The sequence below is a fragment of the Scophthalmus maximus genome, chromosome 6, assembly GCF_022379125.1.
Source record: "Scophthalmus maximus strain ysfricsl-2021 chromosome 6, ASM2237912v1, whole genome shotgun sequence".
Lineage (NCBI taxonomy): Eukaryota > Metazoa > Chordata > Actinopteri > Pleuronectiformes > Scophthalmidae > Scophthalmus > Scophthalmus maximus.
This window is the reverse complement of record NC_061520.1, coordinates 18,875,082-19,163,439: the sequence shown is the minus strand read 5'-3', so window position 1 is coordinate 19,163,439 and position 288,358 is coordinate 18,875,082. Positions and strand designations below refer to the sequence as shown.

Genomic DNA, 288,358 nt, shown 5'->3' with positions numbered 1-288,358 from the left:
ACACATACACTGCTTACCTCTCTATAGCCTTTCAGGTATTGTTTGTGTTAGGTCAACTTTACATTTCTGTTAAGTCCACCCACTTCTACCCTCAGGCCAAGACGTTCGTCCGCCTGTCTGCTTTGTCTTTTTGTGTGTGAATCCGTTGGATCAACCTTTTCAGTGGTACTAACTCTGGGACCAGCGAACACAAAGTTGGATTTTATTTTTTTTACCACGTAGCCCTTCGCTACTGTTACTCTGCATAATGTTTTTCCCGCCTCTGAGAATTCACCGAGGAGGAAACACAATTTGGACTGCTTAAATCAAGATGAGGGAAGATACATGCGGTCAAATATCCATTGTGCTGCTGCAGCTCACCTCTGTGGAGCCATTTTCAAAGTTTGAACAGTGACATTCAAGAATATTGGGACTCGCTGGATTCACTTGGCCCTGTCTCTTTTGGTAGCGTCAGAGTCTAGACATGTCCTCTTTTTTTCCTCTGAACCTTTGTGGGTGTTTTGGATTGCACAGAAAGAGAAGAAAAACTGTTACAATTATGGACGAGGTAATTGAGCCCGCGTCACTGACATCTTTTGACGTCAAGAATACGCTGCAAGAAGAAGCCTTGCTTTTGAAAACTGCCATGCCGCCCGACCAAACTGAATCAAATGAAGACGTCAAACATGCCTGCTCCTCAGCTCCCAGACAGGACCCCAAAGTTGTCCAAGGAGTCAAGCCCCACATTGTCCTTGTGGAGGGAATTAAATGTAGGTCACAGCTGAAATGCGGGGCCAGGCCTGGGGGATATGTGGGCCCAGGGTGCTCTATTGCTCTGGGGGGGGGGGGAGCATAGGAAATAAACAGATTTTTCACACACAAGTTATTTTTAGAAGCTGGGTTTTGCCTGTATGCGTGCCTGTGCAGCCTCCGTGTTACATTTTTCATCTGTGTTTGAAGCCATCGAGTTAAAAAAAGATGGCTAATTTTAATGCCATGTCTCTCCGTTTGTCATTAAACCCAATTGTTTCTATCCTGAGCTGCTTCTCTCTCCACTGCGAGCATTCCCATCCTGTCCTCATGCAGGACATAGCGTGGTTGAAGTGATCGTAACTCGCCTCTCAGTCTTCCATCGTGCTGTGGAGGATGTTTCAGTGCATAATTGATGGATTAATAAGTTTTTGGTCTTTCCTATACAGTCATTGTACTCTGAGAGCTAACCCTAGTGTCATCCGCCTTTCAAAAATGTCCGCAACCTTAGTCTGAGTCTACAGTGCCACTGGAAGGGCAGATGCTCCCTTAGAATAGTCTGCCATCAATTAAATATAGATGAGGTGCTTGGATTTGTCTGACAGTGTTATTTGTGCTTCAAGAGGGAAGCGGTGGAGATCTTCCATATATCAAGCACATTGAAGCTTTAAATTTTGTTCTGCAGTTATTTCAATCAAGGTCTATTTCAGGTTTTGCAGTTGAGTGGTTTGTTCAGTATGAGATATGCAAATACTTTTATGTCTAATTTATTCTCATAAAAGTAGAGTAAGAAGCTCTCCATTGTTCAGCACTTGCTTAAGAGGTGACTCATCAATGCGATATACAGTCAAAGACGGAAACATGTATCTGTTCTTTTATATAAAGTCTGCGACAGATGCTTTGTATAAGAGCTTGTTACAGACTTACAAAATGAGTCGTCATCTTGTTGAGTAACTGTCTGAACACAATTGAAAACCGCCACATCGGTATCTTCATTGTTGTTCTTGGACGCGGATGTGAACCAGGAACGTGACCGTTCAGTCCGTTCAGTCGAGATGATGAAAAGACTTTCAGAAACGAGACAATTTGAAATTGATCCTCTGTTAGCGACGTGACGGTTTAGACAAAGTGGGAAGGCCAAGGTCACAGCGAGGGTTGTCGTGTATTGATTGTTGTTTGGAAAGACACCATGGTGAAACTGGATGCTCTTTAAGCCAAATCCGGAAAAAAAACTGTGGAAAAAGAAACATTTTGACTGTCAGTGCCAAGGGGAAAGGTGACTCGCTATTAGCCCTACAAACTGTCACAAAAGAAAGCTTTTGCAACAAGCAAGATTTATATAAAATAATTGGTTTAACATTTAAATTAGGTTTGTTCTTAGCATTCATAATATTAGTCTAAGCCTAAATTCTAACCCTGCTTACCAAGCGTGTATGGCGAAAGTGTTTGATCGTTAGTTGCAGCCCTTTGCAATTTCATTATCAAATCATCTACCAATTAATTTATTGATCTATAAAATGTCAGAAAATTTTGAAAGGTAACGTTATAATTCACAACAGGGCAAGGGGACATATACAGATGTCTTGTTTTGCTTAAATTAGTTCAACACACACACATATATATATATATATTTATCTATATATATTTATTAAATGAACAGAAGGTTTGACACGTGAGAAGCTATAACCAGCAACTCTCAGATTTTTGGGCTTGAAAATATACTCAATTGAATGAACATTGATCATCAAAATAGTTTATTAATTTTCTGTTAATCAGCTAATTGATAAATCAACTGTTTGTTGCAGCTCCAGTTTTCTATATATAACCCCTAAAGACAAAACAGTGATAGCATCCCGTTGGAATCTCTTTCTGGGCAAACCCATCCTAAAATCTTGGCTCTGGTTTAGTCCACCTACTCTTGCAAAAAGAAAAAAGAAAATATCCGGCTCGGTTCAGCTCTGAGGATATTTGACTCTCTTCAGTAGTGGCTGGTTTACTCTGGCTCCCTGCTGTGTCATGCTGGACAGGCTGTGTGCACAGTAAGTGAGGGCTACCAGGCTAAACACTGACCCAATAAAAATGGTTCATGGTGTCATCTGGACCATTAGTACTAGCAGCTCTGATATTGATAATATCACTGAATGGAGCTTTGGATTTTTACAAATATAAATGGCTGGCAGTCATTAAAGTAAATAAGATGCTTTGGAATTATTCTTAGCTGAATACGGGTCAAAATGGCCAGTAGATCTTTTCATATGGGCTAGTAACCAATGCTTGAAATGTAATTGAAGTGAAAGAAAGTTAAACAAAGCTTTACTACGATCAGTGTTTACCTTTGCTGTTCAGCTACCTGCTACACCCAGATGTCAGTAAATGATGGAGAGATTCAACTCAACAGGACTGATGGCAACAATTTAGCCTTTCAAGTAAAGAATATTAGTTGGTTTTTTTTTTAGATGGAGAGATTATGTCATGGGAAACGGGTTGTTTCATTTGCTAAGCTGAGAGAGTTAGGGGAATTGAGTTTTATTTTATGCTTCTCCCACCAAATTATAATATCTATTTGTTTGTTTATTTAAGGTTTGTGTACTGTGATACCATTGAATGCATGTTGCCGTTAGCAAAACACATTTCCATATGCCCTCACTTAGCAGGTCATTTTCACACAAAAGATACACAATTGTAATGCACAAATTAATGAAACATACTGTGCACTACAGTACACGTGGCTTTTTTTGGTTTTTGGAAATGGATCCAAAATAGTCGGAACAGAAACTGTGAAATTGAATATATCTTTTTGACATCTCTGTCTTTATTTGGTCAGGCGAGTATTTCAGGCCCATTGATACTGGCTGGAAGAGATTAGATCGTGTAAGAAAAACTAGGATGCATCAGTGTGGAACCAAAGAAGACTCATGCAAATGATCTGCAGGAAGCCTTGTAGAAGCAGCAGAACCTGAATGGACAGCAAAGAGGTCGGACTAATGTTTTCTGTTGTCCTCGCCGAAGTGACTTGAGGTCTGAACTGTAGCAGGCTGGTTACTAGATACTGAGGTCAGTAGATTTTGAATGTAGAGGGTCAACAGGATTTTGATTGGGATTCTTGAAGGAGGATGGTTTCAGTGCATCTCAAGGTGCAAAAATTGATATTCATTAAGGCCACTTCATAGTTTTGTATTTAATAAATGCAGTAGGTAGGGTGTTACCCTACAATCTAGCCTCTTTGGAAATGTATCTACATGTCATGTCGATGGAAGACACAACACCAACAACACTTTGCTTGGTAGCATGGTCTCGTCCATGTCTCCCAGTGGGAGGACATGCACAGAAAACTCCCCCTCCCTCTGCGTCAATCTGTTCAACATTTTTTTTCAGATCCAACTCCAACATGATTCTCTCAGTTTCAGTTGCCATTAATCTGAGGGCCATACACCATGGCATAGGATTGAAACCCTGCATCCAAATATAATGTTTTATATGGTGTAATTGCAGAGCGAGAGTGTGAAATCTCACAACAGCATTGGAACGCTCGTGTAGGCTACAGTGTTGGTTCGGGGCGGGGCTGCCATCAAGTAGGGTGTGGCCAGGACGGACCTTGTTGAAGTCCATTGTCATCATTTTTTTGTTTTAATAACCTTAACAGTCAAGTCTTTGACCTGTCCACTCACTGTCCCTGCTCCGCTGCTGGTAAGACCAGTCACAGCATTAATAGTGATGAGCAATAGCAACACACCCCTGTGAGAGTTTCTAGAGAAATGTAGCTGCTGCTGCAGACCCTGACCAGACTGTGGACTTGCCATGCTGGCTAAATTTAAAAGTCTAGTTTTCTAAAATGGATTGTGGAGACCTGTCTGGGAAAGATTCCAGGAAAATGACAGTATCAAAAGCTCAGCTCGAGAATTCATTTATCAAAACTTGATTTTTGGATAAAGTGACAGCCCTGATGATAATGTTTCAAAGTTGTGCCCCTCTGGCAAGAAAAGGAGAATAACTAAACGGGCCATCATGTCTTGCTGTTTGATAGCCCTTCAATACTGAACCTGGATGAAAGATAATTAAATAACATTTTTCATTTCTGCTAGCACCCACAATGATGCCGTGCCCTTGAGTTGTTTTGCCGTAAAGGTATAGAGAGTTTGAAAACTCTGTCTCTATGTTGGTAGTTCCCACCTGCTGAGTATCAGATTTGGTCACATTAATGCTTGAATATTTCCACATCAGACCGAAGAACAAGGAACATTGAGTGGACAAAGGAAAGGCTGTATTAGCTGCTCTCCGACGAAGCGATGCAACAAGGAACATCGCGACAACGGCACTCACAATCTAGATAATTGGGAGAAACAGTTGATAAAGATAGTGGTTGTAACATGGGCTGCATAATCTTTTTTGTGCCATGGGCCTCATGTGGTTATTGTTATCGCAGCGATAACTACCTCAAGACCACTCAGTGCTTAGCAGCTGCAGATGCAGAGCAGAGGTGTTGGACTCTGAGTCGCTCTTTAATCTGGTCACCGTAGGTGGTTCACAGAAGAGACATGGTAGTGACCCCGCTGTGGCTGTTATGCTAATGAAACTGCGTGCATTAGTATTATGTGTGACAGGGGAGATGGGCGAATAAAGCCCCATTAGGTGATTACCCTCAACCTACAGCTCCTCTTTAGCCCCACAAGGTGGCGGCGGCCGTGCACCTCCTCCACATTGTCAGTTAACAAGTGTGTGCACGGTTGTGCACGTGTGTGTGTGTGTGTGTTGGCTGATAGGGTGGTGTGGCGCATCTGCTGATTGTAACAGAAGGTGTTTCCTTCCCGACCCTGTTTGTGCCATTACAAGCCCTTTACAAGTGCATGTGCATGCCAAACATGCACATACGCTGGAGTCATAGCACTCGCTGCGTGACTGTTGGCATCTGAGTCAACCCCGTGCTCGGCTGCCCGAGGGAAAATGTGGCGTCGCACTGTGCCTTGTGTCTGTGTGTGGGGACAGACGAGAGGATAGATGGAGGGAGAGAGAGAGAGAACTAAAGGCAGAGTTCTCGATGCACTGAACTTTAGACTGCTGATTCACCGCGGTTCAAATCTCGAGCATTCAAATGTACCATATTAGTCTGTTGCAAACAGTTTTTACAAAATGTTTTCTTTGGTTCAGCAGCGGAGGGATGCACTTTGGCTCCCAACTGACTGTTGTCCCTCTATAGAGACTCAAATAATATCAGGCTAATTGCCATGCTGCTGAACATGAGCAACATAAGTGATAGTAAACATACGATTCAAGGCCTTCCAAAAAGTACTGACTTTGTTATGACGTTCAGTTCTTGTTGAAGTTTTCCTGCTTTTAGTCAAATTTAAGATGATAAAACCTTTTGAAGCCTCGAGTTTATCATCTTGACCAGCACCATCTTGTTTTTTTGGAAGCAGACATAGGAGCGAGTGGAGGGTCTGACTGAGAGCCTGCTGTGTGCCCACCCGCACCATGCACCGACGGGACGGTACTAGCTGTCAATCATGCTGTATCCACGTTCCAATACCTACGCTGCTTTGTCGTCTATTTGACCTTAAATGAGACCACAATTTACAAAAAATGAACATCATGCTGTATTGAAGAAGCTGTATCTGAAGAAACTAGAGATTGAGACCATAAACTCATCGGTAAAATGTTTACTGACGTTATGAATCGAGTAAGGAGTGGAGTCATTTTCTCATAGACCTCCATAGAAATGGACTTCTTTTTTAAACCAGTGGCGTCGCCCTGTGCTGGTGAAACCAGACAATACAGGCTTCAGCCTCTTCCGAATTGGCAACTCTAGTTGCTCACAAGGCCTCGATCTCAAGATGACCAAGTTTTCAAAAAACAGCATGTTTATATGTATGTTTTCATTTGGTGAGATTTTGTGACATGAATTACATTTTGAGTAGTCAACCTGCTTGGCAGCACATACCTTATATTGGTTGTCAAGATTTTTGCAAAAGAAAAACATGGCTGACGCGTGAAAAAAACCCGTCTTGAAGCATCGTGTTTTGTAGAATCTGCACAGTTAGGCATAAGAATATTAATCTGTGTCAGCATGAAATAAAAATGTGATGTGACGTCAAAAAACGAGAGGGAAACTCTGGCAATGTGACGCAAATGGAAGCAAGTTAGTCATCAGCCTGTGATCTGTCATACAGGAGAATAAGCAGTAGTTTTCTGAGGATGACTATTATCCAAAAATGTTTGTTCCTGATGGTTTCCAAGCCACCCCACTGCAAACACCATTCAGTCAGTCTGACAATAAGACTAGCTTATTGATAACAAGTCTATGTCAGGGTCATTGCACTCCCTGTAAATTTCTTCATGTAGCTTCCCCATATCCTTCTCTATTTCCGATCCTTCCTGGGTTGTCCCTAGCAACAGCTGAAATCCTCCTGCATGATGCATGAAAACTGTCTTTCATTTCTTTCGATGTTTTTTTGAAGAACATGCATTGCTGGGGCATTCAATGTGGATTTTTGCACAGTTACAACCTACATACATGCAATGTTTTTGTGGGCATGCTTGCGTGTGTTTTGATGCAGCAGTAGCGACCCAAGTGCTCCCTGCGCTACAGTACGCCTGCCAGTATCTCGACACTTGCTTCCTTGATCATCTTCTTGAAATGCTAATGATGACATTTTTTCACAACGCCCACCCACCCATCTCAGCTGGTGAAGATGTTGAAGCTGTTAAGCCACGAGTCAGCCAGCGCCAGACGAACCCCCTCACAGCAAACCGTCTAAGGCTTCACACTGTATATGTGCCAGTAGCTGGATTATACTAAGTCTTGGTAGTCTCACTCCTTCCTTAGCTCTCGCTATCTCTGTCTTTGTCTGCATTTTAGAGGACAAAATCCGGAAGAGTTGTCGTTCAGCAGATCCAATCCCAACTCTCAGCCAGAGTCTCTGTGCCCATCTCTTCACTTGTCTTTCGTCCTCACTCTATTTCACAGCCTGGTCAATGGCGCTTTTGTGGGGAGGGGGTATTGAATTAATGAAGCCTATGGCAATGACCGTGTCTTTCCCCTGGGTCTGTGCCAGGCCTCTGCATTAGTGTCCCTGTTGAAACACCGGTCCCGATTCCACTTCCTATTTGGTTTTCTAAGAGCAGCAGTGTCTAAATGGAGTCGACTCAATGGGCCCTTCTGTGTGGGGAGTGAACTGACAGTCGGCCGAACGCTCGGCTGAGGACTCTCCAAATTTGACATTCTGTAAAAGACCTGGTGCCTGGGAACGAGTGGACTGATGCAATTTATTTGATAGACCTCAGCAGGGTTTTGACCTTAATAAATTTCCGCTTGATGCGTAAGTGTTTGGAAGTTTGCGGGCGCCAGATAATGAATTTTAGCAACCGCAGGAAGATTTACCATCTCTGCGTGCCCCAACATTTTGATGCCGTGATGACATAAAAGATACACTGTGACTGTGATAGCTCTGTGATCAAACTGATACCTGTCAAGAATATTCTCTGTGAAAGATCCAGTGTCCCCAGAAGTTGGCAACGTGCTTGCCCCCTGTATGTATTGTATGCTTGCGTGAGTATAAAGTATGCTCTCTTGAGTGAGGGTCCTCACGTGTGATTTATTACCAGTGTCACTGAATGTGGCTGCAGTGGGAGCCTCTCTCCACATCCCCACACATCTATTGTTACAAGCTTATTGCTTACCAAGCCAGTGGAGATAAGACAGGTAGATCAAGAGATGGATGGATGCCAAGAAGATCAGAAAGACCTGTGTTGTCGCTGACCAGATGTCTATCGGAGCAGGCGAGATGAGAAAGATCTTTTCCAGTGGTGCCGTAGAGTAGTTTTTCTTTTTGAAGTAGGATACAATAAAAGCAGTAGAGATTGGGACGCCGAGCAAGAGAATCATTGTCAGACAACATCGGAAAATTGTGACAAATGTCAGTAAGCTCAGCGAGACAAAAACGAAATTGCTGAAGAGCAAAGAAGGATGAACGAAGAATTATAAAGACTTTGTACCATCAGTTTGCAGTGTTCTCGCCTTGGTCCCTGCAGTCAAGCTGCTTACCAACTGTCAGAAGCCAGTAACGACAAATGCTGGAATCTCACCGGCCACATGCCAAACGACACAAATACACGTTCACACCCCAGACATATGGCAGGATCCCACTGAAGTGCTACTACGCTACCTCACACTCTACCCCAGTGTGAGGGAAGATCATAACACGCGGCAAACAAAGGATCTCGAACCATCTCCCTGTTAGAGTCTGCTATCAGTGGAGAAGTGTTCAACAATCTGAGATGCTAATGCACGATGTTTTTATCTGCCAATATTATGTGTTATTCAGAATTGTAAATACTATCTCCCAGACACCATACATCTCCTGTCTAGTTTACTGTTTACTGTTTTTGAAATAATGCTTATGATGTAAGGAAGAAAAACGGCTGTTTTAAGATTTATTACCACTGCCATCTTGGTTTTTTTTGCAACCAGACATTTGGAGCGAGTAGCGGCTACATCTATTTTTATATACAGTCTATGGTAACATATTGACAATGATTTCATGAAGGAATTCCTGGGAAATGCAGTGTTGTAGTTGAAAAAAGAAGTAGACCAAGTTCAGTTTGATCAGACTTTTATTCATAATGCACTCTTTTCAAAAAACAGAGATACAGCATGTTAATATGTATTTTTTTCGTTTCCGTGATATGTTTCATTCTTGAAAAAACTGACTTATCAGTGTAAAAAGGAGTGGAATGAGTCGGCTAATTTCTACTCTCTCCTTGGTTTGCAGGTACAACCCGCGCCCCACGGGAAGGAGAAGTTAGTGGCGTGGACTACAACTTCCTCTCAGTGGAGGACTTTCTGGAATTGGAGAAGAGTGGCACCTTGTTGGAAATCGGAACGTATGACGGTAAATTAGAAAATCACCCTTCATCTTGGGTTTTATTGCAATAAAATAAATTAGGAATCATTTGTGGTTGCACCAGCACTATTAATCTGCCTAGATTGCCTTTACTATGCAGGATTTCTAAAGATATGTTTGTTAAGATACTTTAAGGCAGTAACCTGCACCTCATCACTTTAAGCAGTGTGCCCTCCCTTGCATTACAGGGCCCATTTTGTAGCATGGTTGTCCATTTTTTTATTTTCATCCGAATTGATGTTGACATATTTCCAGTGAAGGAACTATGAGAGTAAACCATAAGGTTTCAGATGTCTCGACAATCAAATTTAACATCAGTGGCTTTTTGGGTTCGCTGGCGCAGAGTGGGACACATTAAATACGTCCACATGGTTGGTTCATGTATTACTCACAAAATAGGCTTTTAGAGATGATCTAATCCTTTACTTACATGTCAATCAAAGAGAACACGATCCCTCGATATCACAATATACTGGATGCTGTCAGCGGCTGTGCAGTGGACTTGTCAGGCACTAATTTCACCGTTGTTTCTCTCAATTTGCTTAAATTGACACACTGAAACGATGAATCAGTCACCTGCATTAGCTTCTCGATTGGTTCTTATCAGTCAGGTTGTATGTGAAAACGAAAATGCACACACACGTTGCTCCGGAAACTCTCCGTTCCTGTTCCTGCCAGCCCCCTAGTCAAATTTCTCAAACAATGTGAGCCCATGTGAGAAAACGGAGGAAGAATCTCCAGAAAGATTCACTGCGAGCCAGTGGGCGCTCTACCCAGGCACCATCCTTCGCAAACTCTGGAAAAATGTCTGAACCCAATTTTCCGGACATTTTCCAGAGTTCATGAAGCTCATGAAATCGCTTTAATAAAGGTCAGTAGCCGACCCACCCATGGCACATTGTCAGCCAGCAGGCACTTTGTGTCCGTCGGCCTCCTTCTGTACAGGTGCGTCTGCAGGAGGGAACCATACACCCGCTCTGCCTCCAGCCAGTGCTCAAAACATGCCCCCTACAGAGCACATGCTCAGTGATGGTACATACATCAGACGTGTACTTCTGGAAAAAACAGAAGCAGTTCTCTTGCTCTGTGGTATGTCTCCTGCTTTTTGCCCTCACCATAGATGTAGGTCAGATAGCCCAGAGCGACATGTTTACCTTTCTCAGGGGGTTGCTGAAAGCGGCTCTCACACATGTGGGAACACACTCGTTGGAAGTAGACGAGAAAAGTCGAAGAACAGCATGAAACCAGTTTGCTTGAAAGGTGAACAAGTTGCTTTGCAAACCTTTTCTTTCGTGCAAACATCACAAAGGTAAATTCACAAAACAAAATGGCGTGGTGGATGTTGGATATATTGAGCGACTGAGGAATCCCTCTCGATATGTTTTATAAGGGTCAGACTGACACAGGCACATACACACAGATATACGCACATGCAAGCACACGCAAACTTTTTCAAATCATGATGGTTTGGGCGTCACAGCTGATGGGCCTGCTTGTTCGTCTTCTTGCTGACCATCGGAGCAATTACAATTGCTGCTGTTTGATATTTATATCTGTTTTCCAACATGAACTTTGGGAAATAGGGTCCAGATATTTTCCTGAGTTTACCTTTCACATATGACGAATGAGCAGGAGATGTCCAAGGAAGACGCGTTCACATCAACAATTTGCAGAACACACTGCGGTGTCTGGGTAGAAGATGCACGAGGCAGGACATGATGATAAGTCACTGTCTTTGTGTACAGTCATCAACACGCCCACTCGCTCGCTGTGAGTCGTCCAGATATGGTCCCGCTGTATTCTCACATAGGCTCACGTTCCAGAAATTTTTACAAGGGGGCTGGTAGGAAAGGTTTGAGAAAATTTCCAGAGCAACATCTGTGTTCTCACTAAACGGCCACAAATTTCAGGAAAGCAGCTTTGGACAACGACAACAACAACAACAACAACAACGACACAACACTTCTACTTTGCTGATAAACGGAACTAAAGGACTGTACACAACAACACTGCCATGCACTGTAGCACCTCCATTCAGTCCGATAATGTCTAATTAAGTGTCGGCTTTGTCCGCTCAACTGGTTCAGTGTTCCATAACAATGGATTCCCCTCCGACAGCAAGGCAGGAGACGCAAACAAAGCCAATGGACTTCTAGCTCACTCCCCGATGATGCTTGTGCAGGGAAATCACAAGCAAAAGCTAAAGGCGTCTGCGGGCTTTACACCAGCTCGTCGTGCTAGACTTTGTCCGACACAATCATGCTGTCAAGTTCCTGGCCAGCTGAACTCGAATCCGGGGCCAGAAGCCGGTGTCACTGAGAGGGGTGGGGTGATCCAAGAGATCAGGAGGGCCAATGGACCACGCAGAGATTCTGTTGTCTGCCAACCACCACCAATAACGAGGAAGCTGAAACCCCCCAGTCATATTTGCCAGTTAATTAAATCAGTGGAGTATGCTCGACTCACAAAGAAAAAAATATATTTTGTTCAGTATCCAAAGGCAGCGTTGGCTCACAATCGTGTTTAGTCACTTAAAAAAGCAGAAATTATGGGAACAAAGAGGGTTTGACGTACTGGCCCAGAGGTTGATATTTCAGTTTTTTAATCAGTCTTAATTCAGTCTGTGGTCTGAGATGACTCCATGTTTGTTGGTGTGGACATGAGTCTGTGATTTAATGACTGAAATCATCTGAATCAGCTTTGTGTGTATGTGTGTGTGAAATAAACCCTAGTGGTATATAAGTATATACGCTGCAGACGAACAAAGGCATCGTCACATATATTATGTGACGATGCCATATATATTTCCATCATCACGTGTGACTGTTGGTTTTATGCTCTGATCTCTCCAAATTAAATTGCAAACTAAAACTTATCTGTGGAGACCACTACCAGCCTGTCTTCAACAGTAACATGTTTGGTCCAGAAATATATTATTTTGGCCTCTAAATTTTGGCACTTCAGGCCCAAGCTAAACATTTTTGACTGGTTTTGACTTAAGATGAATATTTTGAAAACTGCTCAATTAAAATCTAAATCCTGAAGTCCTTTGCCAGTAAATATTTTAATTGTAGTTTTGCCACCTGAAGTAAAACGTTCTTTTCTCCTGCCTTTGTATTTTGGATGCTCATATTCCATCTCATTAAGATGTTGGCTTGATGTTCCGCCTCTCTCATGTTACCGTCTCTTCAGGTTTGCCTGATCTTACTTTGGATGAAAATAACTTGGTTTATGGAAAAGAAAAAAAGTAAAAAGAAACTCTGCATGTTTGGTTCTCCCGCCTTTGAAATTTGAAGCGTGGAAAACAGTTTGGCTGTAAACTGCTTCACTAAACGTCTTCAGACACTTTAGACTGCTTCTCTCGCTGTGCATATGAATACAAACCATTCTTTGGAAGTCTATGACACCAGTGCGTCAACTCAGAACTTAATTGAGTTACAACCCTGGAAAACGAAAATTGAATAGAAGTAAGAATGATAGTTCGCTTTTGTCAAAGTTAAAGCAGATTCACATTCGCCCACAGACAAATCCAGCCTCTCATTTGCATACAAAGGCTATGGCTTACCCCCCCCCCCCCCCCCCCCCCCCCCCCCCCAACACACACACACACACACTCAGACCTTTGACCCCTCCTCTCTTGTCCTCCTACCAAAATTCCCCTTCTTTTATCCGTCTTTTTTTAATCCCCTCCTCCCTGCCTTCTTCTTCTCCGTTGTCTAGGTAACTATTATGGGACGCCCAAGCCGCCGGAGCAGCCCCCCGGTGGGAAAGTGATTAGCCGTAGCGGTAGCGGCGGTGATGCCCCACTGCCAGACGGGCTCAGTGGTAGCCTGCCAGGCTCGCAGCACTCCACTCCGCGACGCAGCAAGTCCTACAATGACATGCAAAATGCTGGAATAGGGCCCGGCGCGCAGCAGCAGGAGGACGACGAGGACCTCCCTGACATGAACAGTAGCTTTACAGGTACGTGCAGGGGTCGGGACGTCAAGGAGGGGCCAGAGGAAATAGTAGACTTGATACTCGAGTCACAAGCTGCTGCGAAAATGCGCAGCCGAGAGATGGTGACGGTTATGATGGTTCTCCAGATGTGGAAGTGGTTTAACATGATGCAAAGTGTTTTTAGGTCTTGAGCCAAACAAGACACTAAAGCCCGGATCTGATTCTCTCAAAGTCCCCAAACTATACGCAGATGCAACACTAAATAGCTGGGATATGAATAGCCTTAGGTTATTAATATGGCAGAATAAATTACTTGAATATATCACATAGGACGGTTCTCTCTTGAGACGGGAATCTTTTTCTGTCTCTGACAAGAACTAAACAATGAATCAATGTGAAACATGTTTGATAGATCAATCGATCATCACTTGCGATAAGAGACCATCCGTCCGAACACACTCAAGTATATTATGAAGTGCTCCCTCATGCTGTGCAACTGTGTAATGCAATGTGAATGCTGCACCGCCCAACCTGGCTCGGTTGATTTGAATGCGGACAACAATTGTCTGTGGTCTTTGCACCGGGGCACCGAGCGCTCGGCACATTCTTCATCTCCACACGTTTATCTGAGCACAGATGTGTTTGTGAAGCAGTCTCACGCGGCGGGTGTGGAGGCCCAAATTCACTCGAGAACTCGAGACAAAATTCAGTCTCAGATGTATTTAGACACAATTTTTTTCATCTGTTTGGACACAAAATGCGTACCAGGCCGGCACGGGCCCCGAAAAGCTGGCAGCAGGCTCCAGACTAAATAAAATTTGGCATCCTCTCGCACACGACAGCCAAACTGAGGCGCCACATTTGGCATTGATAAACAGTCAGTACAGGCGAGCGAGCTTCACTACGTTTCCGGTTTTTCCACCTTCTCCCAATTTAGCCTGCAACTGATCAACAGCAGTCATGCGAGCGGCCGTCTTTTTCTCATTTTAGCTGTCGTTGTTCGTTAACTCCGTAGACGCGAGGGCGTGACACCATGACTCACATGCTTCCTCAGCTGCTGTGGACACCTTTAAAGCAAACAGACCTGCAGTCAGCGAGCACACAGGCGGCCGCTTGCGGAGCTAGTCTTTGTCAGCAACATGCTGTGTTTATTTAGCTTGGAGTATAACACTAGAATGCGATCCTCGCTTCTGCAGCTCTGTTTGGTGGGAAAGAGGGGACGGGAGAACGTGAGTGGCGATGGATGAGGTGGGAGGGGATGGAAGTGGAGACAAGGTAGCAGGAAATTAAAGAGGAAGGGGGAGTGCCTGGGAGAGGGTGAAGTGGGCAAGTCTGAAAGGGATTGGACAGAAAGAGAGAGTGAGAGAAAGAAAGAGGCAAGGGAGGTCCGTGCTCTGTGAAGGAGGAGACGCTCAGAAAATGAAAAAGTGGAAGGAGCTCAAAGACTGTGGAAAAGAGGGCACTTCGTGCTGGTGAGGGGCTGCCGAATACAAGAGCATCTTTGATTGGTGAGTAAGTGCCTTCTGGGTTTGACTACATCTCCCTGTATCCATGTGTCCAGAAATGTAAAACAGTGCCATCTGGCTGCGAACAGTAGAGACTGACTGAGCCTCCTCCATGTTTCAAATGATTTCTAGTGATATTAGTAGTAGTGGGGAGGTTTTCTTTCTTTGTAAATTAAAGGGAGATTTTTGTTTGATGGATTTAAAGTATGGCCGGGGATCTGTTGGTGACTTCTTTTTTTCCAGATTTCCTCTCGTGTGTTCGTTGGTCAGTGGGCATTGCAGGGAGGTTGCCTCGGCCCTAAAGCTGTTTCTGCCCGGTGTTTTCATTGGGTGGGACCAAAAGTTGTTTATTTGCCGTCTGTGATTGTGCGAGCTATGAGGCCGCCCGTCAAGTGTGGGTGTGAAAATGAGATAAGAGGAAGCCAGGTGATAGCACTTCAGTGGCCCCTGGGGTTCAAGGTGTGAACGGCCTCAACTGGAGTAAACGTCTCCGCAGCTGTGACAAGGGGTTTCGGATAAACGGAAACGCAAGTCCTTTGACCTGTGCAGTTGTTTCTTGTGGTAAGATGAAGCTTTTCTAAAAACTCTTGAACTACTCTATGGAAGTATTTGGACAGGCGAAAGAGATTTCACATCGATGTGAACCTTAAAGAATCCAATTTTTCCTTCTGAACGTTTTTCTTCAGCTGTCATGTTTGTAGGATATGTCCCATACACTGAAAACTAGACTCAAATTAGCCAGCAATCTATTCTAGGAGCGGAAGCAAATGTTTCTGTGAAAGCTGTTATTTTCGGTTGATCGTGTATCGAGGCACATCTTGTGGCACCGAACTGTCGCCACAGCTCCATTTTGTTCCCGAAATGTTTGCCAGCCTGTAAAATGTTTCTTCACACCAAGCCACGTTTGTTCCCCCCCCCCACCCCGCCAGGAGACTCAAGTGAATTTGACGAGATTCATCACACGGTGCGCCCCTTCGCCCCCCACCAGAGCGCCCCGTCCTACGCTGGGACAACCCCCTCACCACCGGCCACCACGGAGAGCACACAGCAGTCACACTCTCACCCGAGCCATCCTCCCCCTGAGGACCCGCTGGGACCTCTGCCTGACAACTGGGAGATGGCCTACACCGAGAACGGAGAGGTCTACTTTATAGAGTGAGTAGCTCATGATACTGTATATACATACAAGACAGAAACAAGGCCAGGGCCATGCACAAACACAGACATGCTGTAGCTGGAGAAAGTCAGTGTAAACCTAACTTCAGTGTCATGAAAGTTCAAAATAGGCGAAATCTTAGATCATTTATTGCATGCATATGTACGTATACATCTGTATGAAGTTTTTACTGAAGTTTTTTTAAGCTTTAAGACTGAAAGTCCGGACTTTTTCACGTTTAGGTTTGTAATCGCAGGTTCGTGCGTCTACTCGATTTGACATACAGTGTGTCGTTGGTCAGAGTAATCACAAGCTTTTACAAGAGATGCATGGATAGATAAGACTCCAACATCTCTTCAGAAAAAAAGTTACTAACATCATTTATAGTCGTCATGTTCACTGATTCATGACCAACCAGAAAATTTTAATAGACACAATTCTACTGCAATAGTTAGCCTCTGTCAGCATCTTTTAAATCTTTATTGCCAGATGTTAGGAGTTTTTTTTTTCCTTCAGTATTCCTGTAGGTCATTTTTCTCTTGTGTGCTCTTTTTAGCCACAATACAAAAACCACCTCCTGGATAGACCCTCGGTGCCTGGACAAGCCTCAGAAACCCCTGGAAGAGTGTGAAGACGATGGTACGTCCATGTGACAGCTCGATTACCACGAGTTTATATTTCTAAATGCAAATCCTCTCTTTACACCTCTTGCGGATATGATGCTTATGATATGATGTTTTGTCTTGTGGTTGCTGAGGTTGTTTTTTCTCGTCAAATCATCTTAAGTCCGAGCTGTAGTTTCATTTTGAAAAGACAATTTGAGACAAATGCCTCTCAGATTGAAAATATATCAGGAGCTAATCAATTGTCATCATCTTTCTGGGTTTAGGGCCTTAGTTGCATTAGATAAGTAGTGACCCGTCTGTGTTGCCTTTAGTTTTACCCTGGTTGAATTTTGTGAAAAGCAAAAAATGCAAAAAAGCAGTGATTCCGATGGCGGCCCTTAGATGTCGGTGTTGGGCCACAGACAACAAATGTTGAGCAGTCGTTGGGTGGCACTGCTCCTTCTTTCAGCTGTTTGTCAGAGCAAAGATGTCCCACTGCTCTGAGGAATGATGACTCCATCAGTGGCATCGTCTAGCACCAACACGTAGACCTTCTCTGAGGTGGAGCCTCAACCTTAAATGCTTGCAGAGAAACACACAAAGACATACAATATTTCATGAGGTGATGAGCCACGTGATTTGTGCAAAAATATTTAAATTCCTCCAGTAGGATATCCAGACGCATGGATAATTCAAACTGATAAATATAAACATTGCTGCTGATTCAGACTGCATCATGTTGCTTCAAACCACACACACTGACAACCAGTCTTCTGGTAGAATCACATGCCTTGGGATTTTTGTAAACATTGATTTGTCTCTTGAGCGCTGAGGCTCTGGCTTGATTAACTCCTGCCACCCAGTGGCCACATGTTGTCATTGCATTGAACTGACCTTTCCTTCTCTGCCCCCCCCCCCCCCCCCCCCCCCCCCTGTTTCCATGTTAACAACGATCCTGTGGTGCTGTGGCGTCCACCCCTCCCTGAGCAGAAGGGGTACACACAGAGGAGCTCGACAATGACCTTGGTAGGAACCTTTTCTTTTACTCCGCCCTAATTGATATACACCCAACATTCACCATGTCTGCCCACCAGTGTCACCTTGGTTAGCACACATTTGAAACACTCTGGAAAGCCAAGTAGTTGAGGCTGAAATGGTTTAGTGAACATAATGGAGTGACCACAACTAATGACTCTGGTCAACTGTCGGAGTCACTAACAGCTGGTGAGAGGTGACTACGACATTGACTCTAGTCTAGAAATGAGACATCCGAGATCTGACCTTTATCTAGCACACCCTCAGTATGTGGCTTTGACAAACACACACTGTATGTGATCAGAAAAATGACTGCACACACTGACTGTCAACTTACCCACATGCAAACAAACAGCTAGACACACACACACACACACACACAGAGACACATCATCAGACCGTCATTTCATACATAAAAGATGACGGCTGGTCCACAGAAGATTGTTATAATGATGATTTCCTAATGGGTGTCTGTCTGAGCGTGATAGCAACAGGCCGCCCCCCTTTTTTTTTTCTCCTCGCGGTCCATCAGGAAACAAACTAGTCAATCAGACACAGTAGCGTGGCCGCTTGTGCAGGATGAATGGTGTCTGGAGACTGTGCCCTGCGCTGATACGTCCTGCTAATCAATGACGTCATTCCATCTGGGGAGATAACTGATTAGTCATTGTACCAGCCCATCATGATAAACGTGTGCAGACATGAACGGAAAGTATCTTGAAATGCAGGGATGAGAGGAATAAATACACTCATTTCATAATTTCCACGTGTCCTTTTTAAAGAATTTGGACAACACCAAAAGCATTTTGCTGTTGTCATGGGGATGAATGTCTCCTCTCTGAGAATCCGCATGTGTTGGAATGTAAAAAACTCCAGTTTTATAAAATGGGATTTTAAAGGTTTAGGCCACAGGCTTAGGGTATTTTCTCACCATATGGTACCCTGGTTATGTATCATAACTGAGTATATTTTTTCATTACTTGCCAAACCTGAATTAATCTATGATTTCTATATCAACATTGAGGCACATGGCTAAATGTGATGTGAGAGGTGTCACCCACAGAGGAATATAACTCCACTTCTCTATGCCTCTTATTAACAGCAGCAGGCAGATGCTTGGAAGAAAGGAAGAACGCCAGACACCCCCCCCCCCCCCAAAAAAAAAGAGTTAACCCAGCATCTATCAGGCTTCCATTGTTAAGCATTTAAACAGCTGCCGTGTTGTAATCATCAGATCAGACGAGTCCCCTGTCCACAAGTCGGCCCTCGACTGGATGAGCATGTTCAATAATTATCGATCAGCAGAATCCAATCGAGGTGGGCAAAGAAACGCAATTAACTTCAGAGCTCCGAGGATGAGCCGACTCAGGCATTTTATGAATGCCAGCACGCGCGCGCACACACACACACACACACACACGTACGTCTCCCTCTGTAGCACTTGCTTGCTCAAGAGAAATCAATCACAGCACTGTATCAAGAGAACGAGATGAAAACAGTTGAACATGTAATTCATCATGCTTGACTTCCCCTTGAATTCACAATATGTTGTGGAAGGTGGGGTGAGGAGAAGTCAGATTGCTTCCTCTTTGTCTCTCTCATTTCCACACACTGAAATGTAAACCACACTTGTCAAGATGGTTGCAGCACCAAACATCCTCTCGGTGCTCTCTCTCTCTCTCTCTGTCTCTCTCACTCACACACACACACACACACACACACACACACACACACACACCACACATGCAGGTGCTCCTAAAGGAGCGGGAACTAGTGCAGTGTGAAATCAAGTGGCTGATTACATTTTTTTTTTGCCTGAGGGCGGGACGGGACCCCTTTGCATTCAGCGTTCCAGCTCAAAACATGCAACAATGAAAAAATTCACCGCGCTTGCTCCGGGGCTCTGTCGCCATGTGTTACAACACCAGTGCTGTAGCCTTGCAATCGCTTTCTTCGTCTGCGTGTGCTGTTTGTATCGGCTGTGTTTAGAAGGTGAATGACAAATGAAATAATAGCGGCTTGATTTCTCCTACAAGCATCACGTTGACAGCTGCCATTGCAGATTCATCCTCGGTTGCTCCGAATCACTTCATCAATTCGTATGCATGTCTGACAGTACTGCATCTACGCTATACGTCGTATGTGTGTCATGTAGAGACAATGTAAACCTTCCAATTCTGCATTTTCACTGCTTCTGCTACTGAATCCACTCCAACCAAAGGCCCACCTCATTAGGAAGCAAAGGGAGGCTCTCCAAGTTGGATGATTGTAATTACCATCTACGCGTGCACAGGGTGAGGCCTAATTGGTGGAGGGTAATAATATGTAAAATTTATACATCACGGGAGAGGATTATCGGACAATCCGTGTTTGTTGCCAATTAGAAGCCCCTGACATTATCTTTGCGGAGGCCAGCCAGCAATCAATTCTGCTGTAATCGGCCTACAGAAGTGAATCAGATGGCCCTTTTGGAGATAATGGCATTAGTCTCTCTGTACGGACATTGGGCAATTGCACACTGCTGAAGTGGCCCCAGTCATATTTACATCTTTCCCTAATCAACGTTCATCAGGCTGAATGTCACGTTTACTTTCTGCCTGCACATGCGTGCTCCCATCGCCGTGAGTAAGCAGCACCTCCTCCAATGTCACGGAGCAAACTGGAGGAGGCACAGTTGAAGTCGTGCCTGTAGCAAAGTCTCACAAATCAAGCGTTTCGTGTAAAAAATAACCAAAAGGATATTATAGCCATAGTACATGTGTTTATTTGTTTAGTCAAAGATTTATGTTCTTTTCAGTAATTTAGCCATTGAATGAATCAGAAATGTGTAATCCTTGTGGACTGGGTCTCATTAGTATGAATTTATGATCATGCAAAAAAATCAATACTAGTGTGTGTGTGTGTGTGTGTGTGCGTATGCGTATGCGTGTGTGTTTATACAGTTGCTTAAATTGTTCATCCCTCCCTTTCCTTTCCTTCTTATCTTCACCTGTTCCTCCCTCCTTGCTTTTTTTCTCCGCCCTCTCTGTCCTCCCTGCCTTCCTTCCCTCTTACCGCCTCACCCCTCTTTTCTCCCCCGCCCTCTTCATCCCCCGCCATCCCTTCATTCATCCGTACATCTCTGCCCAAGGGTGGGGGGGCAGCAAGGGTTCTTATCTGATGTGGGGAAATGTCAGCAGTGTGAGGGGATGGGGGGGGGGGGACGACAGCCAGACAGCCTGTGAAGCTGTTGAGTCACTCTGGCCTGGGAGACTGACTGACAGGAACGCACACCGGGGGAGGCAAAAGGTCCCAACTGGCCTTGGCAGTAATGGCTCAATAGAAGGCCTCAAGCAAAATCACCACCTTGAGTTTCCCTCATGTCCACTGTCTCACTCTGCCTTTGTTTCTGTTTTGATTTCAGAACTTCCACCAGGATGGGAGAAAATAGACGATCCAGTGTACGGGGTCTACTATGTTGAGTAAGTGACGTTCGCCGTATACCACGAGGAAGCTCACATACAATTTGCACACGCTGATGTAGTGCACAGGCGTTCATAAATGTATTTTTGCCCATACATACGTTGCTTTCCACATGTTTTCAGTCTAACAAAAGAAACTCTTGACCTCACTGGAAACAGGAGGGTGTGTGTACAGCTGCTGCTGTGAGACGCCGCAGCCAGATTTTGCCTCAGCTATTCAGCTTTTTTTGTAGACTGGAAAATGTAGTCTGTTTTTTTCTTGTGTGTGAGTGCATCATTACCATTTGGGAGAACATGCAGCGTTTGTTGTGCATGTGTGCGCATCTCATCTAGTGTGAAGAACCCAGGACTCATCATTAATATGAATATAGTTCATGCATTTAAGATGTTGTGCAAAGCAGCACTTGCAGGCTCAAAGCTTTGGCATTTCTCCCCCCTTTGTCGCTGCGATATGTTATATCCATTATTCACCCTTTTCTTCATTTGACGTATAATGTGGTGCTTTCAGGTGTTGTTTTTTTGGGGTGTCAGCAGGTTAGTAGGAATCCTCCCAGGGTCGGTGTGTGACGTGGAAGGCGTTTGTAGTTTCTATGAATTGAGCCATCATCGCAATGGGATTTATTTGATGTGATTTGTGGGTGTGATTGTGTAGTGCATGTCTCAGACAGGAGTGACGTGTCGCTGGATGCATGTGTATTGTGCCACTATTGATCAAAGCTTATCGCCATGTCTCCCCTCCCTTTCCCCACCCTCCCTCTCTCTCTCTCTCTTCTATTATGCCCTCTTCTCCTCCGTGTCTGTCTTCCCTCCCCGTGGCGATCCACTTTCCTGCTGATATTTACTTCTTGTCCTACATCCTCTTTTCTATCCTTATTTCCTTTCTTATTATTCAATTCCCTCCTGTCATTCATTTCTTTCCTCCATCTACTCATCCCTGCTTTCACCGTCCCACAGTCATATCAACAGGAAGACCCAGTATGAGAATCCGGTGCTGGAGGCTAAGAGGCGCAGGCAGCTGGAACAGCAGCAGCCTCAGCCCCAAAGCCAGCAGCCACCTGAAGGTGAGCGCTACATCCGAGGTTCGTTCACGAGCCCCCACCAAGGGCGTCATTTCCTTTCTTTCTATTCATGTGTGTGACTGAGCTGTCTGCATATGTGTCTGTACGTGCGCGAGAGATTGTGTTTGTCTTTATTCCAATTACTGCTACAGTTCTACTCGATGTTGCCTGCTTCTGCCTTATGATTTGCTAGGTGCCCTTCCATAAAGGCATAACTATTATTTGCGGCTGTACCAAGCAGCCCTTTTTCGAAGTTAATTTCTGTTTTCTATGTTGCCTTAAGGTACTTGTTTGTGGTAATAACTTGAAAGCATTTTTTCCCCAAAGGAGAAAAACAGGTACGTTTAGCTTTAACTGAGAAAGATGTGCCCGTTACAGTCCCTTTTCTAATTTATGTCACTTAGAAAAAGCTGTTGAAAAAATGTTGCCAATTATAAAACTAATAATGTAGTATTCTTTAAGAAGACCTGCTGAAAATAGTTGTACAATGAAAGATTTTAATTCCCTTTATATATATATATATATATATATATATATATATATATATATATATATATATATATATATATATATACCCCTCAATTTACTGGCATTTCTTGTTTACACTGAACCAAACAAAGCAAAGACACAAGACAAAAAGCCAGACTCCCTTTTCACAATCGTCAATCTGGCTCTGTGACTAGCCACTGCTGGCATAAAGATGGAACAATGACGCTGAACTCATTCTGTGTTAGTACTTTTCATTAAGGACAGCAAGTTGGAACAAAGGCGCAACATTCCCGCTTTATAAACCGTATAAAAGGGGGCTTATAAGTTTCTCCTGCCTTTTTGTCTCCAACTGAATGCATCCACAGGACGTCCCGCAGAGAGCTTAATTGTAAATGCAGACCAGCACACATGGGGATTCTCCTATCACGCTCCACCTTCTGTTCATTCAGCAGAAACCATTCGATTCCACTCTATTACCTGCTGACTTTACTCCCGTCTGAAAGCTCGATCTCGCTTGAAAAAAAAGTTTAAAAAAATCCTAATACCTTCAAGCAGGGTTTTTACCAATTCTTTCACCTCCGCATTGATTCCTCATTGTTAAGAATATTAATGAAGGCTGCCGTCTGATCGGTGCCATGATGCTGTAACACGGTGATTAATCAAAGGAGGCGGCCATTATGAATGAATGGATTGCTCTGTTTTCACACACCTGGCTTTTATTTTCAGGCGATGTGAGAGAGACCGGGTTTACTTTTGATCCCATTGTTCCTCAATGCGACAGACAGGAAATGTTTCATTTTCGCAGAGAATTTCTAGCCCTACTTGCATCACCATCTCCTCTTAACTTCAAACGACGCAAACTGGCTTTGTCCCAAACACACAGCACAGTAGGCCGAGGTGTCCCAGAGCCCTCATCGCCGCTTTCTTCCACAAGTAGGGCAGCCGTGCACCTGTCTCGACCCGAACTAGAGAATATGTGCCTTTTGCTATTGCAGAATGGATTGAGGACTCTACGTTGGCCGGGGCACCTCTGGCCAGCTACGCTGCCAACCACCAGGAGACCTACAGGGACCCTCAGACAGGACCACCAATGCCCAACGCGATGGGACAAAAACGTAGGTCTTCATCTATGTAAATACCTTGAGAATGCAGTATTCTTCAATACTTTCCTGTTTCCATGCAGCCTTACCCAGAGGGACTTATTATGCGTTCAACTAAAATTCAGCTCTTACAGTGTTGTGTGTTTTCCTGAGCTGTTGCCTCGGGCCATGTTTGAGTTTTCATGATGGAGGACCACTTATGAATTGACACTATAAAGCCGCTCACTGTATAAGTTTCATCATATATTCATACCAAGTAAAATAAAAATTCAACTCATTCGTTATGTGCAGTAGACTTCATTTTTCCAAGAGAGCACTCAAGGCAATGTTTGTATTTTTTGTGCAGACACACTGCATTACAGTTTTATTTCATTCTGTGCTCCCCGTGCGTTTGCTGCGGCCGCATGTTGATTCTCATGGAACCTCTGCTAGGTTGTTTCCAATTTCTGGATTAAATAATGGCCTGATTTCGCCCGTCATATACCAGTACACCTACAGACACAGTGTCTAGCCGTTACTGTGTTTCTTCTTCTCTTGGTTGCCAGCTCCTTTCATACCAGCCTCCCACTAGCAGCTTGTCTAATTAGCGCAGCCATGGCAGAGAATTAACTGCCTCACCCTGTCTCCCCCTCTTTCTCTCCCTGCTCTGTCAGCCGCCTTTTCCTTTTTTTCCCCTCATCGATCTCTTCATTTTACAGCTCATGTTGGCCGTCTTGCGGTCTTTTTTTCTTGTCTCCCGCCGCTCGCCGCTTTGATTCCATTGCTGTCCATTCCATCTTTCATTCTTCCCATCTTTGTCACTCTGTCTCTCCCCATCACATCCCACCCTCTCTGAATTAAATGTTCTGTGCTGCCCTAGGCCTTGACATTCCTCCAGAGAAAGTCATCATTTGAAATCTCTTCATCTCGCTCCTTTGCTTTCATGTTTTTTCTTGCTTCCTGGTCTGCTTCTTACATCTCTGGATCCGCTGTGGGTAAAGCCGCCATTTCAGCGCGAGCTTTTGTCACATCTCGCCGGTTCTACGATTCTGAGGCATTGTACGCGATAACACGCAGACACAATGCACAACACCGCAAAAACCCAAGGACACCAACTGGGTCAATCTGTAATGCGTGTTTTATTGAACGCGTAAGCTGTAGCTCTGCTGTAACCGAATGGCAGGTCTCTAAACACACATTCCTCTGTGGTTGCTTCTTCTCAACACTTAACCTCGTACACTTCCTCCATCCTCTTATCCTTGTTCATTTTCATTTTTCCCTTCACCTAAACCAACATCTCCACATTCATTTCTCTTAGGTATCAACTAATTTATTTGAACTAATTTTCTGTAGTGTGTGGCTCCTCTTCCCTTCTATTCACTCCTCTCATGCTCAACTGTGAATACCTCACTTTTTATTCCTATGTAGACTGATGCCATCTCATGTCTCTCTTCATTTTATTCTTAATGCTACATAATGAGGTAGAGAAAGCAAGAAGAAAGGACGGGGGGCTGGGCAGAATTGGGTTTAGATTGCACTGTCTGAGTAGTTCTCATTGATTTCAACCTTTTGTGAAATGTGTTGCATTGAGAGCTCTGTGTTAATTAACCCTTCACAGCCAGTGTTGAATGAAATCAGTAGCCATTTTTCAAGACACAACCCTCTTGTGTTTTAGGGATGTCACTGGTATTTGATGTCATAACTTAAAAATGTGGTGCTGCTCCATGTTACATCTTTCAATTCCACAGCACCATTATAAGCAAAAAATAAAATAAAAAAAGACCCTACGATGGTGAGAGCTTGCAGCTTGTTAATTTAAAAAGTACTTATTTCATTGTCTGAACTACTTTGACTCTGTGCCCCCTTTGGAGTATTGATGCCTCGACAGCCCACTGTGCAGCCTTTTTAGGATGGTGCTTTCGACTCCATGCACTTTTCATTAATCCATATTGCCTTCGTCAGTACAGTATCTGTCTAAGATCATTAACAAGCATCGTATACAGTCATTTGTTTCCAGCCAGTATTAACTTTGAGTTTAAATGTAGTTGCCAAATACAACCATGACCAAATACTAGTACACTCAGAATGGATGAGATGACGTTAAGAGTGTGGGATTGGGTTGGGATTGATTGGATTGTTTTTACTATGGGGATTACTCCCATTTTCTACTCCTGTGTCAGATTACCGTCTAACCTAATTAATCCATTTATTGTGACCAGTCCGTTTTGATTCATGTCACCTGGGCAACCGATAAACAAAGGCCAGTCACCAATGCCCTTAGATGCACCGGTCAGAGCCTCACAGAGAATACAACGTAGTTGTGCGTTTTAATTAGTGATAGTGTTGAACAAACAGAAGTCAGAGTTTCTTAATTCGGTCTATCTTTTTTACATCGGTGTGTCAGAATAGTCTCAAATTGAATCAACTGTGGTCGTGTTTCCAGGAGGAAAGCCTTTCTTTACCCGGAACCGGTCCGAGCTGAAGGGGACTTTCATCAACACCAAGCTGAAAAAGAGTCGCCGGGGGTTCGGCTTCACTGTTGTTGGAGGCGACGAGCCGGACGAGTTCCTGCAGATAAAGAGCCTGGTCCTAGATGGACCTGCAGCCCTCGATGGCAAAATGGAGACAGGTTGGTGGGCTGAATTAAAAGTTTGCAAAGAAAGAAAACTGCTTTGGTTTGATCTTCTGAATGCTGATTGAAGCATTGTGTATAAACAAGGTGTAACTTATGTCCACTTAATGAAACTTTGGCTTAGGTAGACATTTGCTTTACTTACTGCCTTTGACTTAACTTCTCCTTCTTCTCCGTCTCTAAGGTGACGTGATCGTGAGCGTCAACGACACATGTGTGCTAGGCTACACCCATGCCCAAGTTGTAAAGATCTTCCAGTCCATCCCTATTGGCTCCATGGTCAATTTGGAGCTTTGCCGTGGCTACCCACTGCCCTTTGACCCCGATGACCCCAACACCAGCCTGGTTACCTCAGTGGCTATTCTTGAAAACAAAGAGCCCATCATCGTCAACGGCCAGGAGGCTCCCAACAGCTATGACTCGCCGTCCAGCCACGGCAGTCAGAACAACAACAACATCTCGACCAATGGCGGGGCACCCCTCAATGGCCTCCCCCGACCACACAGCCCCTCCGCTGAGGTGGCTTCTGATACCTCTTCCCAGCACGGTTACCCCAACGATGTGGTCACCCTGGCCTCATCCATCGCCACGCAACCAGAGCTCATCACTGTACACATGGAGAAGGGCGACAAGGGCTTTGGCTTCACCATCGCAGACAGTCCCGGAGGTGGAGGGCAGAGAGTAAAGCAGATCGTGGACTACCCTCGCTGCCGCGGCCTCAAGGAGGGAGACATAATCGTGGAGGTGAACAAGAGAAATGTGCAGAGCATGTCCCACAACCAGGTGGTGGACATGCTCAGCAAGTGTCCCAAAGGCAGCGGGGTCACCATGCTGGTGCAGCGAGGTGAGTGCAGGCCGATCTCTCTTCAAGCATCCTTGTCGGTGTCAATACATTTGTCATTTGTACTGTAAATAATGAGAGCAGATGGAGATGAGGAAGGTGGAGGAAAGAGGTGCCGTGTTATATTGCAGATTCTGATTTATGTGCCCATATGTTGAAGTCCTGCAAAAAAAAAAAGAAACTGCTTGATGCTGTTGACAAGAAATAATAGGCCTCTGCCTTACAGGCTGTTCCAGCTCACAGAGAGCTCTTTTATTGATGCACATATTTATTTATTCATGTAAATAGTGGTTGGAAGCAAGAAGGTAATTGCAAAGAAGGCTAGAGAGAGGCATGATTATGGTAGGGAAAGAAAGAAAGTAGAAATAACACTTGAGAACGTGGCTTAAAGTGAAGTGGGAGGAGAGAGAGGTGTTTCACTGAATGCCATCGACAGTCAGGACACTATAGCTTTCTTGAGATGGAAAGGATGCAAAGGAAGGAAAGTTAAACGGGAAGATGGAGGTACTATGAAGAGAAGGGTAAACACAGGAGAGAAACTCGGGTTTAGTTGGCGTTTCTCTTTTTCTTCCGCAGTCTGTCTCACACTCGGCTCTCACACACTCTGTTTCAGTCTGCTGTGTTTGTTTGTTGAGAACATGTCTACTCTATTTCGGTCTTTCAGCGGACGCCCATGCTAGAGTCACTTAAAAGATGCCTGCAACTGGGCTGGCATGCTTTCATCCGCCCACTTGTTTTCCTGAGTTGGTGTGAGCTGAAGACATTTTGCCGTTGACACATATTTTCAGTGGTCAGTGTCAGTGCTGCAAAAAACAATGAAACGGCGTGGGAATGCTGCTATTTAACGGCTCCACCTGGCCTTTGTCCTGGCTCCTGATTGGAAGCCACTGTCTACCAGAAGCACTAAGTGGAAACAAAGCAACTGTGAATTGAGATAAAAGTGAAATGATTACATTTGGCTATTTTCTCTCCCATCCCCCCTCAGACTCGCAGACCTTCAGAGCTCTAAACGCACCGCGTGATACAAGTAATTGGACCATTTTCTCTGTCAGACTGTCCATAGCTTGCTTTGGGGCTTATTAATTCAAATAACTAAAAGGTTTTTGTGTATGTGTGTGTGCACATGCACAGTTATAACCTGAGTGGGGGAAAGTGCTTAGCGCTCTTAAAGGGATATTGGATATTGGTACAACATCCATCGTTCACTCCACATGTGACTTCACGGCTTCACCTCACTTTGCTTCTCTGCCTCTTTCTACACTTTTCTTGATACACACACACACACACACACACACACACACACACACACACACACACACACACACACACACACACACACAAAACGGTTCCACTACCCCCCTCTCTTGTGCTTGTGTACACAAGGCCATAAAGAGTTAGAGCATCATCATGGGCAGGGGCTAAATGGGCTGTCAATAAAACAGAAGGTTTAGCTGTGCTTGTGTGAGCCCAACGACTGGCTTCGATAGACTGTGATAGGAGGAACGGCACTCAGCTTAAACGCAAATGTAAAGAAGATAATCATCTATATGGAACAATTCCACTGCACCAGCACCACTACTGCAAATATCTTTAATGATTGGCTTGATGTTAATTACAGTGGAGTATAAATGGTGCCAGTAGGCTGAGAAACGTACACACAAATGAAATATGAAAGCTGATTTAATTTGTTGTTGCAGCACCTTCCTGTCCGGTGCTACATGCAGATACATATTATAGGACAAAGTCCGCACACTGCACATCCCCTGTTTGCACATTCAAGCACCAAAGTGCTGTGGTTAATTAAGAGCCCGAGGACTCTAACATCACAACACAGTCGGTAATTAGAGAGCAAAGTACAAATTTGTGTACTGCAGTGTGTTAATGTAATTTTTTTTCTCCTGGGTGGGTATCAAATCATATATATATATATATTTTGGGGGGTGACAACTGAACCATTTGTCACATGACAAAACATCTGTCTGGCTTTTTATGTTAACAGCAAACCAAAGCTGAACCATATTGATTACTACTATTAAGAAAAATGTAAAACTGAATGAACAACTGGAGATTGACTAAGCATTAAGCATTAATCAATTTTCTGATCATTTTATCGGCCAATTGATTTAGTGTTTTGTCAATAACATGTCAGTCACACTTTCCTGGAGTCAAAGATGACTTCCTCAGATTTCTAAAACCCAAAGATTTTCCGTTTACAGTAAAGTCAATTAATCAAAGTTGTGATAGTTAGCTTTCTGACTTTGGGACTAATCGATTCATTGACAGAAGGCATGACTCTAATTTTGTATATATCGAATTATCAATAGTGTATACACAGTATGGAGTAAGAAAATATTTAGGTAGCCCATTTTTGTCATTATAAGTATTATTAATAGAATATAAAATTCACTTCAGATACCATGGCTCAGTTGAAGCGCGCGTACTATTTCTCCCCCCACTGAATTCCCACACATTTCAGAATGGTGTAATTGTTTGCCTCTGACACTTTGCTGCACTTCAGTGCCCTGGTAATCATTCACACGCCACATGTGTCGTCAAACACATACACGCAGTCAGACTCCCGGGAACACAGACCGAGGTTCTACATGCGGTACCTTTATTACTCTCTCGCTCTCCCTCCCTCCCTCCCTGCGCTGCTCTCTCGCTCCGGCTCGCTCCACCAGTAGAAACGAGGCACACTGGCCTCTAATTGGGGTCTTGATGTCAGCTCTGCTTATCATACACATACATCTTTCTCTCTCTTGTGCTCTCTTTTACTCTCACTCGCGTTCCATCCATCAAGAATGTCTTCCTCCCCGAACAAACACCGGTTGCAAACACACACGCGCGCGCGCGCACCCCGTTGGCTGCAAACAGGAACGGTCATGCATCCAATTTATAGATTTGAAGCAAAGAAGACCTTGGTACAGTCTTAATTGGTGGAGATCCACCCCTTTATCCTCCCCCCCCCCTCCCCGCCAGTAAGTAGATTCACACTCGCTCGCCCACATGAACACAGGAGCCAATCCCTGAGGGCCGACGCACAGAGATACACACTTGTTAAGGAGGCTGTGCACAGCAGTGTGCACCCCTCACCCCTCTCCCACTGAGAGCATGAGTGCAAGTCGGCATTGTGCATTTTCGTTCCACACCAGCAACGGCGTGCTGAACGTCGGGCTGCCATTCGTGTGAAACCGTGGCCAAGTGAATCTCATTTAAGGTCATTAGCTCTCTTCACCGTTTGCTATGAAGGATCTTTCTTTGACCCTTTGCAGCCAAATGAATAGTTACAGACGAAGAACCATCCGCGGGTCGGCGTTTCATAGGTCAAACACACAATGCAACTGTTGATTTTCTACGTTTTGCACTCTGGGATGTACTGCCTATACACATGATTTATTGCTTGAATCAAGTCTGTACTTCATGATACATCGTTCCTTCATTTGTCTAATTACGCCGCTTTAATGTGCTCATTTTCCCCTGCCTGTCTTCGCCTGCCCCCACTGATGCAATGACATATTTCATTTTGGCCCCCCGATGGCTTGCAGTAGCACAGAAGCTCATTTCCTCTCCCATGCTCCCTTTAAATAAGAGTAAATCCTAAGAGTGTCCATAGGGAAGCATGTACCTGCTGTACAGCCTTTTATCAGTGAATAAGTGTTTGGGTGTAGAATTTCTGTAACAGCCTCTCAATAGACCCGCAGCTCATGTCATTAGTCAGCGACGGAAAAAAATGACCCCATTTGCAGTCTTCATTATTATATTTCATTTTTTAACCTGTTTTTTAAGGCCAGGCAAGTGCTGCAATGATAGCAGGGCAAGATGCGCTTGTCTGCAGCAGGTGCGTGTAGCCATGTGAAGGAAATGGATTGGACGAGTGAAAAGGGTGGACGAGTGAATGTCAGACGATCAGAGAGATGATGAAACTGCAGCGCAGCAACCCCCCCCCCGTGATGAACCGCTATCTCTTTTTCCTATCACTCCCCCAACCTCATGACTCAATCAATCAGCGGTGACACATTAGTCCCTGCTAGGCGTTCAGGCCCTGCACTGCTCGTCGCCCGGAATGAGAGATGGACCTTTTCTGTCCGCCCACGTAGCCAGTGGACGGACAAATGGCAGGTTAAGGGCCTAAAAATTTCACGAGTGTCAGTGTGTTCCATGAAGCCCTCCGCTGAACTTTTACTTCCTTTAATCTGCCCTTGAATAAACAGGAAGCTAAAAGTCCAAAGATGTGTCCGGGCCCTCAGATTATCTGCATGGCTCCTTGGGAAACTCTAAAGAGCCTTCATCTACCAAGCTCCCATCGTGTTAAAGCACAAGAGGGTGTATTTCCTCTTGTTTATGCTTGTTTGCGTTTCGCCTCATTGCCTTTAAGTGCAGTTTGAAGGACATTCATTGTAGCCTTGAAGACAGACAGGAAGCTGAAATGTGTGTTTTCCTGATTTTCTTTTTTTCCTGGGCATGCACCTTTAAAGGGGGGTGAAAACACCAAGTGGATCAATGCCACACTAGATAGCTCTCATTGGCATAATGGTCGGCAAGAGCACAGAGAGCGTGTAAATGCCTCCTGTCAAAAAGCACTCCATGGATCGGTGTTCTTTGAGGACACGCACACACAATTACCTGAACTTGCATAACCCACATAAACAAACCCACAGTTACTGGCATGCTCATTCATAAGGCCCATATAATGTGGCCTGTCTTGTATACACCCATTAGGAAGAGATAAACGTTGATGATGGGTCCGCGCGCTGAAAAAGAGGAGAGAGGAAAATCAATTCACCATATGGGCAGGAAGCGTTATAGTTTTGCCCACTTTGCATTAAAAATTCTGCTGACTTAACATTCCAATGGCACCATAATGAACAGCATTGCAGTCCTGAGACGCAATGATTTGGGGGGGGGGGGCTGTCCGCCCGCTAGGTGCCCGTGACTCACCTCCGCTCGTTTTTGGTTTGCTGGAGGCTCGAGCCAGTGAATCACCGCTTGTTGCACGGGTACAAGGTGAGCCTCTCTCTGCCCCTCAACCCCCCACAATCTCTCACATGTTTTCACACCTCCATGGCCACTGGGAGCGAGTCGTAAATCTCACCACCATTGCACCATCTTTTGTTTCCATGACAATGCTCTGCAGATAATCTGCGCCGGGGTCTCCTCTGGGTGAATGTGTGCATTTGTGGGACGGGGGGGATTTCACCCCTGCTTTCTATAAAAGCCTGGGAAGGCACGACACAGAGGGGAAACTACTGCACTGTTCAGATTTTCTTTAGATAATAAAACACTTTGACATTCATTGCCAGAAAACTGTTACATTCCGTCACATTTCTTTCACAACGTATTGCACGCACACGCTGTCTGGCCGTCCTTGCTGTCTATTTAGTCGCACCGTTGTGCTCCTCTGTCACATTTGATTCCGCTGTTTACACACAGAGGAAGCTAAATAAAGCCGTACTCCGCCGGGCTGTCGCATCACAGCTGATGCGAGCCTTTCACTCCTTCGCCGTACACCGAGAGCAGCTCACCACAACAACCGTTGCTCGGAGACCGTCTGTCAGTTCCCCCATGGTCACCAGGCACTGTCGCCACGGTGACAGATGGACCTCCCCGTTGGAAGCCGTCACTCCCAGCTGAGATCTAGCAACACAAACACATACGCATACGCGCGTGCTGTGGACAGACAATGTAATCTGCTTAGTAATGGCTACCGTTTAGTGACTGCTGTGCTGCCAGGTTGGTGCAACAGTTCCTGTCTGAGGAAGGGAAACTGTTGCCCGCAGCCGAGGGCGTGGTGCCTCTTGTCAACCGTTGCCTAGTTAAGCAGAATACAATTAATCCAAACCAGAGGATATTCATGGCAGCAGTTTTTGCTGGATTCAGCTTCACAGCTTTCAAATGTATAGTCACATTTATTCAAGTTGCTCATATTCATGTTTTTTTTCCTCAGACAGTGGAACGAGACGACTGTAAGCATCAATTAAAACTTGCTGCAATCCTTTGAAATATTCCTTATTTGGTTTAATTGGAATTTATAATAATCTATTGACGTATCCTTCAACATAAAAAAAAATGTTTTATGCAAATGTATTGCACTGTAGGTGAAACACAGACTTTAAGATTTAGTAAGCAGAATAAAATGGGCCCATCAATTTTTTTGCGAGCCGGAGGTGCAGAGGATTTAGTCCGCGCACAGTCACTCAGGCTGTCAGTGTACAGGCCGGGCCGGATCGTCCACCTGTCCAAAACCGCTCTTTCCTCCCTGTGAAGGTCGGCCCAAACATCCACAATACCTTTTTGATCTGGGAGCTTCGAGCACACACTCACACACACATTGTAGACCTTTGCACAGCTTTATTCATTTGTTTTAATGCTCCTGCAACTGACTATTGTTTTATTTATCCATTATCTGTCAGTTATTTGTTTTAATCATTAGAATTTAATGTTGGGTCGACTTAACATCACAAAATTATAAAATATGCCGTCACATGCTCACAGAACCCAAACGTTACATCTCCATGTTCTCTGTCAACAAATCAAAAACCAATCGATATCCACTTCACCATCACATGACACAAAGACAACCCGTGCATTTTAAATCTGAACCTGAAACCTGTGTTTCTTCCAGGTCATTCATTAACATTGCTTTTAGAAAAATGTACTGTACAGTACAAAGATCTGAATCAAGCTCTGTTCGAGAGTGTTCATTGTTTGCTCGGGTGTGTCCATTTTGTGTATCAGTGTGTCTAGTAAGAAAAGCCAGGAAAGAGAGAGAGAGAGAGAGAGAGAGCGGGCTGAGAAAGACAGACGGCAGCGGCAGATCAGTTGCAGTGGATAGATGAATAATAATCAAACGGCAGCCTGACGCTTTGACTGACAGCATGCTTACCCCGAGACATGCAAACGCGTCTGATTTAGGGAAGCGCTACGCGCTGCTGAATGAATGATTCTTATTGATTTGAAAAAAAAAGGTGAAAAGGGGAGAGGGCTGATGAGGGGAAGGAGGAGGAGAAGGGGAGCAGAGGAAGGAGAGAAGAAAATAGCTACAGACGCACTACAGTTGGAGCCGTCACTTGTGAATGAACCCAGATGTCTGAGAGATAAAGCAGGCAAGAGCGTGCGTGCGTGCGTGCGTGCGTGCGTGCGTGTGTGTGTGTGTGTGTGTGTGTGTGTGTGTGTGTGTGTGTGTGTGTGTGTGTGTGTGTGTGTGTGTGTGTGAGTGTGAGTGTGTGTGTGTGTGATCTTATCATCTCAGTTTCCCTAAAGGATTGACACACAATAGTGACCCATTTTCTTAGATCACACACTGCCGAGTCTCACTCATGCTGTACATGTGTTACACACATGTTTTGTGTGTCAGAGGTGTGTGTGTGGTTTATACTCATTCTTGATTTTTAAAACATTTTTAGAGGTACAGTGTACACACACAACCAGCCTTGCCTTTTCTCATTGTCTCATGCAGCCCTTCTCCCATTCTCATTTCCATAACTTCATATGACGGTTTATTTCACGCCATGCCGCCTGTCATACCTTGAGCGAACTTCGATTTGTGTCAGGAGCGCCGCCTGCGTGGAGCTGTCTGCCGCCTGTGTGTGTGTGCGTGTGTGCAGCTACATGGATGTTTACCAGCATGTGGGGGTGGGAAGGAGACCGAGATGGAGGGGAGACGGGAGGGAGGGAGGGAGGGAGGGCGGGAGAGTGATGATGCTGAGGGTAGAAAAGGGAGGGAGGGCAGTGTGCAGTGAGGTGAGATAGCGAGAGAGAGAGAGAGAGAGAGAGAGAGCGAGATAGAACAGGAAAAAAAGGAAAAGACAGCAGGAAAGGGAGAGTCGGGGAGGACGCGCCAACTGCCTATAGATGCTGGAGCCTTCGACAGCGGAGCGCAGCGCTCAGCGGACACAGGAAGATGGTCTCAGTAAGAGGGGAACTGACGGTTGCCTATAATTTGATTTTCAGTATCTTGGACTCCTTCTCCATGGGTAATGCTACGGCCAGGAACTCCACAGCTCGCTCTTCTCCTCTCTGCTCCTCTCTCTCTCTCGCTCCTTTATTCTCTAGATTTTGCCCGCTCTCCAGGATTCCGTCCTTTCTTCTCAACCTCTCACTTTCCTCCCCCGAGCACACACTCACTGGCATGCGCGCGCGCCGCCGTCTGGTAGCCGGGGTCCAGCGAGCGCTGGGTTGGCCCTCGGGGCTGGCCCCACTCTTCCGCTGCGCCAGTCAAGCCGAGCTCTGGCCGCGGCAGTGATGCAGATAGATCGCGCTGCCTGCCCCCTCCACCTCCACCCCACCGACCGCCCACCCCCCATCCCCCCCGCTTCCTCCTCAAACGCCAGCCGTGGATGGACGAGTACAGGGACCACAGCAGGGAAAGAGGAGAGGAGGGAGAAGGAGACGAGGGATAGATGAGCTGGGCTAGTTGCTGACATTGTTTGGATTCTGCGTTATCTGTCTTCTTTTCGTTTTTTTTCCATTCTTCCTTTTTTAACGTGGAATATACACTGCAACTCAATGGTAACCTTCTCCTTTTTCTTTTTCTTCTTCTTCACAGGGGTGGCGCCTGCAAAGAAGAGCCCAAAACTGGTAAGTAGTTGTTTTCTGTATATGTTTTTCCCTTTACCTGCCATTCATCACTACCTTATTCTTCTCTCCCCGCCTCTCCCGCTCCTGCTCCATCCTTTACTCCCCTCTGTAATGTGTAACTTGTGCTGATGTTGTGGGTCTGTTTGGAGACATGGGCTGCTGTGCTGTGTGGGGGTGGATCCCTCTAGCTTCACATCAGCCCCCCCCTCCCTCCTCTCTGGCAGGGGCTGGGACAAGGGGCTTTGATGCGCCGCGTGAGCTGGGTTGCTAACACGCTGATGATCGCATCGCACTGGGCGCTGGAGTTTTGCTGTGTGAGAGTCGAATGCATGATCACCGCCGAGGGACGGCCTCGTCCTGTGATATCTGCTGCACCAGTGCAATAACGCAGATGACTGTCTCTGACTGAACCGTGTGCTTTGTCAATTTTGTTTTGCAGGATGATTTTGAGCTGGCCCCTCCATACAGAGATTACACTAGGAGGGTATGTGATGTCGCGTAGACGGGGTGAAAGTTTTTGGGGGATTGGTGTCATCTGTGCTTTGTAGATAATGATGGTGGTGGTGGTATGAAATTCTTTTGTAAGATGATAAAGGTGAAGGATAAGTTTAGAATGATAATGATGTTAATGCAGGATGTTTTAGCATAATGATTGGTTGTTTGTGTGCAACGAAGGGAACTAAAGATAACTGCTCATGCTGTGATGTACTGAGGTGGTGAAGTCTGGCCTGCTGGCAGCAAAGCAGGACAGAGCTGGGTCTTGAAGAAGCAGCAAATTAGTTTTCATTGCCCCTGCCCCTCCCCCTCCTCTCCTCCCTCCCCCATGTCCTCTGTCTCCTTAATAAGTTATTGGAGCAGGAGAAACCAATGTATTAGGCCCGTCCTGGAGCACAGTGGGAGAACACGGTGACTGCAGAAGGTCAAAGCTAATAGATCCGTCAAGAACAAGAGATTTGTATTTGTTTGAAAGGGGAGTAGGATTTGGACTTTGTGTGCATCAAACAGGAAAGGCTGAGACATGAGGCTGCCTCATTGACTAATGGAGGCGCCATTTTGTTTGATGGAATGAAAGTGGCCTAAAAATCACTTTGCGGTCAGTGGGAAGCATCGGACTTGAGGTCTGACTTTAGCACCAAACAAGGCCAGCATTTGTGACGAATTGTACGCGTCCATTGATTTGTATTTCACCACACTACACAGTGAGGTTACACTCATAACAGTGATGGAGTAAGCATTCCAGCCGGAGCCACAGCGCCGACTTGAATCTGCTAAAGAGTCAAGCTTCTTATCTTTTATGTCTAACAAGGATGATGAATATAAACATGAATTGCAGAGGTGTAGGAGGCAGATTCGGGGAGTAATGAGTCTGAATTTATTGAAGACATGGCTGCACTTTGAAAGCCAAACACTTTGATATCAGAGAACAGACGAGCCACTTGCCTCAGCCCCCAATGGCGCAGTTTTGTCCAGCACATCCAGATATCGTGACAAGGGTCATGGGAAGGATTTTGACTTCAGCTCGCTGCGTACTTGTACTTGAGGTCAGGATCGTATGTGCTTTTGCCCTGCTGAAGCACCGCTCTCCTCAAATCCTTGAGCGGGCACTTAAGTGCCCATGTTATTGAGGGGCCGGTGGCAATTTATGAGGAGTTTTACATTTCTGGCTTCAACAGTAAAGTCCTCCCTCCATTTCAAACCCCTCAAGTGCTTTGCTCAGTGTGAATATCTTTACACGTGCAGCAGGGAATGCGGTGTCTTGTTTATGCTCTGTGAAACAAAGGAATAGGCGATGTACCCTCATGAATCGTTCTTTATTTCTGACTGTTTTTGCTGAAAGAATTCTCCAAACCAATAATCAACAGCCTGATTATTCTTTGTGTTGATCGAAGCTGCAATACAACAGTGTTTGACATTATGCACTCATAGAATCTTTTTTTACTTTTACCCAAAGGAGCAGAAATCTTACATACTTTACATCTAACAAATTCCTGTGTATTCATGTCTTCATTGTCCGTTTCTCTCCTCTGAAGACCACAACCCTTGTCCCTCTTGACTTTCCCGCTGCTGAGCATGCAGTGTATCTACCTGTCTGTCAGCTGTGAATTCCGCCTCCATGCTCCTCCACAGCTCACTTTCAACGGTCAAATGATATCAATATGCTTCTCCAACAGCAACTATCACGGAAGGACAGTCAGAACAGCTCCCAGCATAGTGTTTCCAGTCACCGGAGCACCCACACAGACTCACCTCTACACCCATCTCTTGCACCCCCTCTCAACGAGAACGCTGCTCCCCCGCCCCCCACTCAGCCCCTGCCAGGCCTGCCGCCCCAGGACTCCCCGGCAGACGGGACCATCCAGAGAAAACCGGACCCTTTTAAGATCTGGGCCCAGTCGAGGAGCATGTATGAAAGTAGGCGTAAGTATAATACTTTTTGGTGGCGGTTGGATGAGGGCTGCATGGGACTGTTGGCTCGGTGGTGTTTAAAAGTGACCACTCATTTTGGAGAAAGATAATGGGATGAGGGACGCTGTAAGTCGTTTGCATGTAAGTAACTGGTTTATATTCTTAAGCAAAAGCAACAATGACCTGCCCTGTTCTTCTGCTCTTGTTCGGTGTCTGGAGAGGGATGTGGTTCTCAGTTTAGCTGGCCTAATCTTTTCCGGAGTATATATTTACAACAAGGCACAATTTGTTGATTAGTAAAATCTAACTTTCAGGCTGGTGGACAAATGTGTTGTATTTGGCCAGGCTAGCTCTTTCACTTCCCTCTACTAAACTACTCAGGCTCTAGCTTTTTATTGATCATACAAATATCATCTAAATTGTAGCTAGGAAGTCAATACGCCCATTTCCCAAATGAATTAATTTATAGCAGCTATTCAACACTACAGCATTAGCTCTGATTGTATCGTAATTTGCGATCAGTGTAAGCAGCAGAAGGCTCCCACGTGTTCATGGTACTAGATGCCACTTTGGTCCAGCTGTTGACATTGGCACCATTCACACACTTTTATACTCGACTTCTTTTCAGAGACACATGGCGGTTTAATTAGCAGCAATAGTGTTGTGGATGTCAGCAAATTACGTATACCCCTCCCTCTGGTCCAGCCTTGCCAAAGATCGCTCCAATTACAAAGAATAACCCTCAGATCCACTGTCAAGTTAGAAAAAAAACAGAAGAGGAAGAGAAAAAACAGGCGTCTGCACGGTTTGAGAAGACTAATCACTTTCCCAGGCGCCACTTGTCAAGGATTTTTCATTATTTACATGCCTACGATGGAGAATGTGAATAGAAGGGCTCAGCGTGGGCTTGAAGCGTAGACGCCTGTTTGCAAGCTGCCGTTAAGTGCTGAGAGGACAATGGTTGTTTGATTTGGAAAGGAAATGAAGAGTAGAAATATGTGAGTGGAAGAAACTCAGACCAAGGAGTAGATAGCTATCCTAAGGTGATGGGAGCCATAACAGGGTTTTTTCGAAATTGCCAGAGCCAGTTTGCTCAGTGCGAATAGGGAGCCACGCAAGATAATGAAATGCATGTGACTTAGAAAAACTAAAAAAATGGGGACATGAAAGAGAAAAGCTGGAAGAGAAAGGTCAAGGAACACACGGAAAATGACTGGGAGGACAGGTGACTGTAACAGCAGGTGCAAATCCTCCTCTTACTCACGCTGCACTGAGCTCTCTCCCCACTATCCTGCAGTATAGACCCCATAGGGCCCGAGCCTTGGCTACAGTTGTGTAATGAAAAATCTTCTGCAAAGATCAAGCCCTTTCAAATTCACCATGTGGCAAACTATTTCCTTTTGCAAAAGAAGAAAATCCCCTTAAAACTCACTGAGCGTTACACTGTTCTCAAACCGAAGCCAGAGAGGTTAGGGAACTCGCTTGTGCTTTATTGGCCCTTATTTTGACCACGGTCTGGTTTTTCAACATGTCCCCACTTAAATTCCCTCACTGTTCGAACTATCCACGCTTTTTATTTGCAGTCGACACTCATATCTCAGTGCCCAGGTCCGTCCGTCTCTGTAATACATTGATCCATTCACGCCCAGTTGCCTCACTGTGGAGATCACTTATGGCTCCATTAATCACCAAGAGCAGGGTGTAACTGTGCGGTTGACCCCTCCTGTGTGCAGGTGCAGTTTGCAACAGTTAGCCCTTGACTCCCAGTTCCTCCGCAGCTACATTGTGATGGATTGGAAGGATTGGGATTTTTTTAACTGTTGACTGAAGGAACAGATTGGAAGCGGCTGCTTGCGCCTTCTGCCACCCTGCTGACTCTTGGTGGCTGTTGTGGTCTCGGCAGCAGCAGCCGCCTGTGCTGATGCACAAGGAAATCCCCCCAGGGGTTTGCGCCGGGGCGCATGTTTGTCAGCCAATAGAACACAGCTGCGGCCGTACGAGCGCATGCACATACTTGCATAATGTGAATAAATATACACACACTTAAAGCAGAGACACTCGTGTGTACCCCAGGATGAGGCCACACTCATGCACAGTCACTCGTTCTCTCCCCTGGCTCCCAGTGAGCCCCCCTGAGGCTCCCCTGCCTCATGAACCATGAGCTGTCAGTCGCTGCTGTGCGATGCCTCTTTTATAGCACAGTACCTTTCACACACACATGCACACACACACATTCACTTATTTCTCTTGTGGATGGGAGTGGACTGTGAACTAGACATACCCAGACCCTATGCTCAATAATATATAGCCCATTCTTTCAGTATGTATTAGCACCTCTGTCGGGTGGGAAGTGCTATTGAATGTAGGCAAGAGTAGAAATAGAGTTGCATGTCACACATCACCTGATAAAAGAAACAGTGTGGACCATTTGAATACTAACGTCACTGAATATGATTTTAAAAAGCCAAGAGAAAAGAAAACTGCTATTTCAGGCATCAGTTGGGGGTTTAAGTCTGACTGTTTCTAATTATGGCACCGATGAATGAGGGTGATATGATTATTCTTATTTATTTATTTTTTTGTCAACCTGCCTGTCTTTTGATAGTTTATTTAAGCTCTATACCTACGCTCTTTACCCAAAATAGATCATTTTAAGATAAAAATCTTTTGATGGATCAGTTGTTTGTTCTTGTCCCAGAGCCACCAGACAGATACGATCAAGGTGACAAAAGCATAGAACAGTTGGGAGGATGATTATTTGCATGTTGACACAAGCAGGGGGATGGTTTGATTCCCTGAATGCATCCATTATGGCCACACCGCTGCCTGTTGCCCTCTTAATGACAATGCCAGAGCATGAAGGGGTTAAACTAAATGTATAAATGCATGGTAGTACTGAATTCTTGGAACTCCCATGAGCTTTGCTGTTGTTATTGATACAGAGATGTGAATGATGATTTGTTGCTTTCACAGTTCCAGACTTCCAGGAGCAGGACATTTTCCTGTGGAGGAAGGACACAGGGTTCGGCTTCAGGATCCTCGGAGGCAACGAGCCAGGAGAGCCCGTGAGTCCCTCTCAGACTTGTTCTGTCTTTCATTGCAGAATCCCCCTGTTTGCATTCCAGTCTACTCAATGTCCAATCTAAAAGTGTGTGGAATTTATTAACTATGAACTGGCAAGATTCAGTAACCGAAATGATGAAAAGGCAGCTATATTTCCAGCACTAGTCAGAGCAGAAGGATCTTATCACTGCATCGGTTTTCTATTTCTCCCCCTGTGTAGTTCTGCGCTTTTGCGCTGGATTCAAATTCAGATCAGTGATTTTTCTGCAACACAGTTACTCTTTGATCCGGCCAACGTAGCTTCAATCTGTCAAAAAGAAAAAAAGCCCACACCTCTTTTTTTCTTTCCTTTTTTAAAGAAGCAAAGTTGTTGGATCTTGTTCACTGGTCTGCACTGCCGTTTTTGAGAGAAAAAAATTTGATTTACTTTGGAGTTTGGCCCTGGTGACAAATGTAGCAGGCAGTAAAGAAGAGTAAGGATGTAATAGTGAAGCTTAAATTGTCCCGGACACGTCAACTTTATAGCTGCTGTGAAAAATAGGATGCCTTTAAATTCTTCTCATGATTATTTATGTGTGTGTGTGTACTGTTCTTTTATTCTAGAAAATGGGATCGCTGAACTGTTTCCACTTTTATCACCTAAAAAAACCCCCGGCTATTGGCAGTCTTTACTCATTCATGATCGCAGACTCACAAGTGTCATCCCTTATGCTTTGGCTGTGTAACAGATCTACATCGGCCACATAGTGAAGTACGGTGCTGCAGACGAGGACGGACGCCTGCGGTCTGGCGATGAGCTGATATGTGTGGACGGCACGGCGGTGGTGGGCAAGTCGCACCAACTGGTGGTGCAGCTCATGCAGCAGGCGGCGAAGCAGGGCCACGTCAACCTCACCGTGCGACGCAAAACCGGCTTCGCTGGTAAGAGGCAGGAGGGATCTAGATGAGGGAGCAGCATGGCTTGTGAAAGAGCTGCTGACAGATAACTAAGATGTCAATGTTCAGCCTCCATTGAATCTATTCTGTTGGCTTTAGTATAAAAAGGTGGGAAATATAAGGGATATGTATTTGATACCTGACGTGTGGCTAGAAAAAAACCCAGGCCAGAGAAGACTTTAGTCCTAGATGATTTTATGACACCCGTGGTTACTGTGGCAACAATAAGTCTGATTCAGTACTACCTTGTTAAATATACTAATTGTTGACAGTGCAGCCAAGCAGCCTCACATTGTTCAGGAAACGGAGCCAGTCGATATCGTGCCTTTTTTTTCCAGTTATATGCTGTGAAAAATGATTTGATACAAATCTTGAGGATTATGACTCTAAAGTCTTAAACATGAACCTGAAATTGTTCTTTCGTTAAGTACACTTACCCTGACAGTGTCTGCTGGCTTAGTTGCTGTTAACAAGCACGTCAGTAATTGTGTTTGATATATATCAGCAGTGTGTTGTATCATAAAATCAATTCATTTTCGCAAACAACATCAGATATGTTCCTTTGCATCAGATTCCAATATGTCATTGCCGCTACAGTACAACAGTGTTCATTCACTCTGTACTTTACAGCTCCTAGGGCCCCATTTCTTTCCATTGCATTTCCAATCAGGAGGCCGGGGGCCAGCTCACTGTGTGCAGGGGTTTCCCCTTCTCCCTCCTCTGTAATAGTCTGGGCGTGTAACAGTAGGACGCAGTCGGCTGCAAACGCCCCCGCCCCCTCACTAACTCCGCTCCGCTCCGCAGCAGCCGATAAAGAAAGGCCCATAAATATGATGGAGAGGGTGGTCAACCTTCAGCTCGATGACAGTGGCCAGACATTAGTGCATTGCTGCTCCCCGTCTGCCTTAGAGCGCCGGGAAGATGAGGCGCCGTCCTCGAGCAGCTGTGCAGGAAATGAAATGTGGACTGAAATGTCCAGATACAACAGGCGAGACGCATCTTTAGTTCATCTTCAAAACAAATCAGAGAGGAGATTGCTGGAGAGGCGCGTGCTCCCTTAGCTGACTCACCAGCGCGTCTCTCATCATATCAACATAAAGTAGCTGTGTAAGGAGAGAAAAATGCCTGTGTTTATTTGAAATCTTTTTTGTCATATTTTTTGACAGTTAAATGTTTGCTTGCCCTATTATGTGTCAGGTTTTCACTCAGCCTTTTCCAACTCCATTTTCTGCTGAACCTGCGCGCTGGCTGGTTTCATTTGAATGTCTTCATTTTTCCGCCTCCTCTTGATCTTCTTGTGTCATATGCTGCTTGTGTTCTGTCTCGCCTACCCTGCCTACAATTTGTTCCTTTTTTATTCCTTCCATAAATCCTCCTTGTTTGTCCTTTTCCACACTATTACCTCTCCAACGCCATGCAGTATATTTGCAGCTCTCTCACCCTATCCTCCTCTGCCATCTCCAGTTAAAGCAGAGGGAGACGTGCCTCCATCGCCGGCATCCTCCCACCACAGCAGCACCCAGGCGCCCAGCCTGACGGAGGAGATGGGGAAACGCACCCCCCAGGGCAGCCAGAACTCCCTCAACACCGTCAGCTCCGGCAGCGGCTCCACCTCCGGCATCGGCAGCGGGGGAGGAGGTGGAGGAGTAGGGGGCAGCGGTAACACCGTTGTCACTGCTGTGGCTGCTGCCACTTCTTCCCAGCCCCTCAACGCCAACTCCATTGCCCCCTCCTCCACCCTGCAGCCCTATGATGTAGAGATCCGCCGCGGCGAGAACGAAGGATTCGGTTTTGTCATAGTTTCGTCTGTGTCGCGGCCTGAAGCCGGCACCACCTTTGGTAAGAGTCGCCACGCCTTTCTGTTTGCCGTGTTCCGCAAATTACAGAACAACTTCAGGCACGTTGCTTTTGTGATTGTTCTCGCAAATGTTTTACAAAATTCAGTGCCGCACATATCACATCATGAAGCACACTCTCTGGCTTTTCCTAATCACCGGAGCCTCGTATTTTCTTATCTTGTGCTGCTTCTGTATCATTCATAAAACAGCTGAACACTATATAGCCTGAGAACCAGTGAAGACTCTAGCTATTAACAGTTCAAGCAGATCAATACTACCACTCTTCAAAGAAGCGTCTCTTCTTTCTCGTTTCCGTCCGCGCTTGTCAAACCAAGACATGGAAAACCTTCTCTTCGCCCGCAGATGCTGCTACTCTCACACAAGGCCTTCATAATTGATCACAAGGGGAGTGGGTCTTACATAAGGCCCTTGTATTATTCAGTTTAATGGCTTCTGCTGAGCAGGTTAGCGCTAAAAGCCTAATGACAGCTTGATGAGAACGAGCGCCGCAAGAAGGATGAATAGGGGAATGACATTTATTTATTTTACAACGTCAGGTAGATGAACCTTCTCCAGATCACTTTGTGTGAAGGTTACATTAACATTACTTCGTTTTTTTTACAATGCTTACAATGTTTCTGCTCTTTGATCTCGCCTACCCTTGCAAATAACTCCGTTCAAATTGAATCGACTTTACCTTTTACGAACTAGTAGTGTCTTTTCTATGCACTGCCCTCTCGCCCCGCTGCCGTGGCTTCCTGCCCACACCACTGTGGCATTTCAATGTTCTCTGTGCTCTCATCTCAGTGTCAGTGTGGGTGGACTGAAAAGACCTGAGAGTGTCCAACTTTTTTTGTTTTAAATTATTATTAAATAGCCAAAGCACCTTTCAACAGGTCCAGAGTAGAAAACACGGGGAAGCAGACGTGCTCTATTTGTTTGACCCGACATTTGAAAACCTAATGGAAAGCCAACGGCTACATGTAAGGAAGAGGTCAGGGCTAGTTTGTAGTTTTGTGAAAGAGTGACAACACCTCTGGAAGGGATGAATGAAAGATAATGAACAGTAAGAAGGGGAACGAGAGGAGTGTTTGCACACTCCTTCCCTCTGCAGGGAATGTCAGGGGGGGTTGTTGCACAGTCACCTCAGGGTAATTAGAGATGTCAGCTCTGATGTATGTTTGTCGTCTCCAACTTTATGCAGGTGCAAGTATTTGAGATGCAGACACCACAACACAGTTTCTTTTTTTCCACTATAATCTTTTTTGCCAAAAGACTTATATGCAAATATTACAATGATGCCTGTTTTAGAAATGTGAAACCGGAGCAGCTTTAAGTAAAAGAGGGGAATGAGACGGAAAGGGTGGAGGAGAACAGACACTTTTAGATGTGGAGCTCAGTTTCCACAGTGCTTAATTTGAAAAACCACTTTACAAGAAATGTACTGAGAATGACAGTATGAGCTATTCTCTTATTTCTTTGAGGAGCACATTGAAATATGCCCCTCTCTTTTGCCAGTGCTTGCATTTTGCTCTGCCGTAATGCTGATCAGCTTCTCTCAGTAACGTTCGCTTGGCTTGCTGTTGAATTAACCCTGAACCTTCTGGTCCTCTTTCTCTGCTCCTTTGCCCCTTTTCCCTTCCTTTTCCCTCTCTCTCCGCACACAACCCAACAACACCCCGCAACAAAACACACACACACGCGCCGAATCACACGTCACGTGTCAATGGTGACCATAGCTGGCAATGCATGTGTCGCCATGCCCCACAAAATAGGCCGCATCATTGAGGGGAGCCCAGCAGACCGCTGCGGGAAGCTGAAGGTCGGCGACCGCATCCTGGCCGTGAACGCATGCTCCATCACCAACAAGTCCCATTCTGACATTGTCAACCTCATCAAGGAGGCGGGGAACACTGTCACACTACGCATCATTCCTGGAGACGGTGAGTGGAGAAAAGACTCCGGCTTCCAAGCCGTCTTCTGTCAATTTGTGTCATTTTAATTGTCTTTTGATTTATTTTCACTTCAAAAATTCACTGCAAAAATTGGGGAAAACCTCAAGGGTCCTCAAAGGTTCCTTAAAGGGGCCTTCCAATAAGAGGAAACTCTCTAACCGGCACATTCTGACAATGTCCCCTTCAGCCGAAAGCCTTCAGCTTTAAATTCATATATATTCAAACTATTCAACAAGAGCAAGTAGGAGGGCAGATTTTCGCATGCGGCTTGGCCCTTTGTCACGACCGATGTCAAACAGTAGAATCATCAGCTATTATTAGTATTGTTACAAGGTCTGAATATATGTGAGGAGCAGGACTTGCGTCGTTACTTCCCTGAGTGGTGCTTGTGTTTGCACGTAGTGTTACGTAACGCCTGGGGATATTTGGGAACTTTCCCAGCCTTTGCATTTCGACATGCAAGAGTAATGTAGATGATTTGTTTTTGGTGTGTGTGTGTGTGTGTGTGTGTGTGTGTGTGTGTGTGTGTGTGTGTGTGTGTGTGTGTGTGTGTGTGTGTGTGTGTGTGTGTGTGTGTGTGTGTGTGTGTGTGTGTGTGTGTGTGTGTGTGTGTGTGTCAGTGTGTGTGTGTCAGTGTGTGTGTGTCTATGTGTGTTTGCGAGATAGAGATGGATGCAGAGCTTCCTCTGAGTATGTAGCCCAAAAAAGGAAGAAGTTTGTGCAAGATGTATTTTTGTGCTGTGCAGCTGAGAGCTCTCGCTAGTTTGTGCTGACAGATCACCGAGGCATGCTTCACAAATACTGTTTAATTAAGTGTGTGTGTGTGTGTGCGCGTGCGTGCGCACGGTACACCCTGTCAACCTACGCACTGCCAGAGATTGTAGCTATTTGTCCTCCTTGCTCGTTGCTTTCCGGCTCCCTTTTTTTTTTTTTTTGCTTTTCCTTTGGAGCGGTTGATGAGAACAGTGAGCCAAAATTGCTCTGCCAAGAAGAGACCGAGGGAGAAATAACTGGATATGCCTTATCGGTAAAAGTTCTGCTTCATGTCTATTGTGCATGTGTCAGACTAACAGACGCTGCCCGACACGGAAGCCGAGGGATTGACAGCAGATGATTGTGCCTCGTGTTGCCTCTGAGTGACTGTTCTCTCTGCCTCTGTTTACACATGGTTGAGCAGGTCTATTTCTGTGTGGATCAACGCTGTCTAAACTTTTTGACGTGAATAAATACCAAGATGAAGCCCTCACCTATCCATTGAAATCTTTCTCCCCCCCCCCCCCCCCCCCCCCCCCCCCCCCCCCGTGTTGGAACACGGATGGAGTTTTGCTCTGACTGATGCACTGCTGCGACGACGAGGAGAACAGGCACTGCGCTCACTCTGCTGGTGCACAGTAACGCGTGCACAACCAGCTAATGCCTTCATTAAAGCTTATGTCTCTGCTGCATAGACCCGAGCAAACCTCATTGCTTCTTTTTGTGCGAGAAAGGGGAGATGGACGGGCCGGTCGGTGATTTGAGGTGTCATTTTTAGCACAACCTGGGGTATATTATGTATTACAGCCATCCCACGTCTCTTATCTCCTCTCCCTTTCTTTTCCCTCCCTTTCTCTCTCCTGAGTTTCTCATTTCGATTGTACCTGTTCTCGTTCCTACCTCTGTCCATTCATGGCAAAGGACACGCTGCTGTGGCCGGGGTTACAGACGCTTCTCCTGCGTGTTGTAAATGTTTTTATGCCAGACATGAGAAAAGAGGCAGTGGGTTGCGAGTGGAGCGGAACAAAAGTACAGAGAGAAACAAAGGCGCGTTCGATTAATTTCCAGACAGAAAACGGTTTTGGGAGAGCTAAATGGGGAAAGGAAGCAGGATGGAAGGAGTGGGTTATGCAAATGGGCAGATGCAAAGGGGGTTTAGAGGGACCTGCGAACGTGAGAAATGAGCTCCAGAACATACTTGAGACTGTAACACAGATGCAGAGACCTCCTGCTGGGGCCTGAGCTGCAGCATCACACACTTGCACAAACCTCAATCTACAAGGTTTTCCAATGAAGCTCACCCCATCCACTCTGCAGCTCGATTGGTTGACTTTGTACCTCTTGGGGAAACGGGCAATCAAAGAGTTAAGCCAACAGGCTGCAAAGGGACTAGTGGAATTGGATGAGATGAATAGATGAGAGAGGAACTGACCGTGAGATGAATAGGGAGTAACGGACAGTGGAGAGTTGTAATCAAATAAAGGATACCTGCAGATAGCCAAGAAAGATTTGGCTGGTAAGGAGAAGAAAGGATTCTTTATGCGGCGAGAATAGAGTAATGAGGTCTTATTCTGTCGTTAAGGCCCAGCACAGGTCACTGATAACTCTGAATGATTGAATCCAAGATAAAAGACAAAAAGAACCAGGAGCTATACGTGCTGTACCTCATGTACTGCAAGTGCATATGTTTCCCTTTTGACTATTTGCTTTCAGAGAGGTCCAAAAGGAGATGTGGCAAAGAAACGCAACTTGACAAAATAACTGACAGCACAAATATAAACCGCCGTGTTCCTCTGGAGTCCCGCATCTGTGCTAAATGGTGGAGGAGGCATGTGGTGGTCCCCATAGGTCAGCTGATGACTGTAGATGACAGCTGCTGAATCTACACCAGTGTTCACACGGAAAAAATCTGGATTTAATTCCATCGTCGGTCTTTCGCGACGCCAGAGACACTTCTAATGGAGCGCTGTCATGCAAATTGTAATGTGTTGAATAAGATGCTGTGAGGAAAAAGCAAATGTCACAGTGTAGCAGGAGAGTTGTGATGTTTGCCGGAGGCAAAAAGGTCGTTGTACAGTGTGGAAAATGTGTTGGACTTGGCTCCCGTGGAAAGCATTAATTTGCCTAATCAATTCTTGAAATGGTTTTCACTTTTTCACTTTTTCTTTTTTTAATTCTGTTTTATAAAGCCAATTGAAACCCACCAGATTGTAAAGTGACAGTTTGAAGATTGGCCTAAGATTTGTCGATGGAAATGTCCTGACTGCCTCTTTTTTTCCCCTCTGTTCTCCTCAGAGTCATCAAATGCGTCTTTGTTGACCAACGCAGAGAAGATTGCCACCATAACCACCACTCACACACCTCAGCAACAGGCTGCACCTGAAGCCAGGTGAGCGGCGTGCTGGGAAACTGAGTGCTCGCAACATTTAGAGGGGACCTATTTATTTTATAATATGTAATGTTGATAATGAGTTCTCCCAAAACTGTCTTCCTGAGTAGCATTTAATGTACTCCAGCATACAAACAACCAACATTAACTGTACAGTAGTTTGGCTACTGCAGGAACCTATTTTACTAGCAATGTTAGCTCCCACTTCAATCTGCATTTGCACAACATACAACTGTTAACAGGGTGTATATCTATAATAAGGTGTGCACCATTATGATACAGAAGAAGCAGCTAATGGGTATAATATCAACGCGACAGAGACGTCCTGCTGTAATCTTTGTTGCTGCAGACGTTCGTGCATCTCTTGCACCAGTTGCCATTTCCAGTCCAATTATGTTCTGTTACTTAGTTTTAGTTGATAGTAGTTTTAATAGTTAGTTTTAGACTTTCGCTTTCAGAACCTTCAAAGCAGTAAGAGCATGAGGCGGAGCTCAAAATGGCTTTGTGTCCTACTCCTCGGCAGAACGGGGGGTTTTAAGAAGGCCTCACCTGAGGTGCGGAATAACAGTTTTGCGAAAAAATAATGGCATGTTCTGCATTGTTAATCATGCAAAGCTACTCTAGTGGAGTCCCTGGATATTAAAACAAAAATAGAGCTGGAAATAAGCATAATAAGTCCCCCTTATGAGAAAGTTTTCAAAATATGCATATTAAATGAATCCTTCATTACTTGTGCCATCTGTCTGTCTCAGGAACAACACCAAACCAAAACAAGAGTCGTTTGAATATAAACCCCCACAAGGACCTCCTCCCCAGCCCCCTACGCAAGTCTCCGCTCAGGTAAGGAGGACATTACAGCTATCAATCCACCTGTCACTTCATTCACACGTTCACCCATTCCATGTCTCCATCAAACATCTGAGCCATCTACACGCACAGCAATCTACCCACATCCACACCCGTCTTTATAAACATCCATCCGGCTGCGCCCCCCCCCCCCCCCCGACAGAACTTTTTATCCTCTATCCCTCCACGAATCAACCAATCCACCCACCCACATTCCCAAGGACAGACAAGGTGCCTTTGTTATCTTTTTTATTTTTTTTATCTTTATACTTGCCGGCGTTATCGGAGTCTGTGCATTAAGGGAAGCCTGTTCGCTTTCAAAGCGACCCCTCAGTCCGCTGTGTTCGCCGCTGAATAAATCCTCCGGCGTGGAGATGCTTCTCACAGATAGCATTGATCTATCTGCAGAGGAGATTAGGAGGCCGCGAAGACGGGAGCTGCTGTGGCTGTCTGCATGTCCTTGTGGTGCCCGGCCCCCTTTTGCCTTCTCCGTCCCTCTCTCTCTCGCTCTCTCTGCCTGTGCCCGCTCTCTTTGTTCACCTTCAGCCCAAGGCATCATTTATTCAGCATCCTTGCACCTGAGCATATGCACACACACACACACACACACACACACACACACACACACACACACACACACACACACACACACACACACACTCCAGGAATAGGAGCCCACTTCAAAGGACACACACACAACCTGAAATAGCAAAAGTGACCTTGTCTGTCTTCCTCCCTCCCTGTCTGTCTGTCTGTCCCTCTGTCTGGTGTCTGTCTCCCTCCCTCCCTCCCGCCCTGTCTGTCTGTCTGTCTGTCTGTCTGTCTGTCTGTCTGTCTGTCTGTCTGTCTGTCTGTCTGTCTGTCTGTTTGTCTGTCTATCTCCATCAGGACGGTGAGTTCTACTCAGTGGACCTGGACCGAGACAACAAAGGCTTCGGCTTCAGCCTGCGGGGAGGCAGAGAATACAACATGGACCTGTATGTGCTGAGGCTCGCTGAGGACGGAGCGGCCGTGCGCAATGGAAAGATGAGGGTACGGACACACAACACCGCCAGCACTCACACACCAAAAATATCAAAACATTTAGACACACAGAAGATGCCCAAGAGATACACTACGAACACATAAAGTTTGACATGTGGCTGCTTTGATTTCTCTTTTTCAATGTCTCTTGTAAGTCTTCCAACCACTTGGAAGTCTAATGCTAAATTGCTGGAATAGATAAAGATAAAGAGATTTGACATTTACATGTAATTCTTGTGAAAATGAGCTCTTCATCTTAACGTGAATGACTTATAATAGCAACAGCTGAATGACTGGAATTAGTCAAAAATGTATAATATTAACCATATTAAGATTAATTCTTCGGATCCCCCCCAAACCACTTAATATATAATAATGGACAGATCCAGATCTGTGTTTGTCTTTTGGGGCGCTTGTGTCATGAGTAACTTTATATCCTGTCATGTTACGTTACGTTTCTTTGTGTCATCATGCATAAAGAACAAACTGTGGGAATTTCTTGATAAGGGCTGCACACGCTAGTTATTAGTAATGTTGACAAACTGTAAGAAGAGGACAGTGAGTGTGAGAGAAGACTGATGTATGGTAATCTTCAACTATTCATGAGCTGAGATGATCATCCTTCTTTTCATCTTTGTGACACTGCACAATAAATCCAGTAGGTTTTCAAACGGTTTAATAAAGAAGTACAGCTTTTGTTTTTCTTAGTGTACGAGGAAGCACTTGATATTTCAGATAAATCCACATTATTGGGAGATACGTGGTGTTGACACCCCGTTGACTGTCCTGATTAACAGAGGGGTTGAAGACCCCGCCTCATGGACTTTTTACAGCCATCAGAATAATATTATCTAACAATATAATTACGTGTACCTCCCAATTACTGCGAGCTATGCTTCGCCGAACAGAACCAAGCTTTGCCACGCACACAACACAAGGCAGACACGGAGCACGGCCGCTACCAGAATGTGCCCATTTAAATGATTTAATGCTCTTCTCTGAGCTTGTAAATTGAAGGTTCACACGTCTCAGAATTTGTAAGGCAAACTGTAATATTTGACCTTTATTTTTCGCTTAATTGCATAAACCAGGAGCTGTTCCCCGGGCTGCTTGATTGAACACAGAGTGCAGCGTTAAATTAATTCTCCCCTGTGTGTTTGCATGGGAGACATATGCAGAAAGCTCCAGTATATACTGTACTGTACATGTGAGCTATAAGGTGGTTTTAGGCATTCAGTATATTAATGTGCCACAGTTAGTACGTGTGTGGGTGTGCATGTATTAGCACATTTTATACATATATATATATATATATATATATGTGTGTGTGTGTGTATATGAATACATTTGTGTTTGCGCACCTTATTCGCAGCGATATAAATAGTAGCTGCTCCGTGAGGCAGAGAGTGTCAGGGAGAGATCCATCGAGAGGAATTCCCTCGGTGCGGACGCCACTGACGGATAACTTGAGGCATTGAGGCAAAAAAAATCAGGAGGCAAAAGGTGTTTTATCATTCTGGCTCCTGATTTTTTTTTCTCCCCCATCTCCCTCATTTTCCTCTCTCAGCGTCACATTTGCTGCTTTCCGATGCAATGTGCCCTCTCTGGAAATGTTTCATTTAGGGGGAGGAAAAAAAAGAAGTTGCTGTTGTGTTAAATCTTTGAGAAGATTTGATTTTTAACCTCGACTCAATCTGTCCTCTCTCCCTCCCTCCCTCATCGTGTCCCTTTGAACCTCTGTGCCGCTCATCTTGCGGTCTACTCTCTTCCCCACTGTCACCTGTCTCCCACATTCGGTCTCGCTCCACGGCCTCTCCCTTTTCCCTCCCTTCCATTTTCACCTGTCACTCCGACTCTCTTGCTTCTCTGCCTCGCGCCTTTTCTTCCCCCCCCTTCCCCCCCACCCCGCTTCTTAGGTCGGCGATGAAATCCTGGAGATCAATGGCGAGAGCACGAAGGGCATGAAACACGCGCGAGCCATCGAGCTCATCAAGAGTGGAGGCCGACGCGTCCATCTGGTGCTCAAGAGGGGTGACGGCTCGGTGCCTGAATATGGTGGGTCAATCTACGAAAACATTCCCTTCTCCCCCATCTTCACGCCCTGAGCGAGGGGACGCCCAGTGGACGGTGGTGGGGTTGAAGGGGAAACAGGGGCAAGAACTAAATTGCCCTCCTAGGACCCTTCACTCATCCCTGGGACAAACCCACCAGGGAGGGTAGACGGGTTTAGATGCTCTTGGGTCTCTTTCTGGTGGAGGTCACTCCTGGGCTCTGGGATTTTTTTTTGTGTGTGTGTGGGGGGCAGGGGTGGAGGTTGTTGCTGTGGGTGCACTTGCCCTGCCCTGCCTTCACCTGCTCTCAGTTTCCGTGTCTTCCCGCTGTCACTCCTCACCTTCTGGCCGACGAGCAAAAGCACACCGCTGGGACTTTACAGAAAGGTGGTGGGTCTGATTTCAGCGCTACATGAAAGTAGAAACTGTTTACAGAGTTTGAATGACCAGAATGAAAGATCAATGTTGCTCATGGGTAAGAAGTAATATTGATGGGCTCCAACTCCTCTTTAAACACTAGTTTGAACGCTGAGAGGAAGAGAACATTTCCTCTGTTGCAACCCATGATGAAATGGCATATCTTACAGCTTTGGTTAGGAAATATTTATAATATTTATTGAAGGTGAATGTAAGCTACTGAACTCATTTAGGGTTTTATGTGAGACCGTATTGAGAAGAAAAGGCAGTTTGTTGCTTTTTTTTGTTTTTGTTTGCCATTTCAAAGGTAAAATCTCACTTTACTGTGCTTGACATTACTCACTGATCCATGGATTTTATTTGCACCCACTGTTAATGTCATTGAAAAGCTGTGACGATTAGAACTCCACCCATCCCCATTCAAAAAGAAAAAGAGCCACTCCCATTATACAGACATTTTGTACAGTGATGAAAAGAATAGAGGCATTTTTACAAGTATTTTTGTTCCGTGTACAGAGCCATGAATCAAAGCCACATATTAATGGATAAAAGTCTATTACTGCATGAACTTGTCAAAAGTGTAAATTGTATTTTTTTTTCTCCTTCTATTGTCTATTTTCCATAATATTTATGGAATGTTTTTTGTTTTTTTATCGTACTGACCAGTTTCGATTGATAGTCACAAGTCATCATAAATGTTGTTTTTTCTTTCTCTTATTTTTTTTTTTTTTACTTGTTTTGAGTGGAGATACATTTTGTTGTCTTGAAAAGTTCATCAGTGTTTTTTTTCTTTGGGCTAAGAATGTGCCGTCTTGTACCTGCACCGACACTAGGGCTGTCCCGAATACCGCTGTAGGGCTTCGGAGATTCTTGGGGGCCAAGAGGCTCCTTACTCTTTTCAGTTGATTTGCCAAACTCGTTGGAGATTCACCAGTTTCATATCTGACACGCTCGACTTGCTCGCGTTCAAAAACCTATCACATGGTGTCACTGTCCCAGTGCTGGTAACACCAAACTATTACTAAGATCAAAAATGCCCATGTCCAAGAATAACTCATGTTAATTACTGTTATTTGGCATCTTTGTAGTAACGCACATGTATAAACACACAGCATTTGGATACTGATTTACGGCCGAGGCTTCAAGGAATACGGGTCAGCCCTAACCGATACGACATCATGTAAAGTTGTATATTTGGGATCATTGTTTGTACTTTTTAGTTGCAACAACCGTTGACAGTCTTGCCAGTATTTCCTTTTTTTCTTTTCTTTCGGCAAATGTAAAACTGCTTCCATATACTGTTGTTGTGAATGTGCAAGTCTCACTGTCTTTACTTTCGGTTTTTGGGTTGCTGCTGCTTCTGTGTCCACATGCTTAGGTGTGTGTGTGTGTGTGTGTGTGTGTGCGTGTGCGTGTGTGTAGGACCTTTCTCTGTAACTGGTGTTTTCCACTGAAGGGTTTGGGTAATTTCCTGGACTGTCTCTCTATTCTCAATGACTCAATGATCAAATAAACACTCTTTTTTTTCCATTGAAAAATCAACACAATAATTCTCCTTTTCTTCCTTCGAGTTGGTTCCAGGCGATCTAAACTACTGTGCTCTTCTCTTTTCTTCTGTTTTTGTGTATCTCCTCTCTTCCCATATTGCACTGGGCTCTTGTCTTCCTTCAGGGATGGTCGCTCCCCATCTCACTGCATGTATGAGAAATGACAAGATGGGGGAGGCCTCTGTCCTCCAAAATCAGACCACGGTTTGTAACTGTCCCTCCCTGTCGTCTGGCTCTTCCTCCCTCTTCCTCTGGTTCTCTCTCTCCTTCTTTCTCCATCCTGATGTGTGTGGTGTGGCCTCAGATCACCTGTGCCCGTGCTCTACTCCATGCATTCAAATCCATTCACCCACACTGCACTGCCAGTGTCGCCGCAGCCGTTATAATGGATTCTTCATGCACATTGTATGTCTTGGATTTCACCTCTGGACAACGGAGTCCAGAGGTGAAATGCAGTGCTCGTTTGTTCGTATTAATTTGTTCAGATACAGTTTTTATGATACTTTAGAGCACGAGAGAACTTCCATTTGCTATAACTGAGTTTTCTATTGAAGTTGTTGCTCTGCAGTTTCTAGACTTACCTTCAAATGTAGACGGGGTACGGTTTGATTGTAAGAATGAGATATTAAAAAGCCACTGCGGTGGCTGCTTAAGTAGTTGCTCCTAAAACATTTGAGTTTTTGAGCAGAGTAAAATGTCACCTAAACCGTACAGTGCTCCTGCTATATAAGGCAACAGCTCTTGATCCCATCGTGAGCCGGGTTTTTTTGTTTTTATCTCTGTAAACATTTACGAAGAGTCTAAGCCACCATGACAGTGCATGAAAGAGCATGGCTAGTCGGTACGATCAAGCAACATCACCAACATGCAGCACGTTGACTGTAAGCGGCCTCCAGTCCAGCCGCCCGAACGGCCATGTCCCGCTCCGCTCCAGGGAGGTGACCCCAGGTAGACCGGGGAACAGGTTTGTTGAGTCTCTTCGAGCCATGGCTGCTTCACAAATGTCCCGCTGCCGTTTTTTTCTCATGTGTCAGCTACATTAATGTTTAATCATTGGCTGTTGCTGTGCCATCTAACAACTAGCCATCTTTGCTGGCATTAACATCAGAATGGCTTCTCGGCTTCATACCGGAGCGTTTCAGCATGGTTCATGTGAAAGCAGAAAGGAGCTTTCTGAGTTGACCCGTTCGTTCGATCCCCCTGACCTCGTTTGTGTGTCACATTGTGTTGCAGACGGCAGCCCTAACGACAGCAGCACCGCCTACCCAGCCTCAGGGTTACAAAACGCTGCGGAAGTGAGCACCATGCCCTCGACCAATGCGCCATCGGAGTTAAGCTACCCACCAGGACCCCAACAACCATCCCGGAGCAAGAAGGAGCCGAACCACAACTCTAACCGCGCCGGCAGGCACCACCATTCCAAACATCGCCACAGCTCCCCTCACAAGAAAACCAGCACTGGAAGGCGCAAGGAGAAAAAATCCACGACGAAGGGCGCATTGAAGCTGTTCAAAAAGAAGGATGGCAAGGGAAGTGACGGCCACCACCCCCAGTCCAGCGGACACCACCGTAGTCGCCACCGTTCACCAGACAGGAAGCATGGAAGGTCTCGCAGTGCAGAGAACACTCTGGATAGCCGTCACAGGGGACACCGCCACGGACGCTCCCCTGAAAGACACCAAGGACACCGCCACCGCTCTCCCTACCGCTCTCCCTACCGCTCGCCTCACCGCTCGCCTCACCGCTCGCCCCGCCGCCACAGGTCCCCCCACCGCTCTCGGCAACACTCCCCCACCAGACGCCACACCAACTCCCTAGACCCCTACCGCCGGTACGCCTCGCCAGAGAGACAGGGCCGCAGCAATGAGATGCCAAACAGGGACGCGGCCGTATTGAAGGAGCCGAGACCCAAGACCCCTGAACTCAGCTTCCCTTTCGAGGACAGCATCCTCCGTGAGCCCCCGGCCCTGGGCCGCCTGAACAGTGAGGCCACGTTTCCGCCGCTGCGCAGGGAGGAGCGCCTGTACGGGGAGGACAGCCTGATGAAGAGAGCCTCCTCCATGGATAGAGCGTACAGGGGGGACAGCCTGCTGGGGAACAGCCTGCTGAGGGACGTGGCATCCAGGGGCCAGAGGGACACCTATGGAGACACCACCCTGCCCAGAGTGCGCACCCCCGAGTCAGATTCAGGCTACAAGAGGTACAGCTCGCTGCTGAGGGGGCGCTCGCCGGAGAGGGCGGAGAGGAACGGGCGCTACGCCAGCCAAGGCAGTACCCCCGAGCCGCAGTACAGATCCAGCAGCCTGGGACGAGACGTGTCCCCCGTCAGGACCTCCAGAAGAGACGACTCGGAGGATGAAGAGGATGATGACATTTTCGTAGCGGCTAAGGTGAGAGAGTACTACAGCACGCTCAAGACCAACACCAGTAGCTCGTCCAAGCCCACGCTCCCCGAGCCCAAGAAGACCTACAAGGACAACCCCAGAGACCTGAGCATCTGATTGGACGGCTGTCAGCCAATCACAGCAACGACCCACAATACACCTCAAGTACTTGCTCGCATTACCACTTGGTTCTACAGAAATGCACCCAGCTATGTACACACACACACACACACACACACACGCACACACACATTATGTAACAATGTTGAGTTACAAACAAAACAGTGATTCCAAAATGATTTTTGAAAGCTGTTTTTTTTTTCCTTTTACTTTAATTGTATGTTTTATTTTCCTTTATTATTTTCTCCCTTGTTTTTGGTTGAGCATTCTACATTTACAGTAACTCTGACTTTTACAGAAAATGTAAAACCATAAAAAACAATGATGTGCCTAAGAGTTCCATTAACGAGCGACATTTTGTTTTTGATTTGATATGTGGCAGGCGCTTTGTGACGCACTGTCAGATGATGAAATGTACTTTTCCACGAGGATCCCATGGAAGTACGGCGCACCTGGATCACTGTAACCGGTGCTCACAATGATGCTGTGCATGTCTTTACCGGTTTCAATGTCTCTCTCTCTCTCTCTCTCTCTCTCTCTCTCTCTCTCTCTCTCTCTCTCTCTCTCTCTCTCTCTCTCTCCCCCCAGTGCCACTGTTTTTTAGACATTTGACCAGAATATAGCACAAGCCTGCATTTGTTTGTATATTTTTGACAGTTTGCAGTATGTGTACATTCAGAGGTGATCATTTTAAATGAATGAAGGGGAAAATAAAAGTTGAACTATGAGGATGATGTTAAAATAAAATAATATATTCAACAAATGAACAAACGTGCGTGCGGCTCAGTCTCTTTGCTTGCGGCATCCTTGGGTGTAAAATGTAAATCATTCGAGGCTCAGAACACTTTGAGCATCACGACAAGGGAGCGAGCGTGTCCTGTGAGTCTGCCGAGTGCCGAGCTCTCATCTCTTGGACAAACAAAAGACGGAAGAAAAGTGAGGAGGCTGACATTATCAGCCGCCTCCCCGATGTATGTGGGTTCATCGCATCCTTTGAAGAAAAGTAAAGCAAAGAGTGTCCATCCTCTCCACAACATCAAAGCCTGGAAAGGACAGTCTTTCTGCTGTTCTCTACATGCCTCACCCTCCCAGTTCCAATCCTCTCTCCTCCTCAAGGAGCCTTGCTGCTCTCCTCGTTGCACTGACACATCTTTCAATTTGACTGAGAACAGGCGGCAGTGAAATGGTCTCCTTATTTCACCACGGTTACAGCGGTAGGTTGGAGGATGATGATGCCGGGGGGGGTCACTCCTGGGGGGTCACTCCTGGAGGGTCACTCCTGGAGGCCAGCAGGGATTTACTGCTGCGGAAAAAATGCTCTGGCATTTGCTTGATGGTGATGATTTACAAAGAGAAGAGTCAGAGCCTGAGGTACTGTAAAATGCGCTCCGGGATAGACTGCGTTCTCATGATTTCAACGCCCCACTATTTTCATAACATTTACTGACATTCAGTTTTAAGATACTGAAACTTGAATATCCAAGATGGCATACAAGTCTACGCTCGCTAAGGCTGTTTAGCTTTACATAACTGCAGCGGCCTTCCCGCGGGGCCGCACGGTGGTGTAGTGGCAAGAAGGTTCTGGGTTCGAGTCCCGGTTCAAACCAACCAGGGCCTTTCTGTGTGGAGTTTGCATGTTCTCCCCGTGTATGCGTGGGTTCTCTCCGGGTTCTCCGGCTTCCTCCCACAGTCCAATGACATGCAGAATGGGGTTAGGTTAATGGGAGACTCTAAACTGACCGTAGGTGTGAAGGTGAGATTGAATGGTTGTCCGTCTCTGTATGTGGCCCTGCGATAGGCTGGCGACCTGTCCAGGGTGAACCTCTCGTCCAATGTTAGCTGGGATTGGCCTTCCTGCGCCTTTTTACATTGAACACATACATGTCCACGTGCCCAACATACAGAGGACAGCGGAGCTTTTTCGGAGCTTGCATCATGTGAAGTCTTTTTTCCCAGTCTGTGCTACGGCACACGCCGAGGTACTTAATACCCTATGTTCAAACGTGTGCATGCAAGATTACCCTGGGGACGCAATCTGTGCAGCTCATAGGAGGAAATACGAAGCGTCGCGCATCAAACAGTAACATATCAGAGCCCACATTTTTGGCCCACTTTCTCCACCATTCAAAGGGGCCTCGATGCATTGCACTGCGTTTGATGCAATGATCTGAAAGTGCTTTCACATGAACCGGGCCTCCTGTTGATACGAGGAACACACACTGTTCAGTTGCACAGAAAGAGTTTTTATTGTAAATCTAAATCTTAACAACCCATACAGTGTATGTATCCCAGATTATATGGCATTTGTATGTAATTTTGAATGTGGAATGTTTTTTCTTGCTATATTTAGGCTGTATGTTACCTATATAAGAAGAGCCGTATCCACTTGCAGTCTGCACAGGGACTTAGAGGAGATGTTTACATCCTGCAAACCCTTCTCCTTTCTCTCACCCCGCGCTCACGGAGAAGGGAAGCAGCACCTAAATAATGGATGCAATCCACTTTTCCAGCAGCGAAACACTCTCCTCGCCTCCCGCGGAACCTCTCTCCCGCTCTTTATCGGGACATATCCTCCACTCCCTCCCATCATCAAATGCAGGAAAGGAGCTCCATGTTTTATTGCTTGTGCGACCCCCAGAAATGATTAACAGCCCCGTGCCTGGTGACAATTTATCACGTCAGTGTCAGGCAGCCGGGTGAGGCGGTAATGAAATCTCCAATAACAACAAGACCACAAGCGCCCACCGCGTCAACCTTCCATTCACCATCAGCTCGGCACCCGGTTCTCCCGTTGCGACCTTGGAGACCTTCTGCTCCCCCGTTGCCATGGAAACACCAACGCAACGGGGCTCTTTCCTCGAGCCGGCTGGAGCCGACACTAGTTGTAGATGCATAAACAAGGCTGCTGGAGAGAAAAGAAAATGAAAAGAAAACAAGAGTCCGCAGCTATTTTTGGCAGTGTGCTCAAAATTTCAAGATGCTTCCGCTCAAGAGAGCAATGAAAAAAGAACATTTAAGTCACTTTTCTCACAGGAGGCTCATCTTCCTCTAAAGTTACATGCCTGTCGTGGTTTTCCTGCTGCTGTCATGTGGCGGCTCCTGGTCCTAATACTGTATCTGTCTCATGCCCAACTGTGCATGGAAATGGGCCTTCCCAGGAAGGGCGGTGTGGTGGAGGAATATATTGTTCAACAAGGGCATTTCAATAGCACAATAGCAGTGATCAATAGGAAATGATGTGTACATGTATCACCAGGGGCTATTTTGGTGGAGGGTTTGTGGAAGCCATAAAAAATGGCTTCGGCCTCTGGATGTCGTCACGCGAATCAATCGGCAGCTTTTCTTTCCTTTTCTGGAGCATCCAGATTTTTCGTTAAATTCCTGAAATGAATTTATGATGTCACCTCCTAAAAAAGCTCCAGCGGGACTTGTTTCGTTAGCCCGAACAGCCGGTAGTTTTGAACTCGACTGAAGTTTCCTTTCATTAAAACAGCCCCTGACATCTCACCTTTACTCTTGTTCGCACTTACAAAAATCAGCCACGACATTAAACCACATACTGTAGGCTGACTGGTTTTAATGCTGTGGCTGATTTGTGTATCTTGGACTTTGATAAGCCATACATTAGAAAAAAATGGGCCGAAATCAGAGTACAAAATTAGTTTTAAATCACACTACTGATGGTTCGGAATGAGCATATTCATTTGCATGTGATGTACAGACCGTAGGCATGATTAAATGATGGCTAAATTCCATTTTTGCTGCTTTAGTTTCAGACTTCGGAGTATTGTGTTCCTTTGGCCTCCGACGGAGAAAGTTGAGGCTGTTCAGCTGCTGAAATGCTCCACTCACAAGCTGGTGGCAAACTTTGCCCGTCTGCCATTTGTTGCCAGCCAGGTACAGTTGGTTTGTCAGATTTCTTTATCACCCAGAGTGATTGGAAATGTCATTGATGGTAAGTGGTACACACTGAGCAAAAACAAAGAGCAGAAAGACGTTAAACCGCTTCGCAGAACTGAGGGGACCTGGAAAGTTAGGGCATTTCGCTTGTTCTCCTCAATGTCTTTGAGCTAAACGACCAAAATTGACATGGCCAGCGATGCTACCACTGATGTCGACGTGTCCAGGTATGATCACTGTGGCCTCCATTTGTTCAGCGCGGCGGCGTACTGACATGCGCTGACCTGCAGCGGGGCTGTTCCACTGTGACACGTCAAAGTGGCCGGTGTGAGCAGAGGGACGTGACCAGGCCCACGTGTTGCTGCAGCCGACCCCTGAGCTCCCTGTAGACCACGCTTCGTTCACCGGCGGGCCAGACGCAGCGGCGACAGAGCTCGGTAAATTTTGCGGGGAGCAAAACCTACAGCTGATGCAGAAGTTTCACAGGTGACTCCATTGGAGAAGGGTTTATGTCTCCACAGTGGACGACGCCCCTTTAGAGAGGTCACCCCCGCTGACCTTTTGCCTGTCCCAGTGCTGTCGCCCCCCCCCGGCCTTGCTGAAGAGTGCGCCTGCAACCTCCCCATTGTGGTGGGTGTGGCGTGCAGATTCGAGTGTTCCTCTTCCGACCAACCTCGAACCTAAACCCTGCACCCTGCGCACGGTGCACTTGGGCAGATGCCAATTGGTACACCTCAGAATAATCGTCCACTGGCCTCCTGAATGCTGTGTCGGACCGAGCCGATGAAATAGTCATGCTGTCGCGAGGAATGCATGCGGGGACGTCCGCTTTGCGCTGTTGAATGATTCATTTCCAAAGTTTGTGCGAGGCGCCGCTCGGCCACGGTTATTCTGAGAAGAAGAAGAAGATACTATCCAGGCCCCTTCGGATGATTTGTTTGATTCAAGTCTTTCGTTGTAATATGTTACAGATTGCAGCCATAAAAAACACAAAAAAACCCAAATGGGATGTAAATCTGTCCATCAGGCGACTGTCCTGTCCCATTGTTTCCTTTAGTTATCAAGGGCGTAGTGGGTGATGGCCATGAGTGTGTTGTCGTCAAACTCAACAGAGGAAATCAGTCATGTGTTGAGCATTGGTCTGCGGATAGACACGCTTCAAAGCTCAGCCTTCCTTACATCATCTTTTCTTTTTCTTTTCTTTTTTTTAGATTTGACAATATCAGGTTAAATATTGATGCTCTGAAGTTGCTTCAAAGGAGTCGAGGTGGGGGGGAGGAGAGAGTTTCTTTGGCAACGTACAAAAGGAGCGCCGAGATGTTCCTAACTGGGTGAGTAATTTGGAAAAGAGAGGAGAGACATCAGATGATGTACAGTGTGCAGCCAATCATCCCCGTCCTGCATCGAGCCCTGCGGAGTAATACGCTCACAAACATTGGCCAAAAAAGTTTAAGCCAAGTTATACTTTTTTCCTGAATTTGATTTATTGGTTCAGAGGGTTATAGAAATTCATAGACACAGTAGAGTTGTGGTCCTTGGGGGGAAAAAAAGGCACTCAAATCATGTGGACTGAATTTACAAGTGCAACAGAGGAAGCTCCTTTTGCATGAGGCTACTTCTCAAGGCTAAATGAGCCGCAAACACACACACACACACACACACACACACTCAAACATATTTTTCAAACGCACCACCTGCATCACACACTTTCATATTCGACAAAGGAGATGAAATTTACACAAATGTTAATGTTTCCACTGTCAAACTTGCAAGAGAAAGAGTGTTCACAAATTAGACCACTCGCTCGACACACATTCATATTTCACAGATGTGCGTCATGGTATCATGCAGGACTCGTTGATTGTTGGGATGGACGCTATAGAGCAGATAAGTACTGCAAGAATGCACTGTGTGTGCAACAGACTTCGATTGCTCGTTAAACTGGAAAGGAGGGGGATGCTGATTGGTTAATATATTTCCTTCACAACACTCCTCCAAGATATTACAAATTGTGCCGACATTCTGCTGTTCTAACTTTTAACTTGCTGAATGTCACTTTGTCAGCCTTTTGATTCAAAATTTGAGTTCGAGGAATGGATGGTGGCTGTAAGCAGGAGACATTCACTGCTACTGCTGCTGCTGCTGGAGGAGGAGGAGGAGGAGGAGGAGGGCTGCTCAGAGATGTAACAAAGTATCTGGTCCACTGGTTCTGAGAGACGCTGTCCCCGTCGGCCACGTGGCCACTGGGCGTCTTGGCGATGGGATGTTGGCGTGTACAGAAGCCGTCTCCCTGATTCACTGCCCTCTCAGTTAAAAAGAGCTCTTGCCGTGGACCGATGCCTCCGTAATTGGGCCCCCACGACCGCAAGAGCGACTCTGATTGGCCAAAGCAGCGAAGAGAGTTTGACCAGGCCGATGCAGACGACTCGGCTGAAGAGGGTTCATCGCTGTCACCCTGAGCGGGGTGAGTGCTGGTTCTCTTTTTCACTGAGCGAAGGGGCCGAGGAGGGGAGGTTTCGTCCTGAACTCCCAGAATACTCCTGCTGCACCTCCAGCAGGAGAATAACAACGACAACATAAAGAATGTCATGCTACACCGCAGAGTGTCGGATACAGGAATTACTGGAAATTCATATGAAGGAGCAGCTTCGATATTTGACAGAGAGTAAAATACATGTCATCAATATCGTCTTAAACACTGATGACTTAGTACAAGTTACGACAAGGAGCCTCTTCACTCTGCCAAGCAGAATTTGACAGATGGACGTGGATCAAATTACAATACTGAATATGAATTGAATTCATCATTTTCCCTCTTTTCCTCATTATAGACTCCGTCTCTGTGAGTGATATGTTATTTTTCGATAATGTGAGCGCCGCGTGTCACCGTCGTTTACTCCCCGTGGCCTGAGAAATGTTGCCAGTGTTTCCATCATATAGCTGAGAGAGCTGTTGAGAGCAACAGCAGTGACATCATTCACACCTCCCAATTAGCTCCTCTCAATCTTCTTTTGTTGCATCGTTCAAGGAGCGTGTGTTTATCACACACTATGGACAAATTCATTTGGTTGAAAATATGAAAATCATTGTTCTGGTGTTGTTTTTATTCACGTGATGAAAGGGGCCTTGGACATTGATTCTACGTTTGCCATGTTTTTTTGGAACTTGGCCTGAACAAGGGTGCCCAGCATGATTCAGTATTGACCATGGAGGTGTACTGTCAGTACCTGTTTGACTCTAAGCTCCAGGTTCTTTCGGAAATATAAAGCCAAAACAGAAAATTCCATAATTGGCGTGTGAGATTGGATACTGCGGTTGTTCTAAAAGAAAGAATGGAAACTTTATATACCGTAAAAAAAGAGCCATCACTTATTACATTGTGTGTCAGCAGCCACGAGTTAATGGAAAAAATATCAGCCTATGTGTGTCCCCCAGCGTCATCTCGTGGCTAGTTACAGACGCCACGCGCTCCCCTGGCACCGTGCATCATTCACCGTGGACAGAGGTCGACTGCCTCGAAGCTGTGAGAGCAGACGGGTCACACGCTCAACAGACCACTTCCTGTGGCCGACACACTCTCGCCTGCCGAGGCCATAACTCACGAGCTCCAGTGTGGCTGATGCTCAGGAATCAGGGCAACCTGCGTTTCCGTCATAACGCGGCGAGTTTCCTGCCTGGCCGTCACTCGTTCACCCACCGGGGCCGAGGACTAGGTCACAGGGAGACGGATCGATGTCGCCGAGGGAATCTGTGTGTGTGCGTGTGTGTGTGTCATATTCAGGGTCAGAGGGAGACGACGGTCTGAAGTTTCTTTGTTCATCGTATTGATTCAGTCTCGCGGGGCCTGAGCTGATGTCACGCAGCAACACGCTGGCTCGGGGTCGCCTGCGTTGTGGTGAACGCGCTCTGCTGCCGCTCGGATGAAGCGGTGTAAGCGCTTTCACACAAAGACGTGTATACTTGTCACTGTGAGAATGAATTCAACGTACTTATCCAAATGTGAAAAATGCTTCTTTCCAAGCTGGAGACTTTTTTTAATCTCACGCTCCAACTTGAAACACTGCGTCAGCACTGGACTTTTGAGGGATTGACTCGAGACGAGCGGGCTTCCCATATCAGCCGAGTTGAGCACACTTGGTTTCCGTTTTCTTTTGCTGTTGAAGGGAACCCTGTGCACTTCCAAACACACATACACCTCATGCCAAAGGTCTTGTGAGGCCTGTGAGACTGACACGTGATTTAGTGTGTTGGGAGAAGATGGGAGGCCCTGCGTGGGCTGATTCAGTGTTTACATCATGGAAAAGCATGACTCACAAACGCCTCCCGATATACACTGTACGCCTGTCCGACAAACACGCTCGCACACAAACACGCGGTTGGCTTTCGAGTTGAGATGTTGTCCGACCACTGCGCGGTGCATTTTCCATAGCTCCTTTTGCGTCACTACATCCAAGCACCAGTTGATCTACGGCACGGGGGAGTTGAAAAGAGAACCTGCATGGGGCGGAGAAAACACGCTGAGCCCCTGTGCGGGTTAAGTGTTTTCCTATGGCACTTTGAAATGAGCAGACAGCACAAACTATAATTAAGGACAAAAGATTTGTGTGGAGACACTTCGGTTAGAGAGCGTACATCCAAATGGCGCTTGCGCTGCGATGTGCACAACAGAGTACGGAGTCAGGGAAACACAAGGCCGAGTGGCTTCGGCACACACAGGCGGGGCCCCGACATCGTCTAGTGTACCCGGCGTGAATTGCGTTGGCAGAGCGGGCCGCACACACACAGAGTCGACCTCCACCTCCAGACAGCCAAGAAAAACACAATTCAGATACAGTGTACACCTGCATGTTGACCCTGCCGCTGGCCTGTAGCAGAAATCAATGAACAGGGAATAAACATTTCTGCAAACAATAGATTTTTGGGGTATTTTTTGTGTGTGCGGCCTGATTATTGTCAGCAAGCCTGGGCTGTTGTTTTCAGCATGAGTCTCGTAGTGGAACCAAACAGTCCCGAGGCTGACACTCGCCGTGCTCTCCGCTTTCAGGCGTCTTCCTACATTTTAACAGACACCGACACCGCTCGACCTCTCCGAACAAAGACGGACGCACTTTGGGTCGACTGCGGCAGCTGGGGACTTCCTGCTGGGTGCACCTGGTGCGGAGCGGCTCCTTTGGAGTGGGCATGCGAAGGCAGTCATTCCTGAAAACCCGGGCTTCATCCTGACCTCTGTGAGTAGACTGGCTGCACCTGGAGCACTTCATTTATGCATACTTGATTTCATAAAAAATAAGAAGGATGGAGTCCTCTAAATGTCACATATGATATTGTGTGTGTCGTATTTATCTCTTTAAATCTGTCTGAGCTGCGTTATCGTCCACTTGAGGGCAGCAAAACATTAGCATTTAACAGACGCAGAAGAAAAACATTGGCATTCATTGAATTCACATTTGTTTCCGCCTGATGAATTTATGTGTAATGTCCACTCTCCCTTTAGCTCTGTTTGGGCCTCTAGTCAAACATCTGGCTGTTTAGCTGCAACGTGCACCACTATTTTCTGGCCTTTTCAATCTGAGCAGCAATGTTCACATTATATGCAGTTTAATATGAAAATATAGATTTGTGCAGCTTTAACTCTCTGAATAGAAACAATTATTATCCGGGATCAGATCTTAATCAGTTAGGATACATTTGGAAATTGGATCTGATTTTTCAAAAAGCTGACTGGAAAACTGGAATTCGCTAACAAGTGTGACTAAACCATCCCACATTGCACTACACGTCTTGAGATGTTGATGCAGGCCTGTGGTGGTCCGCCACCTTCACTTGAGCTCAGCTATACTTTTAATTTGCAAACAGGTTCGGTAACTGTATTTTTAACATTCAAAGATGAACGAATCAATATTTCAATATGTGAATTAATCCCCCTGCAGTTCACCTCAGCTCCGAGCTCACTGTTATGGCTTGTCAGTACCCAGCAGCTGTTTCCGGAAAACGAGCGCTGACGGAGCGGCCGTGTGCCTCCGACCCCGGCAACCACATGGCGGACAGACCAAGTTAGCAACTGGCTGCTGAGCACAGCAGCTTTTGGCAGCTCGAAATGAGTGGGTTTATTTCCCCAGGAGCCGATGAAGAAGCAGAAAGCTGGAGGAACAGTGAATAATGGACAATATCAGCTTCTTGACGGCCATAACATGTCAAGCGTATATGTCCTGTTTGGCTTGTTGGGAAGTTGGAGGCCACAAATGATCCCAGCAGTCGGAAATACATGTATGGTTTGGAATGGGTGGCGGGGATGAACAAAATGAATCAATTCAGCTTCAATTCCAAAGACAAAAAGGTTTTTATTGTGGATGAAGTCAGTAAGGTTTAGAGGTAAGACATTGCAGAGACCTGACATTCCTCATTAATCTCCCCTTCCTTTCCTGTCTCTGCAGCCACTGACAGTATCCTCAATCACTGGGATTTGTGAGCCCAGTTGTTCCTCAGAACACAATCGGTTGGAGTGTCCTTGAATTAGTAACGTGTGGTATTTCATACTATGCGTCTGATAGCTATGAGCGAAGGAGGGAAAAAAGTCAGTCAATAGCCATTTGACCTCTCAGGTTTCTCCAGCTCTCTTGGAGTTGAATTTCACGCAGAACCATCATCATCTATACTTAGCCCACCGGAGGAGCCCTCGGGCCACATGCATGAGCGACCCGTGTATAAGTCCAAATTCACTGACACGTTTATCGTTATTGGGAGCCCGTTTTATTACCGTAGTCTCCTGCAGAATTCTCTCTGTGGTCTACTCACTACTAACCTTACATGGTGTGTCCTTGTGGTGTTGTTGTCGAGGCACAGTAATGAAGCACGCAGCGATGAAGTTGGAGAAAGAATACATTTCATATTCGAGGCCTCTTAGGGCGCTAAAATATGACTCATCAGTAAAACCATGTTACTGTATAGTGTATGTGAAGATAAGCCCGGATCTGTTCCTGTGCCAGTGTGTTAATGTCTCCACAGGAAGAATGACGAGTGTTAAAGGAGCAGAGGATAACTGGAAAAGGAGTGGGGGGGGGGGGGGGGGGGGGCAGCTTTGACCATAAATCCTGACTGATCTCTTTCAGTTGGGAAATATTAAAAAGTACACGTAAAGAGACAGGAAGAACAAACAGCAGCGTCCCCTGCTTCTGTTTACTAGTTGGAATCCAGAGCCAAAAAACTTTGAATGATGATGACGTCTTGAGCGATACAACTTTACAAGTGATGACATAGTCAGGGCTGAGGCATACTGTAAGCATTGGACAAGAGTCAGTGTGTGTCAAGTGTTGAACCAGGTGTGTGTGTGTGTGTGTGTGTGTGTGTGTGTGTGCGTGCGTGCCAGCGAAAATCTGTGTTCCTTCCATGAATTCTGTTTTGCATCCTCTGCGGGTAAGTATGAGTAAGCGCGTGTGTGCGTGCAGGATGTGACGTCTAAGCACTGAAGGGATGAATGGAGACTGTGAAAGTGTGTGTGTGTGTGTGTGTGTGTGTGTGTGTGCGTGCGTGCGTGCGTGCGTGTGTGAGCCGCCCCAGGAGGGAAAGGTGACACCCCTTCCCCTCCACCCCACCACCACCTGCACCCCACCCCGTGCTGGACAATGCAGGGGTAGTGGCTGCGTGATTCACGGGACAGGACGGGGCTGTGGCTGGACAGAACACGGTCCGCCTCGTACCTGGAGCGACCGGATGGGTTGTGTTGAATGAATGTGGACTTCCCCATGAAGTCAGACACGGACATACATCCTGGAAGGACCCATGGAGCCACGAAACCCAGAAAATTGAACAGAGTGTAATTTATAGCTCCTGACACCAAAGAGAATCTTTCATGAATTCCCTCTTTTGACCTTATTCTTAAGGTCAACCGAGGTCAAATATGTGTCATAAAAGAGCTGAGCTGGGGCCTCGGCTGAGACGAAGGGGCAAGGCTGACCGGCTGTGTAGAGTATCTCAAGGAAGTGACGCCTCCGTGGGCAGCGTCACACAGTACGTAGCAAGAGTTGGTCGCACAGCCGGACCAAGGGCGCAAATCACAGTTCTGTGGGAAAATGGCACTGGGCATGCTCCATGACCCCTGCTGACCCGCCTCTCCGCAGTCTGACTGGAATCTCTCCTGGGAGAGATGTTCCACTGCTTTGCATGCTGTGCAGGGGGAAAAAATAAGAAATCACACGGACAATCAGCTTCTCATTTGCTTTTCTCTGTCTTTTTCTCACAGAGTATTCTCGTGTGGAAGGTGAAATGCTTCAAATACTCTCTAGGATATTCAACTCACAGTTTATGATTTTGTACACGTAAAAGCGTGGCACTCAGATGCTTATTGCATTGTTTTGTTGTATTCACACCTGTGTGTGTGTGTGTGTGTGTGTGTGTGTGTGTGTGTGTGTGTGTGTGTGTATGTGTATGTGTGTGTGTGTGTGTGTGTGTGTGTGTGTGTGTGTGTGTATGTGTGTGTGCCTGCATGTACACAAAGCATTCAGTTCTGTACAAATAATCTCCGTGACCCTTCCCGGTATTGCATGTCTCACAGAGTGAGTCCTCATGCGTGCAGGCCACGGGTGCGTCTGCCCAAAGGTTTCCCGCTCATACTTCAGCCTGCTGACGTACCAGGCCTGTGAACGCTCTCAGGAGCACAAGTGCTGTGACGTTTGCTGGATCGTGGAGTTTACTACTCTGCTCTGGTTTTTGTGCCTCTGGTACAAGTCCAGCATCAGTGTGACGTCACTGCATTTATGGAAGTTGGTTTATGTTTTTGTCAGAGCCACTGTTGTACTTGTGGGACATTTCATTATGTTTTATTTGTGGTTTGACTCAGACCATCAGTTAGAGGTAATTCCTTCTATTGTCTTACTTCTTTTAAAATGTAAATGGTTGATTTTTTTTGTATCTAAAGGTGATAAAGTTATGAATTTGTATTCAGGGTTTTAATGTAATTGTAGAAATTTCCATTTAATCTCTCACGCAAAAGACGAATGATGAAACCTGCTAAATAAAATTTGGGTAACACTTTCTATGAAGCCCATATCTTTAGTGCATTATGACAGCATTCGTAGGGTTATTATTATAATGTATTCAGAATGTTTTATAATTGTCCTCATAAAGTGAAGTGCCTCTGCATACATTCAAAAAAAAGCTAAGCTGCATCATAAGTGATTCTTTTACAAGATGGCAAAATACAGAGAATTACAAGTATAATGTCTCGGAATGAAACCTCAAGATGTAAAACCTACATGATATGTTAATTTGTACAAAATAAGGCATGTGTAACACACTGAATGAAGACACTTTCCATCCAGGTGCCAGATGACTTTTGTAAACAGGGGAAATGCACCTGATTTCGCCATCAGTATTTGTGGGGCGATCCCCAGTAGATGGCGGTAGCTGCTTTATCATGTGAGTGACCGGTGTGGTGCCAAAAAGTGATCGTCCTCCAGAAACTGATTTCTGACCTTTTTGGCAGGTGATATACTGTGTTTTATGGGTTGTATGGCTCATTCAAAGGTATTTCAACAGGTAAAAAACTGCATGTGTTATAATATAGGACAGAGCAGGTAAAATAATGTAGTCATAAGGATAATTTCATAACGATAAAAAGCAATCATTTCTTTATTTTATACATAACCCACATATAATGTTCATTATTTACATATTCGAAATCAACATTTCATCAATCAATCAATCACAGTGTAGTGATACTAGACATATAAACGCATGCAACCCTTAAAAACAATTGGATCATATTTACTGGTTGTATTTTCAGCATATTAATCTGGCACCTGGATGGAAAGTGTCTTCAATCAGTGTGTTACACATGCCTTATTTTGTACAAATAAACCTAACGTATGGCCATTCTATCGTAGTTTTTACATCTTGACGTTCCATTCCTAAAGTGGATACATTTTACCTGTAATTCTCTGCATTTTGCCATCTTGTAAAATTATCACTTATGAGGCAGCATAGCTTTTTTTTGGAATGTATGCAAAAACACCTCACTTAACTTTGCACCAACAGTGAAACTTTACAATGGAGCATGAGTCATTCTAGATGCATGAATATGTACTTCACTTTATTTAACGCATACAATGAGGACCTATGACGCACACACACAGACACACACACACACACACACACACACACACACACACACACACACCCCCCCCCCCCCGACCTCTGTCTGACAGTGATGATGTCAGACATGGAGGTCACCGGGGATTATCATCATCAGCCATCAGAGCAGTTTTGGGGCCTTGAGTGTTTGAACGCTTCCATCATACCGACAGTGGTCAAATAAGCCGCTCCACGCTGACTCAGCTTCCTCCTCACACACACACACACACACACACACACAAAACGCACACGAGTTTGAAATGCATATAAAAGTGTCGCGTAGAATAATAATTCTGTTGAGATTTTTAAAAAATAATAAAAAAAACAAAGTAATATTTATGTGCTTTACACTTTCTAGTTGCAGCTCATTCAAATGTGAACAGTAGTCTTCACAAAAGACTTTTCCACAGCTGCTCCTGGTCCGTCTCATGGCGGCTGATCCCACAGTTTACCAGCACCATTCTTTCAGTTCCTCTTCCTCATCTCCTCTTCCTCCACAAACCCTGGTGGTAGAGCTGCGAGGAGGGAAAGAGGGGGAATCAGAGACCACCTCCCCGCTTTCCTTTTAATTAGAAGAGAGAGTGTTTTGAAGAAGGCACATTCCCTGGATGTTCACGCTATCAGCTTGGTACAATGGGGCCAGGAGCACAAGTCGTATGGGGTTGCGTGGGAGGTTGTGTGTGTGTGTGTGTGTGTGTGTGTGTGTGTGCAGGCAGGGGGATCTGAGGCCCTGTGAGATTGAAGACAGGGACACAGAGGGGGGAAGGAGGTAGGGGAGGTAGAGACGTGATCAGGGTGAGACCTGGGTGAATTTGCAGGGAAGATGTGGCAGGATTCCTTTTTTCATCTCTCGCTCTTTCTCTCTTTTCTTCGTCTCCTCCTCGTCCTTCTCTGCCTTCCCCTAATGTTTCCGCTGTGATATCTCCAGGATCAAAATTGATACTGCTCGTCAGTTTGAGCAAAAGGGAAGCCTCTCCAGTGATGTGTGAGGTTGCGGTGAAGTTACAGTGTTCACAATCCATACTGCTTCGTCAAACTGACCGATCTCTCTCTGTCTCTCTCTCTGCAGCTCCATCGTACCCCAACTTATATCCCCCTCCTCTGGTTCTGTCCCTCTCCTTCCCTCTCCCTAGGTGGCCTTGTCACTCGAGTCAACCACAGCCAGGAGCACGCAGGCAGACCCAGTAAATCGCCATTTCAGTTCCCCATTACAGGTCAGGTTTCTGGTTTCTCATCATCCAGTCTGCCCGGCTTCCTTATCAGCCTACAGAGCTTTTCATCTGCCCCTCCAGTCCTCTGCCACGCCACCAGGCTCTCGTTTAGCCTCCCACCCTGGCAGTGAAGCTGTTTAGAGGAACTATCTTTCATCTTTGTGGGTGGACGCTTGGATCTGTGTGGAAACAATGTCTGAGAGTGGAGGATAGATGCACTAGTGAGCCGCTATTAGCTCCTATGAGTGTAAATTTGAATGTTTGGGCTCAACGGCTTGAATTTTTTTGGTCTGTTTTCATGATTATTGCTCCTAATTCCTGTTTGCAACCCCGCTTCCTCTGTCGGTCCATTTATGTGAGTTGCAGATTTCAAATAACCCGACCAAACTTCCCACGTCGTCGTGGTCGTACCCAGTGTTATTGGCGAAGGCTTGAGGTCGGCTTAGCTGTTATGGCTCCCACTCCACACTGGGGTTCGGAGGGAAGTGTTTTGTGATGAGATCCAGATTTTACAAATGGCTAATCTGAGGATTTAAACCCAGGCTTTGTGAGGGTACAAATCTGTTGTGCCGCAGGACTCTTGTGCTGGCCCAACACTCCGGACGATGCTTGGAACTTGGTTGCTGGCCTCGGTGTTTGGATGGTGATTTGGGACCTGCTGGCGGGGACAAAGGGCCTCTGCATTGGCCCCTCGTCTGTCCCCAACAGAGAGACTCTGCGGGCATTAATTCTCCTCTGTCAAGCCCTGCTCATTACACCACTTACTGGTAAAACCTCTGGTGTATACCTCGGCACAAAAATGGGACAATACCTTTGAGGAATGTGAAATAGCAACAACCTACTGTGGGAATATAACACTGGGGCCGAGGGAAAAGGAGGACTGTCGTGCTCCCTGCCGGTGTTGAAAACCTGTGGCGATTTTTTTTTTTTTACTTTCAGGTTTTGTAATGAAAAGCTGTCATGGCGATGGATCGGGTCCACAGAGCCACTTTTCAAACTCATATATATATATTATTTACAAAGCAGTACATGATATGTGCGTACAATATGTGTCACAGTGTCATGTGTTGTTTCTGTCATGTTCCTGCTCTTGATAAGACATCCTGTTCACACCCCGGCCAGGGTCTGCTCTGTTACGGGGCTGACACGGGGCAGCTCCACGGCCCGGCCCCCTGTGCCCCGCGAGCCACCGATGAAAATGGTCGCGCTCGGACCCGAGCTGCCGGCCGGCGCCTGTCATCTGGTTCTGTCCTGTTCAATTTTTGAAAAGCAGGGACTGCTTCCAAATAGAGACGCACCCATGTTCCTCGGCTCTCTTCGCCTCTTAACCCCAGAGAGCTCTTTTCACAGACGGGCTCCAGCTTGTTTCTGTCAGTGACCCCAAGCTGCGTCTGCATGTTCAACATGTTTGCGTCTGCTCCCGCGTGCGTGTGTGTGTGTGTGTGTGTGTGTGTTAGTTTGGCGGCCATGTTCGTGGCTCTACCTCCCTGCTGTGTTTGCAGGACTTTGAAGCTGAGTCTGGGGAATGAGAAATGATCTCTGATCTGACTCCTCTCTTTCTCCCTCCTCCCTTTTACTCCTGTTCCAATGCTCCCTACGAGATGCAGCTGGTCTGTGAGGTCATCCCTCCTCCAACAGAGCCGTAAATAAAGCTGCTCTTACTACTTGCGCTTCCCATCTCCATCTGTGTGTGTGTGTGTTTTCCCTTTGTAATTATCGGTCCAGCTTTTCCTCAAGGAACACGTCTTTCTCCCCTTGTTGCTGATTATTTCGGACAAGTTGTCAGCAGGCCGGCAGGATGAGGTTTTGCACACTTCAGACGTAGATATCCCTGACATGAACTGAGGTAATGGTGCGAAGTGGCCTTCAGATTATTAAAACAATAACAACCTACAGCTCCTGCACGTTTCTGGTGCTACTACACAGCAAATGTAATTGGCAGTGGTGAACCGTTGAAAACTGCAGTATTGCCCAATTTGAAAAAAGAAATCCTCACCACTCTGTGTAACTGAACCTGTGAAGATGTGGTTGAGTGTCTCTGCTCTTTGCCAACAATCACAGTCCAGTGACAAACATCTTCTATATACTCTACTGTTGCGTCGTGTTGCAGTTAATTTGAGGATTGGTTTTTCCTTTTCTCTGGATTTCTGTGGTCACATCCACGCTGTTGGGTGTTTTGACAGCAAGCCATGGCAGTTTCACTGTACGTTCATTCAGGTTTCCTCTACAGTTATCGAATGTGATGCAGTTATTATCCATTGGTATGACAAAATGTGGTGTGTGGTCACCATGGTCAAAGATGTCGAATCCTTATCTTCTCTCTGTGGCCTTGTGAAGGAAACATGACATTTCTGGGAATTGACAAGCGCACACAGAGTGCCCACTTATCTCACTTGTATGCCCGAGAGTGCATTGGAACCAGGAGGGTTGCCTGTGGCTGGTATGACGGTCAAGCTTTTTTCCCCCTTGCAATGGGGCCAGTGCCAACATGGCTGACCTTAGCCTTCTGTTAGGCATGTGTCACATACCTCCACCTACGGTAGTAAAAGCTGCTGATGAAAACTGCTCCGACACAATGCCGCAGCCCCGAGTAAAGCCAGGAAGGAAGAATTAGCAATACATCCTCCACACGAGGGCCCCGCTCCAGGTCGTCATATCGTTACCCATTGCACATCCGTTTATTCAATTGCTCAACGACCGGCTCACTCCGGTTCAGGCATGTTCGTTCGCACGGCTCACCGAGGCAAGTGAAGTTTTTTTGGGGGGAAAAAAAGGTGCCATGACTATGATTACTGCACAATGGCAAAAGGAAAGGTTCGTCGCGGATGCACTCGCAGAGTGTTGCAGACAGATAAAATGCGTCAGCGGTTTGTGGTTTTGCCAACCGCAGTTCTTCTGGCACTGTTTAAATCCCTTGTCTCCTCTGCGCTCTCACAGAGCGGGGCTCCGCCGCGGCCATGCTTCCACCCGACATGAAAGTATGAGCCAAATTAAAACATCCTAATTACAAAAAAATAGATGCAGCTGTCCCAAAGTGGGCGGAAAAAAACCCCCAACGGAGTTCAGCACAAACTCATTCACCCATCCCGTGTGGGCGGTTGCACCAATGGCTCTCCTCACAAGATAAAAGGGTGAAATCCTGTTTGCTTGCTTTAAAAAGGTTTTATATGTCTTTGTTAATCAGTCAACAAGCCCATGACAAACAGATTTAGAAAAGAATGTTGAGAATCTCCATTTGAGCCCTTTTAGCGGTTTGGGAAATACTTACAAACAACAGCGCACTGCACACAGGCTAAACTGTCCCATGTTCACAAATGTATTGAAGTTTTTGAGATGGAAGTTGGAATTTATGTTTAAAAAAAGAAGGATAATGACAGAACAGCAGCCCATGCTCATTTTGAGGCTGTAAACGCATAAAGTTCTGTGGAAGGTCTTGCATATCTCAAACAAACCATCTTGGGTTTGGAGAAATGGAACAAGTCTATAACATGGACTGGTTGATTGATACCAGGCGATAACTAACAAGGTCGCCGTGGTTCCACTGTACCGCCCCTAGAACGCTTGTCTTTCATCTTCCTTTCAAAGTGATCAGTGGATTTCAACTGGGCTCATTCCAAGTTTTGTGATTTCTGATTCTTTTGATCCTGCCTGTTGTTCCACGTCAGCATGTATCATGGCCAGAATGTATCATCGAATATCAGTCTGTGTGCGGGAGTTGCAGGAAAGCAGATGCAGATATGAACATTGGGAGGTGGTCCGATCGTCCACCTGGCCATGAGACCGGTGACTAGACACATCAAATGGAGGCGAAAACAGGAAAAGGAGAACGAGTGTATATCAAACAGGGCTAGACTATTTAGTCTATTTCATAACTTCCCAAGGACCTATTGATAACAATGCAGAAACCACAGCATTATTGGCAAAGGGGCTGGAAGCTAATGTCCACAATGTGTGTGTCTGTGTGTGAGTGTTCATGAGCAGTGCATGCAAGCCTGTTTTCGTGCATCCTCCAAACAAAGTTGGCCCTCGAGCCTTGATCATCAATTTTAAGGATTTGGCCTGTGAATGCCACATTCCACTTGGCACTAAAGGCCAACAGTTGTGATGGAATTGAAAGTCTCTAACCTAAAACAACAACATGCCGGAACAGCAGAATAAGTTGTCTGACGTAAGACGATATGAATATTCACTCATTCATACGCCAGCTTTATTCTTACAGTTTGGTTAGATAAATACACATACCTGATGAAGGTTAAGGACATTGTAGTCATGGTCAAGAGAAACCAGCTGTGGACACGTTAAAGTCCGACACTTTGTATGTCCCACTGCCCACCTCGACATCTGCCCTACATTATTGTGTGTCGCCATAGCAACATCATGCTTCTCGTTAATGTCGGGATCTGACTACACAGTATCAGTCAAATAATAACCCAACCTGACAGACGGGGCATCAAAACTGAGCATCGGGTGTGCTGCAAACAACTGCTTGTTTGTTTTAACATGTCGTGTGTCATGATGGCGGACAAGCAACTCAGGATGTCCCAACAGCATGACAACATTTTACTGACATTTTCAAAGAATTGAGGCTGCTTTTTTAAAGCCAAGAGAGGCTTTTCATCCGATGAATTTTTTAAAATTGAAGTAAGTAATTTTTCAAAATATCACCTGGTACAAATGTCCCACACAGTCCTGTTTCCTCAGTTGTTGGTGTAGAGAAATGGATGACATTTGAGAATCCCCTATTGGAGCCACCATATCCCACATATCCAGTATTATTTCCGAAGGCCAGTGGGACGAGATTATTTTCTTTTCTTTTCCCTCGTCTCCCTCCCACTTCCTTTAATTGCCTCCTGCTCCCCGTCCTTCCTTTTTCCTACCTCGTTGTCAACTGATCTTATTTATTGTATTTACATATGTACACTCACCCTAACTTTAGGGCTCAGTATGCACTCAAAGATTGAAACGCAGTGGAAGACAAGAAGGCAGTTGCATATAAACAGTTTCAGATAAACAAGCACCGTGCCACCATCTATGTTCATGCTCAAAATACATCTCAAAGTCCACAGTAAATAAGTTCTGTAACTGCTCAGTAAATCTTTGTGTTGTATATTAGTTGGAAGAGGTTTGCACAAACTTTTTTTTAACAAAATATGATGGGTCCTATGTTAGTGTTAGACTTTGAAAAGTTACAAGTTAAGACAATTGACAACTTTGATTTGAAAAACCTTGTTTCATCTGTGTGACATCAATTTAAGTAATTCTTTTTTTTAGGTTGGTGATCAATTTTCTTTTCCCAGTGTTAGTCTGACATTGTGGCCTCACTGTAAGTTTTCTTAGGACACTTTCTTGCTCGGCTCAATAAATGACTTTTTATGTTTGTTTATAGATAGAATATAGCGGCTATTGCACAGTTGTGAATTCAGAAATGACTTTAGCAGAAGGGCCCTTTGAGAATGGTCCTGCCGTCTCTGCCTGCACGGGTCTAGCGCCGCACCAGAGAGATACTTCTTACATCACTTGATGTTTTTCTTTGACACAGAGTGGTCCTTTGAAAGTCAGTTGACCGAAGTTATGCCCTCATGCTTTGTACAACTGTGATATTTAGCCAAGATCAGATCATTCATTTAATCTGCAGATCAGGAAAAGGTCATCCATGCTTTTTCGTCATTCACGCTTCTCCTTCAGACTGGCCTACTGCAACACAGCTCACACAGAAACACTGCTGCCAGGCTTTTATTACATTTTAAGAAAAGTGACCACATCACACCGATCTCTCCGGCCCCTTTAAAAATTGATTTTAAAAGTGCCTGTTTGTTACAGCTTTAAAGGTTCAGGCTGCTGCCGATACCTGTGATCCGCCAAATCCCTGTGAGCCTGAACGAGATCATCTGTCACACTAATGGTTCCAAAACCTCGGCTTATCACTAAAGGTGACCGGGCCTTTACTGTCTGAGGCCACCAGGTATGGAACTCACCGCCTGAGGATCGAAGACAGGTGAACCCTTTTTTTAATACTACTTTTTAAACACTTTGTTACTGCATTTTGAAATGTAAAAATAGTAAATGTTCCACCCTGCATTGACATTAATTGACATAAATGAATTCATGCATAACTGAGTTTGCGAGCGTTTGTAATTGCCAAAATAATTAGTAAATATAATAATCATTTTTTTATTCTGCTATTTTATCGAACACAATTTATGTATTTCTTTACCAAACAATAAGGTCACATCCTGCCTCAGTGGAAAGAGAGAACATTTATCAGAGGGTTGTTCTAATGCTTTTTTGTTATTGACCTTTAAAGATGGAAACCACTCGCTGCTTCACTCTGCAGAAGAATTCGCAGGTCCCCTGAAATGGATTCTTTCTCTGGACTCGATCAGCGTCAACAGATGTGATGGCCGCCATCTTCACAGCGCTTAAGTTGACCCCCCTCTCTCTATCGCAGTGTTGGTTGGACAGCACTAGAATCAAGAAGAAATATTCACATCATGTTATTTATATATGAAGCTTTACTGTTACAACTGCCAGATTATCTTACATCACCCATTTCTGTTAAAACCAGTAACAACAGAACAAGATCCGCCAACTATTTCACTTTGGACATTCCCAGCATTCACACTAATCTTGGAAAAACTGGTTTCAACTATTATGCAGCTTTTAAATGGAATGAATTACAAACCCACTTCAAACCGAATAGTCTCATTTCACTTGGAGAATTCAAACAGTTATTATTAGAACACTTTACTGAATCTTGCAACTGCCTTTAGTTTTCCATTCTTGTATTTTTGTCTGTTGTGTACGCTTGCTGTCTGTAATTTGTTTTATCTTTTGTTGCTGTAAGTGAAAAACTGTTCTCAGGCCTCTCTTGAAAAAGAGATTTTTAATCGCTATGAGTTTGCCTTAAGATGAGAATAATATAGTCCATTACTCAATAGCAGGTGCGTATGCTGAAGAGAATATCCTGCTTCTCTATCTGAAAAGGTGCATGAATTATTTTTCTTGATCATTTTGCAGGTAAAAGTTTCCAAATTTGTATATATATATATATATATATATATATATATATATATATATATATATATATATTTATATATATATATATGCTGTACTGTATTAAGATAAACCGTAATACAGTATGCAAGTGCATTAAAAGCATACATTCAACCCAGTCACCCACATCGCTGAAATGATATACACGACAAAGCCTGTAAGGATAATAATGTTTACATGTCATACCCAATCATTCAATCTTACAGTTCCAGTTACCATGCATTCACACACAGTATATACACACGCCATACATACTAATTAACTAACTCCTCAAATAATAGTCCCTTCTGCAGTGTTTATGCGCATACATCTGTTATATAAGGGGTGTGCAAACATGGACATTCACATTCCTCTGCAGTGGCACAGTCTGTTGTTTTCCTCTGGGAACTCTCAGTTCTCAACTGGCTGTTCCCATGATGTCTTGTTTTAAAGTGACGCACCATATGGCTCAGCTCTTCTCCACTTATGAGCTCATGCCAGGTCCTCTCAGCGCTTTCTTAGAAACACTGCCATTGGAACACTGATATCTTCTCACACACGCACATACACACGCGCACACGCACAGCAAATCATATTTTTAGTGATGGTAGGTGAGGTATTTTGTGCAACAGTATTTTTTAAAAGATCATCGGCATTTTGGATGGAGACACTGTGGCACAGGAGGTTGAGTCGGTTGTCCACCAACCCGAAGGTCGGAGGTTCGATCTCAGCTTCCACCAGTGCTTGGGCGAGACACTTAACCATAAATTGCCTCTGGTGGCACTCCTGGCAGTGTATGAATGTGAAAAAAAACGTGGCAAATGGCAGCGCCGTTTGAATGAGACGTGTTCTGTAAAGCTAAGTGCTTCATAAACACAGTCCATTTACCATTTATCTCAGAAAACCTCTCGCTAACTGAAATTCTCTGACATAACAGTGTGCAACCTGCTGGTAAGATTGAAGTGACACATGTTAGTTCAGTTTTCCAAGTTGTACCGTACATCTTGCTCCGTGTGCACTTTTCTGTCTAAGGTTTGCACACCCTTTCTCTGCTCGCAGAGAATAAGACATTGCATCGACAAGCAACGATGCTCACGAATATACGAGACGCCGCTTGCGTGTGTTTTTTCTTTTCTTTTTTTTAGCTCGAGCACATCTGGACTTCCCTCAGATTAAAAATCCCAAATGTGACCTGAGCTGGAAACGATTTGTCCACCAGCAGTGCCGTCACTCCTGCAAGGGGGCGGGGATCATGGGGGGTGGGGGGATGGATGATTCCTGTGAAAGGATATGGTGAGTATACAGAGTGTCTTTGGCTTTAAGATTTGAGTACGTAGTAGTATGATACTTGGCTGTTTGAAGATGTAATCTCCCATTTGATTTCCATTCAGCAGGCAGGATGGGAGGGTGCCTGTCCCTGCTCCCCTGGGCTGCCACATCCAGCCCATATCAGGGTCAGGCAGACCTTCTTATAAACACTGGAAGTAGCTGCCCACCAAAGCTCTCATGCTGACAAGATCCAGCAGGATGGAGTGACATGATGAAGGACATGCGCAAAGTGAAATTGACTTTGTAAATCTCTTTACAGCTACAACATGAAACGGTCTTAATGTTCCATTATTGTTACAGTGAAATGAAATGGTGATTTGTCTTTACCTCTGCCAACTCTTCTGTTTGGTAAATCTGTCATGAAAACTCACCGAGACTGATATGTGTCATATACTGTATTGTTAATGTCATTAAAGCCGGCAGAGCATTACCGAGCTTATCTCAGCATCTAAAACAGATGCCACAGGTTCAGAGGGCACTGCTGACTTAATCTCTGCAGCTTTATTACAACCAGACAGTGAAAGAAAAGGAGACTGATGTCAGTGTCTGCAGCCTCACACAGCGCCTGCATGGAAAATACTTATGCTTCACTTCATGGCATTTAAGGACACACAATAACACAAGCATCAAATGTGTGGTTTCATCTGCAAATGCTCATTTTCTCATATTTCCCTGCGTCAACATAACGATTGACTTTCATACTTGTTAGATCTCTGAAAAAAAAGGCACAGGCAAGAAAACATTTGTGCATTTAATGGTCAAAGAAAGAAAAAAAAATGTAAAAGCATTAATGGGATATTGTTGAATTATTTTGTTAGTACTTCCACAATGACGACCACAGTGAAATGCTTCCAAGGGGGACCCTTTTAAAAACATTTGGCTATTCAATGGAAATCCAAGAGCCATTCAATCAGCAATGTCAAGACAAATCTGTAAAAGGAGCACTTAAATGAACATTTGAAATCTGTAATTAGACCAAAATCTGTGGCAACACCAGCGTCACGACACAGGTGTTGCTCTGTCCTTCCCTCGGAGGACAATAGCCAGTTTTTCTCAGCAAACTGAGAGACAACAACATGACACGAAGAAAAACAAAAGAATAAATCCATCACATCTGACTGAACTGACTCTTGTTGAATAATCTTAGCGTGAGGGTGTTGGGTTGGTTCATAACTGCCCTTTACCCTGCAGGGCACTCAACGGCTGCCTTATCAGGACTCATTAAGGTTAAAAGCTTTAAACGAATGAGATGGACAGGATGTAATTGGGTGCATCTGTTGTTCATTTGATGGCCCAGTCCATGTGTAGCCACTCGGGCTCTGCGGGGTGCATGAGGTCTGTGGGGAAAGCTGCAGCAGACCGTGCTGCCGCTCTTGATGTGAGTGCGTATTTTGTGAAATTCATTGTTTTGTACCAATCGTCGACGGATATTTATAAGCTGTATGTTGTGAGGTCTTTTTAGGATACGGTCCAGTTAGTCTCAAAGTGTATGTTGACACTGATGCACAATAGCAGTGTCTCCACCAGCAGCTCAAGCCTCTTCCAGACCCCCCTGGCTTGGCAAGCAAATCAGAAATAATAAAAGATAGTGCTTTTTTTTTTTATGAATGGGCCTTTTTGTAAATCCAACTATGGAACAAGGGATGACAAGTTTATGCCTCTGAAATTTTAATATGATACAGTTATATACTGGCTTTATTGTAATGCGCCCTGATTTCAACAATGCCGAAGGAATTTGGCTGCGGCGTCGTGCGGTTCTGTTGGATGCAGCCCTTTCCATGAGCTTGAAGTGTTCAGTTGTGATTCTGAAGAAATTCTCAGTTTGAGCGCGACAAAATGACAGGGTTGGTCATATTGGATTCGAGGTTCATACTGTAAACTGTGGTTGTGATGACACTGTGGTTTTTTAATGATTGAATAGTAAAGCTGCTGGATCCAAGGGACAATTGAAATGGGTTGTGATTTTGATAAAGTGAGACAGGAGGTCTGCAGGCACGTTCAAGAAGTGTCATTGTTGTTTTGAGCTGATCTGTCAGTTCGTATTGTTCACCGGCGTCTGTTAATTGTCAGTCAACAGCTGGCTGCTCTCACCAGAAGAGACTGACTTTTTATGAATGGACTGGAGAGTTTACTGGTTTGAACCGTCATTGCAGTGTTTTATACTCAAAGTGTGCCGTGTAACATTTTGATTCACCATGCACTTGCAGGGCAGTGAATGACAGTGATGCCTCCGTAAACTCCACAATTATGGGTTTGTTTACAAAGTCCACAGCAGTATGAGGGTACAGTTTATGCCATTCTTTGTGGGGGTCTATAGTTTATCACACTAAACAGTCAGAATTGTGGTGCTTAATGCTGAACAATGTCATGTCTCTGTATGATACCACATCAGTCATAAGCAAATTATTATATCTGTTTTTGCAGCCTCGAAAGTTTCTAAATCACTTTTCATTGCATCTGAAATTTCTGGAGCAAAATGGCACTTGTCCTGCCAAATAGGATTTCCGCTCTTCTACTCTCTCCCTTCCTTCCACTGTCATTCTTTCCTGTTTCCTTCTCATCACAGACTGAAACTTCCCAGAACACACTCAGTATCTGTAGTGAAGATTAGGAACGGCCTTGCTGGCTATTGTCCTGCGGCGCATCAGTGAATCATATGTAAAGTGATCGCTTTGTTCCGGAAGCTTCCCGGCGGTTTAAAACTCATCGCTTTCCCTCAGCACCAACTCCTGTGACTCCCGGACATGCAGACACTAAAGATGGGTCCCGGGGTTACATGGACAGAGAGCATTTTAAGAATAAGAAAAGGAAAGAGGAAAAGGAGAGCAAGAATGTGAAACCTGAGAGTGGATTTTGATCATCCATTTGTCTCAGCCGTTTGAAAAAAATAGACCTCGACAGACTTTAATTGCCATGAGTGGAACCCATAAAAAAAGGTTTTACGGGTCGAAGTAATTCTGTCCACAGCAGGACGACAAAATGAATGAATTCTTGGTTGAGGTCTATACAGTATATGAATCCACTTTATTTGTGCCTGTCATCTTTCCCAAGGCCACGGCGAGAGCGGAGCAGTTGCAGATGGCTTGTTTCAGGAAACCGCAGGCCCAGGAGGGATCCTTCTCTGCTGTGCATTTAGTATACAAACTACAAAGGCAGGCTGCGGTCAGCACACCCTTGTGAAAGGGGCTAAAATAGTGTCAGCAGGATGTCCAACAGACTGCGAGCAAGCACAGGAGAGAGCAGAGCAGAGAGCGTCATGAAGGAGAAAGGAACACGCTCCGTGTGCACTACTGACTCACCTTCTTCCATAATGAATGGACGAGTGAATGGAAGTATTCATTTTTATTATTCGTTTTTTTTACTGCCAATCAGTATTACAATTACGGAACAATGTTAAACTGCCATTAATGGTTGATGTACTAAAGCTGTTTCAGATAAAAATCTCCGTCAATTAGCGCCTAGTTTGGAAAAATCTACTGAGCGAATCATTAATATATTATGAAAGATGGATACCAGACTCAAAGAAGGCACCGAAATAATAGAAATTAAAAGTTGCTGGCTGAGTTAATAAGCCCAAAATGGTTACACATGTTGCATTTCTTTTGTTGGACCTACCTGCATGTTCTTGCAGATATATGTCCAACATAGACAGTATATGAAAATGGACGTAGTCACCGGTTACAGAAAATGAAGCCAGTGCGGAAATGCCTGAAGCCGTTATTCTCTGGAATCACCAGCAGATGGCGACTTCCTGGTTGCAAAAACAAGTCTGCTTCTACAGAAGTCTATGAGAAAATGGCCCTACATCTCACTTGATTTATGACGTCAGTAAACATTTTCCAGGGGAGTCTGGAGTCTCAATCTCTAGTTTAAAGTCTTCTCAAATACAGCATGATGTTCATTTTGTAAAGGATGCTCCCATTTAGAGTAAAATAGACGATAAAGCACCGTTTACATAGGCGCGTGGATGCAGCGTGACTGACAGCTGGTCCGTCCGTGCGTGGTTGTAGGTGTAGGTGGGCGTGCAGTGGACGAGCTGTCAGTCAGGAGTGTCACATAATGAAAACCTGAGCAGTGCAGTCGTTGGTGTCTAAAACACTGGATCAAATTTGAAAAATCAAACTGTCAAACTCTTCCTTCCTTATGAAAGTGGGCGCTTGTCTCTTCTTCACCACCAGCGGAAAAGCCGTCAACTGGCGGCTGCGGCTCAACAACAAAGTGTCTCACACGGAAGTAGATTAACAACATACCGTTTTGCATTTTACAAAGCGCTCATTTGTATTGTGTATGTTATGTGCAACTGTAAATGGCTGGCAGATCACCATCAACTTCTGGCGCTTGTAATGTGACTTCACAAGGCCACGAGCTTGGTTTAAACAAGTGCGTGAGCTTGTAAAGCTTTTCATTTGAGTTCTGACCTTTTTTCAGCTCCCCCCACCTCTTCTCCCTCCGTTCCCCATTTTGTCTTTTTAATCTCTTCCGCACTTGCATCCGTTCACATGAAATCTGTGGTGTAATCTAAATGAGCTACGTCATCATGCCTCCGAGTTCAGAAGTCATGCGATGCTTGCATCCAAGCAGACTTAGCATACTTCTAAAAGCTTTTGTGTTATCATCTATTTCATAAGGTTATTGTGTTTTACCTCCCTGTCACCGGCCCTTTGCCCGGCAACAACCATCCTGGCCCACCGGAAAACTTTCCAGGCCTCCTGATTAACCACTCAGGCCCTCCGGCAGTTAGGCAACGGCAGCCAACAGAACCTTGTGTTGTGTTAAACTTCAAACGCAGAATCTTCATCTTTTGTTCAGCAAAATTATTTTTTATCTTCCTCGTGAACTGGCATTTGTCAACATTCCAACTCTCACAGCTTATGGATTTATGGAAGTGCTATGATCCAAAATGCTTCTGCTAATTGGTTTGTATCAGCGAAACTGCTCATTAAATTTGCATGACACTGTGTAGGCTCAAATTCACCGCTCATGCTTTGCCAGCAGCCCCATCCAGATGTTTCCGTCTCTTGGTGAGACATTGTGCTGCCTGTCTTGCCATTCCACACTGATAAAAAGCCAGCCATCATTTGACCGCTACTTGGTGAAAAGGGGGATTGTGTGTCTTCAGAGGGGTCAAAACTCCAACTTTCATACGGTGGTAATATTTTCAGATGGGTATGTACATTGCTTATGAATATTCTCTTTTACTGACTAATGTCAAAAACAGAGCCCTGCTCCTCCTACACAGGCAGCTATGCAGCTTTCGCCCTCCTCTTGCTCAGTAGAATCGCATGCAGCCTATTACTTTTAGCATTGTTTTTGTGCCAGTTTGGCATTCCTCTAATATTAAAACATTATTGTACAGCTATTTTTTTAAACCACGACCTGAAAGGATGCGATAAACAATGAGGTTCCGCAAGAGAGGGGTGTGAAGAGTGTCTCCACCATTTATGTTCACTTATGATATTACTTTGACTCCTCTGTGCCTCCAAATCTGTGTGTGTGTGTGTGTGTGTGTCAAATGGCAAATCACACCATTTCAAAATGTCTGGATTGGATCATACTCTAGTCCATCACTGTAAAAACAAGATGTATTTTATAACAACACTGCGACTCTGGTTAAATTACCATCCAAACATTTGACCAAAGGTGTGACAGAGAATTTGAGTCCCATGGGTGACTCTACTAAGGTGAGAACAAACCCTACACTAATGTGTGATGATGTGACCTCAGCTGTGGGAGGCCATTGCTTAAACTGGATTGAAAACGAATCTCAGGGTGAGCCAAGTGGGAGTAAATGTGAAAAACATGACAGAAAGAGCAGCGTACAGCAAGTGTGAGCAAAGTAGACTTCTTTGGTTTCCTCGCCTTCCCACGTGTGTCTGCAGGCTTGTGTAGTTAGAAGCATCGAGCATGAAACTTACTGACAGACCCTGGACATTTTTCTTAAACTGCACTGCCAGCAGAGATACACAAGCAATATCAAAAAGGACACAAATGCAGGCTTATATTTCTGTGGTCTACACTGACATAATGTTTTATTGTAGAGTAATATTGACCTCAAGGAGGAACGTTGATAAGAAAGTTTGTTGACTTTTAATATGGCTATAATTGTATGAGTAACTTCTCATGTTTCTTCCCTAAAACCTTACAACTGAGCAATCCTGTCTACCTCACCCAATTTCCTCCATAGACCGGTGTCCTTACGTCTGTATTTGACTGAGTTATGACTATTTCCTGGGGATGTAATCTCAAAGAATCCGAGCCATCTGACATGGGATATTTCCTGCGACTCTGAAGCCATCCGTTCCTAAACAGAATGTACACAGGAGAAGACGCACAGTATGGCTTTTAATGGCCAAAGGCTCATGAACAGCAAAAAGTGTTTGACACATTTGTCACAACAATATTTTCAGCACAAATATATATCAGGGATGAACAAGAGCATGAATCCAACATAAAAAGCAACTTGCTAAGACCTGATACCTCTATTTTAACTTGTTTTTTTTAATGTTACAGTATAGCTATTACTGACATTGCTCCAAAAAATAGGAGGGCTTGTTGTTATGTCTTGAAAACAAATTTCCACACAGAATAAAAAATAACAACAACAATCCACGGTGTTGATTTATAATATAACTTTCTTTAATTGCAACCAGCTGATAAAGTGAAAAATCTGACGCTTTGCCTCAGTTTCTTCTCCCAAACTCCCGAGTCAGAGTCGGACCACATGTCATGGCAGTCAGGCTCATCAAATCAAAATCCAGACTGGCCTGGCAACTACTGGTGGCCCTGCACAGCATTGGTCTCCTCAATATGAGTTAAACCTCCTGGCCTCTAGAACAAGCACACATCTCAATTATATCGCCCAGCTGATGATTGATGATTTGTTATTGAACAACACAAGATAAAGAAGACACTTTGTACTGTTCTCATTCAAACCGTTTTTGTGTTATACTGTAGATTTCACCCACACATCCGTCTGGGTTCCCGGTGCACACTGCTGTGTCTCTGCCAGCAGGAGCTGGGCCAGCCTACTCTACAAGCCCTGACAGTCCTTGACTTAGAACACTAAACTATTCCCAATATGACAAAGGGCGGATAGAGCAGAACAGAAGCAGGTCTTACACTACAGTGACCTGAGGGATTGAGGATGTGACGCTCCCGGCTCTGTTACTAAAGCGTTGGTACGGTCAACACAGATCTCAGCTTTAGTGTTCCTCAGTAGTCTATGCTGGGTTGTGAGGGGACTATCATACTGTCTTTTTCCACAATAAATGTCAATTTTTTTTTCATTTACCCCTTTTGTTTTAATTTCACATGTTATGACTCAAGTTTATATATGTTCAAAGAGACAACCTCACTGTGTTTTGGATTGACATGTGGGTTCTCATATGTGAGTCACCCTACACTACCCTTGGTATAGAAACAGAACCTGAACCTGTCTGGTGGTTATCTGTCGAAGTTTTGTTTTTCACCCACTTCCCCTTGAGGCTGAGATTGAATAGGTCGTGGATTAAACCCCTAATGCCACAGATATCCTTGCCCCCAACAATCCCCCCCTCATCCCCACCAGTTGCAGCCCCTGCCCTTCACCAAGTGTACTCCACGTAATCATGTCATGAAATAATGTATATGCCGTTCGACAATGGCTTAGTGAAGGGAGAATGCCTCACTTAGCCAACTCCTCTGTAAACAAAGGAATTAGTGGAAGCACTGAGAGCTTTTTGCAATTTAGAGGACCAAAGAGTTTGGGTCGCCTATAGTGTTTGGCATATATTATGTCACTTTGCCATCCAGGCTACACTACGCTTCACCTTTCTTGACCTTTTCCTCTCTTCAGTCTAGGACCTGATTAATTTGATCACTGGCATGAAGTCTATTGTTGTCATTCCACCGAGAGCCAGAGAATCTGGGAAGCCTTCAGGTTTTGGAGGGAGCTGCTAACAGCTGCTGTACTAGTTGGGCAGAGTCCAGACCCCTATCTTCTGGTCTTTTAAAAAATCCGCCAAGGCCCTAATTGCACTTCAGACATTGAACGTTGTTTTACTCAGTTTCTCACCCAACATAAACTTGCCCAGGACCTAAAAGCCAATTTGCAGAATCTCACACCCTGCGTCATTGGTAAAGCTCTCAGCACCTGCTGTTTACTTCGCCAATGAAAAGAGAAAGGGCATGTGACAAAGCTTGATGTTTGAACATGTGTGCCCATCTGTGCTGGTGTGTTGTATTACGTGTGTGCCCGCAGGTCTCAGAGCCAATGCGTCTCTGGATGTTTACCCATTCACTGCTGTTAGATCAAATGGTCCCATGCTGAAAGAAGTAATAAGTTTGCAGCCACAGGAATCATATTTTATTTACCAGGGAAACATTTACTGCATGACTCACGTATTGCAGTGGCAAGTATTATACACAAAAACGCACAACTCAAAGAGTTTTGCAAAAGAAACGGAAATATTATTCTATTGTACTATTTCGAAATTATATTTAGCCAATGAATTCACACGGATTGTACAAGATTATCGAAGCCATGACGTGGCACAATAAAGTTGCAGCGTAGGCGACATGGTGAGTCAATTGATTAAAAGGTCACTTCCTTTCTCAGTCGAGCATTACTGTATGTTTCCACACCACAACACAGTTGGCTTCAAGTGGCTAAATGGTCTGCACATTATAAATTACAACACTTTTCAACTCACAGCACATGGATGTTGCCTCGTAATGAAGTCAAGTTCACTGGTCCACGAAAGCATGTTTGGGTGGGGGCCGAGGGATAGACCATGCTAAGCAAGATTTTTGAAAGCTCCACAATTAAAGTGTATCTCTTTGAAATCCCAGGCCAGACTTGTCTACTTCATTCAAGCTTTCCGCTTCCTATTGGCCTATGATCTGATCTGAAGGGGAAGTGAAGTTTACTCTACTGATAGCTGCTCTGAACGATGCTGCCTGTGCACAACTCAGGAAGGGTGACTCTGATGACCTCAATGACCATTCAGTGGGAACACACACAGACACACTCCCACAGCTGTACAGACCGCTCCATTGAGAAACATCAGCAGTTTAAGGTGGAGATGCAGCTTTCCATTGCCACAAACAGCCATTCATTAAGAAACTTATCGTAGTTATTATAAGTATTTATTCTTAGTTTGAAATGAGGGGTGCCTATAACAACTACGCAGCCACTATAACAACAGATTAAAGGCTAAATGGTTCTCTCAAAGTTGTAGTTGCTGCACATCAAAACACCATGCCATGGGGCAATTTCTCCTTACTGGTTTTACTTGCATGTGACCCCTTTGCTGTAAAAATATTTTATGGGGAGTTCAGGGAAAAGGGATCACTCTGATTGGCTGTTCAGATTTAGCAAATCAGAGCAGGAGAAGAGAAAAGGAACTATGAAAAGCATGTGTTCCGGGTACAATTTATTTGCCTGATGTGCAGGGGGCGTGACAAATGCGACGAGAGCAGACACAGCGGGCAGTCTTTGTCGAAGTGGGTTGTTTGACGACGTGTTGGTGTGTCCCTACCTTAAGTTATGTGATGACATGGAGTTGTCACATGAATATATGGCTCAGGACAGAAATTTGAAAATGGATTCCTTCATTGATCAGTGACAGATTTTTTTTCAGTTTTCAAGTCAGTTTTGAAAACGTATTATTCATCCCTACTGGGGGGGGCTGTAGCTAATCCCAGCTAACATTGGGTGAGAGGCGGGGTACACCCTGGACAGGTTGCCAGCCTATCGCAGGGCCACATCCAGAGACAAACAACCATTCACACCTACGGTCAATTTAGAGTCTCCAATTAACCTAACCCCATTCTGCATGTCTTTGGACTGTGGGAGGAGGCCGGAGAACCATGAGAGAACCCATGCATACACGGGGAGAAGATGCAAACCCCACAAAGAAAGGCCCTGGTTGGTTTGAACCCAAAACCTTCTTGCTATGAGGCGAAAGTGCTAACCACTACACCATCGTGCAGCCCTAACCCTACATGCATTTTATTGAATTATTAGTTAACGAAAGGAGATTGGGGTCCACCTATGTAAAAGGTGGGAACAGAAACCTGCGATTAAACGGCCGGGGGCTAAATTATTATGAAAGACCTTAGTATTAATAAGCTCCGACCTTCATTCATTCATCTATGATGAATCCTCGCTATTCCCAATCCTGAGTCTCTGTGTCGGAGCCGCTGTGCAGGGGGCGTGGCCAGCTCTCACAGAGACACTCAGCTAATCTGTGTAATGGTGAGAGAGTGAACGACCCTTACATGAACAAAAAAAATGGCTTAAGCAAGTGTTTGCTAGGCAAAACATTTTCTCCAAATTCATCTCCAATGTGCCTGTGTTAAAAATGTTCAGTTGGTCGAGTTTAACCTACATCCGTTTTATGTTGGCTTATATTGCATGTTTATCTGCCATCCAGTGGAGATTTCTCATGTGTGTAATGCGAAGGCAGAAGTGAGTTTGACTGAGTCTTCGATTAAGTGGTCATGAAGTGTTATATTAGAAGATGGCTGGCATAAAAAGACAGTTTGAAAACTGCTGATAGTCAGATAAGAATGTGTTAAGTATAAAAAAACAAAGAGGAATTGACTGACAAACAGTACTGAGAAATGCCTATAACTTGTCACCCTTGATTAGGCCTGGGTGAAGTCCCCTTTAATATGCATATTTCAAGGTTTGCATTCTTAAAAGCTCCCTGATTTATGAAGTTATTGACATCAAGCCACCTCTCATGTCACATCCCCTCACAGCTGTTAGTTTGTCGAACAATCCTTAGCTTTGGTGATTCTGTTTTGTAGTTTGTTGTGTTCTGTTTTATTCTTTCCCCCCTTCTTTTTCTGTCTCCCCTGCAGCTTGTTGGCAGGGGGCGTGGCTGGTTTCTCCAGGGCAGCAGACGAGGCACACCTCAAACCGATTCCACTCATCAACCCTACTATAAAAGCCTGGTTTCCCCTTCACTACTCAGCCAGAGTTAAGAGTCTCACTCGGTCTGGACCGATGTCACAGTGTGTTACAGTGTTGGCTGTAGTTTTCTTCCTGTGAAGTTTTTTCTGTGATAACTCATCTGTGATTCTTTTCTTTTTTTTGTGTCCAGACCATCGCTGTGTGCCTCGCTGCGTCTTTGTTTTTTTTCCAAGTGCTTATCTTTAAGCCAAGATCCTATACCAGAGAATCAGCCCACGCTCTGCTTCCACAACTGGCTTCTGTTTTTGTGGATTTTTGGACCATTAAACACGTTTGTCATACTTACATGTGCCAGTACACTGTTTGGGGTCCAGACTCGAACCAACAGAATTATCTGGCCAGCATGGACACCGCAGAGAATGAGAGGCTCAGGAAAGTTTAGTTTCCCAAGGTGCATTTGTATAGCAACATGGGCAAGCCATGCATAAAGTGGATGGAAATGTTTCCCGTGCTTACCACCAGTGTAGCCAAGCTCGGTGGCCGTATGGACCAAGTCTCAGCACGCCTGAGCACACTTTCGCCGGCCGACGGCGCTCCAGCTCCAGTGTTTGTGGACAATCAGCCCAGCCATCCCTGTGAGCCCTTCATCCCCACACCTGTCAGGTATTCAGGAGATTTAGGGTCATGTAGTCAGTTCTTGCACCAGTGTTTTCATATTTGATCAACAACCTTTAACCTATGCTACTGATTGAGCTAAAGTGGCTTTTTTTATGAGCATACTGAGTGATAGAGCAGCAGCCTGGGCTCTAGACATAAGTAACGGTAAATCAACACTCCTTCATTCTCTGCAGTCTTTTACAGATGAGATGCATAAGATCTTTGATCACCCTGTGAGAAGAGAGGACGTTGTCAATAAGCTCCTTTCACTCAGTCAGGGTTCAAAATCTCTGAGCATCCTTATCAGTGAGCATTTTGCTTTAATATGCATAATTTAAGGTTAGCATTTTCAATAGCTAAGTCATTTTGAATTTATTGACATAAAACCACCTCTTATATGTCTGTTACATCCTGTCACATCTTTCACAGGTGTTAGTTTGTGAAAAAAGCCAAACCAAATTCCAAAGCATCCATATCAATGAGCGATTTGCCTTAATAAGCACATTTCAAGGTTTGTATTTTCAATAGCTCACTAATTTTTGACTTATGACATCAAACCACCTCTTATATGTCTGTTACATCTTTCACAGGTGTTAGTTTGTAAAAAAAGCCAAACAGAATTCCAAAGCATCCATATCAATGAGCGATTTGCCTTAATAAGCACATTTCAAGGTTTGCATTTTCAATAGCTCACTCATTTTTTAATCTATTGACATCAAACCACCTTTTATATGCTGTTGACATCCTCTCACACCTTTCACAACTGTTAGTTTGTGGAAAATTCCAAAGCATCCATATTAGTAAGCATTTTGCTTAAATATGCATATTTAAAGGGTAGCATTTTCACTAGCTCAGTCATTTATGAATTTATTGACATAAAACCGCCTCCTATATGTCAGTGGCATCCTCTCACACCTTCCACAGCTCTTACTTTGTGAAAAAAGCCACAAAAAAATCCCATGGCATCCATATCAGTGAGCATTTTGCTTTAATATGCATATTTCAAGGATTGCATTTTCAATAGATCAGTCTCTTATGAATTTGTTAACAACAAACACCCTCTTATATGTCAGTGGCATCCTTTCACACCTTTCACAGCTGTTAGTTTGTGAAAAAAGCCAAAAGAAATCCCATAGCATCCATATCAGTGAGATTTTTGCTTTAATATGCATATTTGACTCTTCGCATTTTCAATAGCTCAGTCATTTATGAAATTATTGAAATCAAACCACCTCTCATGTGTATGTGACATTCTCCCACAGCTTTCACAGCCATTCATTTGTGAAAAAGCCTTAGTTAATCGCTCAGCAGCCTTGTCAGTGAACAGTTCGCTAAATCATATTCATATTTGTGCACTGCTGGATATAATACTGCTGATACCGATATTGATACTTGAGTGTTTGAAAAATCAAATTTTCAGTTATTTTTCACATAACACAAAACTAGATCTTGTAAATTTTAATGAATGTGTTTGATAACTTACTACAGTGCATACAAAGCTGGAATTTTTTCAGTTGGCACATGAATTTTTCAGTGCTCTCTAGTGGACAGATAATGCAATGGCCACATTATTTTCTCAAGTAGCTCCAACCTGGCAGGTGTATGTTACACTTTCTTAATACTTATCGGCTGACACACACTCTGATTCAACCACCGTATTTGCAGTGAGCTAATATGAGAAGAGTTATCGATATACTGTACCGGATGTGCCTAGTTGGAATATATCTTAAAAAGTTAACATTGTTAACAGTGTATTCTGTCTGTTGCTCTCTCTCTCTCACTCTGTGTGTGTGTGTGTGTGTGTGTGTGTGTGTCTGTCTATCTTTTGGGGGTAGACTGGATAGCCCACCCTTTGATCCTCCCCATAACAGCATTGTCCTGCTGAGGAGACTCATGCTCGTAAAACCATCATTCCCACAAAATACCTTTTACAGCACCTACTAAAGACCTCACATCACTACTGTATGTGACTCTGCTGCTTGCCACTTTGCATTTTGTCACTGTGATCCCATGCACTTCTGAATGCAGCTTTGCCCAGGTTATCTTGCTTGGGCCCAGGGCAGGCATGTGGGCCCCACCTCGCTGCCACGGTCACCAAACTGCCTCTGAAAGTTTCCAACAAAGTTGTTGAAAGTAGACGAGCATGTCAACCACATGCATGGAGTTCCTTCTCTGGAGCCACCGAGTGTGGCCATAGTAACACATCATACCACATCATCCACAGTGGACATGCCTGTGTGACCATCCTCGTCCCCACAGTATATAACGGGAGTGGCTTCACTGTAGTACCAGTGTACTCTGTCTGGCCTGGTTGAGCCCGCCCCTAGCTGGGGAGAGAGCTGGCGCACGGCGGAGCACATCGCAGTGAACTGTTTGAGCAGCAGTATGCCAGGGACTGCGCGAAGCGCTCATGTCCCAGCAGTGTGCTTCACCGCCCAGAGACCATCTACCCAAGAGTCGGGGACAATAAAGTTGGATGAGGCAGGCGGACCGGAGGCTCGAAGCCCGGAGTGACCGGAGGAATACAGTATTACCACAGGACTGCAGGCTGCCGCACTCCTCTGAACGTGGACAATCATGCATGTGCTCTTCTGGGGCTTGGGGTTCCTACTATTCCCTGATTTGTTGAATGTAAGCGCGTCTACGGGGAGATTGCTTTTGAATTCAAGCACAGGTATGTATGGGTATGTCGCTCTGACAGCCCCCCGCATGTTTTCCCTCTCACGGAGCTCTTTTCCAACGCGGGGGGGGGGGGGGGGGGGGGGGAGGCACAGAATGAATGAGTTGCGAGTTCAGCCAGGCGCATTACTTGCAGCTTTCCAGATACCCAAAATTCACCGACTGTAATTCCCTTGCAATGCTGTTCCAACTGTTTTTATTTCCCCAGGAAAGGAGACGCTGCTGTCTAAATCATGATCTGTCGATTAAACCCATCGCGAATGTAATGTGCACTAATCCCACTGGACTGCCACTTAATCGCATTATTGATGTGATTGTTCTGCCTCCATTCACCAGGGAAAGAGGAGGTCGGCGCGTACGAGATTGTTACGCCGGTGCGAGTGAATGAAGCCGGTGACAAGTTTCCAACCAGTGAACACTTCAAGAGGAAAAGGCGAAGTCTGGACGAGGGCACCGGCAACAGCACGGATCACTGGGCCTCGTCAGATATCCACTACAGGATATCTGCTTTCGGACAGAACTATCACCTCAACCTCACGCTGGATTCGGGATTTATCGCACCTTTCTACACTGTGACAATACTTGGAGTACCCGGAGGGGACAACGTAACGGATTTTGCAACAGATGGGGAGGAGGAGGAGGAGGAGGAGGACACGGAGTTAAGGCACTGCTTCTATAAAGGACACGTAAATGCACAAGCAGAGCACGCCGCGGTCATCAGCTTGTGCGCCGGACTGGTGAGTTTTTACGCACGGTCGGACTGCGCGATGACTGTACGACCGGCTGCTTTACTTTTCCGCCAGGGGTATTCAGGGGGCATTACTGCTTATACAAGGCTCGAAAAGCTGCCTTACCATCGCCCTCCTGCCACTATTATTGTTTCTGTTTTTCAAGCTTTCCCACAAACTTGCCTGGTTTTAGTCGATCGTGCAAATATCCAACCTAGTCCCATACTGCGCCTCAAAACACGTTTCTCAGCAGATTGGACTTGGAATGTTAACAAGAAAGGTTACAATTTCGGACATAGTGGAGTCTTCAAAAACAATTAAAGACAAATACTGTAGACTGCATGACTTATTACATGTGGGGGGGATCCAGTGGTTTTGAGAGACTACAGCTATTTAAAAAGCGAACGACTGTATCAAGTTGCGAGAAGTCCATTGGCTACAGTCAAGTCTGATGAACAGTCCACATCTCACTCCGGTGCCTCACACCGGTCTCTCGTAGTCGGTGACGTCTTGACGTAGTAAGTACAGCGCGAGTACGGGTGGTACTGACGTCATCACGAGTTGGCCCCTATCCCAGGCCCGGATGAGGCCTCAGTGTTGGAGCAGGACAAAAGTGCACTCCGAGATCATACACGGCAGCCGCAGTGGGGAGACAGTTAAGAGTAAAGGGTCCATGTGTCACGAAGATGAAAGATTTAATGCAACTGCGTGACAGCTTTGCTTTTGGGAGTTGAACTGACATCCATGGGCACAGTTATTGTCGAGCAGGCGGTGGTGCCGGTGGCCTCAGTTGCATTTTCTTTCCGTACAACCTAAGATAATGTGACAGGTCTTTGCACATGTAGCCAAATGTAACGTTTTCTAATCGTGTTTTGTCACGCTTCATCAGCAGGGATTGTAGATATGACTCACGTCAGCTGCCAATGCCGATGAGCACCAAGGCCCATGTGCTCGGCTTGGCATATGCCTCATCTGTAACGTCAAAGATCTCCAAATTAACCATTCACACCAAGCACGCCACGTTGAATATATATAATAAGGCTTTCTGCATGCTTGCACGGGACACGCACATTGCTTTACCTGATAGGCGTCACAGTACAGTACACACTTTTATCCCTTTCTTTCTGATTTGCGACTATTCTCACATGCATGCAAATTCACCTATTTCACCTTCTTTTTATGAAAGCCCTCGGGTTGTTTCTAATGAGTCGTGAATGAGTCACATTCCACTGTTGTTTGCTGTAAATATATTTTTTTTAACATATAGTACATATATACTCATTGGAGTGCAGTTGGCAGCTCACTGATTTAAAAAACAAACAACAAAACAGTTTATCTTTGAATTGTATATTCCCCCTGGTCCTGTCTTTGTCAGTTTTGCAAGTTCTCTCCATGTTTGCTTATGTTGAGTCCTAAAAAGGAATAAGCATTTACAGAAAATAGATGGATGGATGAAGACTAAGTGCAGTGCGTTTTTTTTTCTCTCTCCCTGTTATCCAGCTTGGCACCTTCAGGTCTCCAGATGGGGAGTATTTTGTGGAGCCCCTACACAGCTATCAAGGAGAACACTATGAAGAGGAACACACAAAACCTCATATTGTTTACAAGAAGAGTGCACCTAAAAAAACCACATCTGGGGAGAACTCAGCTTGTGACACTTCAGGTATTACCCGATGCACGCATGCAGTTTACACAGAGAGGGTGGTTACAAATATACACAAACATGCACGTGTAACATTGATGCCTCTACACACGAGCGTGCAAACGCAAACACATCCAGTGCTGTAGGGAATATCTGCTTCAGTCAACACACTTTCTACCTGACAAGCACAATGCTGCTTCTCAAAATGGACCTCCCAGGGGCTATGAGTCAGAAATCATATACTATATATATGTCTGGTTCACGTGTGTGTGAGTGCATTTGTGTTTTCATGGGAGACTTGCAGATTGTGAGTAGAGAATTTGCTTTGTCTGTAGGTGTACATGCATCAGGTGACCTTCAACTTAGTTCCCACAGACATAAGTTGGCATAATCATTGCATCACCCCAAAGTCTCCACTATCAGTCTTAACAGGAGCAGATTACGTAATAGTAGCTGCCCTTATTGAGCTATTATTTAGTAATTGTACCGTTGTTCTGTAGGATCAATTGTAGGTAATCTGATTAAAACAAGCAAAACCTTTCAGTGTGTCTGATATTGAGGGAGATTTTGAAAGACAAAGCATAAAAAGAAGAAAATGACTCTACACAATTATAATAAAACTGAGACTAATAACAATGAATACATCTTCCAAGCAAAAGTGATATTAGATTAGGTCGTATGAAAAATGAACCGTGCAACTGTTATTTACCATCCATTGTGATATGGTAATAAAACAGCACTCTATGATTTGTACATAGTAGGCCACAAATAGAAATGTTTCCACGCCTCAAAGTGAAACATTGGTGTGAAACTATCTTGGCCCATATATCCTGTCACAGTCTGCACAGCCCAGCGGCTGCAACTGCTGCCGAGTATTGAGGAAGCCTTCCAACTCTCACACAGGAAAAAATCATTTTGGAAGTTCACCCTTGTATCATCCCATCTCAGTTTACTGGCTGAACTTCCTGTTGACTCTTGTACTTCCTCTGCCTCTGTGATAAGACCGCCGGGTAGACCCACTGCCTTGAACATGCAGTGTAAATTGTATAATGGCAAAGTGATGCCAACTTGAAACTCTTAAATAATAAAAACTAAGAAAACATTGGTGCTCTGCCGGTGGTCCAAAAAAGGGTGATCTGCGTGTGCTTTGGGGGAAATAAACAAACAAAAAAGTGACATTCAGCTGTTCTTTTGAAATGTTATGATTAAAATCAGACTTAATTCCCCTCCGTGTTGAGAAGCCAGTTTTTGGACTGCTTTCTTTTGGTATGTGTGCTCCATTTATTTTATGGCTGGGTGCCAGGTTTACCTAGCCTGAACTCTTTGCCCCCTTCTCTGCCCTCTTTTCAGGAGAGGGGAGAGAGATAAAAGGCACTCCGGGCCTTGTTCATGTATCAACCCACTCTTTGAGCAACAATAAACAAAAGAGACAAAAAGAGGCAACAACATATATTAACAACACCCACTTCCAGGCAGCCAACGCACCTCATTCATCTCCATATTTGACGACACAGGCCGCAACCATAGCTCAATTGTAAACACGTCCTCGTTGCAAACATGGATTTATACCGCGTATTTTGTTCTGAGTCAATGTATTTCCCATCAATCCTGCATCTTTGTATATTTACACATGCCCCAATTCCTTCTGGCTTCTCTCTCTCTCTCTAGGACACAAACACAGACAGAAGAGGCTCAAGCGGAAGGGAAGGCCAGCGGCTGGCGTGACCACTGTGTCCAATGCAGCCCCTGTGGTCAGCGCTGGTATATTCAGTGACGTGCAGTCACTGAGTTCCAGCCTGGTCGGCGATGCTTTGCTCAGTTCAGAGAGCGGCAGTGCTGGCGCTGGACCATCAAACGACAGCAGCGGTGACTCAGGACCTCACAGGAGATCAAAACGCTTCCTCTCCTACCCGCGCTTTGTTGAAGTCATGCTGGTGGCCGACAGCAAGATGGTGGAGCATCATGGCAGCAACTTGCAGCACTACATACTCACGTTAATGTCCATAGTAAGTTCGGCTCTCCGGGACGGCTTACTGGCTGCCAGTAGAGATCGTTTGGCCGGGGGAGGTGGTTGGCGGGGAGATTGAGGTGCGCTTCCAAGTGTGTGCCTGTTCCTGCTCACGCATGAGCGGGGAGTGCCTGTGGTACATGCACACTGGTGCGCTGAACGTATTTACCTGCTCTGCTTTGCTGTCCGTGCTGCATGTTGGTTTGGCAGCCTGTGGAGGCGGGCCATTGGAGGGAAAGGGCAGCCTAGGGCAGGGGTAAACACCACTTTCAAACGGCAAAGGGGGACGAGAGGGCAGCTTAAGGGGGGGGAGCCTGTCTGACAGTTTGATGAATGTTAAAAAATAAGCTCAGGTATGTCACATAGACGGCATACTCACGGCCACTTCAAATACCAGCTTGTGGAGGCGTCTGGAGCCGAAAAGCCGCGGAGGGAGGCTGGGATGACCTATATTCTGTTCTTGGCAAAGGCTGCCTTCTCTGCAGGGGCTTAGGCCATTATCAACTTGATCCTCCAATCAACCAAATATCCCAGCACTTGCTTTAAAGTGCAGGAAGGGAGTCCATGATAGAGTCAGACAAACTTACTGTCTTATTTCAGCTGGGTAAGGTTCATGCAAATAGTGTTCCATAATAAAACTAGTCTTATCTTCAAAATGTTTTCATTCAGAGCTCTGAGGTTGTGTTTTTGTTCCCTTTATTCAGGTGTCTTCCATCTATAAGGACCCCAGCATTGGCAACCTGATTAACATTGTGATTGTAAAGTTAGTCATAATAAACAACGAGCTGGTAAGAAAACTACATTGGCTCTAATCTTCATAGTTACTAACAAGTATGTGATACATACTTGTGTACATACTTATCAAATGAATGACACCAATAATTACTTTTGTTTGTTTGTTTGTTTGTTTTACAGGAGGGTCCAGTCATTTCCTTTAATGCACAGACCACTTTAAAGAACTTCTGCATTTGGCAGCAGAGCCAGAACATCCTGGATGACAACCACCATTCCCATCACGACACTGCCATCCTCATCACCAGGTGCAGGAACAAAACCGAAATACAGTGTATACCGATTAATCAGGTCGAGTTAATCCACCCAGTGAACCAAATAACTCTTTGACTACTATTTAAATTCTGAGAATCTGTTGCATCAAATTCGATGCCTGATGGACGGATCTACTGTTGAAAGATAAACCTGAAAAATGTCTTCACCACAGACAGGACATCTGCAGAGCAAGGGATAAGTGTGACACCTTAGGTAAGTGATGTTAACTTTTTAAGAAATAACCAAATAAAATTGTATATGTTGAACTGGTGAAAAAGAAAATGACGGTGAGGAAAACTGAAGTGAGCCTGTTAACCTTTCTAGGACTTGCAGAGCTGGGCACAGTGTGTGATCCGTACAGGAGCTGCAGCATCAGCGAGGACAACGGACTCAGCACTGCGTTCACTATTGCCCATGAACTTGGCCATGTGTAAGTACAGCTTGTCTCCACTGACTGTTTACCTCAAGTACTGTCATCAGCCCTCCTCAGTGAGCGTTTTGGCTTCGGTGAGACCTTCATAGATCTTCCCAAGTCTTTCTAGGAATCTGCAAATGCCTTCCCAGCAGTTTCAGGAACCTTGCACAGACCGCCTCGTGCATCCCTCCTCTTCTCAATAACGTCTGACGCTTGTGATTGTAACTGATGGAATCTCTCCCTAGATGTGTTGCCTGCGTTTCATTTTGAGAGGGAAAAGAGACGGAAAAAAAGTCTTTAAGAATAAGAAATAAAGGAGTAAAACCTCTGGCAGTTGACCACTGACTTTCAGCAAACTCAGCATTATCCAAAGCCCCGGGTCCAGCCGGAGCTGAGGGGTTTAGCCTGCGATAGTGGAGACTGTTACAGACCTTAACAGCCCTCATCGTTTCTAACAAATGCCCTTTCTAACCACTAGACAAAAGGTGGGACTGTTGAATTCCATGTTTCTCCACATCAAGTGATGACATAATGCTTGGCGACTGCTTATAGTCCAGTGTTATACGGAACCTGTCAGGTGGGGGGCTGAGCATTTGGAGCGAGGGCTGTGGGCAGTGTGGTGCATCACCTGCCAGGATCCTATTTGTTCACCCTGCAGGAGCTTGAATGCTTGCTTGTTATGTCTAAAATGTTCTGCTGTGTCCATTGCCCAGTATTCATATGATTTTATATCATGTGGAAATGTCTAGATTTAAAACAATGTTCAAGCAAATTACATAACATAACATATTAAAAATGTGAAAATCCTGCCCGAAACAAGTCAGTATTGCAGATCACCGTAATACTCACTTTTTTTTTTTACAGCTGTGGCTAAAACTACAACCAAAAGAATTAGTATGACGAAAAGCAGATGAAAGCATTTTTTTCTTCTCTGTTAATGTAATATTATGATCGGTACCTGAGCATATTTTTCTGTTCTCTCTGCCAGGTTCAACATGCCTCATGACGACAGCAACAAGTGTAAGGAGGATGGGGTTAAGATTCAGCAACATGTGATGGCTCCCACGCTTAACTACAACACAAACCCTTGGATGTGGTCCAAGTGTAGCAGGAAGTACATCACAGAGTTCCTCGAGTATGTCATACTCTTTTCTTCAGTATTGTTCCCTACGTGCATGAGGAGTGAGGAACAGCCCCAAATAAGATATATCATGTCAAGTAGTAAGATCAAGTAACCTTGACCTTTAAAGCCATTTGACCTTTGGCCAAATGTCCTTTTCAAGAGGGCTGTATTTTATAGCCATCATAGAGATATCACAAGTATGTTTCCATAAACACAAAGACATACAGAGTGTGTACTGAATGCAGTTGCTCCACTTTTTGTAGAAGCACAAATAAACTCATAACTTCTCTGGGCTGTTGCAGCCTCTAGCCTCGCTTCTCCCAAAGGCTCATCCATCCATTGAGACAAATCAGGGAACAACTGCTCTAGGAAAAACGATATATGAGAGAGTGTCTGGCAACTATCCAACGTTCTCCCTGTGTAGCCCAACTCTACATCTAGACCAATAGCTTCATACACACAGATCAGCCACAACAGTAAACCCATTTTATTGTTGAGGCTGACAGTTGTACTGTAGCTGACTGAATATGAACAGAGCAGTCTGTACAGTATAGATATGTACAGAAGAATGACGTCTCCGGCTGTACTGAGTGTGTTTCCTGTCTGTGTCTCTTGTTTTTCTCTTTTTTTTCTTTTAAGTCGTCTTATTTGTATTCCTTAATAGCACAGGATATGGTGAATGCTTACTCGACGAGCCGGTTTCTCGGCCGTACGGTCTCTCGCAGCAGCTGCCTGGACGGATATACAATGTCAATAAACAGTGTGAATTGATATTTGGGCCGGGAACGCAGGTGTGCCCTTATATGGTGAGTGGAGCCAGTGTGCTGAAGCTGAACGTGTTGCACATGTGGGTCTGTGGGGGGAAGCCTGTTGTGTTATCAGCTGAATTTGAAGCCCTCCAAGTCAATTGCTGTGTTTAACGACATACTTATAGTTCTCTCTGAGATGTAAGCAAATAAAAATGAATGAAATGAAAATGTAAGACGTTGTTTTGTAATTTCTGTTAACTCCTTGATGGAAACATGGAATCAAGCTTGAATCATAACATTATACCATGAAGTTATTGTATTTTTTTTATCTTGAATTCAGGAGTTTTTTCTGAAATTTCAGTTTTAACATTTGATTTATATCTGTGTGTGTGTGTGTGTGTGTGTGTGTGTGTGTGTGTGTGTGTGTGTGTGTGTGTGTGTGTCAGACTCAGTGTCGGAGGCTGTGGTGCACCAGTCCAGAGGGTGCCCAGCAGGGATGCAGGACCCAGCACATGCCGTGGGCAGACGGCACTGACTGCTCCCCTGGGAAGGTGAGTGCCATATGGAAATGAAGACAGATGCTAAGACAGAGGTTGTTTGTAGGAGCATTGGGGGGGGAAGTAAATGAAGAAAGAAATGGAGTTTTGACAATAAAAAAATGAAGCAAGAAAGTTTGGAATTGAATTGCGTTTTATTAGAGAAGTTTGGCATGAAAAGTCTAAAGGGAAAAACGTGTGAAGTGTTTTAACACTCCACGGGAAGGCCACATTTTATCCATTACATTATGGTTTAATACTCATATGGTTCGGTAATGTGAGCTGACCGTCCTCACTGCAGTTACTTGTTTTGATCTTTCAGCTTTTGCACTGACTCATGACAATAAAATTGTTCACAGGCGTTTTAATGCAAAGAAATGACAAAATGACAAAAGAGAAGTTTCCAAAAATTTGCCAAGAAGCAATTTGCCAGTGACGTGTGGCGTGAGGTTGTGAGTGATATTCGCTTTTGAGGTGACTGTCTTAGTGTAGCTTTTAATGAGGACTTTTCCACTAACCCCTTGTTTCCTGCCACTAAGACTGAGAGGACATGAAAGCAACAAAGAAACACACATGTTCAAGCCTTTTCGTGTTTACACCAACCCATGCCAAGCCAGAGTGCAGCATGCTAAAAACACTTAATCTGGAGTCTGTTTGTTGAACAGTGTAAGATTATCCTCCTGTTATGAGCTGAGATATATTTATTGATCTTGTGTGTGACGTCTTCCTGTCTCCAAACACGACACAGCCATGAAATGTCTTTTTCCGTTTCTCTTTTTTCCATTTGCTCCGCTGTATAATTTCTCCCAGATTAGCATCAAAGCATGGGAGCGCAGATAGATGTGTTGCCAGTTTTTACGGATAAGATTTCATGCGTTCACTCCCCCTGATCCGTGCCTTTTAAAAAAACAACCTTTTTCTGTTTTATGCTGTCCTTTTTTTTTGCTTTTACTTACCTCCATCTTTCCCTCTGCTCCCATTCTTCTGTCTTCTCTCCTTTTTCCTTTTTCTCCCCCATTGCAGCACTGCAAACATGGCCTGTGTATAGCCAAAGAGCAGGACGCCACACCTGTGGAGGGGGCCTGGGGAGTTTGGAGCCCATTCGGTACCTGTTCGCGGACATGTGGCGGGGGCATCAAGATCGCTGTGCGCGAATGCAACCGACCTGTGTGAGCAGTCCCTCTCTTTGTAGTTATGCATGCCTAGTGGACCTTGTCTCCATCTTAGCTGCCAAAGTCAGTCTTCCATAGATCAATCTTCCTGGAGGGAATTCTTTCCATAGCTTGTGTTCATCGAGACTGGCTCTCAGGGGGAAGGTCTTACGGGATTTTTTCTGATAAATACAGAGATCCAGGAGTTATCTTGAATGTTGCCTTTCATTCCTGTTTATAGGACAGATCGAAGAATGGGGCATAATTAAAATGAATTTCCATTCGTAGAGGAACATTTGTTTTACTAAAGTGTCTATCTTTTGGCCATTTACAGGTTCATTCTTTTATTGTGGGGGTCTACCAGAATTTGTTTACATGTTGTAATGTTCAAAATACACATTTTTCAAACTGTACGCTGCCGACGCTTCACCCTCCGTGTAAAAGCCCCTGATTGGTCAGCTGGCCCACTCTTTTGTGAGACATAATGATGCAAGTTTAGATCGTCAGTGAATTTCGTGACTTTTCTTCCATTGTTTGTTGTTCTTTGGTCAGAAATTGACAGGGAGCGCACTGAAATTTAAGACAAGTGTTGGAATCTCACCAAAAGTCTTTACGTATAGTCTATGTTTCTGTTGGACCAATTCGAGCCACACTAGCTTGTACGCGGGCATGTAATCTGTTACTTGGTGATGTAGAGAGTTTACAGAAGAAGAAAAAAAACAGGAATGTTAGTCATTTCGGTGGGAGAGAAGATCTCCCTTCGCTGGAGACTTTGACATTGGTAACTTGGCGGACCTTTTACATGCACAAAACAGTTTCAAAACGCTAAATGGGGGGGGGGGGGGGGGACCCCCAGAAGCATAATAGACGGCACTTAAAAACATTAAATTAGATCAACGTTCATCCATTCACTTCTTTGATTTCACTCCCAGGCCCAGGAATGGAGGAATGTATTGCGTTGGTCGCCGGATGAAGTTTCGTTCCTGTAACTCTGAGCCCTGCTCCAAGCAGAAGAAGGACTTCAGGGAGGAGCAATGTGCCGCTTTTGATGGCAGGCACTTCAACATCAACGGTCTACCTCCAAATGTTCGCTGGGTGCCCAAGTACAGCGGAAGTGAGTCACTGGCATTGTGCTAGCTCTTTCTTCCAGCCCTCCCTCCCAATTCACTAATGATCAATAGCTAGAAGCTTTGCATTGGTTTCTGTTGGTATGAAGTGTTTGTCTCTCCCTTGCCTCCTCTTTCAGTCTTGATGAAGGACAGGTGTAAGCTGTTCTGCAGGGTGGCAGGCAGCACGGCCTACTATCAGCTCAGGGACAGGGTCATTGATGGCACGCCGTGTGGACCTGATACCAATGACATCTGTGTCCAGGGCCTGTGCAGGGTGAGCTTTAACTTCACAATGTTCTCGCTTAGCGACACCTTTAGAGTGGATATGGTCATTTCTGCATCCTAACATCCAATATTTTCAACAAGCAATTCGATCCTTTTTTCTAAACCAGAATGTGTTTATGTCCCTTACCCCCATGACAGAAAGGTTTTTAGTCTGAAAGCTTGATTACTAACATACCCTGCACATCAGCATGCATCTTGAAAGAAGCAGCGGGTTGCTCTGTGTACACTCTGAACCACACACAGTGTTTCGGTTAGATTGTGGTTCAATACGTTTCCCTTCTGGCCTTCGCATGCAGATTTGGATCTGTGCTGTTGCACTAAGGCTAAGCTCTTCATTCTTGATAGAAAATAAAAAAGGTCTCTTGCTACAGCCAATTATGTGAGGGAACAGCCTATGCCATTTCTTGTGTTTGTTTTCTTTTGTTTTTTTGTGAAGAAAATTTATTTCAGATGGGTGTAACTCAATAAGTTCTTATGAAACTATTTCAAGGGTCAGTGGGTTTGATTTTGTCTTGATAATCAGTATTTCATCAAGAAATAAATAAGAAAGGGCCAAGTGGAACAATTTATGTGACATGTTAATATTGCAGTATTAAACTCTTTTGAAACTAGAGTTAGTGTCTTTGAAAATGTTTCTTTGTAGTGTATGGCATCTTTGTTCAATGTCACACAAGTCTATCGTCATTTTTCTCTCTCACCATTATCCTCTATCCAATCCTCTTTTCTTGCTTTTCAAACTTCTCCTCCACTTTTTTATTTTATTGACCCCTTCCCCTTCTACCTCTTTACCGAACAGCAAGCGGGCTGTGACCATGTATTGAACTCTAAAGCCAGGAGGGACAAATGTGGCGTTTGCGGAGGTGACAACTCTTCCTGCAAAACGGTGGCAGGCACCTTCAACATTGTTCGCTATGGTGAGCTACAGTTCCTTTAATCCTGCCCTCACTTCACTCTCAGGCAAATGTTTTATTGCCTCAACACATTTTTATCTGTGTTTGGTCGTCAGAGTAAACACTGGCAGTGGAGCTCTCGTGTTGGCTAGGCACAGAGCGTGGTACATTAATGATTTAAACAAACTACACATCCCATTTGCAGGCTATAATGAAGTAGTGCGAATACCCAGCGGTGCTACAAATATAGATGTGCGTCAACACAGCTACTCAGGGAAACCAGAGGATGACAACTACCTCGGTAAGACATCCAACATTTTGTTTTAAAGAGTAACAGCTGTTCATACTTTGCAATGTGCCGTTGAAAACACTACTCCAAGCTGCATCTTTGATCTCCGCCTGCCTGGATGACAGCGTTCAGAATTTAGTGTAAAGGGAGAAGTAGGCCTTCAGTGTGTATGCTCACATGTTCATGTGCCAGAACTTGGCCTGTGGGAGCCGTTCCAGCAAGGTCAATTAGTTGATATGGGCTCCATTCCACAAAGGTCAACTTACAGTATGTGTCTGCATGTCTTCTAATTGTCATTTTATTTCATCCTCTATGCGTGTTTGTTCTCCCGTGAGCTTAAATATATATCACCCTGCAAATTTCTGAGTGTGGTTTTCGGTTGTCATCCTTTCCTGTGTGTACAGTATACATTTGCATGTATTTGTGTATGGACAAATGCATACAGTCGAGTCATTAGGGGCCCAACCTGGGGACACTTGCAGGAACGAGGGCCACTGTACACAGCATATCAGTGTAATGTGTGAAATGGCGAGGAAAGTAAAGGCAGGAAATTAGCTCCTTAATCGCATTAGGGTGAAGGAGTGCAGCGGACGGGCTGTTAAACAGAACGGGATGCCCCTGGATGGGACTTCTGCGGGAACAGAGGATTATTCGACCCCAATACCGGCTTGACTGCTGGTCTCTGCACGTGCCTTACTGTATGTCTGACAATTTTAGCCACAGCGTTGCTCAGCTGCACTGTCACATGCCAAAGTCATCTATCCTTTTTTTATGTTTTTGTTCACAAAACTCTTCACTTTTTTTTTTTTTTTTGCAGTTTCAAGTTTTGTACCAATCAAGCAACAGCAGTTTGATCTTACGATTGAATCTGACTCATCGTAATGCTCAGTTTCAGTGGGACCAACCACAGCGGGTGACTGTTGTTTTCTGTCTCCTTGCAGCCATATCAAATAGCCGTGGAGAGTTCCTGCTTAATGGAGAGTTTGTGGTCAGCATGTTCAAAAGGGAAATCAAAGTGGGAAATGCCGTCATCGAGTACAGTGGCTCTGACCATGTCATCGAGAGGATCAACTGTACTGAGCGTATCGAAGAGGAGATCACTGTCCAGGTAAACTGTCATGAAAGCTTAGTGTGCCATGCAGAAAATGCAAAGCTCCACTTGTTTAGATGCTGTAGCATGAGTAAAACCCTTGAAAGGTTCTGTATTATAAAACATACCACGTTGCATGCATTTTCCGCAGGTGCTGTCTGTGGGGAACCTGTACAACCCAGATGTCAGGTACTCCTTTAATGTCCCTATAGAGGACAAACCTCAGCAGTTCTTCTGGGATGCCTATGGGCCCTGGCAGGAGTGCAGCCGCCTGTGCCAAGGTGAGGGGGAGGCACAAGGGGTTGGCAGGGTGAGACGATGGGCGTGATGAATGGAGTGGTGAGTGTAGGGATGAGATGAAACGGAGAGAGGAAACTTGGGAACTGCTGAGCAAGAGGCATAGAGGAGAGTAGATTTTTTGGCTAAACTTGACAAGCCTCTGCTAGACCTATAGGTTTGGAACAAGTGATTAAAGCTCAACTTCATAGTGGGCTGGGGCAGATTACCTTCTTTGGCATGAGCATGGATATGTCGGAGTGTGTGGGTGTGCAGAGGCGGATTGCAGGTAAACTCAAAAACCTGCCATGTGTTATGACTCAAACGCGTTGTTTGAGAAGCTCTTCCTCCACTTTTTGACACTGCCCTGCTTGAGCGACCAACAGTAAATTCCAAAGAGAAACCAGTGAGTTCACACAGCAGGATGAAAGGCGAACTATGTGATTCCCTCAGCACCTTTGATTCTCTGATTTATTTGGCTTTTCTGCCAGTCTGGGACACACTAAGCTCTCGCAGGGCTGAGCTGCAAAACTTAGTAACATGAGGTACCGATAGCGAATCCATTTCTTGGAGCCACGTGACGTTTAAATCTCTCTCTACCCTGCTGCACAGAAGGTGCATTGTGATTTAGTGCAGGGTTGTCAGCACAAGAGCCAAGGTGAAGCACACACACATAGCTGCTGGTATTCACAGCGAAGCTGTGATGATCTATATTGTGCTCGAGCAAGCTGCGCAAGATAAGTACTTGCAGCAGCATACAAATGCTCGGGTCAGGCAATGGAAGGTAGAGCAGTTTCATTTCAAGATTAACTTATGAAGCCATAGATTACAACTCTTGTCAATAATTTCTGTGAGCTCCCTGTAAATTTCTTACCGAACAACAACAAACAAAGTCACTAAATTCACAGACTATCTAAACCTGCATCACTGTGTCTCATAGGAGAGCGAAAACGGAAGATTCTCTGCAGCAGAGAGTCGGACCGGGTGGTGGTGTCAGACCAGAGGTGTCACGGTACAGCCAGACCAGCTGTCATCACTGAGCCCTGCAATGCTGAATGTGAACTCAGGTTTGTATAACCAAAAATAACCAGCCTTTAGTGCCTGTGTGGACCAATCAACGACTCTTTCTTCACTTGGCCATTTACCCAATCCCCCTTCACACAGGTGGCATGTGGCCCGCAAGAGTGAGTGCACAGCGCAGTGCGGTCTGGGATATCGGACCCTAGAAATATACTGTGCCAAAATCAGCCGTACAGATGGCAAGATCCAGAAAGTTGATGACCGCTACTGCAGTGGTCAGCGCAAACCTGATGACAAGGAAGGTTGCCATGGAGACTGTAACCCCGGTGGCTGGGAGTACTCATCTTGGTCAGAGGTAAGATAGTTGTAAGAAGTATGGGATTCGTGTGAGAGTGTTTGTCAAAGTTCATCATGGGTTGTGTAAATGTGCTAACGACTGCTGACGTTCACATTTATTCTGACGCAGTGCTCCAAGAGCTGTGGTGGGGGAACACGCCGACGAGGGGCAGTGTGTCGAAAGGCAGCTGAGGCTGGCGGCGATGAGAGCAAATGCAGTCAGAGGGACAAGCTGACCGTCCAACCCTGCAATGACTTTCTCTGTCCACAATGGAAGACTGGGGACTGGTCTGAGGTCAGTGCGGTTCTCGTTGTAGTCTATTTGCCCTTAAAGGAAGAGCAGTCTGATATCGACTGTACAGTGTATATATTTAGTGATCCTTACAAAGGAGATGGACGGGCTGAGGAGATGAATCTTTACATTGAAATGTTAAAGAAACATTTCCTTACACTGGTGTTTGTGTAGCTGGGATAACGTAGTAACGTTACGTAACGTAGAAACAGACCCTGGTGTGAATACTGTAGTTTTGAGCCAGCAATGATCTGGGTCAAACGTAAAGTCCCAGTGTTGACCGTGCATGTCTCAGCTTTGGGAGAGTTATTCTCCTCCTTCCACTACAGTGAGTGTTGGGAAATTGGTGATTGCAGGGTAGGACTGTACTAACTGTTGCACAGATTACACATTGTAGAGCAAGAAGCTTTGGACTGCATTCCAGGAATATTTTAAATCTCCCATGTGGTGCAGCTACTGACACTTAACTGTATGCATACTGTGCGGACTAGACTCAAACAAAAAAGAAGCACACAGTCAGTTTTGTGGTCTCTTAAAATCACCCTTTGTTTTGAATTCTGCATATCCTGCTTAACACATCGAGGGATGTCTCTCTGTCGTAGACTTGTATTTCAAGGGCTGATAACAAGCAGGGTGTTCATGTTTCATACTGTGTACATATCTAACCTGCAATATTTATCTATCAGTGCCTCGTGACATGCGGTAAAGGTTACAAGCACCGTCAGACGTGGTGTCAGTTTGGTGAGGACCGTCTAGACGATCGCTTCTGTGGCTCATCTAAACCTGAGTCAGTGCAGACGTGCCAGCAGCAAGAGTGTGCCTCTTGGCAGGTTGGACCCTGGGGACAGGTGAGTCGCACCTTTATCACATGCAACGCTTTCAAAAACTGTTCCAGCAAGATTTGTCGGGTTGGTGCTGATGTGGTGTTACAGCTGATGGCCAGATGGTATATTAAGCCAATGTTCTCATTTATGACTGCACCTTTTCGCTGAGCACAAACTGCAAAGTTAAATATACAAAAGCCAAGGATGATCTGGGTAGGCGTGCCCTTGTACAAAGCTTTGTATAGGTGAATGCATACAGTAGATGGTGCCTGACATTTTTGTGCCCCCACCCACATCAGAGGATGTGTGCATGTTAAGGTATATTTGAAGTCGCTTAATGAAGCATGTTCAAATGGTTGTTGAAGTTGCCGCCACACAAGTTTGACCTTGTTTCCCTGGAGGCAACGAGGCAGAAGAGAACGCGGGGTAGTACCCTCTGGAAAGGACAATGCTATATATATGAGCTATGGTTCCTCAGGAAGTTGACTTTTGATTTTTGTTCTTTATTTATCTGGTTGAAACTTATGTAGGACTTGAAATACCCTTTTTTATATTTGAAAAACCTGGTTTACAGTTTTTTAATTCGTGTGTGTTTGGGTCTGTTGGTCTGTTTTTTGCTTTCCTTACTTGTATTTCTTCTCTGTTTGGTCTTTTGCTCACTGTTGCTTATGTTTCCCCACCACTCAGTTTTTTCCCCTCTTTGAACCCAGTGTACTACCTCGTGTGGGCCAGGCTACCAAATGAGAGCTGTGAAGTGTGTGGTCGGCTCTTATGGTGCTGTCATGGATGACACTGAATGTAATGCTGCCACCCGACCCACTGACACCCAGGTATGGTTATCTTGCTTCCTTCTTCCTCTCTTTTCTCCCTCTCTCTAGTATCTTTGTTTTACTTCTCTTAACTTCCCACTGTCTCTCAATCTCCTCATCGCAGTAACAGCAACAGTTGTTCCATAGCTGAGAGTCAAACTGATTCATACTGTGAGAAAAGAAGAGAGAATCCATGTTTACGCACACTGACACTCAAAACAGACAGAGATAAGCACACATTGCGTTTCCACCTGGACTCAATAAAGCGTTGCCGTCTGATCCAGTCTGCTCGGGAGGGAAAGACAGAGGGGGAGGTTGTACCGGCCTCACCATACTCACATAGGGACACACAACTATCTGCAGGGTTATTCTTCAGAGAAAACTTAAAGAAGTATTTACTCTTTGTTTGGGTACCCTCATTTCAAAGCATCCTTTGGTTGTGACAGCTGTTCTTGAACATGTGTCTACAGACCTTGAAATTATAGAAATCATAATTCAGGGAAAAAAAACACAAAAGTCACATTCAACAGATGAGATGAGATGAGATGAGATGAGATTCAACTTTATTGTCATTACACATATACAAGTATAGAGTAACAGATGTTATTAATATTACTAATATACAGAGCAGGTTAGTTGAAATGTCATGCTACAATTTCAAATGAGGTCTATTCTCGTCCACTTACTGGTAGCGCAGACTGTGAAATGTGATGTGTGATTATGTTTGTCGTCGAAATCTGTTTGTGTACAGGCACAGAAAAAACAAAGAAACCTATTTTGAGCTGAATTCTAGTTTTGTTTGATCAGCTTGGGGCGCAGACCCATTTTAGAGGGCTGAGCACGCAGACTCAGGATGAGGCCCCCCTCTAGTCGAAGCGGCTCTTAATTCCGGTGCCTGGGCCGACAGAGCCAGTGACCCTGAAGCAGTCGCCCCACCTTGTTGTGATCCTAACCAGTCAGCCATGAAGTGGGCCAACAGGCCTCCTGTCCCACTGCCGACAGCCACCAGGCAATGCTTAGAAAAGGAGGGAGCGGTGGACGGATGGATGGTTGGATGGAGTTCTTTCTCAGTACAAGGAGAAGAGAGGTGGAGGCAAGAGATGCTTTGCTCAATACTTCCTCTCATAGGCTGAACAGTGAACACTGTTTAGGTCTATTGTCTAATTTGTACAACTACAGCCTTAAAAGCTGCAGTATGAACGCTTCAGCGCTCAAACTCACGTGATCATTAGAAAATCTGTGGTATATTATTAGTTCATGCATTTAAAATGTGACTGACATGAAGCGAGTATAGAGCTACTTCACGCACTGCCACAGGGCCTATTTGTTGCTATTGGGTGGCAGAGTGTGGAATGTGGAGCCTGCTCAGATCCTGTGTGACCTGATTCAGGCCCTCATTCCTAGAGACTGGGGGTCAGAGGGCACCAGAGGGCATGAGGGGAAAAAGAGGAAAGGGCGGAAGGTGAGGGACAAGGGGGTGGATTAGGGGTGGAGTTTACAACCACGCCAGCATGGGCATTGGAGCCCTGAATACCACTCCACTGTGACCTGTTATGACAGGGATCAGGCCTTTATGCTGAGTGGCTTACTGCCACAATCCATAGTTTGAACTGACGGGGCGGACCCTGTTAATGTTGTTTTGGTAAGGTGGGGGGAAAGGGTTGATGGGAAACACAACCGCTCTCAAATGTAGAGCTGAAGGAATAAAGTTTAAGTTGTTAATGACGGTCCCATGTCAGAGGAGCTATCTCTGATATTCATGGTATTTTGTGGTCAGGGACAGATGTTGTTACAGTATATTCACTTTGTTAATCACTGCATGAAAGGGTGTTTGTGTCCTTCCTTCCACAGGACTGTGAACTGGCTCAGTGTCCCAGCAGCCACCCTGTTCCCCCAGGGACAAAAGTCCCCTCCCACCAGGCCCACAAAACCCAGTGGCGGTTTGGTTCCTGGACTCAGGTTGGTTGTGCTGACATATCCTCAATCCATTTCCCCTTCTTGTTGGTTTCCAGCCTCTTAACCTGTCTCGTCTGCACACCAGTGTACGGCTAGCTGCGGCAAAGGTACGCGGATGCGCTATGTGAGCTGCCGTGACAACCAGGGCGGTGTGGCAGAGGAGTCGGCTTGTGCCCACCTACCAAAACCCCCTGCCAGAGAGGTGTGCTCAGCAGTGGCCTGCGGACAGTGGAAAGTGCTGGAATGGACAGTGGTAAGAAAAAACCATTTGCTATCATTTATTCAGTTGTATCTGACCCAGTTGTCATGCGTCATCTCCAAATGACAATGTGTATATACAGATTCAAATCAGTGGAAATCTGGAGAAGAGTTTTCCTGTTGAACAATTAAGTATTTCCCCTCAGATCTGCATCTTGTTACACTGACGGACAGCACTGTTGATTAACCTAAATTGTGTCATCAACCGTGCCATCCAGATGTTTTTCTTCCTGCAAGTTTAATTTCAGTATACTTTACAAGATTTTTCACCTTGGCAGCAGGGAGCAGGGATGTGGAGACAGGGTTGCAGCTGGAAGGCAAATGTCTATCGTATATTCGACATTTCGGTCCTCGCTACTTTAATGGGCTGTGTGAAGGTTAAGAATTGGTTTTAGGATTCAGGTTAAAGTAGTGTCGCAAGGAGTGTTCTCATAACTTTAGAAAGACCAAAGTGTGTGTACGTGCGTGCCTGCCTGCGTGCGTGCTTGGGTGCGTGTGCGAGAGAGAGAGAGAGAGAGAGAGAGAGAGATTTTTTGGGGATTTTTAAAACACAATGTTTATTAAGGTTTACCAGAGAACATCATGGTCCTCTACAAATGAAATGAGAGAGGGAGAGAGAGAGAGAGAGAGAGAAAGAGAGAGAACTGAAGTGAGCCACTCTGCAGCTGGGAGATGCAAGGGGCTGTAGTGAGGGGCTCCAGTCTTGTTTACAGATGTTTCTCATCACAATCCTGGTGATACAGTACAGTTAGACTGCAGGTCTGGTCACCACGCACACACGTGCACACACACAAACACATATGCATGCACACCCACACCAGCAAGCCAAAGACACTCATTGACCCTCGCAGAGGAAATGGTTCATCCCAAGGCTAAAACAGATTTCAGAGGCCTATCCCAGGCACAAACACATGCGCGCGCACACACACACACACACACACACACACACACACACACAAACTTACCAACCCAGAGCAAAATAGCTTTGTCTTGCAGTGTCAGAACCATATACAGTCTATGGTCAGAACACTTGAGTATGACAGAGTTTGTGATTGTTGTCAGGGTCTGTGCAGCCGACAGTATGTTATCCAACAGCTTCCTTTGGTGCCAACTCATATACACCAGCTTTATGTATGTAAAGCCGTCTTACTGTATCTATGGTCCTATGAAATCCATAACATTTTGACAGCGCACTGTAAACCTCTGGACAGTGTAATCCCTGGCGAGGTTTAAGAGAAGACGGCTGTTGCATAAGTATAATAGATCACCTTATGCAAGCTAGAGAGTGGACTCTGCTAGGGAGGAGCTGCGTGAGACACCACTCACGCTTGATGTAAGATATGTCTTGTGTTATTATTTTTCTCAAGGAAACTGTATGAGGGGCTTTTGAGAAGATAATGCATCGTCAGCCAGTACCAAAGCCATGGCAATTTGCAGCAATCCATGTTTCAATGGAATGAGCTTCACACCAAGTCAAATTTAGCTTTCCGTTGGTCTTGGACTTTGGTTAGGATGTTGACTCTTCATTGTTTTTCTGAAGAGAAGAGCATTGCAAGTTAAGTGCCATCAAATTCCATCTAAATATGGTTAACAAAGCTCCGCTGGTCGACTCTGTTTCTGGCCCCCAACAAACCGTGGGGTTCAAGTTTCTCAATCTGGTGTCAGACAGCTGGAAATGTGGTCAGCGCCTCCACATCTGAGACAATAGCAAACACGTCACCGAATTGGGGATGAGTTTCTTTTGTAAGGCCCTTCAGAAAAACACTTGGACCACAAGGAGTCCATGTTTCTTGGACTCAGTTGAAAAAAGAGTATATTAAAATATATGGGGCACGAGTATAATGTATAAAATAATATGTTTTTCATTCATAAAGAGTGAGTAAGATGAGTAAGATGTGACACACAAAATGACTTTATTTGAATAGAAAAAGCACAGGCTTGGTTTTTGATTATTTCTGTTTCAAGTGAGTCAGATCTGATTCCTTTAATATGAATGAAAGTTCAGCTGGGAGAATGCCAACCCTGACAGTGATGTGACATGATTGGGGAATCATGAAAGAAGACGTCTCACTCTGTCGGATATGTTGTAACCGAAGAAACACTCGGTTCACTTGTGGTTGTACATCTGCGTCGCAGTCTGCGACTCGCAGAGGTTCTGCGACTCGCAGAGGTTCTGCCCTCACAAACAACACAAAACTGTCTGTTGACAAGTGCTGGCAATGGTGTGCAGACAGCACACAAACGGACGGCAGAGTTTAATTAGTGACGGCCGATACAATTTAACGGGGAAAGCGATTCCTGAAAAAAAAAATTTAAGCTGCCGCTGAAGGGTTTTCCACAATGATTTGCTGATTTTTATTAGCGTCGGAGCTAAGTGAACCTGTGCACCTTTCCAGCCTCAGTGTCTGAACTCAGTCACGAATAATACCTCACATTCACTAATTTGCACAGGCTTATGCAGCAAGATGCTGCACCATATGAATGGTATGAACACCTCTATGAAAAAAAGTAGTTCTTCTTAGCTCTAAATGCCCCAATGTCTTTGTTGAGACACAGAACGTCGCTGGTCCTGCAGCTTTTGAAAGCAGGTCAACTTTGGCACTGGTAGTCAACCTGCATCCCTTCATTGGTGTGTCATCAATCTTTTTGTGTAAAAAAAGAAATGCTCCTTCGACTGAATTCTGTGTTTGTGTGTGCGTTTGCGTGTGTTTTCAGTGCTCGGTTACCTGTGGCCAGGGGAAGACGACACGGCAGGTACTGTGCGTCATCAGCGACCAAGAAGTGAATGCGAGTGAGTGTGACCCAGATGATCGTCCTACCACCGCGCAGGACTGCGCTATGTCTCAATGCCCGTCCCGCTCCAGTGAGTCCCGACCTCTGCCGTCCTCACCAAACACCAGCACCAGGAACAACCTGCAACTGCCCCGTAGCCAATCCCACCAATGGCGGACTGGACCCTGGGGCGCGGTGAGGCATCTTACTGTGCACACAGCCGCGTCACATCATAGTGGTCAGCGACCTTTTCTGCGGGGGGCCTGACATTTGAAATTCTGTGCTAAATCTCAAGTGCAAACATGCAAGCGGGGGATTGAGACCACAGCTGAGCTGAGGCAGCATTGAAATGACTGAAATAATTGTAATGCTCGTTCCATTGACAAAATACTTCAAGTCAGTTCAACGGCACCATGTCAGTTTTATTTCGGACTGCTTTGAACAACATGTCTTTATTGAACCGATTGATTTATATGAAAATATATACTAGGGAAAAAAACGTATTCTTGGCAAAGGTGATATTGGAAGATTGATACCACTTTCATATCTCTAAATTTGGTAACAGATTAAACAAACATGAGATAACTTGAGTTACTGAGCTTTAGACGCCTGTATACATGGATTTAGTGACCTTTAGAGCCTGGTTTGCTCTTTGCCCCATTTCCTGCCTTTGTGCTAAGCTAAGCTAACCAACTTCTGAATGTAGCTTCATATTTACTGAACAGACGTGAGAGTAGTGCAGAGAAGAGCAGTGCTTCCTTCCGCTCAAAGCAAGATAGTAAATCAAGCATAGTTCCCAAAATGCTGTTCTATTCCTTTTAGGTGTCCCAACAGACTGAATCTGTCCTCAAGAAACCAAGTATTCTCTGTGCTCAACCGTTAATGTAAAATGTCCTACAGTTTCTTAAAATAGTTTGAGCCAGTTATTTTCTTCCTATGGTGCGTTTTGTGACCTGATGTACACCTCCTCAAGTTCATGAAGTTAGGCCCAGTTCCACGTACTCTTTTTAATACATTGGCCTTGGCCTTTGTGATGGAACACAGTGGGATATTGTGACCCAAAGGCCTCTGGCCTCAGCCTCCCATGGATCTCTTTCTCTGAATTGTTCAGCTTCTTTAAAAAGACAAAGAAAAACGCGTATGAACGTGATCGTGTCAATCCAAAAATAACTTTGAGTTTTAAATAATTCTGGGAAGTAATCACAGCTATTTCTGGTGACTCTTCCTTCCTCTGTCCTGAGGATATGTATTTTATATATCAGCAAACATTGTCACTTATTTGACCTTAGATATCTCTTGCTTGTCTGTGTAGTGTGCACACAATATACACTGTGTTCTTCAGATTTGCTCCTCAAAAGTGTGTACTGTGTGCATTTCAACTATCATTGATAGACATAAAAGACTGGGCTGCAGCTGGGAGTTTTGCATTAGTGTCTTTATTTGTCTAAATGAAATGTAAATAATACTAGGATATGTCCCTCTGAGGACTCATCTATACCAATACGCTGTGTGTGTGTATGTGTGTGTGTGTGTGTGTGTGTGTGTGTGTGTGTGTGTGTGAGAGAGAGAGAAGCATCTCTTTGACCGTGCACACTCTTCTCTCTCTATCAACAGTGCTCCAGCACATGTGCAGGAGGTTTCCAGCGGCGTGTGGTGGTTTGCCAGGATGAGAACGGCTACCCTGCCAACAGCTGTGAGGATCGCAGTCGGCCCAGTGAGCAGCGATCCTGCGAGTCAGGACCATGTCCTCAGTGGATCTATGGCAACTGGGGAGAGGTAAGACAGACCCCACTTTACTGCACGAGAGATTACTGCTCACCATGGAGCCTCGCTATCTCAGCTCACCAAGTGTCCTAGACGGATACTTGTTTAGCTTAGAGGGGAAACTGTAAGCACTGGGGATAGCACATTTGTGTTTGAATATTTACGTTGATGCAGAAGCAACTCAGCGCAGGTGTTTGAAAATGAATTTGAAATCACACCAGGCTGCATCCACACTGCTACCTTTTAGTTTTACAATGCTACGTTTACGCCTTCCGTCCACACTACTCCGGAGTTTTCCACTGGCTAAAACTGAAGTTTGGAAACGCTGCTTGCCCGTTTCATTTTGAAAACTCCGGGGCTGCGTTGTAGTATGGACAGAGACGTACACTTCCTGATCCAAGAAAATAAATCCCTTTTTCACCATTGTTGTTTCTCGTTTTTAGTACTTTCTGTAACTAAGCAACCAGAGTAGTAACACACGGACAGTGTACGTGAATGGTCACATGATATGCTTTTTGAGGTGTTAGTGTGGACGGAGATAACTTCTGATGTTGATGAAAATGTAGAGGTATGGATGTAGTCTAAGAATCAGTACTTCTCTATGCTTCACCCAAAAATTATTTTGGAAGTGTATTTATATTTCCAAATTTACTTTAGAGAAAAGTAGTTATTCCTTCACATTACAAAAACCCTTTCCCCGTACCCATATGTAAAACACAACCTCTCCCCTCTCCTGCTGTCTTCAGTGCACCAAGCCATGTGGAGGTGGGATAAAGACGAGGCTGGTGGTGTGTCAGCGTCCAAACGGCGAGCGTTTCAATGATCTGAGCTGCGAGATCCATGACAAGCCACCAGATCGTGAGCAGTGCAATACTCAGCCATGCCCGTCTAGCCCCCAATGGAGCACAGACCCATGGAGCTCGGTACGCTCATAAAAAATATTCTATATCTTGTTTTTCAACCTCACATTTTTTTTCAAATACCTGTAGTCTTACTCTTTCACAAACGGTCTTAAAGGGGCAGGATGACTATAGTGCTTTTGCACTGGAGAAACGACCCTCCCGCTCTACTTCTACTTTTAACCCCCTCCACTTCCTGCTCCCTCTCTGGTGCCTGTGATTGGTCAATGTTTCCTCAAGACATTTTTTAAGATCATTTCTGTTGCACTTAAATGGCAAAGATACACTCTCCTGCAATATGCCAAAAAAAGTACATTACAAAATGCTCCAGTGACAGCTGTGACCATAAGAACTTTTTTTTGTCAGTCCTAGTTACCATAAAACTGTTGATGAGCCGTGTACTAGTTTTTGAAAAATTCAGGATCACTTTGTATCACAATCAAAGTTAGTTTTGTAAAATATTGTTTTAAAGATAATTTATTAAGATATTTTTTTTCCTTTTTACCTTTTGTATATAGCATTAACTTTAAAAAGTGATTTATTTTGTGTCTTAGCTCTTTGTATTCGCACATTTAGCCAATCGTTGTTCATATGCAAATACTGATGAATGTTTTTGTATATCAGGAATATACAGTATGATGCCTTGTTCTTTTATTATCCAAAGAATGGCCCATAATCTACAAAAATGTGGTGCTACACAATATAGTTTGGTGTTCTGTCAGGATCACTGAAAGCGCCAGCTTACATAGGACTGTATTTGGGCTGTGTACTATCTATACATCTTGGTACTATATACATCTTAGAAATGGCTATTGTATTAAGAATTCAATTTGTCTCAAGGCACATGTGGTTTTATAGAGAAGTTACTAATCCTATTTAGACACTTTATTTTACAGCCTATGCATTTACCCTCTGTTGTGAAACCAACAGTGGTGTTAACCCAGAACGACATTGATGTGGAAGAACAAAAGGCCCTGAAACGTCCAGTATCAGTAGTAAACGCAGATAAACAGCAGCTGTACTAACACTGTAAAATAAAGTGTCTCACTGAGTTTGTGGTAATTAGAACTAATAGCCATTGTATTCCAGTTTGGCAGAGGGTTTTGACCCAGATTGTTTTTTTTTTAGTGTGGCCAAAACAATAGGTTAAAGCTCTCTGCTCCAAAGGTGCTTGATATGAGTGTTTGTATACTGTTAGTTAATGTTTGCTTTGTACAGTAAGTACTTGGAGTTGCTAAATATGCTATGCTCAACAATACCTCACTTGGAACAAAACACAACTCAACTAGCCATTAAAACTATGATAACCTACACTACAGTGGTGCTTTGGCCGAACAAGGGAGATAATATAAGATATAAATATCATATATGAACCATCACACTTTTGGTCGGTTAGGTGTTTATTGTGGCACATTGCTTTTTTGATGCTGCCTTTTCTGTACTGTTTTATTTCTTTCCATGAGCAGTTAGTGGATTGATCAGATTGATCAGCTGAATGCGAAGTCTATCACCGATTTGTTGAAATAATGCCGCATTGTCTTTGAATGTGCATGAAACAACGTGCCCGACCTTTATGAGGATGGGCTGTTAAAATGTCATATTTTGAACACAGACACCTGTGACCACAGGGGAAGTTAAAGGTGTTTTGTATCCAGAGCTCTTATTCTGAGCCAACCTAATGTGTCTACCTCAGTCTCTGCTATGATTGCCCCCCTGCCGTATCGTTCCCACCCTTGAACTGGAGGGATTTTGGCTGGCTAAAATTAAGCATGAGTTGTTGAGGCTATCCTGTGCAGTTGATGGCCCTAATCACATATCCAGGGTGTGTGTGTGTGTGTGCGTGTGTCATCACCACCTTGTTGCTTACCATTCTATTCAAGGACAGTGAAAACTGATCCGGAATCTGTGGTTAGGGGCAACTTTTGGCTGCAGCCCACCCAGTTGACTCTTCCTGGTCATAAATGTCTGTACTGACATCACATCTTATTTTAAGGGCCTGTTAACACAGCCGCGAGTACATTTTTACCACACAGCATTTAATAATGAGAGCTGTCGCTCGCATAATGACTCCCACATTACTCCACATTTGTGATTGTAAGGCGGCGTAAAATCAGATCTCGGCACATCCTACTATTAATTACATTTTTTCAGTCTTGGCAGTTTAACTCCTTGTGGTCAACCTCTTTATTAAAATAGCAGTACAGCACAAACACCACATCAACAGGCTCTTGAAATAAGTACATTGTATGTCTCTTATTCACAAATGGCAGTATTAGTCTGTGTTTCAAGAAGATTTCTGTATATTTATGTAATTACTTGTATTTATTGTTACTTCATTTTAATGTTATGTCAGTATTTAATTTTTTTATGGATTTGTTGGATTTCTGTTCATTTCCAGAAAAGGTTACGATTAAAGTGAAGTAGAGGTACCATCCAAGGCTTTTTTCATTCTTATTTGAACAAAACACTTTATCACATGCAGTGAGATGGGCCACTGTCACAGCAAGCTAAGAAAAAGAGGGGAACAAAACAACGTATGCAAGTACCAACCTTTAAAAACATTCCAATCCTACATTGAAATGTTCAACTCAAGATTAACTCCATGGTCATTACAGTGTGTCTATGGATGAAAACATTACCTTCGTCATTTACTTTTACCTTTGACTTTGGCTAAAGGATTTAGGCAAATAGCTTATGAAGCATTCCTCCTTCTAGTCTTTTCAATGGGGTGTTTTTCCTGAATGAAAGTGCACAAATCACTGAGCAATATCCTTGTTATTTTATGCGGTCAGGGCCTCTGCTGACCTCTCTGAGCGAACCCTGCTTTTTACCGTCAGCGTCCGGAGTTCAAAGCTCCTTCCCCGAAGGTAAATCTTTGTCCTGTGTGACAATGCCTCAATGTATAGCTCCCGTCTCATTTACTGTGTGCATTCCCTCTTAATGCCTGCCCCGGCGGCTTTTTCTGGGACGCCTGGTGACGCGTGCTTGGCTATGAAGTCGGCAGCACCCTTTGCCCCTTTTTGTCAGGCCCCTCGACTGTGGTCTAATGCGGGTTGATGACAGTTGACCAATGTGGGGGCCCAGTGACAGTGACTCTAAAGAGGGGGGCCTCTAGCAAGACAATGCAGTGGTGTATTGGCAGGTCAAGGGTCCCGTTTGATCTGGGGAGGGGCCCCTTCCTGTTCCATCCCATCAGCACAGACAGATTTATGGGAAATTGCCTGTGATCCAGGAATAAAAGAACAAAGACAAGAAAAAAAGAGTTCAGTGGGAGTCTCAGAAACTGCGCTGACAATGGAAAGTGGTGGACTTAGGTGGAGGGCGTGGGTTAATTAAAAAAAAACATCTTTAAATACATTTGAATCATGCATTTTGCGTCTGAGACCGTAAGAGTGCAACAATCCTGTGAACACTGCTTTGTAGAAGCGCGCTCAAACCGATCAGGCTGGTGATTGACACAGAGTCTACGCTGCGTGTAGCATACTTTGATGTAAATAAAATGATGCCTACTTTTCATTACGTGATGAAGTGGGAAATGTTAAGGTCAAGTGTGTGCCAGCAGTGATGTTTGTAATAGTGCACTGCCATGGATAATTACCGAACCCCAGAGAACCTGTGGACAAAGTTAATGAACCCTGCGTGGAGGGAGGGTGGGAGGCGGCGGTGGTGGCGGGATGGGGGCGTGTTAGTGCACTGATAAAACTGTTTTAATTTGGTCCACTGGTTCCCAAGGTATTCTGAGGGCATCCAAACAGCAGGAAAGTCCTTGTGAAAAGGTATAGAAAACGTTTGAGGAATGACTTGACATTCGAGCAGAATAACAGTCTGACAGGGTGTAAATGCTTTTCTTCAGTGTTTCGAGCATTTACTGGAAAGTCCAGTTTCCCCGGCTGCTCTACACAGTTCATCTAAAACAAAGGTGACACTGCGCGTCGTCTTCGTTTCAGGCAATGGCATGAAAGAATATGGTCTCCGTTGTGACAGTGTCAGCGGTGGTATTTGATATTTCGGCATAAGGAGAACTGTGAGTGACATATTACAACCATTAAACCAGTCTACCACTTATGTGCTATGATTCATCATGGGAAGTGTCATCTTTCATTTGCGCTTCAGCACAACAGTATCCACACAAGAATCACAAGAGTCATTGTCTTTATTTTTGGCAAAAGGCAGAACGGATTCATCTTTATTGGTTGACTAAATGGACAATCCGCTGACAGCACAAGTAATCCCAATGAATCTAGCGTATTACAAGACAAACTGGAGTGTGAAGGGTGCCCGGATTGTTAAAAGAAGCATTAAGCATTTTATGAGCTCCTCCTTTCACGAGCCTCCCTACCCTTCTTCCTCCGTGAATGAGGTGAGAGGTCACAGCATGTTCCTGTCCAGCAAGGGACTGTGCTGGCCAGGGCAGCACCGCACGCTGGGCCACGTACTCGTTCAACTCTGAGCCTGTCGCTTCCCATCCATCCCCACATGCAACGCCCCCTTTGATTATCCAAGCACGGCCCAGCCCCTCTCCACTCCCTGCTGTAATGCTGCTGCTTTGTGTGTGTGTGTGTGTGTGTCTGCCTGTCACATTTGGTCAGACTTTCTGTTACTCAGTGAACCCGGAGGTGCAACAAACTGCTGCCGGGGCGATTGGACACGCTTTGCCATTGGACTTGCTATCCACGTGGAACTAGGTCGCAAGCTCGTTTTTTTTGGGGGGGGGGGTCAAAAGAAATACAAAGAGAACAACAAAATAATCAACATCACCCTGTTCAATAAATACCAAGCTTGTTTTTAATTACAGCTGCGCTTTCATCTTTGCAAATGCAGATTTAGCTTTTTTCCTGTTGAATTCCATTAATGCTCTTCATGAACTCAAATAACGATGAATTTTATTGGTTTACAGTTTTTACACATGGCATACCTTTCAATGCAACTCCGTCTTTCTTCTGACATCTTGCAGTGCTCAGCGTCCTGTGGAAGAGGTGTCAAGTCCCGTAAGGTGAGCTGTGTGACCGGTTCAGGTCGCCCGGTGCCGGAGGAAAACTGCCTGCACCTGTCCCCCAAACCCAGCAAGCAGAGGCGCTGCCGAGGTGGGCGATGCCCCAAGTGGAAAACTGGCAACTGGGGAGAGGTAGGACTCCCTGACCTTGCTCTAAAACACTCCTCTGGCACGCTTTGTTCTCACGCTGCCAGACTCGCCGCCTGTTTTTTTTCTTCTCACTCCTCTCATTCCACTTTAATGCCTGTCAGCTTGCAGGCGAGTACGCGCATACGTGTGAAAACATCTGCAGAGAAAGCTGACTGTATTTATGCACGATGCCAGACCACTAACTAAGGCAGGGTGCTTTTACACACATCACATGCTGGTTTGCTGGGCTGCAGCACAGGCCTGCACGGGGCAGCTGCACACAGAGGTCTGAGGTGCTGTAACACTGTGACACCGCGCTACAGTACGAAGGACAACGGGAGGGACGTGAGCTTTCCTTTGATGCGAGCTCCGGTCAGTGTAAATCAACCCCCCGTCATCGCTATATGTTCTCTTCCACCCTTTTCCCTCCTCTCTGGCCCTTTTATCCTCCATCTGCCTGTTGCTCTTTTCCCCAACTGATCACTTTTTCTCTCTCGCCCTCTATCACCCCTTTACTTTTTTTCCCCTCTCTATCTTTTGCCTCCACAATGGAAACCACATGTTGTTCTTGTCTTTGAAAGCCCTACCCAAAAAAAAAGAAGAGCCAGTTCACTCACGTCATCATTGCCACTCACAACTTCACCTGGGCTGCTGGATGTACTGTGCTTATTCCCCTTTTTCTTTCCCTCAATGTACTCGTTATGTCTGGGGGGGGGGGGGGGGGGGGGGGGGGGGGTGCCTTGTCTCTTTCTCTGAATTCACTCTGAACGCGGAGCTACAAAAGTGAGGATGTGCATCTCCTCTGAACAGCTGTGCAGCAGGACACTCGCCAGGAGAAAATTACACTCCGCACGAGGCTCTTCGCCAAGCCCAGCATGGTTACCCATGGTGCAACACGCTCGCCTAGTGGCTCAACTGTTAAGATGTCAGAGCAGATAACAGGCGGTGAAACATGTTACATTGTGCCACACACTAAAAGGACATGTTGTCCTGATACCTGTAACAGACCGACGTGTGCATGGATTCAGGTGGAAAGGCTCCGGTCCGGTCATCTGATCTCATCGCTGCTTGATCATCTGGATGTGTTTATCATTTCCTGCTCCTTAATGAGCTGTTGCTGTGTGTGGTGGCGGTCTCACTCGCGGTCATGCACGCACACAAACATAGACAAACGTTGTTATCACTTTCTGTCTTTTTCAGAATGTACACTTTAAATCTATGTAGACGTGCGATCTATCTGGCCGTCTATTATGTCATTTGCTCGTCGCGTCGATCGCCAGCGATCAACAGCAGCATCTGTTAGAGAAAAGACACAAATAAGTCGCTGTGACATATACCCTTCTCGAAAGAATGCATGCATTTACGTGTCACGTGACCGTTCCCGCCGCGCTCTTTCCGCCTTACAGCAGAACAGAACAGACTCGTCCTCCCTCCCTCGTTCGCTCTGTTCTCTGTGGAAATGTGTTCTGCATTACAGCAGAGACGACGCACTTTTATTAAAAACATCGCTGCTGTAGCCTGGACACAGACCGAGAAGACATCAAGGAAACAAAATACATATATGTCTACATTCTCGGCTTCCGGCCTTGTACTGCTTCACTTTTCTGTAAAGTTATTTTCTAAATATTTGTATTTAATAATCAACTATGTGAGATTAAAAAAAAAAAAGAACGTGGAAGCTTGCAGTCACTTCGGCTGCACATGTCCTTCATGCACATGCCTTGTAAGTTATTTCTAGAGAGGCCAGTTAAAGAAGCCTGATGCTATTATGCAAAAACAAAATCATGATATAATCATCCCCACTCTCATATCAGCATCTCGTTCGACATTGGCCACCTCGAGACAAACGTGAGCAGTTAGTCAAATGAATACAATGTCAACACAACAGCATCACATTCACTAGTGAAGTATATTTCCTCAGATTAAGTGAACCACCACATAAATAAATAAATTTATATAATAAAAATTAAAAAAAAACGCTAATAAAGTTGGCCAGGCGCGTTGTGCGTCGCGATGGCTGCGACATCACAGGGCTGTGACTGCGGTAAAGCGCAATCAAACTCGTGTTAAAGGTTCCCAAAAAAAAGAAATCCCTGAGCTCTTACTTGTCCTCCACGCAGTGCTCCGCGTCCTGCGGCGACGGCGTCCGGCGGCGAGAGGTCTTGTGCCAGGTCGGCGAGCGACGCGGCGCGCCGGAGAGCGGCTGCTCCGCGCGCGCCCGCCCGGCGTCCGGCCAGAGCTGCCGGGTGGGCGACTGTCCCGCCCGGCACCGGTGGAGAGAGGGAGGCTGGCAGACGGTAAGATGAGGCGAGGAGAGGAGAGAACCCGGGGTGGCCTGTGCGCCGACACAGTGTGTGTGTGTGTGTGCGTGTGTGTGTGTGTGTGTGCCGGGCGGGGATGAGTTCCATATCTGCTGCAGTGTGAGTTGATGCCTCGGTCGGAGGCGCTGCTGTCATGGGACCAAGAGGGAGGAGAGGGGGCCCCTGATGGAAACCAATCGATCAGCCTTTTTTCTTTGTTCCTCTGGGTTTTTGTTTTTTTGGGTGTTGTGGTTTTTTTTTGGTTTTTTGTTTATTGTTCTTCTCCTAAACCAGACCCTTGTTGTCCAATTGATAAGTTCAACGAGTTGAAAGTTCAATAAAAAAAAAGAACAACAACCTAAAATCCAAATTTTCAGTCGCATTTTTTTTTTCCAGAGATGTGGTCCGACATGGGCACAGATTATTTCCTGCCAGAGTTAAAACTGTTTTGGTTATTTGTTTTAAGAAATTAGAGGTTTTTCCGTCCATCCGTCCATCCATCGTCTACCGCTTTATCAATTTAAGGGTCAACATTGCCAACATTGGGGCGAGAGGCGGGGTACACCCTGGACAGAAACAAACAACCATTCACTCTCACATTCACACCTACGGTCAATGTAGAGTCTCCCATTAACCTAACCCCATTCTTCATGTCTTTGGACTGTGGGAGGAAGCCGGAGAACCCGGAGAGAACCCACGCATACACGGGGGGAGATTTGTCCGTAGTTATTGTTATTTTGAATATGTTGCTCCTCTTCTCAACATTTGTCCATTTTAAAGTGGGCAGGTCTTGGTTGCAAAAATAGGCTTCCATGTATGCACCAATCAGGATTAGGCAACTATAGACACTACATTGAGAGTTGTTGGGATGTTTACTCACGTTTCCGGGCCACTGTCCATCAATCTGATCAGACTACACCCAAAAGATCAAGTTTTTTTTCCCTTCATTGAAAGCTCTTACTAAGAATGAATACCAATGGATGATTTATGTTCTCGAATGTTTCATTGTTTGCTTATTTAGTCAATGGTATGTAATGTTATTGAGAAACCAAATGTATGCGGGCCTTAGAAGTCTCATTTGCATTTCTGAATTGTGAAAACCTATAATCTGCTTTGATTGTGAAAGTGCTTACAACGACAGAGCATAAGGCTTCATTCAACGTGCACATTCCCGCTGATGTTCAGCATTTCCCTGTAGGCCCGAGGCTACAGATCCTTGTCGAGAGTCGGGATTATTAGAACGGGCAGCTGCAGCAGGACTTTTCTTCTTCTTCACTGTGCTGGAGTGATGTTGAATCTGGGTCACTGATCAGCGAGACGTGTCTTTTCCGAAGGGAGTGTCCAATTAGTGCGGGGAAGTGTGTGGAGCTGCCTGTCTGGTGTCCCTGTTATCAGCTGGAGGTGATTACAGCACTTCACCTGGGTAGAATTTACAGTGCACATAGGCAGAAAATAATTTCTACAGTACATCAATATTTTATTTCTTTGCCGTCTAGTGTGTTGCCATGGGCATAATTTACCGGTCAAGTTGTTTTTAATTTTGTTCATCATTGCTCGGTCTTCAATGAGTATCACTGAACATTCTGAAACTTGAGTCATGTAAAGTGGGTTCACTCCTCTATTGCACAGCAGCCCAGCACAAGTCATGTGTGTTCCAGGTATTTTCCGCTGTTTGACAATGTTCAGTGTGTTGAGAGGGCGGAAGGCTCACTGAAGTGGAAGGCTCACCGAAGTCCTTCCTGAAAGGTTGACTGCGCGAGTTACACCAGAGACTTGAAGTTGAGTTGTTTCATGGACCGGATTTACGGAATAGAGTAGAAACTGCTGAGGTGGTTCTTCTGCACCAAGCCTCTGACGCAGCAACAAGTTGTGGTTTTGCCGTTGGTTATATGCTGAAACAGCTTTTTGCTTTGGTACTGTCCCATCCGAGGCTGTTTTCCCCTGCTTCCTGCCTTCATGCTAAGCTAAGCAAAAACACGCAAAGATAACTGGATCTCAGTGATCAAAGAAGAAGTGGCAAGAGGAGGTCGACACCAGACACTCTAATCAGACACGCTTTGAACTGTGAACAGTTTGGAGTCGTGTAATCTCTCGTCAGCTCTTTGGCCACGTCCTCACTGCAGGTCCTCCTACTCACCAACACAGTGCTTTCCTCCCATGCAGTGAAGGTCGTCTGCTAACAAGAAGACACAAATCTTCAAACTCTGCATCCTCGCTGTTCCAAGACTCCCCACTTTGCTCGAACCGAAGCCTCCGTGTTTCAAGTGCAGCTAACTACGCACATACATCACTGGGTCCGCTTGAATAAAAAGAACCAGTCTTTAAAAAACAACAACACACAAAGTGTTGTCCATCTATACTGTAGGAGTTTGGTTATGTTTCTCCAGTCACCACGGTGTATGATTTAAATCACCGTCTCTGTGTTGTTTCCACTACAGTGTAGTAAGTCATGCGGAGCGGGCCACAGGCGACGAGCCTTGCAGTGCGTTGACCACAACCAGCAGGAGGTCCACGAGATGTACTGTGTGAACCAGATCCGACCTCCAGACGTAGAGGGCTGCAACACCCACGCCTGTGAATTCATCTGGATCAAAGGGGAATGGACTGAGGTCAGAGCCAAAGATACCCTGTGCCATGTACCTGATGCAGTGCCCCCAAAGCCCTCCGAGGTCTTAACTGTAAAAACTTGCGTGCAATGAAAAAGTAAAAATGAACCCATCAAAAGGACCATTCCGGTAAACGGCCATCTTTGAATCGAGTCACGTGGCAATGACAGAAATCACCCGGGTTTCCTGAGGAGGAGTTCCAGCGCTGTTATTCAATGCCACTGATTTATTCCCTCCTTCCAGTGCTCGGCCAGCTGTGGCCGGGGCTACCGCCGGCGTCTGGTCTCCTGCAGCGAGGTGCATGTGGAGAATGACAGCTATGAGTACGGCCATCAGTCTTTGTCCAACTGCCCCGGGACCCCTCCTGAGAGCTACATGCCTTGTAATGTGGACCCGTGCGTGCCCCCACAGGAGTGGAGGGTTGGAACCTGGGGAGTGGTGAGTGAAGCCATGTATGTAGATGTTGCCCAGTCATTGATCAATATTTCCTCAAGATGGGGCATGCATATTTTCAGTGTCAGTTTCCAAAAATGAAAGGTTCAAAAAAATGATGATGTTACGATGTGAGTGATATAAGACAAATGACAGTTTCTTGATCAATCATTTGTCATTGTCTAAATTTGAAATTAGTATACCGTAGTAAATAGGTAAGCAGCAATTGCTATAATTCATGCATAGCAAGTTTAATTGAATTTATTCATGCACAGTATCTTCAATAATGGTTTTATGGGCTTGTTTGCCTGACTTTTAATTCATGGCACTATTTGACTTCAACCTGGCTCAAAACTAAATTAGTCCTGAAATGACGGAAGACAGACATTTATCCGCGAGTTGTATTTTCACACCGTCGTGGCTCCCCCCCCTCCCCCCCCTCCAGTGTTCGGCGAGCTGTGGCGACGGAGAGATGGAGAGGACGGTGCAGTGTGTCTCCGCAGATGGTCAAGAAAGCAATGGGTGTTCTCCAGACGCCAAGCCAGAGGCCAGAAAAGTCTGCAGAAATCCAAGCTGTGAGTACTGTGAGAAGACTGCAGCTCAGGGCTACCGGGGGGGGGGGGGGGGGCGCAACTGAATGCATCTCAGATTCCAGTGTTAAGATATTGCTCGACTTGATCCCTTCATCCCTGAGATTCGGCCTTTAGTGAAATATTTATGATCTTAGGCAAACATCAAAGATTTATTGTCCTGTATATTCACCTCCCTACGGCCAGATGGGACATCAAAGAGGCTTTTCCTTTTTCTATGCAGCGATTCGCCACACTTGGATTCACTGCTGAAATGTGTGTGTGTGTGTGTGTGTGTGTGTGTATGCGTGAGTGTATACAGTCTGAATGCCTGCTCTGTGTTAGATCTTTACATAATACACTGGTGTACTTATTTCCGCTTTTTTTGTGTGTCTTAAAGGCCATTTGCCCTCCAGCTGTCAGGAGGTCCAGAGTATTAACGGCCCCCTCCCGGACAGCGAACACTTTCTCAACATTCAAGGAAAAGCACTCAAGGTACATGATCGTATTACCTGACTGTCGCACTGCTCTCCTCTGTCTGTCTCTCTCCTCCCTCTGGAAGCTTCTGCGCCGGTGTTCTCCTGAGCCACCTCCACCCTCAAACTGACAAATGCACAAAGCACAGCGGATGAAGCCATAACTCAAAGCCGAATTGTCAAATTGGCTTAGGAGGTTTCCTAAATCTTGAAGTGACTCGGAAGTATTTACATCAGCAGCCATGGTAAGAGCTGTTCGGATTCTCTAAATGCATAGGAAAGGAGCTTCAATGTTTCCGTTCCTATCTCCTTTAGCATAGGGTACACTGGAGCTTCCTATGCGAAAGGAAAGGAGATATAGGCGTCCCACAATTCATTGCGGCAGCGATATTTAACGTGACGCGCCACGCACGGACGTAAACGATTCTACCCGAAGTAGATGAGTATGAATATGACCCAGAAGTGACACACGTCATCATGTAAGTTACTGTTGCCTATGAATAATTTATAGAGTGTGTGCGGTCATCTGATGTCACACGGTGGTAATACACACTGAAGAATGCGGGATGGAGACGCTGCATTTTTTATTGTCCATCTTCGGAAATTTGTAGTTTCACCACGGCAAACGCACGTCAATAACATCCGCCGTCGCTTGATGATGGAGTATAATTAAGTTTTCGTGGAAAAATGGCCAAAACGATTCACGGCACAAAGGAACTGCGTCGCCCGTTGCGTAACCGGGACAAGGAGGCAGCTACCCGGGTGATGACAGACGGCGGAACAGCCGAATTGACAAAAACAAGTCAACCTGGCAGGAGAAAAATGAGTCCTGTTGATGGCATGGAGGAACAAAATCAGGCGAAGAAGGAGAGCGACAGAAAAGGAGATGAAACAAGAGAGTCCATGGAGAGAGCTGTGGGACTTGAGGGGCTTCAACTAGACAAGTAACACGATCAGCCTACTTATTGATACAACCCCGATGTTCAACTCGAGGTTATTTGTTGAAATTGGGATTTTTGCTGTTGTTTTCTGCTGTGGACAGTAGTCAGGCTGCTGGCATTAAGTCGGCACCGATGCTCACGCCGCTGCTGGTTAACACTAGGAGTACATACTTCCTTCCTCTCCTCCGTCTTGGACTTCCATTAAAGTGACAGTGAAGGAGCAGCCCGCTCAGGTCAAACACTATCGTCTGTGGGTTCCTTTCCTAACATGCCCCCCCCCCCCCCCCCCCCCCCCCCCCCCCCCCCCCCCCCCGCCTTGCTTCCCCACTCCCACCCCTCCTTGGTCTGGTTTTCCCACCTCTTGCCCCTGCCACTCCTCCTCCACCCTTTTCCTCCCCAGGTATACTGCGCAGGAATGCAGACAGAGACGCCGCAGGAGTACCTCACCTTGGTGATGGGAGAAGGGGAGAATTTTTCCGAGATCTTTGGCTTCAGGTAAGCGAAAAAAAGCTTTACAGGATAACGAAGAGAAGAGCCCGGTTCATCACGGAAATCCGAGTGACTCGTAAATGGAGTTTCTTCCCTGTGTTCACTCAAGAACGTCGCCTTTCATTTTGGGAGCATTATTTCTTCATTACACGTTCAGATATTGTGGTGCTCTCCCTCAAAACCCTGGCCCCTGCTCACGTGTGAATTTGCCCTGCTCATTTTTGTCTACACGCAGATATACTGTCGCTGCACAAATGTCCCATGCGTCACTTTCCTCAGGGTCAGGCTGCTTATATGTTGCCAGGCTACGGTGTTTGCATAATTAAGTGTGATTAACACTTGTAAGCCAAGCACATCATGTTGGATGTATACCTCACAAATTCAATTTGAAGAAATCAGTTCTACCATTAAAACAAAATACTTATTTTAGTTCTTGGCCATGCATTTTGGCGAGTATCAAGCTGTACCAAGCATAGTGAACACACCTACAATGAGGCGTTGGCGATTTCATTGGTCAACGGCATATCTGGCCCCCTATTGGTCGGGGACTTCTGACAGGGTCCAAAAAAAGTCTGAGAGCAGAAGTTCCGCGAGGGCACAGAAGCCCCCTGAGTGGGGAGAGCGACTCAGACTGACACACGGGGCATTTCTTTTGCTGCCGCCGTGTGTCTGAGTGCAGACAAACCGTTTAGAGCTGGAGCAGAGCCCGGGCTTTTTCGAGAGACGGGGCAGGATTTTGAGGGGAAGGCGTCAGACAGAATCTGAACGTGAAATGAAGAAATAATGCTCTCAAAATGAAAGACCCCACTCTTGGCGGTGCTTTGTGTTTAAAATGGTGAAATTCCACGGAAGTGTGAAGTTGATCTTGTGTGTGTGTGCGTGTGCGTGTGTGTGTGTGTGTGTGTTTGTGTGTGTCCCAGGCTCAATGACCCCACCCAGTGCCCAGCGAATGGCTCCAGAAGGGCAGACTGTGACTGTCGGAGAGACTACACCTCTGCTGGCATCACCACCTTCTCCAAAGTTCGCCTGGACATCAGCGAGATGAACATCATCAGTAAGTGGCCCGAACAACACACAGACAGCAGATGACTCACACACACACACACACACACACACACACACACACACACACACACACACACACACACGCCAGAGCATCCTGTGCCAATGTAAACTCCACATTACTCTCAAATAAGAACTTCCTTTGCCATTTAATTATGTCCTTGCTCTCGAGGGTTAATGGGATCAAGATGTCTTCGAGGTTTATTTGAGCAGCGCACAATTACAAGGCTCGAGGGGATTAAGTGAAACTGCTCTAAGTAGATGGAATTACACTGATATTACCATTAGACTGACCCGAAAAACGAAGGCCACGTTTAGTGTTAAGAGACACGACTTGGGTCGTCATTGTCAGGTGTAAGCTGTGCGAGTTCATCGAAGGTCTCCTGACAGCAAACTTCAAGACAATCATTTCCACGCACCACACTTGATTTGGTGCGTTGCTTTATGTCCCTAGCTACAGACTGGAAGTTTGCCGTCACCCGCGAAGGCAGAAAAGTGCCGTTTGCAACAGCTGGAGACTGCTACAGCGCCGCCCGCTGTCCACAGGTGAGGACGACACCAGCTGTCGATCACATATGCTAGAACAGACTTGTATGCTCTAAATAGTGTGCAGCTCTTTTTGTGCACATTAGTGTTTTTTTCTGCTACAAAATGTTTTTCGCCGCGACAACCATTCATCCTATTAGAAGCAGTTAACGTCTGTAGTATGTTGATTCTCCTACGCGACACTATCACACGGTGGTGCAGTGTTGACAGGCGTCCTGTCTATGCATGAGTCAAGGGTTCTTGGTTCGAATCCTCGTTTCGCCCTGGGCCTTACTGTGTAACACCCCCCCCCCCCCCCCCCCCATTTGACATGTATGCTTTTTGGGCTTCACTGCTAATTCCACCAAGCTAATAAAGTTAAATGAAATTGACACAATCACACATTTGATAGTGAATTCAAAGCAATGCCCAATATTTATGATATGTTTTTTTACCGTGTTTGCATTCCTTATCTACCCTTTTAAAGAGCATTATCTCTAATGAATTTCATTATTTGCTATAGCTTTGTGTTGATTTCCACTCAGTTTGCTCTCACGGTGCCTTGAAAACCACCTATTCGCTTCCTGCCGTTCCTGTAATGCTTTGCCGTTCTTGCTGCCGCTCGTGTTTATTCAGACCCTCGATATTCTCTTCATCAAAACGCTGACATAGTCATTGTTAATGCCTCTTTAAATACATCTGGACTCTTTTTTTTCCTTCCCCTGTCTCGTTCCCTCTTGTGTCAGGGTCAATTCAGGATCAACCTCTCAGGAACAGGTTTACAGGTGGCCGAGGACACCTCGTGGATCTCACGGGGCAATTATGCAGTGGCTGATGTACGGAAATCACAGGTACGAGCGCCTCGTGCCGTGTGTGCGCTGAGAAAACTTTTGCTGCTGCCTCTTCTGTTCCATCCCTCCCTCCACTCTTTCTCCTCTCTGCATGACCTCTCGACCTCAGAGCTCCTGGTGGGCATACTCCCAAGTGAGCTCTGTATTCCCAGCTCCTCTCCTCCTCTTAAACTTTTCTGAGAAGGGACCTTTTTTGGGCAGTTGCACCCTCAAGTGGCGCCCGCCCCGCTTCAACCCCCTGCTTTTGAAATGGAGATCAGGCTGGAGAGTGCTTTTTGGCAAGGTGGAGCCAGCCCACTCTGGGCTCTCCAGACTGTTTAAATAAAGCCAGGTTGTGACAGTGGGGTGCGGAGAGCACCACGGAGGAGATCAGACAAACCGCTCAGTGCGCGCTGTCGCTTTCATGTCCTGGGATCCAGCTCCCCGGGTGTCCGTCTCGTGCAATTTCCTTTTTCTTTCAAGATGTTTGTGTGCAACTGCCCATTATTGCTGCAATGCAAATTGTGCAAGTGAAGCGCTGGCGATGAACAATGTTGTATTTCACCGCTTGCTGCTGTTGAGTGATGAGCCAATTCACAGCTGATGTCAACCTGCCCGATGAGCGTCAGTCTTGGTGTGACTCTTTAAAAAGGCAAAACAAACGTGCCCAGATAACTGGTGATGTTGTCGACTACGTGAAGCAGCACAACCCAGTCCTGCACTGTCGGGGCTTTTTTTCTTCACAGGACAAAGAGAAAACTCACAATATCACCACTACACCATTAGAAAACGTACTAATGTTCTCGTAAGGCACAACAGCATCATTTCATGGAACTCTTGTGATTCCCTCTTGTGTCCACAGGATGGCAGCAGAGTGTCAGGAATCTGTGGAGGCTACTGTGGCAAATGTACACCGTCCTCTGGCTCCAGTCTGCCAGTAACAGTGGAATTGACCTAACACTGTCGAAAAGGTTGTATTCTTAATATACAATTGCAATGCGCGATTCAAACGGAGGCAGGACTTTAGCCCCATCACCCGAATTCAAAACACGTGACTGAAACCAGCTGTAACTTCCAAAATGACGACACCTTTTTCAGGTTTACACAACCTAACAACTAAATTTGTGTCAGAAATTATGTTATCAATACTTTTGATGCTCATAGATAATAGTTTACATCAGTAATGTTTACAAATATCAGAATGCAATTAGGCTTATAATTTAAGTTGACAAAAAAATGACAATTTTGGTTATCTATAAGAAAGTTAAAAATTACTGATTGGGTCTTTCCCGGAGGCAGCTGTCACCTGAATATCAATTTTTTCATATTGTAAGAAAATGTACAACAATCTGCCTTTCTGTTCACTGTATACAAAGTTTTCCTTTGTCCAGTCTCTTTGTTTCTGTGCAAGTTCATGATCTTTTGAAGCGAAACTGGCTACGTGTTAAAGTTGTTTGCATCATCTTTTTTTCTCAGCATTTACTCCCATTCATCTCAGCAGTCGTCGTGCGATGCTCGTCGTGTCAACGCATCCCTCCTCTCTGGTGCTACAGTCAACTTAGAGCTCAAAGCCGTCCTCCACATGACCTCTTTTTACACCCATGTGTGTATACTGTAAATTAATCTGCTGTAAGTACTGTACATAGCAGGGTAAAAATGTTCTATTTATTGTACTCTTCATTTATTTTTGTATTCTAATGTGTAATTTGAAAGTTCTGTTGTCAGTAGTGAACAGTTGCCATTTAGCTGATTGTTTTTTGGGGGGTTTTTTTGCCATAATGTGCCTTCCATGTTGGATATTTGCCAGTTGGACTTTGTTGTACTGTCGTTACTCCACAGTGCATGTGTTATAGCCATATGTTACTCTTTGGACCAATATAATAAGTTGTGTTTGATGTAATGATGTTACAGTGGTATTGTTCCTATTGTTTATGTGCAGCAAGTTGTTTCTAATCAGTGGGTCTTTTTTTTTATTGATCAATTCGAGACTTCTGGACACATGCACAGGGTCTAGAATCCTGGACTTTGTTCTAGCAAGCAGCTCTTTTGAAATTACTTTTTTCTATTTTATTTCAAATCTTTGAATGTATAACTTAGTCAAATGTCACCAGTCCAGAGATCCTTCCAGTAGCAAGTGGCCTTTCATAAGCTGTGAGCAAATTCACCCAGCCTTTGGTCCACTTGGTGCCTACAGTCGCCGGTGCGGCCTGCTCGCTTCCCATCCCAGCCCAGTGAACTTCTGACGCGTTGTGTTTGCGGCCGATCATGCTCTAACCCAGGTTTCCAAAACACCGGATTGTGTCCGGGCTGCACCGTCCGGCTGTTCACTGCAGCTGCAGATCCGTGTCCCGTCAGATAGGCAGAGAGGAGCGCGCAGGCTTGGGAACTGTAGCACATTCTCATCAAGGGGGGCGTACCAGGGTCAGCTGCGACAATAACACACAGCAGGGAAAAGCCAGGTGTCGCTGCCACGACACCAACACCAGCGTTCATAAAACGCAGCCATATTCAGACTGTAATTTCACATTTATTTGATGTGGGAGAAGTCACTCTGGGTATAAAGACGATTCCTTTTCTTTTTTAGTTAGTAGAAATTACTTGTGAGTTCGATGATATGCATCCTGAAGTATTTTGGTACATGTTATGAAGATCTTGAGTTCAGGGCAGTAGGAAGACACTGTGTGTGTGTGTGTGTGTCCGTGTGTGCTCATGCAATGGGTTGTCTCAGATCCAGGGTGGAGGTTTATTCATTCACAAACACACTGAGGCATAACAAATAGATGCACACACACACGCACACACACACACACATCACTGGCTCACGAGGAGAAGGTTGTAGGTTAAAAGAACCGCCGAGTGTATGCCGCCAGACATCGGAGAGACCAGAATTCCTCTGTGTATCTCTCAGGTACATGTAGCGTGCAGTGACCGGCGAGAGCCATTAGCCTTGCAGCTTTTCACCGAGCAGGCAGGTTAAAAACTTATCAGGAGCAGCTTGAAAGAGACTTTGCCTCAGGCCGCTAGAAAATTCCAGTAGACACTCCGAAATATAACGAACGGGACGGGCCCCGGAGACACCTCTCCAGCTGCTGAGCTCACAGGCCCCGCAGCACGACTTCTGTCCAGATGCTGTTGCCTCGTGTACCTCACATTTTTCTCTTCCATCTTTTTAAAAAAAAAAAGATCTTTCCAAACTGTTCATATTAATAAGCTCCCGTTTAGAGCAATCTGACTTGTTCTTTGTGACAATATCAGGGTTTTTTGTTTTGTTTTTTCAATTTTGTGTATGTCAGTTTTTGCATCTCATTAATCAGTGCTATGCAGTTTTTTAAACACACGAGAAGAACTTATTCTTCACCTTCTTTAAGCCTTAGTCAGAGTAGGCATGTAGGATGCATTTCATATGAATGTACCCACATGAAGCCATATGTGCTTTTATAAGCCTTTTTGTTTGGTGCTCTTTCAGTGCCATGTGTGATAATGTGCCGGCTTCAGCCAAAGGGAACTACACCAGTATGAAATGATGTCCAAAAGCACGGGGAGGTCAACATTTTGTGTCTTTACTTAGAACCACAAATGAAAAGTGCACTTGTCAGAATCTAGTTCAGTCCACAGAGTTCTCAGGTGTCATACAGTAAATGAAGGGATTATGATGATATTTATGTGTATTTAACGTATTTGTCACATGCTTATCAGGTCACTGAATGTGTATCAACGAAGTTTCACTATCTAAACTGTCATTTTATATGCAATATTTATTTTAATTTTTGTTTTTCATGTGAATGTACATAGGCATTAATGATTATGAATAACCGTGCAGTATTGCCATTCAATGAACCGTCTGGCAACACATTATCTGTTTTGTGAATACATGTATTTATATGTTTGTAATATCTGCATCAATGGTATTAACAGATTTTGGTGCTGCCATTATGAGAAGCATGATTTATGATCTGATGAGGCAATGATAAGAAGGAAATAAAATGCCTGTCTGCTTCTCACACTATGATATAACTTTAGCTCCAGTTTGTCCTTGACGTATCAGTCAACATTAATAGTGGCTGTAAAAATAATGAATATACGATAGTCTGGTTTAATGTTCAAACCCTAATGTCCTCGCTCTATAATGCCTCTGCGTGATTATGATTACCATAACCCACCATCATAACAGTCTGGCTCGTGACCTGACAGATGTGTTTCATGGAACTAATCTCTAGTCTCGTAATAGTGAATTATCAGGCCGTCTCCTGGTATAACACCACTGCTCCTCCAGCATAACTCACCGCTGAGCAGATTTTCAGCAGGGAAAGTTTGTTGTTGTTGGCAGACTGATGACGTTGTCCCGAACCGTTGGAAGCGACAGTGCATGTAGCTCTGACTGACGCGCTTACGTGATCAGTCTTCCATGTTGTTTTTTTATCATCTCAGGTGAGCCGCAGATAGCAATATGAGCCAAAGAGTCATGTAGGGACTGACTCGAATGTCTGTCAACATTTGGAGTTTCACCGGGGGAAACGCACAGGTGTGAAAAGGAAAGCGAGGAAAGGAGGGTTGGCGAGGCAGGAGCTTTCGACAGCTCCAGGGAGCTTGTCTGAACCTCAGGATGTGATTCAGAATGAGATTTGCCCAAGAAAAATCCCAGGGGTCAGTTTGTGGAAGAACTCTCTCTTTTTCCTTTAACTCGGGTGAAAAAACTGCGAGATATCTGCATTATTGAGTTGCCAAATGAGAGCAGAATGGCAACAGGTTGGAATTACATCAGATATACCTGAAAAAAAAAAGAAAAGAAAGAAAGACAGACATACAGGACATCGTCGTTCCCCGATGTGGCCACAATGTGATCTAGAGAGCTTTGCCTCACTGCTCATGAAAAGCTGCATCACTCTTAAATGTTCTGATGAATTCCTCCAAGCGTACTGAATATAGGTTTAAAGTACAAAAGCAAGTCACTTGTAGCAGTAAGACTGGATCGACCTTTCACACACCAGGGTTTCAGCCGCAGAATGCATTCAGAAAACTCTTCAGCGATTCTATTCCACAAGCAGACGTTCAGTTGCTCAGAAGATTAAAATCTTTGTGGCCTTTATCTGCTTCCACACGCAGGCATGGATTTGGAGCTTGACACATTTGCACACATGTATTAATGTATACATATGTCATACAACAGCCATGCAAGACCCCAACCGGTACTGTTATTGCCGACTGAAGAACAGGGAGGCGGCTACTCTACCTGTGTTTGGGTGTGTGTATGAAGGCGACAGAGACGGTTGGGTGTGGACTGAGATCAGCGAATATTTGACACCACTCCTCCAAACAATAGCGCTGCAAACTGAAGACAGGGGATATCAGATGTTTCCACTGTGAGGAAAATGATGAATACAGATTTTTTGTGATGGATACCGCAAACAAACATACGCACGCACTAATGCAGACCAACTGCGGTCCACCTCTGTGCGTGTCTGGATTCCGGTGAGCACAGTGCGCCTGGTCTTTCCCACAAGGATTAGACCGGTGATCTGAGTAGCTGTAGGCTTCGGGCTGTACTAGATGTTCCCCACACTTCTGAACGTCATGCCCACCGCCTTGCAAGCAACTGCTCACTGAACCAGAAGGCAGCCCCGACAGACTTCTGCGAGTCAAAAGGTCACCGGCAAGATATCCAAGATAATGTGACGTAAATGTATGCAGGATTAGAAAATCCTGGGGGTTTTTTTCCCCCTCCAGCGAAAAAACAACACCAAAAAAACCCTAAATCAGATCATTACACTAACACTCACAGTTGACTGGGACATCCAACCCAAAACTGAGCTTTTTTTCGTGGCTCCCAGCTATTTTTTTGCTTTTTCTTCTAGGAACAGCACACAAGCTGTGTTTGATTCTGCCAACAGTGTTTAGACACTTAACTTCAGACTTAATGAATGCAGTTTTAAGTCATGTGTCCCCAGAGCCAGCTCCCCTTACCATCATTATCATCAGCATTCCTCCAGGTAATCTGGGTTAACTTTGAACTGGGGCTCAGCAGTGAGTCAGCCTCCGGCTCGCGTGCATACACAAATAGTTTGGGTGCCCAGATACAGTTTGTGTTTATCGGGGTGTGGAAAAGGGATTTTCGATGCATTTTTCCCTCTCTTTTTTTTTTTTGCGTACAGAGTGCTGATGCCTAACGAGAATGTGGTTGCTTTTCCTTTATCCACCAGTGCAACTCGAGTGTCTCAAGGTTGCCCGTCTGTCCTTGAGACGAGGCACAGTCCTTCTCACAGGCTCCCTGCGTCAGTAAAGCGCAGGATAATTTTGCTCTGGCACAGCAGCACCTGCTCCGCTGCCCCTCGCTCTCTCTCTCTCACTGCAGACTATGGGGATAGAAGACGAGCGAGCACATCTGAATGTCCTGCATGTAACAACTCTTTAGAGCAGAGAGTAGAGAAAAATTGCAGAACACTGAACACATTCCCATTGTACTTATGAATTGACTTGTATACATTTCAGAAGCTATTCTACTATTACAAGTGCGACCACTAAAACAACCACTACTTCTACTTCTGATATACAAACTATAACTAATATAAATCAATGACAAATGAATAAAAATGAATGACGTTTGCCACCAAAACATATTGTGCATAGGGCTTAAAAGTTCAGGCTTGCCATATCCAGTCCATGAAAAGACAAAAACCAACAGTGCATTAGTCCATGTTTTAATATTTCCCTACACTGTCTGTGGCTCCTAGCCCAACACAACCCATTCTTTTCTACCGAGGATGTAAATCTCAAGTCACACAATACAGTATTTTTCATTTTTAGAGGCTAAAACAAGGCATTCTTGCTAACATTAATCAAACGGTGGTGAGTATTTATGGCAGCAGCATGTGTGACTCAAAATTAAATTACATTAGCCATGTACATGTGACCCACGGTGCAACAGCGTGGCTGTGTTTTTAATAGCGTTTGGACAACAGAGAAGCTCTATGACACGCAGGAGTTTAGTTTGCAAAGTTGAATATACTATACCGAAATCCCAAGGTACAGTTTAACCACACATATTGTTATGACCCACCCGGCACGGTTCAAACTTTTGTAGTTACTCAGAAACCTTCACATTCAAAGCAGGAGAGTGGGTTTTCCATAGGCAGCTATGACATCCATGCAAACGTAGAGCCACTGCATTTAAAACGGATAAGATAACAGTCTGTGTCCAATAGAGAGACATCTAAAATACCCTCCACATTTGTGCACTGCATTGCCCTGAAAGCCCGAGAGGCTGGCAGAGCTGCACAATGGGTACAGAATAAATCCTTGGAGAGACTGTGTGTCAAGATGTAATAATTATAGTATAAGAACATCTCGGGTAAAGTGTTGCTCTGAGTCAGAGCGCTCTCTCGTCGATGCGAGAAAGGCCTTTTCTCTGGTGATGAATAGTGTGCTCTTTCTGGAGAGAGCCAACACTGTCTGACCGCGGGGAACTTAAACACCCTGGTAGATTTTGTGTGTGTGAGAGGGGACGGAGGTGAGGAATCAATCTTTTCTGAACAATCAAGAGACGCTCAAAGAAAAATGTAGGTGCAGAGGAGTGATGGCATGAATGTCTCTCTGCTGTGAGTGGGAACCGAGGAGAGAAGACTCTGTGTTGCCCGAGTCAAGGTAGTATATTATGTCATGCTTTGAAAAATGTTTCTAAAGTATTCGGAAAAAAAACATTTTCCAACAGTTAGAAAAAGAATATATTGCAATTCATAGTGAAAGTAAGAAGAGAACAGGAAGGAAATTTACTTCCACAATTATTACAGGGGCTGTTATCTGTCTTTGTCCTCAGACTGGACGCCAGAACTCGTCCACACTGTCATTTACCACTGCATCACTGCTTTTTATCCAAGCTTAATTATAGTTTTTTCCCTCTTTGAATGTTCTTTTTTCTTTCTAGTTTTCCATTGGCTGTGAGGAAAACAGGGTGGAGCTGCTATCCGGAAAGCACAGCTCCATTCATTAATAGAGGAAGTTAATGGGATGGGGCAGTAGTCGGGGCGCCGTGCGTTTGGAAAAAAGGTTGTTTTTTTTTCTTTAGCGAAAGCGCACCTTCATGTCCGGTTCCATCCTCGTCTCCGGTTGTGTCGACAGTTGACGGTCCTGCTTTTGCTGCCCCTGGATCAGCTTGTCATGTTCAGTCGAAGCTCTAAGAGGAGAAACTTCAGCAGATCGGTAGGTTGACAAGACAACGTTGGTCGTTTGATGGTTGCCATTGCTCGTGCGTCGTCGTGTTTTTTGCGCGTCAAAATCAAACATTACGCGCGCGACTTATTCGCAGTTGTTGTGAAGTTTTTCCTCTGTTCTGCTCAGACCTGTTGCCAAGATCATCGGGTCTGTTATGATGCACTGGCACAAGCCTCAGTAGCCACATGATCACTGTTTCAAGCTTGTGGACTAAACCATGTTTTAGTTTCCAGTGTTCAACATCACCCTCTGTTTGTGTTTGTCCCAAGCGGAGCCCTGCGGATGAGCCACAGAGAGGACAGCCCTGCATCACCTGTGGAGAGAAGTGTCCTGGCTTTGCCCTGCACTCATGGAGGTAGTCACACGGCATCGCTTTGACCACATGATCCAAAACCCACACAGTCGCCCCTCTCTGCCGATGGAGCCAACACTGTGGTGTGATGCCGATTTTACATGTTCACACATCTCTGAATTCATTCACGGTGACGGCTGAAAGTAGCCAATGAATATTTGCTTCCTTGTGTTCGCGGCATGTAACCAGCTGATCAAGCCACCAGAGATTGGGCAAAAAGAATCATTCTGCATGGTTATATACGGTGTAATGTGTAAAAGCATCTGTAGGTTTTCCTTCTTCAAGTAGAACAAGCATTCAGGAGGAAACCATCCAGACCCTTGGTATGTTGAAAAGAATCAGTCATGCATTCTACTGTGAAGGAACCATTGTTCTGCCCCCTGTGTGCTCTAAGATAATAGTTTTTACTGTAAAGACCTTAAATACAGCGGGGACGGTTCGCGCCTGAGGCCCCTGCACTCGGCACAGTCACAACTGGCAGGACGTAAACTCGCCTGTGCTGCGAAACAAACTGTATATTGTGAGAAGACGTGTTCCCCGCTATGAAGCACAGGTGGTTTGGGTTAGTGTGTGAAAGAGTGTGACCAATGTGTGCAACTCTGTTTGAGGAATGCAATGCACAAAGTGTCAAAGTAAGTGCTGGTTTATTAGTATCAGCTGATACTCACCAATCACTCGGTAACAAAGTCACACTATTAGCAGAATTGAATTAGTGGAGGTGTTGTGAGCTGTATCGCTCGCGTCTTTTTCACCGTTCAGTGGCGGCTGAAGCTCGGTTTGTGGAAACAACAAAAACTCTGAGGCACATCATGTACCGATTACAAATCCCACATTGTAATCGTGCAACACAATAAGCTACTCGACTTTGTCCATAGAGGATTAGTTGGGGAGGAAAAGTCCAAAATGAAATCCTCAACCAAACAGTGTAAATAAAATTGAACTGTTTAATTCTTAATTCAGTTTTAATTCTATTTACAACTGCACCGCGTGTGAGGGAGTGACTTTACTCTGTGCTACCACACCATCAATTATTCCTTTTTACCAGTTTTTCCTCAAACGCATTAAACTGCAGCATTTTGGCAGAAAAGGAAGAAAAAAAAGTCAGAAAGAACACTAACATGTTAGAGCCAGCTTATTATCTCTATGTTTTCTCTTCTAATATTGGTCCACAACAGAAGGGGAGGGCTTGTACCGTAAAGGCCATTCTGTTTCCTTTGCTGTAAAGTAAACTAGTACATGGGGCAACCGCGGACTCAGGAATGTGGCCTTTATTGCCTCGCCTTTGCAGTCTCACAATAAAAAGTAAACTTTTACCCGTCCGCCAAACTAGGATAAAACGTTGTCAGTGGACACGGAGTAAAAGGAGCCTGACTTTGTGTGCGGAGGCAAACGGCTGTTTTACTGCTCCAACCAGTCTTTGTTCCCAAGGAGAAACACTCACAAAGAATTTCCTGCTTCTTTCTCGGCCAGAAATAAAAGTGTTTTCATGCTTATTTTACAGGGCATGTTAGTATCGGGGGTTTTTTTTTTTGGGAGGTGGTGGGCTTGGAAGGGATCCTGAGGTCAGCGATATACCTGTGGTCAAATACCAGATGCCTTTTGTCTTTTTCCCATTTTGCCTAAGCAAAAAAAACAACAGTTTCAAATAGATTTTGGTTTGCTGGTGTAAATATATCGAGTCATTATGGTGCATGTGGATTTCTTCGTTCGCAAACTCACTTGCACTCTACCAGGCACGATTAATCTTTTGTTTCTTCCGAACTTGGGTATTGAAACTGTGCTTCACCAAATTCACAGCAGAATGCTGGCGGAGTGGCTCTATGGGGGCAGCAATGTCCATGTGCTGATTGATTACTTTGGTCCAGACTGAAATATCTCAACAACTGTTTGATGGGTTGCCATAACATTTTTGATGTATTACCCCCCACCCATTCTGCTAATTAGCAACTGTTAGCATCCTAACACACTAAACAAAGATGGTGACCGTGGTAGGCTAGGCATTATACACCAGCATGTTAGCTTTGACATTGACATTGTCAGCATTTAGCTCAAAGCACCGCTGTGCCTACTGCAAGTACAGACCAACAGAGCTGCTAAGCACGACTCATGACACTCTTGTCCCCTCACCACTGAGGCAAATTTAGTTTAATTTCCTTTCTCCAATTGTTTCATTCAAAAAGACCTTACCAAGTGTCTTGCAAGACTAAAGCAAAAAATAAAAAAAATACAATTCTGAAAATAAACGAGCACGATTTTGTGATTCCTGTTGTGACATATTTTCTTTTTCCACTTTGAGTGGCAGTGTGATTTGTAACTATGTTTCATACCCCCATGTGATGGTAGGCATGTTCATCTGGGAATAGAGCTCTATTGTATATGTTGCAGTGAATGGGGCATGACTACATGATACACACAATACCATTCGCTGAACTTTCAACATGCTTTTGTCGTAGAATTCACTAAAATATTGATGATTCACTCCATTTTCAGTAGATGAATATGTATACAGTACTGGCACTGCTTTTCCCCCTCCCCTTTATCTTCCATACTACCTCTCTAGGAGATGTTTCAACTCAGCTAAGCTCCTGGGGGGGGGGGGGGGACTGGTCTTTTATACTAAGTTGACTGAGGGTGTTGAAGCATTTCCCATTCAGAGTGAAGAGAGGAGCCAGTCTTGTGTTGGGTATTTGAAATCACCCAGGCCTACCAAAACATTACCCGCGAGAATTTCCTCATGGAGTTTCCTTGACTCAAATGTGAGTGATAAACCCATGAGTGTGCGCAAACTTCAAAATCCAAAGAAGTATATTTAAAGAAAGGTATTTCCTCATGACGTAAGAACGCGACTACATTAACCGGTAACTGTATTCAGGACTCTATACATTTGCTATAGTGTGGTGTCTTGCATGCATCTGGACGGTCGACCTTGAGCCACTAAGCTGTGGAAATGTGCCTGGCATGACTAGCTTGGTTAAAAGCCTGGCAGGAGGCCCAGGACAGGGTTCTTTCTTCGCTCATCTTGAGACCTGAGGTGGAGTAGTACAGGGCTTGCTTTGCTCACCCTGTTGCCTCTGCAGCCTCAGTGTTGGTAGAAAACAGACGGATGAGAGAGGAGTTTCTGTTTACCTGGCATGATTGTGTGTCAGTGTGCCTGTGTAACCCAGTAAGCTGAGTTGACTGCTGTGTGCACTGCAGGTTAGGCATGGGAGTAGATTCTCCTTGCACAACATGCTCCTTCTTAATTATTAATGCTTGCCTTTGGCTTGATTGATTTTCCTTGTGCTAATGAGCCTCATTACAAGGCTTATTAACAAGTGCCCTGAGTGGGAATGCACTGTCTGATCCTGATCATATGACCCTCCTCTGCATGATGCATGTGCGTTTTAGGGGTGCGCTTAAATAGGTTACACTTGACATGTTGGGGTAGGGCTAGGTAGATCAGTCCAGACATGCATCAGACTACAGAGGAGGATTTATGTCACGAGATCTTTCCATTTGCTATTCATTTCCTACGGCCAAGAGTGCATCGTAAATTAATTTAATGCAGCAGGTTCAGTTCAGGTTTTGCCAGAGCTGGACAAAGCCGGCCCTTGTGCTCAGCACGGCCTTTGCTGAAACTGTAGCTGGCTTAAGTCAGTGGTGAGGGGGAAGAATAGGAGGATGGTTGCAGGAGAACAAGAAGGATCGGGGTTGAGTTTTAACCCGGCCCTGAATGGCTTGCTGACGTCTGTCCCCTCGGTAACCCAGTCTGATCTGCATAACACAGGCCGGCCCGGCTATTCATTGTGTTAACAAGACGGCCTGGCAAATAAAACTGTCAGGGCGACCAGGCATATGAATGGGTGCTGGCTATTTTGGCAGAGAAGAAGAAGACTTGAGGTGAGGGTGGAGAAAGAAAGAAGAAGCCATCGGTGGTCAGTGCACACAATAGATACTCTCGCAGATTTATCACTGAAGCTGTGTCTGGGTATTGGCATGGAGATAGTAAGCCTCCTCCCTTCGCAGTATCCAGGGATGAAAACACTCCGTGTCCTGCTGACCTTCTCCTTCCCTCAGCTTTTGCAGCACTCTCGTGGGTCAGGAGGCCAAGTGACGTCACAAAGAAGTCAGATATTTACCTTGTGTTTCAAGTTTTCTCTTCAAATATTACAAACTATTCCAGATTACAGATTTTCCATGAGTTATTTGTTTTCACAGTAACAATCATGTGTGGTCTGATCAGATGGAACGACCCTAATATTCATACATCAGTCCCGTAGTTGTCGATCATTATCGCTGTGTTTCCTTCCATCCTGTTACCAACTCTAATCCATCACTTGTATCCAGTGATGAAACATCACGTTGGTTTCTCTCCCCTCTTTATAAAGATGCTAATCGCGTTGCCGAAATTGAAATTGATGATGGAGTAAATGAGCGCCCTCTCTCCAGTTCTTCTTGGAGAATCTGTTTTTTCCCCCTCTACACCTGGAGCTCCTCCGCCATCTTTTGGCAACAGGCGTCCTCCTCAGCTGTCGGGTTTTGGACCAGGGGCAGGTTCTGTGACACCTGGTCTCTGTGAGACTTGATTTCCATGTCAAGGTCACACTGAAGGTCCTTGGTCTGCCGTGTATCCGTCATGTCGTCAGTTTCATCCCAAGAGCTCAGACAAAGTGTGTTCTGGCTAATGTCTTGCAGACAGCCTTTCCTCCACCGATTCAGCCAGAGTGGCAGTCTGAGTGCCCTCTTTTGAGAGGTCATTTTTCCAACCTTTGACCTCTTAAGGGGTTTACATTTTTGGGGGGGGCATGGTATAGAATGTGGTTGGTGGAAGTTGGCGTTAAGTGACCTTCATGAGTAAAGTTTTAAGTCGCTGAGCAGATGTTGTTCACGATCAAAATCTGATATTCAGATGTAAACACAGGAGCTGGCCCACTCTCAACACTGTTTTGTCGCTGTCATTTAGAGTAAAATTTATTTTGAAAGGGTTATATTTTGACAGGGCCGCCGGGTCATGTGATAAATGAGAGAGGTTCACAGATAATGGAAAACCTGGGGATCTGTGAAGCCCTGAAATAAATCATAGTTTAACCTTTGGGTTCTCTGACAGTGTGGGGCTGAACGTGTCCCTTCCCATCGCTCTCATTTCGTCCTCGGCTGCTCATTTCCTTTCTCCTTCTCTCTAGCTCTTTGTCTCTTTCCCTTCTTCCTGTGTGCCCGCTCCCTCACCTCCTTCTACCCGAATCACGCCATTCTGCACAGAGATAAATAACAGGACAAAACGCAGCAATTGATTTGACTGTAATGATTCATCAGATAGGGTGAGGATTGTGCATGGCGGTCACGGCTGCGAGGATGGTCTTACCACTGAGGCCGGCAGAGATCCCGAGGAGCTCGTCGGTCAGCCGCCGAATTCCAATGAAACCCCAGCATCAAAATTCAACAGGGTGGATGATGTGACACAAAAACACTCATACGGGTCACAGAAAGGATCACGGCCAAATTCCTGCAGTATTCCTCATTTCTGAGTTTTAATGATGAGCACAGGTGAAGAAAGGTTTGTTGAAAGCGAGTGCACGGTTTTTCAGTGCAAAACGATACTCTGTGATTCCCAGATTCGATTTCATGTGGTAATCTGAATGTACGCTCAAGCTTTGACAACAACCCAATTTATTGCTCCTTCAGGCAGAATACTTTACACCTCTTCTGTTTGATTTGGTGCGACGGAGCTGCGTTGTGCATGGTGTTTTATTGGCTGGCTGTGTATTTGTAAAGCCTGTCAGGAGAGAGGAGAGGATCCCTGCTCGTCTGGTGTAGCTACAGCTTGTAATAATGATTGTATGACACCAGATGCTCTTGCCCGAGACAAAAAGAGATTGCGTATCCTGATATATTTGCATGTTCTTAGATGAGTAGTGCGATTCCAAAAAAAGAGGAACCGTGTCAACCTCACGACCAAAAGAAAGATGGATGTGTGAGAAGCGAGCCGTGTGAGACGACAGCAGGTAATGTCATCTCATCCACCAGGTGGGTTCTGGGTGTGTAACAGGAGACCCTGTGAGGTGTCGGGTTGCTGTAGTGCTCGGTGCTTGGATTTGCTTTTGTAATTTGCTGTAGCTCCTGTATCATTAGAGCTGCACGACATGTTCGACAGCCTACAGTATGCACCCCAGACGGCGGCGCCATATCGATCTATTGCCCAGGTTTATCATTCAGTTAACCCTCGGGTGAAACTAAACAGAGGGAAGTAATGATAATGTGTATTTTTGTGAGAAACAGCCCCTTGTGTTGTCCCTGAAAAACAGAAACAGAAAAAAAACCATGCGCAACAGCAGCAGGTACAGTAAGCCCACCCAGACTCTCCAGGCAAACTGCTTTTCTCTCCCAGATCGACTATGAATTTTCCAGAGACTTCTCTCCCAGCAACTTGTTGGAAAAAAGGGGCTAATTTAATGAATCTAATCAGATGATCATTTTCATGCAGTCAAAGGGCATGACTGTACTTAGGCAATTAATAGAGATTTATTGTTAAAGGACAGCTGTGTAAGCCTGGTTAATGCTGTCAGGCAGCTTGGGCATTAGAGTCAGTCTATTGCGATAGTCTGATCCACATCTTCAGTCTTTTCCCTCTCTTATCAAGGTCATCTCGGACAGGTGCTCATGCATTCGGCATGAGAGCGATAGGCATCAGATAAGTCCTTTTAGTCCCTCACAGAAAAGGGTATTTGAGTTTTTTTTAATATATTGTCTTTGGTGAAGATAAAACCCAACGGTGAGTGTCATTTGATCTCCCTCTTTTATGTCTATCTATGAAATCAACCCACTGTGTCTCACTTATTCAAAATCATTCAAACTTGCTTTTGGAAAATAAAGTGTTATTACAGGTCTCTACTGCATTTTAGTGATACAGGAAAGGAGTTTATCTGGCATGCTGAAAGGGGGAATTGAAGAGAAGAATGAAGTAAAAGTAGTTAAAAGTAGTGTCTATGTCTGTGAAGCAGAAGAAAAGCTACTCGACACACACACACACACACACACACACACACACACGATAAAGCTGTTAGAGATGAAACAATGAAAATCTGTGCTGAGCCATGCTTTAATGAAGGCTTAGTGTGCTAAGATGCCTTTGAACTGTCACTGGAAATAAAGGGAGGCGGGCTCACCGCTGTCATATGCACAGCGATTTCGCGTCCATCGAACTCAGGCCTACAATTCCGACCCGCCCTGCCCCGCTTTCAGAGACTTAATTCATGTCACCCTGACCCTTTTCTCTCTCCTGTTACGTTTCTCTTTGCACTTTTGTGCGGCTTCTGAGCTGAGCCACAGTAGCCGATATCATCACGACCTGTGACGCTGCAGAATCATTTTGCAACCTGTGCTTTCATTTACTGTCCCTCAGAGCCCATGTTGCAGTCACTGGTGAATCACACTATCGCCCGACCACCTCCTTTTCTATTTCTGTCGTCCAGCACGCACACATAGTGACTAAGATTCACATTATCACCGGTTCAAAGCAGTTTTCATTTCACGTTAGAACACACACACGAACACACACACGCATGCTCACCCTCGCGGTGTCCCACTAGGTGCACAAGCTCTCGGCAGCCGAACAGCTGCGTGCCAAAGCCCGGGGTCTCTTGAAAACACTTTGTGGATTAGGCTTTGTCTTGGGATTGTGAAAGCCTCTCTCATATCAAACTCTTGATTTCCTCTGGGGCCGTATGGACAAGTGGATTCGGCCTATAGCTCTGGAGATGATGCATGCTTGTCCTTCGGCAGCAGTGTTGGCGTCGAGTTGGAAGAGATGGACGTGGGGTCACAACCAGCGACTGTTTTCAGACACCAAGGTCTTCAACTTTTTTCAAAAAGTTCCAAACCTAAATATATTCAGTTTTTTATATAATTCAAAAGACAATCGCGGCTACAAGTCCATACCTCAAATGGTTGATCAGTTATCAGAATTGTTAGTGACAAATTCTCTTCTCAGGTAAATGACCTTTTCCTATGAAGGTGGGACCCATAGGAAAAGGATAGAATGATTGATGAATTCCACGTTGGTTTCCTTCATGCTTCCCTTTCTCATAAATCTGAGAGCATTCACTCTCATTGTGTCCTACCCTCTATGTTCCTCCACCTCCACTGCCTCCCTCCATCCATCCATGCATCTCCTCATCTAACCAGTTTAAAGACTGCCGGCACAGAGCAGCGAGGTTCAGGCAGTGCACCACTTCAAAGACCTCTTTGATTCTCTCCTCCACACGTTTTACCCCCCCCCCCCCCCCGTCCTCTCTGTCCAGCCACCTGTTCCCATCCGGTGTGTGTGTGTGTGTGTGTGTGTGTGGTGTGGGTGTGGGGGGGGTCCTTGATCAGAGCTGTACCAACATTGAGGTTAGAACACACAGTCCTTGTTGGATTATTATATGCTTGGAAGAATTTCTCACTGGTGATGATTTTGGAAAAAAGGGTGCCCTGTTTTATGCCTGTAGCAGCCAGTAGAGGTCAGCATCGCACAACAGCACAGCGGTTTGTCATCCTCGTATCATGGGCTCATGCATGATTTGGAAAACCTGATAATCGGTTTTTAATACATGATATGAACAGCTTTTATGCATGAATCTTGAGAATTGACATACAGCACTTTATGAGGGATCATCGCTCTGTCTCTTAGGTTAACCTCTGAAGTTAGGGAGATGCTGACAGTCACTCTTTGACTTCCCCATTACTTTAATGATGTGTCCTATTTTCATCACAGACCCCAAATCCCAGTGGAACCCAAAGCCTCATTTGTCCAAAGTGCAAAAGAGGAGCTTGATGACTCTGCAGTGCTAGATTATTTCATTGGTTTATTGATTCGGCCAGCCCCACTGATTATTGGTTGGCTTTAAGTAGCACACTGACCTGGGAGAATTGACTTTAATATTGAAGGAGGAGGCCAGGCCGCCGCTCCATCAAACAGCAGCGAGGAGAAAACACAAGGTTTTACTTGTAACATCAAGAGAATAAACGTGTCAGGTTGAAAACAATTGGTAAATTGAATGTTTCGATGTGTTGAATTTTGTTTATATGTGCTGAATTACTTTTGTACACAATTAGTCTCTCTAGTCTATAGCGCTGTATCGTCACTGCTGTATTTTCCTCATGTCTCCCCTTCTCGTCCTCCCCCCTGTCCGTCTCTGTCTGTGTCATTTGACGTCATGTGAGGAGTGGGCGAGGTGTCTTCTTGGTTCTGCTGACACTTCTGCATGAGTCAATGGTCTAAACATGCGTGCGTGCGTGCGTGCGTGTGTGCGTGCGTGCATGCGTGCGCGTGTGTGTGTGTGTGCGCGTGCGTGCGTGGCAATGGCAGAGAGACACTTAAGTGAAGGTTGTATTTCATGGATGAGAGAGTAGGCTGGCGGGCCAAGCTGTACAGGTACAGTATCTATCAACTGATCTGGGGGGAGGAATGGACGGTGGCAGGAAGCAGGAGATGGAGAAAAAAAAAAAGTCTCTGAAGCATGGTCCGACTCCTCCGACTGAGGCCTGAAGTAACACACTGCTTCACTGAGACCTTTGGTCAGCACACTCACACACAGCCAAACAACAAAATGTGCAATTCATTTAAATGGCTGTGGTCGTGCTGGGTGGCGTTAGAAGAATTCAAAGCATTTTTCTACAGTAACAGGCTCCGATTCCGGCTGATCGACTATGGATTCTCGTTGGCAGATCCGCATGTTTGTATTTTCTTGAGAATGTCTTTGAAGCGACCCTTTAAGGCAACAATGTTTCAATTTGACATCCTATTTTTTATATAGCAGTTTCTCTTTTCTTATCAGCCAACATATTGGACATATTGATCTATCGGCCGAAATGCTAATACCGGCTCATCTCTCACCTTGGCTGTTTTATCTGTCTAGCTACCTGTAGTTCAGAATGAAGAGAAAGGCCAAATGAACAAGGTAAATGCATTAGCTAGACAGATTGATGACATGCTACAAAGATGCCTGGTCAAATATGGAAAACGGCACATTTCGGATTCTTGGTGCATGCTGCAGCCAGTTCAGACACGAGGTTGCGAAGAACCTTGTCAAGTGCTTGTCAAGTGTAGCCTGTTGCAAATAGACGGCGTGGGCACTATTCACAGGCACAGACATTGAGTCATTTGGATTAAGATGGATGGAAAAGGGAGCCAGTAATGACAGAGTTACCTCAGCGATCAGATTTAAGCCATCATCACCCTTATTTCGCAAGATCGTGTCTCTGTTACTGCAGCTCAACTACTTAGAGCTCTGCATATTTGGGTGATGCAATCACGTTCTCTCTCTACGTCTTCCCTATCTTTCTTTATCATTCATCTAGACAAGTTTATTTGCGCAGGTTGACCAGTTGCCAAGGCGATGAGAGTGCTGTAAGTTTGTTGCTGCCTTGACAACAGGCCAGACAAGCGTTGCATTGTCAGCATGACAATAGGAGCACAGCGAATAAGGGCGGACAGAGTGCGCACATCAGCAATGAGGTTGGTGTTGCTCACTTGACGCCAGAGTTTGCAGAGTGTGTTTTCTCCCCTCGTGGTCAGTATTTCAGAGGAGCCGAGGGCAGATACCCAAGGATGATTAATATTGCATTGTTCCTGTGGTTTTTACTGGCACTGGTTCACACAACTGTTTTGGAGTGCTGTGACGTGCGTGCTGTTTCAAAAGCTTTTGACCCCCACTAAGAATGGCGATCTGTGGAAAACACATTTTGTTTTGTGCTGAAAAGTGTTAAGTGCAATTATGTTGAGGATCGAAATCAGAATCAGCATCAGACGTTTTTTACAGTGCAAAGAAATCGCAGTATTGAGCCCAGTCCATCACCTGGATTTGATACAGATGTCTAGGTTATTTAAAGTTATTAGTTCCAAACAGAGCGCTCATTTGTTTCCAGTGTTTGATTTATTTTCTTTACTTAGATACTCTAATCAGCAGGATCTAGTGCGTTGCTAGATGCCAGATAGTTTTGAATTTCTGCCAGTGACATTTGATCAACTTCCCCTTGTGGAAAATAAAACAGACACAAGCATCAAAAGAATCACATCCAGACTTTTGTGCTTTGCAATGTACATATGTTTTTAAAAGAAAAAAAAATGTTCCTGATTCATTCCTCACTGAGTTACATCGCCCTTACAGTGCTCGAGCCGCGGAGGAATGCCCTCCATTTGTAAAGTTAAAAAAAATCTTGTGAAACCAGAGAACAGAGTAACTCACCGGCAAGGTGGTCTTTCATTGTAACCCCCCACTGTGATTTATTTCACAACCCGATACGCCTGTAGTTGGAACTAGCTGACAGACTGCAAGAGTTTTTGAATTTGATGTTGAAAGAGCTTGAAATAGCTTTGACTATGGTTATGATACCCGACACTGGGAACACAGTATATGGCCTTGTTTGCTTGGAAGTATAATCAAAATGAAGACCAGCAGTCTCACCTTTGACTCGCAACAGTTTGTCGGAAAATGATTCACATGAACAGTAATGGCTGTATCATACATTAGTCCTAGGGGCTGTTGCAATGTGAGGAATGTGCGATTACACTAACTGTGCTTTCGGCAGCGTCCCAGGCAGACAACTGTCGTCTCGGTCTTCTGCCACATAGCCAAGCTGCGTGTAAGCCCCTGTTATCCTGTACAGCCATGACAGTGTGTGACTTCTGATATGTGACAGCGTGACCGCGGAGTCCAGAGGCGACGGAGGAGACGGAGCCGATCTGCTGATTCAAAAGGCCGTTGTGTGCGTGTCAGGGTTCACCTTTTAACCAGTAATTCCCCCCTTTCTCCCGTGTAATCCCCTGCCCTGGTGTTTTCCCACACCACGAGGCCCATCACGAACCAACCGGAGCGCAGACAGACAGACAGGCAGGGCATGATGTTCTCGTGATATCTGCCACCAGCCACAGACAAGATACACAAGTTGACGTACTGCTGACGAAGATCTTTTGACCTGCAGGTACAGAACTGTGGCTCCGGCTTGGCCCCTGAAGAACCCTTTACGATCCCTGTAGAAATGAGTCTCACCTGATTATTGTTCATTATTTGTGTGTATTTGATCTTCGACATCCGTGCTTTACACAATGCCCAGAGGTCTCGTGGGGTGTGTGTGTGCGTGCGTGAGGGTAGTAAATGCAGGCCCAGCAACAAATTTGTGCCTATAGAGCTCGGTACACCGTTCTCTCCGCCGGTGGTATCGTTCGTCTACATTTGCTCCAGCAGAGAGTCAGCAGTTTATAGGCCAGTAAAGCTGACTGGACTTGCTTAGTCAGGGAGGCTTGTGATCTGCATCTCTGCATTCCTTAACAGTGAGCTTCGCTTTGCCACAATTCCACACCCTCTGTAAAGTAATGTGGCCCGGGACGTGCACGCACACTCACACGCTCGTCATTTCCCCCACAGACCGAATTGCTTATTTGGTGTGCAGATCAAAGACCCCTATATTTATGAGCGGTTTTGGGGTGTAATTTGTCTCTTGTTTGATTCCAACATGACCGTTCCCCATCTGCCCTTTATTTATCTATGTGTTTATTTATTTATCTGTGTAAATCAGACCTCTTCTTCCTCATTACAGCTGCGTCAGTGTCCTCGCAGAGTCGGAACTAATTGATATATAATGAAGGCCGTGCGAGCACATTGGGAGTGAAATGTAAATTGTTTGCCTGCAGCCCTGGTGATGAAGCAGGAGGAAGACGGGCTGGATAACCCGCAGGGTATTGAAAGTCCTGACTCCTGTCATGTGGGGACACAGAACTCACACCGCCTGAGCTCAGGCCTGTACGGTATGATTTTTTATGGCACTTCTTGACTCCCATCTGGTCGGCTATGAGACCCGGGGTTTTGTTTGTTTATCTTATGTGTTGTAAGGCTGTTTTCATCTTCTCAGTTCGTATTAAGACGGCGTTTGATCCGCATCTGCCAAGGCCGTGTGTAATGACTCCCCAGTTGTTTCCTGATCTGGTCAGCTTCAGCCTCTTGCCTCTGATTGACACACGAGACATTGGGACCAGATAGAGATTGTATGTGTGTGTGTGTGTGCGTGTGTGTGTGGACGTTTGAGTTTTGGCCTATACCGCCCCTCATAAGAAAATGTAGTGGTTCTCCTTACTACATTTATGTTAGCATCCCCACACAGGTGGGATGCGGAGTATCTGTGAATGACAGGTGTGTGTGTGTGTGTGTGTGTGTGTGTGTGTGTGTGTGTGTGTGTGTGTGTGTGTGTGTGTGTGTGTGTGTGTGTGTGTGTGTGTGTGTGTGTGTGTGTGTGTGTGTGTGTGTGTGTGTGTGTGTGTGTGTGTGTGTGTGTGTGTGTCTTTGTGTGTGTCTGTGTGTCTGTCTGTGTGTGTGTGTGTGTGTGTGTGTGTGTGCGTGCGTGCGTGCGTGCGTGCGTGGTGTTATATACTTGTTTAACCAAAGGATGTCCTGAGGCAGGTGTAGCCCATGCTTGACTGTGTGTGTGTGTGTGTGTATGTGTGTGTCGCTCTGCTGCCACACATGCTAGCCCGTGCTCAGTGGCATATGAGGAACAGCCTCCACTCAGTCCCTGTAATATTTAAAAGCTTGAAACCTGAGCCAGAATGCGTGCCTCAGTTTGTGTTTCATTGTCAAACGGTGATCAGCTCATATCACATGTTCCAGTCCACAATGTAAGATGGGACGATAGCAGCGGGACTGTGTGTGTGTGTGTGTGTGTGTGTGTGTGTGTGTGTGTGTGTGTGTGTGTGTGTGTGTGTGTGTGTGTGTGTGTGTGTGTGTGTGTGTGTGTGTGTGTGTGTGTGTGTGTGTGTGTGTGTGTGTGTGTGTGTGTGTGTGTGTGTGTGTGTGTGTGTGTGTGTGTGTGTGTGTGTGTGTGTGCTCTTTTAAATTTACTTTTGTTTAACACAAACTGACCATGTTATTTTGATCTTATGTAATTAACTCTGGACAAAAGAAAATGCATCTCAATCAGTCTCTGGCCGACGCTCCTTCAACTGTGTATTTGTGTGTTTATTCTTGTTGTTGTTGTTGTTGTTGTTGTTGTTGTTTTGTGTGGACATATACATTCATTTCAGGGAAACACACCAATGAAGATGCCACTGAGAGCTCTACACTTCAATTTTATCAGATTGAGGATATTTTAATTGACTTTCTTCACTATATGTTTGTATTCGCACTGTTGCTGTCTCTCTACTGAAGCTGGTTTGTGTGTGTTTGTGTGTGTAAGTTGCAGTTGGAGGTAGTTTAAAGGAGGGGGGTTCTTACTCCCAGCCCCAGCTCCACCTTTGGCTTGTTTTCACTTGCAGATGCTCTAACTCAGACAAGCTGTGCTCCAAGCCCCTGAATAATGGATCTGGAGCATGAGGAGAATGGTTGATGGGAGCGGGCGTGTGCGCGTGTGTGCGCGTGTGTGCGTGTGTGTGTGTGTGAGCCTTGATTTGTATGCTTCTGCCTTTGCCACACTCTTGCTCCAGATGGTGCTGGGGGCAGAAGACGGCGACTCACTGCTGACGTTTCTGTCCAAACTCTTGAGTGTGTGACAGTTCATTTATAAAAAAGATTAGAGTGGATCAGCAGGGAGTGGATATGCATCGTGATTGCACATCCGAACTGTATTTATAAAGTGCTTTTTCTAGTCATATAGACCACTCAAAGCACTTCACAGGAAAGTCCCATTCACCCATTCACACACATTCATACAGCGCTGCTATTTAGCACACATTTTTCAGCCACATTCATACACATTCACACGCTGTCGGAAGAGCCGTCACAGGCAAGTTAGGGTTAAGTGTCTTGCTCAAGGACACAACGGCATGTGGACTGGGGGAAGCTGGGACAGACCTTCGGGTTGGTGGCCGAGCGACTCTACCTCCTGAGCCACAGCCCTCATCCTTCTAGAGAGGATATTGTACATGTTTTCTTTTTGTTATTTAATCTGATGAAAAGACTCAGTATTGTAGTTAAACATTTTGGGAAAGTTTAGGGTTGCTTTGCCACTTCATGACGACCGCAAGACTGGCACATAACCCTGAGGTAAACAACAGACTGTTGTCTTTACACCTCTGCTGTTGAGTGGACAAATAAATAATGGGTAACCTGTTAATATTGAAGTTAAAAAGACATATTTTGGCAGATTTTGTCACCTTTGTGCATAGCCAGGGGTAGCTGTTTTGCTATTTCTGTTCTTGTTTCAAGCTAAGCCAAGTGGCTGCTGGCTCCTGCTTGACATGGGGTGTATCGTGAACACATCAAGTGGTATGGATTTTGTCCTTTGACTCCTGGCAGGAAAGTGACTAAGGTGAATTTTCCAAAATCTCTCCTACATCTTAAAGAAATATCCATGATACTTGTGCCACAAATCATTGCAAATGTGTATTACTCCGTAGCGAAAAAGTAGTCCAGAACAAATCCTCTCTATGCTCTTAATCAATTACATTTGTAAGATTTATGTCCATTATGAATGAGCCGGCTTGGGGCCTAGTTTCATCTGATAAGTCATGTAGAATAAAGCCAGTCTTCATTTATTTCAATACAACAGCGACTGCAACTCCTAAAACAAACTTACTGTTGACTGTGAAGCATATAGTACAAGAAAGAAAAAAGCGCTAACGGCATAATGCAATATTTGCTTAAAAGGTGGCTGTGTGTTAATTGTGTGTTTATCTATGTAAATAATCCTATGTGTTGGCTGAGTAGGACAAAGTCACTGTCCCCATTGGGTCAGCTTCAGAGCTAGTGGTGCATATTATTAGCTGTCTGGTCTGATTCATGAGGTGCCACAACAGAAGGGCGAGCGGATGGGTCCGCTTCACAAACACAATGGACCCACACTGTCATTCGCCCTTGCCTCGGTGCTTTCCTGTCTGATGCAATTGGATTTTTGGTTAGTCGACACCTGTAAGCTCCAGCAGGTTAAAATGGGGAGAAAGTAACGGGGGGGGAGGGGGGTGGTGTGTGTGTGTGTGTGTGTGTGTGTGTGTGTGTGTGTGTGTGTGTGTGTGTGTGTGTGTGTGTGTGTGTGTGTGTGTGTGTGTGTGTGTGTGTGTGTGTGTGTGTGTGTGTGTGTGTGTGTGTGTGTGTGTGTGTGTGTGTGTGTGTGCGTGCGTGCGTGCGTGCGTGCGTGCGTGCGTGCGTGCGTGCGTGCGTGCGTGCGTGCGTGCGTGCGTGCGTGCGTGCGTGCGTGCGTGCGTGCGTGCGTGCGTGCGTGCGTGCGTGCGTGCGTGCGTGCGTGCGTGCGTGCGTGCGTGCGTCGGAGAGAGGGAGAGAATGCCCGACAGAGACTGGCAGAGAGCCTTGCCCATGCATATGGCTGCACATGCAGACAACTACTCCTGAGAAGTCTGCCTGCACAGAACTGGAAATTCGCCGCCGAAGGGACGGGATCGTAAATGCTGGTCGACATTTAGCTTTCACGAGTCTCTTTGGAAGCGACGGTGATGATAACTGCCCGACAGCTGCGAAGCATCCGCGGAGCACTGGTCGGAAGGGATTTGGCAGGCCTGTCGGAGCGCGAGCGTGCTTGGCCCCGAAGAGTTTATAGTCGGTGTTGCGCAACAAAGAAGAATCATCAATGCCTACACGCGCTTATGTCACGCACCGCTTGCGTTGTGAGGAGCCTCTGACCCCGCTGTTGCTTGGAAGTATCGCTTTCATAACCTGGTGTTTTTACTGTCACTGGCATAGCATTGCTACCCTGGCTTATTTTTATAGTGCTCAGGCCTCTCGTCAAAGCCCTTTATCGTTGCACAATTCCCTGCAATGCGGAGTTTATTAGAACATCTGTCAAATCCGCTTTCTTTCCTTACTTTGTGACTTTGACAAATCAAATCCATTGTCCTTCCTCATTGACCTTATCTGTATGTGGGTTGACACTGACTGTGTGTAAACACAGTCAGCCACGGAAATCCATGCCCATTATTTATCCCCTTGTCATGAATTTGGAAACATCGTGGCATTGCCTTACTACTTAAAACGATTTATATGGCTTTTAAAAACTCATTCATTCACCATGTAATGTTGTCAGACACATCCGTTAAACCATCTGGTGGATTTAAGGCATGTGCCACTGGAAATAAAATTGGAAGAAGAGTCAGATCCTGTATCTGCTCATCTTTCCTCCAACCACTTGAACTTAGTTAGGGAATTGTTTATGGATAATAATATATGGTCACAGGCTGTGAAACTGAACGTTTGTCAACTATTCTCTGTTATCTGATTGTGATATCCATTCCCGTTTCCACTTGGCTTATTTATTTTTGACTATCAAAAATACGTTTTTGATAATGTTTCAGAAAAAGCTGACAGTGGCTGGTGGCTGATTACCAAGCACCCTATGCATACGGCCTATTAAAGAGTTTAATGGCTGGCTACTAAAGGTGCTTGTCACCAACTCTTTCAGCTTATGACCCTTCAATCAAATCACTGTCTACTTGTAGCCCATTTTGCTTGCATTGCACTTCCCAAATACTTGATATGTCCCATTCACTTGAATGGGAAGGTGGTGTTGATTTGTAGAGATCCTTTTAGTGAAAGAAGAATTGAAAAAACATCACATTAATTAAATATATTTTTAATTTCTCTTATATTCATCTTTTGTCCCCTTAAATGTATCTTTTGAGCCATCAGAGGCCCCAACCCCCAGTTTGTGAACTGACGTGTTAATGTAAAACATAACTAACCAAGCTGCCGGAGGTAAAGCTGCTAGTAGTTAGTGAATTGAAATGTGGGTGTTGTAGATGAAGAGAAATTGTAGGAGCAGTAAAAGCAGTGACAGCTTCAATATTCTTCAGTGTACAACTTTATGTGTGTTTCTCTCCTGTTGTCTTTAAAGTTGAGTTAAAGTTGACTACGACAGAGTTGTATTAATTATCTGGCAGCCATATGTTTTGTTGACCTCCTCCTTATAGACCCACAACTAACCTTCACAGGACCTGTGTGTGTGTGTGTGTGTGTGTGTGTGTGTGTGTGTGTGTGTGTGTGTGTGTGTGTGTGTGTGTGTGTGTGTGTGTGTGTGTGTGTGTGTGTGTGTGTGTGTGTGTGTGTGTGTGTGTGTGTGTGTGTGTGTGTGTGTGTGTGTGTGTGTGTGCTCGATAATGTCGTGGGTTTGTTTGTGTGTACAGACCACGACTGTCGGTCAGGCATCAAGGACCAGACGGGGGGGGGGGGGGTCATTAGCAAGGCCCAGCATAGGCCTTGTTTAGGGTTAATAGGGTCATGCTCCTGCCAAAGGTGCACATGTGGGACTTATTTGAGTCCAGAGGTTAGCCTGGCAGAGGGGGCGGGTAGTTTTGGGGTCCACTTGCTAAGTGGGCATCCGTCATGATCATATTTCAGAATGCTTTCATTCATTGAGTCAGGGCTAGTGTCCAAGCCATTGCAATTCAGGAAGCTGATTGAAATTCAATCCACACAAATCTGAATAAGAAAAAAAAAGTATGGATGAATGGTGAACAACTGGCAATTACACATACATTTATTGAGTGTAAAGGAAGGCATTTGTGCTTCATGATGAATTTGATTTGTTTGCTTTGTTGAACCTTATCATACTTTTGTGATCCATTAACTTCCATTCAAACAAGAAGAGAGTGGGAGAATATCCACATCTGTCTGTGTACAATGTTTTTGTCTCTCAATTTATTTAAGTCAGTTTTACTTTTACAAAGCCAACTCACAACATACATTATCTCAAGATATTTTCAGAGTAAAGTAAAGCCCTGTCTTACAATATTATAGAGTGAAACCCAACAGTTCCCACAATTAGCAAGAGCTTGGCGACAGTGGAGAGAAAAACGTCCCTTTTATCAAGAAGAAACCTTGAGCAACCTCCACATTCAAAACTTTATGAATGTTGGTGGATTTGCGGAATATAAACAATCTTGACCAACAGAAGGAGTCTATAATTCTGGCAGTCTCACATCATTGGCTGCTCTGTAATTGTACTGGATGACTTTTAATAACATACAAACCAAAGTAAGACTTTATGGATTCAACATTTTGAGAAAAACGCTTATTGGCTTTCTTGGCGAGAGTTTGATGAAAGATTGACCTCACTTTCATGTATTTACAGTAAATGTAAAGCTACAACTCACAAACAGCCGGTGAGATTGGCACAAAGACTGAAAACTGGGAAACAGCTTGGCTGGCCCGTGGCAAAGGTAATACAATCAACCTATGAGCACCCTCTAAAACTCACAAATTAACACATTATATCTTGTTTAATCTGTACTACTACTGGCTTTCTAGATGTTCTTATCCATAATGCAAGACTATCAGAGAGGCACCGTGACGGCCTGACAACTAATTTATGCAGCATGAAAACAACCCCAGGACATAGAGCCAGAGAATTAGACAGAGAACTATCTTCAGAGACAGGAAGAGCAAGGAGTCCTGCAACAGATGGTATGAGTCCTACAGAGCCCTGGTGTCAACTTCATGGAGTCAGTCTGGGATTACATGAAGAGACAGAGGACACTGAGACGGCATAAATCCCCAGAATTACTTTAAAAGGACATGATTAGAGTTTATAAAGTGAGGTGTGACCTGAGGGCAGTAACAGGCAGTAAATCCCACCAACACATCTGGCCAGTCGGTACACAACTTGGAACCTTTGAAGGCATTTGTTTCTGTTTGCCTCCTGTGTGGAGCGTGCACCATTCTGTGAGCGGGCAAGCTAATGCAACTTTCAGAGGCCAGAGCTGGTAACATTTTTGTTTTGTTTCTTGATCAGTCTGCGTCATTCATCTAAAAAAGACTTTGCCAAGTTCAATCGTACTCCTTGGGGGCTAAACGTTTTCCGGGGTCAATAGTCTCTGTGAGACATGTTTGTTCTCTCCACTGTCGTCATACCTAAATATGTGATTTCTACAGTTCTGGCTGCTGTATTTTACACCCACTCCGCTGCTGTTGTTCTCTCTCTTTCCGCTCTTGCGTCACGGCCGCTTGTTCTTCAACTATTCTCAGAGATTTTTTCTGACGGTCTTTGCGGCATGAGTCATCCCATTTCGCAGTGGGGTTTTTTTTTTGTCCTGATTGGTTTGAATTGCGACAGCATCAAATTATTCCTCTCAGGAGACGGTGTTTTTTAGCTCCTTGATGGAAAAAAGGTTGAAGCGTAGTTGAGGTAGTGTGGAGGCGGGTATAATATGAGGTGCTCTTCCTGTGCCGCTGTGTGGGATGTGTACTGTTTTGCAGTTGACAGCTACTCTTTCACTAGTTCTCGTCTTTGTCCTCTGAAGAAAGTTATTTTATTATACTTTGTCATTGAATACACGTAGAAGAGGAAGGTTTAACCACTAGTTAGAGGTTAAAGTAAAGACATATTCTTTTCGAAACATTATATAGAACATCCTGCCTTGACACAATAGCCCTACAGTCCTGGCAGGTATGGACAGTTCCTCTCAGCGTTTTTTCAAATCCCACAGCTGGAGAAGCATCCAAGGCCGCTCCTGCTCAACACACTAGACTTCTCTGTGATTTGTGTGGTGTCTAATTTGTTCTCCATATGGTCCATACACTCACATACAAAGCCAAATAGTATATATTGGCTAATTCTCTATACACACTGACTCTCACACACATATACACACAGCTAAACCCTCTCGACCTTTATTCCATCTCTCTTCTTCCGAGCTGCTAATATAAACTGGGCCACATGCGCTTTACAGCTGCTTGTTAGAGCACAGTTTTTAAGCATAGGTGCAGGTTGGCCTTCCTGATCGATTTGCATAAATCCTCTGCTAAATTAGATTTAATATGAGCCGCATAGGATTCATCTGCACTGTCTTGAACCCTGAACACTGAACAGTACAGTAGGAAACTGAGCATGATCCTGATGTAGGTGGGAAACCGGACCGGGACGCCTGCTTTCTGCCAAAAAAATACAGTGTTGGCTTTTTTAGAGCGTCATCTCAGATTAAGCCACCTCAGAAGAGCTCTGTTTTTTTTCCGTGCAGAGCTCCTCACAGGGGTGGGGCTTTGATGTAGAGGAAATAAGGCTCGACTGGGTGACACCAGGGAGCACCGGGTCACATCATCGGTGCACAGGTTTGAGAAGATGCAGAGGCAGGGCGTTGCACCACGCTAAACTTTTGAAAATTGCCAGTTTCCTCAAGAAAGATGATGGAGCGAGGGAGGTTAAGATGATGAGAAAAACCGTGTGAGGGAATCCACTGGGTCCTGGGTGCTGTAAAGTGGATGCTGACAGCATCTTTTGTGCACTGAGATGGTGACCTGTTGCACCACCACCACCAGAAGAAATTATTATTTTTCCACTTCCAAGACACTTTGAAGTATTTTGCTGTCTCCATCCCTTTTTTCTCTTGATCTCCCATTTTCACGTTTGCATTGATTTACATCTTCCTGGTTCCAACCTTTTGTAGTGCAAAAGGCAAGCTCACTAATTTCAGCTAATGAGCGCTGAATTTGAGGGGGGGATTTTTGGGGGGGATGAGGCAACCTTTTTTCAGGTGAAAATTTGCAATGCAAGTGGATGGATAGTATCATTTGGGGGGGAAAAAATAGGCCAGCAAAGCATGTTTAGAAGATTACTTTTGGTTTGAAGAAACTTTTTTCTCTCTCCAATAACAGCACCCAGAAAGAATGAAAATGTAAGACTTGAAACATTCATCTCTACATTACTACACTAGATTAACTTGAATTGGGCCAAAAAAAGCCAAATTCTACTCATAATCAAATGAAATCATTATTCGATTTAGAATAATCAGAAAAGTCGATACAGTATAATTAAATCATTAATTAAAACAAATTAAATCATAATTGAACTTGATTTAAAATGACATTGAATGAAATTGAGAATTAAACTAGATTAGATTTAATTCTGATACAAAATAGGCTGTTACTTAATGGAGTTCCTAAAATTTTAAATCAGTTAGATTAGAGCTTTATTTAATTCAAATAAAAGATGTGATCAAATTAGATTAACTTTATGTAAAAAAGAAAGGAATTTTACACAATCTGTTATCTGATATTACACGTATCTGTTTATACGGGCTGAGTTATACCCCTCGTGGAGTACTCTCACAGTACCCTTCAAGGAAGTAGATCATTCTATTATTATTGGTGCCTTCATTTGTGTTTTTAACCTGTGCTTTTCCTGCTATAAAACATGTGAGAATGTCTGCCATGGAATAGGTCTGTTATCTGTTTTGGCTCATGTTCACGGCTTCCTGGGTCACTTAAGTTTAATGGAGCCACTGTTAGCTTACGTCAAATCTTTAAACAATTATTTGAAGAGCATTCGGCTGTATTTGCCCTCTTCAATTTCATACCAATGTTAAATTAATAGCTTAGTTTTTTTAACAGATCGATAAATTGAATGTATAATTATTATATTAATTGATTGCCAATGTAGTAATTTGCAGGCCTAATGCAATCAATTCTCTGCCCTCTTCTCATCTTCTCTCATGTGCTAATATGCAGCTTCTCATGAGACCTAATCAAGTATCCGATCTTAGCCAGTGCCTCAAATCAAGCAGTTAATTTAAGCTTCACTGCTTTCCACAGACCAAAAAGAAACAATACTCCCCATTTCTATCCTCATTTCAACTTTATTTTTCACTTCAGCGAAGTAAAGTTTTTTTTCTTTTGGTCTGTAATAGCTATTTCAGATGGAATATCAGTGGTCATGCAGGCTCTCTGTGGTCTAATGCAGTTTTGATTTCATTATTCATCATTATTTCAGTATTTTATTACATACAGTATGAAGTAACCGAAACAAAAAAAAACATTGATGGCAGATATTTCCATCAGCAGATTTTCATTAAGCATGTTCACTTGTTTTGAGGTTTCCCAGTCTTCTTTAATAAGCTGTATACTGTCCAATATTCAGCTGACAGCAACGTAAAGCAGCTCTCCAACTTATGGGTCTTTCTTGCCATTCGTATGTTCTCTGTGTCCGTACTCGGTTGGGGCCGGGACGATAGTTGACAGCAGATGATCCCTTTTTTAATGAGATTTTTTCTCTCCAGTCTCTTCTCATGGCGTCTCAAGGGAATATTCCTAGGCCTATAGGAGCCCTGAACCATGAACAGCAAAGCCTGGACACAGATAGGACATCACCATGGATGGGGGTGACAGGGGGAGCGAGAAATTATAGTCATTGTCATACTGACAGATGCCTAACTCAACTCCTCTCCGCCTAACTAGCTGTCGGGTTGTGCTTTTCAGACATTAATGAACAGATGAACCTATATATGACGGTTGAGGTGTTATATTTGTGCACGTTCAGTGTCCGTATATTTTATATATTTTCCAACATAAAGGGGTTCGTCACTGAGTGCCTAAGAAGGGCTCAGTCTTATGCATAATTGATGCCTATTGTTTCATCACTTTGTAATTATCCTTGTATGTCATGTACAGTACATTTCAGCCCTGGGGGATGTCAAGGCGATGTTCAGAATTAATGTACAGCGAGATCTTAGATTTATAACACATGTCAGACTCCATCCATGCACAAACTCCACCCGTCCATTAATCATTCACTCATATCTAGGGTTTGGTCTACAGCTGATAGTCATATTTATATCCATCCAACCATCTACCGGTTGTTCTAGATCTGACCAACCCAGAATGCATCAGGCAGAGACTCAAGAACGGAAAAACCTATTCAGATGATTTCTTTTGAGTAGTAGACATTTAGTGTGCCCAATGACATTTGATTCATCCTTACATTTCCAAATTGGACGATGGTTGTCTTATTGGCAATTCTATGTATTTACTGTTATTTGGTTTGGTGGGAGTGAACCTTTAATGCATTATCACAGCCAGACTTTTTGGGGGTAATGTTGATCAGACTGTCCCCAGTCCAGGGTGAAAAACAAACCCTTGGATGAGTTATCATAAAATATTAGACAACCTGCTGACTATGCTGATTCCCTGACTCATTTTCTTTTGATTGAAATGTTTTGATAACTAGGCTACTGGATTGATTGCCATGAATATGTCTATGCTTTGGCTCAATATACCAAATACCTACAAAGCCAAATCGCATTCCCCCCAGCCTCAGCTGGGTCCTTATGTCAAATGCAAATTAGCAAATTAACATACTGACATACTAAATTAAGATCATAAACATTGTAAGCAATAATCCTACTTAATTTAAACATGTTACTGTGCTGTGTTTAGCTCAGATCACCGCTTTGTATAAACCTCCCAGAGCTACAGTATGTAATATCTATTTATTTATTTCCTGTCTATGTATAGCTCCTATAGAAATGTTGTACATTAGTCTTCTAAATATACACATGATCCCTATTATTGTTCAGTGTGCCTCAAAGTTCCTCTCTAGCATGGTTACATAATCTGATATTCAGCGTGCAGTTATAGCTGGATTTCTTGCATTTTTCTCTGTCTAATTAGAATCTAATTACCAAGTGTACACGTTAACACCAGATGCATAGGGGTCTTTTATCTGTCCATGTAGCTAGTCATCTGCAGGTATCTAACCAGTGTCTAGCTGTACAATCAGCCAACCCCCTCCCTCCATTGTGGCTAATGACTTCTCCACCAACAAATCATAATGAGCCCATCTGACAACCTTTATGGTGCCTTTTAGGCCGAAAGCAAAAGCACAATGGGTAGTCCCTCCATGGAAAGGAGTAAATGAACCTCAAACCACTATATTTACTTTTTAGCAGAAACAGGCAGGAGACAGTGGGAGGTATGAAGGGGATGAAATGTAGAGGTGAGTATTGGGTGAGTGCAGAAAGAACAAAAAAAGAAAGAAATAGAAAAGAGGGATATGATGAAGGTTGTAGAGAGTTTGTAAAATGGCGTAGTTACAACATTCTCACAATTCTTTCAACCATACGGTGTGTGTTCATGTGTCTGTGTGCTTTCATTGTAGCATGTGAGGTCTGACTTTGAGCAGCTTGCTGCCTTTCAGGAGCCTCCCTGATCATTCCTTTGTTCCTCTTTATTTTCCTCCCCGCTCCCTCCCTCCCTCATTCCTTTCTCTCTCGTAGCGTGGCTTCCTCCGAGAGGGGTTGATGTATGACATCTGTTTGACTGGAAATGGATTGTGGACATCCCTAGTGGCACATGGAGACGCATCTCTAGTATCTCCCTTCATGCATTGTGCATCTGGAGGGAGGAAGGAGGAATTGTTTGAATTGAAAAAGAAATAACTAAAAAATCTGCCCGCTCATTCACAGCTGAAGCGTCTCGCCAAAACGTCAGCTATCCCAGACCAGGGAGAGACGGAAAGAGAGAACGGGCGGAAGAAGACTGCCAGAAAAGGATGAAACACTGTGTGTGAGAGGATCACTCATTGAGAAAAGGAGGGAAAGTGACGCTATAAAGAGAGAGGAAGGCCAACATCAAGCCTCATTAAACTGACAGGCTGCTGCCAGAAAGCTTATTGCCTTGTTTCCATCCGAGTGATAGACCGTCTTAAACTCTTTCTTCCTCTAGTGTCCACTTTGACTCGGTTTCCTGTCTAAAAGTACATGCTCTGATAAAGTAGATGAGGTACTTTCACAGCTTTCTGTTAAAGCCACTAAAGAGAAGGGATTTCCTTTGTCACGGCGAAGCCATTGACCCCGTTTTACTCGCAGTATTCTGTGAAATGTTAAGTCAGAACACAGAGGATGTTCATATCATGTGCCTTGAAAGCCTCGCTGTTGGGACAAGTGGTTTGGCTGCCTCACAGAGAGGCTGATATACGACATCTGGTTAACTGGAACTGGAGGGGACATGGAGTGAATTCAAGGAAGAAGAGTATTAGCTACTGCTATGGAGAAGTTGACATTTTGTGCTTCAGCTAAAGGTTAATTCCTTTTCTATTACATCTTGGACTTATTTTAACAGTTTGGTCAGCATTTCTATGATGTACTCACTAAAGAAATTGCTGAGTTAAGTAATACACAGTGACATTGTTACAAGTATCTATGGCAAACCATGAACACATGGCATAGCCAGATTAATCAAGATCGAGTAATCAAGATTAGTGCACTTGAAAACTGCTTGTGTGTGCACAGTATGAAGATCAAACCCAACAAACATGCTCTTTAGGACTCATGTAGGTCCGCTGCATTCTCAATTTTCTGTCCACTTGAGAAAAGAAAGCCTATATAAGCGCCCCAAAGCTGCTCCAGCAGGTTTCCCCTTTGGGGCCCCTATGTAGGCTTTCTTGTGGCAATTCACCAGCAGCCCACTGCGGGCCCTGATGTTGGTGAGAAATGCAAGGAACAAGTGGGACACTCCAAAGTGTGGGACGAGTCTAGGGCCCAGATATGGGCCCCAAAGGGCGATACTTCTGTGTGCCCATATTGGATTATTGTGCCTTTGCCCTGCCCACAATTGGAGTGGACCCACAATTACCCACAGCCGCACGGGCATGTTTGCTGGGAAGATGAACATAAAAGTTGGTCTGTGAAACTAATGAATGTTTGTCTCCCACATTAGTTAAACCAACCATGAATATTATATGTATAACATTGATTTGAAGGCCCACCAACATCTACACAAAAGTGGCAATTTTTGTTGTAGTGAAGCAGGACTCATTGTTCAGCAACAGCAATTTGCCCTTTGCCCATCTTCCACTGAAAAGAGACACACATGATGGTCCAGTTAACACATCTTGTTCACCACATGTGAAGTCTCTGCGGGATTAGAACAGCCGGATCAGTTTAAATTAGTCGACCATCCACCCTTCGTGCTGATGAATGGCTTGAAAGCTGACTTTGATTCAGGACGTTGGGTGTTTGTGTGCAGACACACTGCGTTCCAATTATGGTGTGATGGGCTGTTAGCGGGCACTATCTCATTTTCCATTTCATTTCCCCAACTTAAATCCCCTCCCACCCCCCAGAGCTCATCCTTAAACAGTGTCTGCATAATGCATGGACCAGAAAGTGTATCATCGTAGACATGAAATATGCATGAGCCCTTGTGTTATGAGTCCCCTCCCCGTTCCCTTATTCCTTCGCCCCAAAGGAAGGAATCATTGTGTGGTGTCTGATTGGGTTAAGAGCTAGGATCAATGAATTGCTTCCATGCACGCGTGCGTGTGTGCGTGAGTGCGTGGTATTTTCTGTGAAAAAATGAAAGAAGAAAGATAGGTTTGCAGAGGGGATGGTGGTGTACAGCATGAAAGGGAGGAAAGTAAATGTCTTTGGACTTAAAGGTCGGTGTGAGATTGAAAGAAGGACGAAGGATCCAAAGAGCACAGAGTGGAGTAAGAAGAAGGAGAGGGAGACGCACAAAAAGGGCGACAGATCATCAAACAGAAGGAGACTCTTCTGGGGCCTGTCAATAGAAGCAATATCCGACTGATTGATTATGTCACACAGAGCCGATCCCTGGAGACTTTGTGTGTGTGTGTGTTTGAGTGTGTGCGTGTTGGGGTGGTGGTCTCAGCTGTTGTCAGAACAGGGGGCCACGCGCCTGTTTTGGAAACACTCCAGCAATCCCATATCGTGAAGCCACAGTCACCACAAATGGAGCGCCTCCATTTTGTGGGATTCTTTTTTAAAAAAAAAATTCTGCTCCTCCACCCTGTTCTCAGTTTATGATTATATTTATTTGGGAGCATGTGAGAGGGAGGCGATGGCTTTTTAATGTCGCTGAAGAGCAAAGCATGTGTTGTGTGTGTGTGGTGAGAGGTTTAAGCTTTGGAGTGTTACACTTGGAACCGGTTACTGCGGGTGGTTTCCACCGCTTTTCCCCCTCTGAGGTCTGAAGAGGGGAAAGACTCATTGTTAGGATTCACATGGCATGAGGCTTCCAGCCACAGTTCATCAATGTGGCTATGGTGATAAACAAAGGCAGCGTCTCACCCATGCAAGCCCACAGCTGTACACACACACACACACACACACAACCTGACACAGATGAACAGACTGTACACAGAGGACACAATCCTTTTATGGAGACATTTGAAACTTGGTGGTTAGATCATGAATTACAGCTGGAGCAAGAGATGGATACCACTGTCTCTCAGGCATTATTGAGAAAGTTCATGACTGTGTGTTCATCACCATGACACACGAACACAAATATGACCCCACACAGAGAGAATCCAAACAGGTCAGGGTTCACCCGGGTCATGGCCTAATCAGACATGGTGCGTGTCTGTCTGTGTGTGCGTGTGTGTGTGTGTGTGTGTGTGTGATTTCATCATACCTGCTTTGTTTGTGATGAGATGATGTGTTTAATGGCCAACATGGAAACCTACTGCAGATGGACTGTCTGCAATCACAGCCGGTGGCTGATTACTCAGTTAAGTGTGTGTTTGTATTTTAATGTGTGTGTATTCGTGGGAGACTGTATGTGTGACTCCCGCTGAGGAGTACTGGAAGATGGTTGAGGATGTGATGATCATGACTGTTATCTGATTCATCAGACTCTTTTATTTTTAAGACACTAAGCAGATGGTCTTCTCAAAAACAACTAAAAATCAGCTTTTCCATTTGAACTTTCTTGCTTAAGAACATTAAACAGGCAGCACACTTGGCTGTTTGTTCATTGCTTTGGAAGATTTCCACATTTGAATTGTTCCATGTACGTGAAAGTTTGTTATATAATTGTAAAACATTGTGTTTACAGAATTAAAGTATCCAGTGGGGAGCAAGGAATTTAGTGGGTTGTAATTCTAACAATATGTTTTTGGAGAGGGGAAAATATAATTATGTATTGTTAAAAATGCACAGTACTTGTTAGCTGATATGAGAAGAAGGATTAAGCTTGAGAACACATTGTGCACTAAATAATTTAATTAAATAACTATTCCAAGTAGATTTGATAATACTGTTTGCAAACATAGGGATAAACTCGAACACCCATTTTACAAAAAAATTATATAAATGAGGAAGAATTGTGGATCGGGGTTGGAACCACAGGGCAAACCACAATGTAATATTGCTTTGTGAGAAAGGGAAAGGTGGCCTGCATCAGTGCCCCTGCATGTTAGAGGATGAGTCAGAGGAGTGGCCCAGAGAAGCAGATGAATAGATGAATTCACATTTGAAGACTATTCAGTCTCAATCAGCAATAGAGAATAAAATGTTCTTATAATAATATAATAATAATAATAATAATAATAAAGTAATTAATTATGGTATAAATGAAAGTCTATTTCATGTTGCACCCTCCTGTATCTCCTGAGAAGTGCTGTATGAAATAAGATGTCACAACGAAGTCAGTTTTTTTATCATTGTAACTTGCACAGAGAAGCTCTTCACCTTCACCACCTCCGCCTCCCTTCTTGCCATGTGCCTGTGAAAAACAAGCTGCTGTAATTCTGAACTCATTACCGCGAGTCCTTATCATCATGTAGACAGTTGGTGTTTCCTTTGTTCTAATGTGCTGTCTCCCCGTTTGGTTTGACTGACGGCTCTGAGCGCCGCTCTGAACGGGTTATTAGCTTGTGTCTATGCTGTTGGAGGTGGACTGGACAGTTAATAATGACTAACTGTGCAGATTGCTGAAATGCTCCGTGTGCGTGCGTTCGTGCGTGCGTGCGTGCGTGTGTGGCGCAGTCAGCATCTCATTCCCCTCTCTGTGCTTCTGTCCTTCCTTATATTTCCTCACTTTTCCATTCCCTCCTCTCCCCTTCTCGGCCCACGTGAAACGCAAACAGATCGGAAACAGCTGTAAAAATTATTTTGTCCAATAAGCTCAAATGTTGGCTTCTTGGTTAGCCACAGTTTGATGCCCCAGAGTTAAGTCTCTTTTTTATTCTGCCTGAAAAAGAGCACCCTGCCTCGAAAGATCCCCTCAAAGTGTGCGGCATTGCTTTATCTTTGCTCTCTTTGTTTGTGGGCGCGTGTTGCTGTCTCTGCAGGGTTACCCGTGTGCAATGGACACCGCCGGTTCTGCCAAAAGGCTCACTGCCAGGTCAGACGGAGGAGAAGAGCGGGTGCAAACTCCTTCCCCACATCCCTGTCTAATTCACTCTCTTGATTTCGTTCCCATTCTCTCTGCAGTCGTCTTCTTCTCTTTCCCTTTTTGTCTCTTCCCTTCCTTCACTTTCCACGGCTCGTGGTCTTCGGCCTCGCCGCCGCTCTCATCACCCATCACGCTGTATGAGAGAAGGAACGCAGCCAAGATAATAAGCTGAGGAAACTGACAGCCAGACACCATGAGATGGTGAGTTCATTGGTGAGCTGTATGGACATACCGGGTCACAGGACAAATTCCAGGCCTTTTTGTGGCCACATGTCATGAGTGTCGCCTTGGAGAGTTTCCAGAGAGCCGAGACGAAGCACAGGCCGACTTTACTGATCTCCTTTCGGCAGACGTCTTGTTTGGATACCGTGTTTTAATCTGTTCATGTAAAATAATCACAAATAATCAATGCATCATTTCTGTCGGAGGATTTCGAGAGATGGCTGCATTTCTTTTACAGTGTACACCATCATTTGGATGCTGATCATTCTGTGTTCTGTACTTATCCAAAACTCACTCTGGCAGACTTATTTAACAATTGACTTGAAATAGCTGCAATACCTTCTGTAGACTCACTGTTCTCTGTATTAAGCATCAGAGATTTATTCACACAGGTAGGCATAGCAACTGATCTTTTCTTAACCTCCTGTAAGTTTTGAACAGCATCTGGCTACTCAGTGAAAATGCCTTTCCTGTTCTGTATAGTCATATTTTTGTTTCAGTTTATTGTTCTGGCAGCTGTATTGTCTTTTACGTCTCTTGAGGTTATGCAGCACATTATTTCTGATTCTAGACACACATGCATATCATAACTGAACAACAACAGGAAAGGCCAATGTTAGAGCATGTACTTGCATACTAATGAGGGAAAACAAATTTTCTTGAAGCTACTTTTTTTTTGCCACTTTGGGACAGCACAACAAGCTTTAAACACAACACATATTATTACCATATAAAGTGAAAATATATTCAGACTGTATCAGACACAGAGCAACATTAGAATTCATTTGGAGTCATGTTTGTGTCCAACTGAGGAATATTCACTCTTCTCCAATTCTCGAAGGAATGTATCTGTGTGTGTGCGTGTGTGTGTGTGTGTGTGTGTGTGTGTTAGAGCCCAACCGATATGGATTTTTGGGGGCAGATGCCGCTATCGATATTTGCGAGTACAAGATTCCTGATACCGATACATCGGCCGAGATTTATATATATATATTTTAAATCTGCCAATTATTCCTTAGATGTCGTTATCAAACCTTCATGAAAAAGACATGTAATTGAGGCTTGATATTTTAGTTTAACCATGAACTTTATTCATAAATAACTATGAATTGAAAATACAAATGCAACGAAATAACATTTTATGTCAAACACTTATTTGACATAAACTGTTAACATAAAGGCTCAAATTAGTTGGCTGATTCGGTCGGCCTCTTAAAATAAAATTGATATGTCTGTGAAAGTCTAATATCGCCCGATATTATCGGCCAACCGATATATCGTTCGGGCTCTTGTGTGTGTATAGATATATACTGTATATACCACTGCTAAAAGCACCATCTCTACTCACTGTGTCTGTCTGCTGTTAGCTGCTGGATATGCAGCTTAGCAGTAAGTCCCACAGGCCCACAACATAGATAAAGACCCTGTACTAAATATGTGTTGTTCAAAACATATTTAACATTCAAATCAAGTCCTCTGCTGCAGGAGGTGTTAAGAAGTGTCCAGACATTTTCCTGAACTTTTCCAGAGGGGGTCTACATGTGAGAACGCAAATGTCCCCAATTGGGGCTCGGGACATTTTCCAGAACGTTTCCTGCCAGCGCCCTAGTAAAATTTCTGGAAAATATCAGAGTGAGCCAGTGTGGGAATACAGCAAGGAAAAGCAGGAAGCAGGAAGATCTCGGGGAGATTCACGGCAAGCGAGTGTGCGCTCTACCCAGGCGCCATCCCTCAACTGAATGTTCCGGAAATGTTCCTGCTGTTGAGAACGCATCTGACTCGGACAGTCTCCTGCTGTGTTCTTCATACGTCGACGGCAAACTCCGTAAAATGTCCGTACCCAATTTTCCAGAAAGTTTCCCAGAGTTTGTGTCTGAAAACAGATTTAGTAACGTACAATGTGTTCTGGGTGTTACATGTTTGGTTCATGACGACCTAATTAGCAATAACTGATTCTCCTGGCCACACAAGTATAAATGTGTGAGAAACGCCTCTCATTTGAAATGTCACAGCAATGTGTCATTGTGTAATTTACACTTGCATACAAATGAAAGAAAAGATGGCATTGATATGTAAACTACATGTATACAGAGTCGGGCGTGGGCCAATGTGCTGCTGCGGTAGCCTGAAACAATCGGCTTGCATTCTTCCTGTGCTTTTTGGCCACCTCAGCTTTGCTCACTGTATGCCTCTGGCCCTCTCTTCCCTCTCTCCGTGGGACCATGGATTGATTGATAACTTCATTTGTTCCTGAAGGGAAGAGGGGGATCAGTACATGACTTATCCTCTCTGTGTGGGGATGGAGGGACGAGGGGGTGTTTTTTTTCCCCCCTCTCTCTCTTCCTGGACGCACATTAGGCCCTCTTTACGCATGTCTTGCTTTCAACAGTGACGGATGGTCTCATTTCGTAAAATGCATTAGGTCGGTGATTAGGAAAGTGAGGTGCGAGGGCCTTTTTGTCAAAAGAGCTCTTGCGTGCAGTCAGCTGGTGCCCTCTTTTCCCTGGTCATTTCTGCTATTTGCTTCTGAACTAAAGGGGCCAATTGTGCCTCGCACAGCAGGGTGATTCCCAGCATATTTTTGAATATGATGGTGAGCTTTTGTATCGGATTTGAGTGATGCGAGTTTGCGCAGTTCAGTTGCCATAGTAGCAGGAAAGGAAACATGAGATGTGGTTTGTTGCCTTGTAACTGAATTAATCTACATGCACATTTTGAGACACTGTATGTCATAAAGTCTGGTGTCGGGCGTGAGCATAAATCCTCGCCTGAGCCTCTCTTTGTTTTCCTTTGTCTCTCTGTGTTGCTTTATTTGTGTGTATGTGCTTGTGAAATGTAAATGTTGGGTGAATACCTTTGCATGCACTCAGCAGAAACAACACAAGTCTTTGTTGTCCGATGTGGTCAGGCGCCCTCTCTCTTGGCTGCAGTCCTGCCCGTTCTCCAGGTATCCCTCAAGATTTACAGCTGTGTGTTGAGCTATCCCGCACTCCTGAGAACAGTAGGTGCACAGTGTGCGCACCACAGAAGAAGTGATGACATTCTGCCCAAATCACAGCCGCTGACGGAGCCAGAAACCTCAAGCTCGGACCGCGTGGAGATAGATCGCTCTTTCCTGTGTTCACTCTCTCCCTAACCGTTTCTCTTCCTGTATTTATTTGACATATGACTGGCAGGGAGGAACGGCGGGTGGGAACCTCCCGTTGGATTCGGCCATTTTGGGCTTCGGTTCGTTCAGGTTTTGGCTTCCAGAGACCCATTAGGAGGACGCAGCCAAATTGGGCTGATTTAAGTTATCCATTGCTCACTGAATGTACATTAGTCCTACTTCTGCAGAGGAGAGATTTTGGAAAGTGGTCTAGCAGATGTTTCCTTACACTGCTGCCCATGTGGATTTGCAGGAGGGAGAGTAGACTGATTGACTGCCGAAGATTGAATGATACACTAGTCCACTATAAACTTAAAGATCAGCCATTATACAACTGAATATGTATCATTTGCATGAAGAAAACATGAGTACGTCAGCCAGAGGAGGCCTGTTTTATTCAGCCTGAGGCAAATCTATTCATCTTTCCACAGCTTAGCTGAAGAATCCAGTTCTGAAAATTCAGTTGAGAAACCATATATAAAGTAGAATACCTGACAAATGAAGGTGTTCCATCACTGTAATGAAAAAAAAAATCAATTAATCCAGTATCCACTTTTGAGAAACACTTACTGGGATTTTTATTTATTTACTGCCAAAGATTAAACAAAATATATAAACTGTGATAAGATTAAGAGGTGGTGCTTTAAAAAAAAAAAAAAAACCTAGCTGGTACCTACAGTTAGCCTACAGTTTCCAGCCTCTATGCTATGCTAACCATCTCCTGGCATCTGTCTTCAAATTTACCATACAAACATGAAAGACTTATCAATTTTGTCATCAAACTCTGAGCAATTAAGTCAATTTCCCAAAATGTTGCCCTATCCCTTCAACTTTCCACAATGACTTAATAGAACCAGATAGGTCAAAGTGACGACCAACAAAAGGTCATTGGAAATAAGATATTTGACCAAATAAAACTTATTTTTATTGTTTTCCATAGCTCTGTCTAAATGTACAACTGCTGTGGATGTGCACTGCGTTTTCGAAAAGATCAATAATGAGTATGCCTTCTTAACTTTTAATCCAACCTCACAAAAAGCCATGAAGTGTTATGGATGAAACAGCCACTGAACAAATCTATCTCCATGACAAATAGTGTAGACTATGTCATATGGTTGAAAGCTTAGGTAAAACAATTTGGAAAAGGACTTTGATTGAGGTCTGAGCTTTCCACCAACATCTCTTCTAATTGCCTGCTCTCATCATATGTAATAACCCCCTAATCGTTTTCAAGAATTTTGCCGCATATGTTCATACTTGTATGGCGGTCCAAGATAGGTGGATAACCTTGCTTGGTCCTAATCCTGCACATTTCCATAAAATAGTTATATCCGTGAAGTCGGCCCTGCCTCCTCCTCCCACATGGTGTCAGTACAGAAAACTAAACTGCCAGAACATTTACGGGTTCAGTGCATGTGGGGGGAAAAAACGCTGACTGCTGTTGCCGGGCAGTGGGAGGGGTTGGTGTTGTGGACTGTTTGCCCTCTCAGCAACCAGCTTGGTGGTCAACCTGTGATTGCATTTGTCTGTTGGAAAATTCTGTCATTCTCTCACTTCCTCTTGGCGTTTTACTCACGGAGTCGCCGCTCTCACCCCGGTTGACCATCTAACCAGGCAGGATCGCTCGTCTCCTCCTCATCACCTCCGCTCGGGGGCAATCATTTCTCCTCCCTCTCCCGCACTCGCTGATCTCGGAGAGATGAAAACAGACTTTTTCAATTAGGGAGAGCCGTTGAAAGTGTTTGCTTCAGGCTGCCGAACTGCTGCTGCTGCTCTCACTGCCCCCCCCCCCGAGATCCTCCTGCCGTTTAGTGCGTTTCTTCCCCCCTCCACCTCTTTCCCACCACAGCCAGGGGGGAAGCGGGAGGCGGTGAGTAACTTTTAAACCTTTTCATCCTCTTCATTCAGCTGCTGATCTGTTCGTGCTCGCTTCCGAGGTGCCGATTGGTGGAGAAGAGTTGTCTTTGGATGGGTGTCAAGATTTTCCCCTGGGTGGTGTAAATTTGGCACTTTGACACCTTCAGTCCAGAAAGCGAATCCCCTCAGTGATTTGTTAGTTTTCTTAAGGAATTACCTTTTGAATTTGAATGTTTCAATTTTTACAGGGCGCACGTGCCACGATAATTTGGCCAATCCACGGTGTTTGGGTGTGTGTTTCGGGTACGCCAGCACCTGTGTGCTTTCGCGAGTGTGATCAGAATGTCAATGGATTGCGCTTGCACGTCAGCGAGAGTTTGCCTCCCGGATATTTACAGTGAATTACGACTGACTAGTGACCACTGACAAAAAAAACGCCACTTGAATCTCGTCTCTCCATTCCCTCGGGTGCTGCTTTGTCGGGCTGCCAATGTAGTTGTCAAGAGTGGGTGGTTTTATCTTTAGACAAGGAGAAAAAAAGATGGATGCGAGAAAATGTGTGTCAGGGGGAGGACGAAGTGGAAGAAGGAAAAAAAAAAAGGCTCAAGATGGAGTGATGGATTGAATTCGCGGGATAGGGGAATACAAAGCAACGGTGAGCGACAGAAGGGAGAAGAGGAAAAGGCAGTTGAGGGGCAGCGCCTTGTCATCTCAGCTGTTGTGATTTAAGTGGGCTGACAGCACACAAATCTCCCAGCATCTCACAGCTGTGCGACATGCCTTCCCTTTTTTATTTTTAACCCGGACACCTATATCAGGCTGCTAGGCCCAGGCTGCGAGCAGACTATTGTCTCCCAAACCATGTATGTGTAGTTCCATGTGTTTGAGTCTTCATGTGCCAGGGCCGTGTGTGTGTGTGTGTGTGTGTGTGTGTGTGTGTGTGTGTGTGTGTGTGTGTGTGTGTGTGTGTGTGTGTGTGTGTGTGTGTGTGTGTGTGTGTGTGTGTGTGTGTGTGTGTGTGTGTGTGTGTGTGTGTGTGTGTGTGTGTGTGTGTGTGTGTGTGTGTGTGTGTGTGTGTGTGTGTGTGTGTGTGTGTGTGTGTGTGTTACACTGTATCACAGCATGTCTATATATGTCTGTGCTATGAGTTACACCAGTAGACAATATCAAGAGCTCCTTTCCCTAAAGCGTCCGGTGTGTGCACTGCCTCAAATCATGTCAGATGTGACAAGTCTAAGAAAACGTGCGCGATCCAGCGCTGGCTCAACGGTCCTTTATTGACCATGTGAGTGTGTCCATAAATTGCCAGAGTGCATTCCACACAGACATGCTGCCAGCTCTGTTGATGGCACCCTCGTGTGAGAGGCTTAGAGTTGAAGCACAGCGAGTCTCCTGCTCGCAGTGTCGCTGCACCTGGGCCGTGAGCACCCACCCACAGGGAGCGCAGCTACAGAAAACTGCCACGCCGTCGACTGATTTAAACCGGTTGCTAGGAAACATATTGTGTAGTTTGATAGTTCATTATCGCAAGTTAAAATGGATTTGTTTGATAGTTGCTGAAAGACTTTCACCCTTTCATCCTATAACCACTTTCTTCGTTCCAAAGACAAACATCCCTCATCTCAAAGTTTCTTTGGAGTAAAGAAACCTAGGTCACTAAAGCAGAAGAAAGACAAACATTTAGGGAGGGAGGGAGGGGGAGGGATAGAGAGAAATGAATGCATTCGATTCTGTTAGAGGATCTTTAGTCGACCCTCAGGCAGTGAGTGTGGCAATCGATTTGGTAAGCAGCCCTCTCTCTGATGCCAAACCTACCGCCTGCACTTGTGTGCTATGGAGGAGGACCAATCGATGTGAAGGATTTGGCTCACAGCAGTGTATCAGTTTGGAGCTGCACTGATTTCAAGTCGCATTGATTTTAATCCTAATTACAGTCCATCATCTGAACCTCTAACAGGGCTGTGGTTGTGTGTATCGTTCAACTTCTGTTTGCTGTAGCCCCCGAAAATGTCTCCATTCTTTTGAAAAAAAAGGCCGATCTAATCCTACTGCTCCATGCTTTGTTCAGTATCGAACTTATCAAATGAGTCCAACACTTCATAGCATGGAAGTCTTTCGCCCTCCCACGATAATCTTCATGTACTCAAATTTAGATGTTCATGCAGACTTGTGAAACCAGTCACCAGTCACGGTCCAAGGACTCTCTCTGTTTCCAATTCAAAGTTCTCATTTTGCCAAGAACATAGCAAATATGTCCAAATGTTCTCATTGTGCCGGCTTTGTCTGGGATGCATCAGGAGCTGACTTGAGTAGACTTGGTGCAGCTAAGCGTCCCAGAATGCACTGTGCGCTAACCAGCTGCAATAGCATAGGTTTTATTAGCAAGGCTCAATTAAAACCTTTCTATCCATAGATCCATGCATGGTTAAAAAATTTGATTTCGTTTTTAGGTTTCACGGTGACAGTGGAGGAGATATACTGTATGTACTGTGAGAAAACACAGACATTTGGAAGATGACTAAAGGGGGAAGGGACCTTTGTTTTCACTTTTCGTCACATCATTCCCATTGTTTTCTATCATGGATCGTGGGACTGTACAGAATTCTGTACTTTGTCTCTATCCAGTGCCAGATAACATCAGTCTTGGGATATTTAGCCGGAAATAGGCTCTAAGACCAACTCCCTGAGGGGTGAGAAAGGATGGAACTTGAATAAAAGAGCAGAGAAAATGGATAATTGAGTTGAGTCATAGTCATGATAGAATCCATGGGGGTGAGTTAGACTGACACATAACCCCTTTCATCCCCACTGAAGTCACTTAAGGACATCTGAAGGTCATTTCAATTAAAGGAATACATCAGCGCAAACGGAATTTAAATTAAACAACAGATTTCAACAGATTACAATTATAGTCCTCTGTGTACTTAGCCATCTTATCAGGCTGGCCTAGCCTCAGATGTGTTGGAATATGCAAACACACACACAGACACACACACACACACACACACACTAAGACAGAGCTCTGGAGACAACCAGAGGCGAAAAGTGCAGCCAGAAAAAGCCGGCTGCCACTCAACTCTGCCAAGCTCGGCTAGTGATAAGGTCGGCCACAGGGAGATGTCTGCACTCAGGACCTGTCCGTCAAACACAAGCGCCTGCTTCCCCCACTCTTCACACAAGAGTGATGGGAGTGATTAGAGGGAGGAGTGTGAGGGAGGACGATGGAGAGACGGGGAGACAGCTATAGAGTGGCTTGGGAATAAGAGGATTGAGGCAGGTGAATAAAGAGAAAAGAAGTGGAAGAGAGTCAGAGAAAGAAAATAATATATATACGTACCAGGAAGGAATCCATGGAACTCTAAAAGGAGGAGGAATTGAAAAAGAAGTGAATGAAACTCTAGTGAGTGATGGGGATGGGGGGTACTCTGCAAAGAATATGACCTCTTGTCATATAGCAGCAGAAACAGGGATCTTTAGCAACACCCCTTACTGTAACAGCCTGTCTTAATACTAGCCGGAACAGCGTTCCCCATTTTCTTCCGTTTCAACCACAACTTCCCCCCGCTGTTCTCATTTTCCTGCCGTTTGCAGCCTAACACCTTGATTGGGTTACAGACACTAAGTAAATTACCATGAAATCTCATGGAAATCAAGTCATCGTCATGCGGGTTAGACCCGGACACAACAATGGTGCTTTATTCAAGGTTCACAATGGAGGTCGTTTTTGTTTCTTTTGGTAAACACAACCCGGATTCAAAAATGCAAAACGGGCTTTGGAGCAGCTGTTTCTTCGGCGGATACTGTGCAGATATGTCATCGCAAGGCGAATGGGGGACGAGTGAAAGCCCTCGGTATCCTCTACTTGAACTTCTTCTGTGATGTTTTCTGCTGACGTGGGAGGAAACTCATTTTTGCCTATGCCACATTTTCAACGGCGGATGGTTCGCATCCCTCTTGAGTCATTACTGTCCTTGACAACACATACAGAAATGGAGAAATATGTCGAGACTTGCTCCATATCTGTCCGTCTTTTCTCATTCCTCTCCTCTCCCACGGAGAGCGTCATCAGGGATCAAAGCGGCCCCAGATGTTGTTCTTCATCTATCTGCTTTCACCATCTCTTGACATTGTTGTGAAAGTGGCCTGAGTAGTTCATTTAGCTGAGGGGCTGCCTCCAGTCCTGTTAAGCGTTCATTACTCATGAAGAGATGGATTGGAGTGTCACGGGATGTGCCGCGACCTTAGATCTCCTCTCCCGTTTGAGTTAATAAGGAAATGGGACGCACAGCTGAGCCACAACGTTAGCAGTGAGCTAATTTGATTCTGTTTCACACCTCCGTATTTTTCCACCATGTTCGGTCAAGAACACAGGGCCTCGCTAACGACCGGCACACCACCGCTGTCTGTGGAAAAAAAGTTTGACGACGGAAAATGGGGCCGTGGAATTACTTTGTTTTTGATCCATCTGCTGCATTCGCCGCCCAAAACAGAGCTATTTTTGGTTTCGGAGCAAACAGAGGAAGTGCCAGCTCTCACACAGTTCATTAAAGTCCTGATGGAGGATAATTATGAACTGAATTACAGCAAGAGCTATTTTTCATCATACTCTTAGCTGAGTTGATAGCAGCTGGTAGGTCTGGGCAAAACATGGCCGTTATTCAGACTGTGTGAGGGCGGCCACTCCGCACTGACCTCCGCCTTCAAGCTCAGAGTGGTGTGTATGTGTTTCGGTGTCAGATGTCTTCTGCTCAGGTCACCCTTAGCTAGTCCCAGAGGAATGACTGCTATGTTGAATAAGTCGGCTTGATCAGTGTCGTACATCTTGAGAGCGAGATGGGCAGAGGCACATCCGTTAATCTCTCCAGAGGAGCCTTGTTTTGGGTCTGCTTAAATATTTTTTTGGTGATATGAATACATTAAAATCACTTTGTATTTACGTCACGTGTTTCTTCATCTCATGAAAATGGATCTTTAGGACCAGAAATAAGCTGAAAGATGATTAAAGGTTGAATTGAAGCAATTTATATGGCTATGGCAGTTATTGCAGTCTTATCATGGGCATGCGAGTTGGCATTGCTGGTGAGCCGCGGCGTTGCCTGGGAACTTTTCCTCTGTCTCTATGGCGACGTGCGGAGAAATCAGACTCGTCTCTGCTCTCCTTTCATCCTCGTTTATAATGCCAAGTTGCCATAAATACAGGACTTCGGGGAGCACTTATGGCAATACACCCAGTTTGTGGGGCAACAAAAGCTTTAATTAGGCCGAATGCCAACCATATGGGACAGCAGGTAGGCTCCCCACACGTGTGGTCCAAACACACACGCACACACACATAAAGTATATACACACATTAAGCAGATTTGGAAAAGTACTGTAATGGGCTAAGCACACACAGATTCTGTGCTGTAGGCTCCTCTTTTTTTTTATTGCCTTGTAAGAGATTGACGTATTGATGTCAACATCTGTGCAAAAACTATATGTTTGGGCCTTAAACATACAGGATAGGGGCACCATGCATATTTGCTTTATATATGTGTTAGCTTTATTTTTGGACGTTAGATAAGAAAAATCAATACCACTCATGTCTGAAGTAAATATGGGGCTGGAGGAGTGCATCAGCAGCTCTAAAGCTCACTATTGGACACAAACGCTGTTTGTTTAATCAGTACACAAGCACAAATATAAGGAGAAGATAGGTGGTGTAACTACTACTTGAGGAACATGCACCTAGTGCTTTTGCAAAGTCTCTTTTCATTGAAAACATGACTCGAATTGAGTTGAGGCCTTGCCTGCCTGCTGAGAACGGTACAAACTTTGGGTGGATGGATGGCTGTTTCAATAGGCCACTGATGCAGGTGGGATTTCTCCAGGTGCTGCCGGTGGTCAGTTTATTTGTGTGAGTGTGCCAGAGAGAAGAAAGATACAACGACAATGATGCAAAAAATGTAAGCATCATTATGAATCGTAATCTTTTTGTCTCCCAGCTCGACATACTTGAAGCAAAGATAAGAGATGTTATCAATCCACTCAACTCTTGAATTTTTAAAAAAATACAAAATATCAGTGAAGAATCAACTATTTCTTTTTTTGTACGACGCAACTTAGCTTTTTCAGCAGATCACTTATGGGAGTAACAGGAATGAAAATAGGCTGGGTTTATGGAAAGGAGAGAAGAAGGAGTGAGTGAGTTAATGAAAGCCTGGGAGGATGAGTTAGGACAGACGGAAACTGAGGATTAGAGAAAATTAATTAAAAAAGAGAGAGAAGGCATAGAGTGAAGGTTAGGCGAAGGTAGGTTAAGTGAGAGCGGGGTAATACTGGAGCGAGGGAGGCAAGCTGCAGAGCGAGGAGGAAGAACCTGACGAAAGAAGCGTGAGGGAGGGTGATGGGGTGAGGAGATGCCGAGCGATGGACCCGTGCTGCTGTGAGTAGAGAGGAGCGAGGGACAAGGTTAGAGGGAGGGGGACTGATTGTTGTGCCAAGCTGTCCCAGGGGTGATGGATGCAGGTCATAATACTGTGCTCGTCGTCCTCTTGCTCTGCCTCTGGCTGGAGAATAACCACTGCCTGACACACGCGCACACGCACGCACACACACACACACACACACAGACACACACACACACACACACACACACACACACACACACACATCGAGTTATGGAAGTCGAGACAAATTGTTAATTCCTCCTCTGCAGTAAACAAGTGGTGCTGTCCTGCGGTTTTCCGCCGCTGTCATCACTACGCCCAAATGTTAGCCGGCCAGTTTGCCACTGGCGTACAAACAATATGCCTTGTGTGCAGAGAAGACAAGCACGTGTCTCTGGTTCTCACTTGCATATGACCAGACGTGTCTGCGTGGTCATGGTGTCGAGCGCCAGACAAATCAGCAGAGGCGTACCATGAAGACAATCGCGCCCATAGACATGAAACGTCAGCGGAGAGGAACTCAGATTCAAACATTGGAATACATACGTATGTATACACACAAGTGAACGGACTGTGACAGACCAGAGAGTGAATCAGGCTTTGCTTTGGATTCTGCAAACTGAAGTGCAGATGTGTGGATTGCCAAGATATCAGCTGTCAACACATAGGCCAAAGGTCAGCGATATGGTCCAAATGAAAAATCCATACAGCAGTGTCAGCTGTCAGTCAGTGAGAGTCCAACACAAGAGGGCAAGGGATGCATGTATGATCCGAGTATGTGTGGATTTGTGTGCACGTTAAATGTAAAACCATGATAACCTGTCATTCACCTACAAACAAAACAACAATTTCGCTTGTGAAATTCCGTTAAAATTCGCAGCACTTTGACTTGAAGTCTGCTGCGAATGTGCTGCGTCTGCACGTAGGGCTCTGCCAGTGTCTCAGCGTGTGGCTGCCTGCCTCCTTGATTGTGCAGCGCTCATATCTAGATGTAGAGAGTTGGAACCTCGCATTCACCCCTAAAATAGTAATAGTGATATAACGGCACACACCTTTCTGGAGAAAGAGAAACTCCAGTTGCATCTCCGTCCTAAAAGTGATCGGAGTACTTGATGTTTTGCCTTTATGTACTGATATGTACTGACTATGACTCATGTATATGATACTGCCTGTTAGTCCTGGGAATTAGTATCTGCAGTGTGAAATTGATTTCTGCTCCCCACCATTGACAGTGCTGCAGAGCTTTGAATTAGGAGGAGACCGCGCTGGATGTACAGTATTAGCCTGAACTTTGCTGACGGGCTGCTTTTCACTGATCCCTCCCAAAAGACGGGAGCTGGGAGAGAGAAGGAGAACTGTGGTGCAAAGTAGGACAGGGACGCTCTCGTACTCCCTCTCTCTTTGTGCATAACTCTCCACAGAATCCTCCTGTCTTTTCTCATGTGCGTCGCCATGTGTGTGTGTCCTGCAACGACAATTTAGCGAGAACCCCCTTAGATTCTATTATCAGCGCCTCAGGCCCCCTGTTTCGATGTAGGGCCCACCAGGTCCCTTTTCGCCTGGGGGCCAAAAACCCCCTTCAAAAACCCCTGTCTGATGGGAACTGATGAGTCAGGTGATGAGTCTGTGTTGTGCATCACTATGAGCAACACTTTTCACATCACTCGCCTCACAAAGTAATTTGATCCATTGTTATTATTAAAAAAAAATAAATATATATAAGGATTTTGAGCTCATTTTGCTTTGTTGCATTAAGGAGACCTGATAGGGTAGACAGACCTGTAGGGTGGTAGACTGGAGTCATCTCTCTCGCTCTGCAGCGTGGCAGCCTGCCGCTCCACTGTGGCCAGCTCATTGACAGGGGCTCATCTCCTACATCATATGTACATCACATGAAAAGTACTAAATTCATACACAGACACAAGTGAATCACCGATTCACTTTGGCTTGTGTGTTTCCTCTTGCACTCTTCTCAGTTTCTCAGTTACACACACCGAGATGGAGAAAGACGTGCACACAGTTAGAAGTGGAGCGTGGCCTGGCTTATCTGGTTCGGGTTGTTGGAGGTCACTGGATTGCTGCCTGTGTGTGTGTGTGTGTGTGTGTGTGCGTGCGTGCGTGCGTGCGTGTGTGCGTGCGTGTGTGCGTGTGTGCGTGTGTGCGTGCGTGCATGCGTGTGCTTGTGCATGCTGGCTTAGCTTCATACAGACAGGCAGCCTGTAGATTGGTTGCGTTCCAAACAAGTCTTCTCTCCAGCAAACCAGCCTACATTCTGCTCTCTGTAACTTGTTTCTCCTCCACCGCTGCAAGCTGCTCTTTTCCCTGGCCCGCATATCCTCATCATCTTCAGGGTTTCTTTCTGTCTTTTTCTTTCTTTCTTTCTTTCTTTCTTTCAGTCTCTTTTTCTGTCTCTCTGTAATTTAGCCACTAATGGTTTAGAGATTAAATCCCTGCAGTCTGTGACCCATGTCTCCTCCTGCTGTGTTTTGCCAAATCTATACAGAAAGGAATGCCACAGAACGAACACACGCGCAGCCACACACACACACACACACACACACACACACACACACACACAAACTTACAGTGTGGTGTTGTTGCAGTGCATTGTTGAGGTTTTGTCATGTCTCTTTCACAAGTTAAGTTTGCAAGTTGGGTTGTGTTTGATTTGTGTAGCAGAAGGAGGGAGTGAGAGAAAAAAACATCAGCAGTGATCAAATACAAAGGAATGTGGTGCAGAAGAGTGGACTGAAGAGAGGAAATGAACGAGTGGAAGGGGCGAAATTGAAGAAGAGGATTGTGGGTGCAGCAGAAGAAATACTTGTGTTTGTGCGTGTAGATTGAGTTAATACAATTACTATTTCCACAGCTACGTACAGGAATAGAGAGCAGCAGGGAGAAACATGCTCCGTATTGCTCTCACGTTACAGAATTTGGCTGCCGGTTTAGTGTTATTAATTTGTCCGGGACACACTAATGCAACACTATCGCTTCCTGTCTGTTTCCGGTATTCAGTTCCGATAGCTTATTAAGAATTCTCCGTCGAGCTCCCAAATGGCAAAATCTGAGAAATCAATCTGGAAGTCTGCTTAATAATGAGTGTATAGTGCTGCCACTGTTGTTATTTTTGGAGGACGGACTTTTCCTGTGTGTGTGTGCGTGTGTTTGCGCATGCGTGTATGTGTGTGTGTGTGTGTGTGTGTGTGTGTGTGCGTGTGTGTGTGTGTGTGTGTGTGTGCGTGTGTGTGTGTGCGTGTGTGTGTGTGTGTGTGTGTGTGTGTGTGAAGCCCCAGCGGAGCGTGTACCATTAATGAGAGGGCAGGAGACAGGCCTTATCACCAGCATGCCAGTCCTGGCCAGACCTTAATTAGCTCATAAATGCTTAGTGCAGACCTTGCTGGAACTTCAGGGCCAAACAATGTTACACAGACACACACACACACACACACACACACACACACACACACACACACACACACACAAAGCACATATGTATGCATGCACCACTTTGTCACCAGTGGACAGAGGAGAATTTCAAATTGTGTGTTTTTTGTTGTTTTTGCCATCTGGTGGTATTTCTGTCTGTGCGCAATGATTCTGTGTGTTTGTGTTTACATCTATTGATGAATTAATTAGTACAATGCATATTACTGAAACATCTCCAAGTGATTTGGTTCTGGCATTTTGTACGTGCATGAATATTGTGATTGTTTATGCAGACACCTCTGTATGTGTTTGCAGCCTGGCCTAACCTATCGGCGTGACCTGTGTCCCTCAGCGTTGTTATGTCTGCCCCATTATTACATCTCAGACAGCAGATTTCACTCTTTGGAAAAAAAAACTGATTTTCATACCACCCCCTGAATGTTCCCACAGTCTCTAACAAAGCTCTAGCTGCAGATAAGATACCTCCGGCTCTCGCACTGGAAGGCTCTTATCTTCAGACTCCCACCGCTTTGTTACAAAAACTGTGCGATTTCTTTTTTTAAATGAAACTGTTGCCTCTCTATCAGTTGTATCCCATTCCCTCTCTTTTTGTGTGCATTTTCTCACGCTGGCAGAGAAATGTTACAGTGGCACCTCACACACCGACACACACACACGTGAGGTGGTGACATCGAGGTGTAAAGGCGACCGCTGCCTTTAACCCTTAGCCCCCACCATGAAGTCAAAAAAGGCCCCACTGTTTGCTCCGGGTCAATGTTAGTTAATGGAGAAAGTTTGGTTTCCCTTCCTCCTCTGCCCATCACCCATTCGTCCCTCTATCCACCAATCCACCGGTCTTTCCATCGAAGCCGATATCTGCTCGAGACCATGAGGAGACCATGGCCCTGAAACACGCACTCACGCCGGCACTAACACACACACACACACACACACACACACAGCCAGAAATTTGACAATGTCTGTCTGTCTCTGTGTCGTAAAAGAGTAACAAGGGTTTTGCGGGGGATGGGTGCTTTCTTTGAAGTTGGACAATGACCTCCAACTTGTTGCTTTCTGACAACCCCCCTTCCTCTGCATTCATACCCACACTTCCACTACACCTCACTCCTGAGAAACCATCCTGAAAGAGAGACTTCCTGGATGCTCTCTGTAGCTACAGCCACACTACTGTGTTGTCGTATTAAAAACGCATCACTCCTCCTAAGTTTCCGCCTGCCGTCCACGCTACGCCGGAGTTTTCATTTTTAAAACTCTGGGGCAGTTTTGTAGTATGCACGGGCAAAAACAGAGACGCTCGGGAACGATGCAGTCTCCGCATTCACTTCCTGATTGGTTCTTATCAGTCACGACGCGACTACCAGCTGTGAAGGCAAAACGTTGTAAACACACTAGTTCCACCTCGTCATCAGTCCAAGAAAATAAAAAAAACCCTGGTCTTACTTTTCACCATTGCTGTTTCTTTAACCAAACAACCAACTGCAGAGTAGACGACCTGCATCCTGTTGACGGCGTTAGGCACATGTCCAGTTTGCATGAATGGCCAGGTGATAAATGTTTTCAGGTGTGTTTTTATGAACGGAGATTACTTTTGATACGTCGTTTTAGTTTTAAAATGCTGTTTTTAAACGAAAACGCAACAGTATGGAATGGATGTAGCTTGTGTGTGTTGGACTGGTCCAGCGAGAAAAAAGATGAATCTGTGAAAGAGTCACTTTCTGTTTTCCCTCTTGCTGATCAGCAAGATGTTCTTGCTGCAGGCTGTGGGGGCACCGTGGAGATATTTGTTGGAATTTTTATTTTGGGGTCATTAAAATGATCCCTCGTGGCTCCGGCTCTGATGTAATCAGAGCAGACCGCAACCCCCGCACAGCTCTGCATGTGGCCGTGGACCCACATCTACACGCATACAGAGATAATAGGAAACAGATTCAGGCTATTAATTAATCTGTATCATACAGTTAGATGCTTTGGTATGTGGCACAGCGAGCAACACGTATCGCAGTCATGTGTGTCGCTCAGAGCTCCTCATCGAGTCTGTCAGTCGTCTGTCCCTGAGTCACAGGAGGAACGTTGTGGTGGGATGTGCAGCTCCTGCAGAGGAAATCGATGTGATGAACAAACATTAACACAGAACGCTGCTATCATGTTTGGCAACGAGTCGATATATTGGAACTACACTTGTTGCTTCTCTCATTGGTGCCACTGGAGTGTTTTGTGAGAGAAAAGCTTCCTCCATTTGTGAGCAATTATGCTCTCCCTCCCTCCTTCTCCATCTCTTCTTGTGTTTCCACACGTGTTTATCTGTGTGTGTGTGCGTGTGTGTGTGTTTGCATGTGTGCTGCTGTGTAGCAGGCGGGTGGTCTGGGGTAATGGAAGACGGCGCGATGGAGCCACGGGGATGTGATTCTCTGCTTGTTTTCCCCTTATTTATCTCGACTGTGCTCACATATCCGCTCATGATCACTCAGAGACCCCTTCTCTCACGTGCACCTACACACATGGACATGCACAAGTGCAGTATTTACCACTCCGAGCGTCATGTTCAGCCCAAATCTGTCACATTCCACGCTAAACAAAGACGCGGCCTCCTGGAGATTTTTTTGTTTTGATGAGACAGCCTCGCAGTCCGAACTGAAAAATGAAAGCCAGAGCTGCCATCATTGCCGTCCAACATCCCGCTGTGACAAACGCATCCTTCACTGCAGCTTGTTGAAGCGCTGCCCTTCACTGGCACCATTCTCTTCCCATTAACTGGTCTGTTGAATTCAACAGGGGCCACACGACAGCACATGCCATACGCACCTATCTCCCGATGTCAGATTTTTTGTCTGTCTATATAATGACACATTAGCAGCCACCCGCTTCGCCGACTTAATTGTTCACAATCTGTTCAGTGACAAAGTCCAGCTCTGGCCGCTGCCTCGCTGTCATTCTAAAAATATTCCTGTTTCCACACAGCAATCCTGGCCTTTAGCCCGCTGTTCTGTGAAGTTTCTTTCCATGTTGTTGTTTCCAACCCACCTCAGGTACGGTGAACGTGGCAACATGCCAGGACAGTGCACTTTAGATACTGTGTGTGCTCATTGATGTTCAAATGCACTGCAGCAAAGCATCAGCATACAGTAAAGTCAGCTCATTGAGCTCATTGCTCTAACTAATTATACTCACATCTGCATTTTGGTGAGATTATCTTTTTGGGGGGGTGCACACCGTTTCATTTGTCTGTTGCAACACTCATGCTAACTTCAATCCAGGCAACTAAAGCCGTGTCCCAGTTCCATCATACATATTTATATGTAAGGGCAAATTATGCTCATGTGTGCCCGTGAAAGTCCAGCAAACATGTGTGAGCACGTCCATGTATGCAGACACCACATTTAGTGACTATCAGCTTCCCTGGAGTACATCCAGACAGTTTCTCAATGAAGCTCAAATTGTATTTGCAATTCCTGGCCTCAATTTTTATCCTACCCATCCACTGACATACACAACAATAATTTTCCATATTTTCCATAAGCTGCTATTGGCCCAGCCTATTTATCAGTCTAGCTGGTATTTAGTGAGTGAGCTCCAAGAAAGACAGCATGCACACTGATATCACTCACATTTGCAAACATTAAAAGGTTGGAGTGCTTTCTCTTTATGAAATTAAATGATGTTGTGTGTTTGGTTGATGTTAGATCGTACTTATACAAAACAGTAAGTGTGTAGTATTGTGTAAAGCATATAGAGTGTGTAGTATGTGTAGTAAAAACAATCAAGTAGTATGTGAAATGGAAATGGTACACAGTATAAAGGCTGTTTACAGACCAGTTTGTGCAACATGTCCCATTACACTTCAACCCCATTTTATATTCTTCCTCTGGTTCATTTTCATGTGTTTAGTCTTTTCCCACTTGAGATGGCAAAAAAAACAATACCTGTTAGTAAGGCCCTTTTTTTAATTGCTGCAGTTGTTCTCTTTGGTCACCACCATAAGGTCATGGGCATAATAAACATCATCAGTCACAAATTTGTGACTTTTCCATGATATTTTGGTCATGTGCAGTTCGAGGGGTGACAAAAACATGGTAGCATGCTGTGTACATCAGCGCCATGATGCAATCATCAGGCTCTAACCGTAGCTATGCATATTGCATGAATCACTTGAACACGCATACATAACCTTAGAGGGTTATTACCATCAGCACTGCTCAGAGGCAGCTCATGATTTACGCTGCAGGTTTTTGTGGCAGATATGATGGCTCTTTGTCATCATTTTCACTCTCAAATGTGGCATATGAAGCTATTTCTGTCTGGGGTCTCTCATGAAGGAAAATTGATGGTATAAATTGATGACTGGTCGTTGGCATTATACCAAAGTGGATTGGGTTGAAAGAGTTGAAGGGTTAGACATTCAGTGTCTCACCTGGATGAGCACAGAATTTCAGTCATTCGGCCTCGAGTTCTATATCAATCCGCTTGTCCCATTTATCCTCCTCTACCTCAGCCCAGCCCAAAAATAGATGTAAGTAGGAAGAAGAAGAAAAAGTGCTAATCTTTAATCTGGCATTTGAAGGAAAAGATTATATTTATTTAGGGTTGAGCACAACTGCTTCAAATTGACATCCAGTTCCTATTTCTGTAGGATATACTATATGGTAATGTTAGGGGTATACACGCACTGACACATACAGTAAAAAACACACGCTGAACTACACACACCCGGCCCCTGGTTGTGTCCCTGACCTCCGAGGTTTGGCTGAAAAGCAGACCATGGTGGAGCTGTAAGTGGGTGCAGGCAGACCAGATGTGGCTGTCTAACCCCACAGAACTAACACGTGGCCGCTTGGCCAGTCGCCTCACCGCCACTCAGCTGGTTAGTGTTCTGCCTAGAAAGCCACTGGACACAGAAGCGAGCCACCAGTAGGGTGTTGACTCTAAACAGAGGCTGGGTGAGGTTTGCATTGAGGTTAAGATGGGGGCTGTGCAGGACATATTAAAGCTTCATGTTAACTATGTTTATTAAAGCCATATCCTCATGTCTTTGTTGGTTTGAGTGCTGCCTATTAACATTTCATGTGGTTTTTGGGTCAGTGGTAGAACCAGGCAGACTTGGATTCATGCTGTTCTTGCTCATTATTAACAGTATCGAATACTCAGTAATGTTTTGCAAGAAAATTGTAACTTTTTTATTTTCCCAGCATAGTAGCGTAATGAATAACTGATGTGGATTTCGTGTTTAATATCTGAATACAGTCTACATCTTAAATCCCAGTATCCCACTACCCTTTTTTGTCCAAAGCATTCATTTACCCCCCGGATTTTTTTTGGGAGCATAAAATAGCAGCAAAAACTTTTCAACTACTTGGCATTTATTCACCAAAAATGGTCCCTGTGATTATTCATGCAGCAGCACAACAAAAAGAAAGTCATGCCAGCCAATGTTTAAATGTAAGAGTGGATAAAGTCTCCAATTTTATTCTGGTTATTCCTAATTTTATAAAGGAAAAAGCAATATCGTATGACCATAGCATTAGAGATCTGAGGGCAGTGGAATAAGTAAAGACATGCCGTTTTTTAAAAATACGTATCCAATAATGTGCGGTTTAATAGCTTCTTTTAGTTTCGAGGAGTTAAAGTTTAAAGAATAGTTTTTTTGGAGGGAAATATGCTCATGTATTTGACAATTGATACGGTATTACTCCCAGGACTGTCCATTAAATATGAAGCTGATGCCAAGAGATTGTTAACTCGGCATGTGAATATTGGAAGCAGTTGGAAACGGCGAGCCTGGGTCTATTTAAGAAAGAACATGATTCCAGGAAGTTGCCGACATTGGCCAAGAAATAGTCCTGTTTCTGTGCAGATTGAACGAACAATATGCAACATACTAATTAGCGCTTTCGGTGCTGGTAGGTGGATCTATTTTTACTTTAATCACCCTCATTTGTACTTTACCCTTGACAAGATTAAGATATGTGATAAGTGTGTTTTCCAAATGTCAAGCCGAAGATACCTCACTGCCAAGTTAGCCAGGACTTCTCAAGTTGATGATCAGAGTTTGCAGGCCGACACAGGATCTCTAAAGTTTACCCAGCCTGACAGCCATGAGGGTGATGAATTTCACCCTTCTGCTCTAAAACAGTAATTTACAGCTGAGAATTCTGGGAGTGTAAAAAGCCTGGCGGTGGCGCAGCTGCACTGACTTTGTTGGACTGTTTGTTCGGAGTAAGATTTCTTCAGCTGATCTTTTCCTCTTCATACAGCTTCCTTGTGGCACCCCTCCTCCCTAACCCCTCAGCCAGTCTTCGTCAGCACCTCTCAGAAAAAAAGCGTTGCTTACCACGATGAAGTCACAACAGACCAAACCATGAACAACAGGAATACACTCCCATCATCAGATTACAGACTTGAGCGTGGCTTCCAGAAATATGTCATAAATTGCACATGGGTACTAAATGTGTCCCAGATGCAAGGGGTGCATGTGTTGTTCAGGACGTGCTGTGTGCACCCCAAGCTCGGTGCTGTGTCATCAAAAAATGTGCTCTCTCATATCCGCTTCCCAACACGGGAGACATTTTTACACCCCTATTGTTTATGTCTACACATCTATCTATTCATGTTCCGATAAGATCCAGGGAAGCCTGTGATTATTCTCACTAAACCCTTCCGACTCGCCCCGTGCACTGATCAGATATTGTTTGGGAAAATGAAAGTCTGTCCCAATAGGATCAGCTTAAAGTACTCAGATTCTTGATTTTTATGTGTAATCAATAGAGTTCACAGCGGCGCACTGAGGCGGGATCAGTGGAGGATCAAATGGACAAGCAGGGTCAGCCACAGCAGCTAAATTCAAACTAGCTCATGGTCAATAGAGATCAATGGAATGTTTTTTTTGTAGGTCTCTGTGTGAAGGGGTCTGCTTCGGCCTATTGACTGAAGACAGAGGGTAACGGAGGCCCGGTCAGAGCAGAAGGCATCAGAAGGAGGTTCGTCCACCCATCCTTGCCATATGGCCGTTGCTCGAAGCTCTGTGACATCAGGACTGAACCACTGTAGCTGGTGTCGGAAAATCTCAGTTAACTGCTCACTATAGAGTGAACTTTTAAATGCTTGAACTGAATGAACCAGGTCGTGATTTCCAGAGGCATATATCTGTGACTTCGGAGTTAAATTGTGTCTACAAACCATGTTTCTTATGTGAAGCTGTTCACACTCCAGCAAAAGAAGTTTCCAAAAAAGTGGATGCCAACGGGCTACGATGGCTTGGACAGTCCAGCTCTTCATTTCCTCAAAGTTATTCACCGTCAAGACATTTAGTTTTTACCAAAACTGAGCGTAAAGCGAAAGATAATCTCCAACTTAAGTTTTCCCCCATGACCAAATTGATTGATCGCATTAAAAATGACGCACAATTTTGATGTTCTTTTGTGACCGGACCTTAACTGAGGGCCACAGGAAACTAAATGAGACTGCAAGTGTCTTGAAATTCTGTCTATGTATTGATTGATTCTATCGCAGCAGCCTTGTGTCGGAATATTTGATTGATAAGACCAGTGGAAATTCTGCGTAGACGGGATACTCCTCATATGCCGTTGGTGGGTTTTGCATACAATGAGATGTGAACCAGCAATTAGATAAATCCATAGGTCAGATTCAAAGAATACATAAATGTATTGGCACGTAGCTTGGCTGCAGACGGATGAGCTTGGTGATAACATCCCTCCCTGTCATGGGTTTTTTATTTTTTCCATTGTGCTGCCCTCTCAGGCGTTGTTTCACAAGCCCTCCTGCTTTTCACACTCCCTTTTATGTATCCCTCTCTCGCTCACTCTATCACCCATTGATGTTGCTTTTATGATCTGACTTTATGATCCCTCCGTCTTTGTCTCTCGCTCAGCGAACCTCTCGGTGTGCTGCAGGGAAGGGGCAGCAGACTGAATGTGATTCATTCTGACGCCAGCATCAGTCTTGTGGCTGGCACAGTCTTGGCATGCAGACAGACACGCACACAAACCCACGCATGCACACACACACACACACACACACGCACACGCACATCAAGCCTTTCCTGTCCAGAGTTTACTCTACTGGCTGGTTTCGCTGCCCCAGATACCAGAGTGGAGCCAAAGCAGGCACCAAACATACTTGAGCTGCAGCGCTGCAACGTGATTCGACACAGTGCCTTCCCACAGATTAGTGTGTCACTCGCTGTCGCGCTACCGATAGCTGATGGGTTTGCATGCATTTCACAGTGATGTGATTGTTTGCTTGGTTGTGCGTGTGGGCATGTGTGTGTGTGTGTGTGTGTGTGTGTGTGTGTTCATTTGTGAAGGAATGTGTCATGTCCTTTTTCTGGCTCATGCATGTCCGGCGTTATGTCGCTCTGTATGTTTCTGTCTGGGAATAATGTGCGGTTGTGTGCAGACCTCGCCAGCGTCACATGTGGAGCCCAGCAACAGGGGTTTGCAGAATGATACACAATGATTAGCTGTTCCATGCTTCAGGGAGCAGCTGCAAACAAAAACATTTTTTTTGTGTGTGAAAAAAGCTAAGTCTAGTGATTTGAAGTGTCTTTGGATTGGTCATTCTTAAGCATGTGTGAGGGGAACTGATGCTGATGATTACTTATTTGACATCCTGTTAACTCAAACCAGGTTTTTGCTGCCACTTTTCCTCTCCTCTCTTGTGGACTTCCACATGTTCGTGCCTTTACACATATTGGAATGTGATGAAGAAAACAAAACAATGTTGTATCATCTTTATTGTGAGTTTGATAGTTTGATCATGAGAGTGAATGGCGTGTGTATGGCCACTGACGCCTGCGCTGTTTATTCAGAGCCAACCTGGCGCTCAGAGAGCAACACATTGTCTCTCCAAAAAATCCAGCCAATAGGTAAATGCAGGGTGTATCAGTACATTCAGCATTTAGATAAGCCCAGCGGTCTGTGGATGTGTGTTTGTGTTTGTGTATATTATGTGCTCTTATTTCACCTGTGTGTGTGTCTCGTCAGTGAGTGTCCTTGTTCTCGGGTCTGAATACTTGGCAGCCTTTCATATTCCTCGTCGCTCTTCCAGTCAGTCTGCACTTGATAAACAGTGGCTTCATTGATGCCTCAGGTCTTCTTATCCATTGCTTGGACAGTTTTAACCAATCCCACACTAACCTTACTGTTCCAAAAAAGTGTGTGTGTGTGTGTGTGTGTGTGTGTGTGTGTGTGTGTGTGTGTGTGTGTGTGTGTGTGTGTGTGTGTGTGTGTGTGTGTGTGTGTGTGTGTGTGTGTGTGTGTGTGTGTGTGTGTGTGTGTGTGTGTGTGTGTGTGTGTGTGTGTGTGTGTGTGTGTGAGAGACAGGGGAGGGTGTAAAGTCAGCTTTGCGCCTGCTGTGAATGGAAATCTCGATATAATCATGCATACAATTGCACGCATTCTTTCTCGGTTGTACCCTATGTGTGTGAATGCGACAGAGCGGGGGCGTCTGTATGCTTTCTGTGTGATTGTGCATATGTGAATGTGTAAGCACCGGCTGTGACATCGCATGTGGGTCGGCAGGAGGACATTGTGTCTGGAGCGCCACGGGGGAGGGGTGGGGGTGCGAGAGGTCTGTTTTCGGCCTCCCTACACCCCGACCGGGCTACACAGAGGCCCGTCTGTGGCCTGGAGAACCCGAGGAGCGCCAGGAGCCCGTGGGGCGAATAAATACACTGTGAAAAGCGTGTTGGAGAGGTGTGAAAAAAATCAGTGGGCGAGACACTGGGTTTTGTGTGGAACTTGTTCCCTCCCCCTCACCTCACATGCTCTCTCTCTTTTTCTCTCTCTCTCTCACTCACACACACACACTCACTTTTCCTTTCACACACACCTCACACGGAGGTTCACAGTTCAAATAAACAGCGACTCGGGCAGCGGGCCGGGTCTGGTGTAAACAGCACTGGGCCGGGGTGATTTAGTTTCTCTCGGGGCAATGCTCTTTTTCACTGCTTCCTAATGGGCCGTGCTTTAAATGGGGAATGTGGGGAGACTCCGCAGTGAGTGGGGAATCAAGTGGGTGATGAAAAAGCTACAGACGGTTAGAGAATTTACTCAGGCGGCCTTGTGAAAAAAGTTTCAAAAAGTCATGTGGTGGATTGGAGGTCTGTCTTTGCTGTGGTTTGATGTGTCCACTCGGAGAGCTTGGCCTCGGCATTGGTCCAAGTTGTTTAATGGGATTCGTCCGAGTGCGTGGATGGCTCAATGTGAGCTGCCTCTACCGCCTCGTCTGTCCTCCAAGCTCTCGGCAGTGATCAGTCAATAAGGCCCCGGGTTCGCCCCTCAATGAAACATACCACGAGTCTGTCACATCTGGGAAATGGCAGTTTGTCCTCCAATCCATAACCTCCACAGGCCTTTGAGACCCTGGGAGGAGAGGGCAGCAGTGGCCTTATCGAGAGAGAGAGAGAGGGAGATCCATTACATCATCCATTACCCTTTGTTAGGATAAACAGTGCAACAAGCTGGAATGGGGGGAAAACACTGTATATAAAAAGAGCGAAACTAAAAGCCCAAACCCGAATATGAGGAATGATTTTGAGACAAAACACTGCAAGTGGATCAAAACCGACCTTTGAAGAACCTCTGTCAGCTTTCACAATATGTTCTATTTGGTTTGACTTGTCTGTTAACTTAAGTGACTCTGTCTTGTGTGTGTGCGTGTGCGTGTGCGCGTGTGTTTTTGCTTGATCTAAAATCGGATAAGTGAGTTTCATCTACTTTCTTCATCCCTGGGATTCATCTGTTCATCATTTAAACTACCACATGACCTCAGCCAGAGATCATCTCTGTTTTTCTCACACAAATCACTGATTTCCCTTGTCCAATTATACTGTTGTATATAAACACCATCACGCCGTGACGTGAGCTACACTGTAAGTCTGTTGTGGTTTGAGGGGCCAACTTGAAAAGGAAGTAAGCGTTCAGGAAAAAGCAAAGTTAGAACAATTTTTGTTTATTCATTTATTTATTTAAAATGTCACCTATACCTTCATGCACAAATCATTTACCTCTTTTCTCTAATATACTGCTGGTTATAAACACAATCGCCCCATGAGATGTGCTGTAAGTCTGTTGTGGTTAGAGGAAAAAGCAAAGTTGGAGTCAGTTTTTATTCTCTTATTTATTCATTTTCCCACGTGAGTGCAAAGTGGGCAGGGCTCAGTTGGTAAAATATAAAGCCCCTTTCACACTGGCCAAAAAACCCGTTTAAACCCGCTGACACCCGGCGATTTCTGCAGTGTGAAAAGATTTAATCGGGATTCAGCCCCGGGTCAGATGACTCTGCAATAGATCCGGGTAATAATTGGCCTTACCTCCGAGGCTCGACCCCCCCGTCGGTAACTTTATTTCAACCCTTCGGCGGACACACACGGCCTCATCAGGCGGTCTCTCACTACACAGTGGCCATAAACTGTCGGTAACATGGATGATGTGCGGAGCCCATTCTCCTTGTGGCTGCAGCTACGTACACAACAACAACAGCATGCAGCGCCAACCTTCTTCTTCTCTTGTACACACACACTTCAAAACCCATGTGGCCACCTGCTTGAAGGACCAGCTCGGCTCGTGACACTGCGCTGAGTTTATAAACTTTGAAAGAGTGACAAGTACAAGACATGAGGTAGAGCTGACCACCGGCTCACTGGCGACCATGCTCTCTACCGCCATCTATGGCCCCCACCTGTCCCTACACGATCATCAGACCCTGGTCTGCTCGCAGTGTGAATGTGGCCAAGTGCGGATTAAACGCGGGTCGACCCGAGTTTAAAAAACCCGGGTCTACACGGTCATTTTGGTGTAAAAGTGGCATAAGATTGCAATTAGGATTCAGCCACATTTGATCACATTTGAACAAGCTGTTGACAGTTGAGTGTTAGGTCAGTGTCAATCAAATCTGAACAACTTATTGCTTTTTATTCATGAATATTTAATGTAAGAGAAATGAATAGATTTTTTTTTATTTTCTAACCAAATGAACATGATATGTTCCCCTATTATCCAATGTACAGGCCCCACAACCACACACTCTCCATCCCATCCGGTAATTCATTTCACAGACTCTTTGTGTCTGCACATTGTATGTACAGTATGCCTGTGGTCACAGATCAGTTAGTATGATTGTGTGCCTTGAAGTAAAATCGTCCTTCAACTTTCAGTGGCTACTCAGAAGTTCTCATAAGGACTCAAATGCTTTGAACAATGCCTTTGCCGCTCCTCCCACCACAAGCACGTTGCTACATGTAGCTAGTCAGTAAATACTTATTAGATGGGGCAATTAAAACCAGAAGATATTTTCCCACTTAACTGCCATGACTCATGTTCAAGTATTTTTTGTTATTGTTAATGGTTTTGCCACAAAACCACACACATAAACCCTGGCTGGTTTCATGATGGGAAAACTCAGACGTCCAGTAAGCGTGTTGAAAGAATCTCTCCTTTTTTGTCATCCGGCTGAAATATGCTGATAACTAATTGCAAACGGACCTTATGGCACAGTTTCGCATACGCACATCGTCCAGCTCATGTAAAAAAAATTTGGTTCATTCCAGGACAGATTGGCGTGCTCTCCGGCCAAGATCTATTCGATGAACTGATCCTGTCTTTTGCTGCTTCTCCCAACAAGTCCTCGAAAGCTAAATATTTAAACCTGGCATAGCTGAGTGTTGGGGTTTATTTGAGTTTGAGCTTAAACCATTACAGGAGATCTCTGGAGAAAGTTGAGTGCACACCACCGCCTTGGCTTAGCATATTCTTTTCTAAATGTTTTTTGCAGTCTCCTATATTCTCCGCCGTTTATCCTAGGTTTCTCTGCTCATACCTGACAGTTTCCTTTTACTTTATTTTCATCACATGGTATCTCTGGATTATAAATTCATGGAAGTACCAACTAATATAGTGAGGAACAGGCCTGCTCCAGAGGCATATCTTTCAAATACACATTAGACACGTGTTGCTTTGTTGCCCCGTCTCACCCCAACTGGATATATATGTTTTTTTCTTTAAGTACGCTGCGTACAAACCCTTTTCCTTTATGCGGCCTTCTGAAAATAAGGGCTATGATCATATATCAAGACTGCGGCTGCCACGCACAATTGTGGTCCAGCGAATGAGCACGCTAATATTCATTATTAATGGTGGACCATCTGGTCAGTCGGCGTGCGATTGTGGCCACAGGCGAGGGGTGCAAGGTGATTTGTCACAGAGATGAGCACCAGATATAAAAGTCAGCGGAGGTTTAGTTGATGGAGCGATGGAGTGAATGAACCAAAACACCTACACCGAGAGAGAGACGGAGTCAGCAAATCAGTTTTGACACCCACACCTCTCATCTGGGCCATGATGACAAGGTGAGGAAGAGGAGCGTGAGTGGAGGCTGAATGAGAGGGTCGCGTCAGAGAAATGGCCGCAGGCGGCTGAATGTGGGAGGTTAGGAGGTAGGTGGTTCATTCATGGAGCCGCAAGTGCATGCTGCATCAGAGCTGTGGCTTTATGTTGCCGCAAGAGAAAAATTGAGATTTTTTTGTGTTTAATTTCACAACACTTTTTAAAGGACAGGACATCACTTTTTTTTTTGCACAAAAGGGAGGGCTGAGCACTCGGAAACCAAATATCATCTCCCCTATATTTTCTAACGGATGGCCACAGGAATAATAATAGTAATAATAATAATGTCAAAACTAATTTTCACTGTCTCTTGTTTGCCATTCCTCATATCCCACCATATCCAATACAGTATTTCTTAACGTCCCTCTGCAATTCCTTTCAAACCAGAGCATGACCTAGTTACGTGTCGAATCAGAATCCAGAGCTGAGAAAAGCTCTCTGACAGACCGCTGCATGGCACCGCTGGAAGTTGAGCTGTGCTGGCCTCGGCGGAGATGGACGGTCAGATGGTCTGACGGAGGTGCAGGGCTTGGAGTGTGTTTATCCGCTGTGCTGAAGGGCCCTTGTATAAGTGGGCCAGGAGGGGCAAAAAATAGCTCCCGTCCCCTTGAGGAGACACTACACAAGGTCACCTCTTTGCCCTGGGTCTTTACTCATGGAAAGTCTGTGTCCGAACTCTTTCTTTCTTCCTCTAAATCTCTCTTATTCTTTCTCACTGTCTGCCTCCGTTTCCCCCTCTCTGTGGCTCAATGACTTACCCAGGCCTCTGTATCAGGAAGAGTTCAGTTTGTGTGCTAACGAACCCCCGAGCTAATTAGAATTACAGCCAAGCTGGCTACTCTCCTCATTTCCTTGCCATTTCCCCCCCTTTGGACAAATACAATTTTAGCCCTCAACCCATGCAGAATTAATCCAGTTAATGTTCAGCACGGGATGAATAATGGCCACTTATCTGCTGGGAACATGGGCACAGAAGGGTGCTTGGGTGGAGGGCCCATGGTGAGTCCCCTCAGTCTTATGTCTCACTAAATCTGCTTCCTGGGCAGACACGCCGGGCCAAAGCAGAGAGAGGTCATGGCAGAAGGGAGGTCAGTGGGTTGTCAGACAGCTCTAACTGAGTGTCAGGCGTCTCCAACAACACAGTGTCCGGTGCTGGGTCAGGAGAACAAGTGAACCTTTACACTAACTGCCAGTCGTTTCCTCTTCTGTCCAACTGGATGCGGGTGTCTGTTCACATGAGTCATTACACCCCTAATGTAGCCTAAGAAAGGTTAGTTAACAGCAGGTGAACAAAAATAGTGACTGTAGAAGAGCTCTCCAAACTTAGGATTGTCTGCAGTTGTACACAACTTCCAGTGAGGCGAGTTCAACACGCTTGATTTAATGGTCTGTGTCCTAGCACTAAACCATCAATAAAGAACTGAACCCCGTTCTGACGATTTTTACACCGGGCATCCATATTACTCCAGAGTTATCAAGCCTCTAAAATGGAGACTTTTGGAAACACTGCTGGCACAGTTTAAGGTTGAAAGCCCTGGGGTTGGGTTGTAGTCTAGACGAACAGAAATGGAGACTTTTTGGAAACAATGACGCAGACACAAACGCTTGCTTCCTGATTGGGTCTTATCAGTCGCGACACATCCTCCCCTGATCCTTCACGCTCCTCTCACCCTTCTCCGTGAGAGAACAAACGGCATCAGCCTCGACCACCAGTGGTTAATGCAACATGAATAACCGATTACAGGTGATGCAGACTGTTGTCTTTACTAGCAGCTGTTGTGTTGCAAACTATCGTTTAAGGGATCTGCAACAAATCGCTGTGGGCATGTTCATGCCCAGTGTACTAGAGTGGACCGATATTATTTCTGATACGGAGCTAAAACACTCGTCTGAATGGAGGTTGTTTTGATTTTAAAGCTTGTTTGTGTGAACGCAGCCTGACATGTAATTAATCATTCAAATGTGGATAATTGCGCAGACAGTCTCCGGCTGTCTCCCCTCATAGGCATTCATAGTGTTGTACCCCGGCTTTAAATTGTTTTGCGAATAGTAATAAAAAGAGAGCTAGAAAGAGATGTTTTAATCCTGCCGTTGATAAAAAGCAAAAATTATCAGATGTTGTTTTATTTAATCTTTATTTAATCAGGCAAACTCATTGAGATTAAAAATCTCTTTTTCAAGAGAGGCCTGAGAACAGTTTTTTTTACATTCACAGCAACAGAAGACAACACAAATTACAGACAACAACAGTAGACAAAAACACAAGAATGGAAAACTAAAGGCAGTTGCCACACTTCGAGAGAGGTGTTGGGGTTCTGGGTTTCAGATACTGTTAAGGTCTACAGTACCGGAAATGTTCCTGTTGGTGTGAACGCGTCTGACTCAGACAAGCTGCCGCTGTGTTCGTCATGCGTGAAAGGCAAAGTCCAGAAAAACGTCCCGACCCAATTTTGCAGAGTTCATGTCTGAATACAGCTTATATATCACAAAGTAAATGAATAAGTGTAAACGGAGTGTGCGCTGTACTTGTAATGCGATACATCTGTCTGGTGTTTGGAATGCTGCTATCAACGGATGAAAGCTGACCCTGAAAAATAAATCAAACCTACACCGTAGATATCCGCAGCAGGACCTCTGCTCATGGTGTCAAGCAAAAATGCAGCTTCAGATTATTCCGACAAGCACTTTTCTTCATTGCACGCCGGCAGCTAGTTGGTTTAAGCAGTCAGTTGGTGGAGTTCATGGGCACGGTAAATATTCAGGTTAAGTTGGGGCAAACCTTCTTCAGCAGTGGGGAAGAAAAGCTGTATGGCAGATGAAGTTAGCTCGGCCCCTCCCACCCAGCCACCCAAACATGTCTTGGCTATCAGCTGTTGGGGTGAGTCCCAGCTGCCTCGTGTGTTGACTCTAGAGTGATAGCCATCAGCATTTGCCACATGAAAGGAGAGCAGACTGGTGTTCCTAAAAAAGCAGATGAGAAAGAAAGATGGGGAGGCCATGTTGGGATGTTGGCTACATTTCAAATCGTGATAAAGGCATTGATTTATTAAGAGTGAGGGTTTTTCCCCCGGACCCTATCAGACAGTGTATAAATAAGTTCCTTCCCCGGTAAAACGTGAATAATCTTCTTGTCGGATAAGATCCTTTGAGGCAGTACAACTCTCTTGCATACTTCAGATAGGCTCCCAGCCCCCAGGGGGACGTGTATTTACAATATTGCTCTTCCTGTGCTTTGATAGAGACAAAAGCCTCAATATGCTTATGCATGCTTAGGAAGGGAGTAAACCTGCTTGCCTCACTGTCTAAAATTACCAAGCCGAGGCCCTCTGTGCATGCCAGCAGTCCATGAAGGCAATGCTATCTGTGGTATGCTCCCCTAGCTGGCCTCTATGCATTTATTCAGTCCACTACTGGCATTTCAAAGTTCGCTGCGGGTCGAAGAACAGTTTATTGGGGAAAAGGGAATGACATTTTGGGGAGATGGCTGGTCCCAAAACCAGCTGATGCGTTTTTGTGGCTCCTTTGAGCTGAAGACACTGTCACTTAGGGCTCCCTGTAAAAGGGAGGTGATCGGCCACAAGTACAGCCAGAGATGTAATTTGTTTGCGTTTGTTGTCGTATGTTTATGGGATAAAGACGTAGCGAGATCTGCCACGTGCAGAAAGACTTTCCACAAAAAAGAAAGGCATGGTGCTTTAGTCTGACTCCAGGGGAGGAGACTTCCCCGCTGTCCTCAAAAACTGTTAAGGTCATTGACAATTGCCGACTGTTTTCAGCAGCAGCGACCAAAAAGAAAAAACCTTCCTTTTGCAGCTTTCCCCCCCCCCCCCCCCCTTTCTGCATGTCTATGTTTTTTTTTTTTTTAATTGTTTTTGGCCAACAGGCAGCAGCAGGGCACGCTGGGGAAAAAATATACACAAATCTTGATTTTAATTACTCTCTTAATCCTTTTCCATGCTATCTGTACTCCAAGTTGCCTTTTGACATCTTGCACAGATCTGTGAAGCTTTGTTCGCCAAAAACATTCGGGCAATCTTTCCTCTTCGGTGACACATTGAGCGTTCAGGGGGGAAAAAATAAAATGAGGAGCAGCAGTGGGACGGTGTTAAACACTCTGAACACTCACTGAAGGAACAAGAGCAAGAAGAAGTGATGGCAATACGGAGTTTGTAGCCAAGTGAGTGTCTGAGAGACTAGGAAGGAACCAAAACAACGAGAAGGTGACAATCTGTTAGGGATCAGTCGTGCAGTTTACATTGTTGCTAATAACTGAGCTAATTCCATGTGTCATTCATGTCTGTCAATCAATTCCTTTGATTTAAGTGCCTTGTGGTTAAATGTGTTGTGGTCAATAGGTTTTCTCAGCACTTCAGGGGAGAAACGGGCACATTCTACTTTAATAACATAATGAATCGTATGTAATAAGAAATGCATAGCTGTTGTAAATGATTGTAGTCCTCTGTAAATGAATCGTAAGGATGTGTGAACTGGAGGGAATATACACATTTGTTTTTAATCCAGTGGTCTGTAAACCCTTTGTCCTTCCACCGATAATGTGCGTTTCTTATGTTAAACAGCACTGTTTTGTTTACAGGGGTCCACCTCCCCAGTTCCCCATGCGGGCCAGCACCCTGCAGCTCCCTCTCACTCACCCTCTTCCTGCCAAGGGCCAGTTGATTCAGGGAAGTGGTCGGATTCACATGCAAATCCTGTCCGGGCACAAGTCATTCACGCCGCTAATTACACCAGTGTTGGGATGCTGACTTGCTGACATCATAGCAGGATATTAGCATGCAAGGAGGAGAGAGAGAGAGAGAGAGAGAGAGAGAGAGATGGTGTGTGTGTGTGTGTGTGTGTGTCAAGCCAACCACAGAGGGCCCAGAGTAAGACAGGAAATCAGCAAATTTGCTTTCAAACGAAAGCTTTAAATATATTTTCACTATCGAAGTGAACAGACGTCTGTCAGAAAATTTAAATTTAAATTTGAAATCTAAAGCTAATCTAAATTAAGTGGTTACACAGTGGTTTTATATGTATGTGTGTGTGTGTGTGTGTGTGTGTGTGTGTGTGTGTGTGTGTGTGTGTGTGTGTGTGTGTGTGTGTGTGTGTGTGTGTGTGTGTGTGTGTGTGTGTATGTGTGTGATTTGTTGTGAATGTGTTCAAACATGCAAAATCACTTGTCATGGTTATTTAATAATCCTCTATTTGTAGCCTGTCATAATAATTGGACTAAAAAGATGATAATTGTCGCTCTCTCCAAAAACATAGAGCCTATCTGTATACGGAGAAACCGAGAATGTAGGGTCGCCCATCATGGTTGAGTAGGATTGTCTACAAACAAAATCGGTGCAGCTTGCTTTGGATTTCTCGATGCTTATGTTCGACAACAAACGTGAGTGAAGATATACAACACACACACACATTTAAATGTGTGGAAAATATAGTATTATGTGGACATTTTGTAGTTTAATTTATTTAATAAATTTGTTTTTAAAGATATATTCATCTATTGGGCCCATCTTAGAAAGATGCAGGAGCAGCCGCTTGCAGATCTCAAACAATTCATTGTTCTCTTTTTTTGAATTTGGCTTCGTGTTGTGTGCATCCTCCTATTATTTGCTGTTCGTGTCGGGTCTGTCTATCTGAGATGGAAAACAGATGCTTAGATATTGTTGTCGAAAGCGGTTGACGTTGGAGCTCTTATTTTGAAAGTCCAAATCGGAATTGGCTACATTGCTTTCACGTACTTTACACGGTTCCAGATTCAAGCGCTGTTAGTGGGTCGGTGGGCAGCGAGCGGAGCGCAGCGGCCGCAGTGCGCTTTGCCTTTTACGCACCGAAAGTCCGCTCGGGTCTTCACTCACACTCGGCGGCGGAGTTTACCGTCACACACCAGAGGAGGTTTTCTGCGTTCTTCGCAGGGATTGAAACCCTTTCGGTGGACTCTGCGCTCTTGTGTGGACCTGCGATTGAACGGGGATTTGTTCTTTGGGGTTTTTTACGCACTTCACGCCGGCGCTTCGCCTGAGCTCGCTCCTCGTTTGCAGAAGCGCCGAGTGTGTCTGCGGACGACAGGGGGGTTGACAAAAGGCTGTTTTTCAAACGGAGGAGGTCAATGTGGCAGAGGCTCGCCGGCACACGGCGAGGGTGAGAGCGCGGTGTTTCCGTGGCGAAGCTGTGGCCGAGGGAGTTGTGTGACAAACATTCCGCGATGAGGACGTATTTTGAAACTTGCTCCACCACAACCGACACCGAAGCCAGGGCCATGGTTCCAGCCCCCAGCCGCAGTTTGTAAGGAACGGTAAGCAGCCGATTGTGGGTCGTGTTTATTTCGTCTGGGGAGCTGTTTCCATTGCGCGATCGACGGTCGTCGCTGGGACGTGGGTGCGTAATGGAAATGTGGCACAAATGTTTGTGCTTACAAAATCGTGGTTTCTTCTGACTTTAACCTCGTGTCTTTCTATTTTTTTTTTTTTAAATATCTGAATTAACTATTCCAAAAGAAAAAAATGAAAGCCATCTACACAGTTTGAAGTCCCCAACATAAAGGATGTAAAGATTATTGTTTCTAGGACAGGCTTAAATCGCCTCTTTCCTCATTGGAGACTTGGTGTTGTCCCGATGGGAAGGAGAGTAGTGGGACTTGCCCTGTAGCTCTCTCCCTCTATAGACGTGTTCTCTCTGTGTTCTATCCCCCACCCCACCCCCTGTAGCGTTAATGGTCAGGCTACTGTGGCTCCTGCCAGCCAGAAAGTCTTTGTTGTGCGGCCTCTGTGCCATATGGATCGCAGCTTGCTTTGTAAATAAACAGTTAGGATAAGGCCTCTGGGAAATGTCTCGTGATTTCTTTTTCTTTAAATCAGCTTGTTTCAGGGTGGTTAGTTAGGTTGTTATGGTTGTGATTATTGAAGTCGTCCGCACTGCAAACTGCCTTGGAAGCATGTGGCATAATTGCGTCACCGTGGCAGTTGTTTTAAGGAGAAATTTGCAAGACTCAATCCAGACCAATTGACCCGTTAAAATGGCTACTTTTTGGCAGTGTAAAGGGTCACTGGATTAGCACATGAATGTACACAGAGAGGGTGGGGGGAGAGGGTCAAATGAATAATGTGGCAGCAGGTCTGAGAGCAGCCCAAACAGTAACTGAGCCGACAGGAGGCCTAAAGTCAGACTCACATTTTTCTGACATCCACAACTGCCTCTGGAAAGATGCCTGTGCCTCGTTGGTTACTGCATTTTTCCCACTGACGTTCTTGAAGGAAAGTCAATGTACGATTCTGCAAAGTTCCTGGAGGGACCGACAGATTTGTTCAGGTATTTTCTAAATATGTATCATGAGCCAAGAGACACATGTTGTCACTCCATCGTCATTGAATTTTCTTATCAAACCAAATTTGATTATGATATCCAAATTAGTTGACCAATTTGATAACCGTGGTTATTGAATTTGTTTGAGAAATCTAATACGTGGTAACTGGTGTATGAGTACTGAGGTTGTCTTGGAGGCCTGTCCCTCCAATGACTCCCCTGCTTCCATCCAACGCAGTGTCACTTTATGGAACTAGTCAACAGTGGATTGATTGATAAGTAATAAGATCCAGTCTTTTGTATAGTTGTTGCTGAAAGTGACCCAGTCTGATGCTGTGATTCAGTCCTTAGAAAAATGGGAGGGAAGCTGCGACAATCAGGTGGGCTCCCATAGGTTAACATACAGTTGAAATTCCAACCCAGTTCTTGGTTAGCTCCTGTTAGACGCGCTTTTGACTCTCAATTATTTTGACAGCAGGAACTTTCATTCATATTTCAAACTTTTTTGCTCTTTCTGATATTCAAACACACCAACATTAAACACACCCTCATTCAACAGCCATGTCTTCCACGAGTCTTAGGTACCATCAAAGAGACATTTCAGTAATTTTTGTATTGTACTTTTGCGATACCCACAGGAGAAGATATCCAGATTTTTACTCCCTACTGGTGGTCAAGCTCCAGAGACACTTGATCTTACTGTCCCACATTGCAACTAAATATAATCTATTATAACGTAACCCCAATGACATCAGCAGTCTATCCCCCCCAAAAAAACTTTTAAAGTTCCATCCTCAGCCACGAAAGACGTATAACAATTTCGCAGGCTGAGTAGCACTCCTTTTGACAAGAAAAGTGAATTTCATGGAAGAAAGTTCCACTACAAAACTTGTGGGAGCCAGAAACAATGAAATGGTCGTTGGGTTCTGTTGTCATTCAAAATGTCAAGGTGCCTGCATATATGTTACTGTCCCTCACAGCACAAGATCCATTCTCTGGTCGAGGCTAGTGGGCCAGATGAAAAGAAGGCAGGAATGTATCGCTCTGTAATTTGTTATGACAGGTGGATGCAGGTCAAATCTCTGTCCTCAGGAATATGTTGCATCTGGTTCTTACTAAATGGCCACTAATGGAAAACATCTTTGTCAAACCCGATTTGTGTCAGGAACACCTTCGGCCACGTAAAAAATGTGATCAGCTCCGAGGCTGCACTTTAGGTGCAAAGACTTTGTTTACTAAGAGTAGCCATTTAGAGCAGTCAAAAGTTCTAACAGCACTGAGCGGAAATTTTGTATTCACCAAACAAAAGTCAGTTAAATAGAAAGGTCTGTTCTCCTCTTCCCTTAATTCTTCTTGGGAAAACAAAAGCCGAAGCAGGGAAAAAGAAGACGAGGTATGGCTGAAGTGTGCACCCAGCTGCTCTCTCCTCTGTGCTCTCTCTCCTTTCTCGACAACCAACCTCATCAGAGCTGCCATTGGACGATGGGATTTTAATCTGACCATCTAAAGTGATGCCATGGAAAGGCTGCGGTGGTTTTGAGAGCTTCTCAGGAATGAGAGTGGAATGAGACTTCTGCTTCAAACCCTGCAAGGCCATACTTTCTTGGATGGCTTTTGGAAACAGTTGAAACAGACAGCTTTCTAAAACTTGGTTTGAATAGTCTCCTAATTCTAACCCCAGAATTTGGGGGTAGAACCCTTGCTCTTTTTTTAACCTTACAAAGATCATTTCTATGAGTCAATTTTTGCTTTGCTTTGGAGCACATTCACCTTTAAGATGGTAAATTACTCTAAAAGCAAGCAACCGACCCAAGTCTATGACTGACAGAGGGGCCTATCAGATCCTAGTTATGCATTAAAAAACGCCATTACCAGGGTTACAAAGCTTATCTAGGAGACCATGGTGACGATAGTTAACCCGTAATGGTGAATCATTGTCCACTGACGTCATGGTCTCAGGGATCACTAACCAACAGCATACCCCCCGGGTCTTAAACAAACCTCACAAACAGACCAATGACACGTCAGCATTAATATCTCCCAGGGGATGACGTGCCAGTCTCATTTTAATAAAGAACAAGCCTTTTAACGTCCTTCTATTTACCCCTGAGTCATTTATGAGGCGTGAGTGATGTACTTGACTTCTATTACCACAGTCCCCAAATCTCTCCCTAATTGAAATCATGTAGATTACAAGGGGAAGCCTGGGGATTAAGTTTCAGAAGAGGGGAAATCCCAACCATGTGCGTGAACCTTGTTGTAAATCATGAGGATAGGGGGGGAGGAGAAATAGTCCCCCGTGGGCTTACCGTATCTCTGCCAGCGCTGATTTGGAGAGATCAGGATGTTGGAGAGGTGAATCACTAGAGGGAGGTCATCATCACACATCTGGTCTCACAGAGTGGGTCAGAAAGGTGCATTGCTCCAAAGGTCGCAAGGTTTTTTTTTGCCTCCAAGTTTAACTCTACAGTGACTATGGTGAGCAGAGTGCGGGGCTACGGTGTTGTGATGTGTCCTGTCAGAAGGAATGCAGTGTGAAATGCTTTCCGTCAGGTTCCGTCTACTCTGCCCCGTCTGGTTATTTGTGTGCTCATAACTCAAAGTGTCCCTCCCCAGCTCAAGGCTGAAATCAGCTGGCAGTATTGCAGAAGAATTGTCCATATGGGCTTTTTTTGGTACCTTTGTCTTGCACTTTGTTGTTTGCTCTTGTAGATACATAATGTAGGTACACATTTTTTTGTGCGTGTCATCCAGATAATCAGCTTGCCTTGCACAGTCCGTAACTAATTTAAGGCTGTGTCGCCCGTGGCTAGAGCATCATGCTGGAGGGCCAGGGATTTTCCTTAACACCCTTCTTCCAGCAAGCTTGCTAGACAGCTACTTGATGACTTTGTCTGCCTGAGCTGCACCACTGCTCCGTTTATCATATCCTTCACTATTCATGGCATCTGGCCACTTTTGTTAATGTTTTTTGGAGCCATTTCCTGAAGTCTGGGACTTGCCCTGCCACCATGACAGCAGGCTTTGTAGAGATCTGCCTCTTTTTGCTCAGGGCAGTGTCGAAAAGCTGTAGCAGACACTAATAGGTTGTTAGTCTCCTGAAGGATAGGAAGGATTCGCAGGCGGTGATGGAAAATTTGTCCGACTTTAGACCTATTGCTTTGTATGTTTTCTTTTTAGGGATTGCATGTCGTATAACCAGCTGTGGCATGTCAGTGGAATGGTTTACATAGAGAGCCGGAAAGCAGGTATTTCCAATGGCTGCTCTGTCATCAAAATCCATCAGTGCTAAGCCAAATAGACTGAGGTGCTTTGTTAACCACGACTCAACCCTTGGACAAGAAGTGCTACTCCAACCAACAGACAAAGGGAGTCTTGGCCAGCTCTCCACACACTGCTGTCTGTGCTTCAAGCACTTTACACTAACAGATCTGTTGCCAGCCAGGTTGTCAGCCTGTCAAAGCTTCCCGAGTGTCCTTAAGCTCCTCGGTAGGGCTGTCTGTCAGACAGGCAGGCGTCCGTCTGGGAAGGTAATGGGATTGTCTCCCTCGTTAGGCTGCCTGAGGGGCAGCAAAGGTTAGTGGGATCTGACATTGAGGCCACCCAGAGTTTTTTCTTCATGCAGCGGCTTAGACTTGTCAAGGACACGGGAATTTGTATGTATGCAGTGTCTCCTCCCATTGGATCAAAATACAATGGTGAAGGTGGCCTCTGTTATTTTATTTTATCCTTGCATCTGTTTTTTGTGAGATGTCTCACAAGTTGTGTCTTTCTCTGACTCCTTGACTGTTAATCACAATATTTTGCAAGACAACACTCAAGAATAGTTGGCTGTGTCTATGAAATATAACAAGTCTCTTTATGATTCTCTGGACACTACAGGAGATGAAAGAGCAGAGGGGAGGAGGAGTGTCAGTGTCAAACACTCCCGGCCTTCTTTTCTGTGGAAACTCACACATGGATACTTTCCATTTTAGAGCTGGGTGGGTCCGTTTGACTAATGAGAGTGGAGCACTGTCCTGGCTAAGCATCTGTTAGTGTTTCTTGCTAACCTTGTTCATGGGGAAGTGTGTGTGTGTGTGTGTGTGTGTGTGTGTGTGTGTGTGTGTGTGTGTGTGTGTGTGTGTGTGCGTGTGCGTGTGTGTGTGTGTGTGCACACACTCGTGCGTGTGTGTTTGTACAGTACTGCTTTCCATCACTGTCATTGGCACCATTCTGCTAATTTCCATAGCCTGTTTGTGATTATATCTCATACTTCATACCCCAGAGGATTGTTGGGCCTTGCAATTGTGGCACCCACATTTTACTGTGAGAGCTGCAGCAGGAAGCCTTGACCTTTCAACTGTGTGAGGTTCACATGCTTTAGGGGTAGAGGGTCTGCAAACATGTGCAGGCCTTGTTTGCTTTTGAACAAAAGTCAAGGGATTTTAGAGAATTTTAAAGGGGTTAGATGACTCCCCCCCCCTTTTTTTTGAACAGCTTCTCTTGATGTCAACCTGAAAAAGGAAAGCTATTTGGGTTGTTTATTTATTTATTTGATTAATGGCAAACTTCATTGGCCCAAACAGCCTCAACAGTATGACATCATGTTTCTGCTGAAACCCTATCACCCAAAATGCAGTTCTATCTACAGAGTGATTTATTAAACTGACATTTTGTTTTCACACTAATGGTTGTGCATTCTGAAATATTTTGGGTTAAATGTACCAAAGCTATGTTCAAACCACAAATCACACTTTTCAACAGCACAATATAGGAGGTCAAATAACTACTGCTTTTCTGTGCAAGCAGAAGCTTGTATTCAATCACATCTTTCATTAGTATCGACCCGTTACACACGAGTCTAGTCTACACACAATATTGGTTTGACAGATGTTCTTTGTCTCTGTTTTTTCCTTGGTAGGAAGATCTGTGTGCACTGTAAGTGTCGTCGTGAGGAGCATGCAGTGCCCGCCATGCCTGTAGAGATGGAGAAGACGGTCACCAAGCTGATGTACGACTTCCAGAGGAACTCGACCTCAGATGACGACTCTGGCTGTGCCCTGGAAGAGTACGCCTGGGTTCCACCAGGACTCAAACCTGAACAGGTATTAGCATTACGACTGTGAATCCCTCCAGTTTGTGGACACCACACAGTGGCCCAGTCCACTGGCCTTATCCACCTCTGAATACGCAGTTAGTTCATGTGCCAAAAGTTGTCATCCACTCCACAATAATTGACTGTCCGATATGATGTGCTACAACTTTATTAATTGAGGCCCGGGGTATTCGCTAATCTGAGAAAGGGTCTGTCCCTTTTTTTCAATATTCTTTTTTTGTTTCCAAAGCAGGTGTTAAGAACGTGTTACACTGGCAAGTCAGGTGTCTTAAAAAGGATCAAATGTCAGCAAAGTTTTATCATCATTTAACCACCACGCTTGCAAAATGCTCTAAATTTCCCCGTACACATTTTTACACAAAACATTTGTGTTGTAAAACATCACCTGTGTGGTTGAAATGCCGGAAATAGCCGTTGGAAGGATTTCATGCACTATACTGTGTGTATTGTTACACCCCCTGCCTATATTTTTAAACTGTTCACTTAGAGCTGCATCTCACTGTATGACTCCTGCCGATAGTGCACTCTGCAGGATAATGGTTAACAAGGATTATGTGGCTCCGGCAGTTAAATTAATCCCCATTTAATTTTGCTTGCAAACTTGTTTACATTAGGTTTCATCACATAAGCTCAGCTAAGCATGCAATAAATGCCCCCCCGTGCTCGTTGAGCAAAATCCCCTCCACAATACTCCAAATGTGGGAGGGTTTCCAGTTTTATGGGATTATAGACACGTTTATGGAGGCTGGTTTCATTTTGTTGATGAGCTGAAGGCAATGAATTGGTCAATACACAGTTGTTGGCGCAGCCCCCTGTTTTCACCTCGAAGGACTAAGCGCAGCTATTTTTCATCCCCCACCCAGGGTCACACGTCTAACCCCGATGTCAATTAGGTTCTCGTCTGGTGGCGATATGACCTCAGGAACAGCCAGGCAGTAATGGAAACTGGGCTGTGCTGCAATGCAGTCGCACAATGCTGAACAGAAATATTTGTGTTTTGACCATAGACTCAAACAGAAACAATCAGACTGGAAATTTGTTTTATATCAGCCTACATGAAATACATCCATAGATTTAGTCATTCACGCTTGCGTGGCCCATTACAGAGGATTGGAAGTGGGCCTGATGTCTGGCTTTTCAACGCCCTGATTTCGTCTGCAAAAGGTTAAATGAAGAGGAAGAATAGAGAGAGATGGTAACACACAAAGCCATTCTCCCGGATTCTTAACAGTGGGTTTAGGTTTCCCAAAAGGGAGCCGTTGCTCTGTATGAGTGTGGGGTGGTGTAAAGTCACAACTCAGTAAGCAGAGATTTCAGAGCAGGATTGTGGTAGTCAGTCAGATATATCTGAGGATTATGAGGGATAACTCATGCACTTAGTCGGGACTGATCAACTCTCCCGCGTGTGTTGTATTTCTGTCAACGGTGGCTGAAATACAGACAAAGTGAAAGAACATGAATCTTTATCACCAAACACGAGGCCACTACAGAGTGTGCAGGGAATGTTTCTGAGCTGCAATATGAAAGAGGGCCTGCCAATTTTCTTTTCCCACTGTCTCCCCTTGCCCTCTTCTCTCCATCCTCCTCAATAAAAATCGCGGATGTTGCCAAGTTACAGCTTGTTAAAGCCAAGAATGTTATGTGTTTTTCTAACCATTACGTAGCAATAGATTCAGCTCAGCCTAATGTGCACACTCTGTTCAAAATCCACCGGGATCTGATTTTCAATTTGCAGTTGAACACGAAGTATGCTTTTTCACATGTGGGATATTCAAATAGAAATCCGGTTCAAGGTTGTCCGTGCAACCCAGAGGTCTTTCCCGGTTCTGTGATGGATCCACAGCTTGGATGTGGATAAATTAACTCTCTGACAACAAAGGATGACAAAGAAGGACACGGGGCTAGGTTGTCCTATTCGAAAATGGACATTAGGACAATTAGACCTCCTTTATTCAATGATAATGAAAGCTGTCAGCCCCTGACCTGACCTCATTACAGACAGCAGCTGTGAATGAGAGACAAACGATGAAGCTATATTAAGAGATTGTGGGGGACATTGAGCGTTTTTCAGCCCTGTTCATACCTGGCATTATGTTGGATAGTCGGCTCACAAGTGGACATCTCAAAGTACGTCTGTCCACGTCTGACGTTTTGATGTTGTTTTTAACCTGAAGGCGGCACCAGTGCACGTCCCCATGTCGAGTCTGCTACGAATTAAAAGAAGAAGAACTAAAATGACAACAATACGCACTGGGTTTATTCCGTGGCATGTTTTAAGCAAACAAAAGCTCTTAAGATGGTTTTCACTCTAAATATACACAAAAATATTCCTCGAACGCAAAATACAAGACTAGACGGTCCCTCTGTTTGGCAGGGGACACATTCACAAGCACGCTGCACAAAGAATGTGGCCATATTCCGCCCTGAACATCTGCAAATGTGTCCTGATCGATCAGATGTCAATACATCTTGGGAGCATTCACACCTATACTTAAAGCTGTCAAAGTACTGCTGTTCGTAAAAACACCCTCAAAGAGGTGCTGACTTAGCTGTTGGCTACATCCATACTAAAACGATCTCTGTCCTCCCGAGTTATTAAGCTCCATATCAGTAATATTCCCGATCCAAACTAACACACCTGACCATTCATGTACACTGAGCATGTGCATGTCGATGTAAACACGAAGCAGATTATTTTCTCCGCAGTCAGTTGCAGGAAAAGCTTGGAATGAGTAATGTTAAAAAGTAATAGCAGGGATTTATTTTCTTGGATTGGTGACAAGGTGGAACTGTTACTGACGGTACGTTTTTACAACGCTTTGCTTTCACCGCTGGTGGTCGAGTCGTGACCGATAAGAACCTTCCTGATCAGGAAGCGAGTGCGGTTGACTGCGTCATCGTTTCCAAACGTCTCCGTTTCTGCCCGTCCATACTACAACGCAGCACTGGAGTTTTTCAAACTCACATAGACTCACATTAAAGTGACACCTCCTGTATTTCAATAAATTCAGTTTAGCGTACACTGTATTCCATGTCTTTTCAATTTGCGAATGCAATGAATTTGCCCCCACAACTGTGCCCACTACAGTGCCGCGGGCACTCAAACATCTCGGCAAAAATGTGAGAAGAAAAGGACAAAGAATGAAAACACGGCCGTTAAATCGCCTCTCGCCGCTGTGAAAACACCCTCTTCCCCACCGCGTTTGGCTGTTACCACCACTGTTTTCTCAACAATATAATATCTCCGTCCACTAACCACTGTAAAGTGGCTTGTTGAGAGAATGTCAAGTCCTGGTGCCTGGTGGTGTCTTTTCCTCTGGCCGTCTGGCAGTTACCAGCAATTGAAACCATCTGTGTGAAGCGATCACTCTTGTCACTCAGTTGCAAAATCCTACAATTCGCCTTAGCTTTGGAAAACACTCCTTTCAGTACAGTTCCAAATTCTACCCTGTCTTTAGTTTTTCGTCTGCTTTCGATTACAGTTATTATCACAAGCTGCTCCTCCTGGCTCTTGCTGCAATTGTGTGTGTGTGTGTGTGTGTGTGTGTGTGTGTGTGTGTGTGTGTGTGTGTGTGTGTGTGTGTGTGTGTGTGTGTGTGTGTGTGTGTGTGTGTGTGTGTGTGTGTGTGTGTGTGTGTGTGTGTGTGTGTGTGTGTGTGTGTGTGTGTGTGTGTGTGTGTGTGTGTGTGCGCGCGTGTGTGCGCGTGTTTTATCTCTCTTTAGATCTTTTCCCTGGGGCACTGTGGTTTTCACCTCCAGATTGTTACCCCGTTGTTGTTGGAAGCATATTTCGTGATTTATCATTAGTGTGTGTGTGTATCTGTTTTTCCCTTATGTGCGTATAGGTGCCGTGTTATTAATCAGTGCTTGACCACAGTCAGTCTTTCATGAACTATCCTGAGACACTCCACACCCCCCAGCATCCGGGGCCGACACCGGTGGAAACCAACAAAGGCTCTCAGGAGGTTACACTTAGAACAACTCCTACTATGAATTCATCCCAACAACAAACGTGCTTGTGTGAGGCTACTTTAAACAGTCCAACCTGGATGAAGAACGTGATGCTTCGACACAACTCGAGTTTTTGAAACAATACAGTCTTGGATTTGGTCTTTATTTACACGCGCTGATGCTTGGTTTCATCATCCAAGTAAATTGTTTTTTGTGCGACAAATCCTATGTTACTGCCAAGGACAAAGCTGATGGCTTCTTGTCTGCAGATCCAATCGGTAGACAGACAGGTTGGTGGTCAAAGCTAGTCACCGGGTATTGATCGAGTCGTCTCCTTTTGAGTCCTCATTCTGTGTTAATGTTTGTGCTATTTCGTATAATCACAGGTCGTCATGTTCCTTCCTAATAGTATGTCTAACACTTTCATTCTGTCTTTTATTTCCTCTCCACGCCTCTCCGTCTCTTCTCCCTTTTTTTGACCTCTGTCCTCCTATCTCCCTTAAAAACCCTGTGGCGTTCGTCGTCGTCCCCCCCACCTTTCCCTCACATTCATATATGACCGTCTGACCTCTGATATTACCCCGACCCCCGTTACAGTGTGATGAAAAAGACTGCAATAAATAACACTGAGATGACATTCATTGTCTGCCGCAGTAATGTAAAGAATGCCCAAGTAATTTGGAATGACCAAATTAGCATTAATCCTGCTGTTGCACAAACCCGTACAATGCACGCGCACTTTTGCACGCGCATGCGTTTCTCAGTCATTTGAGTGTGTACACGCGCACATAGGGGACATGCACGTTTGATAGGTCAGCAGTAATACATTCTCATGTCAATGTGCAGAGAGGGAATGAGGGTTCCATTACGCTTCGGTTGGTGGGCCATAAATCAAAGTGAATTTAAAGTGTGTGTGTGTCAATTAATTCTAAACATTAGCAGGTTTTTGCTTCATCAATTCAGGATTTGTAGATTTTTTAAAACTCATTCCCTTACAGCTTTTTGACTGTTGACTAAATAGAAATCAAGTGATTAATACGTAGTGAAAAGAATCACCGCCTGTTCCCGAGTGTGTTTTCTTTTTTTGGTGTGCTCATCCTTTTTGTGTCTGTGTCTCCTCCTCAGGTTCATCAGTACTACAGCTCCCTGCCTGAGGACAAGGTGCCCTATGTGAACAGCCCAGGAGAGAAATACCGCATCAAACAGCTGCTCCATCAGCTCCCGCCCCACGACAATGAGGTGAGAGTCCACACCGGCCCCCTTCCCCCACCAACTCCATTCATCCACATATCTATCCGCCCATCAATCCCTCCCTTCTTCCCCTCCTTCAGGGCAATGCAGAGATAAGACGGGGCGAAGGGACGAGACAGACACAGGAAAAATGGGGTCTGTCCTCTTATTGGGTGGGAATGAGATAGCACGGGGGTGTGTGTGTAGCTGCCTCTTTAAGTATTTTATATCAATAAGGCATTACTTTGTCATGGTATATAAGCATGACTATGATAAACAAGTGGTACCATGACTACATTAACAATCATTATAACCCTTATTCGGTCAATTATCAGGTTCAGGTCACAGTTTCTGTTTAGGAGAGGGGGTTTTTGGTTTTGTGGTGAATGATGACAGTAACAGTTGCTACCATCATAGAAATGTGCCAATTTAAGGATATTTTATTTCTGTAACAATACTTACAACACCTGTACAACTGCCTCAAACTCTTCCATTTTCGGACTCTCCGTGAATGTAGTTTGCACGCTAGCCAGCTGCGTAGGAAGATCCTTAATCCCTAAACTCAGATTGGTGGATAACTGTCAATGGGCACAACACCAAGCCTGTTGTGAGTCGGGGAACAAATCTGAGATGACGGCTGTGATTTGTAAGCCTGGCACGCGGCCACCACTGTGCTGCATTTTGCTCGATATCCATTGGTTTTATTTTGCAGTAAATCTCAAGGATCCGTTTTCTCCTCTTTCCCCTAACTCCTGCTGCACAAGCATCACTGAAGATATTCCCTTTCTTGGAATGGAAAATGATAGAACTGATAAAAAAGAATAATCACTTCCAGAATTTTCCTCCTCTATTAAAAACCCAGTAGGGGAAAATATTTAGCTGAAATAACATATTTCCAGTTGCGATGGAAAAGTGCTTTAGGAAATGCTTAAAGCATTTTGTATGACTTTTTACATGTCACGGTAGGAAAAGCACAGATAAATAAACAGTAAATGATAACAAAATAATAATGACTGAAAACCATTTAGCTCAATTTAACTCAATGTCACTATGGTGAATCTAAAAGAACCATTGTGTAAGTCAGTAGTGATGCCTCTGCTTGTCCTACTATGCCAAGTCTGCTGTTAATATTGGTTGATTCTGGCCAAAATATCAACGTTTCAGAATGATAACTTGATCAAATCAGGGGGAAAAAAGATATCCATCTTGAACTGTCTGTATGTCCAATATAGATGAAAGTTGACAAACGTATGTTGATTTGATGTGATGTGTTTGTTTGTCCACTACTAGTTACGCTACTGTAACAGTCTGGACGACGAGGAGAAGCGAGAGCTGAAGCTCTTCAGTAACCAGCGCAAACGGGAGAACCTGGGCCGCGGCAATGTGCGCCCGTTCCCCGTGACGATGACCGGGGCCATCTGCGAACAGGTACCTGACAAAAATTGCCAGAAAACTTCACTTTGGCGTCATTTCCCCCAACAGCGAAGATATAGGACGAGGTCAGAGGCGATGTGAAAGCGGACCACCATTTCAAGTCTAGATGTCATTTTTTGAGTGGTGTCCTGTGACGCGATTGAATTAAGTGCGACAAGAGCAAAGGTGGCTAATGTAGACGGCGGAATGAAAAGCAATAGACGGCGTGTGTGATTTACTGAAGGGGCTGCTGGCGGAGCAGGTCTCTGTTTTGATGTATGAGAGGTGCCTTAGGATGACGCATGAAGGACAGGGACACAACAGTGGTCTGCTTTTATAACAATGCAGCGACCATGTCAATCTCCCCTCGTTGTTCTTAAGAGAATATTGAAGCGTGTGCGTGTGTGTGTGTGTGTGTGTGTGTGTGTGTGTGCGCGTGCGTGTGTGTATTTTATATAGGGCGTTAAAACTGCTCCAAATCCTCCTGAAAATATATCACAGCGGTATGCTAGTGTGCCATCGAAATATTCATTGCGTTTACTTGGCCTCCGCTTGTAGTGGCACCTATGGGACGACAGAATGTCATGAAGTGTTCTTTTAACAACAAACCAGCACACTTCAGCATCCGCTAGCCATTTGTTACAAAGTGCACAGCAGGCCCAAGCAAAGTAGAGCTGCTCTCTGTTGTGTCTGTGCCCCGGGTGGATAGCTGCTTTACAGCTTGTGTTTCTCATCCACACAGCACACACACACACACACACACGTGAGGGAACAGATTGTTGGGAGAGTGTGTATTGATTGAACCCCCCCGGCCTCCTTGCAGCAGTAGGCTTTGTGCCAGTTAGACAACCTGGTTCTAACTCTCCCTTCGTCTCCCTCTCCCCGTCCCCGCCTAAATCTACTTTGCCCACCTGATCTTTCACCCCTGTCTCGTCAGCGCTCCCACTTGTCTATAGCTCCAGCTCCTCTACCTTTACCACGCCATGTCAATCTCCCCTCTGCCTGTTATCCTCCCATATAGTATCTCTCCATTTTCATTCCTCTGCCTTTGCTGCATCCTCCAACAGTCCCTTCATTTGCTCTCCCCGCCTGTGCCCGGCCTCTCTAGAAACAACAACAAATTCATGCAAACACACTTGTGCTTAATCCAGTTTTCATGCCAAACGACAGATATGCACCGATCTGACACGCCGCATCGGTATCAGCACTGACCCTAACCTTGATAAGGATCCCATGAAAGGGATATTCTTGGAAAACGGTGAATTGTCGGGGGAAGTTTAAACAATTAGTTGATCAATTTGTCATTGCCATGAGTAGGGATGTGTTGCTTTCTTTGTCTCATGTGACAGTAAACTGAATCTTTGGTCTCAGAGCTGTTGATTAAATTAAATAAGACATTTTAAGACATGAGTGTTTAGGAAATTGTCATTGGCATTTTCACTGTGCTCTGACATTTTTTAAAGACCAAAAAAGATTTCTCAAGTGGTTTGGAACATATTGATGAAGGAATTAAAATAATACGTATCCTAAGGATTCAGTGATACCATACCACGTTTCAAGGTGGTGCCCCGTCCATTCCTTCTTAATAACATTTCTTCAACTGGAGCTCATGCAGAAAAAGTTTCCAGGCTTTCACAAAGTTGGGCCTGTAGAGTAAATACATTAGAGTTCCTCTCTGGCCACGTTGGGTTGACTGACTTCATGGTGCACACATGAATGGAACTGAAATAATTCACTGATGCGTCTCTTGCTGACCCTGATTTTTACAAGCACTAATGGTTAAAGTCAAGTGTTTGTGACAATCTTATGTAATGATTGTGTATGTGAAAAAAAGTATCTATTCATCATGGATGTAATATATCCTGAAAATTGTTTTGCTTCCTTAAACTGCACACATCTTACTGATAGTTAGAAAGTGATGTTGCATTATCACGCTCAGCTCTTCTCAGTGAGGTACACAGATTTTTAACTGAAGCTACTTTCAGACGTTGTCCAGACATTTTCCTGAACTTCTCCAGAGGGGCTCTACGTGAGACCGCAAATGTCTGCAAATGTTACTCTGGACATTTTCTGGAACCTTTCCTGCAAGCCCCCTAGTAAAATTTCCAGCAAATGTCAGAGTGAGAGTACAGCAGGACAATCTCTGGGAGATTCAAAGCCCCCGAAATGTCCCCGAAATGTTCCTGCTGTTGTGAGAGCGTCTGACCAGGACACTCTCCTGCTGCACTTTTCTTTTCTGGAAAATGTTGCCGTACAGAGTTCATGTCTGAAAACAGCTTGAGTAAAAAAAATAAAGAGCACTCGCATTGGATTGGATTGACACTACTCAAGGTTCAAGGCTGAAGGTATCTTTATTATCCTGAAGGGCAATTTGGTTTACAGCCAGCAGTGGTACATACAGAACAATCACAACCAATAAATAAATAGCACAGTACAATGATTACAATAATTACATTTTATGACCTGGGAGAGGAACAGTAGCATCTAAATAGTTACAAATACTGATAGCTCGGTTCGGACCAGTAACCCATTTCTCAAATACCTTCTTGTGCTTATTTCTTTTTAGTGTGGGGGCCAGATAAACGGCGGCGACATCGCTGTGTTTGCGTCACGGGCAGGTCACAGCGTGTGTTGGCACCCCGCGTGCTTTGTGTGCAGCATGTGCAAGGAGCTCATGGTGGACCTCATCTACTTTTACCAGGACGGGAAGATCTACTGCGGCCGGCACCATGCCGAGAGGCTGAAGCCGCGCTGCACCGCCTGCGATGAGGTAGACTCCCGTCACATTCACACAGACACAGACACATACACACAAACACACACCCGTCTGCATATGGATGATCATGTGTTAACAGATACGCGTTTCATCTATTTGAACCAGTAACGTGTGACCAGAGTCTGTGATGCTATTTATAAAATATGTATTTGCAAACATTCTGCACACATGCACGCCATCGTTTACTCCAAACTGCTGTCACGTGATGCTCACATGCTTCCCAACTCTGTCACAGTTCAACACATGCAAAGGTTTTTCTTGAGTCTAATGGGGTCACCTCTATATATCCTGATCTCCATACCATTAACACCGACGTACTCTCTCTTCAAATGGGGACAAGGACACAGTTAGTACTTCAAAAGGCACCCCGGTGATTCAACAGCAGTGTAATTAAAAGGAAATGCACCATCTAGATTTCACCAAGTCCCCACGCACATTAGCCTCCTCCACAAGTCAGTGACAAAGAGGATGATCTAAGAGCACTAAGCTGAGGAGGAGAAGGAGAAAGTAGTGTGTATGGAGGGGGGGGGGGGGGGGCAGCCTTTGTCCTGTCACTCAGCACACGGTAATAACCCAATTGAGGTTTTACCTCCAAGGACCTGTGATAAACGATACTCTGTCCTCTGTCGTGTCTCTCCTTTCTCAGATCATCTTTGCGGATGAGTGCACCGAGGCAGAGGGGCGTCACTGGCACACGAAGCACTTCTGCTGCTTCGAGTGTGAGACGGTGCTGGGGGGCCAGCGCTACATCATGAAGGAGGGACGGCCCTACTGCTGCTCCTGCTTCGAGTCCCTCTACGCCGAGTACTGCGACTCCTGCGGGGAACATATTGGTATGCTACACCAGCACCCGGCATCCATCACTGTTCAAACAAGCTGCATTAATCACCTGCAGGTCATTCAAAGGGACCCTTACAAAAACAAATGTAATACGCTTCTTGGATACAAGGAAAAATTAAGCGGAGAGTGAATTGGCTGCAAGTTTTTTTCCGCACAAAGTACGAGAGAGTGACCTCATTTTTTTTTTGCAGCAACTAACACAAGAGAAAAAGCTTAAGACTTTCAGCAGTTTATCACTGAATGATGTCATCCATGGTGAGGCATATGAGGGCCACAGAGGCCTCAGCCTACACAGCACATACAGAATACTCTCAGGAGCACAGACACACACACACACACACACACACACACACACACACACACACACACACACACACACACACCAAATGTCACTTAAATACAAATGTAAACCTCACATGAAACCTTTACATTAGCACCTCATGGCCCAACGCCACCTCTGTGTTAAGAACAGTGTGTGTGTGTGTGTGTGTGTGTGTGTGTGTGTGTGTGTGTGTGTGTGTGTGTGTGTGTGTGTGTGTGTGTGTGTGTGTGTGTGTGTGTGTGTGTGTGTGTGTGTTTGTGTTTGTGAGTTGGGTGGGTGGGTGGTGAGTGTTTCCCCTTACAGGATGGCCAGGTGCGATCTTGGCACATAACTCTCAACGAATTTGCTCTGTAATTATTTGTCAGACAGGATACAGAAAAAAGTATTTTGCTAAAAAGCACAACTGATTATAAATTGAAACCATCAGAAAGCATGCTCAAACCAGATGGCAGCCATTAGCAAATAGCTGGTTTTCTTTCCGTCTGAGGCAACTTGAAACATAGTCAAAATGCAATGTGTTTATATAACGCTGGGCAAGCTCTATAATGAGTTTGCCCCCAAGTCTTGTGTTCATGCGCAGTCATGTGTTACAGCCTCCGGCACCATTTTCTCACTCAACGATTAATAAGATACTATTTCCACATAAAAGAAACAAAGATTGTATTTATTTTTATTCCAAGCACAACGTTGTGCCTTTTTGTATTTTTAGTAACTAAAACTGTAATTTTACCCTAAACCCTGTGGATTCATGTGGGTTTTCTTGTCTTTCCTGCAGGCATCGATCAAGGCCAGATGACATACGACGGGCAGCACTGGCACGCCACTGAGGGCTGTTTCTGCTGCGCCCGCTGTAAATGCTCTCTGCTGGGTCGGCCCTTCCTGCCCAAGCAGGGCCAAATCTTCTGCTCACGCTCCTGCAGTCTGGGGGAGGAACCTAATGGCTCAGACTCCTCGGACTCCGCCTTCCAAAGCGCTCGCTCCACCAGAGAGTCCAGACGCAGCTCCAAGATGGGGAAGGGTGGAGGAGGAGGGGGTGGAGTGCAAGGAGAGAGATTTTCAGGCGAGGTGGACCCACTGTCTTTGCAAATGGATCTTCTGAGTCTCTCCAGTCAAACGCCTAGTTTGACTCGCGAGCCGCCGGCCTGGAAGAACCAGGAGAAAGCAGGTGACAGTTATAATTATGAATCCCATTTGGACCCGACTGCCAACCCCACCCCTCTCCAGCTTCTCAGCCAGTGCAATGTCAGGACTTCCTATACCCCCACCTGCTCTGGACAGAATAACCAACAGCAGGATCACAGGATCAAGGACAATGCAGGTTTAAAGAGACCCTCCATGTCGGCCTTGAAGGGCCACTCTCTGAATGAGACCTGGTTCCAACAGCCAACACCAGAGGAGTACTACCCCCCCAAACTGAGGAACCAAAAGAGCTTCACCGAGGTTTCCCATTGCTCTCAGCACCACAACGGCTTCTCCTCTGACAAGCGCTCCATCAGTCTGCATGGCTTTCAGAGGGACAGGGACAGAGATGCAGGGCCTCCAGCGGCAACCCAGGTGGCAAGAAGCAGGAACCCCATCAATGCACTTAACTTCCCAGACCAACTGACACCTCTAGAGCAGACCCCAAGAGGATCCATGGAGTCCCTGGCGTTCTCCAATGGTACAGGTGGGTACGGTAGCAGCTGTTAGTACCAAACCTTTCTGTTTGGTATCAAGTTAGTATGTTGTTGTTGTATATATAGATGTTTTGTCTAATACTGGGCTGAAAATCGAAGCTGACCCTTCATTCAACTCTGTTCCTCTTCAGGAAACTCAGCAGATGGAGGAGGAAAGCGTCAGGAGCAACTTTCTCGTTTCTCCATGCCAGACCTGAGCAAAGACTCTGGAATGAACGTGTCCGAGAAAAGCAACATGGGCACCCTGAACTCCTCAGTGCAGTTTCGTAGCTCTGACTCCATCCACAGCCTCACAGCCAGTCAGCCCTACATGGAAATGGATCCCCCCAGGCCCTCCCAGTATAAGCTGCAGTATAGTGACTCTCCTGGCATGGTTGCGGGTATGGGCATGACTCACTTACCACCTGGCTTCACCTACCAGGAGGAGGACAGGGTGAGTTTGGTGAGCAGTGCCAATGCTGCCCGTCTGCCACCCATCAGTGAGCGCATGGTGAGTGGTGTTGGCGGTGGTGGAGGAGGAGGAGGAGGAGGTGGAAGGGGAGCAAGTGTCCGGATAGATGCCCCAGAGGAGACTCCCCAGAGGCGCCGGCACCACCACCACCACCGCTCCAGGAGATCCCGCCGTTCTCGCTCAGAAAACGCTCTCAACTTGGTGGCAGAGCGAAGAACAAGACCTCAAGAAAGACCACAGCTGCGTGTCCGAGAGGATTACGACCGTTTCCCGCCACCAAGGAGCGCCCGGGACCAGTTTGGAGGAGGAGGAGGAGGAGGGGGAAGATATCAACCACAATTCTTTAGGCAGTGCCCCAGGACCACTTCAGACCTGACGCTACAGAACCCGGGGGCCAGCCGGCGCACTGGCCTGAATCAATACTCCTGGGATGATTACGATGACGACGATTGGTGCTCCACCTGCTCTTCATCCTCCGAATCAGAGGATGAAGGTTACTTTCTGGGCGAGCCGATCCCCAGACCCATCCAGCTGCGCTACCTCAGCAACCAGGAGCTTGTCCATAAGTACAACACTGGAATGGGAGGAGCCAACCGAAGTGGGCAGTTATACACCCACAAACGCAGAAAAAGCAAGAACTGCATCATCTCCTAACATCTGAACATTTGACACAGCAAATGACTGTTTCTCCACCGTGTGTACACTAACATCCTCCATCTGGAAAAACTAAGAACAAAACTCACACTCCATTTATTCAGTGTTGTTGAGTGTTGAATATTATGTAATTGAGAGTCAGTGATTAATTGCAGTTGGTAAACAGTGAAAAAGCAACAGTGTTTGCATGTTTGTTCATTTTAATGTGTCAGAATATCTCCTGAGTATTAAGGCTGTTACAGTTACATGTGCAGTTCTATCGAGTCACAACGTTTATCAAAAGCTGATGTGCAATTTTTCAAAACAAAACTTAATTTCCACACAGGCAACAAGTGTGCAAGGTAGTGACTTTGGTACAGTTTAGCTTTTTCATGCAGTGTGACTTAGGTTTAGGATATACTGTACTGCTGTATACAGTTCATAGTATGTACATAGACAAATTAATTAATAATTTCACTTTAAGTTAAGGAAGTCCATGTAAATATGGTTGTAAATGAGGCCTCACATATTTTTATATTTTGTATGGATAGAATCATGTATGTATTAAATATCTATAATGTAGAGATAGAAAATTACAAAAACAACATATGCATGTTTTATTTGGCTGACCTGGTCCTTCATTTGGAATAAAGGAGTATTTCAGTGAATTCTTTTTCCTTTTTCCGTTTCTCTCCAGAGAATGACGACGTTCCTGGTCCGACAAGTGCCTGCAACATTCGCCTTCTCCAACTGTTTGATGCATAAATTAATGACAAAGTGGTGTAGGGGTTGATGAGACTCACCCTCCACCGCCATGTTATTACAGTATATGTACTCAGAGGGTAATAGGTGCAGTTACATTCAAACACACGGAGCTCCGTTGTCCTGGAATGAGATGCAAGTTCCCTCCTGGTTTATGTTGTCAGCCTATACATGTAGGAAACTGCTGACAAAGGCCTAGGGACTTAGTGAGTGAAATCTGGTGGTGCTTTGTTAAAGTATTTATTAGTCACACATTCCGCGTGGCCATGGGGATGGCTGCGTTGGTCTGTGGGTCCGCGACTGTCAGACTGAAATATCACAGAGGAGGATGGATCGCCATGGCATTTGGCAGACCTTTTTGTCACCCTCAGAAAAAAAAATGTAATTACTCTTTTTATCCCTCTGACGTTTCATGCAGCACCATCATCATGTCGAAATTTCAATTTGCCAGCCTCGGCTGAGATTGTAGTGCCGACATTAGCGTTCACAGAATCTCAAAGCAGCAGTCTGCCTGATTACGACCTCAGTTAGCTTCCAGTGTGGCCTCAGCCTCTTAATCTGTTTGTAACAAACAAGTACGATCTTAAACGAGTCGAGCCCTTCTGTTTGACTATTGGCATATGCAGTTCAACAGGTTGCATCTGTAAGTGTTAAGCAGTGTCATATTGTAAATTGGATTGCCTCGGACATCCATGTGGTCAGGGGATTACTGCCACTAGCCCCCGTAATCCACACATGTTTGGAGCAAGGTGTGTGAACGTCAGTCTCTTGATTAGAGACGTTGAGGCACTAATGCTGCTGACATGATTGGCACATTAGTGTGATTGCTTCACCTAACCTCAACTCATAAAGGCGTGTGCTCCAGTTTTGGTGTTTACTCGGGGAGGAAAAAGATTCCTAATTTAGTCCACCGCGATACGACAAAGCCAGCTGCATAAACATGTGAGATACATTATGTCAGACTGCTGATGGCCTGCTCCTTAAGTGTAGACTTCCCCTGATTTTAGGACCCTTCAAACTACGGCTGCAGACTGGTATTCACATCGGCTGAAATGTAGGATGTGTATCGCTGTAATGAGACACAGCATCCAACACACACAAGCCTCGGTCCTCAGTTTTGTCCCTGCCATTGTTCATGACACATGAGCATCCCTCACATCGTCATTAGTGTTGCCCGTTTGTTTCTTTATTAGTCCCTTGCCAGGCCTTTACCCAAGTGTGTTGGGGGTATCTCCATGTGCTTAATTAACAGCAAATGGATGGGTGCCACAGATGGCAGCCATATGCTTCCTGGGGCCGTGCCATATTCAAGGTCGCGGATGGCGAGGAGATAATCTTCGAGGTTCCGTGGATGCCTCCAGTTGTGACAGTCGCCTTGTCAGCCAAACTCCTACTGCCGGCAAATTCAATCCACGAGGGGTTAGGTGCTGTTGCTGCACAGAAGCCTTTTCAAGAACATATGGATGAAAAATAATTATATTGATATTTTGTTTGAGAAGTTGGTTAATCGTACCGTATGTTAGTCATGCACAATATTCCTGATTATAATATGTTACAGCCCTTAGGATGTACAAAACTCTCCCATTTAAATGTCAGCACAAAATCTCCCTTGTCTTTATCCTTCGTTACTACAACATTGCAAGTCAAAATTTGTTAACAGTGTTACTAATGATTGAACAAGAAAAGGTTAATAGAAAATTTAAGATTAAAATTGTGTAAAAATAGTGAGTTATTTTTATGGAACATAAAATATTAACATCTGAAATCTAGACAAATGCCCATTCAATCACAGGAGTTTATCAGACCTAAAATGACCACAGAGATTTCTAATGGAGATGGACAGTTGAAGCTTTGCCTAATCAAAGATTTTAATGTGGTGTCCTGAGCAAAATAAAAGATATGTTGCATGGCAACACAGCTCAGTCTTATTTAGTGCATTCTTGAGTTTCTTAGGTGCTACAATTCTACCGCAGGTTGTTGAGTTACATAAACGAGTTCGGGAGTCTTTGCCAATTTTGCTCATGTCTACTTATCTTCCTACAGTCATCGGCCATTGAATTGGATTTACTGACCTCTGGTTCACTGAGGTCAGGCAGAGTAGCGAGTGTCTGGAGAAATGACAGCCATCCTTTCATTAACTCTGAGGTATGTGTCCGCGCTGAATAAACAACAACCAAATCAGGTGACAGCATGAAAATAGACAGAGGGCCTCAACCCCGTTTTCTGGTCTAACAATATCCAGAACTGTTACAATATTGGAACAACAGGATCATCATTTTATCTAGCTACTACTGTCCAAGCTTTGTTTACTAATCTCTCTTAAATATGGAATTTTGAGTGACTTATGGGAGAAATCTATCTTATTTTGCTTTAAAAAATAAATATATTACAATTGACATTGAAACAATTATTATATCTTTATTAGTTTGTGAAGTCAGTTGGCCTTTGTCACGTGCATTTTAAATTATATATAAAAAAGTCATTTATATTGGAAAAAATGCACTTATTTATGAATCTCTCCATCTGAGTGCCTCTAATAACCAAGTGCTCTACCCACATGTATTACTTGTTGAAATCCCCTTCAGTTGAAAATGTGCCAGTTTGATTAATAACCACACATATGTTCGTGTGTGTGTGTGTGTGTGTGTGTGTGTGTGTGTGTGTGTGTGTGTGTGTGTGTGTGTGTGTGTGTGTGTGTGTGTGTGTGTGTGTGTGTGTGTGTGTGTGTGTGTGTGTGCGTGTGCGTGTGTGTGTGTGTGTGTGTGTGTAAAAGCCCAGATGCACAGCTGTCATGAGTTGAAGCCATTTGAGATGTTTTGGGAAACTCTAAAGGCCATAATTACCAGTCTTTAAGAGCAGAACGGCTGCAAATTAAAGCTGCGCTCTGAGCAAACTAAGATAGCCTGATTCAATTATTTACAAATGAAGAATGCCAATGGTGTGGTATCACACACACACCCACACACACACAAAACTCCAGTTTGCTCTCGTAGGCACGCAAATATACACAAACTCACTCTCCCATACACACACACACACACACACACACACACACACACACACACACACACACACACTGGGCTGAGCTGGTAAATAGGAGACCCGTGACAAGAATGACTGGGGCCTGACTAACAGTCTCCCTTTCCTACAGCCTCATCATGTGTGTTTAATTATCATGGGAAGAATGTACCAGAACAAAACAGATGCACAAATATACATTCACAGTACACCACAGTCTGGTGTTACATGCATGACACAGACCGGGCCAAAAGGAAATGTCCAGTGTTCGGGGAGTGTTTTTCTCTCCCCTCAGGTGTGAATCCCTAGTTTTCAACACTTTATCCAGATATGCCCATGATAGTCACACAATATGGAACATAAGCCCAGTATAAGGTCATAAGGGCAGAGGAGGATTTTCTGGATTTTCCTCCCTGATCGCCTACACACAGAATCCCCTCTGTTTAGTAATTTAGTCCCATTGTCCTGAGTGACAGGCTCACTCCTCTCTTGAGGTGGATGTGTTAATATTGTGTGACAGTAACTCCACTGTCCATCTGCTGGTCCTCTCCTCTCCTCTCTCTAACTGTCTCCTCTCTCACTGACAGCCTGCATACAAGACCAAAATGTAATTCCCTCCAACCAGTCCCTTTGCCTTTCACGTTCAAGCAGTTGTCTGCAGAAAAAGGACAGGGAAAGACACTTAAGTAGCCTAGAATAGTATTAGACTTGTAGATCTTGACAAAACCCACTAATCTCAAAATACATTCTCACCCACTTAAGCGTGACCTTTGCCCTTTCACTGGCCTCAAGTGTGACCGGTCAACAATTTGTATCCGACTCAGCTTCACTTCTCAGACTAATCCCTGTTTAAATGGACTTATCCTCAAGTTTTTATAAAAGCAATTAAATAGCATAAACAGGACTCAGGACACATAATCCCCACCGAATAATTCGAGTTGATAATAAGTCCCTGTGGAGGCCCTCATTAGGCCCGATTGTTGTCCTTCAGCCATGGTGAGAGAAAATAAAAGTAAATCATTCCCGGTGTTTGCTCGGCCTGACACATGGGATAAACCTGCCAGGTTTGGGTTAATCCGCAGAACCAACGGCTCGCAAGGCACCTCGCCATAATGCAGGATGGGGTGCCGGGTACCTCAAGGCTGCTCCGCCGGAGGGCTCCGTCTGGTCCATGACATCCATCCCTCCTCGCAGTGAGTCACTAACAAGCCCAGGCGCCGGCAGGGATCCCATCTGTGTGTCACCTGAACGAAAACACCCACTCAGCAACATTTAATACAGGACACCTTTCACATGTGTGTCAGCGTTTCCTTCAAGCATATTACTTAAGTGTCTGTTGAGTCTATTCACTTATTTCCAGTCTTTTCGTCCATCACATCTCTCTGCCTGTCTTTAGCAGACATGATGGATGGACCAATTAGTCCTTCAGCTGTAAATGAACAAGAAAGCGTGGGATGTTGATTTACAGCAACACATTTTGCCCAGACTTTCCAAAGACCTACAGTTAGGGATGACACATACAGTATGAAGATGTTGATTAAATTCTTCAAGTTTATTTGGCGAAGGTTTTATTTTACACGATCGCATGGTATCCTCAAGGGTTGTGAAAGTTCCAAACTTGAAGACCTTCATTATATCAGACCACATTTTTGAGGAATCCAAACATGAACCCCAGTGTGGAGGACAAGAGCCTAGGTTCAGTTTACGATGCTTATTTGAACAACAAAAAGCCGAGACCACATGAGTTGTAAGAAAAACTACTTCTAGCTTTAGTTAAACCGACTAAAAGAGAATAACAAGTACCACAATTGATCCAAACTGAACAATAGGGTGCTGTGAACAAAGGCTAAATGAAAACCAAACCAAACATGTCCAAACAAAGAGAGAGAGAGAGAGACCCTTTCAGACATGGAATCTGACACATTTCTGGCTTTATCTAAACACAGTCAGTCAAACCAGGTGAGCTACAAGTCTCTCTGATGACCCGACTCGACCCTCCAGGCAGGTTCACCTCCACAAGGTGTTTCCCTTTTCAAACCCATGCGTAGCCCGGGCGGCAGAGCTGCAGTCATTTCAAATGCTGTCAAGTTAGAGTGGCAACAAATTGGCCTTTCCCGCTCTATCATGTACATAAACCACATGCATTGTTATTATGAATGGTTTATTTTGAGGATGCCCACACAGTAAAGTTTGCATGATTCTACTGTAGCCAAATATTGTATACTGTACTATATATAATATTGTTGGGGAGTATACTAAAACAAAAGGCTTCTTACTTCTCAATTCAAGAAAAATTTCAACGGTTACAGGCAGAAAACGACCACAGACCAGTGTGAGTGTGAGCCGCTCATCCCCGTGACATCGGCCCCTCAGTCTCCTCCACTTAGACAAAGTAGATGGTCTTCAGACACAATGGACTGACACACGTTTCAGTTGATCATCACATTCCCGCGGCTAACACAGAGCAGCACATGTCAATGTTGAATGGAGGAGTCAGCACAGCTATTGCATGGGCGGAAATCACCCGAGTCGATCGATGTACAACTTTAGACTCATGAAACAGTGACTCATTTAATCTGTAACACGTCAAAGTGTGTTCACTCTTCTCTGATTTGCCGCGCTCCTCGTGAGCTCAGTGTTGCCAGGCGGACGGACAGAACATTAAAGGCCTTCGTTTCACCTTCTCTTTCGCTATGCATGACTTCACCAGCGGAGGAGGAGTTGAACTCCTGCTGGAATCTATAGACGTAAAATGGCACTAGGCATTGTAAAGTGCTGCTGTTAAAGTGCGACCCACAAGATAGACGGCCGACATTAGTTTAAATGTTGTTGTTTTTTCATTAGATACAAAGTAGAAAGACACATTCTGAGTGGAAGGGTGTCTACATTTTGTGAATGTGTGGCGTGCTAAAATCCCCGTCTTACGTAGTGGTGCAATATCTGAGGTATAAAGAAAACACTGGTGTAATATTCAACATGTAGTCAAAGTTACAGAGTTACTGATTATTTGATCTCTGCTAAATAACATGTTGAACAGTTACTGTTTTCCGTTAGTGTGCTGTGATGGTTTGCTCATTCTAGTCCAGTGCAAACAGAGGATTGACATCGCCATCTCTTGATGTAATGGAGCCATTACAGCTGTAAAAAAAATATAAAAGCCTCCGAGGCCCCATCATGATAGCACTAGTGTTTTACTAGAATGTCAGCAACAGAATCAGTTCCTTGTGTTTGTCTTGGGCAGGCGCTAAAGTGGACCCAATGTGATCATTTCTCTCTTTTTTTTCATGCATAGGCCTGTATACAATAACACAACCTGGAGGTTTGCAACAGTAAATTATTCATGATGGTTTCTACAATTAATCCTTCAGTTGATCCAAGGACACCGGACATCAACAGAATGATCAGCCCAGCCAGGACACTGCCAATCACAGCTCGCATTCCCGAGGCCACTGAACTGTGGGCCTGGTGGGTGTGGCAGCTAATGAAGACCCTGTGGCTGCTCGCTGCTGCCGCCTTGTGACAATGAAGAGGGGACCTTCAAAGGTTTGAATATACAATGTTATAGGCAGTGAGCTACTCTAAGAGCCTACTGGAAGCGGGGAAGAAGACCTGAAGGTGTCCAAAAAGGGGGGGGGGGGGGACATTTTCAATATTTCAATAATTCTATTCTATATGTCGGTTCAGGGGTGTGATTAGTCAGTACGTGGGTTCATTTACCTGTTGAGTCGAGCCACTTTACTCTAACAGTGAATTAAATGCAGAACTAAGTCTATCGATTGCAACATCTACATGAATGTCCGCATCATTAACTATTATTACTCTATTAACTCATTTTAATTGAACTATACTTACCCTATTAACTGAGGTAAAAATTCTGAGTAAGGGGTAGGATAAACCCTGTATTTTCCGGCTTGGGTGTGAAAGACAAAGAGTAAGACTTTCAAATTAGTTAAAACTCAGTTTAGGTTGAGGGTTGAGTTGGAATGGGAGATCACCTGGTCTGTGCTTCGAGGGATGTGAGGGTTAATGAAGTAAGGGGTGTTATTCATTTCGACTAACATATATTTATCTTGCTGCAACCAGGTTTCACTAGTGACAATACATATTAATAATTTCCGTTATGTTTCAATGTAAAACTCCTCCTCTGTTTACAAGTGATGTAATGAGTGTTGTTGGTTGGGGGGGTCTCTACAGGGTTTTGGTTGGGTGACTGCTCTAATAGAAGTGCAGAGAATTGTGTAAGACTGCAACCCCCGGTCTGTCATGGTATTATAATAAACTCAAGTCAGATTTCTAGATATCAGAGCCACATCCATCTGAAATGGGACGAATGCCGTCTCTCCTAATCAGCCTGAGTTTTCCTGAGAAAATTTGCTGATTATCGAATAAGTTATCTAGTGGTTAAAAGAGGACTGAAAAAACTGATCCATTAACTGACCAATAAATAACCCATAAACACCAAGGTCGCCACCTCTCCAAAAGAATGGCCATCACCCTGTGGGGTCAATCAGCGCGCCCAGTGACAGACAAAATAAAGAGACAATAAGGGAAGGACCCGAAGTGGAACTAGTGAGCACATAGTGACAAACTGCAGCTGTTCTATAAAAGTGAATCGTGAAGCTGTTGACCTTAGGTTTTTGCTATTCTCCCATTTGGATTGTATGGAGTACACATTCGGAAGAATGAAGAGAAGACATGCATGATGAGATTTTTGGGGCTTGTTTTAATAAAAGTAAACTGTAAAAATCAAAAGGTCATACTTTACCAACCCTCTGAAGTCAGAGGCATATCATTTTATCATTAACATCATAAATGAAGAAAATCACATCTAGGCATTTGAAATGCTTCATTATCATCATAGAATATTATCTTTAAAAAGTTATAAATGTTTATTTCAGCAGTTATTTGCTATGCTAGGTGTTAAAGTTGGGGTTTCCGGTGTGGAATGATCCCAAAAAAAAAAATCCTCCTGAAAACAGAAAACTATTCTGCTGTGTAATAGAGATGCATTAAAAATCATACAGTCACAAAGCGTAAAACACTTATGGCTCATTATCGTTTACTGAGTTGACTGACTCAGGCATTGCTTCTAGATCAATCTATTGGGGTGTATAGTTTTCTCCATGTTATGATGAGGTTTTTATTGGTTGACACCAATAAAATCACTTTAACAAATCCCAAATATTGTCCCTTCAGTTCATTCCATACAACAGTTTGTAAAGCTACTGTATCTGGTTGGCCTTACAACTTGGTCTCCACAATCTTGTTCTCTGCAAAGGATTTTCCACAGACAGTGATGGCTTTGAATTCCTCAGAGATCTCAAAGATCGTCTTCCCTTTTGTCTCCGGCAGGACGAAGAAGGTGTACAGAAAACCCAGCAGGCACATACAGCCGAACAGCACGAAGGAGTATGAGCCGAGGGCAGTCTGGGACAGAGGAGACCGAGAGCAAAGCATCAGCATGAGATTCATATTTCCAACAACGCAATGTGACACTTCCTCATTTTACCCTCAAAAGCAACATTTGCAGTTTTATTCATACAGTGCATGGTATATTCGTGTGGCTTGATTTCAGGTGGGTTGTACTCACAATAAGGAATGGAAAGACTAGACCCACAACAACGAACATCAACCAACGTTGGATTCCTGTGAGGACGAGCGCTGCCACTCGATTGGACTGGATGAATAACTCAGTGTTGAGAGTAGATATCACTCCCCCTGGTTGAACCGGAACCAGAGAAAGGAAGCAAGTGATTGAATTAATTATTTCTGCATACAAACATCTTTTCTCAAACCATTTCAGTGTCTAATCATTTTTTTCAATTTTATTTCAACACTCAGCTACAGGTGGGAATTTTAAAGCACGTACCAGGCCCTCCACAAAAGAAGATGATGAAGATGATGATCAAAGCAGCAGTAAGGTAAGGAGCCCAATAGTTGGAATCCTGCATGAATCAAGATATTGTATGTGTGAATGATAACACATTTTAGTATACTGATAACTTTTGGAGCAATTATTAAACTGTTTCCACATCGGTATCAGAATTGAAAGGTGACAGGTTTACCTTCAGGTTCATCGTGACAGTTACCAACAACCAACAGACACACATGACACCATATCCCCCCCACAACAATGGCTTCCTCCCTGTACGCTCAATCATCAGACCCTGAGAGGGAAATGGGTAGAAAATACAAACAGAATTTAATTTATTAGAATTGATTTGCCTTAATGAGCCAAATGTCTCACTGTTTGAAGAGATGAACAACAGTAACAACAATGAGAGACCATTCGTTCTCTGGCACACTCTGGGCGAGTAACTCACACAGGAGATTAAGGTGATGGTTTCAGATACTCCAATACCAAGAGTGATGTAACGGATCATGTCTCTTGGAATGCCCGCCTCCATGAAGATGTCAAAAGAAAAGATGTTGATCTGTGGGGGAAAGAAGCACTGATAAGATCATGAGAGGCTTTCAACATGATCGATACTAAAAGTGAACATGAAACCAGACATTTTATAGCATCTGCTGTATTAAGGCGATAGACAAAGTAAGTTCCTTCCTCACTGCAGAAGTGCCTGACAGCTGGTTGCAATATAAGATGAGGGATATGGAGATGAGCTGCCATCGGACAGACCTGTCCCCCAGCAGCTGCAGGGGGCTTTTTGGTGGTGCTGCTTTCATGGCTGACTGCTCAGCCAACATCTCATCCATCTCTTCCTTGTAGTCGCCCTGGCCCCACAGACTCTGGAGGGCTGGAATTAAAAAGAACACAGACAGAAAACCTTTTTTTTACCTCTTCGCTGATATGCAAAACTTTATAAAATAGATGTTATGATATAGACTTCTGTTTTATTTGACCTTGGATGCTTTTACTGACACTGTTAAGTTCAGTGGTGTCCAAAATGTAGTGAGGGTTATGGTTAGGGTTGAGGATAATCCTTTAAATATTGCAAAAACATTGATAGTACTGTTTTCCCTCAGCAATTACAGTGGTGTTTGATGCTCATTCCTTGAGAGGCTGTTTGGTCAGGTATTGTCTGACTATGGGGAAACATACCAACCTTTTTTGCAGGCCTTATCGTCACCTTTCTCTATGAGTAGGTATCTGGGAGCCTCAGGAAGAAAAGGCAAGACTATGACAGTAACCAGTGAGAAAAATGAAGGGACACAGAGAACGATGTTCCACAGCTCTTCACGACCGAGGATCTCGCTGGAAAAAAAAAGAAAAATGGCATCTCTTTACATTTTCAAACGATGAGCTGAAGCTCCTTTTGCATAATCCTCATAAGTACTCAGAGCTCTAGGTGGGACACATATGATCAGGTCTCTCCTGTTTCACTTATTTTATGTAATTGACTGTAGTCCACATGCCAAATTGAAATTTAATATCCCCAAGGATACATTTAATATCCCAGAGGGGCGATTTGTCGTGCAGTAAGCAGTATTCACGCAAACAAGTTACAAAAAAATTGGAACACACTACAAAAATAGATAGTATTGCAAACATATGAGCATTAAAATGCACAAGTTAATTAAAAAGGCCAGTGAAATTATGGCCTTTTGAATTACTGTATTTAAAGCGTTCTTGAATCTTTTAGTGAGGCAGGCTGTCTGTGTGGCCAAATGAACAGGGTGAACTCCTTGGAGAGGGGGTGTCTACGGAAAAAGAAATTGTTCACCAACTTAAAACAATTACTTCAATTGGTACCACACACATTTAGATTTGTTCAACTTAAATTCAACAGGTTTCGAAGATCAGAAGTTAACACAAATGAAAACTTTGATTTGAAAAAACTTCATTCATGAGTGTTACCAAGTGAAGTAATTTTTTACAAGTTTATAAACTCTTTTCTTTTTTTCTGTCGGATCCAGAGGAATAAACAGGCCCCTCTGCGGAGTCTTAATCCTGTGATTTTGCAGAAGTCTGGTGATGGCCTGCAACCTGGATTAGTTTTTGAGGTTAAGAGATCTGCACCAGCAGATTAAAGAAAAAGTGAGGACCTACTCAATAAAACTGGAATACAACACTCTCATGAACGTGGTGTCAATGTTAAAATTAACTTTTTTTTCTTCACGTGTAATAGAATGGCCCCTCATGTGTCTGGGACATCTTCTCACAACTTTCACAGCTTTTAGAGAGGATGTCACAGACACATGAGAGGTGGTTTGATGTCAATAAATTCATAAAATAGTGAGCTATTGAAATCCAAACCTTGAAATATGCATATTAAAGCAAAATGCTCACTGATAAGGACTCTAAGGTATTTGCTAAGGCATTTTTCACAAACTAACAGCTGTGAAAGCTGTGAGAGGATGTCCCAGACGGATGAGAGGTGGTTTGATGTCAATAAATTCATAAATGAGTGAGGTATTGAAAATGCATACCTTGGAATATGCATATTAAAGAAAAATGCTCACAGATAAGGATGCTAAGGGATTTTTTAATTTAAAGATGGTCTGGTATTAGTCTGGCTACGCCAGGCTACACATGTATAGGTCATGAGGAAAAAATGTCACTAATATTTTTGTTTGCCTTCAACTGTTGTTTTCTCATACATCCTCACAATTAGTATATACCTTAATCCAAAGAACTGCCCAGACAGTTTGCCGAGGGACAAAAAGGTCCCTGCGGTGAAAGTCACTATGCCTCTTATCTTTCTGGGTGAAATCTCTCCGAGGTACATCACATGGATACTCAATCCCAAACCTGCAACAAATGCAAAACATTTTTTGACAAGCAGGTTAAAACAAAATGAGACCTAAGAATATTTCCTGTTGGCTTACCTGCTGAGTAGCCATGCAGGATCCTTGCTACGATGACCATCTCATAAGAATTGGCCATTTTACTTGTCAACATGATCCCTCCCGCAACAATGGCAATAAAGTTGTTCAAGATCACCGCCTTTTTTCTGATAAGGGAAGACACATACCTTCATGGAGACACATACCTTCATAAGGAGAGTCAGACTATAAGTCTATATATGCTCCTTTATCTCATGTGTTACCTTCCCAGCCTGCCTGAGATCAATTTGACACTGACAGCACCAAAGAGTCCCCCGACAGCAAATAGGGACACAATGAGAGACCAGATCATCGTGACGGTCTGTGCAGGTGGAGGCTCGCCATATTTGTCGTACCAGCTGCTGTTGATGAAACGCTGTATGTACTGCAGTGGGAGTCACAAGGAGGCAACGGTTTATTGCCTGCCAAGTGAACACTCTCACAGCCTCGATCAGTGAAGAAAAAGGATGTGAAGTGAGAAAGAACAAGTTAAAAAGAAAAGTTATTAATGATGTGTCTCACCGGGGAGGGAGAACTTAAACCAGTCAAGTGGTAGCCATGTTGAAAGGTTCCTCCAATTCCCAAAATAATGATGAGCAACAGAGCATTGCCACGGGTCTACAGAGCAGGGTGAGGAACAGAAGTACAGCAGGACACAGTAGTGATTAACTGCAATGTTCAGTATAACCTCAAGTAGAAATTAAATTTTTTGAAGTCCCTTCACATCTCCATCGTTCACTGTAATGATGAGCTAAAATCCATGAATCAAAGTTCAGTCCAAATACACTATGACATCGATTAAGTCAGATACAGTATGAAAAGGAGGTGCTGCAGTGGAGGCGGGTTTCAAAGTGGCTTGCAGTGAAAGCAAGAAGAGTGGGCAGGTTAAAGCAGCTTAAATAAAGCTCTCAACAGTTTTGCCCATTGAATACATGGAAGAGGATCAGCTGAGCCATCAGCTGATGTGGGCTGGCTTAGAGATCTCTATGCAGTATTTAAATGAGCCAAACCTATTCATGTGAAATGATATTAAATTGATATGTAGTTTTCACATCAAGTAAAAATAAATACTGCCAATATACTTACTAAAACACTTAAGTGAGTAAATGTGGTTTGGTCCTATATGAAGACTGGTCATCTGAAACCATAGAGAATGTAATACAACCCTCCTTTAAAATAAGGACCACTAATTGTGTGCAAGTCAATAACAAATCACATAATCAATACAACTTCTCACCTGTCATGACCATATGAAATAAGAATTGTTTTTTAATGTGCTGATGAGGTGTTTTTCCTAACATGTTGAATGACGAGTTTACAAAATAACCCAGGAGCTGACCCAGTACAATGATTCAGCTAAAACAGAGGCTTAGGTGAGTCATTGAGTTTGGAAAAACTCACAAACTGCCGTTGCTGTCTTACTCTAAAACAGCATTTTTCTTCTTCTTTTTTGTGTTATATCTTTTTCTTACTTTTCCCTGTTAATAAAGGTATGTCAGAGCAACAGCATCATGCTTGGTTTACACAGAAAATATAGTAATGTTTACTTAATAAACATTTATGACAGAGATATTTTTCTAACTGTTAAAATGTCCACTGAATTACTATATACTGTATGTATAAAAATATATTAATATTGAGCAAATTGAGAAGAATTGAGTAGGAGCTCACCAGCAGTTGCAGGAAGGTTCCCATTTGGTCTCCCTGGTATGGACATATGTCCAGACTACATGGTGGACTCAGTTTAGTAATTCAAGCTGGTTATGATTAACTTTTTTAGACCTTTACCCAGAAAAAAAAAAAGAAACACAACAACCATACCACCCTCAGAAGGACTTCCTGTGAGTTAGTCAATCATGTCACGTGGATGTCTAAAGCAGAAGTATTTATTAGAAGAGTTCAATATTGAGGAGCCTGGGATGGGAGTCTGCCCATCCCTGGTCTCTGTACTTGTATTTAGCTTTGAGTAATGTCGTCATCCCCCCGCGACTATGACACCACACATCAGCTGCTCTCTGATTGTTTTGGCTTGCCATTGATAAGTTGGCCTTGCTTGGTGCCTCAGAAGACTCATCTTAAGAGTTTCTCAGGGGAGGATAGACGAAAATTCCAAGACACCGAACATTTAATACAAATTATGTGTATTTCCAATAGTCCCTATATGGGTGCCCTTACAATGGAAAAGGGTGCCGTTATGAGGTGCCCTCAATGCCGCCCCTACATGGCAGTGCCCCAAAGGGTGCCCTTTCCAGTAGAGAAAATGGGATGCAGTGCTGTATACGGTACTTCTTCAGGTGAGAAAACATAATGAAGTAACCAAATGGGTGCTACTGTAATGGAGAAGTGCCCCTCCAGTGGATAAAATGTGATGCAGTGCTGTAAAGGGAGTCCCTACATGCTTGAGAATGTGGGGATGTTTCCTATTGGAAGCCCCTCTAGTGGAGAAAATGTGATGTGGTGCCATATAGGTGCACTTACAATGGGATAAACTTAAGATTCCCTACAGTTGTCTTTCTGATGAAAAACTCATGAAGTGCCCTCAGAGATGCCCTTCCAAGTGAGAACTATTTCATCATACGTGAGGTATTTTAGCTTTTTTGCACATTGTTGGGGCCCCATGTCATGCAGTACGTGCCCTTTTTATTTTTTCTCCTGCCCCTCAAACAGCCCGAGTCCGCCACTGCACACACATGCACTCTTAGAGTTTGGAGTTTGCATGTTTCATTGCTTATGCTGTAGATGGACACCACTGAGCAGTGGTGTGATGTTACAAAGTAAATGTACTTTGTAACATCACACCACTGAGCAGTGGTGTGATGTTACAAAGTACATTTACTTTGCCACTGTGCTCAAGTACATTTTTCAATAATTTACTTAAGTAGATTTCTTTTAACTTTTACTCCACTACGTGGCTTAATGCTAACGTTAGCCTACCCAGCAGTGCCTGACTTTTTGCAAGTCAAATTAACTTATAATAACAATAATAATAATACATTTCATTTATAGAGCACCCTTAATTGCTAGAAGCAATCTCAGAGTGCTAAACTTATATTAGTGGAGTCTTAGTGGTACTGCTAAACTTATATTGGTGGAGTCTTAGTGGTACTGCTGGCCTCACATAGCCATCATGTAACTTTAGCTAAACTATGGTTCAAATGCACTACCAACAAGTCAACACGATTGAGCTATGATTTAGTGTTAATTCTAGTCAGTAGACACAGTAAATAATGTACTGTAGCAGACTTTATCATTATGAATTTCTATAGAGAATAAAACATACCAGGAGACATTAGTGATGTCCACAACATACATTTATTTAAATGTATAACCTGTCCATTAAATTGACTAAAATCGACTGATTGAAATTTGTCTGACTGAAAATTTTGTACATTTCAAAGTTAAATCCATCAATCTGGTGAACTTTGATACACGTTTAGGAGGCTAGATCCGATAAGAACTTTATACTGTACTAGTAAACAATTGTGTGCTGAATTTAATCATTCAAACATAAGTATGAATGTATGAGTATGAATGATGATCACCACCACTTATATCCTTACAATGCATTTATGTGTTGTATAGACACTGACGACCTCCACCCACATACTATTACAAGAAAGAGGGAAAGTGGCTTCTTTTGAAAATATCATTCTTTGCATTATTCTGTCTGTATTATGATTTTCATTAATTTCAACTATCAGGTTTTGTGTTCTTCAAAGAAATGAAGTTAATTTTCAGACTGTCAGTCAGTTATATCTCGTACGGACGGCCCGATCCAGCTTAAAGCTGTATCGCCCAGTTTATAAACGTATACAGCTGCATTTATCTGGCTCAAACTCTCATACCGGGCACATATACACGACTTTATGACCGTAGTAATATCAATATGTCATGATTTCTTTGGGAAACTTTAGCGTTTCTTGTAACCGAACAATCACAATTGTGGCTGAAAGTTTTAGCTGTTTATGGCGTGATCAGGCATGGTTTGCTCATAGGAAATACGATCCTATTGTTTATAAGGTTTGTATGTCTAATATACACTGGAATTAACACAATATATGATAATGGGTTATGTACAAAATAAAGAAATGTTTTTATCCTTTTGACTGCATTATTTTACCTGCTCTGTCCTAGATTATAACCTGTTAAAATACCTTATAAGGGGCTATACAACCCACAAAAGATGACTTCTCACCTGCCAAAAATAATTACAGCTCCTATTGTTTGACTGAAACATTATTTCTGCCTCAAAATGACTTGATTTCATTCTTGATAGTTGTATTTGACAGATCATAACCCATCCAGCCCTTTTTACCTGTTGAAATACCTTTAAAAGGGCTATTAAACCCATAAAAGGCCAAATTTCACCTGCCAAAAAGTGATTACAGCTCCTACCGTGTGACTGAAAGATTGTTTTTTGCCTCAAAATGAATTGATTTCATTCTTGATAGTTGTATTTGACAGATCATAACCCATCCAGCACTTTTTACTCGTTGAAATACCTTTGATAAAGTAAGGGATGTTATTCATTTAGACTAAGATATTGATCTTGCTGCAACCAGGTTTCACTGGTCACAATACATATTCATAATTTCCATTATGTTTAAATGTAAAATTCCTCTGTTTACAAGTGATGTACTGAATGTTGTTGGTTGGGGGACAGACACAGTCTCTATAGGGTTTTGGTTGGGTGACTGCTCTAATAGAAGTGCAGAGAATCATGTATGACTGCAACCCTGGGTTGTCATGGTATGATAATAAACTCAGTCAGATTTGTAGATATGAGATCCACATCCACCTGAAGCGGGACGAATGCCACCTTTCATGATAAGGTTTTTGTCGGTTGATACCAATGAAATCACCTAAAAAGACTTTAACAAAGCCCAAATATTGTCCCTTCAGTTCATTCCATACAACAGTTTGTAAAGCTACTGTATCTGGTTGGCCTTACAACTTGGTCTCCACAATCTTGTTCTCTGCAAAGGATTTTCCACAGACAGTGATGGCTTTGAATTCCTCAGAGATCTCCAGCAGCGTCTTCTCTTTTGTCTCCGGCAGGACGAAGAAGGTGTACAGAAAACCCAGCAGGCACATACAGCCGAACAGCACGAAGGAGTATGAGCCGAGGGCAGTCTGGGACAGAGGAGACCAAGAGCAAAGCATCAGCATGCGATTCATATTTCCAACAACGCAATGTGACACTTCCTCATTTTACCCTCAAAAGCAACATTTGCAGTTTTATTCATACAGTGCATGGTATATTCGTGTGGCTTGATTTCAGGTGGGTTGTACTCACAATAAGGAATGGAAAGACTAGACCCACAACAACGAACATCAACCAACGTTGGATTCCTGTGAGGACGAGCGCTGCCACTCGATTGGACTGGATGAATAACTCAGTGTTGAGAGTAGATATCACTCCCCCTGGTTGAACCGGAACCAGAGAAAGGAAGCAAGTGATTGAATTAATTATCTCTGCATACAAACATCTTTTCTCAAACCATTTCAGTGTCTAATCATTTTTTTCAATTTTATTTCAACACTCAGCTACAGGTGGGAATTTTAAAGCACGTACCAGGCCCTCCACAAAAGAAGATGATGAAGATGATGATCAAAGCAGCAGCAAGATAAGGAGCCCAATAGTTGGAATCCTGCATGAATCGAGATATTGTATGTGTGAATGATAACACATTTTAGTATACTGATAACTTTTGGAGCAATTATTAAACTGTTTCCACATCGGTATCAGAATTGAAAGGTGACAGGTTTACCTTCAGGTTCATCGTGACAGTTACCAACAACCAACAGACACACATGACACCATATCCCCCCCACAACAATGGCTTCCTCCCTGTACGCTCAATCATCAGACCCTGAGAGGGAAATGGGTAGAAAATACAAATTTAATTTATTAGAATTGATTTGCCTTAATGAGCCAAATGTCTCACTGTTTGAAGAGATGAACAACAGTAACAACAATGAGAGACCATTCGTTCTCTGGCACACTCTGGGCGAGTAACTCACACAGGAGATTAAGGTGATTATTTCAGATACTCCAAGACCAAGAGTGATGTAACGGATCATGTCTCTTGGAATGCCCGCCTCCATGAAGATGTCAAAAGAAAAGATGTTGATCTGTGGGGGAAAGAAGCACTGATAAGATCTTGAGAGGCTTTGAACATGATCGATACTAAAAGTGAACATGAAACCAGACATTTTAAAGCATCTGCTGTATTAAGGCGATAGACAGAGTAAGTTCCTTCCTCACTGCAGAAATGCCCGACAGCTGGTTGCAGCATAAGATGAGGGATATGGAGATGAGCTGCCATCGGACAGACCTGTCCCCCAGCAGCTGCAGGGGGCTTTTTGGTGGTGCTGCTTTCATGGCTGACTGCTCAGCCAACATCTCATCCATCTCTTCCTTGTAGTCGCCCTGGCCCCACAGACTCTGGAGGGCTGGAATTAAAAAGAACACAGACAGAAAACCTTTTTCTTTACTTCTTTGCTGATATGCAAAACTTTATAAAATAGATGATATAGACTTCTGGGGCTGCACGTTGGTGTAGTGGTTAGCACTGTCACCTCACAGCAAGAAGGTTCAGGGTTAGAATCCCAGTTCAAACCAACCAGGGCCTTTCTGTGTAGAGTTTGCATGTTCTCCCTGTGTAGGCGTGGGTTCTCTGGCTTCCTCCCACAGTCCAAAGACATGGGTTAGGTTCATTGGAGACTCTAAATTGACCGTAGGTGTGAATGTGAGAGTAGGTGGTTGTCCGTCTCTGTATGTGGCCCTGTGATAGGCTGCCTCTGTACCCGCCTCTCGCCCAATGTTAGCTGGGATTTGGTCCAGCCCCCCCGCGACCCTTAAATGGATAAAGCGGTAGACAATGGATGGATATAGACTTCTGTTTTATTTGACCTTGGATGCTTTTACTGACACTGTTAAGTTCAGTGGTGTCCAAAATGTAGTGAGGGTTATGGTTAGGGTTGAGGATAATCCTTTAAATATTGCAAAAACATTGATAGTACTGTTTTCCCTCAGCAATTACAGTGGTGTTTGATGCTCATTCCTTGAGAGGCTGTTTGGTCAGGTATTGTCTGACTATGGGGAAACATACCAACCTTTTTTGCAGGCCTTATCGTCACCTTTCTCTATGAGTAGGTATCTGGGAGCCTCAGGAAGAAAAGGCAAGACTATGACAGTAACCAGTGAGAAAAATGAAGGGACACAGAGAACGATGTTCCACAGCTCTTCACGACCGAGGATCTCGCTGGAAAAAAAAAGAAAAATGGCATCTCTTTACATTTTCAAACGTTGAGCTGAAGCTCCTTTTGCATAATCCTCATAAGTACTCAGAGCTCTAGGTGGGACACATATGATCAGGACTCTCCTGTTTCACTTATTTTATGTAATTGACTGTAGTCCACATGCCAAATTGAAATTTAATATGAAACACAGTACAAAAATAAACAGATAGTATTGCAATCATATAAGAGCATTAAAATGCACAAGTTAATTTAAAAGGCCAGTGAAAATATGGCCTTTTGAATTACTGTATTTAAGGTGTTCTTGAATCTTTTAGTGAGGCAGGCTGTCTCTTGGCCAAATGGAAGCAGGGTGAACTCCTTGGAGAGGGGGTGTCTACGGAAAAAGAAATTGTTCACCAACTTAAAACAATTACTCCAATTGGTACCACACACATTTAGATTTGTTCAACTTAAAGTCAACTGCTCGCGAAGATCAGAAGTTAACACAGTGTTACCAAGTGAAGTAAAGTTTTACAAGTTTATAAACTCTTTTCTTTTTTTCTGTGTCGGATCCAGAGGAATAAACAGGGCCCTCTGCAGGGTCTTAATCCTGTGATTTTGCGGAAATCTGGTGATGGCATGCAACCTGGATAAGTTTTTGAGGTTAAGAGACCTGCACCAGCAGATTAAAGAAAAAGTGAGGACCTACTCAATAAAACTGGAATACAACACTCTCATGAACGTGGTGTCTGTCCCTCATGTGTCTGGGACATCCTCTCACAATTTCACAGCTGTTAGAGAGGATGTCACGGACAAATGAGAGGTGGTTTGATGTCAATACATTCATAAATGAGTGAGCTATTGAAAATGCAAACCTTGAAATATGCATATTAAAGCAAAATGCTCACTGATAAGGATTCTAAGGTATTTGCTAAGGCATTTTTCACAAACTAACAGCTGTGAAAGCTGTAGGAGGATGTCCCAGACACATGAGAGGTAGTTTGATGTCAATGTATTCATAAATGAGTGAAATATTGAAAAGTCATATCTTGGAATATGCATATTAAAGAAAAATGCTCACTGTTAAGGATGCTATGGGATTTTTTAATTTAAAGATGGTCTGGTATTAGTCTGGCTACGCCAGGCTACACGTGTATAGGTCATGAGGAAAAAGTCTCACTAATATTTTTTTTGCCTTCAACTGTTGTTTTCTCATACATCCTCACAATTAGTATATACCTTAATCCAAAGAACTGCCCAGACAGTTTGCCGAGGGACAAAAAGGTCCCTGAGGTGAAAGTCACTATGCCTCTTATCTTTCTGGGGGAAATCTCTCCGAGGTACATCACATGGATACTCAATCCCAAACCTGCAACAAATGCAAAACATTTTTTGACAAGCAGGTTAAAACAAAATGAGACCTAAAAATATTTCCTGTTGGCTTACCTGCTGAGTAGCCATACAGGATCCTTGCTACGATGACCATCTCATAAGAATTGGCCATTTTACTTGTCAACATGATCCCTCCCGCAACAATGGCAATAAAGTTGTTCAAGATCACCGCCTTTTTTCTGATAAGGGAAGACACATACCTTCATGGAGACACATACCTTCATAAGGAGAGTCAGACTATAAGTCTATATATGCTCCTTTATCTCATGTGTTACCTTCCCAGCCTGCCTGAGATCAATTTGACACTGACAGCACCAAAGAGTCCCCCGATAGCATATAGGGACACAATGAGAGACCAGATCATCGTGACGGTCTGTGCAGGTGGAGGCTCGCCATATTTGTCGTACCAGCTGCTGTTGATGAAACACTGTATGTACTGCAGTGGGAGTCACAAGGAGGCAACGGTTTATTGCCTGACAAGTGAACACTCTCACAGCCTCGATCAAAGGATGTGAAGTAAGAAAGAACAATTTAAAAAGAAAAGTTAATAATGATGTGTCTCACCGGGGAGGGAGAACTTAAACCAGTCAATTGGTAACCATGTTGAAAGGTTCCTCCAATTCCCAAAATAATGATGAGCAACAGAGCATTGCCACGGGTCTACAGAGCAGGGTGAGGAACAGAAGTACAGCAGGACACAGTAGTGATTAACTGCAATGTTCAGTATAACCTCAAGTAGAAATGACATATTTTTATGTCCCTTCACACCTCCATCTTTCACTGTAATGATGAGCTAAAATCCATGAATCAAAGTTCAGTCCAAATACACTATAGTCAAAATTCCTTAATTTCAATTAATGCAATAAGTTATATTAACCAACCACTCCGTGAGCCTTCATACAATGTGAGGAAGGGAGAGCAGCAGCTAAAGACCCCCAGCACAGAACAGAGCAGACATCAATGACAACACATGACATCAAGAAGTCAGATTCAGCCATGAAAAGGAGGTGCTGCAGTGGAGGCCGGTTGCAAAGTGGCTTGCAGTGAAAGCAATAAGAGTGGGCAGGTTAAAGCAGCTTAAATAAAGCTCTCAACAGTTTTGCCAATTGAATACATGGAAGAGGATCAGCTGAGCCGTCAGCTGATGTGGGCTGGCATGGAGATCTCTATGCAGTATTTCAATAAACCAAACCTTTTCATGTAAAATGATACCAAAGTGATATGTAGCTTTCAAATTAAGTAAAAATAATGACTCCCAATTTTATTACTAAAACACCTAAGTGAGTCAATGTGGTCTGGTCCTATATGAAGACTTGTCATCTGAAACCACAGAGAATGTAATACAACCCTCCTTTAAAATAAGGACCACTCATTGAGTACAAGTCAATAACAAATCACATAATCAATACAACTTATAACCTGTCATGACCATGTGAAATAACAGCTGTTTTTTAACGTGATGATGAGGTGTTTTTCCTAATATCTTGAACAAAATAACCCCGGAGCTGACCAAGTACAATGAGCTAAATCAGTTAAAACAGAGACTTAGGTGAATCATTGAGTCAGGACAAACTTACAAGCAGCCCCTTTTTATTATGCCTTTTTTGTGTTTTATCTCTTTCTTACTTTTCCCTGTTGATAAAAGTATGTCAGAGCAACAGCATCATGCTTGGTTTACACAGCAATATATAGAAATATTTACGGAAATATATAAACATTATATTGCTATTGTGCAAATTGAGAAGAATTGAGTAGGAGCTCACCAGCTGTTGCAGGGAGGTTTCCATGTGTTCTCCCCTGGTATGGACACATGTCCAGACTAGATGGTGGACACAGTTAAGTAATTCACATTGGTTATCATTAACTTTTCAGACCTTCACGCAGAAAAAAAGAAACTGGCAACAACCATGCCATCCTAAGAATGACTTCCTGTAAGTTAGTCAATCATATGTCCTTTTGTCTTGGACAATAAATGTTACTCGGCTTGATTTGATTATCAACCTTTATACCCAGTTGGCTTATAAAGCAGTGATGTAATAGAGAAGAAAGCAATTTTGATGGTGTCATTTCATGAGCATTTGACATTTTATCTGTATAATAAACACAAATAAAATGTCAAAGGACAGGGATGGAGCATATTTCCGACTATTTAATACAAATTATGTGTTGCTGACCATTGGCGACGGCCCCCCCTGGTGTCCCTTTTGTTGAAAACTCGTCGCTAAAATACCCTCTAGAGTGGCGAAAACGAGAGGTAGATCCCTTTTTGGCTGCCCTTCACATGGGAAAAAAATTATTGAGTGCCCTCTAGGGTGCCCTTTCATGCAATGAATTATGATGATGTGCGCTTCAGAGCAAGACAATTAGATGACGTGTCTTAATGAGTGCCTTTCTAGTGTAGAAAACGTGATGCAGTGCCCTATAAGGTGCCCTTACAATGGTCTAAACCTGATGTTCCCTATATGGGTGCCCTTCCAATGGAAAAGGGTGCTGCTATGAGGTGCCCTCAATGCCGCCCCTACATGACAGTGCCCCAAAGGCTGACCTTTACGTCTTCAGGTGAGAAAACATAATGAAGTAACCAATTGGGTGCTATTGTAATGGAGAAGTGCCCCTCCAGTGGATAAAATGTGATGCAGTGCTGTAAAGGGAGTCTCTACATGCGCACACATGAGAGTTTGAATGTCTCATTGCTTATGCTGTAGATGGACACCACTGAGCAGTGGTGTGATGTTAAAAAGTACATTTTCTTTGCCACTGTGCTCAAGTACATTTTTCAGTAATTTACTTAAGTAGATTTCTTTTAACTTTTACTCCACTACGTGGCTTAACGCTAACGTTAGCCTACCTAGCAGTGCCTGACTTTTTGCAAGTCAAATTAATTTATATTAGTGGAGTCTTAGTGGTACCACTAGCTTCACATAGACATCATGTAACTTTAGCTAAACTATGGTTCAAAATGCACTTCCAAGCAGTCAACACAATTGAGCTATGATTTAGTGTTAATTCTAGTCAGTAGACACAGTATATAATGTACTGTAGCAGACTATATCATTATGAATTTCTATAGAGAATGAAACATACCAGGAGACATTAGTGATGTCCACAACATATATTTATTTAAATATATAACCTGTCCATTAAATTGACTAAAATCGACTGGACCTTTGTTAAACATAGGTCTGACTGAAAATTTTGTATATTTCAAATTTAAATCCATCAATCTGGTGAACTTTGACATATACTTAGGAGGCTAGATCCGATAAGAAGTTTATACTGTCCTAGTAAACAATTGTGTGCTGTAGTAAAGAATTTAATCATTAACACATAGGTATGAATGTATGAGTATGAATGATGATCACCACCACTTATATCCTTACAACGCATTTATGTGTTGTATGGACACTGACGACCTCCACCCACATACTATTACAAGAAAGAGGGAAAGTGGCTTCTTTTGAAAATATCATTCTTTGCATACTTATTATGATTTTACATTTAATTTCCACTACCAGGTTGTGTGTTCTTCAAAGAACACAAAATCCAAATCCATGAATCAAATCCATTCAGACTGTCAGTCAGTTATATCTCGTACGGACCTCCCCGATCCAGCTTAAATCTGTATTGCCCAGTTTATAAATGTTTACAGCTGCTTTTATCTGGCTCAAACTCTCGTAACGGGCACATATACCCAACTTTATGTCTGTAGTCATATCAATATGTCATGATGTCTTTGCGAAACTTTAACGTTTCTTGTAACCAAACAATCACAATTGTGGCTGAAAATGTTTGCTGTTTATAGTGTAATCAGGCATGGTTTGCTCATAGGAAATACGATCCTATTGTTTTTAAGGTTTGTATGTCTAATATACACTGGAATTAACACAATATATGATAATGGGTTATGGACAAAATAAAGAAATGTTTTTATCTTTTTGACTGCATTATTGTACCTGCTCTGTCCTAGATTATAACCAATGCAGTTTTTTAACCTGTTAAAATACCTTTAAAGGGGCCATACAACCCACAAAATGTGACTTTTCACCTGTCAATAAGTAATCACTGCTCTTACCTTGTGACTGAAAGATTGTGTCTGCCTCAAAATGACTTGATTTTACTCTTGATAGTTATATTTGACAGATCATAACCCATCCAGCACTTTTTACCCATTGAAATACCTTAAATAAAGTAAGGCGTGTTATTCATCTTGCTGCAACCAGGTTTCCCTGGTCACAATACATGTTCATAATTTTTATTATGTTTTAATATAAAACTCTTGGTGGTTTGGGGGGCAGACAGTCTCTATAGGGTTTTGGTTGGGTGACTAATCTAATAGAAATGCAGAGATTGTGTAAGACTGCAACCCAGGTTTGTCATGGTATTATTTCTAGATATGAGAGCCATGTCCATCTGAACTGGGACGAATGCCGCCTTTCATTTTCCTTAGAAAATTTGCTGATTATCTAGTAAGACCACATTGTTTTCTGGACAACACCTCAACGGCCAGTGGTTAAAAGAGGACTGAAAAAATAAACTGACCAATAAATAACCCATTAACACCAAGGTCGCCACCTCTCCAAAAGAATGGCCATCACCCTGTGGGGTCAATCAGCGCGCCCAGGGAAAGACATCATCCCCATCAAGACACCCACAGTGACTCCTCACACTGACTTTATCTCTACCTCTTACTCTCCACTGACTCTGTTTTCAACTTCAGCCGGAAGTTACGGAAGAAAATTAAGATGCTTTATGTTTAAAAATGTTTGAAGACGTTAACGTCAGTTGATCAGCGGGAGATCAGACTCGTATACTGTGGAAAGCAGTATTGCGAATAAATGGCGCTTCATTTTTACACATTCTAATGCAACTCTTAATATAGGGTTCCTATATTAATTCACTTCTTTTATTTGTAAATAGGCATGGTTCTTAATTTTTATAGAGACACTAAGGGAAGGACCCGAAGTGGAACTAGTGAGCATGTTTGGAAGGCCTGGATTGTAATAGGACTGTGTTAAGGAGATGTTCAGAGTTTATTGTTTATTATTGCTTAAGAATAGTAGTTCCTAGTTTATCACCTGATCCTCAACCCTCATAGTATTAACACCTCCTAAGGTGAATAGGCTGATGACCATACCGTTTTACTTTCGCTTTTGCCTTCTTTCGTGGAAAATTATATTAGCTTACATATAGTATTTGTTTATGTTTGTCATGGGATTGTCCATTGTTCAAGAGTGGTTAATTCATTGTATCATGCGACCGGTTCATGTTCAGGGTGTGGTGAATTAAGTGATAATGGACTGTATAATTGATAATTATGGACTGTATCACTAGTGCGCAGTTGCTGATGTCACTGCTCATGAGGCTGGTTAATTATTAGACTGTTGTAGTGATATGTGTGTACATTTATATGTGTATATCTGTTCCGTTTTCACTTTGGCGAAATTAAGCTATTTCATTTAATATTTCCTCTTGTTTGCTCCTGTAGAACCACATTTGATATCCACCTCTACAAGGAGACCGCACAGTAGCCCGACTGTTGAGAATGTGTGTTCTGAGCGACAGTCAGTGGCAAGCGTCACTCATCCAATCAGTTCAGACAGAACTTTAAACCCTCAGCTGCAATTTTGGTCCTTCGAGCCAGAGGGGACGCTTACCTCTGATTCGCGATGCAGTCAAGAGAAGAGAAATCATTATCAGCAGTCAGGCCAAGGCGGCAGATCCGCCCACCTCTCCGATTAGAGGACTATGACAAAGGCATGTAAGCCGGAGGAGTCATGCTCCACCCCTTAGTGCAGCACAGCAGAGGCATGGGGATGAAGATGAGTGGTATTCTACCGATATGGACGGAGCTGCCAAGATGACACCCCTCACCTCTCAAGTAAACCTGCCAACCAAACATTCTGCTCCATCATATGTGACATCAGATAGATGGGACTATCGACATGCGACATGTAGATCAATCTACACCCTTTCTTCACCAGAAAGGGTGCTGAGAGACTGCCGGACCCCCCTGCAGTATCCGTCAGAGATAGAGTATCATAAAGAGAAAATTAAGCTGCAGCAGTCTCAACGCTCATTGCAGGTGGAACTGACTGAACTCAGAGAACATAAAGAAGAGATGGAAAGGCTGATGTGATCGGGATCAGTCCAGTACGTTGAAGTATCCCAGCAACCCGTGACCCCTAGCCGACCCGGGGCACCCTTTCAATCACAGACAAGATCTGGTCCTCCAAAGTATTTCACACCACCACCTCCAGTAGAAGAGCTGGAAGGAGACATTGATGATGGTTGGCCTAACCCCCCTCCATGGCCAGACACTGAGGAGGTGAAAGAGCCTCCATCAGTCACAGAACCAGTATTAAATATGCTGGAGGAGTTGGTGACTGATTTTCAAGTCCCAAGCAACAGCCACTGCCCACCAGAGTAAACTCTCACCAGCAGTTAAGACACCTACACACAGTGGGGATCCAACCGTATGGTCATCATCCCGCCCCTCTGGTTCGGGGCCAGCTCCATTCGGCAACAGCATGCGATACAATCAGCCCTTTTACCAGCAAGAAACCCCCCATGGCACTGCTCATAGGCCACAGGAGATGAGGTTGACGGCATCAAGGCCACCACCTCAATCCCACTTTAACTCCATAGCCGCTTCTGAGCCAACATACAGAGGGCCAAGACCAAGCATCCCCTACTTCAGTCATCGTGACCCCAGTGAATTTGTGCGACTGAAATAGCTCTGGCTAACCTTCTACTACCAGATCGGACTTGACTTTTCAAATACCAGATCTTGGTAGATCACCTCAAGCTGGAAGAGACCAGACTTGTCGCAGATTCGTACCTAAATTCTGCAACTCCATACTCTGACACCATGACAGCCCTTAATGAAAAGTTTGGTCAGCCATACCAGATTGCTCTGAGGAGGATTTCCAGTGAATTTGGTCCTGTAAGTCAGTCTAACATATGTCCTTCATAATTATGCTTGACAATGAATCTGATTCAGCTTGATTTGATCATCAACCTTTATACCAAGTTGGTTAATAAAGCACTGATGTAATAGAGTGAAAAATTTGCAGAGAAGAAACCAATTTTGATGGGGCCATTTCACGAGCATACGACACTTTGTCTGTAGGATCGGACAAGTGATGAAGCATTTTTCCGACCATTTCATACAAATTATGTGTATTTCAATGTTGCTGACCATTGTCCACAGCCGACAATAGTTATCCATTTATTTGTTTACTTTTAGGATTTAAAATATTTTTTTTTTCCTGAAGACATTGCTGTCTGTCAATTCCTCTAAAGCTGTCCTTCCTTTTTCAGAGTCACATGGAGGGTTAGAGCCAATCAGCACACACAAGACAAAAACACACACACACACACACATTCACTCTTAAGAGTTTGGAGTTTGCATGTCTTTGAACTGTGAACTTGCTCGTGCTGAAGATGAACGTGAACCCATGGTCCTATTTAAAAGAGATATTTGACATAGCTGGTAGGACAAAGGATTCATGGAGATATCGATGCTCTCTCTGTCTTCCTTCGAAAACATGAGTTAAAATTTGGAGAAACATATTGCGGAAAGTTAATTGGCTAAACACAAAGGTTAGCCTTTTTGCAAGTCAAGTTAACTTATATTAGTGGAGTCTTAGTGGTACCGCTGGCCTCACATTGCCATCATGTAACTTTAGCTTAACTATGGTTCAAATGCACTAACAACTAGTCAACACAATTGAGCCATTAATTCTAGTCAGTAGACACAGTAAATAATGCATTTTAGCAGACTACAGCATTAGGGAAGACTAATTCCTCTCGACAAAAAAATGTGCTGTTAATATTTAAAGTTAAATATTTCCGGTTTCCGGCAGCGCTGAAAATTCAACGCCAATGCAAAGTATTCTGGACTGTTTTGTGCAACAACTGTATTCAACACGACGTAGCAAACATGGTGACTTACATGGAGGTCAGGTCCACCTCATGTAACCATATTCAACTCATTCAAAGTTGACGAAAAACATCGGTTCTTGGTTGCAGGTGATTATACATATATGAACACATAGTTAAGGACAATATATCCAATTTCTGTGAATAATTTCATCTAAATATTACACACAGTAGCTTTAAGCAAAAACGTTTGAGTACTTCTTTCCACAGCTGCATGACAGCAAACCTCAAATGCTGACAATGGTGAACCCAACCCAACAACGACCTTGGAGAATAAACAGCAATTAAAAGCATTGGAGGGGCGATGCACAGGCGTAGTGCATCGCCACAGTCTCCTAAAGATAAGAATCTGTGTAAAACGTATAAGCTGCCGCCAACTGGTTTGCTCTCCCTGTCATTTAAGTTTCAAAACATGTGTTTGTCCTCCAAAATGGAAAATAGCTAAAATTGTACCAGTAGTAAAAAAAGAGAGTAAAGAATTACTCTTGGGTAAAAACAGTCGACCTTATAAGTTTGCTACCCACCTTGAGTAAAATTATGGAGGGAATAGTCTATGACCAAATCCAGGGGTATTTTTTCGAAGAATAACCTCAATACTGTGTACCAGCATGCATATAAGAAGGGGCACTCTACAACATGGACACGGAGCCAATGAAGTGAAGCTTAAACTGGGGTTACGTGACGCCATCTATTAAAACCAGTGAGAGCCCTAGCTGCTGAGTTTTGCTTATGTTCTTCTTTTTTCTTTCTTTTTTTCGTTTGATGTACTGTAGGTATTAATGTTAAGGATGTATGTAATCCATCTCATGTAATATTCTTATGATATAATAGAGAGGAAGAGTAGCTTCTGTTTAAGATAGACAGAAGCTAATGGGGATCTTAATAAACTAAACTACACACACACACGCGCACGCTACAAGTTTCTAGTGCATCAACTGACCAGCCCCAGAGCTGTTGTCAACACTCATGTCCAGCAGGGGGCAGTCGATTATAAATTGGTCGTTCGTCGCCTTCCTGTGCTACGCTCTTGTCCCCGCGCTCGTCGACGGGCGCTCCGGCGGAAGCAGCACGGTCCAGTGTTTTCCGTAGTCATCGTTCATTAGCCGTGAACAACGGGCGCAGAAGACGGACTTCAGCTGGTGTGCTCGCGTAGTCTCTTTTCGACCCTAGAAACATGCCGCTCGAGAACCTGGAGGAGGAGGGCCTGCCCAAGAACCCCGACCTGAGGATAGCGCAGCTGAAGTTCCTGCTGACGATGGACGGCCACCGACAGGACGCCAAAGTGAAGACCGAGCTCATGGACGCCGTCAAAGCTAACAGTGAGTTAGCATTTCTGTCCGCCGACGGCGGCCGCGGGAGCCCGGCCCCTGTACACGCACACGGCTGCTTCCAGAGGGCGCACACGAAACGCGTCCCGCTGGCTTCACTCTCGTCTTTAATGCTCCCACTTGCACGTCACGATCGAAGTAGCAGCATTAGCTTTGCTCGTAGGGGCGAGCGCCAGCTAGCTTAGGAAGGCGCCCCGAAGAAGGGTGGTTTGTCAACTAACACCAGCAAGTTATTCCTTGTCCCCCCCCCCCTGTGTTTATAATGTGTCATAATTGAAACCCCCTCGGGGGTCGTTCGCGTGCGGGTTGTGTGAGGTGTTGATGGAGCTCGGTGCCTGTGCCGCAGACATGGCGCCGTACTACGAGGGGCTGTGCAAGGAGCTGAAGTGGCCGCTGGACGGCGACCTGCTGGGCAAAATGAAGAAGGCCAACGAGGAGGAGCTGAAGCGGCTGGACGACGTGCTGGAGGATGCCGAGAAGAGCCTGGGCGAGAGCGAGATCCGCGACGCCATGATGGCCAGAGCCGAGTACCTGATCCGGATCGGAGACAAGGTACGAGTGTCCCTGGTGGGAAATGAAGGAGGAAGGAACACGTACATCCAGCTAACGACTGTTATGTTTATTTATTCTTTTTGCTCAATCTAATTGCGACCTTTACTTTGTGACTATTATTAATAATAATAATAATAATAATAGTAATGATAATTGTATTGTTGGTTGCTTTCACAAAAACATACAAATCACAGACAATTAAAATCAGCATTCAAACAATCATACGGTTTTCAGGTTACATATCTGTGTATATATATATACATTAAAGAAAAAGAGATATATAAAAAGACGACATCCCATTAAAACAAGTCTATAGAAATGTTGTTTTTTTTCAAAGTGACTTAGAAGAAGGCAAAGACTCTGCCAGCCTCATCTCCTCTTGCAGGCCGTCCCAAAGTCGAGGGGCCCCGGTGGAGAGAGCGCGGTCCCCTTCGGATTTGAGCCTCGGCTTTGGGACGACTAGCAAAGACCCACCTGAGGATGTGAGGCTGCAGGGGACCAGCGTTTCATTCGTGTAGCTGGTAGCAAGACCAAGCTGTGCTTTGAAAGGAATTAGTAAAATCTGAGTTTTGGACCAGTTTGAGGCGGGTACGGGATTTTTGGTTGACCCCAGGGAGGAGGGAGTTGCAGTAGTCTAGGCGGGAGGAAATGAGGGTGTGGGTCAGTTTTACTAGGTCGGGCGTTATTGATCTATTGCATCTGTGCACATTGTAGTGTCAGTGGTGAAAGGTTCACCCTCTCCTTTAGGTGTCTTAATGGACTAATGACGTGGAACAGCTCTAGCCACAAAACGTTGCTCACTTTAAATGGTTACAATTTCACATGCACATTTGTCAAGGTTTTGGTGTTATATGTCAAAAACTTAATCGTGCGAATACATTTTTCAAGGAAAATGTCACTCACTGATTTGTTTCCTCCTCAGGGCAAAAATCCAAAGTGCTACTAAGACACCCTTTTACTTAAGCAAGTGTCTTTCTTGAATCACCTTCTCTTGATTACAACCTCTCAGTAGTTAGGGTGACAGGTTTTCTGTAATGTTGCATACACGCAGACATTTATAGCAAAGACAGTTAACGAAACCCCTTTGCTTCCGATATTGTCTAGTTGTTTTAGTCAAAATGGATGTTTGTGCCCTGTCCTATCTTTGATTAGACACAGTTGACCTCCTACATTGCATCTACACATAGTAGGTGCAGATTCATTGACACGTGTGCGTCCACAGGAGGGCGCCCTGACAGCCTTCAGGAAGACCTACGACAAGACAGTTGCTCTGGGTCACAGACTAGACATCGTCTTCTACCTGCTGAGGATCGGACTCTTCTACATGGACAGCGACCTCATCACACGCAACTCGGAGAAAGCAAAGAGGTAAAGGCTACGACGTGCTTGTTCCGAAACATCGCGGCAAGCTGTCCGCAGAACTAATCTTTCAATGCATCATTTTTTTCTCCACAGCCTCATTGAGGAAGGGGGAGACTGGGACAGGAGAAATCGCCTGAAGGTCTACCAGGGCCTTTACTGTGTGGCCATCAGGGACTTCAAGCAAGCTGCTGAGCTCTTCCTCGACACCGTCTCCACCTTCACCTCCTACGAGCTCATGGACTACAAGACTTTTGTTACCTACACCGTCTACGTCTGCATGATTGCCCTCAAAAGGCCGGACCTTCGCGAGAAGGTAGGACACCTACACAATACATACACATTTTTAGAAATACTTCTTGGCTGCTCAGCCGCTGTTAAATATGTCGAACATTTTCTCTGTAGGTAATAAAGGGAGCCGAGATCTTGGAGGTGCTGCACGGTCTGCCTACTGTCCGCCAGTATCTTTTCTCGCTGTACGAGTGCCGCTACTCTGTCTTCTTCCAGTCTCTGGGTGAGGAAGGCTTTTCTTTAACGGGTTGATTCTGTGTTTGTTTTTGACTTTTAGGGCACACAGTCCTCTGCAGCAGTTTCATTCAATATATTCCTAAATGTTCTCTTTTTACCACAGCCATAGTGGAGCAGGAGATGAAGAAGGACTGGCTCTTTGCGCCTCACTACCGCTACTATGTGAGGGAGATGAGGATCCAGGCCTACGGCCAGCTGCTCGAGTCTTACCGCTCCCTAACCCTGGGCTACATGGCTGAGGCTTTTGGTGTCAGCACAGAGTTCATCGACCAGTGAGTGTCAGCGCACCGCGCTTATGTGTCACTTTTTCAGAATGGTTAGCCTCAGTGTCACTACAAAATTCCTAGCAGTTGCCCTCTCTGGTGTCCTCGGTACTTGTATATAGTTCTCTCTGATAATCTCAACTAATCAGCATCTCTATATCCAAAGTGGTGTTTTCTAGCATCAGGTTGGAATTTCAGATCTAAACATGCTGGCCGAATATTGTGGAAGGTCTGGTTTAGGTTTTCACTTCAGAGTCTCAATACATAGGAACCAATGATCAGCGTTACTTGTGTTGTCAGCATTGATTCACCATCAAACGTCAAAGTGCATTAGTGGTGCCGGTGTCCAGAATTAGTTATCTTTGCACAGTGCCAGGCTACACACTGCCCTGTTTCCAGTTTGTCTGTCAAGTAGCTTCTTGGTGTAGCTTAACAATTACTGTACAGACATGTGTGGGGTCTATCATGTCATCTAACTCCTAGCAAGTGAATAAACACATTTCCCAAATTTTTTGTTTCCCCTCTAAGTGAAAGTTAAAATGTTCATGCCTCCACAATGACTGGAGACAGACAGTATGTTTTCATGTTGTCAGTCTTATCACGGGGACACCTTGAGGGAATTTCTTCAAATTTGGCATGAACGGGCCTCAAGGTCATGAAATACAGTTTTGGCCATTACTCAAGAATTAATGTACAAATTACGTATAATCCTAAAACAATAACTTGGATAACTTATGACATAATGTTCAGCAAAACCAATTTTCCGGCGATTATTTTAAACTTTAACTCAGGAACAGAAGGGGAGGTTGTGACCATGTGTCTTGACTGGCTGGTGGAGCAGACAACCATGAGCTTATAGTTTTGTCTAGTGCTTTGGTCAAAGTTTTAGTTAAACATCCTGTTATTGATCATTTTTAAACTTAATTTCCTCCTTTTCTCAGGGAACTGTCCCGATTCATAGCTGCCGGCCGTCTTCACTGTAAAATTGATAAAGTGAACGAGATTGTGGAAACCAATAGGTAATATTTCTTAAAACCTCATTACATCCAAGTTTTAGCCCAGTAACCAGGAGCAGAACTCTAAACATTTCCCCGTTCTCCTCTCCAGACCTGACAGTAAAAACTGGCAGTACCAGGAAACCATCAAGAAGGGCGACCTGCTCCTCAACAGAGTCCAGAAGCTGTCCAGAGTCATCAACATGTAAACATGGAGGCTGTATTTTCTCATCACCGCAAGAGTGGATTCTTCTTCTTGGTATACTCAAACCTTTTGTCTGACAGTGACTTCTTAAAACGTGTACATAATAAAATTTGTTTAACTGTTGAAAACTGCAGTTATTTTTTATTTCAGAAAAGACACTGAGACATGATTTCATATAAATAGCAGTATAAATTATTTTATTTACAGAAACTTGTTACAAAACAAATATACTATACAATCTTTTTTCTTTAAATATTAATTCTAACCTATGTTTTGTTCATGAATTACATAGCAGCCAATACGCAAGTCCAGCTGAAAATGATTCTGATAATGTATACAAAAGGAAATCTATACACTTTTACATAGTATGAATGGTGGATTTATTTTTTTACCTCCCAGATACGAGCTGTATTCTCTCTTTCACATTCCAAGTCTATGGTGCTGATTAAAAAAACAAAACATCCTCGCAAATGTTTCCATGTACTGGAAACAATGGTCACGATGTCAGTTGAGTTCGAGGGTAAACAAAACACTTGATCGAAGATTCTTGTGTACAAATCCCAGTAAACCGGAGGGGACCAAAGCCACACACTGAGGCCGACTGAAAATCTCAATGTCTTGTCTGGAAAACTCTGATTTAAAAAAAACAAAACAAAAAACACTTTCCTACTGGGCAGGTGTCGAGCTCAGGTTTTACCACATTTAGGGTTCTTAGGCAGATTTAAAAGCAAACTCCTAAACACTTTAGAACATTCAAGTAAGGTAAAACAACCCAAAGAATACTGTCCTCGAACAGTCATGGTGAAACAAATTCAGGCACTTTCTTTAATTTGATGTTTCTTTAAAAGCTGTGATTTCAAATAACTTGTTTGGCAACGATGATGCGAGCAGCTGGACTGTCTGAAGGGTTCCTCTTCCTTGCGACGACAGCTGAAGTCCCCTTCAGCCGTCATAAATCAACAAGTGTTTCAATCGTGGTCTACAAAGTGTCTCAAGAGTACATGGAAACGAGTTAGCCAACGGGCACAGCGTCGAGCCTGCAGCACGTTTTCAAATCACAGGCTAACTGGGTCACAGAGCAAATTGTTTTTTGTTGTGTTGATTCCTAGGCAACGTAAAATGTCTTGTAAAAGCACATGTGATTGAGACCTTGAAAAGTGAATAAAGGTATCCTCTGTCGTACAGACACACGCTACAGTGGCGACACTTGCACCGCTGTTCCTTAAAGGACCTCAGTACACGATTCATGAGATGCTTCAGCTTCTACATATAGGCGTATTGCATTATATAGACTCGGCAGTGAACCACTTCAAATAGTCAACTTCTCTGATTCTCATCTCTTTCCCCCCTAAATAAATAATGACTTTTTTTTTTCCAGCTGTACCAAAATTTTTAGCTTGTACGAAAAATGCCTGTGCAAAAAAATACATATTTCACTATGTACAATTTGTTAACAAAATATGTATTCTCAAATAGGGATACTTCAATACTTGTTTGATACATAGGCTACAAGAAAAGAAAAAAAAGAAGCTAAAACTAGGATTCTTAAAAATAAAATTGTCTACTTTTCCACACTATCTTGACATCAGTGGAGCTTCCATAAAACAGGCGATGCCAAAAGTTCAATGTCCTATGAAGCCATCTCCATGAATCTCGCACCATTTTAAAAACCCACTCGAGACCACGCAAGGTAAGCAAACATCCCAATGTGAAATCGGGGAAGGTATGGCCTCATTTAAGACTCCATTTTGACAAAAAGGAACAGAGGATAATGCCTGGCTATCTGTTCTACTGGGACTAGTCTCTTTTTCGACACACGCCAGAGTAGTTTTTACAGTGAGGCATTGGAACTCGATAACATCCAGGAGCTCGGGTAGTGGTTACACAGAGGAGGGACAATCATACCCACAGAAGACAGGTGATGTGCATAAAGTTTTGTTCCAGTTAAGACGTACCATACCTGATTCCCTATGTAGGGAAAAATAATAATAAAACGTTACAATTCACATCTGCCCGTCAGCAGCTGTGGGTTTTACACAGCTGTGAGGGTAAAAGAATAGGTAAGCTGGCAATGCACCATCACCGCTTCTTGAGCAGCCTGGCCCACCTCATAGTTGATAGGGGGGGAAAAAAAAAAAAGAGAGTTGGCAAAGCTGATAGCAGCTTCTGGCGAGCCGTGTGGACACCTAAGCAGTGCCTGTGGAGGGAGCAGTTATTTAGTGCCGTTCACAGTTGGGCGTAGGTCTACTGTGGCGATCGTTCTGCACAATGACATGATTCAGACAAAGGTGTCCTCAACGCTAGGCTATCTTCTCTGACAAAAGATTCAATCCAATGGGCACATCAGGCGTCCTTTTCACATTTGAAAGCATTACCGTCTTCCTCACGTCTACAAAGACTCTTTGTAGTTCAGTGTAAAAAGCTCATAAGAAATCATAAAATAAAAGTAACACTTGCATAATTATTCTGGGTAATAAAAGAATTGACCAGATCGTCCTTTCGGGTTCGTCTCGGTGCCACTGCGTGCGGCCCGAGGTCACTCGACGTGTCGCCAAAGAGAGTCAGACTAATGTAAAAGTGAAACAACAAGGAGATTGTGTGTTGTTAGAGGTGTTTGCGAGTAACATCTTGCTGCTCCTCCTCCTCCTGCTCTTCTTCCAAGGCCTCTGAGATCAGGCGCTGGGGGTGTCATTAAGTTGGAAATTCCAGTAGTCCAGCAGAATCTGACATGAGAAAAATACTCTTAACACACACACGCGCACATTCACACACACATTCGTTTAGCGAGCGCGGAAGAGATCGGCTTGCTGTCTCCCCCCAGTTGCTCGGCATCATGACAGCTCGTCGTGGCAGCCCTTAAACCTGAACCCCATGAGCTTCGAACCCCAGTTCAAGAGACACTTAGCTGCTGCTATAGTTTCTCCTACATCCAACCAGACAGGAAGACCTCTCACAATACTAGGACTATACTTGCGTGGAAGGGGCGGGGGGCGGGGTCCCTTGGCTCGCTCTTTGGACCCCTGATGCCCCATGCTGCTATCCTAACCTCATACAGTGCCACCATGCCCAACACACACACCCATACACACACGCACACACATGGCTTTGGGAGAATTAGTAAGGACCACATTGACTTCACTGGGCAGTCCAGATCATCTCCACCCTGAGGATTGTGGGAAGCTGAGAGTAATGTGGGTTGGATTTTTAAAAGGCCTCGTGCAGTCCAGAGCAGCCGACGGACCGCTCCGGATCGTTCCCTGTCCGTGTGTCGGTTCCACACACTTGAAGCCAGACACCGCTGTCAGGGACGAGCCTTTGGCTGGGGAGGAAGGAGAGAGAGACAAACTTCAGTGAAAATGCTTTAGATCGGCAAAACAAAATCTAGACAGGCAAAAAAGGGACTTTGACAGTGCCATTTGCACTTCTGAGTCTGTCCAGTTACCCGAGAACAAATTGTGTTTTGTTTGCCATCAGGCTTGATCGCTTAAAGAGTAGTTTACACTACCCCCTTTTTTTGACATGTGAACTCTTTAAAGCCGGGACTATAGAGACTCTGATCAGATTTCCAGCTTGTGGGGGTCAGCGACAACTCCAGCATTTCAGCCTATCAGAAACCGGGATGGGGTGTAAGATACAGGAGTCAAGCATTATGGGGAGGTCAGACAACTACACAGAGCTACAGAAGCTCCTGTTTGCGTTTTTTAAATTTTTATTCTGAGATCAGACAGGGAGTCACACACTTCACGAAACGTGTCTGCTTTCGTCTGTCGTCAGTCAGTCGTGTGACATCATGAGACAAGTCGTGTTGAAGTTGTTTATTGTGAATTCTGCCTTCGGTGAACATATGAAACTCTTGTAAAACTTCACTAGTCCATCAGTATCTTTTATGAATTTAACTTTCATCCTCTTGGAGAATGAATGTCTGTTCAAAACTATCTGTTGAGATATTACAGGCTGAACAAAGGCGGTGAAACGACAGACTGCCATTCTGATAGTGCCATCCCTGGCATGCAATTATGATGGCTAACAATCCATGTTAAAAGACGCCAATAGCCTTGGGATTAATCACAAGATTCATCGTAAATTTAATAGAATTTACTCTACAAAATGTACAAATTACAAGTTCCCATAGCCCAAGGTGACATCGGATCACTAATGTGGCCTGACCGACAGTTCGACACGCAAACGAACGAGAAAATCCTCACATTTGAGAAGCTGGAACTAATGAATGTTTGACATTTTTGATTGGTGACAAAACAATAATGGGATTTCACAGACACTTTTACTCTTTGAACAAGACCCAGTTTTTTCATAAACATCGTAACATACTGTGAAATGTGACAAATGTACAATTTAAACACATTAATATTTCATGGAGAAACCTCCCAGGTGCTGCCCTGTATTTAATTAAAACATCCTGACTGACAGAACTCACCTGATGTAAATGGGAGTTGTTGGGCAGCCCTTGCGTCCCTGGAATGCTCCGCCCATGTTTCCCATGGATGTTGTTAATGGCAGGTGACTTGGCCACTTTGGGTCTACCAGGTCCTCCTCCACCTCCTCCTCCCCCTCCCCCTCCCCCTCCTCCACTATTAATGCTGCTGGATACAGGAGAGCTTTTGCGCTTCTTGCCCTCCAGGCGCCCGTCTGAGGAGTGGTGGCTGAAGCTGGTGTGGTGGTCAGATGAGGACTGGTGGTGGACAAAGGGCCCCAGGGAAAGGGTGGAGTCACTGCTGTTCATCACCACACTCATGCGCTTGATAGATTCTGCGGGGCTGCCCGAAGGAGGACCTCGCGCAGGGGGCCCCGAGGAGCCGCCTGCTGAACCTCCTCCAGACGGCTCGGCCTTGAGGCTAAGCGAGTTGGTCCGCACGGTGGGGCCACAGTTGAGCCCCACGCTGTGGACACCGCTGTGGGAGGACGATAACGACGATGAGGATGAAGAACCTAATGAGCTGTGGTGGTGGTGGGTGCTCCCTGAGCTGCTGACATTTGCACAGTTCTTCTTGAAAGGGGAGGAGGAGGAAGAGTAGTTGGCATTAGAAGCGGAGGATTCAGAGGCGCCGTGGGATGAGGAGAGGAGAGAGCTGTTCTTCCTCTTCTTCCCCGAGCTGAAACTAGTGCTGCTACTGTTAATGTTGGCTGCGCTGGTGCCCCCACCAGTGGCATTGGGAAGGACAGGTGTGGAGGAGCCAGAGGAGATCTCCTTGGGCCTGAAGGATGATGATGACTTGGTAGTGCTGCTGCTGGAGGAGCGGGACTTGAGCGCCCGGCCTGAGGCTAGGGATGAAACTGAAGAAGAGGAGGATGAGGACGAGTGGGCTGAAGGCATCTGCGGCAACGAAGACACTTGTCGGGCCTGTGTGGTGCCGTAGGCCGGGTGCTCAGCCCCGCCCTGTGGGGAGCTACGGGCATTTAAGGTGGTCCCATAGGAGAGCACTGATTTGCCCTCATAACATTGGCTATAAGGAGTCTGGGGCAAGGTGGCAGGGGGGCCCAGGAAGCCTGAGGAAGGAGTGCTACCATGGGAATTTGTGCTTGTCCTATGGGTAGGTGCAACAGAGGAGGAGTTCTCCAAGGCCAATGGGATTTTCCTGCAAAAAGGAAAAATATAGTTCATTAGCTATGACAGTTAACAAGTTAGGAATTCTGATTATAAGAGGCAAGACGGTCAATCATCATCTTTCTCTGTGTAAACATCACGCAACTATTTAAAAAGGTATTTCGAAAAAAAATAAGCATTTTATTAATGCGTCCACATCTGCAGTAACAATTTGAAGAATCTGAGCTGGACAAACTTACTTCCACATCTGAGAGTTGACATGCTTGTCCATCATCGTGGTAAGGGCACATCGCACTTTGTCCCATCGCCGGTCAAACGAGTAAAAGCCTCTTCCAAACAGTCGACTTCCAAAGGTACAGTACTGGGAACAGAAAGGGGGCACCGATCAAATCGTCAATCCATCATAGTTTCACTACTGTGACAAAAATAGAAAGATATCTGTGGCTTATCACAGATCGGTGATGGTGGGGGGCACTCACAGCTGCCGGTCGAGGGTGGTAACCTGAATAGTGACAGTCCAGTTTGTCAGCATTGTCCTCCCGCTCCTCATTCTCGCCCTCATCGCTCGAGGGTCGGGATAACCCGTCAGGGGCCGTTTGGGGGTTATGATGTGGTGACTCATGGACCACCGCAGTGTCTCCGTGGGGGCCACCTCCGTGACTGCTGTTTAGTCTGACAGACAGATGATTGAGTCATAACAACTCTGAAAACTGAGAGAACCACTGGCCCTCAACTGTCAGTCAATTTGCTAAAATGTGGCAACTGCTAAACTGCAACCTTGTTTGTCCGGTGTCACTGCACACAACACAACACAAGCATCCATTACAAAATGAAACACGAGAATGAGTCTGGTGCCGCACTCACCGTGGAAGACCAGGGCTGTGAAATTTGGGCTTGCCGAGTGGCAAAGGCTTAGTGGCGTCTTGGGCAGGACCGTTGCCATGAGCCACCTGGTGGGGGTCATGGGCGGTGGTGAGGTGCGAGGGGGGTTGTGGGTCCCTGAGAGGGGGGTTTTGCTGGGAATGGGGTTGGTGAGGTTCTTTCTCCCTCTCCCGCTCCCTTGCTCTGTTCTTGTGCTCCGCCAGCAATGTGTCAAAGCGCTTCCTCCGCCCTGGCACCGCCCTCCGCTGGCTTAAGGAATGTGTCTGTTGTGACATTGGAGAGGTCAATGGTCAGTTTTGCTGTCGGGTTAGACTGATGATGTTTGGTGCTCTTTATTCATATTTTTACATGAAAGATACAGCTCTCAGTTGTTATGTGGATATGTGTGATATGTTTCTATGCTGACAATAACTATAAACATCACCATCTAAACTTCAAGAGTAAGCCTTGTAATATTCTCTACGTATATAATCATAAACCCTGATACAGCTTATTCCTGTGCCATGGAGCTATATTATCATCCAAAAACCTATTACAAAGACATCAAGGAGTACCACTGTTGCACTGTGTAAAACACTGACCTCCACATTGCTGCTGCTGGTTACAGGTTTGATGCTTTGACTCAAAAAAAAATTTATATTTTCTATTTTGAAAAATGGGATCATATAAACAATGCAGCAGTATCACCATTGTTCTACTATTCCTTGCACAAATAGTCAAGAATTTAAAATGTAACCTTAAGGATTTGGTCAATTAATGGGATCTGTTGATAGTAAGTGTAACTGTAACTGTACAAGACTGCCAGCTAATGGATTGTAAATGATAAACAGTTACTTGAGACCAAGTGTACACAGACAAACAGGCAGACTGGTTACCTTGCATGTTAGAGATCTTGTGCATGTTTTCCGAGCTGTAATATCCACAACGCCACAGTGGATATCTGGATTGAACTCTGAAGTCACAGCAGAATAGAGAGGGGGAAATGTTACTTGCACTGTAAAATCACCGGTTCTGTAAGTCCTGTGGTGTTTTCCTCAGTGCTTACATATGTATCACTCAGGCTCGACAACACAAAAAATTAACATTACAAAACCACAACAACCGCTCACCTGTCACTTTCTTGCTGATGTGGCGTCTGCTACTGGCACTGCTGCTGCTGTCCTGCTTCTTGTCCGAGAGGTGGCCCTTGCCGTTGGGGATCTGACCCGGGGCCAGTAATGGAGGCTTTGGTATGGAGGGACAGTTAAGGCCTGGTTTAAGGGCTGATGAGGAGGAGGAGGTGGTGATGGTGGTAGTGTTGGAGCTCACAGTGGTGCTAGAGGAGGATGTGGAGGAGGATGAGGTGGTGGTGGGGGCAGGTGGGGCCTGCACCAGCTTAGCGGACGAGTCCACCCTCAGGTGCATCTTCTCCACCTTGACAGCCGGGGTGAGGCTGGAAGAGAAGGTTACAGAGATGAAGAGGGCAGCGAGGAGGAAGCTGAGAGTTAGAAACACTGAGCCAGTGAGAAACGCATGGTAAGAGACAGATGTACACGTATGAATGGAGCTGGGAGGACAAAACATGAAACTAATAAGATCCATCATTTATCAAAAAAAAAAAAATAGAGATAATAGAGAATTTTGAAATAAATTAGACTAGAAAAAGGGTTCTTTTCAGAGCAGCCATTTGACCTGTCACAGCAGGAAAAGCACAAGTGGAAATCATAACATTAACATTATGTGTACCAGTGTTGATGATGTAGGATTATTTAATTAAAATATCTAAATCATGATAAAAATTGTATGAGGTAAATACAAACAGCCGGTGAGGGCCCGTTGGTCTGCTTTCTTCTGTTTCAATCTTTTCACAGCAGCGTGTGTGATGATGTGCGAATCCTCATGTTGTTTATGCTGCTCTTTGCACATGTGAAATTAAACCATTGGTATTAAGAATGTTTTATTGGCGTGTTCAGAAGTGTCACACTAGTGAGAAAAAATTGTGTAATCCATATACATAGATATCGCCATTCTGTAAAACCAGAGCAACAAATTATATCACAAAAAATGTTACACGGGTAAACTCACTGTGTCTTGTCCGGCTGGAGCATTCTGAAGGGTGTCAACGGGGGTCTTCGCGGAATGCCTGGCAGCTTCTCTTTGGCTGGTTTGAGGAGTTTGGGATTGGAGGACGTCGAGGAGGACGTCAAGCCGGATCCAGCAGTTGAGAGTCGACCCAGGATGCCTCCAGTCACCGCTCCGGCTGCAGACCCCGAGCCCAGCCCAGGCCCGAGCCCACTGGTGCTGCTCCGGTTCCTGCCCGACACGGGGAAGGGCGAGGTGGAGGCTGGCTTGCTGGCTGAACTGTGTCTTCTCTCTGCGGCGACAGAATGAACCAGGCTGGCATTAAAACATGACAAATACAGATCGATCATCTAATAATACAAAATTAGATGATCAATTTGATGTCTCAAAGCAAACACCATAAGTGGCAAGGCTATATGGGTAAATGTGGAAATAAGTGGGCCATTAGTCAGGAGAAAAAGGAAAACACATGGGAACATACAAATCTTCCTCTGACAATGGTGAGCAGTTTATCTAGACAACAAATAAGCAGCATTTGTGATTCATGCCAACTCAGCCTGAAATAGAAGCAGCTAACAGGTCAAGAGCTTCATTTCCTGTCTGAGCTTCTCAGAACAGATGCTGTGCAAACTGATAAAAGGCAGTACGACAGCAGAAAAGATTTGGATGATGCTGACTTGTGGATGGAAAGACAAAAATAGAAGAATGGGGAAAAAAATTGCATATCACTAAGTGCTTGCCTTATTTTCTTTTGCAAAGAAAAAAAAAGGTTCCAAAAATGAACAAACACTGGACTCCTGAAGCGTTGGGGTTTCATAGAAATCTCTCATCACTTGATATTCATTAACACTTGGACGACTGTCTGGGGTTCATTAGCTGCTCCCCAGCTAAAACTACCAATGAAAGTGGGATAGCTAATAAAGATTTTTTTTAAATACAGAGGTAGCTGCAACTTGCACCAAAGTCTTGAATCTTGGATATGAAGCAGCTCCCAAACAGATACAGTATACCGGGCCTCTGGGGGTCGCAGAGGGGTCACACAATCAGACACTCCTGCTGCTGTGACCATAAGTGGAGAAAGAGAGGGACACACACACACACACACACACACACACACACACACACACACACACACACACACACACACACACACACACACACACACACACACACACACACACACACACACACACACACACACACACACACACACACACACACACACACACACACACACACACACACACACACACACAGGTGTCCACTGATGAGTTGAGGAGAAACAGGCGACTGAAGGTTATCGTGACCCTCTTGGTCTCCACGTGTTGGTGCACGGGGCAAAATGGCACCGGATGATTAGAGAACGCAAGCGGACACAGCTTCAGGAGCACCAATGGGTCTTGAAAGTTACCATGGCGAGGTGTGGGCCTAGTAAGCTAACCTCGTAGCTGGAAAGCGGCCTGGCGGCCAGAGCTCAAGCTCAGCAGGTGATCAGCAGACAAGATTGTTGCTGCGGTGGACAGTGGAGGGGATACTAACACACAAGCGCGCACTTCCTCAGCCACGAACACATGCACACACAAAATACACACACTCTCATGTTGTTTAGCCTTCCTCCAATTTCTCTTTTCAGGGAGGGAAAAAAAGGCTTGAGTTCCCCCCCATGTCACCTCAGGGCCTATCTTTACACACCCATTCACGACACAAGTCTTCCCTCCCACTTCTTAGCAGCCACAAAACCCTAAGGTCCTTCTTTTGCTCCCTCTCTCCTTCCGCTGCTATCCTGTCCTGTCCCGGTCACAGTCAACAACTCACGCTACACACAAACTCACACCAGGGAACCCCAGCACGACGCTCAGTGAGGACACCAGCAGCAGCAGCAGCAGCAGCAGCAGAGGAATTAAAAAAGACTCGAGAAAAATGTGACAACAGACACAAAGAATAGGAGGAGCCTTAATATCTTTCACACCGTCAAACCGTTATCATGCTGCCAAGGCTCTGTGACCGAGAGAAAAGCATCAGCGCTTGAGTGTGACTGCTTTACTACCATCACCACAGGCACCATGTCCGAGCCGTAGCACATTCTAGCTTCTGTACGCCATTTGTGAAATGATTACCACGTTCTTATTGCAAAAACAATAAATGACACAGTGATTCGATTTCTTGCTATCTAAGCACGAGGTGCATGGTTCAAACATGAGTGTTGGTTTGGCCTACGTGTCTGAGCAGAGCAGCGAGACAAAGTCTTTGTTCGACAAGTTCATGAAAGAATGCATGAAACGGCGGCCGAGCTTGCAGCTGCCCCGTTCTGCGGTGAGCGCGGTCCCCTCTAGGATCACGGGGGACATCGGTGCACAGAGAAGTGCGCTCAAATCATATCGCGACCAATTCCACGGCGCTGTGATCAGTGCCTCTGCTCTGAGTTAACGCCACGTGGGGTCTTACCATAATGACATCAGAGAGAGGAAGACGGGAGGAAAATCGCAGCAGGAGCACTGCGGCTCTGTGCGGACACATATTAGCACAGCCACAGACATTTCACAAATGATATAGATTCTTCCGGTGTGGAACTGAAACTAATAATCAAACAGAACATTAATCTGCAATTTTTTTTGATAATCAATGTGGTGTTAAAAATATCAAAAGTTGAAATCAGAAAATTGTATTCTGGGATTTCAACCTGAGGTTTTCCTTCCAGTTTTATAACACTGTAAAAAGGAAAATCATCATATTAGGGCTCTAGAAAACTATCATCAGAATTTACTATTTTCTAATGCTTTAAGTGTTAATGGAAATTACTTGGTTGCAGCCCTGTTCCAGTGCTTACAACTCCTGCTTGAACGGAAATCAAGGGAGGCAACAGTCATTTTAATTTAGTTTAAGTGGGCAACTGATTCAATTTTCTGGGCCTCATCAATCACTGAATCAAAATCACACACACACACACACACACACACACACACACACACACACACACACACACACACACACACACACACACACACACACACACACACACACACACACACACACACACACACACACACACACACACACACACCTTCTTATTCTTCTGCAGAGTTGGGTCGTTGCTAAACATTTCAATCCAGTAACTGTAACTGTTGTGGAACTAGCATTAGCTTGCTAAGAGTTGTCAGTAAAAGAAAAACAATATTGAATATGGTGGACGTATTTGGCCTGACACCTGATAAATTATAAATTTTATGTTAATCGTGGAGAATTCAAATTATTCCTCACAAATAACAACAAATTCAAACTACAAAATGTTTGACAAAACGATGAAATAACATCAACTAATTTAGTTGAGAAAGACATTTTCCTGTGAGTTTGTACCTTTTTATTTTATGTAAAATATCTTAATTTCTATCCTCTTTTGTATTTTTCAATTATAAGAGGGAGGCAGATTATTGTTTGACCTTGGTGGATGTATGTGCTTTACTAAGTGACATTTTGCTCATGTATTAACACATTACAGAAACAGAGGAAACAAAACGTTTATTATGTATGAGCGCATTGTAACAATAGATGAAACAAATGGCAATAAACAGCCTGAAATCCCTGTCAGATCACTGTTCATTCTGGGCGCTTTTGCTGCACCGATCAGATTGTGCACAGTCTGCATCAACAATACCACCCTGTTCAAGATGAACTCAGCCACCTGCTGTGACACTGTCAGTATTGTTTTACTTTACAGGAACTGAAATGCCTTCCGGTGTTCGTCTACTTCTCATTTAAAATCCCCAGGAAGGTATGAAAACTCCACTGAACGCCGTACATAATTAATAGTCTGGTCCAGACAGGCTCATATTAGTCTATATTGCTCAATTGTGGGAGGAGTTCTTTTTACCCCGAGTGTTGTTGAAACACTAGTAAGGACAGTTCCTCTATGAGCCACGTGCTGCTATACCTCCCTCTTGTGGCCGACCTTGACAACTATAACTGTCTAACTTCATGGAGAACGTGCACCGCTGAGAAGAGCTCAGTGACTAAGACTCAATCCATATAAAGGACAATAAAAAGAAAGAAGACCCAAGTTATAAGAAGAGAATACCATCAGAGGTTTAGAGTCAGATGCTGAAATTGTGGGGACAAAAGCGAATGCTATTAAGGTGTGAAGTCATCAGAAGTCAGTCAGAACAAGGTCACATGAATTGACTGACAATTCCTGTCCTCTTGACTTGTGAGGACTGATACAGATTCTTACTTTGAATCAACAGGCCGACATGACAGGACACAGGAGGTGTCTCTCGAACATGCAGTCTGACAATGTCATGGTCAGCTTATTTCTTGTTGTGAGCGTAGGTGATTGGGCAAGACAGTGAATTTCAACAAGATCCACAGTCATGCAATCATTACATTCAAAGATCATACAACTCATCCATTTACTTTACCACTCTAGTCAAAGAGCCAAGCACACACACACACACACACACACACACACACACACACACACACACACACACACACACACACACACACACACACACACACACACACACACACACACACACACACACACACACACACACACACACACACACACACACACACACACACACACACACACACACACACACACACACACGTATTAACAGAACTAGAAATCTGATCTCAGCTGTAACAGTGAAAACAGTACATTATTGGGAAGACTGAGAGAGCCACATCAAATATTAACAGGGGAATTGTAAACACACACAAGTGAGACCATGCGAGTCAAACAAACAAACAAACAAATAAATAAATAAATCAAAGTCTGTGGCATCTCCTCTCAGGTTTCAGTGTGGAGAAGGAAAAAGTAGTGAGGGATTCCCTCACTACTTTTTCCTTCAAAGGTAGAGGTAAAGGTTAATGTGTGAAATATCACCACAGGCCTTGTACCGGTATACAGTGAGTGCGAGTATCAAGTTCCAACACATGAAAAGTACTTTGTGTAACTTCCTTCTTCACACCTCCATCCCTTGTAATGTGTGATCAAAAACGATTAAAATCCATTCCTGCGCGGTGTTTGCATGCGACACTACTGAATATGTGAGTGCATGTATTTTGTGTGCACATGAGTGATGCTTACCGTAGTGTGCTTGGAAGGCTTGGGGCTTGACTACTTGGCCACAGTGGTTGCACATCACCAGGTAGAAGTCATCCTGTGCGGGACACTGGCCAAATATAGGCATGTCTGTACACAGGGGAAGAATAAACCAGACCGGGCACAGGTCAAGGAGAAGCAAATAAAACCGACCTGTGTTCACCTAGTGCCCCAGTTGGACGTCGCATCTAAACTGAAACATCCACCATTAGTTGTCATAACACTGTAACAGCTCAAGGGAGTCATTCCAGTCGGATACTTTTTTTCGTAACCTTAAAAAAGGACAATTCAGACATACACAAAAACATGTTATCGATATTAAGAATATTAAAAAACTGATGAGTTCATACAAGGCAACCTGACAAGCAAAGTCTGAACATGCAAATAAGGATCACTCTCTAGTAATAGTCCCCATCAGTCAGCACAGAAAACACAGCCTAGAAAAGAACCAGGAAAGGGCAGAGCCAGCGATCCAAAGGTTACCCGCTGTCAAAGAACCAATGTCTCTCACAGACAAAAATAACTGCAGTGCAAAAAATTGAAGGGGTCTGAATACTTTCTGAAAACACTATATGTAAGAGTACACTGAATATCATTGGGGTTTGGACTATTGTTCAGCCAAAACAAGCAATTTGAAGACATCACCTTGGAAGTTAGGAAATTGTTTGCCTTTTTCAAATTTTACAGATAAAACCAATTACTAGGGATGTCCCGACCAAGTTTTTTTTGTCCCCGTTCCTGATCTGAGTAATTTAATATTGAGTATCTGCCGATATCGAGTCCCGATCCGATACTTGTTTTTTATAATACAGTTGCCGGTGCACACTTCAAGTACACTAAAGTTTTTAAAATCAATCCAATGTATATGTTTGACAATTATATAGCTCTGCAATGAATTAAGAAAAAAAGTATCTACATCCAAGCTGTTCCTTAATGTTTTTTTGTTTGATCGTTGTTTTTTTGTGTGGTTCGTACGTGCGCGAGTTTTGAAACTAAATAAACGCCATTGTCACTGCAGTGAGATGTACGGAAGTACTTGAACGCACCTCGCTAGGTGGGTCGCAGGTATTACATCAGTATACGACGGAGTTGGGAGATACGTGTACCATTGCTAGCTGTTGAATTATTTATAAAGTTAAGACCAACTCAACTGTGTGGTGATACACGTGACAGTCACGTGTTTCAGGTCAAGAGTGAAGCCCCACTTGCAGCTGGCCTGAAATAAAGGAGCAGGAGCTCAATAAAGCCCATCCAGATCAGTTAAAAAAATGCCTTGATTGGCCCTGATCCCAATGGTTGAGATCGGGATCATGACATCCCGACCATTTATCACATGATGGTGAGAATAAACTGCAGACCTATCTGTAATGAAAATAATTTGTTTCAGGCCAACAATCAGAAGTAACCCGTTGGTGTTGTTCAATTTGTCAAGTTAAGGAAGTTGTTTAATAGGCCACAGAGATATTGCAATTCTTAGGCATATGAACGTGTGCAGCTCCGGCATCTCTAACTACCCAGCATAGTATGACCCAAGCCTCACACTTCTCAAGCCACTCTGTGGTAAATCCGAGGTAAGTGCCGCTCCTCACCCGGATGTGATCAAAATTTACTCTGGCGCACAGAACCAGAAACCAGCTAATTAGGGAGGCTAATTAAGCGATTGCCTGGGGTGTTATGATGAGATGAGCAGAGGAGAGGATACAAGAGGAGAGAAGTGGAGCCCCTCTCCAAGACGTACTCTACGAGGGCCGTCAAGGGTTCTCCAAACATCGCTAGTCGAATCTGGAAGGGATGAGGGCCATTAAGCAAAGGCCATATAAAAGGGACTACCTGGCAGGTTGCCTCTCAGGGTGGTCTGAGGCGGTCTTGTGTGGAAGAATTGACAAGCCTGATGCGATTTAATGTGCTTCAATTGTCTGAAGCCACTCAGCTAAGTGTCTCCTTCAACAGCAGTGGAGTGAAAAGACTTATTTTCACAGCAGCTGAGGTCTGCCACAGAGAATAGGCAAATGTCTTCACTTAATGGACAAAGGCATGTAAATTATATAGAACTTGAGTAGTAAAGTGCACTGCTGATGTGCACAAGCACGAGTCGGACTACTGTGCAAAGAAAACAAGTGGAAGGTAGTATTCACTGGTTGCCAGCTGCAGAAGCATAAGCCATTGAAGCAACGGTTGGAAGCGGTAAATTCTGGGCAACTTCTTTTCTGTTTAACTGTTTTCATCTTGTTTTCTCTGTGAGTCATTCTTCTGGACAACTAAAAAAATTGAAGCCATAGTGAAAGAGCAAATACATTTGCCAGCTTCCTGTGTATTCTCCATCAAAACTCCTTCTCTCTGAATCTTCCAGAGGAGGCCCAAGAACTGCAGAGTCCAACAGGCCAACCACATATCCTGACTGGGTCAATCGCAAGGTCAAACAACACCCATTCCCAAACTTTCGCTGTTGTACACTTGGGAGAATTCTCCAAACGGGTTGCTCAACTACAAAAGCACCCTGGCTAGTTCGCCTTGCCACTCGGCATTCAGCGCCCTGGCACTGACTGAACTGTAACGCTAAAATGGCCTGCCTTAAAAAGGTGGTCTAATGCCACCATGTCTGCCCAATTCTTGCTCTCCATTTTATTCTTGTGCAAGTAGGAGATGAAAAGGATAGCGGAATAAAGGAAGTTACCGACGAGGAGAAAAAATAAGGGGCCGAGCAAAGCCGAGAAACAAGCGTGACGGAGAAAAAACACAGAGTAGAGACGCAAGCTGAGGCCTCAGCAAGACGGCGAGGGAGCGAGCGGCGGACCTTCGCTCGATGAGGAGAAAGAGAGTCTGCGAGCGAGAGACAGAGGAAGAGAACTAGAGTCCAGTTAATTTCACCATCCTCATCCATGGCAGTGATGAATGATCTAGATAGAATAGCAGCATCTCTCACTGCCTCTGAGCAGCACACACGCTTTCTGAATCTGAACTGTGACACCCGTGCTGGGACCACACTTGCCAGCCTCCCTGACTGTAACAGTGCAACTGTAAAATAAAATAACAGAAAACAAGACAGATGATGAGTAATTCATCAGACAGTTATTTCTAATCCCCCTTTTTCAAAGTGTGTGTTAATCATCCGAGTACGTTAGAATGGCAGTTGCACCACAGGAGGAATGTGGTGGTGAGTCATGGTGAAGAGGTGTAGTCATACCCTTGTAATACCCCCACTAGACAGACGCGCACGTACAGAATAACATACTATGACCACCGTTTCTGCCACGGGCAGCATGTGTTTACCAGCCCCATGACACAAACAGTCACTGATAGACGCTGCTAGAGACAATTTCGAGGAAAGTGGTGTAACAACCTTGAGACAAGGAACAACCTTTAAAAGACCACATCATCGCTCTGCCTTCGTCTGAAAGTGCTTTTCTTAGAGGGGAAACAGTTTCATTCACTTTAAAACCGGATCAAAAACTACAAATGTATTCAAACCAATGTATATGACCCAATTTTAAATATTGTATTCTAAGCCATAGTTACGATATGTAATAATACATTTGATGCTGAAAATGTGCAATGGTTTTCACAGTGTGCACACAAGGGAAAATTGTTGATCAACAAAAATGCTAAATTAGATAAGTGCTGACAGGTAGCCTGCCCAATAGCCTCCTCCTTTAGAGAGACACGTGGGGACACACAGGTCCTGTTCATACCTGGATTTAAAATCTCAGGGGATCTGATCATAAGTGGACCCGAGATGCATTGAGATCTGACCAGTCGGACCACATCTGGAGGTGGCCTGGGCCACATTATTTCAGTGGTGTGGATGCGTATGGGTCCCGCTACACAGTAAACGGCCACCAACTCAACTAATGTCCTCTGGAGCGTAACAGTTTCATCTGAAATGAAAAGATGTATACACTCCTCTGTGTTTCCTTTACATTGATTAATTTGTGGTGTCCCACAGCAACATTAACACTGACCACCACAGGATTTCTTATTTCAAATGAGTAAAAATCTGTTTTCATTGTCGAGCTGTGCGCAGCGAATTGATTTGCAAAGCCGCTCCTCGTCTCCCTGTCTCACTCTCTCTCACACACACAATCACATTGACAACAGACCTGTCTGTCATTGTCGGAGACAAGCTAAAGACAAGAAAGCATTTGGTTAAGAGATCCGATCACACACATATAGGAACGCGTTCTAGTTTCAGGTGTGAATTTAGGTACTTAAGGGCGGTCCACTTGGGATTAGATCACCCGAGATGCATTTTAATGCCAGTATGAACAGGGCCATAGGTTCCCACAGTTGGACACACACTTTTAAATTATAAGTGTTGAGCCAAAATTATTTGACCAAAATGTGTCAGCCACAATAAGAGCTGGTCGGATCCTCTGAAGAAAAGTTGATCCAATGTTTCCTGTCTTATCTCCTTTAGCATAGTGTGGACACTGGACCGTCGTTTAAGAAAGGAAAGGAGATACTGTTGTCCCACAATTCCTTGCAGCAGCAACATTTAAAGTCACCTATGTTAATAACATCTGCCATTGCATAATTACATTGTCTAGTGAAAATATATTTGACTTCTCTTAGCACTGCAGATTTCTTTTCTCCTTCACATCTTTCCTCGGCCTCTTGACATTTTCCATCGAGGTCAAGGACAAGTGGTAAAAAACAAAAAGAAACCTACGATTATTTTCACTGCATCCTTTGTTGTGAGATAGAGATCCAAAAGAAGGATGCAACTTAATCTTAGTGTCCTAGTCACTGCAATGACAGTGTCATGACAGCAAGGTCACAAACGACATGCCCTGCTTATGTGTCCTTGATGTAAATCAGCTGTTTATGTGTTGATGAAATGTATAAAAAGCAAAAATAAACACACTATCTTTGTTATTACATGCTTTTGAGAAGGTTGCCACAATCATCCACCTAAAAACATTAGTGAAGCACAAAATCATTTCATTAAACAAGCTAAGGTTCAAACTACTATGGCTATAGAAAAAAAACTGTTTTCATCTTTCATTTGAATGAGAGTTAAATGGAGGGGTCAGTCCTCCTCTCATCCTGTCAACTGATGTCAGCCTCAGAGCTTGGCGAGCCTGGACAATGACTGCATGATTGTTGATTCGTAATTTAACAAGATGCCATTTTATTGTCATAACAGATGTACCTTTGTGGCTAGGCTCACCGCAAATCCAGGCCTGTCTGCGGGACAAATCAGCTAATGCTAATCAAGGTGTTTCCAAAAATTAAATTGCAGCACAAAGCGTTTCAAACCTCATTGTGTGGCTGAGAATCCAGGTGATGTGCGCTCCTGATTGTGGGTTTTATTACCTTCGTCGGACGAGGTCCTTTCTCTTTATTATGTCATAACTGAACATTTTCCTGTTGCTGCCTATAATAGAAAGAATAAATACTAACACTACAACATGTTTCTGCTTTAGAGAGAAATGTGGGGGAAAACTGGAAATCGAAAAGAAAATAATCATCCTAGAACTTTGAGTAATGAAGTAGATATTTATTTTACTCTCAATGATGGTTGACTTTCAGAGTTTAAATTTGTCCGGCATGAATTTTAAATATCTATATGCCATGTTTGATGGAGGGTTAGTACATAGACAATCAAAAGTAATTTTAACAACTATTGTTTTAAGTATGTGGTAACAAAAACATTACAGCATGTGAAATATGATCTGAGAACTATGAATAAGAAGTGGCTTTTACAAAAAAAAGTCCCAGCAGGCCTGTTTTCATTTGAGGGGTCTGTTTTTTTCTTATTACAAGTCGCACAACTTTCCACCGATTAAATGTTGAAATCTGTGGCACAATTCTTACATATCAGGCAACAAGCAGCGAGGTGTGTTGCCAGATACGGTGCAGGCTTTCACGTGTCAAATGGCAGAAATGTGGATGCTAAACAATAGAGTCCATAAGATGCATTCTTCACACAGTTGGTGACAGTGTTGGTACTTTGTTGGGGCCTGCGCTCACCTACAGCGAGTCCAAGTTGTTAACCGTTCAGTTATTTTAGGGGCTCATGCAAATGCCTGCCACAACAAGAATAACCCACACGTTTGGCTGATTCTATCCAGTCGTTTCAATGTTTGCGCATGATTTACAGTAGTCTTCCATTGTGACGGAACGACTTGTGTAAAGTGCTCAAATCCATGTGTGTGTGTGTGTGTGTGTGTGTGTCTGTGAGAGCAAAGCCCAGAACCAAAATACACCTTTGTGTAAATAACACTCACCTTCTCTGCACAAACGCATGGCTTCTCGATTTCTCCCCAAGTCTTTGAAACTTTCCTCCGATTCCGCACCTGAAAGCGGAGACGAGCCGACACACACAGACAGATTAAAGAGTTGCACTTGCTCGCCTGCGCGTGCTCTCGCTACCAGCGTCGTTCCTTCGTACTCCATCGAAAATAACTGCATGCAATCCGGCCAAAAAAAAAAAAGAAAAAAAACAAAAAAAAACAGGTCGGGACTGGCAACCGTCGCGCTCGACCTCGCTTCCCTCGCGCACGCCCAGCGCCGCCGGGGCACTCACCGTCGTGGCCGTGGAGTTTGGCGGCGTCGAGCCAGCTGCTCCAGGGCTGTCCCAGCATTGTCTCCGGACTCGGCAGGGACCTCCGCTCCGCAACAGTCGCCATTGCTGTGGAGCCTTCTCCCCGCTGGATCTGCTGCTGCTGCTGCTGCTGCTGCTGCTTCAGCTGCTGCCTGGCCGCTCGGCGCAGCTCCCCCCTGACGTCATCCTCGGCCCTTTCCGACATTCTTTCCGCTACAATGTAACAACACAAGAGTCAGCGGCGGTTCGCGCTCGGGATAGGAGGACCGCTTCCACCGACTGACACGGGCGACCGCGCGTCGTTCTCGCCGCACCCGCCCCTCTCACACACGGGGGGGGGGGGGGGGGGGGCATTCGACGAGCAACAAGTACAAATATGATCACATTATAGTCATAATACCGAATAAGTTTTTTGTTTTTTTTGGACTGCCAGTTCATCATCGGAACGCATCTGGCGCCCTGGTTGGTCAGCGTTTACCATCTCCTACAACTTCATGTTGACACACAGATAACATGACGCGTGCATAATGTCCGGTTACAGAGCGATATGCCATATTATATTTTAAATAAAATGATGCATATTAACAAAGGACGGAGCGCTAGCGCAGGTCCTTCATCCCGACAGTTGTCAGACTCCATAATAACCATCTTTAATGTAATACTCTTTATTCAGTACCATTCCATGTATAGTATATTTCCGTGGAGAGAAAAAAAAATATTTTTTATAGTAATATTTAATAATACTATTATGTATTATTTTCAACCCACTGCACATTACTTTTTGCACTCTGTATACACGTATATATCTTTTTTGAAAAGAGTTTTTGTTGCTGTATTTGAATTGTGAATTTCCCAGAGGCAGTAATAAGATAATCTGACTTTTCTGGTTTTCAACTAGTACAGTCCTTGCCATTTTGTATGAATGTCATAGAGCTGACTGATCTCAATTCATCTGAAAATCTTAAGACATGATCATTTGTCTATTTGACAGAATTACAAGGCCAGGGTAAGCTTGCACGCTACACAAATCAAAATAAACAACTCCTCCTAATAAATGTCAGCAAATTCAAATGTATTCCCATTTGGCATGCACTCTGAAGAACCTTGAGACCAAAAATGACCTTGGCCCTCTGTTGCTAGTTTCAAGTACACAGTGTACAAACATAGCTAAACACCAAATTTAGAAATACAAATTGAGAAACTTATCTTGAAGATGATGCCAATGAGTCATGGTAAAAAAAATGAGAAGATTTAGGTTCTATTATTGTTGCATATGCATACACCTTTGTCACAAATTATCGAACTGTGTAATAAGATGTCAACACATCCACTGGTAACTTTGAAAATCTACAGTAGTTGCATAGGTTCATACTATGAGGAATTCCGTCTTCACAATGAAGAGTGGTTCCTAAAGGAAATGTTCAAATGGTCCAACAACAGATATCATTCATATTGCATACTGGGGATGATTCAAGGCTTTAAAAGAAAACATTCCTGGAGCCTACAAATCTAAAAGAACTACTATATTTACAACTATATTTACAACTTAATATTTAAATGTGTTCCTATAAATACAGATGTAACAAGCTCGATGTTCGGGTTGTAATTTGATGATTAAAGAACAACAAAATATATTAAAATTTTTAGTCCCTTGTTATTTTCTTCTGAAAAGTTTCCATTAGGTTCTGCAAAGAATGGGTCAAGACTTAATATTCTACATCTTCCATATAAAATCAGTGTTATACACAACAATGTTACAAAATAATAAATGATCTATGCCAACAAAAGTTTTCCCACAGTTTCACAAAACATGAACCCTTTTTTTCCTTCTAAGAGGCACATCGAGTGTATTTCCCTGGAATGTGTAATTATCCATTTACCCACCACCACCAATTACAATAACCTGTGGGTGTCATATTCTCTTTCAGACCTTTTTTCGGTGACCAGTACATCACCTTCACCAGCCAACCCTTTTTTTTTAAATAAAATATAGCCTTAATATTAGTCAATCTATATTGAGAAACAGTGATTTTTGGTTTCTTCAAATCTCACCTCAGCACTATTTGTGATGCACTTAAGCCAAATGAACTTACACATACCCATATTTGAAAGTCACATTGCTAAAAGCAATATTAACCGATTAATTTTAGAAATAGCTTTTTTTCATCATGTGACAATGCACCACATTAGCTCACAAAACCACATCTTTCCACCCTGGCTGAGTGTGCTTTGATAAATCCTGACCTGGCTGCACAGTTTACATTAGTGGTTATTGGTTTCATGTTGGTTTCATTCTGTAGTTTTGTTACAGTTTGATCCAGAACCTTTTATCCCCCAACAGCACAAACAAAACAACACTGAAGTAAATGCAATTCATAAAAAGTAATAATAACTTAAGACCTGTCAAAATTTAGACAATTTAAGGCGTACATTTCTTATTGTAGATTATTGGATATTTTTTTTTACCTTTTAAGGACACAATGAAACCCTTTAATCACTAAAAGACACACGCACCATGATATTAGAGACATTCTACCTGCTAATATCTTCTTTGAAGTTATATTTCTGCATATATTTCTGCAAAAGCTGCACTTACATTACTCAAGTGTGATTTAAGTCTGTGAAATTACCAGAAAAGGCAAACGCAAGTTTGTAACTTCATTCACTCTTGACAGTCTAATGTCTTGTGTGTGAACCAGTCACTTGAGACTGGTCATAAAATACTGATCATATACATGTAATCACAATAAGAAAAACGACCCCTGTACAATGTTAGGCAGTCCAAAACAAAGGTTTTTTTCAGACACTAGTAGCGATGCATGTTTGCTGAGGTGGTCGCGTTGTATTGGTTTACATTTCACTTAAAGTTGTTTGTAATGTTTCAAATCTACTAATCACATAAAACAAACATCCCATCTTAAATATATGCATCCCTTCATGAAAATACTGAATGTTTTTGCTGAAAGTTTCAGCAAAAACTAGATAGCAGGACAGTTGTACTGGATGGAACTGCATTTACAGGAGGGGTTATTTATAAAAAGGTGAGATTCACCCCATAATTAAATTAACTGTGAAATATGATAATAATAACTACAGTATAAGAAAATGTACACTTGTATGAATTTTCATTACATTTCTTCAGCATTTTCTATGCATATATTATACGAGTCGGAAAGGAAATGGATGTCAAATACAAGATGAGTAGTTGGTGAAGGCAGACAACCGCAAGGCAGTAATTCTAGGTCATCCATTATTGTCTATCCAAGAACAGGCAAAGAACTATGTTTGTAGCATATGTGTTCAAAATAACTAAGCTAAAGTAAACTAAGCTGACTGAAACCAGGATCCAAAAAATAGACATTTTGGGAAATTACAGGGTTGCATATTGATTGAAAAGCAATTATAGTTATATATGTATGAACTCCAATGTTTTTCTAAATAAGACAGTTGTAAACATTTGTAAGCACTGCTCAACCACTTGTGGTTATTGTAATACATTTTTTTAGTAAACACTTATTGTCAATAGAGTGTAATAATGACTGTGAGGTCTTACCTTGGCAAAATAAGAAAAAAAGATTGATTTTTATCTCAATCAGCCGATCCTCATCGGTTTGGGTGATCGCTGGCTACCACACACACCGGAGAGGAAGACTGGAAACACACACAAACCCAAACACATACATACACACACAAAGACAAGAGTTGAGGGAAGATAGGTCAGTATCAGGTTCTTTGTTTTGCAGTTTATTGATAGGGTCAATCAGTGAACAGGGAATTACACGACTATATCGGGAAGGTAACATTGTCCTCCCAGGGCCTCATCACAGAGTTTCTTACCATGATGCAGTAATCCAATCCATTAAGCAGCATCCCTAACCATCTCACTAGCGCCACACTAATCCCTTTTAAAGACTGAGACATACCCTTTTATCATTATTTTTCTTGTCTTAACTGCTGCAAAACATACTCGATAAATTCACAGAGGTAGCCAGTGGCTTGATTAAGCAAAACAAAACGCCATACAATAACAACTGTTGTGTATAAATTACAACACCTCACTTTAGTTTTGTTTGAATTTGAACGATACTTCATAAGATTATCAGACGTTTAAAACTTGCCATAATCAATAGGAACTAACTGTACACAACTATGCATGTGTGAAACACGCTACAGGCTGGATTCCTAAATATTACCAACATGAGATTTCCCTCTACAAAATTTTTTTTCTTTTATTTATTTATTACATTTTTGTGTTAATTTTACATTTTATCTTGATGCCTAACATACATTGTATAAAGCACTTTGAATTGCATGGTTGAAATTTGCTAAATAAATGTACATGCTTCGCCTTTCAACTACTTTAAAATACAAAATTACAAAATTCTTCGAACCTGCAGAGCACCGAATGTATAGTACACCAACATTTTTCACAGCAAACATTTTAATACGTCATACTGTAGAAGGGAAAAGCTCCGGTTTAACTACTGAAATTAGTGATGTGTCTTTCACATGTTGCAAGCCTAGACTGAATGCAGCAGTTATTAATGTCACTGGCTCACATCCTTTGCTTCTAAAAGATGATATTATCTAAAAAGTTTTTTTTAAAAAAGGAGTTACAATTACTAAAACCTTTCACACAATATAAACATCATCAAACATTCTTAAAAAAAACACAAATCTTTTATCCTTTCTATTAAAGAATAGGCATTCTTTAATAGAAATGTGACAAGTTTAAAGCTGCATGATATGAAAAACTGTGGAGGGTATTTGAGATTTCATCTGTCCTACATTTACTATAAGGAGTGGGCAATATGGTTAAAAAAAATGTCACAGTATCAATATGAACTGACATGGATATACGTGCAATATCATCATAAATCATTGTAGAGCAAACCTATGCCAAAATCTCAACGTATTCACCTCTCCGTTCAATGCAACGAATTGGGGTTTTGCTGTTACCGGCTCGTACCGAACAAAACTCATTAAACGTGTAGGTCAGACACTTCAAAGTCAGTTTGTCGGTTCTAACGAGAAATTATTTTTTACGGTAATCTGGACAAAAGAATGTTGAAATGCCATAACAAGATATCACAATATATACACGGCGCAAGTCGACGGAGAGTCGATAAAAAGATCAAACTGATTTTGCCGTGTACATTTGCACGTATAAAAGTACAAAGCTGACTTCAAAGTGAAGACACTGTACACACTGTAAAGTTGTCACAGTTGCACATGAACATGTCACTACTGGTAGTTGAGCCTGAAGTCACGTGTGGTTTGGGGCTTTTTCGAAAGTCAGAGGCAAAACGAGAAGAAAAGGTCGACCCTATTGCCAGTGGCACAAACAAAAACAAAAAAAAGTCGCACAACTTTACACGGCCACACGGTTAGCTAGCAGCGACCGACAGGAGCCCGCAGTTTAATTGGCTAGCGTCGCCACCCCCCCCCCCCCCCCCCCCCCCCCGCCCCCTCTACTGCACGCTGACCACACGGGTGTGCGTGTGTTTAAACGAGAAACGGTCGGGTCTGCGTGTGTGTTCAATGTTGGCGTGTGGGAGGAAAGGGATTCGAGTCGATCGTGGGCCGTGTCATCGAGGCGGCGCGGACGTGTGACAGGTTACAAGCGTTACCACAGAAGCAGCGGCGGCTACATTAGCCTGCTAGCTGCAGCCTGTAGCCAGCCAGCCAGCCATGACTAGCGTTAGCGAGGAAGCTGGCAGGAGCCTGACAGCAACAGCACAAGTCGCCAACAGTCGCCGCGGGACGGCGGCGAGTTCGCTCTTACCGAGGCTCCGGATGCCGTAGACGTGAACGTGACGCCGGGCGGATGCGGATCGGCCGGATGCACCGGGCGAAGGAGACAGACGACGGTGGGAAAGAAGCGAGTGCTCAGCGCTCAGCCTCTGTGGAGGTCTTCACCTGGCGCTTCCATGTCTGTTTACCAGACTGCATTCTGGGAGCGCGACGTCGCTGCGTCACGACGCGCGCGCGTCCCCACAATGAAAATGATTTCCATTGTTATCTTCAGTG

At 44.4% G+C, this 288,358-nt stretch overlaps 7 protein-coding genes across 22 annotated transcripts in view; 4 read left to right on the top strand and 3 right to left on the bottom strand.

The window, feature by feature from the left end:
• magi1b (membrane associated guanylate kinase, WW and PDZ domain containing 1b) overlaps positions 1-68,976 on the top strand; it is a 132,995-nt gene extending 64,019 nt beyond the window's left edge. Inside the window, exons 3-26 of one of the 11 annotated variants that reach the window (XM_035631385.2) lie at positions 9,495-9,614; positions 13,347-13,589; positions 16,000-16,225; positions 16,783-16,865; positions 17,822-17,857; positions 21,270-21,327; positions 22,282-22,406; positions 23,870-23,989; positions 26,397-26,582; positions 26,770-27,429; positions 28,412-28,453; positions 35,972-36,003; positions 36,443-36,487; positions 38,175-38,421; positions 41,383-41,474; positions 42,201-42,393; positions 43,873-44,247; positions 45,986-46,189; positions 49,250-49,343; positions 50,096-50,183; positions 51,078-51,221; positions 53,129-53,267; positions 55,352-55,431; positions 56,461-56,674. In XM_035631385.2, coding sequence (XP_035487278.1) covers positions 9,495-9,614; positions 13,347-13,589; positions 16,000-16,225; positions 16,783-16,865; positions 17,822-17,857; positions 21,270-21,327; positions 22,282-22,406; positions 23,870-23,989; positions 26,397-26,582; positions 26,770-27,429; positions 28,412-28,453; positions 35,972-36,003; positions 36,443-36,487; positions 38,175-38,421; positions 41,383-41,474; positions 42,201-42,393; positions 43,873-44,247; positions 45,986-46,189; positions 49,250-49,343; positions 50,096-50,183; positions 51,078-51,221; positions 53,129-53,267; positions 55,352-55,431; positions 56,461-56,526 — 3,698 coding nt within the window. In that variant the 3' untranslated portion in view covers positions 56,527-56,674. Of the gene's footprint in view, positions 1-9,494; positions 9,615-13,346; positions 13,590-15,999; positions 16,226-16,782; positions 16,866-17,821; positions 17,858-21,269; positions 21,328-22,281; positions 22,407-23,869; positions 23,990-26,396; positions 26,583-26,769; positions 27,430-28,411; positions 28,454-35,971; positions 36,004-36,442; positions 36,488-38,174; positions 38,422-41,382; positions 41,475-42,200; positions 42,394-43,872; positions 44,248-45,985; positions 46,190-49,249; positions 49,344-50,095; positions 50,184-51,077; positions 51,222-53,128; positions 55,083-55,351; positions 55,432-56,460; positions 58,792-68,950 lie in introns of those variants that run through there. The other 10 variants (XR_007030846.1, XM_035631378.2, XM_035631377.2 and 7 more) reach the window with 10 other exon arrangements.
• A 26,224-nt stretch (positions 68,977-95,200) lies between these two features.
• On the top strand, positions 95,201-139,193 carry LOC118309720 (A disintegrin and metalloproteinase with thrombospondin motifs 9-like). 3 transcript variants are annotated; one of them, XR_004793572.2, is made up of 40 exons: positions 95,201-95,562; positions 95,904-96,304; positions 97,796-97,958; positions 99,606-99,943; positions 100,650-100,733; positions 100,861-100,985; positions 101,165-101,205; positions 101,317-101,422; positions 102,396-102,542; positions 103,195-103,336; positions 103,726-103,830; positions 104,839-104,984; positions 105,899-106,080; positions 106,213-106,349; positions 107,157-107,274; positions 107,456-107,551; positions 108,481-108,647; positions 108,781-108,910; positions 109,846-109,972; positions 110,070-110,280; positions 110,392-110,556; positions 111,240-111,401; positions 112,088-112,207; positions 114,038-114,145; positions 114,228-114,395; positions 117,116-117,367; positions 118,787-118,948; positions 119,683-119,859; positions 124,790-124,960; positions 127,078-127,254; positions 129,696-129,866; positions 130,107-130,301; positions 130,741-130,870; positions 131,265-131,359; positions 132,682-132,776; positions 133,691-133,824; positions 134,287-134,378; positions 135,115-135,208; positions 136,050-136,158; positions 136,664-139,193. XR_004793572.2 is itself a non-coding variant. In XM_035632133.2 (40 exons), the coding sequence occupies exons 1-39, from the start codon at positions 95,466-95,468 to the stop codon at positions 136,143-136,145; spliced, it is 5,838 nt and encodes a 1,945-aa protein (XP_035488026.2). In that variant the 5' UTR covers positions 95,201-95,465; the 3' UTR covers positions 136,146-136,158; positions 136,664-139,193. The 3 variants fall into 3 exon arrangements, 2 of the variants coding, with proteins under 2 accessions (XP_035488026.2, XP_035488028.2); XM_035632133.2 differs by having other exon boundaries at positions 135,104-135,208; XM_035632135.2 differs by lacking the exon at positions 119,683-119,859 and having other exon boundaries at positions 135,104-135,208.
• A 4,030-nt stretch (positions 139,194-143,223) lies between these two features.
• On the top strand, positions 143,224-228,470 carry prickle2b (prickle homolog 2b). 2 transcript variants are annotated; one of them, XM_035632064.2, is made up of 9 exons: positions 143,224-143,380; positions 143,662-143,747; positions 214,316-214,499; positions 219,587-219,700; positions 220,982-221,119; positions 223,671-223,874; positions 224,527-224,713; positions 225,818-226,708; positions 226,850-228,470. In XM_035632064.2, the coding sequence occupies exons 1-9, from the start codon at positions 143,339-143,341 to the stop codon at positions 227,821-227,823; spliced, it is 2,820 nt and encodes a 939-aa protein (XP_035487957.2). In that variant the 5' UTR covers positions 143,224-143,338; the 3' UTR covers positions 227,824-228,470. The 2 variants fall into 2 exon arrangements, with proteins under 2 accessions (XP_035487957.2, XP_035487958.2); XM_035632065.2 differs by lacking the exons at positions 143,224-143,380; positions 143,662-143,747 and adding an exon at positions 207,868-208,405.
• A 7,815-nt stretch (positions 228,471-236,285) lies between these two features.
• LOC118308819 (solute carrier family 2, facilitated glucose transporter member 9) lies at positions 236,286-242,144 on the bottom strand. Of its 2 annotated transcripts, none has more exons than XM_035630215.2 (12): positions 242,038-242,144; positions 240,889-240,984; positions 240,591-240,751; positions 240,370-240,494; positions 240,163-240,292; positions 238,647-238,795; positions 238,150-238,337; positions 237,906-238,016; positions 237,648-237,749; positions 237,452-237,527; positions 237,173-237,300; positions 236,286-237,009 (listed from the first exon to the last, which is right to left on the bottom strand). In XM_035630215.2, exons 1-12 carry the CDS (start codon positions 242,059-242,061, stop codon positions 236,824-236,826), a joined length of 1,476 nt encoding a protein of 491 aa, XP_035486108.2. In that variant the 5' UTR covers positions 242,062-242,144; the 3' UTR covers positions 236,286-236,823. The 2 variants fall into 2 exon arrangements, with proteins under 2 accessions (XP_035486108.2, XP_035486109.2); XM_035630216.2 differs by lacking the exon at positions 242,038-242,144 and adding an exon at positions 241,453-241,504.
• On the bottom strand, positions 236,286-250,926 carry slc2a9l1 (solute carrier family 2 member 9, like 1). 2 transcript variants are annotated; one of them, XM_035630213.2, is made up of 13 exons: positions 250,767-250,926; positions 249,568-249,663; positions 249,279-249,439; positions 249,058-249,182; positions 248,851-248,980; positions 247,486-247,634; positions 246,635-246,822; positions 246,391-246,501; positions 246,138-246,239; positions 245,942-246,017; positions 245,663-245,790; positions 245,307-245,499; positions 236,286-236,816 (listed from the first exon to the last, which is right to left on the bottom strand). In XM_035630213.2, the coding sequence occupies exons 1-12, from the start codon at positions 250,788-250,790 to the stop codon at positions 245,314-245,316; spliced, it is 1,476 nt and encodes a 491-aa protein (XP_035486106.1). In that variant the 5' UTR covers positions 250,791-250,926; the 3' UTR covers positions 236,286-236,816; positions 245,307-245,313. The 2 variants fall into 2 exon arrangements, with proteins under 2 accessions (XP_035486106.1, XP_035486105.1); XM_035630212.2 differs by lacking the exon at positions 236,286-236,816 and having other exon boundaries at positions 243,660-245,499; positions 250,767-250,925.
• Positions 250,927-258,012: 7,086 nt separating this feature from the next.
• Positions 258,013-262,302, top strand: psmd6 (proteasome 26S subunit, non-ATPase 6). The gene is made up of 8 exons (XM_035630217.2): positions 258,013-258,263; positions 258,619-258,824; positions 260,047-260,192; positions 260,280-260,499; positions 260,589-260,697; positions 260,815-260,983; positions 261,916-261,993; positions 262,082-262,302. The coding sequence occupies exons 1-8, from the start codon at positions 258,119-258,121 to the stop codon at positions 262,176-262,178; spliced, it is 1,170 nt and encodes a 389-aa protein (XP_035486110.1). The 5' UTR covers positions 258,013-258,118; the 3' UTR covers positions 262,179-262,302.
• A 41-nt stretch (positions 262,303-262,343) lies between these two features.
• On the bottom strand, positions 262,344-288,265 carry LOC118308816 (ataxin-7). The gene is made up of 13 exons (XM_035630210.2): positions 288,114-288,265; positions 285,882-285,979; positions 282,311-282,541; positions 282,012-282,080; positions 275,770-275,874; positions 270,684-270,972; positions 269,729-270,051; positions 269,495-269,571; positions 268,602-268,882; positions 268,217-268,409; positions 267,977-268,098; positions 266,610-267,768; positions 262,344-265,493 (listed from the first exon to the last, which is right to left on the bottom strand). Exons 3-13 carry the CDS (start codon positions 282,531-282,533, stop codon positions 265,476-265,478), a joined length of 2,859 nt encoding a protein of 952 aa, XP_035486103.1. The 5' UTR covers positions 282,534-282,541; positions 285,882-285,979; positions 288,114-288,265; the 3' UTR covers positions 262,344-265,475.
• Between the last annotated feature and the right edge of the window lie 93 nt (positions 288,266-288,358).

Excerpts from the sequence above, each read along its gene's own strand:
- LOC118308819 (XM_035630215.2), bottom strand. The coding sequence starts at position 242,061 with ATGGGAACCTTCCTGCAACTGCTG. Across the intron at positions 237,750-237,905 it reads CCATCACCTTAATCTCCTGT|GGTCTGATGATTGAGCGTAC; the intron begins GTGAGTTACTCG and ends TTTCCCTCTCAG. Across the intron at positions 237,301-237,451 it reads CTTCTTTTGTGGAGGGCCTG|GGGGAGTGATATCTACTCTC; the intron begins GTACGTGCTTTA and ends CGGTTCAACCAG.
- slc2a9l1 (XM_035630213.2), bottom strand. The coding sequence starts at position 250,790 with ATGGAAACCTCCCTGCAACAGCTG. Across the intron at positions 246,823-247,485 it reads CGATAAGGCCTGCAAAAAAG|CCCTCCAGAGTCTGTGGGGC; the intron begins GTTGGTATGTTT and ends TTTTAATTCCAG. Across the intron at positions 246,502-246,634 it reads AGCTGTCGGGCATTTCTGCA|ATCAACATCTTTTCTTTTGA; the intron begins GTGAGGAAGGAA and ends TTTCCCCCACAG.
- prickle2b (XM_035632064.2), top strand. The coding sequence starts at position 143,339 with ATGTTCAGTCGAAGCTCTAAGAGGAGAAACTTCAGCAGATCG. Across the intron at positions 143,748-214,315 it reads TTTGCCCTGCACTCATGGAG|GAAGATCTGTGTGCACTGTA; the intron begins GTAGTCACACGG and ends TTTCCTTGGTAG. Across the intron at positions 219,701-220,981 it reads TCCCGCCCCACGACAATGAG|TTACGCTACTGTAACAGTCT; the intron begins GTGAGAGTCCAC and ends GTCCACTACTAG.
- LOC118308816 (XM_035630210.2), bottom strand. The coding sequence starts at position 282,533 with ATGTCGGAAAGGGCCGAGGATGACGTCAGGGGGGAGCTGCGCCGAGCG. Across the intron at positions 275,875-282,011 it reads CATGCGTTTGTGCAGAGAAG|ACATGCCTATATTTGGCCAG; the intron begins GTGAGTGTTATT and ends CCCTGTGTACAG. Across the intron at positions 268,410-268,601 it reads CACAGCCCTGGTCTTCCACG|ACTAAACAGCAGTCACGGAG; the intron begins GTGAGTGCGGCA and ends TCTGTCTGTCAG.
- LOC118309720 (XM_035632133.2), top strand. The coding sequence starts at position 95,466 with ATGCATGTGCTCTTCTGGGGCTTGGGGTTCCTACTATTCCCTGATTTG. Across the intron at positions 102,543-103,194 it reads TACATCACAGAGTTCCTCGA|CACAGGATATGGTGAATGCT; the intron begins GTATGTCATACT and ends ATTCCTTAATAG. Across the intron at positions 132,777-133,690 it reads TCCGAGATCTTTGGCTTCAG|GCTCAATGACCCCACCCAGT; the intron begins GTAAGCGAAAAA and ends TGTGTGTCCCAG.
- psmd6 (XM_035630217.2), top strand. The coding sequence starts at position 258,119 with ATGCCGCTCGAGAACCTGGAGGAGGAGGGCCTGCCCAAGAACCCCGAC. Across the intron at positions 260,193-260,279 it reads AACTCGGAGAAAGCAAAGAG|CCTCATTGAGGAAGGGGGAG; the intron begins GTAAAGGCTACG and ends TTTTCTCCACAG. Across the intron at positions 260,984-261,915 it reads AGCACAGAGTTCATCGACCA|GGAACTGTCCCGATTCATAG; the intron begins GTGAGTGTCAGC and ends TCCTTTTCTCAG.